Source organism: Triturus cristatus, chromosome 3_2, assembly GCF_964204655.1.
Source record: "Triturus cristatus chromosome 3_2, aTriCri1.1, whole genome shotgun sequence".
Lineage (NCBI taxonomy): Eukaryota > Metazoa > Chordata > Amphibia > Caudata > Salamandridae > Triturus > Triturus cristatus.
The window spans coordinates 792970080-793225729 of NC_140584.1; the positions used below are offsets into that span (position 1 = coordinate 792970080).

The window sequence follows — 255650 nt, forward strand, 5'->3', positions numbered from 1 at the left end:
GCGGAAGAAAATATAAATATAAATATATAAAATAGCATTGGGGAAGATAAAGGCAGCACATCAGGGGAAGCCCAAAGTATTGTTAATTCAACAACTTACAGGGACTAACTGACGGATAAAAGACAAAAATTCAAAAATTCTCACCAGTGATTAGCAGTTATTCTATCAGGTTTTCATCACAAAGGTATCAAACCTCGGATATCCCTTGGAACCCCACAGTCAGAGGTCAAGGACGGAAAGGTCAATTACAGCGGTCTAGACAAATAAAAGCACAAAAAATAACTTTGTATCAAAACCCCGGACATGGATAGATGGATGCTTTTCAAAAAAGTCAAGACAATGAGAGGCAAAGATGTATATAATTTTTGCTCACCCTTATTGGTGATATACAGTGGTCCTATTGAGATCAAACGGTGAGAGTATATTAACCGGATCACAAATGGAGACCCCCTCAATCCTAAATCAATCCTAAATCAGATGCGTGTGTAGCAGTCACACCAGTCTATAAATAAATAAAAACACCAAAAGGTCACTCTGAATAATAGACTTATCTGAGAGTGTGACAGAAGTTGAGAACCTCCCAACCAAGAAGTCGGATATTCTCACCTATAATAGCATTATTTAATAGTCTCAATCCAGTATGTATTGCTGTAAGTTCAGTCCGAGGCGTTCCCATCTGAGAGCCCCATGGTCAGAGTTCAGTGGAATAGTTTTAGCCCAAACGGTCTGAAAATAAGGATTGTACCGGTTATAAGCCTTGTTCACCAAGGTAATGTTACTCCAACAAAATACAGTCAAGACAAGATAAACCCCCAATCATCCTTGTGGGGAAAGTTTGCAAAACGTGACGCATGCGGTAACTGTCACACAACCTCAGATTGAGTGCCATAACGAGCGTTACATAAATGCGTCCCAGTCATCTGGACCATCACATGCCCGAGTACAGAATCTGGCTTATATGTGCATTAAAAAAGAGGGTGGTGCGCGTGCGGGAGAGGATGAGGGGACCGGCACGTGTATGCAGTAATCCAATAGAAAAGCGAAATAGTATTTCAAAGATATTCGCTTCTATGTGGAACATGGGGAAATACACACTATACAGATAGGAGACAGCGTGCAATGCTGTACTGCATGCCTCCAGTGCTCACTCGAGTTCTGTTATTAATAATATTCCTTTTGGTTGAGCGCACACGCATTAGAAGGAATTGCAGTGAAGAAGTGACTTTCCTATCCAACATTAGCGATAAAAGGCAGAGATTCCAAAAAAGAGGTTTCAACAACAAGGTTCTGGAGAGAGCAGAAACCAGGATACTTTTTACTGATAGGGAACTCACTCAACAGGATAAGGTAAAACCCCGGGGGTATCTAAGAACAGAGATAAGGCAAGGTTTTTCACACAGTATACCACACAGAGTGATAAGATCTTTAAGGCCTTTTTAAAGAACTGGCATCTTCTTACTGATATCCCAGGCTTGAAGGATTGTATTGACATTACCACATTGTATACTAGCATTAGGCATGAAGATGGACTGCTAAAATTGTGGTCACACACACAGATGCTGATAGCAATGATCTCCATATGCCTTAAGAACAACTATTTTCTTTTCAATGGTGAGTTATTCCACCAAACTTGCGATACAGCTATGGTCACCTGCTTCGCCCCCAGCTATGCTAATTTGCATATGGGCTGGTGGGAGGAGCAGGTGGTCCGGACGCTGTATCATAAAGAATGACAGCACAACATAATGTACTGGAGTCGTTTCATCAACGATTTATTTGTCGTATGGAAAGGCTCAGATAAATCTGTGAAAGAATTCATTAAAAAACTACAGGTCAACAACTTGAATTTAAAATTCACGAGTATTGTCAGTGCAACTTCTGTGAATTTCCTTGATTTAACTATTTATGTTAAAAATACTGAATTACACACAATGCTGTACCGTAAACCTACAGCGGGAAACACGCTGCTTCATGCAATAAGTTTCCATCCAAGGAATCTGCTCAGGAGCATTCCCTATGGGGAGTGTCTGCACGCAATTCAAAATTGTAGTGAGCAAGAGGTTATGGATAAAGAACTAGGCTGTTTGAAGGTTTGTTTCAAGACAAGACGCTACACAGAGAACTGTGTGCTGTCAGGTATATTCAAAGCAAAGAAAAAATCAAGGGAGGAAATTCTTTTCAATAAGAGTAAAACAAAAGAAAAGTTAGATAGTGCTAGTAATAATCAATGTGGAATGATTACTACATATAATAAACAACACAATAAAGTTCGTACCATTCTGTCTAAACACTTGCACGTGATTCGTAACGACCCTGTGCTATGGAAATTAGTACAGAGGAGACCGTTAATAACTTTTAGACGTACAAAATCCCTGAAACAGATGCTAGTCAGCAACATGGTTTCTCAGTCTCAATCGGAAGTTAAAGCCCCTACTTGGTTACGAAAAAAGGATGGGTTCATTAAATGTACAAAATGCAAAGCCTGTACACATGGGAAAAACACCACAGCTTACAGGTCAAGCCTTTCAAAAAGAGAAAAGAAAATTAAAGGGCAATTCACATGCAAGACAGAATTTGTAGTCTACGTGCCTCAGTGCCCATGTGGCCTGAGGTATGTGGGTAGCAAAATTCTTCCTGTACATAAGAGTGCTGCAACACCTTAGAGCCACACAAAATGGAGATAAATCTTATCCAGTGGCACGACCTTTTGAGAAACATCACAGTAACAATGTGCAAGGACTAACATATTTTGTAATTGATGCTGTCCCATTAAATGTAAGGGGCGGCAACCGGGAGAAAAAATTGAGAAGGCTAGAATCGTGCTATATAATAGAGGTTGACACGAGAACTCCGGAAGGTTTAAATATGGAAGAAGAATTGTACACACTTTTATGAGGTTGTCACAATTTTGTAATGAGTCCTCCAGAATCTCTGTTTTTAACTGTTTACAAAATTGTATTTATTTGAGGGTTTATTTTTATTTTTTGCACATAGCACTTTAGAAGACTATATTGCTCAAGTGGAATAACATACTGCCAATAACCACAGCCCACTAGGGTAGGTTTATTATTATTAATGTGTGTTGATAACTTTGTTATTTAAGGTAATGCAAGCTTGAAAATGGCCATTAGGACTATATTTATATATATATATATAAGGTTGTAATTTCGATCATAATAATCAAAGCAGTGTCCTTCTTGGTCAGGATAATTGTCACTGAATCTTTTGGTATGGGCTCAGTCCGTACTTAGGGAAGTAGAACTTTGAGTTTAAAGTGGCTGAGAAGGATACAACAATGATATTGCAGAGAAACGCATTACGAAATTATATTGATTGAGTATTCAGTATTTATAATTCATAAAGTTGGTTTGAGCATGATGTTATTTAATTTTGTGACCAATGTGTTTCAGATTTCTAACATTGTATAAAAACTACAAGTCTGCCTTCTAATACACCCATTGAGTAATTTTTCATGCGATATGTCACAAGGTGTATTTAAAATGGTTGAAACTTTATTGATATTTGTTGGTGAGCAAGCCTGCTAGGCAGGCGAAACGCGTCCGACAGCTGGCAAATAAATCCTTTATTTGTTCAAAACAAGGCGTTGTCATTTTTGGTGTTCGAGGTATTGGGAATTTAGACCGGACCTTGCTTGGTTGGTCCATTATCGACAACGCGCCCTCTGTTCTGGAGCAGCAAAGGGGTAAAAAACAAGCAACGAGTGTGGAATATACATATATATAATTAATTAATTTGCCATTAGTTAGAGCCATGGGTGGTATTTTATTTAATTCCTCTATGGTTTCTATGCTAGTGTGTTTCAGAGTTTTAGAGAGGAGAAGGCAGCAGAGGACTCCGCTTGTAGGTTTGTGAATAGCATTTTCTGGTATGGCAGTAGTCTTACTGTAGTACTACTTAACATAGTACAAAGTAGAGTTGATGAATAGACCCCTAAATTAGCTGTTTAGTCCCAAGTTCATCCAGGATGTCAACAAGCTCATACTCCATTCAGAGAAAAGAAATGAAAAACAAATCTCTTACCACAGGGGGAGCTGACAGGCATCCACTGAAAGTTACAGTACTGAAGACTCTGTATCTTCTTCCACACCCAGAAATAACCCACGGACCTACATGCCTCTTGCCTGGCCCCCAGTGAGTGCCGAAAGTGACAACAAATCAACCCTCTCTTCCATCAAGTCACATCCAGTGCACCACATCTCTCCCCTCTATCTAGCAACCGTGCTGGAACGATATTCAGGATGGGGATGCTGTCATCAATATTAAATCACTGAAGTCATAGACACTGTGAAAATTCCAAGCATGGTACAGGTGTGTTATGTAGTCAATGGTGAATTTGGAGTACACTGTCGCAAATAGATTGCTTGAGCATGGTGTGGTAGCACAGTCTCATTTACAGTTAGCACACATATTCCATTGAAATTGACACAAAATTCGCACTGACATGCAGTTTTACTGATAAAACTATATAGTGCTCTAACGATAATATGTGGGAAGTGGGTTTCAAGCAAATATTCACCCATCACCATGTACAGTGTCTTGATTTGTTTTGATCCTTTTTTAAATCTTTGTTTCCATCCCACTTCAGAATAAAAAAAAAGATTTACTCTCTTAACTGCTGATATATTTTGAATCATTTGTATAGTCCATTTACAGGTGTTTAATTTTTTGGGTGTTAGAAAAAACTGACAGCCTTTCCTTTCACACTTCCAGTACCCCAGCAAGCAGCAGCGGCCCGTCCATACTGGCTGAAGTGCCACATCCCACCAGTGTGTCTGTCAGGCTGAACAAAGTTCAGCTTGACAGACACTCTTCTGGCTCAGGTCAGGCAGCCAGGAGGTAGACATGCACTAAATGTGCAGGCTCCAGCCTGCCTGAGCTGAACTGTGCCAGGCTGAGGATTTCACAGCCCTGTGGGCGTGACTTCCTAAGCCTAACAAAAGTGTCTCGAAGTCCTCCCCTCGTGACAAGGGGGAGTGGCACCTATTGCCTTGGACCTGGACACTTCAGTTGTAAGCCCTGAAGTGCTTGCTATATTTCATATAGGTACCCCAATATCGGCTCAGGTACTACATGCACCTTTAACTTATATTGCCCTCATATTGCACTACATAATGGTTCTTAGGACTGACCTTTTACCTAGTTGAGGTAATGACTAGAGGACCTAGGGATTTATCCGAAAGGCCTAAGCCTCATTCATTATGCATGAGGATTCTTGGAATCACAGCTGGACAGCAGGCTGAACATCTCCTGCATAAAAACTATGTACAAGGGTCATTCCTTCCGTCATCCTAGTTCGACATGACACAGTGAGGTGTATCCCCAGGGGGTATCACTTTGGATATATAAACACCATCTCTTGCTAAGGTAAAGAGCGAAGAAAAGGACTTCCATGCCGACACACTGACATGAGAAGCTGAGGCTTCTGCACGCAGACACTGCAGCTCGCAGTGGTCTGACATCCCTTGCGGGGTGTCCACCTCGAGAACAGAACAGGGTCCCACAGTCTCTCACTTCAGGTTATGGGGTTGACTTTATCCTAGAGGGATTCTTCGCTACACCCACATCCATGCTAGGTACATTCAGGTACATCTAGTTAGGGAAGTATCGTAGAAGTAAGCTTTTATTACTGTCATGTATTTTATATACTTGCATGTATTCATTGTTTTAGCACAATGGTAGAAATCTACCACCCTTTTACTCTGTTAGTGCTTATCATCATTTATATCTGTCTAATGTTTGTTTCAGCACATCTATTTTACACTAGAATGACGCTGGTTCAATAAATGTTTATTGAGAAACGTCCCCACCATTTATTCTGTGTATCTCTCGCCAAGACAAAGTGAGCACGAGTGACTGAGTGACTAGTAGCACTGTGCTAGGTAGGGCTGGCTTTTAAAATGACAGCAGGAACCACAGTAGCACACACTTAAGTGCATTAAGTCCACTGGGCCTCTAAACCTACATGCCCTACCATATAGTAGGGGCTTAGAGGTAGGTTGTCAGTACCAATTGCATTTATACCTAATTACCATGTACTTTTAATTAGAGCACAGGCCCTGGGTCTGGTTAGCAGAACCCAGGGCACAGATTCAGAAAACCAGCATCTAGTATTCACAATTGAGGCAACACGTGGGGGGACGCTGCAAACAGGCACTGGTTTCTCACAACTGAGAACTTAGCCTTCCTGGGAATAAGCAAATTAATCCAAAGACAGTTCAGAAGGTTGAAAAAAAATGCCTTTAGTTTAGGGGCAGTCACAATGGGGGTAGGTGACCAGCAATGATTAAATATGGTCATGGACCTCTCTGCAGCTAGATTGTTCCAAGAAGATGGATGATCCAGTTTGGGATGTGGGTGTAGGTGGAGGGATTTTAATCATCCACTGGTTAAACATTGAACGTGCTAAAAATATGATACTGTAATTCTGATAAAAGTCATGAGGTGCTCTTGGAAGACCTCCTTGAACAGGCTTTAACAGACTCTGTGCCGATACAACTATACCATCTGTGATAACACACATCGTGAGACTCTCTGGAGATGGCAATTCAATCCTTTTGAAGTTTGTGTGCAACTTGAATATTACTGGTTTGATATCACAGTGGATCAGACTCAACCTTTACTCTATCTGTGGTCGTGGAACAAACCTCCACAGAGTGATGTATAGTAACACCTAGAATTAGTGTGTTGAAAGTCAGACGCCAGTTTTTGCCATGTAGCAATGCAGATTACGGTAACAGTTTATAGCACAAAAATGCCTTAAATGCCGTGAAATCAGGGTAGCGTATTACGATATCTGCACCCTGGTCTGCTGCGTAGGAGTACTCTGTGTTAGTGCTCTTCTGTGCAGCATTGCTCCTGCCCTTCGTCACAGAAATAGAAATCTCAACTGCCTCACTCTGAGCGATGCTGAGGAGTTCCCTGAAAGTTGAGGACCACTGAGGGTTCAAGAATGTGATTATATAGACTATAGATACAGCCTGTGGCTAACCGAATAGAGGGCTCCAAAAGTGTTGTGGGTGATGGTTCCATGAAGGCCCCCACCTGGCTTTTTGAGTAGACTAGATCTTCCCCCCTCTACTGGCCCCAAGAACTTTCAGTCCTTGACTGTATGCCCCCATGGTGGAGTCCCAATAGAATCTGTGAGACTATACTTTGCCTATTTAAACAGTCTCACAACTCCTGGGCATTTTTAAATCTGCACCCCCTGGTGCTTCTTTCCAGTGGCACACAACTCTTAATAGAAAAATATTTTGTGGCAAAGGGGAAAAACAGATTTGCATGGGGAATGCCCACATGCTAAAGATAGACTACCCAACAGAGAATGTCGGGTCTCTTTAAAAGTGGCTGTCAATTGAGTATTTTAGAAGGCCGCTACTGCTTTAAAAGAAAAGAAGAACTGTCTCTGTTATCTAGTGTCGACGTCGGTACTAATTGCAAAAAAGGTCTCAAAATAAACAAAACAACTAATTTACATTTTTTAATATTTTTAAAATATAGAACATATGGTAGTATTTCATGTAGAAAATGTTTTCGTAGAGAGAGCCTCATACTTACAGTACTACACTGTTTTCATCCATAAACTAATCTCTGGCACCAATTATGTAGAACAGAAAGGGAAAGACAGACACATAGTAATAGAAATCAATCAGATAGGAGTCAAAAAGAAAAGTAGCTTTTCTCTTTAACTGGAGTTCAATGAACCTATGCCAAATTTGTCATTTTTTGTCTATCTTGCCTTCCATTATGAACTGCAGGTCCTAACCAAATTTACAAGATTATCCAGGTCTCCATTAAATGATTTGTAAAAGATTCACAGTTCTGTAAATGTTTTCGGTTTTGCAGATATTACTTACTTCAGTATCTATGCTGTATATAAGTCAGTTGGCTGAGGTTGTAACTAGAAACATTTATAGTAAGCTTGCTATAAAATTGTGCTGCACCTCCCAGCAACAGATCCGGTTCCTCTGAAACTTCTGTCCAAAAATCCCAGATGCTCTGACTGTTCCACTTCATGTGTCCCTTCACCATCCTTTGACATCTCCATGTCGATCACTGTCTTATTAAATAGAGACCAACACAACCTGAAAAAAGTTTATTCTGCGGGCAGCACAGTTTTATATTATGCATACATCTGGTGGTATCTAGCTAAACAGTTTGAAATTTCTGCTCACTCAATTCAATCGACAACTCATCTGCAATTTTTCTTCCTTCTTTGCTACTCACAAGGTCCCACCTATAAATCCAATTTGCAATTTAGTTAGTGAAAATGTTATGTATGGCTCCCCTATTACTCCTCCACCCGTCTGTAGTAGTTGAAAGAAGGAGCAAATAATTTTGAGGGGCAATGCATACAAAATTAGATGGGTAAAACGAAATGATGTCAATATTTTCACCTCAATGTTCTGAGTGACATCACAGACAACTCGAGATTTGCTCTTGTTGTCCATTTAATGTCACTTAGAATATCTTGGTGAAAGACACCCCTATAATTCACAGTTATCCATTCAAAATTCTGTATATTATGGATGGCTTGCATAGGAAGCAGGTGTCATTTCCATCAGATTCTAAACCTTGTAACTTACTGCTATGACACAGAAACAGTTGATAATAAAACATGTTACCTACTATTGCTACATCATAAAGGTCTTTCAGGCCAGACTGATAGGGCTCTCAGAGAGCATGTCAGTACAGCATTGATCGTATGCTTTGAATGAAAGCAGAAAGCACAGCTGCAGGAGGTGGAAGGTAGACAGGGAAGGCGGTGGAGATAGGTTAAGAATGGCCAGTACTGTATTTTTCTACATTTCACTCAGCAAGGAGAGGCCATGTTATGTATGGCTTCCCTGTTTCTCCTCTGCTCCCTGCATAGCAGCTGAAAGCAGGAGCAGGTGATTTTGGAGGCCATACATGACCTAAAATTATAGATGGGTAAAAATGAATTACAGGGATGTTTTTCACTTCAAGATGCTGGATGACATCATAGAAACTCAGCTTTGCTCTCATTGTCTATTTGATGTCACTTGGAGCCCCTCAGTGAGTAACATCCTCTAAGCTACTGTTACAAATCTATAATTCCATATTAAAATGTTTCTGTACCCTTACCACTGTTAGAGGCAGAAGGGATACATTAACATGACACAGACATCTCGAAAGGTTATGTGTGTCAATCATAATGCTGTTAAGCTGCTTAAAGACTGGGCAGATGTTACTGACCAGAGGTATTGGAGATAATGAGCAAAAAAAGCTTAGGTCGACTGCACTTTAGAAGATAGCAACAAGAAAGATGAAGAAAGTCAGTGAGGACACTATTTTATCAGTGTTAAAGAATAGGGAAAGGAAACGACGTAAAGACTAGATATTTTAAAGCCACAAGAATGGGCCAGAGAACAGATCAAAACAAAATTACAGGGGTAATTCCACAGTGGCACCTAGATCAGATCTGCAATGTTGGCAAGCTGGGAGGAAATGAAATACATCCTTAAAGTAGCAACCCATGCATAATACAAGAGAGACATGGGCACTAAGTTAAAAGGGATATGGGTTTGAAGAATTATTGTGGAGGAAAGTACACAGTGGAGAGACAACCAAAAACACGGGATCAGAAAAGTGAGAGTGCATGGAGTAATGGATCCAAGAAAACATAGTTGACTTCCACGCACTTCTGATGAACATGTAGATGGCTTGCAGCAGTTTTTCCAGATGATTGGCTCCAAGTAGAGGGGAATATCCACTTATCTTTGTTGCAGAGGCAGGCTATCAGTGAATTGTTGCAAAAGAAGCAAAACTTGAAACAAAATCAGAAATGATGATAAAATCAAATACAGTACATAAGACCCTCTTATTTGCAAGCTGGCAGAACTGCTTGGTTGATGAGTTCTGAGAAGGTCCTGCTCACATGTTCCGCTGCACACAGCATGTCCTGCGTCATATGGGAAGGGTTACCTAGAGAGAACGAAAAGTTCATTACATCTCTGGTAGGATATCATTATATTCGTATTCTGTACAATGTTACAATTGCCTGTCCATCAAGCTAATCTCTTCAGTGCACACAAACTATGAAAGAGTCATGCATTATTGGCCATTTATTCCCAAAGTAGAAGTAGGTGGACGATTTCTTTACACTGATTAGCTGAAAGCACATTTCATAACCCAAGAAGGTGTAAAGGATCTAGTGTCAGTACTTCCTATGAGTGATGGAGGAGGTGTTGTCCAGGCTCTCGCTGTTATGGCTAACAAGTAAGAGGAACACTTATCCTGGTGCCTGGTAATCTTCGAGCCACTTTTGAAGACAAAGCAAATTCCTGAAAAGATTTTGGGAGGACTTTACAGATAATCGTGTGATATCTGGTCTTTGAATCAGGCAGCAAGCAGATTATCAACAGAATCAATAAATGACTGAACATGAAGTATTTAAACTGAGTTTGCTGAAAACATATTTAATACTGGTCAGTATTATTGTGTCCCTTTAACGCTACAATAGATAGGTGTTACAGGAAGAAGTAACATTGAATTGCTAGTTGGAAGAAGCTTTGATGGAGTGCCACTTACCTGCTTGTACTTGAACCGACAAGGCATCCTTTAGTTTCTCCACGAGCTGAGAAAGTGCTACCTCAGCTTTTTTCTCAGCCTCCTCTTCCTGGAACATTGACATGTTTGCACTTGGTCCAGAGGCTGCAGCTGAAGGTATACAGGAAAGGTTCTTCTCAGAGGTTACACTGATAAAGTTGTTCTCAAGATTCTTATCAGATGTTGCACCAGCAGGGATCTTCTCAGACGTTACACTGGCGAGGTTCCTCTCGGAAGTTACACTGGCAAGGTTTTTCTCACAAATTGTACTGGCAAGGTTCTTCTGAGAGTGCAATTTCACCAAATGGTGTTCATGTAAATGGTTTATTGACCCTGACATCTCATGCTGTGCCAATGACCGACTTTGATCCTGTGTATAGGCTGGGATTGACGTGACACTTATTGGTGCTGCATTGATTATGCCATGCCCCGTATGTGTTGTCAAGAGCTTACTGAGAGAACTGTTGATAGATGTCATACATTGGCTGTCTATTCTTCCCGCAAGTTGATTCCCTATAATTTCAGTAGATTCTCTTGCTTTACACAGATATTTTTGTGGCGTAGGGTAGTTATTTGGTTCCATAGCTTGGTGAAGTCTAGTTGAAGGATGTTGTGGTGGTTGCAGCATCAACTACAATAAAATAAATTTAGTTATTTACCATCACTGATTGATTTTTTTCATATCAACAGCTAACAGTCTTAACAACAACCATAAGGTGCATCTTTCAATAAAATTTGAAAATGTCCAATTATTTTTTTATTGAACTATGATATATGTATATCTACAGAATTATCAAAAAGTGCACATCGGATTCACATATATGTGACTACACTGGAATTCTATAGTGAAACTGCATTAAAAACAGATGGATTTAACAGTAAAATAAAATGTGCCAATCAGGTGTATACCAAGTTTTACATGTTTAAAAGGAAGAGTAAAGGCACTTTACCTTCACCTTTGGTTAGCTGGGGTAAAGTGTGCAGAGCCCTATGGCGAACAAAAATGGTTTCAATTAACTATTTCTACTAATTTCCCCTCTCTGATCGCTCACAGAGTCATCATTCACGATTTTCCACCATGACAGTTTCAGATACCATTTGTTGACCTTTGGTGCTTAAGTCTAAACTCCTATAGTTATAATAAAGAATTGCCTCTCTTTCAGTTCTATTTCCTCTCATTTTATTTTCAGTCCCTTGCCCTCTGTTCATTTCTCTCTTCCCCGCTGTTCGAAACCCTACATCCCATTCATCAGCTTGAAGCCCTTTACCATCAAGCACAAACAAATCATACAAACTGCATTAATCAAAACAGGCCTAAATATACCGCCTAAAAGCCCACCACCAATCCCGCTAAGCCATTTACCTACAGCAGAAAATCCTTCCCAGCTCTTTCAAGTCTTTCGACAGACTTGTGATATTTTTAACATACATGCTGATCTCCCTGCTCTTGTCCGGCACATACGTGCAACATTGCAAAAGGCACACTTATGGGCAACTTAAATGTGAAATTTCTAGTGAATATTGGAAAGTAATGATTATACATGTTTTGAATAAATGTGTCATTATAAGCAAATGATAAATAGCGACAATGCGTCACCAGTGGCAAAACGAATCAAATAGCAAAGTCCAAATGTCTACAGTGTATGATGAAGCAACAGAGCAGACAATTGCAACTGGTGTAATAAGGTTATAATATTAACTAAACTAGTGAGGGAGGCTGTCATATCATATTATCTTAAAGGGCCCATAAGGAATGAACCTGAGGTGGGCTTATATACTGGAAGGCCATTGTAGTAATGAATGGTTTGAACCACGAGTAAATTCAGGATGATTCCCATCAACTTACGAGGAGAGAGAGTAAGTAAGGACCAAGCGTGCAGATAAGATGGAAATGTTATGATTCATGAAGTGGAGAAAAAGCAAATCAAGAAAGCTTCCTTGCTCAGCAGAAGAGTGAAACTAGAATCACCAACATATTTATATCCACCGCTGCACCAGAGGCACATATAGGAAACCAGCAATGGGTGGGAGGGGAAGAGGGGGGAGAGGAAACCAAGCTTTGTGTATTCTAATAAGGTTTGTCATATTCTTCTATGCATGCGCCCTATGAACTCGGTGCCACAGCAGTATGTAAATAAAGGAGCCCTTTGTGATGCATTGCTGTCTAGTTAATTGAATTGCATCGTAGAGTTAGGAAAAAATACCAACCTCACCAACAACAAACTCATTATTTTATTAGGCAGGTGGTATAATAATATTGGGTGCTGTTTTCAATCCATTCTGTTCAACACCTTTTTAATAGGCCTGGGCGAAGCACTACGCTACGCTCGCGTAGTTTGCGAAGTTCGCGCTACTTCGCACTACGCGAACTGCACGTAGCACAGTGCGAACACGCGTAGCGTAGTGTTGCGTAGTGCTGAGGTCAATTTTTGCTTGCTCGCGGTCCTCAACGTTAAGTTGGCGACCGCGAGCAAGCAAAATGACATCCCGGCGAGACTTTTTCCTTGTTCGCGATCGCGAGCATGGAAAATAAACCTCCCGGCGAGATTCCCAACGCGAGGAGGTCAGGTTTCTCATTGCGAGGGGTCGCGTATGCTCGCGACCGCTCGCGATGAGAAACTACCAGTTCGCGTTGAGAAAGCTGCCGCTCGAGTAAAAATCTACTCGAGCAGCAGAAAACTACAGCTCGCACTGTGCAAGATGCCATTTTCAATGATTGCACAGTGCCGGTTGCTTGTCCGCACTGTGCAATCATTGAAAACAACATCTTGCACAGTGCGAACATGTTACTACGCAGTTCGCGAAGTGCTACGCGTAGCTCGCGTAGTGCGAACTTCACTTTACGTAGCTTCGCGAAGTGCTACTTCGCGAACTACGCCCACCCTTACTTTTTAATCTGATACTACTTTTCAGTATATCACCGAGCAAGTCAAAAAAAGAACGTGACAATCTACAAAATACATTTCCTTGAAAAGATTTTGGGACAAAAATGAATGGTTGCATTATCAAATGCAGGAATACTTATAATGCCTTTCACAACCAGACAATAGCATACAATTTAATATCTATATGTCTGATTGTATCTGTCTGTCCTATTTCTATTTAGAGTCAAGCCCAATGGCTGTATTTGTGTGTTAGCTGCTTATCATTTTTGTAGATCTGCTATCTATCCTTGCCCGTCTATATGCACAGTCATTCTTCTACCTGTCTATTTCTAGTTGTGACAGGGGACTAGTCGGGTGAGACTGGGAACAGCCTAGATAACTGGGGAATAATATAAACAAAACAATGCCGGAAGGCTAGAATGGAAGAAGGACAGAAGCTGAGGACAAAGGGAGGTTGAAACAAGCTGTGAATAGGGCACTGGAAGTTGCAGGGAAAACACAAGTGAACACAATTGGAAGGTAAAGCAGGAAGAAAAGGGACAAAGAACAATGAAGACACTTTCTTCTGTTGTACTCACTTTACCATGGGACAGCCTTCCAAACAAAGGCGGAATCACGCATGCCTTCACAGCGAAGGCTTTTACAGATATGCGTCTTCACAACGAAGCCTTTATCACGCAGGATTTTACAATGACTATGCCTTTCCCACGCATGCCTTTGCAACGAATGTCATTATAGAGGCATGAATCAGTAACGGCATATGCGTTTTTGCAGGCTCAGTTGTGCGCAGGTTTAAGGGGGGCATTTTACTATATGTGGTTAGATCTGGGACCCCCTCTCCTGCCCCCCCGACCCGTACCGTATTTCACCAAACTGGCCATGATTTCGCGTACACCACATGCAGGCTCAGGTGCATGCAAGTGAAAGGGGTCACTTTCGCTATGTGTGGTTAGATCTGTGCCCCCTCCAACCCACACAGTATTTCATTGATAATACCATGCTTACACAATACTTAATGCATTGGCTGGCATGGAGGGTCAAGGCCCCGCAGTTACCCATTTCCATAAGCATGATACCATGCCAACAATCGCCTTGGCAGTGGGGCAATACATGCACTCTAATACGACTACCAGCACATACACTGCTCGGTGTATAGGTGCAAATATTTACATTTCTCGCATTCACAGGACTTCTGCTTACATGCATACATGGTTGGCGTGCTGTAGATATATGAGTGGGTAATACCTGTGATCGGTAAGAGCATGGTTGGCAATAGTAGGTTTTTCAAGACCATTTGACCTGCTGTCAAGACTATGTGCATTTCACTGCATTTTATTTTATTGCATTTTATATCAATTTGAATGTGATGATCTGAAGTAGCTTTTAAAAGCACAAACAAATGCCAGGGTTTGCGAGGCATACAGTGCGGCGGTCTGGGCTCTGGAAGCCCTGAATACAAAAAAAATTCCTTCTCACCATTAAAAGGAAGAATTGCTCAAACTCTCCTGTATGCAAAACGTGTAGTTTATTGAATGGCTTCCCCGATGCATTTCGACCATAGCCTTGGTCACGGGTGAAACGTGAAGCAGACATCAACGTATATAAATATATGTTTACAATTAAGCTTTGACCACGCATATGTCTTCCCCAAGCATGCCTTTACAACTAACATTTCGCTGTACAGGCATGCGTGGTAAAGGCATATGCATGCTAAAAGTTTTCATTCAAAAGGCATGAGTGCTAAAGATGCATGCGTTGTAATGATGGCGTTAGCATGCATTGTTATGGCATGTGTTATTCCATCATACAACCCTTTACCATATGGCATGTGTTATTCCATCATACAACCCTTTACCATCAGGTACTTAAGAAACAAAGCCTTCCCCTACTTAAAAAGTATGCATTAGAGACCTCAGATTGTTTTTATTTTTTTGCTTGCTAAGTAATAGAACGGCGGAGCCGGCATCGGCCACGCCAAAGGTATGGCGGTCGAGCCGGCCCCTCCTCTGGAACAGGAGGCGCGCCTCTCGCGCACATTAGTGACGTGACTGCCGCGCCTCCTCCCCCCATAGGTCCTGGCCTTGAGGTGTGACCCGGAAGTGATTAGAATCACTTCTGGGTCGCGCGAAACGTCCGGCCAGTAGCCCTGGCTGGGCCATCAAGGGCTATAAAGGGCTGGGGAGCTCAGGAGTCTGCCTCTTCGCTTCTGGCTCCCCAGCTTGCCCCCAAGCGTCGCAAGGAGGCTTTATTAGGCAAAAGAAAGTACCTTTACTCTTTGTTTAATAAATACGGCCGGGGGTGTTACGACCCCGCATCCAAAAACTTCTCTCCTGTCACGGGTCTTGAGTGGGGAGGAGGGGGTGTAGGTAGTACCTGGCCATATGTATATGTTAAAGCCACAAGGAAAAATATGGCAATATAAGGGAAGCATGGAGTATCAGGGACTATGTATCAACTATGTGGACAACGTATCCAGACTATCAACTTGGACTGGTAGCTGCCTCCGATCTTCAAAGGCAAGCAATGAGTAATAAGAGAGATGTAGCTGGACCTTTTTAGGTCTCGCCTAAAACTCCCGTAAGAAGTCGAAGACCATCTTGTCTACAATAAAGTATGTAGAGTGGCTTTGGGTCCACCTCATAGTCATAAATAGATGGCTTCTTGACTACCTCAGTCCTCTGCTCCTTATTTGACAGCTTAACTCCCTATTCTATTCTATATTTGTCCCTCCTCCAGTGTATATTTTTACATCCATTCTGATTGGAAGATGTGTATCATTCCACCATGGATCAAGGGTACAACTTAATTAATTGTTTTTCAACACTCCATGAGATGCCATTGTTTTCATCTCTCTCTCTCTCTCTCTCTCTCTCTCTCTCTCTCTCTATCTCTCTCTGTCCCTCTTTTGTCTGCTCATCCATTACCGCACAGCAGCTAAGATGGAGTATGTTGTAACAAACCGGTGACTGCTTTGGTATTTTTATTCTTCTGTTCCTACATGGCTGATAGCCATTTAGAATAATAAATTAAACATGAATATGCACAGGAGCGCTACTGCAAAGCCAACAGGGCAGCACTTGCCTTTTAAAGGCACAATTTATTGGAAATGTTTCACTAGCTCCTCCCGGTATGGACATTTATTTCAGATATTTATGCACTAATATCACCAAAAGAATTTGTTTTGAATGCATAATGTCTTCATATTATCATTTTCAAATACTATCGCCACTGCAGCGCAAGCCACAGAATATTTCTGCCTAGTACCAATGGCATGATGCTCCGCGTTCTGTATCTTGCTCCTATAGTCATGTATTGGTAATACATGCGAGTTTGAGGGATTCCTTGCTGATATACGAATTCCTGTGTTTTGAGTGTAGCATCAAACTCAAATTTCACGTTACCAGAATTTTTGCTTACTGCTGATGGCAACACCAAGAACTCAGCTGGCAGTGGACTAAGCGCACTCTCACTGCTGTGGAGACGGGGTGGCCTGGAGGCCCCTGGCGGTCCGGGACCAGACGAGGAGGGCTGCGGTGTCAGGAGGGACCTCCCTTCCCCTGCAAGCTGATCAATGAGGCAGCGTACTACCAGCGCAGCGCCTAAGACACCAGGAAGTGCTCCGGTGTGAGATGACCGACCTCAGCCCTACACTCTGGAATGACTGTGGGGGGGTAGAACTAACACCCCTTGTGGTGAGCCCCCAAAAGATAGAGGCGGCGGAGGAGGTGCAGCAGCTAATGACTCAATGGCCTCGATATCGGCAGCCAGACTGGGCTGCAGAGGTGTTCCGGTAATCCTGCAACTCTGGAGCGGCAGAGCGGCTTCGGGTCAGGTCTCACCAGAGAAGTGTTGCCTGCCCTGATTGGAGATGCTTGAGGGGGTGGGCTGGCTGCCCCGTGTCCGTGGACAGCCAGAGCCCCGGCACCCATGGATGAGCAGAGCTGAGATGATTGCGACAACACCTGGTGAGCCCCCCCCCCCCCCTCTCTCTCATTGGTCTAGCAGGGGAGTCGGATGGGGCCGGTGGGACGCCGGAGCCTCCGGGGATGCTCCGAAGTGATCTAGCTGTGAAGTGGGGCTGGCGCTTCGGCCTGGGCCGTGGGCCTGCGTTGCGGAGAAGTCAGTGTGCAGGCAGGCGGGGCCCCAGGCCCAAAGCTGCATTGAATTAAGGTAGCAAGTGAGTAATCACCGTAGCATTGATCCTGCATTTTGGCAGCCGGGACGGGCTGCGGTGACGCTTTGGTCTGGCGGCCCTGATGTGGCGGTGCGGCTGCTGGGTGTGGCTAGCCAGAACTGAGGCCTGCATGGAGTGGTGGTGATCTGGGGCTATACCATGACCCGTGAGGGCTCGGGCGGAGGGCAGGGATGCTGGTTCCCCCTCTTGAGCTGAAAACAACACGATAGCAGGCCCTGCCTGTCCCCGCAGTGACGCGACTCTGTTGGGTGGCCCAGGTGAGATCTCTCGACGGCCAGGCATAAGGTGAGGAATCTGGTACTATGGGACCAGCTGAGCCAATCTTATATGACTACAAGGGGGTGCCCCAGCAGACACTGCCACATCCCTCTGAGGGGCATGGGCCGGTGGTAGATGGAATGTGACAACCGGTGGAGGGGATGAGGGGAGCCCTCCTGCGGAGGTGGCTGGACTGGGTCCCGGTGCGGCTTGCGGGTCGGAGGGCCACCTGCTTTACAAGAAGGCTCATTCTTCGTTGCCTGTCAGAGGTGTTACCAGGAGGAAACCCCCCCCCTTCACTGTCATACAATGACAAAGGAGAAAATAACCAGTGCTGGAGCCAAACAGAACACAATATACAGATATACAGCAGCAGGGGCCAAGGCAACAGTCCTTGGAGAGCAGGTGAATGGCATGACGGATAAAGCAGCAATCCAGGGACATGCATGATGCTAAAATTGGGGCAGTGGGCTCCGACATTATGTTCATTCACCAGGACCTTCGCTATGCGGTTGAAAGATTCACAGTGGCGGAAACTTGGATCTCAACAGTGGTAGACACAGTAGCATCTCTTCAAAAGAGATCTCCACCCTTGACTCTGTCACAGACGGCCTGGCAACGCAAGTGGAAGATGCGGAAGGGCAAGCTCGCAGAAATAACCTCAATTCCAGGGGGTTTCCTGAAGGCTGCGAGGGGAACAACATGGAACAATTCCTCGCTACATGGCTTACAGACTGGCTTCCCCCTAATTCCATGTTAAAATGCTTCATAATTGAACGTGCTCACCGGGCCCTGCTTCAAAAAACCCCACCTGGAGATAGACCACGGCCCACCATTGCCAGACTTCTCAATTACAATTATAGGGATATAATCCTGCAACAAGCCAGACAAAAGGACTCACTCTTCTATACCTCGCATCACATATTGATATTTCCGGAATATACAAGATTGGTCCAGCAACGCCAACAGTCCTTCACGAAGACCAAGGTCCGTCTGCGTGCCCTTAAAATCCAATATGCCCTGCTGTACCCGGCCCGTCTGAGAATATAAGTCACAATCCTTTTTCTTCGAAACCCTGGAAGAGGTGTTCGCGTGGACAGATGAGACAGTTAAGACGAAATCAGACATCCCACCAAGAATAGACTCTGATTCATCGTCTGTAGATGGGGGGTACAAATTATCCAAACTCAAAGACAAATGGAGTCATAGGTCACAGTCCAAACATAGATCCAAAACCCACAGTAAGTCCTGCGGGTTTTGGATCTGTGCGGGGTCGATGGGATCATAGCAAGAGCAGACAGCCTCATAACTGATCTCTGGGGTCACAGACGGCAACAGTTGCAGTCCTAGAAGTGGAATAGAACTCACGGGCTACTCCCTTATGGCAACAACTCTTGAGTAAAGGTACTTTCTTTTGCCTAAGGGAAGTTTACTGGGGATCTATTGGCAGGGGTTTGTGCCTGGCCTCCATTGGGGATGGGGCCACCACCTAGCTGCGACAGATACTTCAACTGTTATGAGGTATTGGGGAGGAGAAGGGGAGTTTGTTAGGCAGTTCTGTGTTGCTGTTTTTAGTGCCATGCTTCTCTACTATGTCTACATCTGCCCTGTGCCGACGTCACATATGAGTCACAACACACATGCTTGACCAATCTAGAAATATGTCTCCGGTCATGACAGACACCCAGGGCAGGGGCTCCTCATAGTCAGCTGGAATGTGCAGGGCATTCTGGACAAGATAAAATGGGGTGCCATACACTGAATGGCCAAACGATACAAAGCTGATGTCCTACTCCTGCAGGAGGCACATCTATATGGGCAATAAAACACACTGTCTCTTCCGTTTCGGCTACGTCCAGGTCTATCACTCCGGGTTCAACAGGGGCTCTCAAGGGGTGGCGATTCAAATCCATTGCAGAATTTGCTCATACCAGGTCATGGCTAGACTCCCAGGGAGGTACATAATAGTGTCAGGCACATTAAATAGAGAGCCAATCATTCTGGCTAGTGTTTAAGCTCCCCCACCCCTGGCCTGGACCTTTGTGGAACGCCGATGACAATCTGGGTTGAGATCCCATGTAGACTGACTGTGGTTGAGGGAGACTGGAATGATGTAATATGCCCAATCCAGAACATGTGACTTGGGGCTGGTAAATCAGCGACGTCGCTGGAATCACGACTGCAGTCCTTGGTAGATGGGATGGGTTGGGTAGATACAAGGAGGAGGTCCCACCCCACTGCCCAAGATTTTATATGCTACTTGAGTGTACATGACTCATTCTCCCACCTTTACTATATTATCGTGCCCTCGAGATGCCTCCATAGAATGACGACAGCGGAGATATTGCCCAGGGATCACTCCCCATTGACACTGGAGTTGCTGATGGGCCTGGGGCGCCCCTTGTTTCGATGGCAACTTTCGACATGGCACCTACATGACCACCAATTTAGATTACATGTGCACCAAGCTATTACAGAATACTTTGCATATAACACCGGGACAGTGGGCTCTCTGGAGGCACTATGGGAGGCCATGAAGCCAACCATTCAGGGAGCAGATATATCTTTATGCAAAACGCAGCGTAAAAAGCGTCAACAGAAATTGACCCAGACCGAGGCTCAGCTTATAGATCTAGAGCGGAAGGGTAGAGAAGAGGCTGGGAACATAGCACATCATCAATTGTTCCTCACGCAACAATTATATGCCATTGAGCTGCTAGACGAGGCCAAATTGGTGTGGCTGGCCACCCGTAGCAGGATATATCAATTTGGTGATAAATCGAGTGCAATACTTTATCGTCTTTGTCAGCAGGCATTACAGCCATATTCTAACTCTGGTATATATGGTCCAGATGGCGTGACACTGTCACAGTGAGCCTCGCAGAATACTTTGCAGACTTATATCTCCCTAGGGAGATCCTACCAGAAGCCACCATCCATCGCTTTTTGGATGACTTAAGCCGCTTTTCCAAGAAATCGCTTTCTGATGCGGCGAGAGATCAACTATACACCCATCTAATAATTCATGAACTCGGGACCGCACTGACCGATTTACGCTCGGGTAAAGCACCGGGGCCTAATGGTTTCCCGAGCGAGTTCTACAAAATATTCGAATCTCGAATGCTGGGATCAGTGCCGCCCTGGAGACTAGTCGTCTCCCACAGGACTGGAGACACGCTCAGGTGGTTGTCTTTCTAAAACCAGGTAGACCTCCTGAGCAAAATACGTCATACTGCCCAATTTCTCTACTGAACGTAGAAGCTAAATAATTCGCCAAAGTCCTTTCAAACCGCATTTTGCCATACATAACCAATCTAATACACCCATATCAAGCAGCCTTCATGCCCAGCCGTGCCACAAGATATAACATCCGCCGCGCCCACAACGCTATTGCCGCTTTGAACCATTTCAAGGGCCCTGCAGCCTTACTCCGCGCAGACATTGACAAAGCTTTTGACTCACTTAGCTGGCCCTACGTCTTTACGCTCCTGAGTAGGCTGAATTTCGGCCCTCGTCTCCTCGCCTATATACGACTTTTATACACAGATCTTACAGCCTCAGTTCGGGTGACGAACGCTACCTCACGGACTCCCTCTATTGGACGAGGGACCTGCCAGGGATGCCCCGTCTCCCTATGCTTGTTTGTGCTCGCAATGGAGTCGCTAGCAGCATGGGTCTGGATTGATGCCCAGGTAAGCGGTTTCAAATGGTCTAGAGGTATCTCCAACTGCATTGCGCTATATGTGGATGATGTACTTTTTCCTCACAGATCCTAACCGGACAGGGCCAAGGCTACTCCGCATGATGCAGGTCTTTGGAGAGACATCCAGCCTATTTATGAATGTCTGTAAATCGTTCTTTGGGTGGGAGTGAACTGGGTGCTTGGTATAGAGAGGTGACGTTGGTCACAGAAGGATTCAAATACTTGGGGTATTCCTGTTGTCTTCCCAGCCGTTTTGTGGGACAGAAATCTTGCCCCATTGTGGACGCAGATAAAAACACAGGTATGATCCTGAGCCAACTTACCCCTGTCCGTATTTGGCAGATCGGCAATTTTTAAGATAGTCTCTCTCTCCCGATTATTATATCAGCTGCAGAATCACCCATATCCACTACCGATCACGTGGTTCAGACAAATGAACTCGATCCTGGGTCAATTCCTTTGGGGGGTTGGGTTCTGTCTGGGTGGCCCTGAGAACCTGTTTCCATTCGACATACTGCAGGGGAATGGCCACCCCAGATATCCAGGCATACCAAGCAGGGTCCCACCTCCTTGTCCTTAACGACTGGTGGTAGGGAGATCGACGCAACCCGGCATATGCTGTGGAGCATTTGCTAATGGATGACACAACACGGGCCGGCACTTCTAGCCCTCCCGCCGGCGACAAGGGCGGTGTGTGTGATATGGAGGCAATCTCTGCTCCAGATGGGATGGTGGGACCAATTGACCAGAGAGACTCCCCTGTGGCATAATGGCCTCCTACCCCACCTTTCGACACTGACCAGATTCAGTAGTTGGGAGAACATTGGTATATCCATGTTGGGGGTGGTCCTGCAGGGTCAAACATTAATATCATTCCAGGAGCTTCAGCGAGAATTTGATATGCCCCATACACAGTTTTATATATATCTTCAGACCTCGCTTTCACTTTACCTTTCTGCTTTTTCTAGATTTCTGGAGCTGGTCTTTTGTCAAACCCTCAGCCTTATTTTTCTTTTTGAGTTATGTTTTTGAGGCATGAGTGCACAAGTTATCCCGACCTACACAGGTATATACCTAATTTTAGGTACTTTATGTTCATGATTTTGTACAAGAACAGCAGCCAAATGCTGGTGTACAGCCAACAAGCCACCTCCCACAGAAAGTTAGTGAAAACTATCAAAAAGACAGTTTCAAAGTTGCTAATCAACTACTTACCCAAATCAACCTTAAAATCAGCTCTGTGCTCAGTCTGTGTTTATTTCAAAACCTAAGATAACACCTAAGAAGGTGTGCCATGAGCAGTAGGAGATACTTGCATATATAGTTCCTCATTTCATACCTTCCTCTATGCATGGTGCCATACTAAGAAAAACACACATAGTCAATATTCTATGCTTAAGCTGGGGTGTCTTGTGAAGACAGATACTTCCAATTACTTCGTTTTGAGAATAGTCAAAAATATGATTTCATCTGACTTAATGGGTGCTTTGCCCATAACCACATATATATTCTGTAGACTAATTGTGTATATGTATGCATACGGTATTTTTATTTATTTTATTTATTTGAACAATTTTTTATAGCGCTGGCTAGACCCGAAGGTATCAGAGCGCTTTACATGAGGACATAGCATCAAAACATTTTTACATTGTTACATCAATTAGGGTTACAATTAACAATAAATGCTAGGGAAAGAAAGACGTGATCTTAACACAATAATATAAGATATTAGAGCATAACTTAACCAAGACTCACGTTATAGGAAAGGTGGAGGATAGAGGGGACAGATAGTCAGGATAGAGGCAGGTGGATAGGGCCAGGGGGATCTGAAGGGGGAAGGTACTCAGTGTGAACATAGCAGTCGAGTAGTTGAAGAGAAGAGATAGAGGAGCCATGAACAACAGTGAAAAGCAATGTCCGAAGTCCGGCTGGTTAGGTGACGGCCAAGGGAGTGAGCCAGACTCCGCTATAGCTGCATGGGACAGCTCCACCAGGCAGCGGTCAAGGGTGTTCAGTCTCCACGGTAAAAAAGACACAGTTTAAAGAAGAGAGCAGAATTACAGAAATTCGAAGCAGGGGATAAGGGAGAGACAGGGAGACGGGGAGAAACTGAGCCCAAAGTCCGGTTGGTAGGTGACGGGCAAGGGGATGAACCAAGGCCTATCTCCTCAACAGCTGAGCAGAGCAGCTCCACCGGGCGACGGACACAGACTCCGCTGTCCGGGCAATGATCAGGTGCACTCAGAGAGTGACAGATTGGCGCTGGGGGAGTGAAAAACCATGGGCCAAAGGGAATCCCGATGCCATCCTGAGGACAGGCATCGTCCCTGTTGGGCTGCGCAATGAAAAGTTCATCTTGGGGAAAGAAATCACCACTGGCAGCCATGTTAGGATCAGGCAGCCATCGGCCTCAGCCTCAAGTGAACAGGAGCCCCCTCTCCACACCAAACGTATACCAGGCACCACAGCACTTCACGGGGAAAGGATGGGCCAGTCTCCCCCTGCCACCAGAGCCCACCTGGGCGCATCACTCCTCACGGCAGGCCAGCGCGGTAGAAGCCGCCAATTTGCCTCGCGCTGGGGCGCTCACCTCTGCCCTCAGCTACTGGTGCTTTCGGGATCAAGAACAACCTGTCCAGCCCATCCGCGGCCACCCTCCACACACTGCGGTTGGGCCAAACAAGCGGATTGAGGCTGCAGATCCAGCGATTACGGGCTGCGCCCTCGGTGTAACTGATTCGCCTCAGCTGCGGGCGCCCGCCGGAGAAGTTGATAGGGTAGCCCCCGATCTCGCCGCAAACCGGTGCAGTTTTCCGGGGGCCCGCTCCTGATGTCGTGGCCCCGGCACTTCTACGTCCGAACATGGGTCCGTTTCACCTCGAGCGCCCTCTTGAGGCGCTATCGCCAGGGGAGGATTTTGCCGATAACACGGCAAAGCAGCCGCCCAGCGGCCACAGTGGCAGACGCTCCCGATCGTCCGATGTCGGGAGTTAGCCCTTTCTGATGATTTAATGGGGCTTGAAGCGCCGTGCTAGGTTGTTGAGCACGGGGCTTCCACGGAGCTTAAGCTCCGGACAGCCATGTTGGAATTGGCTCCTCCTCCTCATTCCTATGGCGCAAGCCTAACCAAAAGGTAGTTGAGCCCTGTACATGGTCAAATACAAGTATAGAGTGGACAAGTAATAGGAGAGGAAGTTGCTTTGTGGAAGGTTACAGTATCGTGATGCCATGTTCTTTAAAGAGGTGAGTTTCCAGGTTTCATTAAATTGGAGCAGTCTTAACAGATTTGGGGATGTTGTTTCAAATCCTGGGTGCGTAGAAAAAAAATGCCTGCTGTCTTGTTTTTTTTTATCATTTTACATTTCTTAGTTTTCTGTCTCATAGTGACCTAGCTGCGGATATGCAGAGAACCACCAGAAATGATGAGCTTATCCGCAAGATAAGCACGTGTGCTGACCACAATCGGTGTGTAATTGATGGAGCTGGTTTTGAAGATGGTGTGGGCTGGCAAGTGGAGTTAATCAAGTTAAATCAGGATGGGGCTAAGGTGATCATATTTCATCAGGCCCTGGATAAAAAGTACTGCAGCATGTAGGGTGACCCAGTGAGGAGTATGGTGGACCATGGAGTAAGGCATAACCATCATCTAAATGTAAGAGCGCAAAGGCTTGAACAGCAGGTCTGAAGTGCTTTCTGGAAGACAAAGTATGATTGCATTGGAGCAGTCACATATGCAGCACCAACATACCAATTGCTATCATCTGTAGCAAATATTGTCAAAGTCTTATTCACAAATTCATTCCATAAATGTCATAATTCTGTTGCATTAGGTACACACAATATCAACCAAGAACCTAGATCAACCCAAATCACCCCCTACCTCAAAGAACTCCACTGGCTCCTGACCCATGCATGCAAGGCCCTACACAACTGTGGACCTGCATTCTTGAACCACCGCCTGAACTTCCATCAGCCCACCAGACATCTCCATTCTGCGTCCCTTTCTCTAACCCTAACCCCCACAACTGACGTAGCAGTTGCAGAGGTCACTCCTTTGCCTACGGAGCAGCAAAGACTTGGAACTAGCTCCCCTTTCACCTACGGACCTTCCCATCTATCTCAGAGTTTGGAAAGTCACTGAAGACATGGCTGCTTGGCTAATCAACTGGACCCTACCAGTGCCTGGATCCTGATGTGTGACAAGAAGCTCTCTACAAATCTACTGATTGATTGATTGAAGCTCTTGGAAGACCAAATGAACCCATTCTTACAAGTTCCACTACTTGTGCTAGTTGCTGTTAAAACAATGTTTGATGTGGTTTAAACCCTATGGGAGTTTCCAATATATTATAGGGCTCACTTTCAGCAGGAACAGATATTAAAAACCTCATACTAGGATTTACAGGATCAAACTCTACAGATTAGCAAAATATTTCAAGAGGGCATAATACATGGGCTGTATCTACGAGAATGACTTCACCCCCACCTCAAATAATCCCTGTCTTGTGAGGTAGTGTATCAACAGACTCCTAAAGTGTGCCTTCATAAGTACAGGCAAAGCTGCCATTTTCACACAAATTCAGAATGATATTCTGTTAGAAATTGAGGATTCTGATTGGCAGAGTATACACCCTGTCCAAGCTGGAGCCACAATCCTAGTCAGGGTTAGTCAGATACACAACCTTAATAGACCTGTACTCACCCTCTGATAACTTGACACAGAGCACTCAGGCTTAACTTAAGAGGCAAGGTGTAAAGTATTTGTGCAACACTTAACTACAGTAACACAGTGAATACACCACAAAAAGGCTTCACACCAGTTTAGACAAATAAATAATATTTATCTGAGTAAAACAAGACCAAAACAACAAAAATAAAATAAGTAGAAGTCGAGATCTGATGTTTTTAAGAAGAAATCCAAAAATAGTTTTTAGGAGTTAATAGTGCTAAAAGGTTACTTGAGTTTGTGCTAGACAGGGGTAAATCCAAAGTTCAGGCCGACCGCAATGGAGGGCAGGCCACCTACAGAACCCATCAGGGCCCACTGAAAAAGTACCTTGTACAGAGCAGTACCTTGTACAGAGCAAGCCTCGGCACTGAGGACTTCCCTGCATTGGTTCTGAGTCACACAGTCGGGTTGATGCATCAAAGGCGAGCCTCACAGACTGTGTTGAAGGGTTGGCGCTGTGTATCGGAGTTGAGCCTCGCAGCGGCGTCTCATGATCGGCGCTGCCTTGTCAGCAAACCTTACAGCCGAGACTCACGTAGTCACTGAATTGGCACTGCTTCGGAGGGCACTGCATCAGTTACAATCGACACAAATGGGCCACAGAGTTGATTTTTACAGAACCCACTTCTGAGGCCGGGGACTGGAGGGGGCACCTCAGGCAAGGGTAGGGCTCACAGATGGCATAGTCCAGCAGCAACTGCAGAGCTGTAAGAAATATTTTGTGTCCCATAGACTTCAGAAAACAGGAGGAAAGCCGGCAAGCCCATGGATAATCTTGGGTTCAAGGATGTAGACAATAGATCAAGTCGATCTCAATCCCAAGCATGAATCAGCAGGCAATAGGCAAACACAGCAGAGCAGGTAGCAAAGTGGTGGTCCCTCCTACAGCACAGCAGCCCTTATTACAGGCAGAATGTGCTTGGTTCCAGTAGAGTTCTGGTTTGGTGGTGTCAGGTGTCCAGTACTTAAACCTAAATGTGCCTTTGAAGTGGGGGAGACATCAAAGAGGCCTTTGAAGATCACATGGTCCCTGCCTTTCCTGCCCTGGCTCCAGACACACCACTAGGAATGGTATGTAGCTCTTTGTGTGGGGACAGGCACAGCCCTATTCAGGAGCAAGTGTCAGCTCCTCTCTCACACTCTACCTCAGGAAGGCATATCAGCCTGGTGATAGGCCTTCAGGATGCACACACCTGTTTCCTTTGTGTGACTGTCTAGAGGGAATGCACAAAGCCTAGGTGTCACCAAACCCAGACGTGAATTCAGAGACAGGCAGAGGTACAGAATGGTTAAAGTAAGAAAATGCCAACTTTCTAAAAGTGGCATTTTCAAACACACAATGTAAAATCCAACTTCATCATAAGTTGTCATTTTAAATTGTTAGTCCAGAGGCACAAAACTCCCAAACTCTCTCTTTTCCCAGCTGGAAATTACACTTAAGAGATATTTTTAAGGCAATCCCAATGTTAAACTATGGGAGAGATGGATTTTGCAGATTATCACCACCAGGAGATGTAAAACTCAGGAGTACATGTCCCACCTTTTAAATGCACTGCACCCTGCTGTTAAATAGTAGCGGCAGTTTCAATCGATAACCTTTCAAGTATTTGCCCGGCGGTAATCGCCTCTCATACCACTCGATAATTTACCAATGAAAGAGGCAGGCGCCGGAGACTGGAAGGCAGGAAACAAAGTTTTATTCCGTCGGAGCAGAACACATCAGATCAGACAGCAAGGTATCGTCACGAGGTGCTCTAACTGCATCTCTGAGACCTCGTCTCTTATACACAGGTTTATTGCTTTATTACATATGGTACATTCTTGTTGAGGCTTTGATGTACGGGAAGACATTCCTTGGAACCCCCACTTCAAGCCCGTTCCCACACATATCTACAGTAGAAGTCCCCACCCCACCCACAGTAGGAGATGGCTATCACGCAGCTGGATATTCCGCCAATTCCCGGGGGTGTGTGCAACCGGCCGGGTCTCAGGGGGTAGGGGCTTTGATCCACCGTAATCCCTTTGATGTGGGGTGTTTCCCTTACAGTAGGAGCAATAAACTGCATCCGCAGGGCTAGGTGATGGCCTGGGATCGGTTCGGACAATGGGGCGCAGAGGAAGGGGGTTTATCAAAGAGGGGCATGACCATGTATGGGATGTCGGTCAGGTGTGGGATGTGGTCCCATGGCAGGGTCGTGCTGAATGAGAGGGTTTATGGCCCGTGTATGAGAGAGCGGGGGCAGCCGGGGCGCGGGGGGATGCTCGCAGCGCCAGGGGAAAGCGCCGGCGATCGAGAATGAGCGGGGAGAGAGTGGGGTGCTTAAAAATGGCGGCCGTGCATTCGCTGTGCGTGGCGCTGGGGAGAGGCAAGATGGCGCAGATAATGTTCAGTTTGCAAGCTAAATTTCCACAGTCCTCCCTTTTAATATATCTCGCCAGCTTGCCTAGTTCGGATCTATCCCCATAATACTCCGAACTTCCACCTCATACAGAGCTTTCATTCGCTCTGTTTCAAAGTCCAAAGTCTTAGGGCAGATGCAGTTCATAAAAAGCGAACATAAAGGTGGCAGACACTGAATCCCCAAGCAACATCCACATAGTATCACAATTGGTATGAGGATAAATGAAAACAGCCTCCATCCCCAACTTTTAATAGTGTCCCAAAACCAACTCCCCAGTGACCATTCTCCTTGTTCTTGATGGACCTCTGCGGACAGTCTGTGGAGGTGTTCAATTGCTTTGTAGACTGAGGGTGAGTTATCCGGTACGTAGGTACAACAGCTGGACCCAATGATGCGGCATGCTCCTCCACGATCAGCCAGAACCACATCTAGAACGAGGCGGTTCTGAAGGGCCACTAAGCGGATGGCCTGGAGCTCGGCGGTGTTGTTGGCGAGGGCGCCAGCCGTAATGTTCATCGTCGTTTCGACTGCCTGGGTTAAGTGGCGGATGGCACGGCTGTTTGCCATTGGACCCCAGAGTGGAACAAGGCCTTTCACTGCGTCCATGAACTGTGCTCCGGCGGAGTCGGCTTGCACAATGTCTTTGGCCCGCTTCTGTCGGTGATGGTTTGCTGGAGCCACATATGTCGGAGGAAGGACAAAGGCGATGTAGCAGGTGCCTCCCCAACCTTTCGGAAGCCAGGTGTAGGCCTTAGTACCACAGACGAAGTACATATTCGGGGAGGCAACAAAGGAGGGTGGGTCAACTGAGTCCAATGTTCGGGTGATGAGGCAGGAGCTGTGGCCCACCAGCTGCGCCCCCAGGCCTTCGAGGCACACAACTCCAGTGATGTTGATGACGGACAGGGCCACTGTTAGGGTGGCGGCCGTCCGTTTCCGGAGGTAAGAGAAGGTGGGTCTGGCTGGGTTGTTGAACACTTGCATTTCAACTCGTTCTTTGGCAGGGATGTCCATGTGAAAGGAAGTGTTCGATCTCAGGGGGCAGAAGAGGGCAGAAGTTCTTCCAGTTTTGTTCAGCCAGAACCCATGGTAGAAGTGTGACATGGTTCTGCCGGAAGTGGCATTGTCCTTGTAGCTTTCTTGCAGGAGGATTAGCCAGGCGAGGCAGGAACCATGGACAGAAAAAGGTGAAGGGATGAAAGGGATAGAGTGTCCAGTGGCATGTGGTAGCAATCCACAGATCCAGCAATTAGTGGCGTTGGCAGCAAGATTGTGTTGGTGGAGCAACTGCACAAAAGAGTTATTCCAGAACTCCTTACGCCTGTCTCGGAGTTGGGGTGAAAGTGAGATCAGATGGTGTTCTTTTGTGGTGGTAGGTTGAACGGTGGTCAGCAATATCTTATGAGCGGGTGTGCCCTCCTCCATGATCCAGAAGGTGACCACGAGGAGAAGGCAAAAGAGAAGGGTAATGAAAAGTGCAATAGTCTTTAAGCTGTGCATTCGGTCAGTCTTTGGGTTTTTGTAGTGGATCTTAGGACGTCCGGTTGCTTCCATCATCTTCATGTCGGGCGCTTCCATCACCTTCAAGAGACTCGGTAGCGGGCAGAACCACAGACTTCGTTTAGTTTCTCTCCTGGTGGCCTTTGAGGTGACTAGGCTACCGCTCTGAGATTTCCACTTAGCCTGTGGTCTGCTTAGCCGAAGTTCTCTCCTTTCGTCGCAAGTTATATCTTCCTTGGATGGCACGGTGGGATCAGGATATCTTACTAACTCGAGTGTCTCTGTATCTGGGCAGCGGCTCAGGGATGGTCGGTCTTTGTCCAGAAGTTCTTCTTGGGCGGCGATGTTGTCCGTGGTTGTCAGGGTCGGTGATACCTTCTTGCAGTGGTGTGCATGCAGCCAATTGCGTTTCCCCTCCACTCGAAGAGCTGTTCGGGTGGTGATCAGGACTTGCAGGGGGCCCGTCCACTGGGGCTCCAGACTCTTGGTGCGCTGGAAGTTACGCACTAAGACGAAGTCACCGGGTTGGATGTCGTGTCCGGGGCCCCTGGAAACATCGGGAATGGCGTGCAGCACCTGCTGATGGATGACAGACAACGTTTTAGTTAGATTATACAAATAGTCAGACATGAGGACGTCTGGGACGTCGTGGATGGATGTTGGCTTTGGAGCAGCCCAAAGGTTCATGGGCCGCCCGAAAACGACCTCGTAGGGGGTTAAGTGGTGTTTAGTGGGGGTGGAACGCATTGATAGCAATGCTAGCGGGAGAGCGTCTGGCCATCTCAGTCCTGTGGTGGCGACTATTTTTGCTATCTTAAGCTTCAAGGTGGCGTTGTGTCGCTCAACCAAGCCTGCAGATTGGGGATGGAAGACCGCATGGAATTTCTGTTTTACACCCAACCCCTTTAAGATGAGTTGGATAACTTCGGCTACGAAGTGAGGGCCGTTGTCGCTCCACAAAATTCGACAAAGGCCGTATCGGGGGAAGAATTCCTTCAGTAGTACTTTTGCGGTAGTCATGGCGGTGTTGTCGTGGGTTGGATAGGCTTCCACCCACTTGCTGAAGGCACACACAACGACAAGTACGTACTTCAAACCTTGGCACCTTTCTAACTGGACAAAGTCCATTTGTAGGACTTCAAAAGGGTGATTGGGGACCCCGAACCCTCCCCGGGGTACAGCAGTTCCTTTCCCAGGGTTGTGTTGGAGGCATACTAGGCATTGTTGGACCAGACGTTTGGCTGAGTCTGGGATCTTGTCGTTGTGCCAGACTTTGGAGATGAGTTCGATCATGGGGGCAGACCCTATGTGTGCGGGGGAGTGCGCCATGGTCAGCATGGGGATCAAGTATGAGTCTGGTAGCAACCATTTGTTCGAGTCTTTAGTCCGCCAGCAACCATCATCGTCCTTCAATCCCACCCGTGCCCATTCAGTTAACTCGTGTGGTGTACTGGCTAATTGGATGTCCCTAATCGTTTCCCTAGCATCCTTCCATTTCTCAGCTTGTGACCTGGTCACGTACATACGGGTCGTGGACCTATTCTCGGCTGTGGTTCGGGCAGTAATGTCAGCTAGTGCATTTCCCTGTCCTATAATGTCTGTCACCTTCTTGTGTGCTTGGCATTTGATCACAGCCAGCCGTGTGGGGAGGAGGACCGCTTCGGTCAGGGCAGAGACTAGATCTCCATGCAGGATGGGTGTGCCATGAGAAGTCAAGAATCCCCTCTCTTTCCATAAGAGCCCAAAGTGGTGAACTACCCCGAAGGCGTACTGACTGTCTGTGTAGATGTTTGCGGTTGTCCCTGCTGCCAGGATGCAGGCTCGTGTGAGAGCAATTAGTTCCGCCGCCTGTGCGGATCGCTGTGTGATGCGGGCTGTCTCAACAACTGTTCGGGCTGTGGTGACTGCATAGGCAGCTGAGGTGGTGCCATCGGGGAGCTTGATGCATGAGCCATCCACCCACAGTTCTCCGTCAGGGTCCGGGAAGGCAGTATCTCGGAGGTCGACCCTACTCTTGGTCTGTTCGTCGGTGAGGGTCACACAGTCGTGTATAGGGGACGCATTGGGATCAGTGTCAGGGAGAGGTAGTAGAGTAGCTGGATTCAGAGTGGTGCATCGTTTCAATGTGATGTGGGGTGCAAGCAGAGTCAGTTCGTAACCGGTCAGTCGTGCGCTAGTCAGGTGTTGAGTCTTGGTTTGGTTCAGGAGGGTGTCAACCGCATGGGGTACCAATACTGTGAGGGGGTTTGAGAGTACGATCCCCTCGCTTTGCCGGATAGAGATAGCCGCGGCGGCTACTGCTCGAAGGCATGCGGGCAAAGCTCTGGCTACAGGGTCAAGAGTGGCAGAGAAGTAGGCACAAGGGCGTTGTTTAGGGCCTATGGACTGGGTTAGGACAGACAACGCACATCCCTCCCTTTCGTGGGTGTAGAGGGAGAAAGGTTTAGTGTAGTCTGGGGTTCCTAGGACTGGGGCCGAACAGAGGGCGTCTCGTAATTCTTTGAAGGAGGATTGACATTCGGGTGTCCAGGGGAGGGGGAAGGGGACATCTTTAGCCAGCAGGGAAAGCAGAGGTTTTACGATAAGACTGAAGTTTGGCAACCATTGTCGACAAAAGGAGGTGAGGCCTACTAGGGACCGCACTTGCTTCTGAGTTTTGGGAACAGGGGTTTCTAGGATGGTCTGAATTCGGTCAGGGGTAAGCTTCCTCCCGTCTTTGGATAGTAGGTGGCCTAGATACGTTACTTGGGGCTGGCAGAATTGCAATTTCTTTCTGGAGACCTTGTGACCGTTCTCCGCAAGGAAGCGGAGGAGGTGAATGGTGGCTGTGACGGCAAGTGGAGTGGTGTCGGCCGCCAAAAGAATGTCATCGACGTACTGTATCAACACCACTCCATCGGGTAGTTGGACTGCATCTAGCTGCCTCTTGAGGGCCTGGCTATAAATACTGGGACTCTCAGTGTAGCCTTGGGGTGCCCTGCAGAATCTGTACGAACGGGCTTTTAAAGTGAAGCCGAACAGGTAGCGGCTGTCTGGGTGGATGGGGATGGAAAAGAATGCGTTTTTGAGATCAATAACAGTAAAGGTGGTGGCAGTGGATGGAATCAGGGTGAGGATGGTGGTGATGTCTGAGACCACGGGGTACTGGGGTATGACTACTTTGTTAACCTCTCGCAAATCAACAATGAAACGGTAGGCTTTCTCATCTCCCTCGCCTTGCTTCTTTACAATGGGTAGGATAGGGCTGTTGCAAACATTACTGACTACTTCTTCTACCACTCCTGCCTCAACTAGGGACTCGATGATTTCCACCAATGCCTTCTCGCCTTCGGGTGATATCCGATACTGTGGAAGCTTTGGGAGCACTGCGTCCGGTCGGACGGTTATGTGTACCGGGTCGATCACCATGCGCCCTACATCTGAGTCGGTTTTAGCCCATAGATGTGAAGGTAATGTGTCGAGTAGGGACATGTCAGCATCGGTTATAGAGAGCATACGCCGCGTGTGACAGGGTCTGGACAGATCTGGGTTATCGTGTAGGATGACTCGAACTCCGTCTGGGGAGCATCTGATGGTAGCTCGAAAATGTTTTAGCAAATCAAGTCCCATAATAGCATCGGGGGTGTTGGAGGAGAGCAAAAAGGTCGTGTCAGTGGTGTTATCTTCTAAGTCAAAGGAGATTGGTGTTGATAAGGGGTTAGTGGAGGGCGTTCCATCGAAGCCTATTGAGGTTACATGTGAGCCAGACAAGGGTGCCCTAGGGATCAGTCGTTTGGATAACGCACTACGTGTCGCCCCAGTGTCTACCAGGAATGGAGATTTTGTGCCCAAGACCTTAGCAGTGACGTAAGGACCTTGCTGGTCAACACGGAGTTCGACTGGATCCCTCCCTTGCCCCTGGCGGTCCTATGCAAAGTCATGGGTGCTTTCGTAGTCGGACTGCTGACACTGGTTTTGTCGGGGGCGATCAAAGGTGTTTGGTCTGCCTGGCCTGTCGTTGATTGCGTCGTTCGTGTGCCCTCGTCCCTGTCCTCTATTTCTGGGGTCATATGCTGTGTCTCTGGGATCCCTATTTTTGTTCAGCTCCAGAAGGGCCGGGCACTGGGATTTCCAGTGTCCGAACCCTCTACAGAACGCACATTGGTTCCCATCTAAGTCTCTCCGTCCGTTGTAGGGTGCAGGTGTATGGTCTCTAGGGGGTAGCTTTCTAGGGGCGGTTGGTTGGTAATTCCCTTTCGGGGGTTCCCTTCCTATGGTCACCCCTTGCAACTGTGCTATCATTACCCTCTCCTTCAGTTCCTTTTTCTTCCTCTCTGACGCCCTATCGTTCTCGTTCTTCTGGTTTTCGTAATATTGGGCCATCTGGAGAATTGCTGCGGGTTTGGAGGCTGCCCAACTACTCTCGCTGGTCTGTAGCTTCTGGGAAACTTCTTGTGACAGACCCTTCACATAATTCTGGACAAAGAGGTGATGTCCGGTTGCAGTGGTCATGTCCTGGCCACTATAATCGGAAAACACAGTCTCGAACCGAGAGAAATATTCAGACACATCCTCCTGGGGTTTCTGGCGACAAGCCGTCACTATTGACCAATCTACCTTTCTTTCCGGGATTAGAGTCTTCAACTTAAGTACAATCTTGTCTGGGAGCTCTAATATGGCTTTCGGGGGTTTCTGTCCCGGTTCTCGCTGTTTATCTATGGTATCGAGTTGTACCCAGGTATATCCGAACGGCTCAGCGTGGTCAACTTTCCGGATTTGCTTCAACACATCAGCCGGCAGACATAGCCCAAAGAACAAGTCGATATCTGCTAAAGTCATTATCGTAGAACCTAAGGCTGTACCCAGTTCAGTGTAGAAGGCAGTCGGGTTCTTTCTCAAGTCGGGTAGAGTTTTTCTAAAGGTCAAAATATCTTGTCGGACCCAATTATATACAACCCTTCCCTTCGCATCTTGGTGGTTGATGTCGTCATGTGTTCCCTGACCTCGTGGGGGGACCCAGTAGGGGGCAGCCTCTTTGATGGGCATCATGGTATCAGCCCTTCCTTCTTGGGGCTTAGTCGCTATGGGGGTTTCTGCTTTGGTGGTCTGCCTGTGTTCTCTAAGGTGTCGATAGACCTCGAGTGTACGAGTGAAGAGGTTCGTTACATCGCCCTCTCCTTCTTCCCCAATGTCTACCTTCCTATATAGGGTCGCTAAGCCTTCGGGACCTTTATCGCGGTACCTATCCACATATGCATTTAGGGCATGATAACAAAGTCGTACGACAAAGTGTCGTCTGCGGCTGTCTGCATACGAGTTATATGCGTCTGTTATATACTCCTCACTTTCCTTACGCTCCACTAGAGTCTTTACTATTTTGTCGATTCCTGCTCGTTCATCCTTCGTTAGTCGATTCATTCTGGTGGAATCTTTCTTTCTCATCTCAGGGTCATCCAACGTTATTGCCGACGTTGTGTTCAGTACAAGAGGCTCAGCCGGCGCGGAGGCCGTGAGGACCGAGGCCCCTGTACTGCTTTCGCTCGTGTTTGGGGGTGGTGGGTGTTGCACTACTGACTGGGAGGGTGCATATGGAGGGGGCATGTAAATGATCGGGGGACCTAATAGTAATTCATCATTCGTTCGCTGTTTAGAGGATAACTCAGGGTAGAGCAAAGAAGGGGTCCTAACAGCGTACTGGCCTGATGTTTCGGGCTCCTGTCTTAGTTTAGTTTCCCTTCTCTCCTTTATTTCTTCTTCTAACTTTCTAGCGGCAAGGTGGGCTGCTTTTCCTTTTCTGCTTTTACTTCTTCCCTCTTTTTCCGTTGCGTTGCTTCTTTGCGCCACATGCCGATGCCGATGCTGTCAAGCATAGTAGGCGTCGTCTTATTGCTACGCAGAGCTATTTCTAGCACTTCTATCTTATGGTCGTCGAAGGATCCCATCAGTGGCCACTAACTCTCGGGGTCCTTCTTTGTATATTTATGCCATAGCTTGGTATAAGCTACGGCGACTAGTCCATATTTAGTGAACATGTCCTTATTAGGGGTGCCTTCCAGTGGGGCCGGATGGTCCACCTCTAATAAGCGGTCCGGGCAGAACCAACTACCAATCAGTGGGGAGAAGATAGGCATGACGGGTTTCAATGGGGACAAAAGTCAGCACTACCTATCTTTTCACTGCTTGCAAAGACTAGACAGAATATCTCTATTCCTCGTTATTTGTAAGCAGAGAATACCTCCAAAAGAACCAATATCGAACAACTAGTGTTCGGACAATCAATCAATCAATCAATGGGGAGATAAAGATAGGCACGACGGGTTACAACGGTGACAAAAGTCTGCGTTACCTACCCTTCACTATTTGCAAAGACTAGACAGAATATTTCTATTCTACGTTATTTGCAAACAGAGAATATCTCAAAGAGCACTATTCTTCAAAACAATCAATGTTCGGACAATCAATCAGTGGGGAGATAAAGATAGGCACGACGGGTTTCAACGGGGACAAAAGTCTGCGTTACCTACCCTTCACTATCTGCAAAGGGAGAGAGAGAGAGAGTATTTCTACTCCTCCCCGTTTGTAGACAGCGAATATCTCAAAGAGAACAATCAATGAGCACAATCAATGAGCAATACTAGTATTCCAAAGCTTCAAACAATCAATCAATTATTTCGCAATTTGTCGTGTATCACGACCTTACCCGGACCGCGTGGACAGTTTCTCGTCTTCCGCCTCCAGCGCCCGATCGTCCTCTACTCTCCGTATTTTCCGCGGCACTCCTGATGGTTCCCAGTCAGGACCGTAGATCACTCGAGAGAGGTCTGCTCGGAACCAGTGAAGTTCGGATGATCGGCTGCCAGACGAGGGTCTATTGGGCATTAGCTCTCCCGATCGTTGCAGTCGTTCACTCTGTCGTCGGGACCTCTCCCACTGGATCCACGTGTCGCTGATGGGCCCCACGTTTGGGACGCCAATTGTTAAATGGTAGCGGCAGTTTCAATCGATAACCTTTCAAGTATTTGCCCGGCGGTAATCGCCTCTCATACCACTCGATAATTTACCAATGAAAGAGGCAGGCGCCGGAGACTGGAAGGCAGGAAACAAAGTTTTATTCCGTCGGAGCAGAACACATCAGATCAGACAGCAAGGTATCGTCACGAGGTGCTCTAACTGCATCTCTGAGACCTCGTCTCTTATACACAGGTTTATTGCTTTATTACATATGGTACATTCTTGTTGAGGCTTTGATGTATGGGAAGACATTCCTTGGAACCCCCACTTCAAGCCCGTTCCCACACATATCTACAGTAGAAGTCCCCACCCCACCCACAGTAGGAGATGGCTATCACGCAGCTGGATATTCCGCCAATTCCCGGGGGTGTGTGCAACCGGCCGGGTCTCAGGGGGTAGGGGCTTTGATCCACCGTAATCCCTTTGATGTGGGGTGTTTCCCTTACAGTAGGAGCAATAAACTGCATCCGCAGGGCTAGGTGATGGCCTGGGATCGGTTCGGACAATGGGGCGCAGAGGAAGGGGGTTTATCAAAGAGGGGCATGACCATGTATGGGATGTCGGTCAGGTGTGGGATGTGGTCCCATGGCAGGGTCGCGCTGAATGAGAGGGTTTATGGCCCGTGAATGAGAGAGCGGGGGCGGCCGGCGCGCGGGGGGGTGCTCGCAGCGCCAGGGGAAAGCGCCGGCGATCGAGAATGAGCGGGGAGAGAGTGGGGTGCTTAAAAATGGCGGCCGTGCATTCGCTGTGCGTGGCGCTGGGGAGAGGCAAGATGGCGCAGATAATGTTCAGTTTGCAAGCTAAATTTCCACACTGCCCATAGGGCTGCCGATGGCCTGCCTTAGGGGTGACATATAAGTAATAAAAGGAAATGTTTGGGCCTGGGAAGTAGGTTAACTTGCCAGGTCGAAATGTCCAGTTTAAAACTGCACACACAGGCTCTGAGCCATGAGCCATGTTTAAGGGCTACTGAAGGGGGTGGCACAATCAGTGCTGCAGGCACAATAGTAGCATTTGATATACAGGCCCTGGGCACATATAGTGCACTTTACCAGGGACTTACATGTAAATTAATTATGTAAATTGTGGATAAGCCAAAAGTACCATGTTTTAGGGAGATAGCTCATGCACTTTAGCACTGGTTAGCAGTGGCAAAGTGCCCAGAGTCCTAAAGCCAAAAAACTAGGTCAGAAAAAAGGAAGGCGAGATGTTTGGGGGTGACTTTCCATAAAGGGCCAGGTGCAGTAAATTCTAAATGCATTCAAATGGGAAGCAAATGATTTACTAGTCAAACACCAGAAAAACCCTTCAGCATATATCAAGCTCCTGTCTGAGGGAGCCAACATTGCAACGGACGTCTTCTCATAAGTAATAATTGGTACAATTGTATGTTTCACCCAGAAGTGCTCAGAGCTCTGGCCAATGAATGGATTCCATGATGCATATTTGCACGTTTATCAGCAAATACAGCCCAGTTTTAGACACCCAAAGGTCTATGGCAAGCACACACTCAAGCAAATATACTAACTCAAGACAGGAAGTTAGAGTGCTGTAACCCAAGTATCTCCCATGTGCATCTAGTATAATGATCAGTCCTGTGAGACTATAGGATTATTTATTAGTTATTAGATATTATTAGTTATTAGTGAGTTGGAGATCCACTTATTTCATGGATCAACAAACATACAAAATCCACACTAAATTAAAAAATGGTTTATTAATGATTAATGCTCTAACCTAGAACAGATTATTATACAAAAATAAGCATAATGGCTAAAACAGAATATATTATAAAACAATATATGAAAAAAATGGCAACATATTACATGGTATGTAGATAGTGTTCATTAAATCAAAGCATTGCATGATGGAACCAGTCAATAGTAAAAACAAAAAAAGAAAAAAAAAACTCCTTTTTAACCTCTAGCTAAATCATTCTTAGCACCAAAGGTTTTCTAGATGGCCTCTAACAGACCTACTATTGGTGCATACTAAAGTTTTTTTTGGATCAGCAACTACACTTTGGGAATATCTTTGCTTGTTTCTGTTGTGGCTTTCTGAGCAGTGAAAAGCACTGATAAGGCTGGCTGCACCAGCCAGTGGCCTTCAGCTAAGACTTCTGCAAGCATGCAGGGTGTTCAAAGCTCCTAGTAAAATCTGAAGGTGTCTCTCCCTGAAAATTTATTTGTATCAGAAATAAATACCTTTTTTTTGCTGTTATGAAAGGGACAAAACCAGGTGATCAGTGAATTTAAATTAAAGAACATGCGCACAGATTTTGTAGCACAATGACTAAAATCTACCACATATTATAAATTCACACTGACACATAATGTAAGCACAATTGTCGCACTATCAACATATAATAAAGGAAACATTATAGAATAAACATATATCATTAATACTAAAAGAAACACATTTATAAATGAGTGTTGGAAATGGCCCTTTCTGCAGGGTCGCTCCTAAACCTTTTGCCTTCCTCCTCCCCTTTTTGCTGAATTCTTTTTTGTTGGCTTTCGGACAGTGCTAAACAGTGCTAAAGAGCTTGTGCTGTTGGAATTGGCTTATACCCAATTGACTTATTTATTTACTTATAAGTCCCTAGTAAAGTGCACCACATGTGTACAGAGTCTGTAAATTAAATGCTACTAGTGGGCATGCAGCACTGACTGTACCACCCAATTAAGTGGTCCTTTAAACATATCTCAGGCCTGCCATCGCAGAGCCTGTGTGTACAGTTTTACCATGCCATGGCAACCTGGGAAGTTAAAGGTCTTGCCAGGCTCAAAACCGTCTTTTTAACATATATAAGTCACCCTAGGGTAAGAACTGGACAGCCCATGGGCAGGGTGCAGTGTATTTAAAAAGTTGGACATGTACTTTTACGTTTTTCATGCCCTGGTAGGGAAAAACTCCTAAAATTGTTTTTCACTACACCAAGACCTACAGCTCTCGTAGGATAACAGTGGAGTTACCTTTTTACATTTTATAAGTGTAATTTCCATATGGGAAAATATCACTGATTCAAGTTTGGTGTCTTTGGAATACTAATTTAAAATCCTAACTCATGGTGACGTCAGATTTTAAATTACAATTCTGAAAATGCCACTTTTAGAAAGTTGTATACAAACAAGTATCTGGTTGCATTTATACACTAAGAAATCATTTAACAAAAAACTGGCCGATGTCTATAGCACACAGGCTCATGTGATTTTTGTAACTTTTCTTTATCACTTTTTAGAAAAATGTTAGATGCATTTCCATCATGTCATCGTAAAGGACAGCTCAAAATGATAACAGTTTTTTAACATTTAACACAAACTTAGAAAGTGTAGCACAAATACATTAGAAGTGTATGCATGTCTTAGCAAATACATTTAAAGACATACAAAACTAGTCCTTAACTGCAAATAACAAACACATGTGGGCGGAGAATAAACAAAGGACATAAGAACACAAATATCTTTTGTCTCCTGCCAGTGTGAGCAGCTCTGGGAATTATAATATTATTATTTAAGTGTTATAGAAAGTTGCCATTTTCTTGCCTTAGCCTTTTGGTGCCTGTACCCTGTCTCTGGTCACATGATTGGGTGCAGTTGGGCTTTGTGTATTCCTCCTACATAGCCACACATAATAGGAGCCTAGGTGTGACTTGATGGGCCATACAGGCAGGATGGGAGGGAGGAGCTAGTCCCAGCCTCACTTACACTTGAATAGGCTGTGTCCTGCCCACACACAATAGGGCTGCTTAAAGCCCCTGCATTGTCCCTCCAGCCAGCTTGAAGCCAGGGCAGGGGAGGCAGGGCATCTGTGCACTTCAAAGCATGCCTCTAGCAGCTTCTCCTCACTTCAAAGGCACAACTGTGTATAAAAGAAGGACCTCAGACACCACCACTTCAGTACACTTTTGGACCTGGCTATACACTGCCAGAAGGAACTTCTGCTGTACTGCTGAAAGGACTGTTACTCAGCTGGGTTGCTACTCTGAAGGCCTTGCTGTGCTTACTTGCTGCCTGCTTACCTCATGCCTTGGGAAAAAGAACTGAACCTGCAACTCCATCTTGACTCCAGGACACCAGAGTGACTCAAAGGGCTAGTCTGCTAGCCTCCTGATATGAGCCCCAGGGATTAACAGACTTCCCATAGCTCCTGGACCATCTTCAATGAGTTCCTAACCCCCTAAGAGGCACCTCTCAGGTCCTGGACTCTTGGTGTGGCTCTTGAGCTCTTATATTCAGGCTTTTGGGCCCTACAAATGGGTCAGTTCACACTGGAACCACGCCGCTCACACGGAAAATCAACGCAAGCCGCTTCAAGTTCGTCTCTTCACACAGCAAGCATCGTCTGCTCACATGGACCGCCACCGCAAGGCTCCAACCCACCCGTTCATGACAATTGGCCTGTTCCTCGTGCCACACTGACCACCGCCAGTGATACTCTCTTTGCTCCCGGTGAATTTCTTCTACGCTAACTGGACTAAGCACAAAACTTGAGAAGGTAAACCTTCAGCGGGACTAATCTGTGACCGTATCCAACCAGCAATCCATCGCAGTTAGCCTGAAATTATAAACTTGACATGGTCCAGCGGAACCAGATATTCCCAGTTGGAGCTTTATGCATTTAAGCAGTATATTGCAGTTTAGTCTCTAAAAGTTCATAAATCCGATTCTTCTGATTGGATTTTTTTCATTCTGCTCTGGTTTTGTTCATTAAATTAAGCAATTTTGTGTTAACTTGGTGTGGTAATCTTTTTGTTTTTAAACTGTTTTACTGACTGAAATGTTGCATAAAAACTTTACACATTGCCTTCAAGGTAAGCCTGATAGCTCTGTGCAAGATATCATAGTGTGAGCACAAGTTAATTTGAGGTTTGCTGATGCCTTACCCTGACTAGGATTGTGGTTACTCCTTAACCAGGGCTCACACCCCAGTCAATCAGAAACCCAATTTCTAACAATGAAGCATGTGCATAATGATTAAATAAATGCAATATAATGAGAGCCACATAAGCGGGAAAAAGTAAACTGTGCAACCCAGTAACCCAGTGATTCCAAACTTGTGGAAAACCCTAAGCCCTTTTCTCAGGATAGAACTAAACTGTAGGCTCTTCAGAAAACACCAAAAATCTGAACTCTTTTGCTTTCCTTTAACGGAGCCAACCACAGAGAAGGGGTTGTGACCAAAGAATGTTGGGAGAGTTCCCAATTATATATACCTGGTGGACTCCAATTACAATGCACTAGCACACAAACTAGGTAATACACTTATCAAAGCATTCCAAAATAACAAAAAAGAGACATTCATCACTCTTTAAAACTCCAAAATAAAAAGAATAAACAATTTGAGTGAATGAGAAATTATGAACCAGAGTGCTAGTGAGTTAGTGTCAATGGCAGCATGAGTGTATGCCTGTGAGTTAAGTACATTTGCATGGTGCAATTAATGACTAAATGAATCTCAGTGTGCAACTAAACTAGAAAGAGACTAAATGAATGAGTAAGAGAGAATAAAGGCACAGGGACCCTCATGAATGACTGCATACGCACTAACATCACCTCCAACCACACAGATTGAAATGTACACACATTCAATAACTAGTATGGATTGAGCCTTGTACCTGCATGCTTTGGCTCAGCCTCTGAAGCTCAGTCTGCAGCCGTTCATTGTTCTGCATAAGGACCTGCATCTTTGCCTCCAGTCTGCTGTTCCTTCCTTCTTGAGATTCATGCAGGAACTGAACTTTGTCGGTCCACCTGTTTATTTGCTTTCTTAGAACCCTGATAAAGAGACAGATCGCTGTAAATTAATATTTAAAATTGAAGTGTTACACTGGAGCATTTACAACTGTAACAATGGATGGTTGCCTTTGTCTTGAGGGGCACTCATATATAGTAGTAATGGTTGTTTCTACTGCCCTTGCATCCAGTGAAGACCGCATGATCTTTACATGGACATTATGGTTTTTGTAGACCTGCTGTCAAAATTGTGCACATATTGTAATTATTTATTTAAGACACTTTAAATCACTGCATAATGTTATATTGCAGGTATTTTATCCAGTGCACATTTGCCGCTGTGCTGGCTTCTTAGGGTTGGGGAATAGCTAGCATTTGTGTTTCCGCACAGTTGTGTTTTGCCCCAACCCGACAGTGCACCAGGAGTGCCCAGGGCTTGTAAATCCAAATGCTGCTGGTTGGCTTGCAGCACTGGTTGTGCCACCCACAGAAGCAGCCTGTAAAAGTATGTCTAAGGTCTGCCACTGCAGAGCCTGCGTGCAGTCTGGTACTGCCATGCTGACTGGGCAAGTGCACCCACTTGCCAGTCCCTAAACCTTCCCTTTTCTTCATATCAGACACCCTTATGGTAGGCCCAAGGGCAGGATGCATTGTAAGGATAAGGTAGGACATGCCCTGGTGTGTGTGGCATGTTCTAATAGTGAATTACAGTCATTTTCGTTTTTCACTGTTGCAAGGCTACCTGTTCTCCATAGGCCAGAATGGGCAGTTTGATTATTACCTTTTATAATCCTAACTGACTCAGGGAACATGGTAGAAATCCGAATTTAGTATGCCTGAACTCAGAATGATAAAATACATCTTTTAGTGAGGTTGGTTTTAACATTCTGTGTTTGAAAATACCACTTTAAGAAAGTAGGTATTTTCTTGTCTAACCATTCAAACTGGCCTCTGCTAAGCTGTGTATTCCTTGTCTGGAGTTTGAGTGACAGGGCTGGGGAATTCCAGGAGACATGGTGAGGTAGCCCAGTGGTGAATAGAGGGATCTGCATCTAGATGGGAGGGAGGAGTTGCACCTGGGACCTGAATAGGACTGTGCCTTCCCTCCACACCATGTGGTGCGTCTGATGTCACTGCCCTACACTCTGAAAGGAAAGAAGGAGTCAGGTAAAAAAAAGTGCTCCAGGACTGACCAGAACTGGTTTGAACAAGGCAAAGGCCCCTCTGCCCTCAGAGGACAAAGGATTTTGGCGTATAAGTATTGGAACCCTGGTCCCAAGAATTTAGATCACTTTGGGAAACAAGAAAAAAACTCTGCTGAGGAGAGGAACCAAGAAGAAGCTGAGGAGAAACTATCCCTGAAACTGGGGGATTGGCCTGCAGTGGTTGCCTTATTGCTAAAGTGAGGAAAAAAGGAACAGTGTGTGCACTTTTGCTCAACTTGTGAAGGATCTCCAAGGGCTTGGAAAAGAGCTTGCCTCCTGCTGAAGTCTCAGGAACAACAGACTTCCACCCCCAGCTCCCCAGAGTTCTTTGGAAGTGCCTGCTGCTGTTTGGGGCCTTCTGAGGGCGTGTCGCAAGGAGCTGGAAGCGCGACTCAAGAAGGAGAAGCGTGCCGCCGTCGGAGCTGTTATCGTCGCATCGCGTAAAGGGTGTCGCCGCTGCAGTTGTCGCATTGAGAGAAGAGTCTCGCATCGAGGAAGAAGCGTGTCGCAGCTGCTGCCGTAGCATGTGGGATGACGCCGCTGTAGCTGACGCATTGACCTGCATCAAGGAAAGCACCTCACATCCACAGAGAAGCATGCCGCCGTTGGAGCTGTTGTCGTCACATCGCGTAAAGGGTGTCGCCGCTGCAGTTGTCGCATCGAGCGGAAGCGTCTCGCAACGTCAGAGAAGAGTGTCGCTGCCAAAGCCGCTGTTGCCGCATCGCGGAAAGGGATGTCGCTGCTGCAGCTGACGCATCGAATCTAGTCTTCTCGCAACATTGGAGAAGCGTGCCGCATCTGGAAGATCTTCACGTCTTTATTTCTTTGCACCAAACTTTCATCGCATCAACATCGTTGCAACACTTTTGTTGCCCTGCGTATCACATCTACAGGTACATTGTCTTAAAGTTTCACATTTAAGAACTAAAGAGAACTAAGCTCAATTCTACCATCTTAAAGTAACAGTATTGTGGATTTTTGTTGTTTATGGTCTTGTGGTAAATCTATATAAAGGCTTATTTTTTTATATAAAGCCTGTGTGGTGTCCATCTGTAGTATTGTCACTTGATTACTGTATGTGTTCACAAATGCTTTACATCCTGCCTCTGAGATAAGCCTGTCTGTTCGTGCCAAGCTACCAAGGGGGTGAGCAGGGGTTATTTTAGGAGTGTACCCCTTTAACCTGACATGAGGCGAGGGTCCCTATTTGTCACAAATGCATACCTGTGCCAACTAGAGACCCCCAAGTCTAACAATAGTGAAGTTCAACAGCTTCATATCCCATACTCAACACTTTAACCATGTAAAGTGTTAGAAGGTCGCAGATGTTTATAATACTGAGATGGTCTTACAATGATGGTGGACAAATGAAATCCAAATAGGTTGGTTATTGAAATAATAACAATGCACGGAGCTAGGCCATCTAACAGTTGTACCTGGATTAGTAGATGCCAACAGTGCATAGAGATCCCTGTGGCAGGACAGAGGGCTCTGCCTAAAGATCTATAACTTCCTGCCATCTACATCCTATTGTTATCCAACTATGCTACCAGCCACCACTTCTCCTCTTAACAGAAGGATAATTCTCTCCATCAGGATGACTCTGAAAACCGCATTCCTCCCAAATGTTAGCTGGTACTTCCCAGCACTCCTAATTGCCACAAAACATACTACTGTAGAGCCACATACATTGTGATGGGAAGTTGGGTTTGCCGCTCTCCCGATATGTGGCCGTCTGTATCACGATCGATGGGTATTCGTACAGAATATAGATTCAAAAATATTACCTGGGCATAAAATTGCAGTAATAAATACTGTGGTCCAAACTATAAAGGTAAATATATAATTTTTAGTTAGTCACAATAATATCGAAGTATCAAATATTTACTACAACATAGTGTTTAAGAATATTTTGAATGTATTATTATATGTTTTTATTTCAGTAATTGTTTTTACATTAATTTTTATTTTAAATGGATTATTAATAAAAGTATAATAATTGATACGTTTTTGGGGGACCTTGGGCAAATTGGGTCATTGGATAGGTAATGTTACTTTTTAAAATATAAATTATAGTTAATTGATTAATATATTAATTATGTATGTCTTAATTGTTATTTTATTTTTTGTTTACATATTTAATTATTTTTACATTATTTTAGTAAAATAAATGTTTAGTTGATATATTTATAAAGGAATTGGGTAGGTAGTGTTTAAATACAAAATATGGTAATTTACATTGAATGATCATTATATCAATTATATAAATGTTTAATTGGTAAATGTAATCCATCCTCCGTTCCTTCTTTAATTTCTTCTTCTCCTTTTCCATACATCCACCCTTCCCTTGCTTCTTTCCTTCGCCTTCCATTCTTGAATGATTTTCTTCTTTCCATCATTCCTTTCTTCTTCCCCTCTGTTCCTCTCTTCCTTCTTTCTTTCATCTGCCGTACTTCTTTCTTTCTACTGTAGTTTTCATTCCTCCCTCTCTTCTCTTAACGTCTACCTTTCTCTTTCTCCTTTTCTTATTTGTACTGCTTTTTCTTGCTCTCTCTCTCCATTTGTTTATTTTGCTTCTGTTTTTCTTTGCCATTTTCATAATTGTTGGTTCTCTCTATCCTTTTCGCTACAGTGGCGTGTCTGCACCCGCTCCCTCCCAGTTCAATAGTATCCTCAAGCAATGTTATTTATTAGAATCTCTCCAAGATCCGCAAGCATGGGTCAAATTAAAGCGAGGGAGTAACACACAATGTATTCCACGAAGTGGCAATCCCTACTGAGCTGATTCTAGTGTGATGTGGTGAGGGAAAGATTACGAGACGAGTAAGGGACAGGAGATTGGGAGAAAAAGATGGCCAACAAGCAAAGAAACCCCAAAGTAAAATCAAAATATAGAACTTGTTTTCAAAAGTGGGACTCACCTCCGATCACTGTGCAGGGCTTTGATTGATTCACGTGTTTTGAGCAATTCTTCCTTAATGCTTATTAGCACCTAGGGAAATGGAGCAAGAAGATAGATGAACTCTTCAACTGCATGCTAGACTCGCATCTTCATTACCACCAGATAAGGGGCATTGTGAAACATTACAAAAAACTACAAATAATGCCATTAGCATTAAATAGAATAAGACACTAGAACACTGAAGGAAAAGGTTTGTGGAAAAAGTAGGCTTTGATTAAAGAAAATAAATACCGGCCACATAGTTATCTGGGAGCGCTGGCATTATTGAATTTCAGATCACACAGTAGCAGACCGTGGGCGGCATCATATTACCAATCCCGATGGCCACAGAATATACAGTGCACAGTAAGGTGAGTTAGTAAGGTGAGCTGGTTAAGCATGAATGTCATGCCAAGGAATGCAGACCCTTGAAACCTATTAGGGGCGCAAAGCCACCTTCGCTTCAGTGCAACTGAAAGTACTGCATTGTACACAAAAGTGTGCCCTCTTTAGATGTTAATGAAATGTATAACACCCACACTGAGGTCATAATTGTGTGTGTGTGTGTACACATACACACACATATACTCTCTCTCTCTCTCTCTCTCTCTCTCTCTTTCTCTCTCTCGCACACACACACTCTCTCTCTCTCTCTGGGTATATTTATTTGTCTTTAACTTATTTTTTGTGACCATGTTACTCTCTTGTCAGTGCCATTCAGAATAATACTCCTAACCTATTATGCACTTATGTTTACATTTCTCGAATCCAGATAATGTACATCTTAGCAAGGTAAACAACTTTGCTCTATATATGCAGGAATTCTTAAAAATGAACGCATTTTCTCACACTCTGCATCTTAACCGATCTATAAGGAAAACGTGTGGAAGAATACATTTTAGTTATGAATGTCTTTGTTTTTTTGTATTTATTTGTTTATGTATTTAGTTAGGAGTTTTGTGGAGCTTTGCTATCATCGTAGGGTAATTCAGAATGGTGAGATACTCAGGAAGAAAAAGTGATCTTCGAGAACAGTGAACAAAATAATAATAAGATGTTAGAGTCCATTTGGAACAGGTGATCTGAAATTCTTCGTGGCCATGGAGAGACTTCAGACTAATGCATTTTCAAGAGTTTGGCTTTAAGGCCATTGCGTATTTGAAGATAGTTTGGCTTAAGCTCTGAAGTGGGGATCCAGTAGGTTCCACAATTTAGAGCTCAGCAACTCCCTATAATGGCTAATGCTAGCGGAAGAGGCATTGAAAGATCAGATGCAGGGATGTAGACGGCTCCTCCTTGGGATGTAGTGGTACCTGGCACCCTTCCAAATGCTAAAGGAAGATAGATGAAGAGTGTCAGAATTTGTTTTTACTAGAGAAAAAAATCATGGGAAGGATTTTTAGCGTGAAGGCCTTTAACATTAAAAAGCCATCGAAGGAAATCCGGGCTTGCAGCCTTTCACTCTTAGAACATTACCAATCATTATGGGGCTGAAAGGATTGGAGAAGGAGGCTTCGCACTGCCCTCATATAGTAGTATCCTAAAAGATCTGTAGGTGCAAATTACCTATAATACAGGCTGAGACATCCTGGGAGTCCCGAACTTGTGTGGGCATGGCACCACAAGTAGTTACTACCTGTACAGAAAACTGATGCTTTGCCTTGGAGGGAAGTCTAAACTGATAGACAGCTAGGACAAATTTGGGGTAACTTTAAATAGAAATGTTGTACATGGCAAGTGTCAAAGTGACAAATTATCATGGCTTAATGCAAAAAAGAGGGCCTCAAAAGAGGACAGCAGCTGTAAATTTATTGTACAAAGAAGACACATTTGGCAGATCTGGCAAGCTGATGCCTGGGCAGAGTCGCATGACAAGCTATCTCCAAGCTCTCCATAAAATAAACCCCACTGCCTTCACAATTAGCTGTTTGCCAACACAGTGCTTTGCAGACACTTTAATGTCAAGCAGGCATTATTGAAGATGTTGCTACCTATTACCAGGGCCCCGGCTGCAGATCTCCAAGATTCCAAAGTAGGGTCCTACTTCGGCAGGCCACACACCAAGCAGATTGTCACATTTTGTGTTAACTGCAGCATTTACATCAAGTTGTTCAGGAGACCAGTATGAAGGCAAATGACATAATCGAGCAATGCATTGATGGCTGCTTCAACTATGATGACCTTATGGATAGGCGAGAGCGCAGGTACATTTCTTTAGGTTATGTATGGGGTTTCTTGGCTCCAGTTACAGCTAATTATAACTGATAAAACACCACCAAGAAAATGTTTGTTATTCAGTAGAAACCGGAAAACACAGAATTTCACTACACTTTTACTGTTTTAGCGTGCTCTAGTGTGAAAATGAAATAAGTGCATGCCCTACCACTGAGCTCTTTTCTGTGATCAAGTCTCTTGACCATAACCAACTTGGGCCATGGTAAGTCATTTAAAATCTGGAAGATCCTTGACTGATGTCTCACTTCTGTTTCCATTTGAGAAGCATAGCTCACTTCACAGGGGTTTGGCTCAATGACAAACTTAAGCGACAGGGTTGACAAACGTATATGGCATGGGAAGTCAAATTATGCTGCACAATGCTGTAGAATTTGTAACAGTATTATTTGTTTATTTTGTCATCTTAATAACTATTAATACAGTCTGAGAAAAAATGATCACCTTTAGAACCGGTTTAACACCTGAATACATCAATAAGCAACTGAAAGGTGATCTGTTAACCTTTGTAAAGGATCTGCCACAGTGCACAACTAGATTTGTGTGTCTTTGTTAAGTTTGATCTGCTTGAACTAAAAACAACATTATTTTTGATAAAATCTGCAAATTAAGCAGCAGATGCTGCAAATACAAATCAATGAATATGTGGAAAACTCTGCAGCAGCAGCATTAGGTGATGCCAGTGGTGCTGCCTATTACTAAGAGCAGGTAAAGAAATTCCTGCACAGGTTTCTCTCCCTTTACCAAGCAGAGCAGGAAGAGGTGATCTGACAGTAATAATACATTTATTAGCACAGTCTGTTCTTGGGGTCTCAAGACAATGAACATGGCAGTGTGACACAGGCTTAAAATGGCAGAACAACCAACACCACAAATATATATATATTATGTTCAAAGTAGGAATTCTTCATTCAGCCAACTGTTGCCATTTGTCTAATAAATACATCAGCAGGATGATGTGTTAAATGCCCTCGAATGACATTGTATCTGCTGTACTGAAACCTTAATAAGATGCAAACATTTCTCCATTCATGCACATTTTTGACATAGGTTGGGCCTGACCTGCAAATGTTTGAGCACTGCATCAGGGAGGTGAGAGAAAGAATCAATAGCAAATTCAAATAAAGAAAAGGGCTAGAAGCAGGAAAGAAGTAAAGAAGAATTGGCAATTGGGATGAACCAGGGAAGGATTAAAATAACAGCAACATTCTTTATAAGAACTGGCAGAACACCATCCCCTTGACTTTAATGAAGTAGAAAAGAATAAACACTGATAACTGCTGTTTTTTACAATCTTTAAAAACACTGGAAAACAACACAGGAATTCACAAAAAAATTAAACTAAAAAAAGGAATGCCTATTTACAAGTCTGAATAGCCTTGTCACTATCAAGAGTAAACCAATGCATGAATGAATGAATGAATGATATTGATAAAGCTCACTGTTACTCCAAGAAGGGGTGTCTTGGACCCAAACTAAGCTAGCTCATCAAGAGCTTACAATTAAACAGCCATGTTTTTAGAGACTTTCTGAAGGAAGAATAGTCAGATGCCAGCCTCAAGGAGTACCATATCTTTGTGGTGTGGTAGAAGAAAGAACAGCACTATTTGCGATGGTGACTACATGTAGGGACCTGCAAAAGCCTAACTCCTGATGAATGAACTGTACACGTAGACGTATGCAGCCAGATATTTCTGGACAGATATGTGTAGTCAGTGTCTATTATGCCTTTAAAAGTCAGCCAGAGAGCCTTGAAGGTACATCTATGCCCTATGGGTAGCCAGTGAAGCACAGGAGTAGAAGATTTGACCTGGGACATAAAAGAGGCATTGAGAATGACACATGTCGCCACATTAATTACAATATAGAGCCTATCAAGGAGGTATGCAGGCAGACCAAGGCAAAAGGCGTTGGCATAGTCCCACATGTCATACTTTCTTTAGAGTAGCTAATATTAATTCAAAGAGATTAGCTGGGTGTAGCTTAATCAGTGAGGTTCGGCGTGTGAATCTCAAATTTCTGCAAAAAATAAAAGCAGTGAGCTGCAGGGTAGAGGGGTGAGAATACCATGTTTTGGGATGGACTGTTTCCCTGAGTAAAAAGGTCAATACTAATTTGCTTTAGGTGGACCTCTAGAGAGGCACACACCCCCAGGTGATTGCCAATGATAAGACTATGTGCAAGCATTCATACCATCCCTATTTGGGTGCTGATTGCCAGTAGCATGCCTGGAAGCTTGAAACTGGTACAGCTTTCCAAGCCTACTACTGCAAATGTTTGTGAATTCCAAAACGTAGCACATTTTAACCCATCCAAGGAGTATTTCTTTGGGTGCAAATTTGCTACTTTTTGGTAAACCGGTCACTTTAAATTTATAAGATCCCATCTAAAAAATGAACAAGTTAAAACCCCTTAGTAAAATGCGAACAAAGATAAAATCTGTCAAAGACATAGTCCTGACTAGGGCCCCCAGACATAATTAACAAACCAAGAATGCAAGGGGTGCAACACCTCAAACACCCCCTCTGAAGCTACACCCCTGACTGTCCCACCTGGGACTGGTAGTTCTTCCTGGGAGCTCGTGCCTGCAATCCCATACAACACAATAGCCTGGAGTCCCAGTCCTGAGATCACTTATTTTAAATGCATTTTCACTGTGCCCACTCTTTTTCATTTCTGCTACAAGAAGCCTTGATAGTAGAGTTGTCAAATCGGTGCATTTGGGCAAGACTTTATGCTTCTTGTCCTCGTCTGTTGAAAATCATTTTATTAAGTGATTGATGGCCCTATGTACTAAGCCCGCGTCTATATTAGAGATGGACGTGCAGCATGGACTTCATTTGGGAGTAGTAAGGGGTCGCAGCTGTGACCTCTAGATTGCTTTGTGTTACTCCTGGCAATTCCTTTGTGACCCCTGGCCTCAGAGGAGGCAAACAATTTGGGACGCATTATTCAAATGTGTGGACAGCCAATCAATTTAGATCTGGTGATCCTAAAGTCAACCACATTGGAGAGATCAAACTTGGTGGTGATGCCTTTCTACTTCCGAACAAAGCAAAGCACTTAATAGTTCCACATACTTTAAACATTTATAATAAAAACAGCAAATTCACTGCATCATTATAGCAAAAGATGATTTCCAAAGTCTAAAATGGCTCACTTATATGAGTGGGATGGTTTGTGGGTATCACTGACACACACACATCGGTCAGCTCTGGTTTGGGAGGTGGGTGAAAATGGCCTTGGACTCTGGCAATTATTTGTTTACAAATAAAGCACTAATGGAAGTTCATATGGACACACAGTGGCACCATGTAAAAGAAGACAGTCCTGGCCATAGCACAGCAGCTTCTGAAAATCCATAGCCTAAATCACATTTCGGTAGCCCTGCATTTTGCTAAAAGTGCCTTAAGAATGCCCTTGCCTGCACCTAAACAACACCCTTCCCTGAATCCTTAAAATCATTCACCACCCTAAATTCGGCCGATTCTTAAACCCTAAAACTCTTTCTGCCCATAAACTCCACCCAACCCTGAGCCCTACAAGCCCTCACCAGCGCTAAACACCACCCATCCCTAAACTTAGACAGGGCATATCAGATGTTACCTTCTCCACTTGGTGGCTCTCACTGGCACTTACTGGCAGAGATAGCCATGGAAGCCCTCAGGAACATCTATGGTATTTTTCTGAAACCAAATGGACATCCCAGCCAGTACTAAGTTCTGCAACTTGACCCATCTATGCAAGTCAGAATGAATCTTTGTCAACCAGTGCTTGGATCACCAAACTTTGTAGAGTGGTCAGAGGCTAACGGGACATCTTTTCACCTGAAGGCATAAAGTTAAACTAGTACTGCCCTTTGGGTGAAGGATAGTCAACATTTCATTGGCTCCATCAGTTGGGCAGTCTGCTGGTACCCACAGGTTAGTTACAGCACAGCATGTTGGAACAGGTAAGGCCTTAACCTGCTCTAATCATATTGTGTCTTTATTTCCCTTACAATAAACAAACAAAACATCAGCTCAGAGCTGCCATTTTTCGGGACGAGCACCACTGTGCTACCTTAGGGTCAAAGGAAGAGAACTTCACAGTGGTGCTTCCAGGGATGAATAAACTATGACAAAATAGATAGTCTTCCTTGTCTGCCGGTCACTATGAAGTCTGTGTCAAGGCCTGAGCAGCCTAGAATCAAACAAAGCTGCAAGAAAATGTGATGAATATGCTGTGACCTGCATGGAAGCACAGACTAAGAAAAGGTCTATGATCTGACAGACCTCTTCGCTGCACAAACGTTATTATGATCCAATGGATCCATAGGGCTATTTTCCAAAACTTTTACAAAACGTACCTGGTTTGGGACTGTTAGCTGAACTGGTGTACTGTTCACATTGGACACAGTTTGCTGGGCTCTAGACTTCTTGATGTATACTGGGGTGTTCGGGGCTGAATTAACCATTCTGGAGGATGAAGCTGGGCCACGATGGACGAGTAGGGGAGAGCTGCTGTACTGTCTGCAGAAAGTGAATTAAATAAAACATGAAAATAGAAAAATACAATCCATATACACATACAATGGAGATAACTGCTCTCTAGGATTGCACTTTCAGTGTAACCATCACGAGCCTAGTCTAAAGAAACAAGCATATAACAAGCTAAAAGTATGGAAGTTTTGACTAGTATAAAACCATTGGCTTTCCTATATTGTGCATGAAAGTGCTAGAATGTTACTATGAATCCGTTATAAAACTTGTAACTAAATATATGAAACTAGGCTGGTAGGGATCATGCTAACTGTGGAGCATGCAAGAATCCACGAGCTGCTGTGCAAAAAAGCACACGCAATGTAAACATTTTTAGTGACAGGCTTGCGAAAAAGACCTACTTGTTAATGTGCAGCTATCTGCCAAAGAGGCTAAAGTGCCTGCTGCATCCATAAAAATAGCAGTGTGGAGAAAGCATTTACTGTGCAAATAGCAAATTGAGAATATGGTACATATCCATTTCTAACCCATACACGGCATCCAAGATACAATTTCAGCCTGTTTGTTCAAAGTTACAAAAAACTGCACCAAGCGGACGTTCAACATAAGGTCTTTGAATTTAAAGCCTCTATGCGTGCCGCTCTGCAAGTTCTAACATCCAAGGCTAAAAACACCTTCCACAGCAGTGACCTCCGGTATACTAGGGCACAAAGCACATGGATAAAAGTTTATTTTGCCTGCCGACACAAGCGGCACTGTGCATCCTTGGATTGGGCCTCCTTCTGCCACTTGGAATAAAGTCTAGGGTAGGGAGGCGCCCACAAAGCATCCTACTCAGTTCCCGCTTGGTGGTCAGTGAGGGAACTGATGAGGATGCGATTTGGGCACCTCCCTACCCTAGACCTAATTCCCAAGTGCTAAGTAGTTATGTGGCCCCCGGTGCTTGGTGTTCAGCTTCTTAGAGGGACAAGTGGGTGCAACTACATGGGATCAAGCTATCACAGGTCTGCGATGCCCTTGGATGTTCAGGTCAGAGAGCACACTACACCGAATGGATCAGAGCGTGCCAGGAAGATCCCTGCCTCTTTCTCCTGCCTCTTCTCCTTTCCTGCTCCCTGTGCACACCTATCTCCCACACCTACTCCTCCATAACACTGCGAGGTGCTGCACCCCAAAGAAAGATACTGGTTGCTCATGTATGACACTAAAATGCTTCCCACACACAGGATCACTGCAAATATAGCAGTCTGCCAACCAGGCACTACCCCACAATTTACAATTCTACACGTCTCATAAAATACTTCAGTACACACACGCGCACACACAAGAGCAAACACACACAAACACACACGTGCAGCTTACACTTCTTGAAGAGCTGCAGCATTGGCCTTATTTTCTGTGAGCGATGATTGCTTTCTCCTCTCTGCTTCCTTCCCTTCGCAGCGTCCTCTGAGGAGGTTGTTTTTCACTGTGCGGAGAAAAAGCTTTGTACGCTCCTTTGCTGACACCTGCTGGAGAGATGTGGCATAGAAAAAAAGAAGAAAAGCAAGGATGTTACTTATTTTGTTCTACAGATTTCTTAAGCATTTTTAAAATATAAAATGAAGGGCACGGACAAACAAGCAATACTGTGACATACAGTAACGAATCAAGATGTAAAAACAAACAATGACAAGGTAGTGACAGGATATCAGTAAAACATACACATTTCTAGATCTGATTAGAGTTGCGAAGTAAACGAAACTGCTCCAGTTTGTGGATGGAAGTGTTAGATCCGTGGGGAAATTAACTCATGGAATTTCCTTCGCCGTAGGGATAGTTTTAATTTAATTTAATTTAATGGATGACATTCCTACACTTGATTCTCCTCTGTATTCAGTCACATGATGATCTACAAATCTCAGGAATTTCCAGGGTCAAACCTCCAGTGACTCGCTTCCAATAAGGAAGGAAGGACGGATGCGGCAGAATGAATTGTCATTTGGTTCTCGAGGGGTTCATGAAGTAGTGACCATTTCTGGCAGGGAGACGGCGGTCGGGATGAGTCAATTTATCAGAATTATATTGTAATTTGTAGTGCTCTGGCTGATGTTGGGCATTGGCATCTTCAGTAGGAAAAGCCATAATGCCTTCACATTAAGAAGGGGGGTTAAAAGTAGTGAGTGAGAATACGCATCGTTAATATACTTTTTGTATGTTTTGTATTTTTGTTGTAAGCTCAAAGTTTCATATGTTTAGTTTTTGGCTAGAAATTCCAAGACATCTACAATACCAAACTAAATTCCAGCATCCTCAGTGAATGAGGACTGATGTTTCTTTCAGATGCATTTATAAACTTGGTTGCCACTTCTGTCAGTATGATACAGCTTTCAGCTGGCTCGGCGACAGCTCTAGATCAGGGGTGTCCAACGAAGGCCCAAGCGCGTGAAACCCAAGACAGATATGTAAATGACCGTCTTTTATATGTATTTTATGTAAATATATCTTACCTAGAATCCTGCAAATCTGCTCTCCCCCCCCCCCCCCCACCCCCCTCCCTTGAGGTTATAGCATCCAGACGTGCCCTTAAGGATCTGAGGTGGAAACCCTGTTGTGTGACACCCTCCTCCGTCTCCCGCCCCCTGGGCCTGCGGGGGTGCTACGCCTGAGATCTGAGAAATGAAGCTGTAAGGCAATGACTGTGAGCCAAAATCTAGGGGGAGGTCACATTCCCTTTCTAAAAAAACAAGATCCGCACTGAGTGCCCTAAACTCCAATTCCAATTTTTATTTTGTCCTGCTTAACATAGCTTGATTTGGAAAATGATAATAGAAGCATGCAGAGAGGAAGTAAGCACTAGTTTAAAAAAAAAATCAACATATTGCATACCTCAAAACAGAGTATGCCCAGCTCTTTTTAGGCCCGTGGGTCGACGAGGGGAAGTGAGGCCTCCCCCAGGTATTTCCGGCAGTTGGCATGCTCCACACGGCAGAAGGGTGGGGGTTGGTGCGTTTAGTTAGAGGGCGGGGTTACGCTCAGAGTTAAAGACCTGTTGGGTGTGAATAATGGCCTCTGACAGAAGTCTTTGCACACCAGGGAGGTGTGGGGAGGCTTCTGTGAGGTAGGCCTGGCTGGTTAAACTAAGGACGGTGGGCGGAAGGTGGTAGTGATAAACTGATGAGATGAAAGGTTTGTAGAAAGTAGTCGAGCTTTGAGAGTGCTCCAAGTCCTGGAGCGAAGATCTCAAATGCCTGGGGTCCTCAAGAAGACATAGGTAGGGCACACATGGCTATGGAGTAAGGCATCAGGTAGGGTGGCAGCAGTATTAGCTTGTTGTCCATGCTTTCCACCAGCTTTTAGCCGGGCTGTGCCCTTCCATGTCAATCTCTTTCTCAATATTGTGAACATGATGATTCTCACTGCTGAACTCCCTTCACACTGGCGTACTAGCTAATTACTGTAGGTTCAGAGGCCCTGTAAGGGGTAAGGAGTCTCAGCAGTGAGGTAAGCAGCCAAGAATCCACCCCAATCACCCTCCGCCTTCACCCCTCCACCAGGATTTTTGCCCCACCCTCCAACCAGCTTCCTATAGTCTCTAAGCGGTGGTCATACTTCCATTGCCAGAAACCGGTCCTAGGAAGCTTGTTTCCGGTCCAGGGAAGACATGGCTTGGCAGTTCGGGCTGGACTGTTCCCATGAGGCACAGGGTCAGACTGATTTGCATATGGCCATGTCTGAACTGGGGTGGCAGAGTGGGCTAAAGAAGGGTGATGGATTAAACCCAGATCAGTTGACTGGGGGTGAGTGCTTGCAATGTTCAACACTCCGTCCATCATTTCCTTTGGTTTTTGCTTTGTTCGCCATAAGTTGGCAGGGTATGCTCAGACGTGAGTCCCTTGCTCACTTTGCCACTGGATTCAAGCAAGCCTGGCTGAAGACGGCTGAAATGCCAGAAACCGGTCCTAGGAAGCTTGTTTCCAGTCCAGGGAAGACATGGTTTGGCAGTTTGGGCTGGACTGTTCCCATGAGGCACAGGGTCAGACTGATTTGCATATGGCCATGTCTGAACTGGGGTGGCAGAGTGGGCTAAAGAATGGTGATGGATTAAACCCAGATCAGTTGACTGGGGGTGAGTGCTTGCAATGTTCAACACTCCGTCCATCATTTCCTTTGGTTTTTGCTTTGTTCGCCATAAGTTGGCAGGGTATGCTCAGACGTGAGTCCCTTGCTCACTTTGCCACTGGATTCAAGCAAGCCTGGCTGAAGACGGCTGAAATGCCAGAAACCGGTCCTAGGAAGCTTGTTTCCGGTCCAGGGAAGACATGGCTTGGCAGTTCGGGCTGGACTGTTCCCATGAGGCACAGGGTCAGACTGATTTGCATATGGCCATGTCTGAACTGGGGTGGCAGAGTGGGCTAAAGAATGGTGATGGATTAAACCCAGATCAGTTGACTGGGGGTGAGTGCTTGCAATGTTCAACACTCCGTCCATCATTCCCTTTGGTTTTTGCTTTGTTCGCCATAAGTTGGCAGGGTATGCTCAGACGTGAGTCCCTTGCTCACTTTGCCACTGGATTCAAGCAAGCCTGGCTGAAGACGGCTGAAATGCCAGAAACCGGTCCTAGGAAGCTTGTTTCCGGTCCAGGGAAGACATGGCTTGGCAGTACGGGCTGGACTGTTCCCATGAGGCACAGGGTCAGACTGATTTGCATATGGCCATGTCTTAACTGGGGTGGCAGAGTGGGCTAAAGAACGGTGATGGATTAAACCCAGATCAGTTGACTGGGGGTGAGTGCTTGCAATGTTCAACACTCCGTCCATCATTTCCTTTGGTTTTTGCTTTGTTCGCCATAAGTTGGCAGGGTATGCTCAGACGTGAGTCCCTTGCTCACTTTGCCACTGGATTCAAGCAAGCCTGGCTGAAGACGGCTGAAATGCCAGAAACCGGTCCTAGGAAGCTTGTTTCCGGTCCAGGGAAGACATGGCTTGGCAGTTCGGGCTGGACTGTTCCCATGAGGCACAGGGTCAGACTGATTTGCATATGGCCATGTCTGAACTGGGGTGGCAGAGTGGGCTAAAGAATGGTGATGGATTAAACCCAGATCAGTTGACTGGGGGTGAGTGCTTGCAATGTTCAACACTCCGTCCATCATTTCCTTTGGTTTTTGCATACTTCCATTACACCACAGCAGCTGGTAGACACAACAGTTCTAAGGGTCATATTTTTACTACATTTTCAGCAACGCAGTAACGCAAATGATGTTGCTGCACTGCACTGCATGAAAGAGAGAGAGCAGGACAGCTCTATATATTCAAAGATGGAGCACTTCTGCTCTCTCCAGTGCTGGTGCACTTGTAGCAGCCTAGCGCCAATGCAGGCATGCTTGCTTCATGGCACAAGGATAGATGTGTTGTGGTCAAGATAGATTTTGTGCAGGAAGGCAAATCTTCCTGCACAAAAACTATCCTTTGAGGCTATTTCTTCTTTGAATGTGTGCTGCAGAATGCAGCCCCCATGCACAGTGGCATAACGAAACTTGAGGGGGCCCCCCTGCAAAGTACATGGAGGGGGCCCCCCATTCTCCTCGCCAGTCAAGAGCCCTCAGGCCAGCGACCCGCCATACTGCAGGGGCTCACCCCAGCCATAAAAAAAGGATTCTGGTTCCTCTATTGGTCACATCCGCCCTCTCATCGAGCGATTTACATACATCAGTAAATGCTGCTGCGGCCTCCAGCAAAGTTACATAACATTGCCTCCAGCCGGCCCACCAAACACATCCTCCTACTTGATGAGCCACTTTCAAGCGAAGCCCTCTCAGTTAACCACCTCCAAACTCAGATCACTTCCGTTGTGCCTGCTACTAACTCATCCATTACACTCTACCCTCACCCCTATGAAACCCGCAATTATGCTTTTCTGCCCGCCTTTAAAACCACCCCTCGGATGTCACTGCAAACCTGTGACCGCCGCCTACTGCTCCCCTGTCCATCACCCACAGAAAGACTGATGACCGGTCACCATCTAACCACTGCCTACCAGTAAAGACAGAGCCTTTCAGCTGCTGGCCTCCCCAATGCCACTATGGAAGTTTTAAAAATGTTGAACAATCTCTGCAACTGACCACCTCAAAACATTTCTTCCTGCTAGCCTATACGGCATCAAAGCCGTTCCTGCTACTTTTCATCCTCTGCATGATGCACACAATAATATCAAATGTACAAAGGGTCAGATTTTTGTTTCCTCACGCCAACATTAATTTACACTATGTACCCCACTAAACCATACCTGCTGTCAAAGGCAAACCAGATCCCATATGTAGCACCAGTCAACAAGTACCCCAAGGACAAACACCAGAGAGAATGAGCGATTCATGAATTAAACCTACAATGACAACGTAGCATTTCCCCACCAACTGTCAGCCCAGCGAAGTCTGCAACCGCACAGTAGCCATCAATACCAGCAACGTCTAAAGCGCATTTCCACTTCCTTTCTTTGGCAGCTCCTGATACATATACGTATGCCTTCTGGGCGCCATCTACCACAGACCACAGCATTCTTTGTGTCCCTAAGACTAACCGAATGCTGTCGGTGAACGCTTCTCTTCCCCCTTCCTTACTAATAACTAATGGAGGATAACGAAAAAAATATATAGTATTTTCTTATGCAAATAGCGTATCAAGCACTTGCTGCCCACAGTCCTCACCAGATACACACAAATCAATATTCTGCTATCGCACCATCCTGTCACCCCTATTATTATCTGAAGATATTTTTTTATCCCTTCCTTGAACTGGGAAAAGCAATACTTTGCACAAAAACAAGTCCCTTTAAATCCTTTGCTACTTACAGACTCGCAAAGCACTTCCTTGTTTTACTAACTGTTGTAAAGCAAACGGATAACTCATTCTAGGATTGGGATTATAGTTTAGAGGTGTGGAAGTTAATACTGAGACATAGGATGATTTTTTGCATACACTCGTTCTTCCCTGCATGCGCACACAAAGCAACATTACATTTTAGCTAAACAAATTGTTCAGAAATGTACCGGAAGGTAAAGAAACAGCCCAAATAATTTTTACAAAGAAAAATAGACAATCGTCAACTTTATACCCCATGACATAAAAGCCTTAGCATGCACAGCTTGCTCAAATCCACGCTACCTAATTCTACCAAACTCAGCACATTTGAACATCTCATAATTCCATGCCACACAATTCAACTATAAATAATTTAACCCTACATTCCATACCACATAATTACAATCCTAAAAATGAAAAAACATATATTTCTACTTCACTCCATACCACATAAGTCCACATCACATAATAACATTCCACACAACTTAATAGCACTCCAAACCACATAATTACACTCCACACAACAAAATTTAAGTATACATAATTCCACTTCAACCTATATAATTATACGTCACACAACATATTTACACTCAACTTTAAAACACAGAATTACCCTCCACAAAATACAACTCTGCAACATGCTACACAATTCCACTCCGCACAATTATACACCACACCATGCCACATAATTCCACACGTCTCACAATTCCACAATTCATCCCCACACAATTCATCACACATAATTACTCCACATAATACCACTCAGCACCACATAATTAACCTCCACATAATTATGCTCTCATCCATATTGCAGAAATACACTCCACATAAATATAGTCTATGCCACGTAGCAACATTCCACATACACTCGTTCTTTCCTGCATACGCACAAAAAGAAACATCACAATTTAGCTTAACAAATTGTTCAGAAATGTACTGGAAGGTAAAGAAACAGCCCAAATTATTTTTACAAAGAAAAATAGACAATCGTCAACTTTATACCCCATGACATAAAAGCCTTAGCGTGCACAGCTTGCTCAAATCCACGCTACCTAATTCTACCAAACTCAGCACATTTGAACCTCTCATAATTCCATGCCACACTATTCAACTATAAATAATTTAACCCTACATTCCATACCACATAATTACAATCCTAAATATGAAAAAACATATATTTCTACTTCACTCCATACCTCATAATTCCACATCACATAATAACATTCCACACAACTTAATAGCACTCCAAACCACATAATTACACTCCACACTACACAATTCAAGTACACATAATTCCACTTCAACCTATATAATTATACGTCACACAACATATTTACACGCAACTCCAAAACACAGAATTACCCTCCACAAAATACAACTCTGCAAAATGCTACATAATTCCACTCCGCACAATTATACACCACACCATGCCACATAATTCCACACGTCACAATTCCACAATTCATCCCCACACAATTCATCACACATAATTACTCCACATAATACCACTCAGCACCACATAATTAACCTCCACATAATTATGCTCTCATCCGTATTGCATAAATACACTCCACATAAATCCAGTCTGTCACGTAGCAACATTCCACATAACTACACTTCACACCATGCCTCATAATACCACTCAACATAATTTTCACCCAGCAGCGAACACTTCCACGTCACACATTTCAACTCTACACATTTCCATTCCACACCACATAATTCAACAACAAACTACATAATTCAAACCAACAACAGAATTACATAACACACCACATACATCCAATCTACACCACAAAATTCCACATCATGCTATAATATTTAACAGCACACCACATAAGTAAACTCCACTACATACTACTCCACAACGCAAAATACCATTCCAGATAATCTCATTCCAAGACACACAATCCCACTCCATGACACACAATCCCACTCCACATAATTCCAGTACACTCAATACCACACAATTACTATCCACATAATTACATTATTTCGCTACACAGATCCAATCCACACAATACAATTCCACAACTAACAATTCCAATCCAAACCACATATGTCCACTTGACACCACACACATTCACTCCACTCCAAGCAGAAAACACATAGGTAAAATACACTGTCCTTTACAATGTCAATAGCTTTAACTCTCACAAATGCGAGACCAATTGCATTGCAAATGCTTGTTTACCTTCCAATGCGACCGAGCAGATCCTGTTCATTTTTTTTATTTTTATTTATTTTATGGAGTTTTATATAGCTCGAACTTGACCCGTATCAGGTATCATAGCGCTTTACATGAGCACCAGTTGCGTTACATGAGGACACATTCATATTTGTTAGGCACAGGTAGATTAAGTGATTTGCCCAGAATCACAGGATGTTCAGCGTCATTGTTGAAACTCGAACCCAGTTCCCCAGATTCGAGGTCGACCGCCCTAGCCGTTAGGCCAACTCCTCTCCCAAGTATGAGTAAGAATAGGCATAAGAAGGGCTAAGCAGAAGAGCTGAAGTATTTAGATGTAAAAGTAGTGGAAGATAGGTTCAAGTAGGAGTATGCAGGAGTAAGAGTGCAAGTAGGAGTAGGTAGGACTAAGTTAATGGTAATAAGGGCATTGGTAAATACGGTAGCAAAAGTAAGAATAGCAGTTAGAAGACGTAATAGGAGTAAGAGGAGAAATGAGTTAGAGCAGGCGGAAATAGGCGTAATAAATTGTAAGTGGAAACAAGAGTATGTTGGAATAATAAAACGTAAGAGTGGGAACAAATATGAGGTGTAAGAGAAAGGTAAAATTAAGAGGTTACGTAGCACAGTAAGAGGAAGTATACAACATAGGAGTAGAAACAAAAATCAGCAGTAGGCATAAGTAGGAAAAGTTAGTAAATTAAGTGCAAGATTAATGAAAGTAAGATTGAAAGAGACCAAGATGAGAAAAGAAAGACGAAGACAGCAAATCCTTCCATATTCTTCAAGGACTCCAGTGCTAACAAAGCATGACATGCTTTTCATTTTATGCACACATCAGATGAAGAGCAAGGACCTTCCATTAAGCGCTATTGTAACACGCATCAGTTGGTAACTTGCGTGCAGCTGAAATAGGTACAATTTGTGTGTTTTATAGCGCTCACAAACAGCATAAGCGTGTTTCTTGGCACTATTTCAACAAAAGTTAACACTATGCCACTGGCAGAGGTGCAATTTGTTTTATTAATGGGTTGCACACAGACCGGTCTCTGTGACGTGCTGTTCGACGAAAAAGTGCAAGAAAAGACTTCTTAATACCACGTGAGCAGCACTTCAGAACTGTTTGGATAAAGCTTAGCCGATGCCCGGGAGCCGAATAGTGATTTTTGTGTGTCTCTGGCGCCCAGTAGCAGTGCGTTTACCCCGAGGGCCACATTTGGCATGTTCTGATTTGAACTCACCATTATAGAGAGAATGTAATACTAGGTCATTTATTGTCACATGCAACAAGGGTTGTCAATCCCGGCCCCCTTTCTCTGTAGTCCCCGGCACCTGTTTAGAGGTGGACAGGAAGGAGCCCTCTCTCCTTCCAGCACAGCAAGCAATACCACAGAACAGCGCCAAGACCAACACAAACGGCTCCCGGTAGCTCAGCTCATGTGCCCCGGTAGATGTGAGGCTGTGAGCTGATGAGTAAGAGGTTTAGGAGCAGGGTGAGGAGTTGGCAGCCTACACCAGGGTGGAGCAACAGCACCGAGGCGTCTACAGCAACAGGGGATGGGTCTCCTCAGCTCCGAAGTGTGAGGCCAGCACGTGGTAGCCATGCAGCGGCAGCCAATGCTTGTGAAGCAAGTAATCAAGCATTGGCAAAGGTAAAATAAAACCAAGCTAGTGCCAACTAACACGAAGGGTGGGACGGGGAATGGTAAAATTGGGGGCATGAGGCAGGCCCGACTCCAGGAATTTTTATTTGGGTGGGCCAAGGGTACATTCGGGTGGGCCACTGCTGGCCCAATTTATCGCTTATATATCTAGCCAGGCCTGCTTCTGGGCCCTCCTTTATCTCTCCTTACTCTTACAAGGCACAGAAAAACGCAGTCTTTTCAAAGTCTCTTTCTAAATGTTATCACTCTCAAAAAGTGCTTTTCTTCCATGCAATGTCCCTTTGATGGGAAGAGGAAGTTTCTAAGGTGGGAGTATCAAGCAAGTGACACTACCCGGGCTTCCTCTGTGCGAGCCTTCAGGGAGAAACCCTCTTCATTACTACCTCCACCTGACCTCTGACTCTGCAGCGCACTCTCTTACAGGCTTGATTATCCACTTTTCTACCACCCTTCTCCATCACACCTTATCTCACACCTGACCTTGGGCCCCAGCCCCATATCAGCCAATATTCAGTTCCACTTTCACTATTCCCAATAAAAAACAATAGTAAAATCACCTTCAAACTTGAAACATTGAATATAGCAGTAAAAATAATTAGCATGCATGATAAAGTATGCTCCACAGTTGTCCTAATCACCTGACTGTTAATTAAATAAATGAAAACAGAAAGGCCATGACAGGGCCGGCTTTATTGCTGGTGCAAACGTCTTTTTGACCTCTTTTTTGACCTCTTTCTCTGTAGATAGCTTAACTACCACCCTCCAACAGTACCCTTCATCTCGCCATAGCCACTCCCCCTCATGGCCTCCTCCTCAGACTCCCTAACTACCACCCTCCACCAGTGTCCCCCATCTTTCTGTAGCTCCCCCACACCCCATGACCTCCTCCTCAGATTCCCTCACTGCCACCCTCCACCAGCGCCCCTCATAGCTTCGTGTTTCCCCCCACTCCATGACCTCCTCCTCGGATTCCCTGCCACCCTCCACCAGTGCCCCTCATCTCTCTGTAGTTCCCCCCCATGACCCCCTCATCAGATTCCTTCACTGCCACCCTCCACTAGTGCCCCTCATCTCTCTATAGTTCCCCCACCCCATGACCTCCTCCTTGGCTTCCCTCACTGCCATCCTTCACTAGTGCCCCTCAGCTCTCTGTAGTTCCCCCACCTCATGACCTCCTCCTCCGCTTCCCTCACTGCCAACCTCCACTAGTGCCCCTCATTTCTACATAGCCCCCCCACCCCATGACCTCCTCCTCAGATTCCCTCACTGCTCCCTCCACCAGCGCCCCTCATCTCTCTGTAGTTCCCCCCCACCCCATGACCTCCTCCTCAGATTTCTTCACTGCCGCCCTCCACCAGTACCCCTCATCTCTCTGTAGTTCCCCTCCACCCTGTGACCTCCTCCTCGGATTCCCTCACTGCCACCCTCCACTAGTGCCCCTCATCTCTCTGCTGTTCCTCCCACCCCGTGACCACCTCCTCTGACTCCCTCACTGCCACCCTCCACCAGTGCTCCTCATCTCACTGTAGCTCCCCACCCCATTACCTCTTCCTCGTTTTCCCTCAATGCCACCCTCCACTAGTGCCCCTCATCTTTCCGCAGCTCCACCCCCACTCCAGGACCTCCTCCTGGCTTCCCTCACTGCCACTCTCCACTAGTGCCCCTCATCTCTCTGTAGTTCCACCCACCCCGTTGACCTCCTCCTCTGACTCCCTCACTGCCACCCTCCACCAGCGCCCCTCATCTCTCCGTAAGCTCCCCACCCTATGACGTGTTCCTCGGATTCCCTCACTGCCACCCTCCACTTGTGCCCCTCATCTCTCCATTGCCCCTCTCTCATATCCATTCCATTTGTTATACAGCGCTACTCATATGAGTGTAGGGTGTCACAGTACTTTACATAACAGCACGCATTATACAGAGACAATAAATCAGTCAATGTGGAATGTCACCTAAGCCAATGAGGATTACAAGGTGTAGAAATCACGTCATCCATACTGGTGGGCAATATATTTTACGGGGGTTTGGACTGGAGAAGCACAAACTCAGGCTTTAAAGAGTACTCCAGTGGTTGGGGGTCAGCTTTACTGATTAAAATGTATAACTGCCCAAGCAAACTCTTTTTGGCAACATTAGAATAATGAAGGAATGGAGAAGTTCTAACTATATCACAATACAAAAAAGCGAAGTTTGTATGCAGCTCTTTAAAGACAGTTCATAGGTCACTGTCCTATGTTAGGATAGTAACTTCTGAACTGCAAGTAACACAAGGATATCTGTGACAGAGGTAGTAACCCACTGAGCTATTCCCATAAAATTCAGTTTATCAGCACTTAAAAACTACCAACAGACAAATGATTACTCTGCAGCAGGATCGTAAATCACCAGTTATCTGCACAGTTTTTATTGTAGTTGTACATCGGTGGCAGATTCACTGGGAGGGCCATGGCTCATGTTTGGGTGGGCCAGGCTCATGTTTGGGTGGGCCTGGCCCACCCGGCCCACCCCACCCTCTAGAACCGGGCCTGGCAGGAGGTAACATATCCTGCACTTGTTAGTGGTGTGAGACAAAGAAAAGGGTCAGCGACAGGAGGATATTTACAGCTGGGACTAATTAAAGTCCCAGATAACCTATCTGTAGAAATGTAAATGCTGCATTTTAAAACATATCAGGCATTTGTTATCAACCCACAACATAGCATGTTTTTTGAAGGAGCTCACAATGAAAACTCACAATTAAAACTGCTAGACTTACCGACAACGCTGCAGAATGTTATCTGTCCTGCTCTTTACAATAACCTCTCTCCCTGAAAGCCCCAGTGTTTCTGAAGAGTGCAGGGCCCCATCCTTTTTCCAGCCCGGCTCTGACTGAAGAGAAACAATGTAACTTGTTACTTTGTTTCTCTTCAGTCCTGCCCTGGGTCAGTGCGAGGAGCTCTGAGCCGGCTGCAGACTGCACCTGCTTTTTACAGCAAGCATTTCTCTCCCAGCTCTTTACCGAAGAGCTGAGGGGGCCCCCTTCACCTAACCAAAGACTGCCCGCTTCACACTGCTGCCATGGTATCCCCGGCGACCATACTCCACGCCGACACCGGTGCCCCTGCTTGCCCCGTGGTTTGAGGGCCCCACTCGTAAGTTACATGACGCACCACCCCATCCCACACCACGGCCTTGGCCTACTGAGACCGGCGCCATTGACTCCGGTTCGTCAGCCGATGACAGTGCTTCAGCAATGATGACGCCACTGCTTGCACAGCGACCTGCTAGCACCGCAATGAGCACTGCCCCACTTTGCACCACAGCCCTGGTCTCACCGAAGCCACTGGACGCCGTCACCAATCTGCTGCCTGCATTGTTACCTGAGGGTACCGCACGCTGCACCGCTGCACTTCACACCGCAGCTCCGACCAACCACACAGAGTTTGATCTGCAACACGTGTGACTTCAAGGGCCCGACGACTCCTGCACCGACCTCCGTAACAGACACCTTTCAACACCGGCTTCTCGAGGTCATCATAATGCCACCGACTCCCTGCATTTCTAAAGGTACCATTTGTGGGTCTTCCTGACACAGTAGCTGGCCCGCAAAGCCCCGGTCAGCCATAACTATTTGGATTTGTTGTTCACAACACTGTGATAGTCCCAGACGGAGCTATCGTCTTCAAGGAACTGTAATCTTAAGTCTATTTTTGCTTAGTGGTATTTCTAAGAACTGTATGGTGGATTTTTATCGTTTTGTTCTTGTTATGCACAGATAAAATATTGGATATATTTCTAAAACTGGTGTTGTGTCTTTTTATAGTGTTTTCACTGTATTACTGCTGGTTATGTGCAAATGCTTTACACACTGCTTCTGAGATAAGCCTGACTGCTCATGCCAAGCTACCAAAGGATGAGCAAGGGTTATATTAGGAGTGTATACCCCTTACCCTGACTGTGAAGAAGGATTACTACTTGGACAGGGTAACAAACTGCCAACTAGAGACCACCATTTCTAACAAACACTCAATGTGTTGCCTCATTTTCAACAGTATTATAGCATTTTGAATATACTGCAATTTTGCATCCTTCTCTCCTAAACTCATAGGAAAACGCCCACTAGTATTTCACATGTAGCTGTTAGAGGTGGATGAGGTGCACTATTATGTGGCATCCAACCGGCATTGTTGTACAAAAGAAGTAAAGCAGCAAGAGGAGAGTGGATGAGAAGGTCCAGTCTGTTTCTTCTTTACCTGCAGGCAGTGCTCTACAACTGGATGTGTCCTCTTGTGCTGCTTACCACCACGGCCAGTAAGAAAGCAGACCTGGCAAAGGTCAAAGTTCAAACATTTTAAACAGCGATACCTGTCACATAGAACAAAAAAGATTAAATTAACTCTCAGGCTTGAAAACATCACAAAATGTCATGTATATATTAATTAGTGCAGGATTTTCACACTCCAATATACCACCAAAGTCTCATAGCGCTGTCAATTTGTAGTTGAGAGTGGCGGCCTGAAGTGAAGGGGGGGCGGTGGAGGAATAACGGTGGCACATATGATAAATTTAAAACACTCTTCTTGGTTAGAGAATGAGCTTTTGAGAAGTCACATATTTATGATTTGTTGGAATTGGCAGTGCTGGAACACATGCATTTAGTGTTCAGGTAGGACATTCGATCGAGTGGTATTTCTTTGGCTGATTGTATTAATTTAGCTAAGGGTTTTTAAATCTATTTTGTGAGTGTGTGCGTTGACTTAGAAACTGGAGGGAGAGGGATGTTAGTTTCATAGGATGGTGTAGTATCCTGTGTGCCCTGTGCCCGGCTGAGTGTTGTGGTGGATGGAATGTTGTCTGTTTGTGGATCTGCCCTTTCCCTGATTCTAGCAGGGCCAGGCTGACCACATGGCGCTCCAGTGGGCTAGCAAGTTGAGGGCCGGCTTCACTGACAGGGAGGGAGCAGGGGATGTTGCTGGAAACCTACTGTTCATGTTCCTACTCACAGCGCCTCTATATAAACACAGCAAAGAAATATGGGGGCATATTTATTAGAAACTGGCGGAGCGCGGTGTTACGCCACAATTGGTAACGCCCCACTCAGTCAGTTTCAAGACGCAAAGATGCGCAGCATTTACAAGAATGCGGTGCATGCCTGCATTCCCCCCCTTAATGCTGACGCTAAAGAAGCTGCCTCACCCCAAGGCAGGCACCCGTGTGCCATGTTGCAAGGGTGCCTGTGCTGCAGGGGTGGTTATTTATGTGCAGGAAGGGACACCTTACTGCACCTTCCTGCCCATAAACAAACTTTACAGGTGATTTGCTGTTTCTATGTTTGCAGCGCACATGGAAAGAGCAAAATAAGAGGAGAAATGAAAAATGTCTCCTCGTATTGCCTGCTTAAGCCCAGGTATTCCCTGGCAATATTTTGGACGCTGCCCCATACTTTGTAAATATGAGGCAGCATCAAAAAGCTATGGGTGTTGTGGCGTAACGCCCAATGAAACCCCTATTGCATGCCCCTTTCACACTAAGTGGCAGATCTACAAGGAAGTGCTGCAGCGCGGCAATGCAAGCCCTTTGGCTATGCCACGCTGCGGCACTTCCAAAGCACAGGAATGCAACATATTTACAATATGTTGCATTCCTGGGCTTCCCCCTGCGCTGATGCACAAACTGCAGACATGCGCTGGTGCAGGCATCCTTGTGGGTTGATTGTTTTTGTGCAGGAAGGGCATTTTCCTCTTTCAATGCGTGCTGTAGAATGCAGCTCGCTTTGAACGAGGAGAAATTAAAACATTTTTCCTCGTTTCACCTCGCTACGCCTCCTAGCGTTGACACACATTTCCAGATTTACGATTCCTCGTTAATCTGGAAACGTGTCTCGTTCCATGGGTGTTGCATGAAAACACCCACAGCAACACCCTGGAACGTCCCTTCCACACAAAGTGCTGCATGTGAAGGGTCCATATTTACAAGGAGAGTAAAAGTCACATAGGGTGGCTTTTTCTCTCCTTTAAATATGAAGAAGTGAAATGCACCTCCAGTACGTCACAAAAAGTGACGTACTGGTGGCGCAGGGGCCTTTTAAATCTTCCCCTAAGTGCTGTGTGAATAGGAGCATTATTTACAAGGTGGCGTAAAACCACGTTAAGTGGCTTAACGCCTCCTTGTAAATAAGGCGAAGGACTTAACGCCACCAGAATCTTAGAAAAAGTGACGTTCTGGTGGGGTTAACTCCCTGTAAATAAGCCCCATGGTTTTAAAGTGTACTTGAAGCATATTTTAAAAACATTTGTTTGTGCATTGTTTACTTGGAAGCGTTGCAAGTAGGAACATAGCCAGCAGGTCTCCAGGAGCAAAGCTGGCCCCACGGTCAGTGAAATTGGCACCCACCCTGTCGGCCCACCGGTTTTTGAAGTCAAGCATAGAATATCTGAATATTCTTCCAATAAATATATTTCATGTTTCTTGTCAGAAGAGATTAAACCTTTCACTCGTCATTCCCCTCGCAACTAACTATTGTTAATACAGTTTATTGCGCTACCAGTACTGAAGATTATTTTTTGCATTCAAATACTTGCTCAGTCATACTGCAAATCTCCTTAGACGTGTGTTTCATGGTTTTGCCATTCATCAGAGGAGAATACTGGTTCCATGAAGGGAGGGTACATGTAGAAGATATTCAACTGCAGTGAAATACCAAACCAAACTTGGTTTATCCCAGCAGCTCAAATATCTAATATTAGCCTTTCTTTGTGCTCTGCAGGGGCCATTTGAGGAACCTCAGAGAGTAATTGTAAATTGATACTTGTATAGCGCACTACTCACCCGCAAGGGTCTCAAGGCGCTTGTACGAATACCGCTGTGGAACCCATCCTGGCTTTCCCTGTGAGGTGTCCACTCCTGGGCACCCCCAAGGTGGAGGCCAGGCATCCTTAGCGTTGTGGGGGCCGTTGTGGAGATCAAGCAAGCTATTGCCCAGAGTTGCAGAGTGGGACTCCATGATTGGAATAGGCACCGAGGCGAGAATTATCAGGTCAGTGGAATTTTGAGCCCAAGACCCGCCGAGAGTGTGGTACACATTGGCACATGTTGTGCTAGGACTACTGCAATGCATGACGGTAAATGACATTCAGTTAAAGAATCCCTCTGCCGCCATTGCAGCATGGGTAAAAAGAACTTACAGTAGAGCCATGCATTCATTGAAGTCCACCTCTGAGCAGGAGGAGCACACACCAGATTCCCAAAAAATGTCCCCTGGTGCCACCTTCAACTCACCAGGCCCCCAGAGAGCACCGACTGGCATGCACCAACCCACCTGCATCTGCACTCAGTCCTGGCTGCTTTCTGCTGAAATGGCATTCCCGCCATGGTGATCTCCCTGAGGTGAAAGCACCTAGCAAGCATGTCCCCTCTGGACTTATGTCTGTGTAGTAGTGAAAATGTTTATTTGGGGATGGGGGAAGAAGATTCTCATAAGGTCTGGGACCTTTCATAATGATATTGTGAGCCACGGATGCATGTTGCTATCAGGGCAACAAAGAACAAAGTGAAGGAAAGAATGCATAAAACAATCTCAGCAATCGCTTCGGGCCACATTCCACACCATTGTTTTTCACCGACTACACTAGTCTAGAAGACACCAGGCGTATGCAAATGAATGATGGTCCTTCGGCAACTGCAACAGTCCAGCACAAACTGCCAGACCAGGTCCCCTCTAGACGGAAACACAACCACCCCAGTGGGTTTAGCCTGCTTAAACCTCGTCAGGGAGATATAACTTGAGATCTGTGGCACTCACCTCTGGGCATGCCCGCCACACTTAGGGAGTGAACAACAACAAACTACAGGCGGTGGACGGAATAGATTGTTGAATTAATCTCAGCCACTAGCGATCGCTCCAACACTTTATAGTATTGGAAAATTGCTGCTTGTTACTGGCGACGGTCACGGACACTCCTCTCCCCTTCGAGACCACCTGAGAGAAAGTCTCACAGACACAAATATTGTAGAGAACTCAAAGGATCATAATGCTCAGCGAATATCAACTTTGAAGATAATTAGGGTATTAAGCAGGAAAGAAATGAGGCAATAACATGGAACTGCACTGCATCCCATCTCCCACTGTGAATGATGCGAATTTCACGACCATTCCTCTGCTTCATAAAAGCCTTGCCCTCACCTGCATTCCACAAAGGGAGGTCATAGGACTTGGTCAAAGGAAGGAGGTCTCTGGGTTACAGGCAAGATTCACCTAACATGTCAATGGGTGTATGATCCAATATAGTGTATTTCAAGTTTCTGCTCTAGTGTACTGTCCAGGTGCGGTAGCCTCTACCTCAGGGCTGGATACCCCAGTGTGTGTTAGCATGGAGAATGTCTACAGGGCCGGCTTTAGGGCAGTGCAACCGGTGCGCTGCACTGTGCACTGACCTGTGGAGGGGGATGCTGACCTCAGAGGGTGCGCTGTGTTTAGCAATAATTTATGATTGGAAAGATAAGGGGCACTTTTGTCCAGTGATAGTGAGGGAATTCGAGGAGGAGGTTATGGGGTGGGGGTGCCAATAATGATTGTCACACCAACGACCACCAGTTCTAAAGCCGGCCTTTAATGTCTATTTTAAGAATACACCTCTTTTCCTCTTTCAACCACCCCACTGACTTTCTTTGTAATAAAAAGGAGGAAACCTCCTTGACAATCTTATCGGTTTCCTGATTTTCTGTGTTTCATTGGGGTGTTAAACCAAAATGGCAATATACAAATACTATAGCACGTGGACGAGTAGGCAGTGGGCTATAAACCCATTTTAGTCTGCATACCAAAGTCCTTAACATTCTGTGATAGGGAAAATCCACCATGTAGCACTGCTAGTGGGACACACCTTAAGCCAGTAATGGGGAAATTCTTGCATACGCCGCATCTGATGTTGTGAGTAATAGTTTCTGTTATCGACAGTCTGTGGCAGGTGGAAAGCCAGAGGAGAATGTAGGGTTCAGAACGAAGCCAGAGCAAGAATTTATCTTCACTTATTCCTGGCTCCAGCACCTGAAATATATAAAACAGTATTAGATTAGACGCTATATAAAAAAAAAGGTAAGTCCCAAGACGGTGTTTAGAATATTGGAACCAAAAATATAGTGGGACTAAATATTGTGTCAAGAATATTGAGGCAAAAATTATTGTGAATTTCTATTGGTGAGAAAAGTTTTACTATGTATATATATATATATTTATAAATAAATCCACATATATGTACATTGATGATATATATCTTCAAAGTTCGCAGATCTGGAGTTAAGAATAGTAAATCTGTACTTACCTATTTGCACTGACCTTCTCAATATTTTGGTCCTCAAAATTTTGGACACGATATTCTGTCCACACAATATTTTTGGTTCCGATATTCTGTCAGTGTACCTCATGACTTGAATGTCTTTGGCTCTATTCACAGTTTAATTTGCTCAAAGTAGATTAATATTTCCTCTAATCTGACAAGATAATAGAACATACATTAAGAGACCTCCATAATTGACAATTCTCTTGTCCCACCATACTACTGGTTCTCCCACTGTGTTCAGTGTTGGGGAAATGCTAGGACTCCATTGGTGGAGCCAACCTTAGCTGTGTTATTAAAAACCTTTGAACAGACAGTCACTTTACCAGAGGGCTGTCAGGTAATACGGATAATCATTCCAGATTAATTAGCGCAGGTTTAGGCGACCAACACTAGATTTCCCTACCTGCGAGGCATGGAGTTTGCAAATGACCCACAAGTAGAGGGAGAAAATGCCCTACATGTCGACGTCATGTTTTTTTTCTTCTTCTAAATAAAACTACTGTGTTCGGAGTTTCTTTGTGAAAAACAAAAGAGCTTGGCAAAGCAAGTGCATCGAATATGTCCACTCAGTAAATCTTTACTGCCTTCAATAGAGCAGCTACAGTGGCCGCTCCACTGAAGGCAGTGATCCCACCTTGCTGGCGGGGATTTTCAAGTATGGCGGGTGGAATTCTGCCAGGAGGGAGGGAGGCGATGTCCTCTGCTGAACCCGTGGTCCTTCCTGAAGATTTGCTTTATTCGGCTCAGGCAGTTTATTCTTTCCAAGCAAGTAGTAGAAGAAACATTTCTTTATCTGCTCCCAAACTGAAGTTCAACGAAATAGGGTAGTGAAGGCAAACAAAATGAGGGAATCCCATGCCAAAGATGGTCAGGTCTAACGCGCTAAATAAAATACAAAGGGGCATATTAACAACGGCAAGCGATAATTATCGCTGGCGGTGCTTAGCGATAATTATATTATCGCAGGCTATCTCTGGTATTTATCGCCCTGGTAGCGCGTTATTAACAACACGTTACTCCAGGGCGATAAAAATTCCAGAGATAGCGAGGTTATCGCCCTTTTGCAGGGAACATCGCTGGTTTTCCAGCGATGTTCCCTGCAAAAGGACGATAACCTTGCTGATACGACCAACAGGGTCGTATCAGCATAATCCACCCCCAATGTTAGGGATGGCTAAGTCAGGATTTTAGCAGACGTTAGGTTTTGGCGAAAACAGTCATTTTCCCCAAAATCTAATGTGTGCTAAAATCATGTGGGCTGCCTTGTAAATATCGCGATGTAAACATCAGCGAAATTTGCAAGGTAGTCCATTCGGGGTACGCCCAGTAACGCCCACTTTGCATCTCATTGGAGATGCAAAGTGAGGCGTTGGGAAAAAGGGTGCTAACATGAGATTATGCATGTTAGCACCCTCTTGTAAATAGGGCGCTGGTTTTATGATGAAGCCCTTGTAAATATGCCCCAAAGAAATCATACACCAGTGTATGCCTACTATGGTACACGCCCACAGGCACCCTGCAGATTCACTAAGTATATCTAGCTTTAGACACACCGAAGAACTCACTCAGGAAGCCTAGATGTGTAAGCCGAGAACTTTGAAACTTGCGGATATATTTGCCGCTGCTATTTTCAATCTCCCGAAACCTTGGGTTTTCAATACATGTACAGTGGTTGTCTTGTTCCTACATTTAACGAGATGTGCGATCAGGGGCATGTGATTTTTGTGAAATAATACAACAGCATGTGTTCTGTGTTGTGAGTTTAATACACCTGTAAATAAATATACTCTTAACTCTGTTTAGAATGTGATGCTCCTGTGCCAAGAAATAAAACCACAATATCCAGAACCTACCCCATTGAAACAACTGCGGACAGCAGTTTCTATACAGTGCTGAGCATAGCATTCCCCCACTGCCGCTGGAATCTGAAACACAAACAGAAAGCATCTGTACCATCATGTTAAGCAAAAAAGAGGGTACTGAGAAACACATTGAACCGGTTCCCAGTGTTGTGCATGAATGGACTATTAAGGGATTCATGTATGGTGCTGGTTCGCAAATCTTGCAAACATTTCCCGAACACTTGGTCACGAAACTAGATTTGTTTAAACAATACCAAAGGGCTGCTCACTTACTGCTTAGGTCCTTGGGTGTTCATAATGCCTCTAGCTTTTCCAAAGGACTAGGAGCCAATCAAGCAAACGTAGGAGCCACCCTCACAGGAGGGCCTTCTTAACCCTATGGCATGACATTGTGGTTGGGCAGCAAAATCTTCTGTGGTGAGCTCCCCACGCTCATTTAATACTTAAGGGTCTGGTTGAGGAAGCAAGGAGGAAAACAATACGAGATGAACCCTCACATCCTTTTGAAGACTTCTGGGTTCCCCAGTGTCTCTGGACACACATCCCTACCCCGCCACCTAACAATAGATTTATTGCTAATCGACTATTTAGTGAGCCACCATGCATTGCAAGTAGCTACCAAAAAAGCTTCTACAGACTGGAATGACACCATCCAACCCCTATCAAATTACAAGGGTATCTGTTCATGTAATTGTCCTCTTCCAATAAGCAGAGGCATATCTAGAGTTTTTGCTGCCCGGGGCAGTCCCTGACAGCCGCGGCCTGTGCAAGTAAGGGTGGTGGGGCTGGGTAGGGGGTGGTTTCGACGGATAATGACGAGGGAAAATTAATTATTTATTTAATTTTCTCTCGTAATCGTCTGGCCCCACCACTCTTACCTGCATGGGTCGCGGCTGGTCAGTGAGCTTGCCGCCCAGTGACGGTCGGTACAGATTGGGGGGAGGGGGGTAGTGTCAGACGGCGACAAGAGAAAATAATTTTTTTTAAAAAGAAGAGCATTTACCTTGCACTTGCCGAAATTGCTCACCTCATGTGAAGTGCCACCGCCCCCAAAAGAGTGCAGTCCGGGACGGACTGCCTCCCCTAAGCTATGCCACTGCCAATTCAATTATGAGCATCCCAATAATACAGGGATTCAGGATCTATAGCTTGTCTGCTTTCCCTCCTTCAACAGCACAGTGATACAGGAGTTGCAGGAAGCAGGTTGTTTCTAACGCACAAGTTACCTTCGGTAACAATATATCCGTAAGAAACATTAGTAGTGATAGAGTCCTTACCTTAGAATTACCCCCAGGCATCAGACTGGATCCAGAAAGTTTTCATCAGCAGTACCCTTGCGCGTCGGTAGGCGTCGTCGTGCGGCTCCGCGTGCGTTGTTTGCGTCGTTGGCGCCGGGATGACGTCTCTGGAGCTACTAAGACGCACTCAGGCGCGCTGACATCAGTTCTGTACACGACTTTCCGCGCCAGGAACGCAGAGCCATGCAAGAAGCTGACCATTGGTGCCGTGAAACTAGAGCCCTGAAAGGGATGACCTTAACCCTAGAAATCAGTTCGCAGAACGGGGAGGATGGGTGGGGCGGTAAGGAATCTATCACTACTAATGTTTCTTACAGATATATCGTTACCAAAGGTAAGTAACTTGTGCATCTGAAAGACACATGTAGTGATAGATTCCTTACCTTAGAATAGATACCCCAGCAATACCAACCCCGGTGGTGGGTCTGCAAACCAAGATCACACCAGAAAGTACTGGAGAACAGAACGGCCAAAGAAGCCATCTCACCGGACTTGGCTGTCCAGGCAGTAGTGCTTGGTAAATGTGTGCAGCGAAGCCCAAGTAGCTGCCTGACAGATGTCATGCAAGGGAACTCCCCATCCCAAAGCAGTAGTAGCTGCCATCGCCCTGGTAGAATGGGCGTGCAGCCCCACCAGAGGCTCTTTTTTAGACCAAAAATAACAAGCCTTTATGCACAGAACGACCCACCGAGAGATGGTCCGCTTGTGCACGGCCTGACCTTTCTTGGCGCCCACGTAGCCAACAAAGAGCTGGTCATCCACCCGGAACTGTTGTGTGTGGGTTAGGTAGCATGAGAGCGCATGTTTTGGGTCCAGACGGTGGAGCCTCTCTTCCTCCTCTCTTCCTCTTTCGAGGGATGCAGAGGTGGAAAGAAGGTAGGCAAAGTGATAGTCTGCCCGATGTGAAAGGCAGTGACAACGTTTGGCAGAAAAGATGGACGAGTCCTTAGAACCACTTTGTCCGGATGGACAGAGAGAAAAGGAGGTTTAGAAGAAAGAGCCTGGAGCTCACTCACTCTTCTGGCAGAGGTGATGGCCACCAGGAAAGCTGTCTTTAAAGTGAGAAGATGAAGAGGACAGGTGTAAAGTGGCTCAAAGAGAGCACACATCAGATATGTCAGAACCAGGTTCAAGTCCCACTGAGGCATTATGAAAGGAACAGGAGGGAAAAGAGGAGTAATGCCTTTTAAGAATCTATTTACAACAGGGGACTTGAAAAGGGACGGCTGATCTGGAAGCCGTAAAAAGGCTGAAATGGCAGAGAGATAGCCCTTGATAGTGCCCAGAGCAGAGCCCTGCTGGGCCAAAGAAAGAAGGAATAGAACAGGGGTACTCACAAACTTTCTCTCGGGGGCCAAATTTACAGTGTGGTTTCTGGCTGAGGGCCGCACCGGTGGGGGCGGGGCCAGTGGGGGAGGGAGCGGGGCTAGACCAAAAAAAAAACCTATGACCATGAGGTTGAACACAGGCCCCTGCAGCGGACGCCTTCGTCCACTGAGCCACCAGACCAGGCATTCACACATATCTATCTATCTATCTATCTATCTATCTATCTATCTATCTATCTATCTATCTATCTATCTATCTATCTATCTATCTATCTATCTATCTATCTATCTATCTATCTATCTATCTATCTATCTATCTATCTATCTATCTATCGCTCTGTCTCCCTCCCTCTCTCTGTCTCCCTCCCTCCCTCTGGCTCCCTCCCTCCCTCTGTCTCCCTCCCTCTCTCTCTCTCCTTCTCTCTCTCGCTCTCCTTCTCTCTATCACTCTCCCTCTCTCTCTCTCCGTCTCCCTCCCTCTCTCTATCTCTCTCTCTCCCTCTGTCTACATCACTCTGTTTGTCTCCCTTTCTCTCTGTCTCCCTCCCTGTCTCACTCACTGTCTCACTCACTCTGTGTCTCCCTCTCTCTGTCTCCCTCCCTCCTCCTCTGTTCTCCCTCTGTCTCCCTCCCTCCCTCTCACTCAGTCTCCCTCCCTCTCCCTCCCTATCTCTCTGTCTCTCCCTCTCTCTGTCTCCCTCTGTCTGTCTTCCCCCTCTGCTTTTTTAGTGATTCACTACCTCGATTCAGCCCTAAAAGGCGTCCTTGCGATATTCCCTTACATCTGCCTCTCTACAAACAATTTCTCTCCTGAACTGCACATGATGAGAGGGGAGGCGGGGCGGGGCACAGAGTGGACAGAGCGCACACAGCCGTACTTCACGGGTCTTTTAAAGACCATTCACTTGGTAATGAGGCAATTTATGTACATTTCTAGCTTTTCATCTAACGAGGGAGTGGCACGTTTTGCCTTTCAAACTGGAAACCTAAACATTCCTGGCGTGACCTTTACGTTCGCAAGCAACAGTGAAAATATTAATTGGCGACATGTTTATAATTTCTAAAGGTCCATATGCTTCCAAACAATCTTCTTCTTCTACCGAAGCATTCAGTGAGGATTTTCAATAATATATAAACCCTCGAAATGTGAAAAATATGAATCCTATTTAAACCAAAAGGGCAAATGGAACTTGCGGACATTTCTGAGAGCAAATTATCATATTTGTCAACATAAAGTACAGTTTATATGCATGACTTGTCTTTTGACTTGCTATTCTCTCCACTTTTTGCAGGGCATTTTCGGTTATTTCGTGTACGTGCTGAAATCAATTTGGCAAATATGTTGCATTTTAATACCAAAGGAGCCGGATCTGAAACCTCACTTTCCATAAGAATGTGCTTGCTAATTTGAACTAATACAATGCAATAAATCTTGGACTTTGTTCGCATTTCAGTCTTAATGTGGAGCAGACGTGAGGAGAGGAAAACTGTTGCCGTCTGTTCTTTCATGATGGCGCACGTAGCAGCAGTGTCTGTTGTTCTTTGATCGCAGTGTCGGGGCACTGCCTTTAACACTGATGTTAATGAGGCTTAGTTGTATTTCATCTCCTCTTAGCGCCCCTGCATCTCCACTCATTCAGAGGGGAGATGCAGGGGCGCTAAAAAGAGGTGAAATACAACAATGCCTCATTTACAAGTGACTTGGCATTTAAAAGAATCGCCCGGCCCCCATCGGCGGTGCTTGCACAGGTACGATGTCTGGAAGGTCCGCGGACCGCCAGGGAAGGCTTGCCGGGCCGCTGGCAGCCCGCGGGCCGTACTATGAGGACCCCTGGAATAGAAGGACCTCTGAAAGAGGGGCAGAAAGGGGATCCACAGCCTTTGCTGTGCACCATGCCACAAACTTATTCCACCTACAGGCGTATACCATCTTAGTGGAGGGACGCCTGGCTGCCAAGATTACATCACAAACTTCGGGAGGCAGGTCAAAAGACGTCAACTGCCGCCGCTCAATCTCCACGCAAGGAGGTGGAGGCTGGACAGGTTTGGGTGGAAGACCGTTCCCTGTTGCCGCGACAGAAGATCCTCCTGAAGAGGCAGTCGGATAGAGTGATTGATAGCCATTCTGAGTAGCTCGGGATACCATACACTTCAAGACCAGTCTGGAGCCCAAAGAAGGACTTGGGCCAGGTCGCGCTTGATCTTCTTCAGCACTCTGGGTAGAAGTGGTATAGGCGGAAAGGCGTATAGTAGACCGCAACTCCACTTGCAACGAAAAGCGTCGCCTAGCGAGTGCCGCCTTGGAAATTCCAAAGCGCAGAACTGATGACATTGCGCATTCTCTTCGGTGGTGAATAGATCTAACCAAAGCTCTCCCCACTGCTGAAAGAGACCTTGCGCCACATCCGAGTGCAGACACCATTCGTTACCCATCATGCACCGTTGGCTGAGTTTGTTCGCCCTGGCTTTGAGAGAACCTGCCAGGTGTTGAACCACCAGGAAAATGCCCAGATGTTCCAGCCATGCCCAGAGACGCAGAGCCTTCTGACAGAGGGTTCACGACCCCACCCCGCCCTGTTTGTTGCAGTACCACATGGCAGTGGTGTTGTTCGTGAACACCTGCACTACTCTCCCCTTGAAAGAAGGAAGGAATGCTTTCAGTGCAAGTCGGATCGCCCAAAGCTCCAGAAGGTTGATATGGAGCCGGGACTCCGCCGGAGACCAGAGTCCTCTGATCTCTGCCTCTCCCATGTGGCCGCCCCATCCCAGAAGGGACTCGTACATCACCACTGTGTGTTCCGGTTGGGGAAGGGAGAGGGATCTGCCATTGACCCAATCGCGATTCGTGAGCCACCACTGCAATTGTTGTGCAGTGCCCACCGAGATCTGGACATGATCAGACAGGTTGCCCTGATGTTGTGCCCACTGGAACTTCAGGTCCCACTGCAGAGCCCGCATATGCTACCTGGCATGATTCACCAACAGGATGCAGGAGGCCATCTGGCCCACTAGCCGGAGGGTCAGCCTGACCGAAACCTGGGATAAAGGCTGAAAGATCGGAATCATACCCTGAATATCCCGGACGCGCTGCTCAGGTGGATAAACCCGAAACTGCGCCAAATCCAGAACCGCCCAGAAGAAGAGGAGCTTCTAAGAGGGAATCAGGTGCGACTTCAGCACGTTGATGTAGAACCCCAGCAAATGCAGGAGGTCGGCCGTAGTCTGGAGGTGAGAGACGACTGCCTAGGACGAGCCCGCCTTCAACAACCAGTGGTCGAGATAGGGGAAGACTGGGACCCCTGATCTGCGCAGATGAGCTGCGACCACCGCCATCATATTCGTGAATACCCGAGGGGCGCTGGTAAGCCCAAAAGGTAGCACGGTGAACTGAAAATGCTCGTGGCCTACCGTGAACCGCAGGTAACGTCGGTGGGCTGGCTTGAGGGGAATATAAAAGTAAGCGTCCTGCAAGTCCAACGTTACCATCCAATTTTGCGGGTTTAGGGCAGACAAGACCTGAGCAAGTGTTCGCATCTTGAAGTTCCCCTTCTGGAGGAAGCGATTGACGTTCCGAAGGTCTAAGATAGGACGCAGACCCATGTCCTTCATGGGGACCATAAAGTAGTGGGAATAACAACCACGACCTACTTCTGTTCTAGGAACGCGCTCAATGCCCCCCTTGGCCAAGAGGGCCGTGACTTCCTGCTGAAGAAGCGCAAGATGGTCCACCGACATGTGGTGGTATTGAGGTGGCACGGCTGGAGGGGAAGTCTCGAAGGGGAGGGAGTAGCACCTTTGGACAATTTGCAGCACCCACTTGTCTGAAGTGATGTCGCGCCAGTGGGGGAGATAATGGCGAATTCTGCCACCCACTGGCGTTTGATGTGCCTGAAAGGTTGGACTAGGAAGGCTTTGCAGTGGATGCTGCGGGGGTAGAGGTGGACTGACCCACCCGCTGGCCCCCTGAACCGCCTCGACGGTTCCCACATCCGTGGCCGCGCTGTTGTTGTTGCTGCGCCAGCTTGCGGCCCTGCGAATATAGTAGGACACCCCTTCAGTGGCCACGAAAGGAGTGAAAAGCAGAAGGTGGAGGAGGCCGAGTGGCAGACAGGTCCAAGGACTTGGCCATAGCCCATGAGTCCTTAAAGCGCTCCAAAAAGGCGAATACCATCAAAGGGCATGTCCATCAGAGTGTTCTGTACATCCCCCGAGAAGCCAGTTGTTCTCAGCCTGGCGTGGCGCCTAAGCGCCACCGTTGTGGAAATCGCCCTGCCCAGCAAGTCGGCGGTGTCACGCCCACAACGGATGGTGAACTTAGCTGCGTCTCTCCCAGCAGCAATAGCTTGGGCGAGTACTGTCTGGGCCTCCTCTGGACAGCTAGGCAGCACCTGCGCAACCGAGTGAGAATAGCAGCCCAAGAGGCATGCGGTGTTCACCGACCGCAGCCGTAAGCTAGCAGATGAAAACAGCTTCTTGCCCAGCTGCTCCAGCTTCTTGGATTCCCTATACGGAGGTGTGGAAGGGAACGCGCTCTGGGAAGCAGAGGCTTGCACAACCAAGCTCTCAGGAGTGGGGTGTGGGAGAGAAAGAGAGGGTCGCCCGGAGCCGGGCGATGGCGTCGGGCAACGGTCCTGTCCACAGGTGCCCCTGTGTTGGGCCTGGACCAGGTGCCCAAAAGAACGTCAGACAGTGCTTCATTAACGCATGCGATGTAATGGCATTGGAGCGCAGACAGCAACGCAGGAACGGGATCGGACGTTGGGAACGGGACCGGAACACAGGAAACCGGAGCAGAGACGACCACGAGGAAGGAGAGAAGTAAGGGGGATTAGGGTTTAGGGTAGTTTCAGGTGGTAGTAGTGTAGGCTTTAGGGCTTAGGGTAGTCAAAAGGGGGTTGTAGTGTATGCTAGTGTTTTAGGATTTAGGGCTTAGGGTAGTGTAAGGGGATTGTAGTGTATGCTAGTGTTTTATGATTTAGGGCTTAGGGTAGTCTCAGGGGGTTGTAGTGTAATGTAGTGTATTAGGCTTTAGGGCTTAGGGTAGTGTCAGGGGGTTGTAGTGTAATGTAGTGTATTAGGCTTTAGGGCTTAGGATAGTGTCAGGGGGTTGTAGTGTATGCAAGTATTTTAGGATTTAGGGCTTAGGGTAGTGTAAGGGGGTTGTAGTGTATGCTAGTGTTTTTTACTTTAGGGCTTAGGGTAGTGTCAGGGTGTTGTAGTGTATGCTAGAGTTTTAGGATTTAGGACTTAGGGTAGTCTCAGGGGGTTGTAGTGTATGCAAGCATTTTAGGATTTAGGGCTTAGGGTAGTGTAAGGGGGTTGTATTGTATGCTAGTGTTTTTGACGTTAGGGCTTAGGGTAGTGTCAGGGGGTTGTAGTGTATGGTATTGGTTTAGGGTTGTGTAAGCAGGTCCGGTATGGTAGTGTTATATCTTTATTTTAGTGTTAATATTTTGCGATTTAAATGCATGCGGGAATCTTGGATGCGTTGTAAAGGCATATAGTATGCATTTCAAAGGAAATGCGAACTAATGCCACCCGTAGAAAAAATATGCGTTGTGATGGTACATGCAAACTAAAAACCGCGTTGTAAAAGCACGCGTTGTTTTAGTTTGCGATGTATCGTCATACAACCACATGGATAGGAAACAAGCAGCGACCTCGGAGGAGTGGTGGGGGCAGTCATGCACTGTTGTGGGAGGGGTGGGGTTGTGTGGGGAAAGGCACGGGGAGATTAAGAGAATAAGTAATGGGCCAAGCTGAAAGATTAAGCTGCCACGAAAGTTTCGTGGTAGGAAGTAAATAAAACAAAACACTTCACGTGAGCAGAGACAGGCCAACCCAAAATGAGTGCTCTTGAAGTTTTGGAAATAACATGAAGCGTAAAAGCACTTGTAACAGGGGCATTCCTCATGGGAGGATACAAAAGTTCAAAAGGACAGACTACTAAGCCTATTCACCAATCACAAGCCCGCATGTATAAACGACAGTAAGAGGAGCCAATTGAAAAGATGGGCTGTGCTTGAAGCTCATATTCTAGGAACAGCATAAGCATTGCATCCCGTTGCTGATCAGTAACAGAACTATGCTTGGGATCGTAGAACATCAATATGTAGGGACTAGGTCTCCATACCCCCTCAGTAGTTATGAGCCTGAGTCCAACTAGCTATAGTGCCTCACTTGCCCTCCTAACCTAACAGGACAAACCCTTTCGCTCTATCGCTCGTACTTGTCCATATTTCTTTAAACTATCATGCTCTAAGATGCTGTATTTGCACCACAATTAGAAAACAAATGCATATCAAAAAAATAATTAGCAAGGTTAACAAGCCATAAACCATAAAAAGCCCTGTCATATTATAAGAAGGTTACCATACACCCCCCCCCCCCTCTTTAGGTCTCGCCTACGCAGTGCGCATGTACTGCATATGAGACCTTCAGCCGTCGTGCAGCTCTTTTTCCAAGCACATATTCGTGCTTGTGGCGGCATACACCTTGCGGGAGCGCGCAGGGGCACGCCACAAGCATGAGTGTGTGCTTCGAAAAAGAGCAGACTGCCTCGCTCCGCCTCTCCGTCTTGCTCGCGCTTCTTGTTTGTATCTGCTTTTGCATGAAATCTGATGAACATCGTTTTAATCCAATGTTGGTTTAGGTTTAGCCAGTAGAGGGCAGTGTTGCTTCATTTACAAGCATGTATTTTTCCTCATTAAATTATACCTGGAATGTCAGAATTATAGGAGTATAATGTCTCGGCATCTTGTTAGCAATTAGTATTATTTTACTGCACTTGCCACATATTCTGCTATCTGCTCCAGAATCTACAGATTTCAACAAAACGGTTTCTTCTCCAAACGTCGCTAAACGAAGCATGGCCGCCAGGTTATAAGAGTTAACTAGTCGCCTTTCAGTTGCTGATTGCTATATTCAGATTTTAAACTGCTTGCTACTAAAAACTTTTACATTGTTGTCCAGACAGTATTAATGCCACTGGGTCAATGACAAGGGATTGGATTTAATATGCATCACAAAACAAAACTTTCATATTTAAATGCAATTCAAAAGGATGGAGAAGGCGAACCCTACTTTATCATGAACATATTAGTTTCATTATTTGTGCTAATTTGTGTTACACCAGAGGCACACCTCCAATGCCAGCAAGTGCATCAAAAGAGTATTCGAAGTAAAGAAACTTCTAAACATTTTTTTATAAAGTCTGATGTCTTGATTATTTGATTGCTCCTAGCAAGACAATTACACATATTGTACACATGTAAAATACAACATTGTTGTGTGGGGCCATTCCTTAATGAAAACAAATGATTTGAAAAGGCTTAATTGTGGGCACAGAGTAAACACAAAACTAAACAGGCAGAATAAGAGACACATCTTTTACTAAAAGACACATGCAGAGTGCGGAAACGTTTCTTCTCTGAACAGGAATGGAAGAATAGGAAAGGTCCTGGCGAGCGTTTTAATAAACAAAAAAGTATTGAACAGTAACCAATTTTGCTTTTATTGTACATACAGCTACAAAAGAATGTTAAAATATTAACCAGCTCAGTACATATAAAATATCACATTCTTGAACATTATAAAGTATTTCTAAAACAACAGAAATCAGGAGACATTCGAAACAGTGCTCTGTGGTGGTGTTTGCACAGAAGACAGAATTCAGATACATGATATTTAAGGAGAATTAAAAGCCTGGAAAAAACCCATTAACATGGGCCTGGTTTAAACCCTAACGTTTGAAATCTTTCCTGGTCATTTTAAGAGCATTCATGTTTCAATCCAATGTAAAGTATGCCACGTCATCATCAGGATGGAAGTAGTTGAGACCATAAACTCAAAAGGATCTGTGCACTAAAAGAATCACCTACTGTGACATATGAACTGAATGTGAGAACTAACATTAGAATAAGTGTTGTGATTCAGACCTCACGGCAAAGAATCTTAATACATCTGAAGCATAAAAGGGGGGAGTCTTGCTGAATGGAGACATTTGTAAAGGCTTATAAATGAAACACTGTGAATGTTTTCATAAAGGCGGTATATGCTGCAAACTGCACAGAGCTAAAAAAAAAAAAGCGTTGGCATAGCCAATAGGTCTCGCCGTTGGGACCTTATAAGTGTTTAGTTACACAGCACAAAATCCTTGGTGCAACAACATCAAGTGTTGCATGGCTAAACACTTATAAAGTCCCAAAGGTGAGACCTATTGGCTATGCCAATGCTTTTTACTAAAGGTAAATAATTTGATATCATAGATATCTGGGTTTAGTAGCGGTCCCTATACCTTAGCATACATAGGAGGATGTTCTACATCTCAGCTGATGCGGCACTCTTAGTGTCTGTTGTTTCAGAACCCCTGTCCTCTGTTATATGACAAGATGTGTGTGTTCACAAGCAGCAACAGCACCTTCTTGTTATATCTAAGTGCTAGTGTCTGACCAGAGAGAATAACAAAGGGCATTGTTGTCTAGTGTGTTCATACTACATCCCAGGAAAATAAAATACGAAAACGTGCAGATTCTGTGTGAAAATACAATGTAGCACACAAATAACTGTGTTATGTAGTAACGTGTGCAAAATGATAGTGGCCTACAATGTGCACAGTTATGCTAACAGAGGGAAAACTACTATGGGCCATGCAGTTAATCCCAGCTTGTGGATGGAGACTTGAAAACGTTCCATCAATACGTTTTTGGTTTCAGATGTACCATGGCTTTGCTACATTTTTGTTGCAGTTGTTATCAGTGGTTGTTTTCTACTAATGTTATTTGTGGGGAAAAACCAAACCAGAAGAAATATAAAAAACAAAACAGAGAAAAGGTTCTTGCCAGAGCTGTCTGGTTTGGTTAAAAAATAGAACAATGTCTTTCTTGTATAGCTTTCTGTGAATGTGCTTGCATCAATTCTACAAGAACCTATTACTTGCACATTAAATAACCTACAATTAAAATGAAAACATTTAATTAAAATAAAACAGAGGTGTGGGTGATGACTGTATGGTAAATCCAGAGAGGGGCTGAGCACAGGGCCTGCCCTTCACAAGGCCAGTGCCTTTGCTCACTGAGCTAGCTATGTTCCAAGGAGAGTGGGCCCAGGCGTAGTCAATACCCCACAACTAACCTCCAATCTACGGCAGCAGCATGCTAATGGTGGTTATTTGCTTTTTCAAGGGGCAATGAATATCATTACAAAGCTCCAAATGTATACATAACAAGGTTTATTAAAGGAAAGCTATGGTTAAATAAGTAGATGAGAAAAGAGCAATTTGTAAAAAAAACTAAACAATCCCTGTAAAAATGCCGATTGAAGAGACATTATTTTTACGGTTTCCACCTAAAACTGTTTACATTTGCCAGCCGTGGTTAGCAACGCAACCACAGATTGCCTCAATACACTGATCAGGTCCTCAAAGTTGACGCTCCGGATTACTTAATAAATCACCTAATTTGTGTTATCGGTGTATGTATTAATGTCCATTGTTGTCAGTGTAATAAATTGGGTTACTAGTTGAGGAGGGTGAAACCAATCTCAAGCAGCAATCACAATTTCATTTCAAGACGGGTGGCTAACATTATGCAGTAACCTTTCAATGCTGCCCCACCATGCAGCCCTTTAAAGAACAATAATACATCATAAAGCATTAGAATGTCCAGACAATATATATGAATGAATTGGAACATTCGAACATGCTACTTGATATGATCACCATGTGCCTGTATAATAATATATTTCTATTTAACAAAAAAATCTACGCCCAATGCTGCGGTACCGCAATGGGAGTTTCCTTCTCTCCAAGCTATGCGAATCTCATGATGGGTTGGTGGGAGAAGAACATAGCTTGGAGAGAGGAAAACGACCATCACATGTCAAATGTAGCCTTATGGCTACGCTTCATAGACGACCTCTTTTTACTCTGGAAGGGAACAGAAAAACAATTTCAGGATTTCTTTGCGGAGCTCAACGCAAATGATGTTGGCCTTAAGTTTACATATAACTCAAGCCCCAAAGAGATCGAATTCCTTGACACCAAGGTATACGTCAAAGATAACCAACTACACACAACAGTATACCGTACAAAAACAGCAACAAACAGCATCCTCCACGGTCTAAGCTTTCATCCCCAGGCACTGAATAAAAGCATACCGTATGGTGAACTACTGCGGATGAAGAGGAACTGCTCAGATGAGCAAGAAATGGAAAAGAAGTTTGAAGAAACAACAGCCCGCTTCAAACAACGTGGGTACAGACATGCAGATATAAAAAGAGGTGAAATGAAAGCAAGACAAAAAACTAGAGCGGAAATACTAATGACCAGAGAAGAAAAAGAAAAAAACAGCAACCAAGAGAGCAATATAGACACAGATCTAGAGAAAACAAAGGGAGTCAGTAAATCTAATGACAATCAACCACGCTTGATTTTGACTTACACCAAAGAAAGTTAGGAAATTCACAAAAGAGTGACGAAATACTGGAACATATTGAAAAAGGATCCGGACATTGGAAACTCAATCGGAGATCGGCCCTTAATTTCATTTAGAAGGGCACCGAACCTAACAGACCATCTGGTAAGGAGTCACTTTGTAAACAAAAAACCAGAAACTTGGCTACAGATGAGATCAAAGGGCTTCACAAAATGTACATCATGTAAAGCCTGCAAAATTGGAAAAAACCTGAAAAATCTGACAGATCCCACAGGCAGAATCTTCGAAATAAAGGAAACCATTACATGTGAATCTACACATGTAGTATACATCCTCCAATGTTGTTGTGGGAAACAATACATAGGGAGCACAATCTGTCCCCTAAAGAAACGTATATTAGAACACATACGGGCCATACAACACATGGACAATACATATGCAATCACCAAACATATGTCTACACACAAAGATAAAACATGGTTAAACATCAAGTACTCAGGACTTATAACAATCCCAGCAAACGAACGTGGAGGAAATCGAATACAAAAATTACGTAGACTAGAATCCCGAATGATCATAAGATTCAAAACAAAACACCCATTGGGATTAAATGCAGATGAAGAGATGTATGTCCATCTTTAAATAACTTGTGATTGGAACAAAGTGGAGGAACATAAAAGAAGAAATGCCGAAAGGAAATGCAACAGGACAATCCACATCAATGGACCCGTATGATCATACGAGAATTCGACTTACGAACTCTTGAAATATGAGGACAGTAATACATTGTGCATATGAATACTAATATGCTAAATAATAGCAAGAGACTTGTTTTGTAAACATCCCAAGTATGAACAACATTCATAAATGCTAAATGCTATGTGCACACTCTTGGTTCTGATGACAAGGAGAGCAATCCAGAAATAGAGATAATTGGCACTCAGCCCGTTACACATCAGTATATTGGCTAATTACCAAAAAATGGGCCCCCACCAGGACTTACATGGGTGGATTAAATTATTCACAAATAAGGATTATGACCAAATATATGAGTTTCACTCTAACACTCTCAAAATCGCCATCATTACCAATAAGTGTGCACTTCAAAGTTTAGATAAAGTTTTGTGTATTCACATCAAAAAACTACTAAACCCATAATGCACCAATAAAGATCAAAATGTATATAATGAGAAATTGAGAAAGGACCAAGCAATACACTACCGTGATCAGGAACTACGGTTCGAAACGCGTAGGGAAGCTTGTCACGAACTGAATAAACAACTTTAAATCATCAAGAGGTGTGCCGCGCTCCTTTCTCTTTGAGTAACATTTCGCAAGACCCTGTCCTGGTCTTGACGCGGGCACCAGCTGTGAGAAGTGCTCCCACTGTCACTTGGACAATTTTTGCTACAGGATATATATATATATATATATATATATATATATATATATATATATATATATATATATATATATATATATATATTACCTACTGGCGGTCGCCAGTAGGTAGTTATAGTTAGGACCACGTTTCCATAGGAAATCCGCAACATTCTATTTTGAATAACTTTGGCGCCGGTCGACGAATCCTCGCGAATTTTTCAAAATAGGTGGGGCGCTACGCTCCGCTCCTACCCTGAAAGTCTCGGGGGGATTCGTCAAGCGGGGGCTGAGATAAAAGGGGGGTCCCAAAACGCGTTTTTCCCATGCATTTTTCCATAGGACCTTTAGACAGGGCTACAGCCCGAACGGCTGAACAGAATTACTTGAAATTTGGCAGAGAGGTAGTCCTCAGGTCAAGGAAGTGCCTTTTGTAGGTTTGGTGTAAATCTGTTCAGTAGATTCTGAGAAAATAGCCTTTAAATCAATATATATATCTGAGCCAGCTTACGGTGCGCTTACGGTACGCTTACCGTACGCGTACGGTGGCGTGCGCGAGCGCGATTCTGATTGGCTCTTAGATCTTAGTAAACATTCGAATCGGCCGAAACCAGGAAGCGGCGGCCGCCATTTTCTCTCTCGCACTGAGAGTGATGATGAAAATACAAAGCACAAAAACATGTAAAGGGGCTGTTTAGACAGCTACCACACACGCTCTGGGGCACCATTTGTGCATGGCTTATAAAAAATTTTCGAAAAATTAAAATATTACCTTTCAAAACGAAGTGCATCATATGTCCTCCATGTGCGCACGGTGCGCGAAGCGCATCGTGCGTACATGGCCCATCTAGCGTAACGTGGGCACGCGGTGCGCTACGCGCACCGCGTGCCCACCGTGCGTGCACGGCACTAACTGCGTAAAGTGGGCGCGCGGTGCGCGAAGCGCACCGCGTGCTTACTGTGTGCGCACGGTGCGCGAAGCGCACCGTGCGCGCACGGAACGAACTGCGTTAAGTGGGCGCGCACGCCACGAATGGCGTAAAGTAACTTAGCATTTAAAAAACCGTACAAATTCACTGAAAAAACCATAGGTTTCACACACGTTATAGTTAGGAATTAGCATTTAAAAAACCTTGCAAATTCACTGAAAAAACCATAGGTTTCACACATGTTATAGTTAGCGGAAATTTTACTGATAAAAAACCAATGAAATTCCCCCGTTATAGTTAGTGCAGGCAACTATAACTCACGCGACCGCAATCTTCTGCTGATGACATATGTGTCTTTATGAAAAAAAAATATTTGTAATATATGTATAGCTAAAAATGTATGGAAGAAGACATGGGCAAATAAGTGTGTAAATACAGTATTAGCATCAGCAGAGGATTGCGGTCGCGTGAGTTATAGTTGCCTGCACTAACTATAACGGGGGAATTTCATTGGTTTTTTATCAGTAAAATTTCCGCTAACTATAACATGTGTGAAACCTATGGTTTTTTCAGTGAATATATATATATATATATATATATATATATATTATCTACTGGTTTGAATAACTTTGGCGCCGGTTGACGAATCCTCGCAAAATTTTCGAAACTAATGGGGCGCTCCGCTCCGCTCCTACCCTGAAAGTCTCGGGGTGATTCGTCAAGCGGGGGCCGAGAAAAAGGGGGGGTCCCAAAACACGTTTTCCCCATGCATTTTTCCATAGGACCTTTAGTCGCAGCTACAGCCCGAACGGCTGAACAGAATTACGTGAAATTTGGCAGAGAGGTAGCCATAAGGTCAGGGAAGTGCCTTTTGCAGGTCTGGTGTCAATCTGTTCAGTAGTTCCTGAGAAAATCAAAAGTAAAATCATATATATATGTAGGCGGAGCCTAACCACACATCTCATCCTGAGATCTGATTGGCTGTCAGCACTTCATCCAAGAAGTGTTGGCAGCCATCTTGGGACCAATATACATGATAGCACCTCATTAAAAAGCATTGCAGTTAATAGAAGGTTTTAAGACTTTAGTTACATTATAAATCATTTGTTGATGGAACCATACTCATTTTAGGAATTGTGGTATGTTCTAAGGTGATTTCACCATGTGAAAAAGCCTTCTGCTGGGATATCATGATTGAGAGAAAAATATTTTCTCATACTTTTCCCACAGAGGTTTGGAAGGTGATCTATAAGCTAAACTGAGAGCTTATTTTCTGTAAATTCACATTATCTTTCTCAGTCATGTGAGAATGAAGTCTGACATTCTCAGTAAAACATGTACATCCAACAAGGGCAGAGACTGTCAGTTGATTCCTTTGTGTTCTACTGCAGCTTCCCAGAGTGTTCCAAAGAACAACTAGAGCGCTAACAGTCCTACTTATGATAAACGTATGGCACACCTGAAGCCATCTTGCTTGGATTAAAGTGGTAACTCTTAAAACATTTATTTAAAAAGGAACAAAATGAGGGGGTTCATTTTTCCATAAAAAGTATGATTAGTGCTGCAGAAAGAAACATTAGGGCACATTTTGAGTGACTTCTCAAATCCTCTTCTATTTCATTAAAAAATTCTGACATGCAGACTGAAACATGCACTTTCAATACCAGCAGCAGTTTTCCCTGGTGAGCAGTAGCTTTACTACAGTGATCTAATGAGCAAAAAGAGTGCCAACATTCTGAATTTATGGCAAATGTGTGACACATCTGAGTGCCTTCTTGATGGAATCAAAGTAAAAAACTGAAAGTATTTCCTACCGAGGAGACTGCAGTAAATGAGGAAATTAGGAAACTTCATAACAAATAAGTCTTCCAAGATGGCCACCAGAGACAAAAAAGCCCAAATGTAGCCCAAAATCACCCAGATGTAGCCCAAATATAGCCCAATGACAGATGTGTGCAAAACACTTATTATTTTGTGTTTTTGCAGTGTTATATTGTGCAGACTTGTCAGGTATTGGAGTGCTTTACATGAGCATTGGTTACATCACACAAGAATAAATTCATTTTGGTTGTAGACATGGGGAGACTAAGTGATTTGACCAGAATCACAGAATGTCGAGCTGAAGCAGAAACTCCAACATGGTTCCCCAGTTGCAAAGTCTGCAGTTCTGGAAGTAACACCACATCCTCTCCCCTAAGTGCAACATTTAATCAAGTGGTCAACTGGATAAAAAAACATAAAGATAACAAATAATTTAAAAGTGCTTTGTCGCTATTTGAAAACTCAGAAAATATGTCCTTATTTTAGTCTTTTAGAGCACTAACCATAATTTTGATGCCAATAAGACCCTCTCATATATGTAATTTCCAAAGGAAATGCTCTACGTATTAAAGTTTTGATCACATCAAGATGACGTCAGGCGTTCCACACGTTTCTAATAAATATAGAATGTTAGCAATCTAGTTGTTCATTAGGATACTGTTGAGAGGCAGAGGCCAGGGGCACGGACTCTGAAAATTGAAGGCAGGTAGGAGGGTGCAAAGGCAACAATTTAACCACACTGAGCAGGCAGGAAGGGCCGTGGCAGCACAACAGACTATGGAGGGCAGTGGAAAGGGGGGCAGGGGCAACAAACCAACAATACAGGACTTGCAAGAGAGGCTGTGGCAATGTAATAGACCATTGTGGGCAGAAGGAAGAGGCAATGGTAGTACAACCATACATGCCAACAGACCCGATTCAGCCAGGAAACGTCCAATGTTATTAAGCTCAAATGGGCTTTATTTGATCTGTCTCCTGTCTACAATCTCCTCTTTTTCAATGTAACTCAAAGGGGAAAATCAATACCCCAATTTTTTTTCAAAATCTCCCTCTTACCAAGTTCAAAATGTTCGCAAGTATGGTACATTGGATCATGGAAGGAAATAGGGTAGGGACATAGACTTGGAGAGGTGCACCAAACTGACCCTGCAGGGCAGGCATCAGGGTCTTCAGCAGCACAATACACCACACAGGGCATGCGGGACGGGAGTGCAGCACAACAATCCATAGAAAGCAAGAGGGAGGGGACAGGACCATGCACATGGACAACAGAGAACAGAGGGGCAAGAGGCAATGGTAGCTAGCTGACCATAATGGACAGACAGGAGAGAAAGCTGCAGCATAACAGACCATAAAGGGCAGGAGGGACGGATCAGGGGCATTACAATGGAACAGACAAGCCAGGAGGGAGGGAGTAGGGGTCTGCACATGTAAACAGAGGGCTGGGGGCAAGGGGGCAGGGCAGGAGCAGCAAGATAGCCATGGAGGTCAGGCAGGATGGGCACTAGAAGCAAGACACACCATGAAGAGCAACAGTGAGACTGTGATGGCATACAGACAGACCATGGAGGGAAAGTGGGAGGGGGTCAGGGGCAGCTAACTGACCACACAGGGAAGGTGGAAGGGGCCATGGCAGCACAGAAGACCATGCATGGCAAGTGGGAGGGTTAGTGGCAGCACGATGGCTATGATGGGCAAGAAGGAGGGTGCAGGGGCATGCACAAAGGACGATGGAGGATAGAAGGGAGGCTCAGGACCTGTGCACAGACAAGAAAGTTCAGGGGAAGGGGCCTCACAACAGACCGCACAGGGCAGGCAGGAGGAGCAGTTGCAGCACAACAGACCAGGGAGGGCAGAAGGGTGTGGCAGTACAATGGACCATGTAGGACAGGAGGAAGAGGATAGGGGCATGGCATGTGGACAGGCAGGGTAGAGGTGGCAGGGACAGGTTATAGTCATCTGACAATGCTAGGCAGGTGAGAGGGGAGTGGCAGCTCAACAGAACACTCAGAGTAGATGGGAGTGGCAGGTCCATGGAACATGGTGGGCAAAAAGGATGGAGCAGGGGCATGCACAAAGACATTGGAGGGCAGGGGGAAGGAGAATAGGGGCAGCAAGCTAAGCACAGAGTTTAAGCAGGAGGTCAATGATGGGGCATAGAATTTGGCAATGGAGGGCAGGAGGAGTGGACTGGTACATCATACTAAATTGAGGGCAGTGGCAGCACATCAGACCATGCATGGCAGGAGGGAGGAGGCTAGTCCATGGATTCACACAACAGAGCAAAGGGAGGAGGGGGATGGGGCAGCAAGCTAACTGTTCAGAGAAGGCGGGTATTAGGAACTTTATTGTTTTTAAAACGTGTGTCTGTGCGAACTACTTAAAATATGAACAAGTATGCAGCATAATCTCACTTTTATTCAGGAAGAAGAGGACGTTTGTGACTGTGACTCCGGGCTCACTTGGCAGAAACACCCCCTGACCCTCCACCCCCTATCGCAAAATGTAATGCCCGTGAAAAGGGTAGGTGAACACAGTGTTATATAGAACATAGTCCTGAGAGCACGATTGAAAATGAAAACTAGATATAGTGTATGGTATAAACTATGCACCAAAAAGTGTGATATAAAATGAACCGGGCGTGAAATATAATATGCAATACATTGTGCGCAATGACAGATTCATTGGAGAGCGCGAGATAGCACAGGCACTAGCGCGTGCTATGCGATATGCGCCTTGGAGTGTAATGTGCACAAGGCAGTGTTGTGTAACCTAACTAGTCTCTAAAGTTGTAATATAAAATATGTGCTGGGGAGTGTAATGTTGCATATGCACTGTGACAAAGATATGGATCCCAGATTGTAATATGTATGGCATAGCACTGTGCGTTATAACATAGGCATCGAGGAAGGCACGTTAGATGGGGTAATATATATATATTATCTACTGGCGGTCGCCAGTAGATAGTTATAGTTAGGATCGTGTTTCCATAGGAAATCCGCAACATTCTATTTGGAATAACTTTGGCGCCGGTTGACGAATCCTCGCGAAATTTTCAAAATAGGTAGGGCGCTCCGCTCCGCTCCTACCCTGAAAGTCTCGGGGGGATTCGTCAAGCGGGGGCTGAGAAAAAAGGGGGGTCCCAAAACCCATTTTCCCCATGCAATTTTCCATAGGGACCTTTAGTCCAAGGTACAGCCCGAACGGCTGAACAGAATTACTTGAAATTTGGCAGAGAGGTAGTCCTCAGCTCAGGGATGTGCCTTTTGCTTATATGGAGTCAATCTGTTCAGTAGTTCCTGAGAAAATTGCAGTTAAAAGCACATACATATCTATAGCCGCGCACCGTGCGCGCACCGTGCGAGCACCCTAACATGCGCGAGCGTAATTCTGATTGGTGGTTACATGTTAGTCAACATTCGAATCGGTCGAAATCAGGAAGTGTCGGCCACCATTTTGTTTGTTTTCAGTGCGAGAGTGAAAAAGGAAGGTGGCGAATGTGAAAAGGGGGCAGGGTAGAGAGTTCCTGACCCACTAGCCTTTGTCAGGGGGTCCCTAAAGGACCCCGAAGGCAGAAAAAAACATTTTAATTTTTTTTTTTTAAATCGCGGGGGTTCGGTGAAAAACCAAAAAAAAAAACATTTAAAAATGTTTTTTTTAATACGTAGTTTATTGTAAAATAAATATATAAAAAAAATAATAATACATACATAACTTAGCATTTAAAAAACTTTTGAAATTCACTGAAAAAACCATAGGTTTCACACACGTTATAGTTAGGAATTAGCATATAAAAAACCTTGCAAATTCACTTAAAAAACCATAGGTTTCACACATGTTATAGTTAGGTGGATATTTCACTCGTAAAAAACCAATGAAATTCCCCCGTTATAGTTAGTTCAGATAACTATAACTCGCGCGGCCGCCACTCTATCACAAGGATGATGTCATCAGTGATGTCATGAGTGATGCCACTGACCATGTCATGAGTGATGTAATATGTGACGTCATCAGCAGTGGATTGCGGTCGCGCGAGTTATAGTTATCTGAACTAACTATAACGGGGGAATTTCATTGATTTTTTACGAGTGAAATATCCACCTAACTATAACATGTGTGAAACCTATGGTTTTTTAAGTGAATATATATATATATATATATATATATATCCAAACCAGTTCTCTGTCTTGCGAAGCGCACTCACTCGTAAGTAGAAGTTGTGGCAGTTTTATTGTTGAAATCTCATCATGCCCAACGCATTTCGCCTTGTTCACAGGATGTTAACACAAAAGAAAAAGGGGGCATCTTTTATTTCAATTTGCACACAGTTACTTCCTGTTTTTGTTGCAAGTGTTGGGCAACCTTGGAGCATTAATTTACACGCGGCCGTCCCGCCGCGGGGGTAGCACCACTGCTTGTAATGTAAGCGGGCCGCAGAGTTGGGAATCTGCCCGGCTTATGCGGGGAGACTGGCACCGATAAATCAGGACTTTTCAGTACACGGGGCTCATTGAGGGAAATGCATCAGCGATCCTCTGCTGTTCCGTACCTATCCAAGGTTTAAGAGCGCAACACGGACACTACAATGACCATAATGCTATGGAAGACTCTATGACCTATCAGCAGGCAGCAGCAGTGATTTAAAGTGTTTGCGCATGACGGAGGACAACGGAGGTGACCGGCCTTTGAAAAAGCTATCAGCGAAACGCGTCAGGCCGCTCCACGTGAACTGATGAGACCAAGAGGTATTGCCGATCTCGGAGTGCTCCCCACACTGTTGGGCAACCTTGGAGCATTAATTTACACGCGGCCGTCCCGCCGCGGGGGTAGCACCACTGCTTGTAATGTAAGCGGGCCGCAGAGTTGGGAATCTGCCCGGCTTATGCGGGGAGACTGGCACCGATAAATCAGGACTTTTCAGTACACGGGGCTCATTGAGGGAAATGCATCAGCGATCCTCTGCTGTTCCGTACCTATCCAAGGTTTAAGAGCGCAACACGGACACTACAATGACCATAATGCTATGGAAGACTCTATGACCTATCAGCAGGCAGCAGCAGTGATTTAAAGTGTTTGCGCATGACGGAGGACAACGGAGGTGACCGGCCTTTGAAAAAGCTATCAGCGAAACGCGTCAGGCCGCTCCACGTGAACTGATGAGACCAAGAGGTATTGCCGATCTCGGAGTGCTCCCCACACTGTTGGGCAACCTTGGAGCATTAATTTACACGCGGCCGTCCCGCCGCGGGGGTAGCACCACTGCTTGTAATGTAAGCGGGCCGCAGAGTTGGGAATCTGCCCGGCTTATGCGGGGAGACTGGCACCGATAAATCAGGACTTTTCAGTACACGGGGCTCATTGAGGGAAATGCATCAGCGATCCTCTGCTGTTCCGTACCTATCCAAGGTTTAAGAGCGCAACACGGACACTACAATGACCATAATGCTATGGAAGACTCTATGACCTATCAGCAGGCAGCAGCAGTGATTTAAAGTGTTTGCGCATGACGGAGGACAACGGAGGTGACCGGCCTTTGAAAAAGCTATCAGCGAAACGCGTCAGGCCGCTCCACGTGAACTGATGAGACCAAGAGGTATTGCCGATCTCGGAGTGCTCCCCACACTGTTGGGCAACCTTGGAGCATTAATTTACACGCGGCCGTCCCGCCGCGGGGGTAGCACCACTGCTTGTAATGTAAGCGGGCCGCAGAGTTGGGAATCTGCCCGGCTTATGCGGGGAGACTGGCACCGATAAATCAGGACTTTTCAGTACACGGGGCTCATTGAGGGAAATGCATCAGCGATCCTCTGCTGTTCCGTACCTATCCAAGGTTTAAGAGCGCAACACGGACACTACAATGACCATAATGCTATGGAAGACTCTATGACCTATCAGCAGGCAGCAGCAGTGATTTAAAGTGTTTGCGCATGACGGAGGACAACGGAGGTGACCGGCCTTTGAAAAAGCTATCAGCGAAACGCGTCAGGCCGCTCCACGTGAACTGATGAGACCAAGAGGTATTGCCGATCTCGGAGTGCTCCCCACACTGTTGGGCAACCTTGGAGCATTAATTTACACGCGGCCGTCCCGCCGCGGGGGTAGCACCACTGCTTGTAATGTAAGCGGGCCGCAGAGTTGGGAATCTGCCCGGCTTATGCGGGGAGACTGGCACCGATAAATCAGGACTTTTCAGTACACGGGGCTCATTGAGGGAAATGCATCAGCGATCCTCTGCTGTTCCGTACCTATCCAAGGTTTAAGAGCGCAACACGGACACTACAATGACCATAATGCTATGGAAGACTCTATGACCTATCAGCAGGCAGCAGCAGTGATTTAAAGTGTTTGCGCATGACGGAGGACAACGGAGGTGACCGGCCTTTGAAAAAGCTATCAGCGAAACGCGTCAGGCCGCTCCACGTGAACTGATGAGACCAAGAGGTATTGCCGATCTCGGAGTGCTCCCCACACTGTTGGGCAACCTTGGAGCATTAATTTACACGCGGCCGTCCCGCCGCGGGGGTAGCACCACTGCTTGTAATGTAAGCGGGCCGCAGAGTTGGGAATCTGCCCGGCTTATGCGGGGAGACTGGCACCGATAAATCAGGACTTTTCAGTACACGGGGCTCATTGAGGGAAATGCATCAGCGATCCTCTGCTGTTCCGTACCTATCCAAGGTTTAAGAGCGCAACACGGACACTACAATGACCATAATGCTATGGAAGACTCTATGACCTATCAGCAGGCAGCAGCAGTGATTTAAAGTGTTTGCGCATGACGGAGGACAACGGAGGTGACCGGCCTTTGAAAAAGCTATCAGCGAAACGCGTCAGGCCGCTCCACGTGAACTGATGAGACCAAGAGGTATTGCCGATCTCGGAGTGCTCCCCACACTGTTGGGCAACCTTGGAGCATTAATTTACACGCGGCCGTCCCGCCGCGGGGGTAGCACCACTGCTTGTAATGTAAGCGGCCGCAGAGTTGGGAATCTGCCCGGCTTATGCGGGGAGACTGGCACCGATAAATCAGGACTTTTCAGTACACGGGGCTCATTGAGGGAAATGCATCAGCGATCCTCTGCTGTTCCGTACCTATCCAAGGTTTAAGAGCGCAACACGGACACTACAATGACCATAATGCTATGGAAGACTCTATGACCTATCAGCAGGCAGCAGCAGTGATTTAAAGTGTTTGCGCATGACGGAGGACAACGGAGGTGACCGGCCTTTGAAAAAGCTATCAGCGAAACGCGTCAGGCCGCTCCACGTGAACTGATGAGACCAAGAGGTATTGCCGATCTCGGAGTGCTCCCCACACTGTTGGGCAACCTTGGAGCATTAATTTACACGCGGCCGTCCCGCCGCGGGGGTAGCACCACTGCTTGTAATGTAAGCGGGCCGCAGAGTTGGGAATCTGCCCGGCTTATGCGGGGAGACTGGCACCGATAAATCAGGACTTTTCAGTACACGGGGCTCATTGAGGGAAATGCATCAGCGATCCTCTGCTGTTCCGTACCTATCCAAGGTTTAAGAGCGCAACACGGACACTACAATGACCATAATGCTATGGAAGACTCTATGACCTATCAGCAGGCAGCAGCAGTGATTTAAAGTGTTTGCGCATGACGGAGGACAACGGAGGTGACCGGCCTTTGAAAAAGCTATCAGCGAAACGCGTCAGGCCGCTCCACGTGAACTGATGAGACCAAGAGGTATTGCCGATCTCGGAGTGCTCCCCACACTGTTGGGCAACCTTGGAGCATTAATTTACACGCGGCCGTCCCGCCGCGGGGGTAGCACCACTGCTTGTAATGTAAGCGGGCCGCAGAGTTGGGAATCTGCCCGGCTTATGCGGGGAGACTGGCACCGATAAATCAGGACTTTTCAGTACACGGGGCTCATTGAGGGAAATGCATCAGCGATCCTCTGCTGTTCCGTACCTATCCAAGGTTTAAGAGCGCAACACGGACACTACAATGACCATAATGCTATGGAAGACTCTATGACCTATCAGCAGGCAGCAGCAGTGATTTAAAGTGTTTGCGCATGACGGAGGACAACGGAGGTGACCGGCCTTTGAAAAAGCTATCAGCGAAACGCGTCAGGCCGCTCCACGTGAACTGATGAGACCAAGAGGTATTGCCGATCTCGGAGTGCTCCCCACACTGTTGGGCAACCTTGGAGCATTAATTTACACGCGGCCGTCCCGCCGCGGGGGTAGCACCACTGCTTGTAATGTAAGCGGGCCGCAGAGTTGGGAATCTGCCCGGCTTATGCGGGGAGACTGGCACCGATAAATCAGGACTTTTCAGTACACGGGGCTCATTGAGGGAAATGCATCAGCGATCCTCTGCTGTTCCGTACCTATCCAAGGTTTAAGAGCGCAACACGGACACTACAATGACCATAATGCTATGGAAGACTCTATGACCTATCAGCAGGCAGCAGCAGTGATTTAAAGTGTTTGCGCATGACGGAGGACAACGGAGGTGACCGGCCTTTGAAAAAGCTATCAGCGAAACGCGTCAGGCCGCTCCACGTGAACTGATGAGACCAAGAGGTATTGCCGATCTCGGAGTGCTCCCCACACTGTTGGGCAACCTTGGAGCATTAATATATATATATATATCCAAACCAGTTCTCTGTCTTGCGAAGCGCACTCACTCGTAAGTAGAAGTTGTGGCAGTTTTATTGTTGAAATCTCATCATGCCCAACGCATTTCGCCTTGTTCACAGGATGTTAACACAAAAGAAAAAGGGGGCATCTTTTATTTCAATGCGCACACAGTTACTTCCTGTTTTTGTTGCAGTGCATTGTGGTTAGTGTAGTTCACTATTTAACAAAGTCTAAATTAACTTAGTGAAAAAGTGTGATTTTTTATTTTTGTGTGGTGTAAAAACATATTACATTTTAACTTATTTAGTGGCATGGTATGCTGAATGTCCTGTTGTTATTCAATCAGTTCTTTTACTCTCTGGTGAGTATTGATAATATTCTTCAATATTTTTAATGTCATACTCATTGATGGATCTGTTGCGCTGTTTTCATCATTAATCTCCAAATGTTTATTCAAAAGAATCTTTTTGCCTCTCTGGTGAGTATTTAATAAGGAGATAATTGATATTTCTGACCCTGTATGTTGTTTTAAAGATGTACATAAAGTTCCTTATTTTGATTGAGACCCCTCGGATCTAAGGTTCTAAAGGAGAGTATGTGTTTTGATTCTCTTTGTCTCAGAATTCTCTTACGATCTCCACCTCTTTCCATTAATGGGATTTGTTCTAAGGCCCAGTATTTTAAGGAATCCCATTTGCCATCATGATGTTCTTCCATCTGCTTTGCTATGGCAATTCTGCGGTCCTTATGATTCGTGGCTCTGATATGCTCATGGATTCTTTTCTTTACCTCGATGATCGTGCTTCCTATGTATCGCAATTTACATGGGCATTCTACCATGTACACCACAAAGTTGCTTTTGCATGTGAGATGTTGTCTTATTTTCCATTTTATGCCATCTCGCATCTTAATCTCTTGCTTGTGTTTTGCGATTTTGCACACTTTGCAATGTTTGCAAGGCCAGAAGCCTTCTCTTTGTAGCCACGTAATTACTGGTGCTTGTTGGAAGTGACTGTGGACAATTTTATCTCCTATAGATTTTGCTCGGCGATATGTTATATTTGGATGGTTGCCGATTATTGATGTTAAGGTTGTGTCCAATTTTAGAATACCCCAATGTTTTTTTATTAGTTTTGTTAAACTCTTGTTTTCTGCACTGTATGTGGTGATTAATCTGATTGGTGTAGAGTTGTTTGATTCCTTTAATTTTGGTTCATTTTTAAGTAATGCCCCTCTTTGTTGATTTGAGGCTCTTTGTAAACTTTTTTCTAATACTTTTTTGGGGTATTTTCGTTTTTGAAACCTACTGCTTGTCTCTCTGCTATGGTTGGTGAATTCGGTTTCAGTTGAACAGTTCCTCCTTAATCTTAAGAATTCCCCATATGGGATGCTCCATTTTAATGATTGATTGTGGAAGCTATCTCCATGTAATATCGCGTTTGTAGATGTTTTTTTGCGATGTAATGTAGTTTGTAGGGTGTTGTTTTCCACATAGATGTTGGTGTCCAGGAATGTTACTTTTGTTTTGCTGATTTCATACATGAATTTGAGTTTTGACTCATTGTTGTTTAATTTGTCAAAATAATTTTCAAATTCTTGTTCCGTGCCATCACAGATAATTAAAAGGTCATCTATGAAACGCAACCATAAAACTACCTTTTCTAGGAACTCATCATTTTCTGATGCCCACGCCAGTTTTTGTTCGAACCATCCCATGGTTAGATTTGCATAATTGGGGGAGAATGAAAAACCCATGGCACATCCTTTTATTTGTTTATATAGTTGTTTGTTGAATAAAAAGATGTTGTTGTTGAGGCATAAAGATATCATTTCATTTAGCATGATATTGTGTTGATGGTATTTGCTGTTTCTTTTTCCCAAGAAGTATTTACATGCCTCTGTTCCGATGGAGTGTTCAATGTTCGTATATAATGAAATTTCATCCATTGTGATAAGTTTGAATGTCGGTTGCCATGTGATCCCTTCTAGTTTTAGTAAGAGGTCTGTAGTGTCTCTGAGATAAGAGCTAAGATCTTTAACAAGTGGTGCGAGGAAATGATCAATATAATTGGAGATGGGTTCCCATAGAGAGTTGTTAGCAGATACTATTGGTCTTCCAGGAGGATGTTCTCTATTTTTGTGGATTTTAGGTAAGCAATAGAATGTTGCTAGAGTGGGATGACTACGACTTAGATATTTGTGTTCCTCATTGTCTATCAGTCCCATATCAAACCAGTTTTGTAATTTGAGGGTTAGGTCTGCTTGTGTTTCTTTTGTAGGGTCCATTTGTAGTTCTTCATAACATTCCAGATCTGGTAGTTGTCTTCTTGCTTCAGAAACATAGTCTCTTTTGTCCATGATAATGATGTTTCCACCCTTATCTGCGGGTTTGATTTCTATTGATTTATCTTGTTGTAAGTTGTTAAGAGCTTCTCTTTGCTGTTTCGATAAGTTATCTCTTGGATTAGTGTTTCTGATTTTATACAGTTCTTCTGTTATGGCTTCATGGAATAGATCTACCTTGTTGCCTGGTGATAGAATTGGATTGTACTTAGACTTTGGTTTCAATCCACTCTCTCCTGCACCTCTTGATAGAAGTACCTCCTTTAGTTCTGTTATTGCTGTTATTTCTTGTGATGGTGTTACCGTCCCCATTGTTACAAGGGTTTCTAGACCTTGTACATCTTCTGCCAGAAGGGTACTAGTTGGTAGTGCTGTTCTGGTTGGTTGTTTTGAGGAAGTTTTTTCTGCATATATTTTTGCTAATTTGGCTACATTGTTGCAATATATATATATATATATATATATATATCCACAAGAAAAGGTTACCTCATGTGAGGAGGTCACCACAGAGGATGATCTTCTTCCAACGAGGGCTCCACTGGATGCACCCTGTCACCATCCATCAAGATACGCGGCTCAACGTGTTTCGGGTTTCCCCTTGCTCACGAGCCTCACAGCATAGAAACACAGCTACCTTTGATTGGAAACACCTGTTTTATTAAATAGTTACCACCCTGATGGGCGTGTCTTAATGCTACACTCGGCATATGCATGTTGATACAGTATGATATTGGCAGTCCAATCAATCAGTTTTGCCTCAGTGGGTGGTGTCAATGTTCCATTATGCGCAATTTAAAATCCCCAGTGGGTTGATGTAAGGTTAAAGCCGCTTCCGTGGAAATCAGTAACCCCTCCGTTTTGAAGACCTCTGCTCCACTCTGGCGCTCGGTAGTCCGGTGCCTGGATCCGCAGACATGCGTCAGACCCTCCTCGCGACCGGAAAGGCCGCTATTGATCCACAAGACAAGGTTACCCCATGTGAGAAGGTCACCACAGAGGATAATCTTCTTCCAACGAGGGCTCCACTGGATGCACCCTGTCACCATCCATCAAGATACGCGGCTCAATGCGTTTCGGGTTTCCCCTTGCTCACAAGACTCACAGCATAGAAACACAGATACCTTTGATTGGAAACACCTGCTTTATTAAATAGTTACTGCCTTGATGGGCGTGTCTTAACGCTACACTCGGCGTATGCATGTTGATGCATTATGGTATTGGCAGTCCAATCAATCAGTTTTGCCTCAGTGGGTGTTGTCAATGTTCCATTATGCGCAATTTAAAATCCACAGTGGGTTGATGTAAGATTAAAGCCGCTTCCGTGGAAAACAGTAACCCCTCAGTTTAGAAGACCTCTGCTCCACTCTAATCATTGGGTCGCGTGAATTGCCCACCAGAGGTTAACAGATCTTAAGCCACGACTGCATGGTGTAATTGACTTGTGGTTTCTTCCCTCGAAGGTGTGTGGAAAAGCGACGGACTGTTCACAGACATCATTGCCAGCCCACTGGGGCTTTAATTTGCATTTAATCATTGGGTCAACTCTGATGCCCACTGGGGTTGTTGTTTTTAGTACTACTGCATGTACCAGCATGCCCGGAGGCCAGTCGGCAGGGCTAAGATTTGAATTAAGGCGTGACTACAAATTAATCAGAGTTGCCTCATGCTGCCAGTGAACAAGGGCGTCCCAACCGGAAACGCGTATGGCAAAATGAATTTTATGGACTCTGCCGAGCTGTGTTGCCTGCTTGCTGGCCTTGGAGGGAGAGGTGGTCCACGAGTGAGGCTCTTCCCACAGGAGCGATTCTGATGAATGGATATATATATATATATATATATATATATATATATATATATATATATATATATATATATATATATTATCTACTGGCGATCGCCAGTAGATAGTTATAGTTAGGACCGAGTTTCCATAGGAAATCTCAAAATTCTATTTTGAATAACTTTGGCGCCGATTGGCGAATCCTCGCGAAAACTAATGGGGCGCTCCGCTCAGCTCCTACCCTGAAGGTTTCGGGGTGATTTGTCAAGCAGGGGCCGAGAAAAAGGGGGGGTCCCAAAACACGTTTTCCCCATGGATTTTTCCATAGGGACTTTAGTCGCAGCTACAGCCTGAACGGATTAACAGAATTATGTGAAATTTGGCAGAGAGGTAGCTAAAAGGTCCATGAAGTGCCTTTTGCAGGTTTGGTGTAAATCTGTTCAGTATTTCCACAGAAAAAAGCATTTAAATCAATATATATATCTGTAAGCGCGCAGCGTACGCGCTGGGTGCGCGCACTCGGCAGTGCGCGAGCGCACTTCTGATTGGTTGTTAGAAGTAAGTAAACATTCGAATCAGTGGAAATCAGGAAGCGGCGGCCGCCATTTTGTCTCTCGCATTTAGAGGGGGTGAGAAACAAAGGGGGAGAACGTGTAAAGGGGGCAGAGTGGGGAGATATTGACCCACTAGGCATTGTAAGGGGGTCACAGTAGGACCTTGTAGGGCAAAAAAAAAGATTTATATTGTTAAAAAAAATATCGCCGAGTGCGCGCACCCAGCGCGCAGCCGAAAAAAAACTTTAAAAATAAAAGAATAAAAAATCGCATTTAAGTGTTTAGATATAAGGTGGCTCTAGAAAGAGCCCTTGTGTTCATTGTGTGTTTTTTGGTACCTACAAGTAAGTACCGATGCAGAGTCTTAAGTTCAAGAGGAAGACTCTGTTGCCTTCATCAGTGAAGTGAACACCATCTCCTCTATAAATGTCTTGCATGTTGTAACGCAAGTTGTTGTGGTATATAGAACCCATACCATAGTCTCTGAGGAAAGCAGAAATAGATTTGTTGACGTGCTTCCTTGCTTTGTCAATCTGCGGACAATATTGGTTGGACCAGTTCCACTTTTGCCTTTGGCATATATTAGAATATACAAAGGCAGTTTGTGGAAAAAGAGACATCAATTGCACAAAGGTGTCCTTAATAAGCATTTCCAGACCTACCCCAGTTAGAGTGCCTAGGTCATTACCACCACAGTGCACAATAATAAGGTTAGGCTGTGGGAGATGTAGAAAGGTTTTCACCAAAGGCGTTAATTGGTGCCACTTTAACCCTCTCTGACCAATCCATTTAATGTCTACATTTGGCAAAGCAAGGTCTCTCACCATACCTCTTTTTTCTGCAAACTTTTCACTCCAGAAGACATAGCTGTGACCTACAATCCACACTGTGAACATCTTCCAAGGAGATCTGGATGCACTCAGGAGGTGTCTGTCAGTAGAAAGGCAATATGAAATGAAAGACAGTTGTAAAATGGAGGCATACATATTTATTTAACATAAAAAGAACACATTGGCTGATTCAAATCTTTTAACAGTAAAAAGTAGGCTGTATGTGTATATTTTTAGAAGCATGTTTTGTATTGGTGCAGAAAATTGTGTTCCCACAGAAGATTAGATTGGATTTGCTGTTAGGTTGGACAGGTGAACCACTCTTGCTCTTTGGATTTGAAACATTGTGTGCTGAACTTCTGACCTCTGTCCTCACAGCAGTGTTCCATGAGCTGTTGCTATGGTAGCAGGCAGAAGTCAAGTTGGGGGAAGGGTACATTTGGGAAGGGGTTGAAGTTTTCAACCAATAGAAATGTGTGATTTCATTTGAAAAAAAGTGGGAAGCACTGAGATTTGAAATTAACATGTATATGTGTGAAAAAAGAGAGGGAAACATTGCCATTTACTGGTTCTGGAGAGAGGAGAGAGGTGTAGAGCTCTAATATTCTGACTCTGATAGTCTGCTGTTTGAGTGGCACATTTATTTCACAACTAACTAATTTTAAAGGTGAGTTATGAGTTTGAGAGGGGTAGTATGTGGTGATTTTTTATATAAATATTAGAATTGTGAATCTTCTTCAAAAGTTATGTTTTACATTTTGAGGTTTGGGAGATATTTAACTGTCTTTAACTAGTTAAATATTATGGAGTATGTTTTCACCATAAGTTAATGTGTACTGGTAACAATGAGGAATACTGTTTTGTGCCTACCATCAAACCATGAGTCTGTGTGCAGAGAAGAATTGTTGACAGAGATTTAATTTGTGTTGCTGTTGAAAAGTAAGACTTGCAGTTGAAAGAAAAGGACAGCTTCTTTTTAATTGTGATGGTTAGGATTTAGCAGAAATCACTTTGAAAGAAATGAGAGAAAAATGGCAACACATTTGAAATTAGCATTAGTTCTGTAAGAATTGCAGTCCCAGGAAAGGGGCAGCCTGTGTTTTGTGCCTACAAACACAGCATGAGTCTGTGTGCATATAGGAATTGTTGTCTGAGATTTAATTTGTGAAGTTGTTGTTCTGTAAGAATTGCAGACCCAGGAAAGGGGCAGTCTGTTTTCAAAACACAAATTAACCCTTACTACACATGGCTGTTAGGACATGTGCTCTTTTCTGCCTCTGTAATCTACAAGGAAAATGTGTCAGGCTGTAACAGTAATTATCACTTGCTCTACCACAGTAGTAAATGTGCTTTGAAATTGCCAATCAAATTCTGTTTTCTGCTTAGAATCACACCATTAGGCTGTGTGCGCACAGAAAATTGTGGCCAGAGATGTAATTTGTGTTGCAGTTGTAATGTAAAACATGCACTTGCAGGAAAGGGACAGCTTGTTTTCTTCAAATGTGGTGGTTAGCACTCAGCAGAAATCACTAAATCGCAAATGAGAGGCAAAAGCTAAAACATTTGAAACCAACAGGGTAGATTTTCCTTTCAAAATAGCAAAGGCACAGGTAGTTGCCATATGTTCAAAACTGAAAATAACCCTTAGCACACATGCACTGTTACATACATCCCTGCAGTCTTCATGCAGTTTAGGAAGTCTCTTTGCTCATCTGTCTTGCACCAGACAATACACAGTCTCCAGAAACACACTCTTGGCACACACGCAGCAGCTTCTCCAACACTCCTATGCGTAGTACTCAGCTCTGTGTGCTGTTTCAGATAGCACTGCGTAACGCAAAGACATTCAACGTCATCAAGGCTCATTTCCTTTGCTCTAGTGTAGTCACTCACCTAGGCTGCACATGCTCATGGTATGAAGTAGCTGTTAGGACATGTGCTCTTTTCTGCCTCTCTAAACTGTAAGGAAAATGTGTCAGGCTGTAATAGTAATTATCACTTGCTCTACCACAGTAGTAAGTGTGCTTTGAAATTGCCAATCAAATTCTGTTTTCTGCTTAGAATCACACCATGAGGCTGTGTGCGCACAGGAATTGTGGCCAAAGATGTAATTTGTGTTGCAGTTGTTCTGTAAAACATGCACTTGCAGGAAAGGGACAGCTTGTTTTCTTCAAATGTGGTGGTTAGCACTCAGCAGAAATCACTAAATCACAAATGAGAGGCAAATGCTAAAACATTTTAAATTATTGAAAAGCTAAAAAAAAATTTAAATAAATTATAATTACAAAAAGGTATTTTTTTTACAGTTTCTTGCAGGTATTGCTGAGCAACAGTGAAAAAATAAAAAAATGCCTTTAAGGACAAGAAAGAGGAAAGAAAAGCAACAACAACTATATCTTGACAAAACTGGAAAAAAAAAATAGGAGGAAAAGCTTGTGATGGAAAAAAGAAAAAGTCTACTGGTAAGCAAAGTAGAGATTTCTTAAAAAAGATCTTCAAAAAACAAAAAAATGGAAAAAATAAATGTAAAACAAACAGTGTTTTAGGTACAAAGCAACAACAGAGTCAACAGCAAAAAACAAAAGCTAATGTACAATCAGAAGTAAGTAAAAGTGATTTAACACAAAAATTAGATTTTAAAAACATTCGTCGAAAAATGTTTCAGAGAAGAGTGATGTTAAATTTGCTAAAGGATGTGAAAAAATATAAGAAAAAAACAAAATTTATTAAGAAATTTTTTTTTATAGAAAATATTGTAAGTAAGGCTTTGGAAATAAAAAGAAAACTTTTTATTTTAATTTTGAATAGGATGCGTAGATTAGACAAATTAGTCAATGCAATGAAGTCACAAAGCAAAAGGAAAAGAGAAGTGAAAAAAAGTAACTTTTGTAAAGTGTTCTTGGGAGAATGGAAGCACAGTTCAAGTACTGAACCATTTTTAATGAAGAGAGTTATCTTCAAAGTAATAGTTTGTTGCATGCAGTTGACACCAATGGTAGAGCATATGAAGTTAGAGATGGTTGTGTGATGGAAAAAGAGAAAATGGTTCCAAGAAATGAGGAAGAAGTGATGGCTGCTGAGGCTATGGGGAGACGTCCAAAAGCCCCAGTGTACACTTGGAAATGTAGTAGTATTTGTACTGTGCATCAGGAATCTATTGATAAATTACGTGACTTTCTAAGAGAATATAGTAAAAAGAGTGTAAAACAGAAGATTAAGGTGCTTCAAAGACTAGATCCATGCAGAGTGAGAGAGAATACTGGTTTGCAAGGACATTCTCTGGCTTGTCTATCTAGGAAAGTGTGTCAAAGTGTTTTTCACCATTTTAGGATGCTGGCTGTTCATCATACTGAAATGAGAAAGTTTGTGAGAACATTGTATTTTGCTAAAAGTCCAGCAGTAAAGTTAAATGAGTTGAATAATGCTCTGTTCCGTGGATCTGTATCAGATGTAGTGAAGGTTACCGATGAGATTCAGTTTTGTTACTTTGGTCCAGAACAAGAAAGTGCAGAAAAGGACACAGTTAATGAGGAAAATGAGGAACAGAATGTAGAACTCATTATTACTAAAAATTTTGAGGATGAAATTACAAAATTTACTATCATCTCTAATGAAAGACCAAGTATTACTTGTATTTGTTGCCGCAGAAGCCATTATAAAATTCAAACAAGGAATGTTGATCTGTATAAAAAAAGTGAAAATGAAGATAATTATAAGTGGAAGGATTTTGCAACATATATATTTCTGGAAAATTGTTTTGAATTGGGTGAAAATCAGCGTATTTGTAAATACTGTTATAACAAGTTAGAAGAAAATAGAATGCCGACCAGAGCTGTACATAATAATTTAGAATTGGATGCTATTCCTGCTGAACTTTCTGATTTAAATACATATGAGTCTATACTCATTCAATGTGTTCATCCGTTCCAGACCATAGTACGTATGGAGCCCAAAACTGGTAAATTACCTCCTTCAGATTTACTGAGAGGTTTAAAAGGAAGAGTGGTGTATTTGCCATTGGATTTGAAGAAAAATATGGAAACTATTGATGCAGATACTTTGGAAACTGAACCATTAGTTATTCTGGTTAATGGTGTACCTACAAAGAATAAGAAGATTTGGCAGGAGCTGGTAGATGTACGGAAAGTACAAAGAGCAAATTTATATTTGAAAAGGAATAATAAATGGTATGAATCAATTTATATAGATGAAGATGAAGAAGATTTACAAGAAGACACAGAAACACCAACTGGGCAAATTGAAAAAGTGGACAAGTCAAAAGAAGAAGAAATTTATGAACATTTTAGCATACATCCTCTTCATTCAAAAGAAGTTATGGGAGACACTATTGATCTGTTTCAGATGAAGAAAGCAAAAGGAACTCCCGTGAGTGTATGGGAGAAGAGCTTGGAAGCTCGATGTTTTCCCCAGCTGTTTCCTACAGGAAAAGGTGGACGATACGATGAACGCCCAGAACAGATTCCAGCTTCTGAGTATCGGACTACAAGATTATATGCAGAAGATCCAAGATTTCGTCAAAGTATTCCTTATTTGTTTAATCTTTTATTTGAAAGCGACTTGTCTGCACTATCTTATGCAGTAAATCACATTTTAAAAAGTGGAGTACATCTACATAATGTGTCTGCTAAGGATTTTATGGACAAAGTGCAGCACCGAGATGATCATTTGGAAACACAATTGATCAATCTGATGGCTTGTCAGCGTGGGACAAATGAATATTGGTACCGACGCCATGGAGAATTAAAATGCATGTTACGAAATTTAGGAACACCAACATGGTTCCTTACCCTAAGCTGTGCCGAGTATGCTTGGGATGATTTACTGGATTTTCTTCGAGAGGCAAATTCTAACATTAAAAACATCGAATACAAGACAGCAGGAGAACTGTGCTCATTGGATCCGGTTAATGTTTGCAGATATTTTAATCATAGATTTGAGGCTATGATGTCCTTCATCTGCAATAAAAAAAATCCACCTCTTGGAGAAGTTGTGGATTTTTTTTGGAGAAAAGAGTACCAAGAAAGAGGTGCTCCTCATATTCAAATGCTGTTGTGGATCAAGGATGCCCCAAAATTTGGAACAGATGCAGATGAAGTAGTTTTAAGTTTCATTGAAGAATATGCAACATGTGCTATACCTAAAAGCACACAAGAGAAAAAGTTAAAAGAGCAAGTTCTACGTTTTCAAAATCATCGGTGTGGAAAATACTGTCGGCGAAAGTACAAGAGCAAAGATAAATTCTACACAAAATGTCGATTTGGATTTCCACGACCTGTTCTTTCAAAAGGAAGAGTAAACAGTTTTATGTCAGCTGTGCGACATACTATTACAAGAAAATAACCTAAGAATACCTACAACCTACGAAGAAAAGAAGAGTCAAAATACATAAATGACTACAACCCAGTCATTTTATCCATGTGGAATGCTAACATGGATATTCAGTATGTGGCAGACAATTCTATTGCTGTTGCTCGGTATGTCACATCATACATCACTAAATCTGAGAAAACAGAATTGAAGGAAATGTGGGAAGAGATTTCTCATGAGAAGACTGTCAGTAAGAAGCTATACAGTTTCAGTTTAAAGATGTTATCGCATCGAGAAATTGGATCCTACGAATGCTCAGATAGGTTATCATCTGCAAGTCTTTACTCGAAATCCAGAAGAATAATTTGGGTAAGTTTAGGCCTTGCAGGAATGAGAAATCGGGTACTGAAATCTGTTGCAGAAATTGAATATTTGGCCGAGTATAACCCGGAAAGTACAGATATTTTGAAATCAAACATGTTGGACACGTATTACCCAAAAAGAAGTCGTCATCTTGAGAACATGTGTCTCTATGAAGTGCTGCAGAACTAAATTTTTTCACGGAAAGCCACAGAAGACATCAATAATGGAAGATATAAAGTCATTGGTGAAGAAGGATGTTTGGTGAAGCAAACAAAAGGAAGTTTGATTAATCACAGGAAGCTCAGTTGTGATACAACTGAGAAAAAGGAATTTTACTACTTGGCACTTTTACAGCTGTTTAAACCATGGCGTTCAGAGGACGAACTACTGGGAGAATTTCACAGCTATGAAGATTCATTTAATGCGTATAAAGTAACAATTCAATGCAGTACTTTCACGAATTACGTGCAAATGTTAAATGAAGAAATAGAACAGGAAAGTACAATTGCAGCTGAAGTAGCTAGAGACAGTTCTCAAGACAGCCAAAGTTCTGGAACACTCAGTCAAGATCCCCTAGGACAACCTATTGTTGAAAATGAAGCTGCAATAGCCATGACTGAAGTAGAAACGGCTATGAATCAAGCACAGGAAGATTCAATAGACTTACTAAATCTGGAACAACAACTGAATGAAGAACAAAAACACATCTATGAAGAAGTCACCAAAAAAATTGATCATGATTACTACATGAAAATAAAGAGTGCTCATGAACATCATTTGAACCAATCAGGATGTATGTGAGTGGACAAGCAGGAACTGGAAAAAGTTTCTTAATAAAAGTCATCAGAAGCTACCTACAGCAAAAAACAGCTTCCACTTTGTCTTGTGTTGTAACTGCTCCAACTGGGTTAGCAGCCTATAACATAAAAGGAATTACCTTACATCGCTTGCTAATGTTACCAGTGGAGCATGAGAACCAAATACAATATCACAAGCTAACAGGAGAAGCATGCTTTGAAGTTTCAAGAGTGTTGAAGAAGATGCAAGTTCTCATTATTGATGAGGTGAGCATGGTATCAAACTTAATGCTTGCCTTTGTGCATTTAAGAATGCAGCAAATTCTAAAAAGAGACTATGACGTGCTATTTGGTGGAAAACATGTTATAGTTTTTGGGGATCTACTGCAGCTCACTCAAGTTAAAGGACAACCAGTGTTTAATACTGTGACACATGAGGACACGAAGAAGTCATTAGGAAGCATTGGTAATGCGAATATTTGGTCATTCTTTGAGTACAAAGAACTCACTACCAATATGAGACAAGCAAACGATGAAGATTATGCAAGTATTCTGAAAGATATCAGAATTGAACTACTCACAGAAGATGGCAAAAAAGCATTACAGAGTCGGATGCTACATAATTTATTTCCAAAAGAAGCAATAGTTGCAGAGAAAATATTCAAGAACATTGCTGAAAAAAATACTGTAATCTGCTTAATGCCAACACTACGCGAATGCTCAATATTCAATGAGGAACTTTTGAAATTGGAAAAAGAAGAGAATAAGAAAATGGAAGCAGTGGACAAAATTCAACATGAAGGAATTACTATTACATTAACAGGCAAACTGAAAAATAAATTGGATTCACTAGAGAAGAACATTTCAAAAACAGCTGGATTAGAAAAAAATCTATATGTTTGCATGAATTGTCGAGTGATTTTAAGGAGAAATTTGGATGTAGAAAAAGGTTTAGTAAATAGAGCTATGGGTAAAGTTGTGGGTTATGAGAAGTACCAGAAAAAAGATGGAATTGAATTTTTAAAAATAAAATTTGACCAGATTGAAGAGGTTAAAACATTAGTCGTTGTTCAGTTCGTTTTTTGCTAGTGAAAGACTTGTATGTACGTAGGAAGCAGTTTCCATTTTCTCTAGCATATGCTGTAACTATTCACAAGTCTCAAGGATTAACTGTAGATAGTGCTTTTGTAAACATTCGTTCTACTGTATTCAAAGAAGGTATGGCATATGTTGCTTTGTCACGAGTGAAAACATTATCTGGTTTATTTATGATAGACTTTGATGACTCAAAAGTTAGTGCTGATGCAAACTGTGTAAAGGAGTATAATAGATTAAGAAGAACCTATGCTCCTCATTTAGGTCAGTATCCTGTGATTGAAAAACATGTTGTTTCTCAGAAAAGGAGAATTGAGAATATCTGTAATGAGGATGGACAGAAGAGAAAACAAAAGGAGAGTGAAGTGATTGTAAGCAAAAAGAAAAAGGACAGTGTTCATGAGGTTGTTGGTTTTCATTTTGAAAATAGCTCTGGTGTCAACTGCTACGCAAATGTAGTGCTGAATGTTGTATTTTATCTTGAAAATTTGCAAGAGCAGATAAAAGTAAATCATGGAAAACGTTTCTGTTCTCTGCTGATTTTCTTTTCTAAGAAGCTCAGTTATGATAAAACAATAAATAAAAAGTGCTTCTGATGTTAGAAATCTTTTAGATGTATGTTCAGGATCTACGCAGTTTAAAGAAAATGTTCAGCAAGATGCACAGGAATTCTTAATTTATATGCTGACGGTACTTGAAGATGAAGGAGTACAAGTAGAAAACGTATTTGGTGTTTCTTATAAATGGGAGCATTGCTGTGAAAACTGTATGAACACATGCAGTAGTAATGTTGATTCTGAAAGGTTCATATATTTACCATTACCACAAAGTAAATCAGTGACTTTTAGTAAATTAGTTAAAGATGCCAATCACAACATGGAATGTTCTGAATGCAAATCTGACATGTTTTCCACGTTATTTTTACAGAAATACGGTCAGTATGTAATTTTAATGATGCAACGTTGTAGAGCTGATGGTTCAAAATTGGATACTTTAATAAAGAAGTTTATAGGACAACAATTATCAATTTCTGGAAAAACTTTTGTTACAGTTGCAATAATTTTTCATGAAGGACCTACTGTAACTTCTGGACATTACACAGTTTATCTTAAATGTGAAAAAGGCTGGACACTGTGTAATGATTCCCAATTGATTTTCAAGCAACGTTTGCCTTATGATTTACCCAATTCTTACTTAATTTTTCTGAAACCTAAATTTTAAAAACTAAAAACTGCATCTGAAGAAAGCATTTTTGAAATTTTAAAGGATTATAATTGAAGATTTCACTTAAAAAGGATTTTGAAATTACTATTTGGCCTAAAGGAAAAGTAATAAAAACAAATGTGGACTTCTTTGACAGATATTATTTTGGCATATGTGCTTTTGCAACAATGTTTAAAGATGGAATATCTACGAAATTTGTATTCATCTAGAAAGGTATTTGTAATATATATGTAATATTTCTATCAAAGTATATTTTAGTGTGGATAGTTTTGGGGCTTTTTTAAACAATCTTTCAGATTGTTTTTTATTTTGCCCGCTGTTAAATGATGAATACAATTGTTTTCACTATTTTAAGTGAAAATTAAAAAATTCTGAAAACAGCAAAAAAAGGGCAAAAAATTGCTTTGTAAAATATGTAAAAACATGTACTGCTTTATAAAATGTATGATTGAATATTAATACTTTTTTTTCTTTTTTTTCAGAACTTGAAAGAAAAATAAAAAAATGAAATTGTGTTTCCTTGCAAATTAGTAAAAATGTTTTTTATCAAAATATGTTATTTTAAAAAAAAGATAAGTTAAAAATATTTGAATTGCTTAATCCTTCCTTTTCATGATTCCTTTTCTTCACCTCTCTTTGTTCATTAAAATTAAAAAAAAAAAAAAAAAAAAAATTAAAAACCTCCTCGGGTGCGCGCAGCGTGTGCGCACCCCAAAAAACAAAACAAAAAAAAATCCCCAAAAAATATTTTTGGATTTAGTTTTTAGGTGGCTCTGAAAAGAGCCCTTGAGTTAATGTAGGGAAACAGGAAGAGAAAAACGAAAAAAAGAAAAAACATCTATGGCCTAGAGCAATGATGCGCATCAAATTTTCGTTGACGGAGATCAAGACTGGTCTCCCCCACAGAAAAAAGACTACCGCAATCAGTGCACCGTGTAGACAACCTCGCCAAACAAGGTGGTCCAACAAGAGGTGTAGAAAAAGGTGAAGGCACCATCGCAGTAGAAGTGCTAGCCGGAGCTGCCGAAGATGTGCTCGGCTGAGCTGCTGCAGATGTCGTCGGCTGAGCAGGTGGAGGGTTTTCTCCAGAAGCTCGACGAAAAGTCACTGGATGCATTGCCTCAACATGCCTCATCATTGTGTGTATGCTAAAAGAATACTTCTTGTTAGCATTCCCACGTGATAAGACTTTTTGACACAATACACAAGTAACTTTCGGTGCATTCACTTTTTTTTGTCCCTCAGGGAAAGTAAAAAACTGCCATATAAAGCTGTCTTTCTGCTTCCCGTTCCTCTGTCTCTCAAGAGTGTCCTGTTCACTCTCTGAAGATGGTTGCTGCTCAGCCATTGTCTCTCAAAAACAGATTAGCTCCTTCTCCAAGGGAATCAGAACTAATAATGAAGAAAGTGGGAGTGGTGTTGGAAGAATCTGGAACTGCAAGTACTTCAAACCAATCAAAAGTGATTATTGTTGATCACATGACTTGCAATGAGGGGATTGGGTGTGGTGTTGAAACAATCAGAAACTGAAAGTAATGAAAACCAATTAGAAGTGTTGTTTTATTTAGAACATAACCCGAGGTGCGCGCACGGAGCAAGCTCGGAGCGCGCACCGGGCAATTACGCATGCGCGAACGCGTACGAGCGCATGCGCATACGTGGTATGCGCGTACGTAACGCGCATACGTAGCACACGCGTATACGCAAAAGACAGCGCGCGTACTCTTCGCGTATACGGAAGTGTACCGCGTGGAGCACGTACGACGCACGCACGCATGCGTACGTACGCATGCGTACTGGGTGCGCGCTCCGAGCGCGAAAAAATACGTATGTATACGTACGTAAATAACGTAAAACGGAATTCATAAAAACTTACGCAAACGTACTAGGTGCGCGCTCTGAGCGCGCACCCTAAGAATTAATATAAAAAAAAAAAAAGAACATAACTTAATAGAAAATATTAACTATGCTGTTCAACTTTATCGTAATTGAAAATTTATTAAAAAAAAATGAGCCCAAAAAAATTAAAGGATAAAGATAATATATAAATGAATACATAGGAAATTTTTGTAAAAAAAAATATTTAAAAAATAAAAATAAAAAATACATAACTTAGCATTTAAAAAACCTTGCAAATTCACTGAAAAAACCATAGGTTTCACACACGTTATAGTTAGGAATTAGCATTTAAAAAACCTTGCAAATTCACTGAAAAAACCAAAGGTTTCACACATGTTATAGTTAGCTGGACATTTCACTCGTACAAAACCAATGAAATTCCCCCGTTATAGTTAGTTCAGCTAACTATAACTCGCGCGCCCGCAATCCACTGCTGATGACGTCACATATTACATCACTCATGACATGGTCAGTGACATCACTCATGACATCACTGATGACATCTCAAATGACATCACTGATGACATCACTGATGACATCATCCTTGTGATAGAGTGGCAGACCTCCTCTCACCCTAATATAACCTTTGATACACACATTCAAAAATAGAGACTAAAATTTTCAAAACAATGGACATATCAATACCGGTTACAACAACCTCTTCAGTAATTCTAAGATCCACATACACATCCACTCATTCACCAACAGTCCTATACAGTCACTCATACATGTACTCACTCATATGTACTCATACACCTATACATAGAGTTACTCACACACATAGTCATTCATGCTAATAAAGAATCAAACATACATTTACTTGCATATACATTTATACACACACCACCACACTTACTTCTACGGAAACTTACACATACTTAGTCTTTTAAACAATCACTTATAGAAACACATACTTATTCATACAGGAACTCTTTCAATCTCTCACTCTCACATATACTCACTTATATACACCAATAGTCACATATACTAGTTTAAAAAAAATGTAGTTACTCATAAAGACACTATTGAGACAGTCATTCACTCACTAACACACCCATACACACACTCATCCACCCATACAGTCCTGCACACATGCTGTCTTCAACACATACAAAGAGTGAGTCACTCATTCATGCACCTATGCACTACGTAATACCACCCACCGAACCATGCAGACACTCAGACTGATACTCAAAAAACCAACTAATAACCTATATAGACACCCATGTAGCTACTCACCAACCCATGCAGCCACTTATACACAAAGTGAGAGACTGATACAGATATTTACATATTTAAACATTACTCACTAAGCCATGTATTCACTATGATACACTTAATCAGTCAGTTACACAATCAATTTTTCAAAAACAAATCATCCATTTAGACACTTATATACCCATTTATTCTTCCATCGACCTTGAGATATACATATATAAAACATATTTAATTTTCAGAAAAACAGACATTCACTGGATGATGTCATCAGTGATGTCATTTGAGATGTCATCAGTGATGTCATGAGTGATGTCACTGACCATGTCATGAGTGATGTAATATGTGACGTTATCAGCAGTGGATTGCGGGCGCGCGAGTTATAGTTAGCTGAACTAACTATAACGGGGGAATTTCATTGGTTTTGTACGAGTGAAATGTCCAGCTAACTATAACATGTGTGAAACCTATGGTTTTTCAGTGAATTTGCAAGGTTTTTTTTTTTTTTTTTTTTTTTTGAAACCGTTTATTGAAATCTCAAGAATATACAAGTATGGGCCTACAACCTTCCGGCCAGCCGCTAGAATGACAGGAGCATATGACATACGTACAAAAACACTTGGCGTTGCAGAGAAGCAAAATCAGGAGGTATCAGCGTCGTGGGCCACATCACTCTGACCCCACAATACGGTTTCATTTTATACAAACAACACAAAAACCACACCCGCAAGGCAACCCGCAATCGAAAGTAACAGCACGTGCTCCCCGAATGGGGGACCCCAGCCATCCACAGGAGTCTAAAGAGGGGAAGGGGAACAGATCGAGGACTGGGGGAACTCCGTGCTCGGGGCTAGGGAAAGGAGTCAACTAAGGGGACGGGGCTGGTGAGGCCGCAGGCAGCAGTGGTGGCGCGCAGATACCCCCGCGGTAGGCGTTCCAGGGGCCCCATACTTTCACCCATGCCCCAGGCTTACCCCTCACCACATACACCACCTTTTCTCGGAACATACACCAATCCATGTGTTCTTTCCAGGCCGACACCGCCGGGGGCCTCTGGGATCCCCACAGTTGAGCAATGTCACGCTTAGCTATCATATATCCCAGAGTCACCCATCGCGTCTGTGGAACCGAGTAGTCAGTTGGTTCCCACACATTCAGCAGGCATCTCCTCGCTTCAGGCAGCAGCGCGACATGCGTAACCACTCGCAGGACCTCATGCACACCACGCCAGAATCGCTCCACCTTCGGGCATTCCCACAAAATATGCAAAAAAGTCGCCAAAGCACCACACCCACGCTTACACAATCCATCCTCAGCATAGCCCATACGCAGAAGCCTTGGCCCCGTCATGTAAACCCGGTGGAGTATCTTAAGCTGGACGAAGCGAAGGCGAGCCGGTATGGCCACCTCCTTCGGAGAGGCCACCGCGGAAATCCAGTCTTCGTCGTCCAACTCCAGCCCGTCGGCAACCCAAGCCTCGCGGAGGCCAGTCAGCAAGCCCGAGCGGTCATTAATCAATTTTTTGTAAATAAGGGAGATCGTGCTGTCCGGAACGTGGCCATCCAGCACTCTATCCTCCAGGGGGGAAGACTCCGGGATGGAGGCGATGTCTGGGAAGACTGAGCCCAGCGCGTGACGGACCTGCAAGTACCGAAAGTATTCACTGCCCTGCAGCTGAAACTCCGTCTGCAGCGTCTCGAATGTTTTAAATCCCCCCCTCATCCAGAGGTCCCCCACTTTACTGATGCCGATCGTGTCCCACTTCTCGAAGCCCTTCGAGGTCCACAGGGAGCCCAATCTCTCAGACGCGTACAACGGTGATGCCCGGGTCAAACGGTCCTTCCACCCCATAGCTGCGTTAGCCGCGTGCCATACTCGTACCATGACACGCGTAGGTCCCGTCAGGCGGGGGCCGGGCGCGCCAGAGTAGAGCGCTCGATTATAGTCGCCACCAGGCAGGAGCATCTTGTCCATTTCAAATGCCGGGTTTAAGGCGGGCCCGTAAAGGCCATGATTAATTGCAGCTAGCTGGGAGGCCCAGTAATACCGTCTAATATCCGGGAGGGCAATCCCCCCGTCGTACCATGGGAGCGTCAACTTCGCCAGGGCAATACGCGGCCTCCCGTCCCAGAACAGGCGGCGCTGTAGACTCTCCACCTCACGGAAGTAGCGCGCCGGGACTAAATCCATAGTATTCTGGAGAGCGTACAGGAAGCGTGGCAACGACATCATCTTAAACAATGCCGCCCGGCCGAGCGGCGAAAGCGGCAGGCGCCACCAGCGCGCGACGTCCTCCTTCAAGCGCTGGAGGGGGGGAAGCAAATTCCGCTCGTAGCGGGCCTCCGGGTCCAGAGTAATGTAAACCCCCAGGTACCGAAACCCCTGTGAGGCAATCTGGATCGGACAGCCCCGCGGGAGGACGGGAGCCTTCCCGGAAAGCACATACACACATGATTTAGCCCAGTTGATGACAAGGCCTGAGTTGCGGCCAAATGAGCGCAAAACATCAACCAGGACAATCAGTGATTTACGCGGGGAGGCTAGGTACAAAAGGATATCGTCAGCGTATAGGGACACGCGGTCCTCATACTCGGGGGTCCAACGGAGACCACGGATGGAAGGGTGCCACCGCAGCCACTCCGCCAGGGGTTCCAAGGCCAGCGCGAACAGGAGCGGCGACAAGGGACAGCCCTGTCGCGTGCCCCGTCCCAGCTCGAATGGGACCGATACTCTTCCATTCACCACCACCTGCGCCAATGGGCCCGAATACAACAATTTGACCCAGCTGATGAACCCCGGGCCAAATCCGAACTTCGCCAGCATAGCCCAGATGTATGGCCACTCGAGCGTGTCAAACGCCATGGTGGCGTCTAAGGACGCCAATATGGCCGGCTCCCGCACAAACGGGACACGCGCGAGCACCCCGTGCAAGCGCCGCAGATTAAGGGCCGTGTTGCGATGGGGAATAAAGCCGGACTGGTCTTGGTGGACCAGATCGCCCACCACGCCGACCAGCCGGTTGGCTAGCACCTTGGCGAGGATTTTGGGTTTCGCATTCAAGAGCGAGATAGGCCGGTAGGATGTAACCCGGTCTCGAGGTCTCCCTTCCTTGTGGATCACCACGATTGTAGCCAGACGTTGGTCCGGCGGGAGGGAGCCCAGCGAGTGGGCCGCCAGGAACATCGCACGGAGGTGGGGTGCCAGTACATCCGGTCGCAGCTTATACAACTCGATAGGGATGCCGTTCGGGCCCATGGCCTTGCCGGATGTGACCGAGCGTATGGCGAGGGCAATTTCGTCGGAGGTAGGAGCGGCATCTAACGACACCCTGTCCTCCACCGAAAGGGAAGGCAGCGCGATATCCCTAAGCAGGGCATGGGAATCCTCCTCCGAGCAGGGAGAAACCGGGGAATACACCTCGCGGAAATAATCCGCGAAACAAGAGACAATGTCTTCTGGCTTGGTGACACGCACACCATCCATCCTCTCAATCAGCGGGACCACACGACTCGCTCTCTCCTTTTTATCCAACCATGCAAGCAGTTTACCAGCCTTATCACCCACATCATACAGTCGCCCCTGTTGCTCTCTATAGAGGCCCCTGGCCGCCTCCGTGACGAGCGCCCTGTAGGCCGCCTGCTTAAGTTGTAGGACATGTAGTGCAGCATCCGTCACCCCACCCTCTAGATCACCCTCCAATTCAGCGATTTCGGCCTCCACCCGGGTCACCTCCTCCTGCTCGCGCCTCCGGGCATGGGAAATAAAGGAGAGGGCCTCCCCTCTAAGAACTGTTTTGAAGGCTTCCCACAGGGAGATAGCCGAAGGGACGGTCCCCACATTCTCATCGAAATACCGCTGCAAGGATTTAATCAAATCAGCGCGAATGGTGGGGTCGCGCAGGTACCAGGCATTGATTGGAGCTACCCTGGCCTCCCCCCTCGGGAAGACATCAACGTGCAACAGGAGCGGGGAGTGATCTGAAATACCCCGCGCCAAATGGCGCACCTCTCCTACCCTCCCAACATAGGCCGCAGGGACAAGGACATAATCAAGCCGTGAGAGGCTACCATGGGCACCCGAGTGGAAAGTGTACTGCAGCTGCGTGGGATGTTTTAAGCGCCAGCAGTCCACCAATCCCAGTGTATCTAAGAAGCCGGACAGCCACGCCTGCGCCCGGGGGAGGTCCCTAGGGGGGTGACGATCCACGGTCCCAGAAACCACCGCATTGAAGTCCCCCCCAACCACCAGAAGCCCCCCCGGAAGGTCAAGGAGGAGGCGCCCTAGGTCTGCAAAAGTCGTAGACTGTAACCCCGGTGGGACGTACACTGATACAAAGACAACTACTTTACCCTCCATTCTCCCCACTAAGACAGTGTAGCGTCCCCTCTCATCATGGCGCACCTCGTCTATTTCCAACGGGAGCGAGTTCTTCACCATGATGCCCACCCCCCGCGAGCCCGACGTGAAGCCCGAGTGGGCCACCAAGCGATAGCCACGCCGATTCATGGCACAAAAGGAATTACCAATAAGGTGTGTCTCCTGCAGAAAGACCACATCTGGCGAAAGTCGTTTCAAATACTGCAGGACCACACCTCGCTTAATCCTATCCCCCAGTCCGTTAACGTTCCAGGACAATAAAGTCAGGTCCCTACCCCCCATCACATACAGAAGCCATCATTCGTCCCCCCGAGAGCACCGTAAAAACACCAATACAATAAAGGGTTTGCCTTGCGGTAAAAACGAACAACACCCCACCCCAACCCACCCATCCCAACAGAACTCCCCCCTCCCTGCACCCCTGCATGAGCCCAAACAGCCCCCCCAAAGTGCAGTGTGCCTGTCGCCCCATGAATGATTAAAACTAACTAGTCCCCCAGAGGAGGAGGGAGAGCCCCCAAGAGACCCCGTACCACCTCCACAGGAGGGAGACTTAACGAACAGTCAAAAATGACGACAATGTTGTCCAGAGCAAGGCCTACTATTAGTCCCTCAGTCCTGATCCGGCGAGCCCTCCCCTCCAACCGTGCCCCCCCCACCCCCCCGGCCCCGATCCCCGGGCAAGGAGTCCAACCAGTCCCCGGCCGCCTCGGGACGATCAAAAAAGTGCGTGCGGCCATCCACCTCCACCCGCAACTTAGCTGGAAAAAGCATCGCATACTTGAGGTTCAGGTCCCGTAGACGACGTTTGACTCCGAGAAAGCTCAGTCTCTGCTTCTGGACCGCTGGGGTGAAATCAGGATAGAAGTTTACGTCCATATTGTCAAGTCTGACCGGTCCTTGTTGCCTAGAAGTCTGAAGGATAGCGTCTCTGTCCCGAAAGTTGAAAATCCGGGCAATGAGAGGCCTCGGAGGGGCTCCGGCCTTAGGTCTTCCTCCGGGAACCCTGTGGGCACGTTCCACCGCAAAGAATTTACTCAGCCCCCGGGGCTGGAGATGGGTGAGAATCAGGTCCTCCACAAACAGGTCCGCCGCCGCCTCCTCACGTCCCTCCGGCACCCCGACAATGCGGACATTGTTCCTCCGGGCTCGACCCTCGGAATCCTCCAGTCGACGATCCATCAGGGCGCTCGCCTGGCCAAGCCGGCGCACCTCCTTTTGGAGGGCCGCCACGTCCGCTGTAAGGCCCGAGGTGGTGTGGGCCAAAGAATCGACCCGGTCATTGGTCTTGGATAAATCAGCCCTCACCAGGCCAACATCCACGTGGACCGAGTCAATCTTTTGCGCCAGTGTGTCAAAGCGCTGGTCCACCGAGGCCTTCATCTCGGCGATAGCGCCCATGACATCTCGCAGGGTCAGATCCGCGGGCGGCGCAGGAGCATCAGTCGGGCCCTCAGGGGACCTACGCGGCACCTCGGGAGATCCCTTCTGGAGGGTGTAGCGGTCCATGCTGTTGGACTGATGGGCTGCGCCACGGCGGGTCGATTTCACCTTTGCCCGGTCGCCATCTTGCTTTGTGGACATGGTTTCAGTCCCCAAATCGTGCCAATCACCTCGGAAAAGGCCGACAAACCAGTTCACGGGCTCCGGGGGGGGGCAACCACAGGTCCGCAGGACGGATCACAGCCGGCGGGCCAGCAGGGCACCCCAACGAGGCCACACCACCGCACACCGCCCCGCAACCCAACCTCGCCTACGCAGCAAGGAGGGTGCAAAAGCGAAAGTGAAAGTGCGGGGTACGCGAGTCGCCCAGCCCTGCCCGCCACTGTTGATCACTTTGTCTCCGGATCGCCCCGCAACTCCAATCCGGGGGGCCGGCGTGGAGAAGGCCGCAAACCTCAATCGGTGCTCCCGCCGGTGTCCGAGGTCCAATTTGGAAGCGGAAAACGGGTGACACCTCAGCTCGGGCTCACCAACACAGTCCCCTCATCTAGGACAGGATATTTTCAGGATTTATGTAGGAGGTCACGGAGGTCCTCGGGAGCCTCGCACCTACGCGGCCATCTTGGTTGCGCGCTAGGCTCCTCCCCTGCAAGGTTTTTTAAATGCTAATTCCTAACTATAACGTGTGTGAAACCTATGGTTTTTTCAGTGAATATATATATATATATATATATATATATATATATTTACATATATATATAGCCTTTCTACCTCCTTGAGTTGAGCGGGGACACTTACGCGGTGTGCATGTCCGGATCCGAGGTAACCCTGTATTCAATTTAAATCGCCGCACAAAACCGCATGTGTGCACTCCTTCGGTAACAGATGCAGGACTCCAAATCACTTGGGAAAAGTTTTTATTACTCGGTACCAAGCCGGAACAAACCTAACGCGTTTCAGCGTCAAGCGCCTTGATCACAGGTAAATTCATTGTTATTTCGTTTCATACATGTATATACCATTTCAATTACGTTCAACGTGCTAAACGAGACAACAACATAAAAAGTGGACAAAAGGTGAAAGTTACATTTTACATGTTGTAAAGTGTCGGCCATTTTGAAACGGGAATACGAGCAAGTTTCACCAACTCATTATATTCAATCCCGAAATTAAGTTTTTGGAGTCCTGCATCTGTTACCGAAGTTGTGCATGAGTGCAGTTTTGTGCGGCGATAAATATATATCTCCAGGGCACGCAGTTATCATCCTTTTTATTAGCTGCTCCCTTACAGATAAGTACTTCTGCTAGTTCTCTTGTCTGTTGATAATAAGTTATTGTTTGGCGTTTTACCTGGTTTATTGGGTGTGGGATTGCCCTTCCAATTTATGGTTCGGCCCGGTAAGTATTTAGGGCTAGGTGTAAACTGCTGTCAACTTTAATTGCTTTTTTTTACTATGGTTTAATACCTGGCATTATAGACGACCGCTAGTCGTCTTGAAAATTGTTGTTTTTTTCACTAGTACACGGGCCCAGCCTGCCATCGGCTTCATTAACCCCTTATCTGCTTCTTTGGCGGCCCATCGGCGATTCTGGGAGCAGGGTCGTTTTTTTCCGCTGCTTTAGGGAGAAGCACGCGATTGCAGAAGCATCGGCTCAGCGATCGCGCAACTAGTGGTAGAAGAAAGAGGACTGGGTGTCCTCCACTGTGATTTTGGGAAGGTTGCCTAGCAGCAAGCGTGAGAAGGAGTGCGTTGCCAGGCAACCATACTGATGCTCGATTGGGACTACACATCCTCCATTGTTTTGGTACAAAGGCTACTTGGCAGCACGCGCAAGCAGGTGTGTGTTGCCAGGCAACCAGCCGGTGTTTGATTAAATACATTGTAACGATCCCTTTGAGGTGATGAGCAGTGACTGGCAGCATTTTGGACTTCCCTCTCCGGCCTAATTATACTAACTAGGAGATTTTAAGAGAGCTCATATCGAAATGGAGTCTACTGCAGTGCCTGAGCTCCCCCTGCTGGCCTGGTTAAGGTGCTCTTTCAGCTGAGTCTGAATGAACTATGATTTGGCTTAACTGTATATGTTTCAAACTCTGACCCTATTTAAAACTTACAACTTGTTATATATTATTATATATAATTTCATATCTACCTCTATCTTTCACTTTGGTTTTATATCAAGTGATCATAACGGAGATGTCAAATTCCCAGTTTCACCCTGCGGTTGAACAAGCGGAGGACTTTATCAAGAAATGTCTGGAGGAAGAACTAAGATACCCTGATAGAGAGGCGGTGGACACACAACTTGCAAAGAGGGAGAGGGACACCCCATTTGTAGGAAAATTAATTTTCCGTGTCTGAGGGGTACTCCCCTTCCACCTCTAATACTCATAAGAGAGTTAAAGCTTTCCAGAAGAGGAAGCACCTTGAGAAGGCAGAAACCAATGCTTATGGTAGTGGTAGCCTGAGCACTACAATAGATGATGGTGCTCGCAGCAGCACAATAAGAAAAGGCCACCTTGCTGGGGCACTGGGAAAGTTTGTCCATAGCAACAGGATAAGAAAGAGTGACTTTAATGGTACAAAGAGTTGTGGGATGGACAGAGTTCCTCGCTAGAGGCAGAAACTATTAAGTCTGATGACTTAGATTCAAACGAACATGTTGATGACCTTCAGAAAAGCTCAGAGCTCTTTCAGAGACTGGATGATGATTTTGACCAGGAATCTGCATTGGCCGAGGTAAAGGACCCCTTTGGGAGGTTATGTTTAATCCTAATATGATAAAACATCCACAGAGTGTGGTGTAGTGACCAATGGACCATGTAACAACATTTCTGAAACTATGGGTCAGGAAATCTTTGGATAAAAATACCTGGAGTTTGTTGAAGGCTAAGTACCCCAGGCCATCCACTGGTGATAATACCTGTAGTACACCCAATTTAAGTCCTGAACTTATATCCTTCCTGTTCAGATTTGAAAAGGACCCCAGGAAGGGGACCGAGAAGTGCCTTAAGCAATTTTATGTAGTGTTATAAAATTTGAAGAGCGCATGGCTGAGATAGTCTCATAAAGAATAGGCTGCACAGAACGACCACACAAAAGTGCCTGTAAGGCGCACTTAAGATGAAAACATCCAGGTCTTCAGAAGTTTCCTAAAGGACCAGTGGTTAGGAATACTCCTAAAGAAAGGGAGTGCATTCCAAAGGACAGGAGAGAGTGACCTCCTGCTCTTACTCTCTTAACATGAGCAACAGAAGCCAAGTTTAGATCAGCAGAGCGCTGTGGCTGAGAAGTAAGATACAGAAATAGCAGATTGGACAAAATGGGGGCCTACTGGGAGAAGATGATCTTATGAGCTGGGCACAAGGTCTTAAAGTGAACACGTTTATCTACAGGGAGCTAATGCAATCTGCGAATAAGGCTAGAGACTGAGCAATGCTTCAGGAGAGAAAACATCAGCCTAGCCACAGAATTCTGGGCCAGCTGGTGTCTTCTAATCACAGCCTTGTTAGTACCCAGGTATAAGAAGTTACACTAGTCCAACCTGGAAGATTTGCTGCCTGAATGATGACTTGTCGAATATGGGGGTCAAAAATGCCCAGAATGGGTTTGAGTCCACGTAAAAGCCTGAAACAAATGACTACCACAGATTTTGCCTGTGCTTCAAAAGTTAATGCTCCGTACACCCAGACACCTAGGTTTTTAAACACTGACTTTGGACAAGGAGGGAGCCCAAGGGAAGGAGGCCACCAGTGGTTGCCCCACAAGTGGGTATCTTTGCCTAGAAAAATAATTTCTGTTTTGCTTTGTCAGGACAAAGTCCTTGATATGTTGGGTCCTTTGACTCATATACTTGATATGACTGAGCAGGCCAGATGCAGGAATACCAGGGTCAACTTTGACCTTTTGAGGGGCTGGGCACAGCGTGCCATTTGCATGCTACGGAATGTAAATGCAGGACTGATTACTGAGAAAAGGAAAGTAGTCCTAATGAGGATGAACCCCAAATTAGCCGATTTGTCCACCAAAGAGAAATGAGGGGCCAAAAGGGCTTCTCTTTGGGGAGAGTTATGTCAAATATTTGGAGAAGTATGTCTCAACCTTTATAGTTTTTAGCAAGGCTCAGACCAATATGAGATGCATATTCAGCTCAAGGGCTGTTTTTGGAAAGGCTGACAGGAGGGAATTGGCTGTCAGCCATGGACTTAAGTCCCATTATTACTCCCATGATCCCATGAGGCAGAAATTGAAGGTCACTTGGTGGAAGATCAAGAACTCAAGTTGCAGGATTCCATGTAGGCTCAATTTCCACAGTTGTTTCTTTCCATGTAAAAGTTGGGGGGAATATTGAGATTCTTCTCCCGCAATTGGGAGAAAAAGCAGGAGATGGTTGGGCATTAGAGACCGTTTTAAGATAGAGTTCTGGGGAACAACTGTACAACACAAACAGCCAACTGAGTTCGCCCTAGATGCAGAAAAAATGGAACTGATAGACGCAGATGTGGCCAGATTTGAGAGAATGGGGCTTTGTTTCAAGTTGTAGAGTCAGGAGAGATGGAATTTTTTCTGAGTGCATTTTTTCTTGTGAAAAAGGGCAAGGGTTGGTGTACTGTAATAAATGTAAGGGGGTTAAAAAGTTCCTGGTTTACAGACATGTCAAGATGGGAGGAATTAATCTGTTGAGAGGCATCTTGCAGGCAAAAGATTAGTATTTGAAATTGGACTTAAAGGACTCATTCCTCATGATACCTATGGCGAAGGACAGTCAGAGATGTTTATGATTCAGATGGAGAGGTTCCCTAAAACAGTTCCTCTGTCTAACCTTCGGGCTGTCCTCGGCTCTGTGGTGTTTCACCAAGGTGATGCACCAAGTTGTAGCCTTCCGAAGAGAAACTGGACAACATTTTGCTAATGTCTTAGGACAGGTTAGAACTAAAGAAACATTTGGCGTGGGCAAGCGACCTCTAGAGAGTTTGGGATTTATAATAAATATAAAAAAGTCTGTTATTGTCCCCACACATAACATAGAATTTCTGGGGTTTAAGGTGGATAATCTCTTATCCCAATTGATTCTTCCACAGAAGAAGGTAACAAAGATAAGGAAAGAGATAAGGGTGGTTTTGCTAAGGGATCAAGGGATGAGATCACCTTGAGGGACCTGGCAAGAGTTTTGGGACTACTGTCGTCTTCCATTCAGGCCAGCTCCCCAGGCCCTTACATTACAGGAGTCTTCAGAGGCTGACGGCTTTGGGTCTGAGGATAGGTTAATGGTATGGGGACTCACTTTCCCTGTCAGTGGATGCCTGAGGGGATCTGGACTGGTGGTTGAAAATCTAGAGGCCTGGAATGGCAAGGCTATCTTTGGGAATGTTCCCGAATCGATTTTAGAATTGGATGCCAGCAATGTAAGCTGGGGAGCAGTTTAGGGATAGGAGGAAGATGGTCCAGGCAGGAACAATCATTTCACATAAATTGTTCAGAGATGTTGGCAGGCCTGAAGGCTTTGATGAGCTTCAAGGACCTTTTGGTGAACACAGTGGCACTGATTTGTTTAGACTATTTTACAGATCTTTCCTATATAAACTGCTTGGGCCTATTGAGCTCAAATGTTTTGGCAGATGTGGCAAAACAGATTTGGTATTTCTGTTGGAATCACAAGATACTTTTGAGAGCAGAATACACCCCTGGTCAGCAGAATATAAGGGCAGATTGAAACTCCTGGTAATTCAGGGGCTTCAGCGGCTGGAAGTTGAATCCAGAGGTTTTCAGTCTGATTCAGAGACTATGGGGTCCAATTCAGGTGGATCTGTTTGCAAGGAGGTGAAAATATCAGGTACCCAAGTACTTCATTTGGAGACCAGACCCTGGTGCAATGGCGGTAGACACCTTTCTCTAATATTGAGGAAGAGAGGGAAGCTATGCCTTACACCCTTCTTGATGATCGTTAAAGTGTTGATGAAGGTCAGATTGGATGGATGCGCCATTCATTCTAGTGAAACCCTTTTGGAAGTCCCAAGTTTGGTTCCCAGTGCTGATAGAACTCGCGGTAGCAATATTCCGTCTGGTTCCGGTTTCTTTAGGACTTTTGGTGGATTAAGAAGGAGAGGAGCACCACTTGGTTTTAGAAGGAAAAATGAACCTTCTTGTCCAGAAGATTTCAGGAGTACCAATAGATTTTCAAGACTTTCAGGAAAGGCGAAATATCTATTGGGTGAATCATGGGCCCCAGGCACTAGAAAGAGATACAAGGGGGTATGGAAGAAGTGGTGTAGGTAGTGCGAAGTAATGGTGTAGTTAATTTTGCAACAGGGAATGACCCTTTGATCAGGAGAGTTATTAAGGGTGTAAGATTAAGGAGACCTCCTAAGGCTCGTTACGAATCATTATGGGACGTTAGTCTATCTTTCTCTTAGACAGATCTCTTTGAAGTTAGCAACTTTACATTGCCTAATTTCCTTTAGAAGGGTTTCTGATATTAAAGAATTGGAAATATTGAATAGATTGTAATCTCCTGAAGGTGTACATTTTGACATTTGGAAAATGACTGATACTATGTCTGAGACAGATGAGTGTGAGAAGCTATGCATGGTGAATTATATAAGGTCATATGAGAGCAAGCTGCTGGAGCTTAGGGCAGATGGTGAGCAACAGTTGTTACTGTCTTATGTCACACCTTATAAAGCAGTCTCGACAGCTACTTTAGCTAAATAGGTGAGAGCAGTAATGAGTGAAGAAGGAATATATCTTTCCATTCTTGCAGTGGCTAGTAAGGTTTTCTCGGCAGGCGGTTCGCTAACAGAAATATAAAAAGCAGCAGATTGGTCTAATGCAAATACTTTTGCAAAATTGTATTAAAGACCCGTGGAGCATGTGAGTTGTGTGACTCTAGATGACTTGAACATGCATAATGGGAGCCTTCGGTCTTGAAATGAAATGGTGATTCTCCAATTAACATGCAAAGAGAATCTTGATTTAATTAAAAACAATGGAGGCTAACATTGTCCCATGCTTCTCACTCTATGAGGAGAGAAGAAGAAGAAAAAAAACATAATGGTAATATCATCAAGTGCTTGTGGATTAATTTTGAATTTTTATTTGCAGACAACTTATTATAAAGTTTGGCAGAAGATTCATATTTTATCCTGCTTCATCACAGCTTAAAGAGGCTGATGACTATGTTCCCTCGATATATTGTCCTGACATTCTAATGCTTTGTGATGTATTATTGTTCTTTAAAGGCTGCATGTTGGGGCAGCAATAAAAGGTTATTACATAATGTTAGCTTCAGTTGTCTTTAATGAAATCAAGATTCTCTTTGCATTAATTGGAGAATCCCCATTTTTCTCAGGGTGAAGTCACAAGCAAACCCAAAATTAACGTGTGCTCAACCGTCGGGTAGCTTGGCACAGAGCAGTCAGGCATAAATCAGAGGCAATGTGCAAAGTATTTGTGCAACACACCACAAAAGGATCCTACAACATGTTTAGAAAAATAGAGTAATTTTTAATAAATAAAACAAGACCAAAACAACACAAATTCAATCAGTATAGCCAGAGTTATGCAGGTTATAAAATGTCTGTAAAAATAGTGCCAAATAGCACAAAGCACCAACTGTTGATGTTTGGGTGTGACCGACAGGGACAAAGTCACAAGTTCAGGCCACCAAAAATGGAGTGTGAGTTGGCTACAGGGGCCCAGGTAGGCCTTAAGTCATGAGTGCAGAGTGCTGCGAGGTTCCATGCCAAGGATGCATAGTGCAGCAGAGGCGTTGAGGCGGACCCGATGTGCTACAGAGCTGCAATGCCAGGTTCTTCATCGTCACCAAGGATCCCATTGAGGAGGGCTTGCAATGCAAAGTTCGAAATTGAAGGGTGAATCGCGCATTCAAGGGTATGCCTTAGTTCCGAGGAGCAGTGAGGCTGCGATGCGAGTACCTGCGTTGTCGTCGAGGCTGCTGTTGACAAGAGATGCTGGAACCTGCGTTGCAAAAGCTTCGCACAGGCAGAAGTTCTGATGTGGCTGCGGAGTCATTTGTGATGGAAGAACAATCTCAGCAGAGGCTCTGCTCGAGGTTGTACCATGGAGCAGAGGGGATATGTCCATTCTGCCGGATCCACAGATGCGCTGGCAGAGCACCTTTGACACGACTTCCAAGGGTCCAGGACTTGGTGGCACCACTTGACAGTGGAGGACTCACAGATGGCCTTGAGGAGCAGCACCTGCAACACTAATGGATAGCGACACCCAAGGACAGTGGCTTCTTTGTTTAGTTAAAAAAGAAATGTGTTGCAGCTTAGGATTCTACACCGGTCATATATGACAGGGATTACCTTGGCCAAACTAGGCGCAAGACCGGATGACCTCTGTCTGAGGGGCTGCCAACCACCAGCCACCTTCTATCACACTATCTGGGTTTGCCCTGCTATGCATCATATATGGGAAGAAGCCACAATTCACTTACAGCCCGCACTGGGAAAAGAGGTAGCACTCACACCACAGCTGGGACTGTTAAATGTCTGGGCAGCAACTGACCTTACTGAAATCGAACAACAACTGGTGATGTTAGGTTACACACTGGTTAAGCGGGAACTGGTTGATTTGATTTGATTTATAAGCTTGTAAAGCGTGCGATGCCCGAAGGCGTCTTGGCGCTACTGTTAGATGCACTTCAGGTTACTGCAGGGATGCTATACTAGCTTAACAGGGGTACAACCATGTTTTGACTACCTTTCTGAAGGCCAGAAGCGACGGGCTACTTTTTATATTGATAGGTAGAAGGTTCCATAGCTTGGTTGTCCTCAGCAGGAAGCTTCTTCCTCCCCACCTAGCCTGTTTGAACTTGGGTACTTGGACGAGTTTTGGGTTAGTGGATCTCGGACTTCTAGCTGGGACATACCATTTGAAGTGAGTTCTCAGGAATTGTGGTCCTGAGCCATGGAGTGCCTTATATGCCAGACACAGGGACTTAAATGTTATCATTTTGTCCACTGGCAGCCAGTGCAGGTCCTTCAGTCTATGGGAGACTGATTCAGATCTAGGAATGTTTAGCACTAGTCTTGCTGCTGCGTTCTGTAGACGTTGCAGTTTGGTTAAATATTGGATTTGAATCCCTGTATATATAGACAGGGCGAGCGCCGTGACCACTGTTTTCCGTGAATCAAGGGGGATAAACGGGCATATTCTTCTGATCATTTTTAATATATACCAGATGGAAATGGACAGATTATTGGTCTGGGCGTTAAATGTCAGTTTGTCATTGAATTTAAATCCGAGATTTTTTACTTTACCTACTGGAACTGGGCAATCGCCCAGACTGTCAGGCCACCATTTGGGGGACCAGAAATCTGCATTAGTGCCCAGAAGCATGACCTCTGTTTTATCGCCGTTCAGCTTTAAACAGCATCCATTGATTTACTTGCATCATGCAGTCCCTGAAGCGGTCTGCCGTTTCATCTATGTTGCCAGATACTGACACCACTATTTGGGTGTCGTCAGCATACGAGACCGGTAAGAACCCACACTTTCTGATGATCGAGGCCAGGGGAGCAACATAAACGTTGAAAAGAGTGGGGCTCAAGGCCGAGCCCTGAGGCACGCCACATGGTGCCCTAAAAGGATTAGAAGCAAATTCTCCCAGAAGAACTGAAAAGGTTCTATCCCTTAAAAAGGAAGACATCAGCGTACGAACAGAGTCTTGGACCCCCAATTCATCCAGACGAGCCAGGGGCATCTCATCGTTCACAGTGTCGAAAGCCGCCGATAGATCTAATAGGATCAGGGCGGCCTTCCCTCCTGCGTCCAGAATGCCCCTAAGACCCTCAGCTTCCATGACCAAAGCTGTCTCAGTTCTGTGCTGCTCCCTAAACCCGTATTGTGATTGATCCAGGTGATTTCTAGATGCTATTAAATCCTTCAGTTGTTTGTTGATCAACTTCTCCAGCACTTTAGCTGGGAAGGGGATTCTGGAAATTGGTCGGTAGCTGCTGGGTTCCTTGGGGTCCAGATTCGATTTTTTTTAAAGTGGGATGACTGATGCAATTTTCCAGGCATCTGGGAAGATCCCTGACTGGATTTTCTCAGAGAACCGGCCATATAGCTGTTCGCTAAGTATCTCTGGGAACAGGTGCATTATTTTAGGCGGGTATGGGTCAATTGGATTTCCGGATCTGATGGTTTTCCCTACCTGACAAATCTGTTCTACTGAAGGAACCGTGAAAACGAAACCCGTTTTAGGGTTTGGTGTACCTAGATCCGGATTAGGATGTGTTGGAAACGCCCACTCCCACTCCGCAGGGTGGTGATGGACTCCCCGAACACACTGTGGTAGCTTGGCTCGAGTGGTCAGGAAACAGGCGCAGTGCTAAGCATACAATATACCCATACAAGAACCATGCGTGCATCCGTTCCAAAAACGACTCTACACCGTAAAAATTATGAAAATATTCTTCTTTATCTTTTTCTCTTAGTTGCTGATTGGAAAAATAAATAGGTCAATCACAGTATATACATTTTAAATAGTGCAGGTCAAATAAATATTGGCTGTTTGCTGAAATAAATAGGGGTGATCATAAATAACAGGGCATAAATACAAGTGCAATATATACAGACAATTAAATACTTTGAGGCAATAAATACTGTACCAATAAATATTGTACACCAACAAGTCCTGTGGACCTATAAATATAGTGCAGCAATAAATAGATAAAAATTCAATAAATACAGTATCCCCAATAAATAATTACAAGTATACAGCACCCCTCATATAATCAGATGACACTTCTTAAGGGCTGATTTGGCCCAGGCACAGCTTGTAGGGTTGTGGAAGGCTTGAGGGGGGAGGCTACTCCCTGGCTGGGACAAGGCTGAGGCCTAAACTGAGGTAGATCAAAGGGGGGGGAATACCAATGCCCTGGCTTTCCTTCTCCACACAACCTCTCTAGGTTAGTCCCAGTTCACCCCAGGCACAGTCAGGTGGGTTTCAGCACCTCCCTAGCCCCTTAGATCAGTCTCTCAGGTCTCCACAGGGCCTTAGGCGCCCTCTACTCCACTTACTGCCCTTTTTCTGATGTTCCGACGCCGCTGGAGTCGGGTCGACGCCGTGAGGCGGTTCCGGTTCGGTCTCGGCGGCCTCGGCACAATGTCAGTTCTTTGACGACGCCGGTAGGCGGCTCCGGTCCGATGTCGGTGGCCTCGGTTCGATCTCGACCTCCGATTCGACGGCGTCGGGCAGTCTCTTCACGATGTCGACTTCGGGCGGCTCCGGTCCGATGGCGCTCTCGGCTCCGATGACGTCGGCCGGCCTGGCCTCGATGTCGACTTCCGGCGACTCCGGGGTGCGATCCTCACCCCCGACCTCCGGTGCTCCTCCTCACAGGCTCCGGGCGACTCCGGAGTGCGATCCTCACTCCCGACCTCCGGTGCTCCTCTACCTCGGTCTCCGACGACTCCGGAGGGCGGACTTCACTCCTCCGATGACGCCGCTCGCTCGACCTCGGTTCACTTCCTCCTCGACCTCTGGTATTCCTCTCGACCCCCGTCGGCGCCCTCTCACGACCTCAGGCGGCTCCGGGTACGACGTCTGCTACTTCAGTCAGCGCCGCTTCTCCACCTCGGGCTCCCGGTCTTAGGCTACTCGACGCCGGACTCCAGGGAAACCAGTTCTCAGGTCAGGATCTTGCTGTTTTCTTGGTTCTAAGGCCTGTTCCTGCTGTCCAGGTCCTTAGGATAAGTTTCTTCTGTCTTCTTCCCACACAGGGCTATAGGCTGGGATCCATCAGTAGGGACAAGTATCAAGGGTGGGTTTATGGACCCCACTCCAGGCACAAGTTTCCACCCCTGCTGCTTCACTCCTTCCTCCTTCACTGTTGTGCTCCTCTCTCTTCACCAGTCAGGTGCCAACTGCCAGCTCCAACTGCCAACTGCCTCTCTTATCCTCCCAACATTCTAAACGGTCTCCAACTGTCACAGGGTTCTGGAAGCTCCTGGAATGTTCTGGAAGGTGCTGGTAGGTTCCAGTGGATGCTGGTGATGTCACAGGTGGCCACCATTTTGTGCTTCAGGCCCTCAGACAGAAGTTTCAGGGGTAGCTAAAATGGCTCCCTGAATCTGTAGCAACACGAAAAAGTCTGGTGGTTCCCAAAAAGGAAAAATTCAAACAGGGTTTGAGGCAAAAGTGGGACAAAATAAATAATGATGAGGAGGGACCACCCAAAGGGCTGACAGGTCTAACACGCGTCCCCCCCAGCTGAAAGTGGGGAGAGCTACCCAACCCCTTGGGAGTTCTCATCACTAAGGCGGAAATACCTTGAGAGACCGTCTGTATTGGCGTGGTCCACTCCAGGCCGATGTTCCACCTGAAAGTCCATCCCCTGTAGGGAAATAGACCACCTCAACAACTTGGGATTCTCCCCCTTCATTTGCATCAGCCAACGAAGGGGTCGGTGGTCGGTCTGAACTAGGAAGTGCGAGCCAAACAGGTATGGCCGCAACTTCTTCAGAGCCCATACCACTGCAAAGGCTTCACGCTCTATTGCACTCCACTTCTGTTCCCTGGGAAGTAGTCTCCTGGATAGGAAGACCACGGGTTGATCCAGACCCTCTTCGTTGAGTTGCGATAACACTGCCCCAATGCCATGTTCTGATGCATCTGTCTGGACAATGAACTTCTTGGAAAAGTCTGGGGCCCTTAAGACCGGGGCCTCGCACATGGCTTTCTTCAATCTCTCAAAGGCTTGCTGACAAGCCTCCGTCCAGACTACCCGTCGAGGTTGTTTCTTGGACGTGAGCTCCGTGAGGGGGGCTACGATGATACCGTACCCCTTCACGAAGCGGCGATAGTATCCCGTGAGGCCCAAAAATGCTCGGACCTCAGTCTGTGTCTTGGGGGGTTCCCAGGCCATGATGGCCTCGATCTTCGCCTGGAGGGGTTGCACCGTTCCCCTACCCACCAAGTGTCCAAGGTACACTACCGACCCCTGCCCGATCTGGCACTTGCTGGCCTTGATCGTCAATCCAGCTTGTCTCAGGGCCTGGAGAACAGCTTGCAGGTGACGCAAGTGATCCTCCCAGCTGTTACTGAAGACGGCTATGTCATCCAGATAAGCAGCAGCGAAACTCTCCATTCCGGTGAGGATCTGGTTTACCAGGCGCTGAAACGTGGCAGGTGCGTTCTTGAGCCCAAAGGGCATCACACAGAACTGGTAGTGGCCATTGGGCGTGGAGAAGGCTGACCTTTCCCTTGCTCCATCAGTCAAAGAGATCTGCCAGTACCCTGAAGTAAGGTCAAAGGTACTTAGATATTGGGCAGCTCCCAGCCGGTCAATTAATTCATCCGCCCTAGGGATCGGATGTGCATCAGTCTTTGTCACTGAATTCAGTCCCCGGTAGTCCACACAGAACCTCAGTTCTGGTTGGGCACCCGGTGGTGCAGCTTTTGGTACTAACACCACCGGACTGGACCAGGGGCTGCTAGAAGGTTCGATCACTCCTAGCTCCAGCATCTTAGTGACTTCACTATGAATGCTGGCCTTCACCTTGTCTGACATCCGGTAGATCTTGGACTTCACAGGTGGGCTGTCTCCTGTGTCCACGTCATGGACGCACAGGTGAGTCCTACCCGGAACAAGGGAGAACAACGAAGAGTACTGCCCCAGGACCTGGCGACAGTCCTCCTGCTGTTCAGGAGTTAGAGATGGGGAGAGAATCACTCCCTCCACCGACCCATCCTTTTCTTGAGACGCAAACAGATCAGGGAGAGGCTCGCTTTCCACGTCCTCTCCTCCGTCAGTCACCATCATCAAGATGACTTCGGGCCTCTCGTGGTGGGGTTTGAGGCGGTTGGCATGATCCACCAGAACCAGGATAAACCTGTGACCAGCTGTAGTCGGTGGATCTAATGGACCCACAATGTCGATGCCCACCCTTTCAAAGGGGGTGCTAACGACAGGAAGTGGTTCCAGGGGAGCTTTCAGCTTCACCCCTGTTTTCCCACTGGCTTGGCAAGACACACATGTCCGGCAGTAGGTATCGGACGACACTTTCATCTGAGGCCAATAAAAGTGTGGGACAAGACGGGCGAAGGTCTTGTCTTGCCCCAGGTGTCCTGCCAATGGAATCTCGTGAGCCAACTCTAAAAGGAAGGCTCGATAACGTTGAGGAACTACCAAGGCTCGTGACGATCCATGTAGGGGTGCCTTGGGTTCACTGTAGAGGAGGCCATCCTCCCAGTAAACACTGTAGTTCCCTTCAACGTTCCCTGCTGCCTGGGCTTCGGCCTGTCGCCTCAGCCCCTCAAGGGTAGGGCACTCCCTCTGGCCCTGGCAGAATTCCTCCCTGGACGGGCCTCCCTCCACGTGCCACTCGGCCAGGATGGGTAAGTCCTCCAGGTTGGTAGCATCCCCCTCCGCAGACTCCTGGCCCACCACCTCCGGTGGCCTATCCGTCCTACGGGGTGGAGACGCCGAGGCAGGCTCCTCCTGTCCTCGGTTCTTCCCTTGACTGGCAGCTGGCTGGGCCTTTGTTCCAGGCTCCAGCCGGAATGAACTCCCTCTTCGGGTAGTCTCGGACCTTGTGCTAACACAGGCCCAGTCAGGTGTACCCAGCATCTCGGTGTGAGTCCGGTATTCCACCTCCTTCCAAGCGTTGTGCTCCATGTCATTGCCCAGCAGACAATCGACTGGCACGGCAGGGCTTACGGCAACTCGAAGTGAACCTGCAACCCCCCCCCCATTCAAAGGGAACCTCGGCCACGGGATAGTGACCTGTTCTGCCGTCAGCCATCGCGGCTGGGTGGAGTACATCGGGAATTACCTGCTCTGGAGACACCAGCTGGCTACGCACCATAGTCATACTGGCTCCTGTGTCTCTCAGAGCCTCCCCTCTTTGGCCGTTGATGGTGATCCACTGCCCATACTTTGCGGTATTTGCGGGCACCTGGATCTTAGGAACCATCTCCCGTTCTCCCAGGGACACTAAAGTGACACCCGCCCACTCCCTTCCCTTAGTTAAGGGCATCTCCTCCCCGAGCACTACACTAGCTACTCCGGGGGGCTTTCCTCCAGTGGGAGGGGGTGATCGTTTCTGACACTTCGGATCTCCTTTATAGTGTCCAACGCCACCGCACTCATAGCAATGGACAACCCTTGGCTGCTGACTCTGGCCAGGATTAGGGTTTCTGGGTGGGTTAGCCTTAGAGGTGAATCCTGTTCCCTTCCCTTGGAAGTTATTTTGGGGGCCTTTGGAGAACTCCTTTTTCTTTTCCCCTCCTTCTTTCTTCTGGGGGGCGCCCTGTCCGGCCTTTTGAGTATCCCCTCCAGTCCCCCTTGTGGACACCCGGGTACTAGCCCAAATGTCCGCCTCCTCAGCAAGCTTCCGGGGGCTGGTCAGCTTGCTATCCACCAGGTGTTGCCGCAGTTCAGGGAAACATTTCTCGAGCAGGTGTTCCTTCAGTACTAGGTCGAACAGCTCCTCGTAGCTCCTTACTTCACTGCCCTGAATCCAACCTTCCATTGCCTTCTTCGCATAGTCCAGGAAGTCCACCCAGTTCTGTGTGCCCAGTTTGTGACTACCCCTGAACTTCTGTCTGTACTTTTCAGGTGTTAGTCCAAACTTTCTGATGAGCGCCAGCTTCATGGTGGGGTAGTGGGTTTGATCATCCTCTTCGAGGGCCAATAAAGCATCCCTACCAGCTGGAGGCATGTACTTATACAATCCCCCTCCCCAGTACTTCTCCGGAACCCCATGGGCCCTCAGTGAGACCTCATAGGCCGCTAGCCACTTGGCGATATCGTCGCCCACTCCATAGCTAGCCACTATGTCCTTTGGCAGGTATGGTTTAGATTCCCTGGTGATCTCTTGGGTTTGGCTGCCACCATTAGGAACAGGTTGTGCCCCGATTCTCAAGATCTGAAGATCTATTTCTTTCAGTCGCAATTCATGGGCCATCCTCTGCTCCTCCTTCTCCTTTTCCAGCCTTGCTAAGTCCCATGTGAGCTGTCTTTTCTCCCTCCGGTCCGTTAGCTCCACTTCAGACAAGCCACCGCTAGAGGCACGGCTGCCCCCCCTAGAAATGGTTCTGGGCCCTGCTGACAGGTTCCCCACCTCAGGTTGGTACATCTCAGCCCCCTCGGGGTCAGGCTCTCCATCCCTGTCTTCCTCCTCAGCCTTGCTTTCCCTGCGTGCCTCCCCCCAAGCCCTTAAGCTGGTTTGGAGTGCACCCTTCTTTGCTCCTGGGGGACAGTACACCCCCTCCCGCTGGCAAAACTCCCTGAGTTGGGCCACAGTGTACGTTTCTAGATTTTCTAGTACAAACTCCATCTTGCCCACTCAGGTTAGAGGACAGGTTTTGTGCAGTAACAATGCAGGGGGGTACCTTTAATAATACCTCCTCCCACCACCAGAATAAATTTGGAAAAAACAAAAACCCACAATTAGGAAGGCCGCTTTGAGAAAACTCCCGGTGTAGGCCTATGGACTACCCACAGTTATTGTTGAGTATACGTAGGCACAGCTCTATCCCACCACTGAACACCAATTTATGTTGGAAACGCCCACTCCCACTCCGCAGGGTGGTGATGGACTCCCCGAACACACTGTGGTAGCTTGGCTCGAGTGGTCAGGAAACAGGCGCAGTGCTAAGCATACAATATACCCATACAAGAACCATGCGTGCATCCGTTCCAAAAACGACTCTACACCGTAAAAATTATGAAAATATTCTTCTTTATCTTTTTCTCTTAGTTGCTGATTGGAAAAATAAATAGGTCAATCACAGTATATACATTTTAAATAGTGCAGGTCAAATAAATATTGGCTGTTTGCTGAAATAAATAGGGGTGATCATAAATAACAGGGCATAAATACAAGTGCAATATATACAGACAATTAAATACTTTGAGGCAATAAATACTGTACCAATAAATATTGTACACCAACAAGTCCTGTGGACCTATAAATATAGTGCAGCAATAAATAGATAAAAATTCAATAAATACAGTATCCCCAATAAATAATTACAAGTATACAGCACCCCTCATATAATCAGATGACACTTCCCTTCTTAAGGGCTGATTTGGCCCAGGCACAGCTTGTAGGGTTTGTGGAAGGCTTGAGGGGGGAGGCTACTCCCTGGCTGGGACAAGGCTGAGGCCTAAACTGAGGTAGATCAAAGGGGGGGGAATACCAATGCCCTGGCTTTCCTTCTCCACACAACCTCTCTAGGTTAGTCCCAGTTCACCCCAGGCACAGTCAGGTGGGTTTCAGCACCTCCCTAGCCCCTTAGATCAGTCTCTCAGGTCTCCACAGGGCCTTAGGCGCCCTCTACTCCACTTACTGCCCTTTTTCTGATGTTCCGACGCCGCTGGAGTCGGGTCGACGCCGTGAGGCGGTTCCGGTTCGGTCTCGGCGGCCTCGGCACAATGTCAGTTCTTTGACGACGCCGGTAGGCGGCTCCGGTCCGATGTCGGTGGCCTCGGTTCGATCTCGACCTCCGATTCGACGGCGTCGGGCAGTCTCTTCACGATGTCGACTTCGGGCGGCTCCGGTCCGATGGCGCTCTCGGCTCCGATGACGTCGGCCGGCCTGGCCTCGATGTCGACTTCCGGCGACTCCGGGGTGCGATCCTCACCCCCGACCTCCGGTGCTCCTCCTCACAGGCTCCGGGCGACTCCGGAGTGCGATCCTCACTCCCGACCTCCGGTGCTCCTCTACCTCGGTCTCCGACGACTCCGGAGGGCGGACTTCACTCCTCCGATGACGCCGCTCGCTCGACCTCGGTTCACTTCCTCCTCGACCTCTGGTATTCCTCTCGACCCCCGTCGGCGCCCTCTCACGACCTCAGGCGGCTCCGGGTACGACGTCTGCTACTTCAGTCAGCGCCGCTTCTCCACCTCGGGCTCCCGGTCTTAGGCTACTCGACGCCGGACTCCAGGGAAACCAGTTCTCAGGTCAGGATCTTGCTGTTTTCTTGGTTCTAAGGCCTGTTCCTGCTGTCCAGGTCCTTAGGATAAGTTTCTTCTGTCTTCTTCCCACACAGGGCTATAGGCTGGGATCAATCAGTAGGGACAAGTATCAAGGGTGGGTTTATGGACCCCGCTCCAGGCACAAGTTTCCACCCCTGCTGCTTCACTCCTTCCTCCTTCACTGTTGTGCTCCTCTCTCTTCACCAGTCAGGTGCCAACTGCCAGCTCCAACTGCCAACTGCCTCTCTTATCCTCCCAACATTCTAAACGGTCTCCAACTGTCACAGGGTTCTGGAAGCTCCTGGAATGTTCTGGAAGGTGCTGGTAGGTTCCAGTGGATGCTGGTGATGTCACAGGTGGCCACCATTTTGTGCTTCAGGCCCTCAGACAGAAGTTTCAGGGGTAGCTAAAATGGCTCCCTGAATCTGTAGCAACACGAAAAAGTCTGGTGGTTCCCAAAAAGGAAAAATTCAAACAGGGTTTGAGGCAAAAGTGGGACAAAATAAATAATGATGAGGAGGGACCACCCAAAGGGCTGACAGGTCTAACACGATGATTAAATGAAGTCTTGGTGTTATGGTTAATCTTAAATAGTTCATACACCTTAGAGACTTTGTCCACAAAAAACTGTCCTAAGTTGTTACATAGTTCAATGCTACTGTCCAGCTGATTCCTGACAGTGAGCTCTGCTAGTTTTTTAACTGTCATGAAGAGCTCCTTACAAGAGTTCTTAGCCTCTTTGATTTTTCTAGTAAAGTAGTTGCTCTTTTCCCCTATAACCAATTTTTTATAATCTGATAAAGTTCAGGCATAATCACTTTTTAAGTTTTGGTCGTAATTGGATCTCCATTTTCTCTCAGCCCTTCTGCATACTTGTTTTTGTGCCCTGAGTTTTTCTGTAAACCAAGGTTCTGATGGCTTTTTTCATTTTGGAACAAAACATTTAGTAGATACAACCATATTTACCGCTGTCTTTATCCAGGAAGATATCCTCTCAACAGCTTGATTACTGTCTGATGAAGGTTCAGGTTTAGTCCTAAGAAGTATTTCCTGTAACATCGGGGCATTAATTTTAGACCAGTCTTGGTAGATGACTGGCTTCTGACTCTTAAAAATACCTGGCTGCTCTTGACTCACATTAATCGAAAATAAGATGGCTTTCTGGTCTGACCATGGAACAGGCACAATCTTTATGATTTTGAGGTTAAGGTTCGAGGAGAAAATCCCATCTAGCGTGTGCCCAGCCTCATGGGTACCCTGTTTAACAATCTGGTCCAGGGAAAACCCAGTCATAGCGTCGATCAGTGCGGCGGTGTTATTGTCTGTTGATTTCTCTAGATGATAGTTAAAATCCCCTAAAATCGTAAAGTCTGATCCCAGCGAACTTGATTCTAAGATAGGGCTTAGGATTGGTAGCAGAGGGGTTCTTGCCCTAGGGGGCCTGTACAGCAGAAGACCTCTTAGTGTATAATTCTTTGTGAGTGCAATCTGAAATCGTAACAATTCGCAGCCATAGGAACTACCCACAACCGAGCTGCAGACTTGAAACTCTTCTCTACATAAAAACTGGTGAGAGGGTGGGGGGGCAACTCCGCCGTCCACTTCTACATGGGCGAAGGAATTAGACAAGTGCATGATAGCAGAGAAGGAAGTATTTATAAACCGGGGGTCCCCCAAAAAATGGGACAGGAAATGGTCCAAATGGAATGTCTATCGTGGAGACATATGTATATCCCCAATGGTGGAGTTAGAAATTGCGCAGAACTGCAGACAGAGAGGTGATTAATGAATATGCTTGGCTGACCCCTGTATATTGTACAAATGTATAAGTAATAATACTATCTGCTAATCTGTACTGTATGTATGATGGTTATCATATTCAATAAAAATAATATTAAAAACAAAAAAAAGAAATGTGTCTTAACCTGACTTGCATCGAGATGAATAAGAATAAGCCAATCCACCATCCCAAAAATTCATGAATGCCTCTCAGCCAAAGCCAATAAAGGTCAATTGTCGGTTGGAATCCCCTGTTTGTCTGCTAGCTGTGGCAGTATGAACTAGCCAACTGGGAGACATTCTTCTACCTATCAGAATACACCTATGGCATAAGGGGACAAAGTGGACTATTTCACTGTAAATTTTGGCCTCCTCCATGTAGACCTGTGGAAGGTTTCAGAAAGGGAGAATGACACTGTGTTATCTATTGCAGAAATGCAAACTGCAATTGAGACTCAAACACCAGATAGGGAAGTAGCAGGACCACACCAAGTACTTAGATTTTCAGGTTGAAGAAGCGGGAAACCAATTCAAGTACAATAACCTAAGGGTAGTGGGTCTGCCTGAATTGGTGGAAGGTCCTGACACTGGTTTCTTCCTCTCAAGTTGGATTTCCAAGAAGGTGGAAAATAAGGGCTTTCTTAGGGTTTCTGTGTAAATTAAGCCCACAGGGACCCTGTATTCCCACTGATTCCCGTGGCTCCTTTTCAACTCATAATTGCACAGCTGCTGAATTATGGAGGCTGGGATCTTGCACTGCAATGCCACAGACTGGTCTGAGGGGTTTTGATTGCAATAAATTGACAATTTTCCCAGACTCTATACTGGCAATGCACCAGAGGATGTCGCTCATAGAAGTCAAGACAAAATGAAGTGGTCTGCCACTAACATGCATGCTTCTGTTTTCAGCAAGTTCAAAGTGACAGTAAATGGATAATCATTTTTAGGTCTCGCCTGAGACAGCGCTTTAGCGCTGCTCTTGCGAGACTTATAGTAAGCACTTTTGGAAGTGCAAACGAGTGCTTTCAGGCCGCCAACTACTGTGCATGTGTGCCGGGCGCGCGCACCATTTGGCAGCCTGAAAGCACTCGTAGTCTTTCACTTTCGCGGCCGCTCGGCCGCTTTGATGTTTTATCGCGATTGCGATCACTTTCAGTTTCGCGCCGCTTGTTCTTGTTCTGACTTTGTCTATCTCTTCCTGTATTTTTCCTTCTCTTGCTGTCTATCTCACTCGCTGTCTCTCACCATCGCTCCATGTCCCTCTTTGACTTTGTGTTTTCCTATATTTTTCCTTCTCTTGCTGTCTCTCACACGTTTTAATTTTGGTTCACACTTGGAATTCACAGCACCATATCGCCACAAAGTGGTTGGATGTGAAGCTAAACAAAAACCCTTTATAATTTGATTTAATAATGTTTGAAGTACAAAACGAACACACAACTATGGACTCCTAAATATATTACACACTCTGAGAACACATTATACTGTATTTGTTTTTTATTTTTATATTAAGTCTTTAATTCATGCATTAACGTAGTGCATTGTCAAATTGCACTGCTTGATTTATTATTTGTGGTTTATATAAAATGACAATCTCATGTCCTTTGGCATTTTAGCGTATTCAGTAGTGCGGGAACATCTTTCCAAATAGTACAGAGGTTTCCAACAGAACGGACACTGATTTAATGACTAGAGACTGCTGCTCCCTTGTGGAAAATGTTAATACTTGTTTTCTGATAGATAACCTCTATGTAGGATCTAGGTTGTCACTAATAAGGAAGAGTCCGTTAATTGTAAACATTCAAACGTTTATTTCCAGCGTGACGTGTTGACAGCGGTAAGTCCAAGACAGTAATAACAACAGCTGTCATTACCACCATATATATATATCTTACCCCCCAATACAAATGAAGCTCCACGTGCCCCACCGTTAACACCAACCTCCAATGCATTATGTGGCGGATGACGACATTCTATGAAAATGGACACGAGCCTGAAGCAAGGTTTACGCTCAAGACTACATCAAACACGAGCACGACAACAGCATGCCGTGCTTGTGTGTACAACAATCTATATCCCACCGGGCAAAATGTATGATTATCTAGTAAGCTCAATCTTCATGTTTATCCGTGACATTAGTAATTCGGAGGATTCCCCTAAGGTAATAATTGTAGGTGACCTAAATGCAAAAATGTCCAACTCTGCATGTTCGTCGTTTGTAACTTTGGAAAAGGAAAATGCCTGTGCGATCCCTGAGGTAGTGTTTCCCAGAGGCGCCTGCTTCACGAGGGCGTAAGGGGGCGTTGATAGGGAAGGAGAAGAAGGAAATTCCAGCAGCTTAGCAAACAAGCCTTTGCAATGCAATAGGTGTTGCATTTATGCAAGTTTAAGCTATTGGCATCGGAAATGGCAATGCCTTTTATTTATGTTTTAAAAAGCAAATCATAAAAAAAGGCATTGTCATTTACAGTGCCAATAGCTCAAACTTACGTAAATGCGAGACCTATTGCATTGCAAATGCTTGTTCTTTTTTGGTCTCTGGTGCAAAATTGTCCAGCACCATGTGGTTTAAACTATTTAAAATACATTACCTTCATTGAGCCTATATGATCGCTGGTTGGAACCACAAACTGTATGGGCTATACTCAGGAGCATGCCACATGTGTAACCTAGAGGGTGGCATAGATCTACTCTGCCGGAAGTGTGCATACACTCGGATGCCATTCCCTCTATGTCATTAATGTACTTAGTTAACAGACTTGAATCATACTCGCTGCTCCATTGACTAACAGAGGCAACAAGTTTCTACAAGCTCAGGGATGTGAGACCTGGTTGCTGATATACAAGATGTGGCAGTTGTGTGGATTTTCATCCCACTTTGATATTAGTTTAATTTCCCAGTAGCATGATGATTATTGGTAAACGCAGGGATGCAGGAATAAATGGATTGTATGCAATTTTGGCTGCAAATTGATTGTGTGTGTAACTAATATTATGTCTTGTTTATATGTTTCCAGATGTTTTAATGACATATAATTGTTGTTTTATTGTGTTAACAAAAAAACACTGAAATTGTTTTTAAAAGTTTTAGTTTATGGGAGGAATATCTACAACGCAAGCCCCAAATGTGAGGAAATTCAACAGTTAAGGTAGTAAGTTAATGTTAACTGCAACCTGCACCATTGTATGAAAATGTTAATCATATGCTAATACAATAGACCCTCTGTGTGCCCCTTGTTTTGCCCTTCCTGCAGCCTCTATGTGTGTCACCACACTACCCTGCATCCCTTCTTTGTGCCCCCACCGCCTCAAGTCCCTCTGTGGGCCCCTGTCTTCCCTGTAGGCCTTATGCGTTGCCGTGCCTTGTTGGTACGTTTGTGTTCTTTAACTACATGTAACCTCTCTATGTGTCCCCCTGACAGTCCTGAAGCACCAACCCCCTACAAGCTCCTTTGTGTGACATTGTGCCTCTACCCCACACCCTCTCTTTGTGGTCCTGCCCCTTACAGCCCCTCCGTTAGCCTCCACCACCCTTCTATGTGCCCTCAGCCCCATATAAATATGCAGTGTGCTCAACTCGACTGCAGCCCCTATGTAACACTGTGTACTTCTCTTGCTGTCCCTCTGTGAGCCCTTCCACCCTGTGCCATTCTTTTGTGTGTTATCAACCTCCCCTGCATCCACTCATTATTCCATTCTTTCTCTGTATCCTTTAGGTGTGCCCCGGTCCCCAGTGTGTATCAGCCAGCCATGCCTCATCTGGCTCTCTCTTACCCCTCTAACTGCCTGCGTGCCTGTCCTGCCTCACCCTTCAGCCGCTTTATGTGTTACCCATGTCCCGCAGTAACCGCTGGGTGTACCCAGGCCTCCCCTTGATACACTATAGCCTCTGTACACCCTTAACTGCCCTGCAGCCACTGTATGATGCCCTATCCCACCCTTGCTGCACTTTGGCGCACCCCCACACAATCACCTACCTACAGTCCATGTGCACCATCCTGTCCACTGTGTGACCTGGTCCCAAATGCAGCCCAAGTGTACCTCTCAGCCCTGCCCCTACTGGCACTCTTATGCCCCTCCGCGAGCCCTCTGTGTTCCCACCCTGCCTCACCTCTGCAGCCACTCTCTGTGATTCCCTGCTCCCCATTGTAGCCACTCTGTGCCAAGGCTACCTCTCTCCGTGTCCCCGATATCTGCAGACCCTGGGCAGGCCCTTGTCCATCATGAAGTGAGTGTATGACACCTTGTTCTGCCCATGCTGCCCCTACACATGCTCTCACCCCATAAATACCTGCAGCCCGCGTGTGCCATCCTTCCTTTCCCATGTTTCCCCTGTGTGCACCAGTCCCCCTTCAGACTCTGTGTTCTACCCAGCCCTGCCGGCCCTCGTGTGTCCCCGTCGCAGTCCTATTTGTGACCCCCCGCCTTGTGCATGCAGCCCCATATGTGAGCACCTACTCCACTGTAGGCACTCTATGTTACAGGCCTTCGCTCTATGCGTCCTGATCCCCTGTCGACTCTTTGAGTGCCCTCCCCCGCCCTGCAGCCACCTCAGCTGGCCGCCTCATGCAGCTCCTGTGAGCCAGCCTGTCCAGGGCCTTGTAGCCCCTCTGTGTGCCTCTCCCAGGCTGAAACATGACTTGCAACTTAAAATGCAAACCGGATCTATTGAGGGTTCTTTTATACGCCTCGCTTACCTATAGCTAAAGTGATGGGGTGGCAGCACAGACTAAGCTAGTTGAAGCTATTGCTATGCTGGTGCAATATTAAATTACCCCCTACACTTTGGAAGGGGCATGGGCCCCATGCATCCTTGCTGTAGCTGAAGGCAAGGCCAGAGAAGGAAATAATTGACTCCCCCCCCCCCTCCCCCCCTTGAGCGAGACAGGAGAATAATTTGTATAGCTTCATAGTTCTGGCAAGACCAGGAACGTTGGTCGGGGGTTGAGGGTCCCTTTTGCTTTCATTTTCTTACTAGCTTGGCAAACCGGTCTGGAGAGATATCCATAAGTGGAGGGGCTTACTCACCCCCTTATAGATTAGGCTGCATATCTCTTCCCCAATCCTTTTCATTGATTCTTATTTTGTTCCTTTTTTGGGGTTTTCCGTGGATTTTTCTGTTTGTGAACACTGGGAGTAAAACACTTCTCATAGTTGTGCTTGCTTACTGTGGTGATATTGTCCATGCAAGTCCAGTCGGGTATTTGTCAACTTTTTATGAAATAGGCATACTTTGACAGACACAGATTGGCACTCACATTTTGACCTATGTCTCATAAAAGTTTCTTCTTGTGTTTTTTTTTTCTGAACGAAAGAAAAGTTAGCAAATGAACGAAAGGCTGCAATGCGATAAAAGATTTATGACCCTTGGATCAGTAGTTTCACAATTATGAAAGCACAAACGTTTTCTATGGGAATTATCATTACATTAGTTACTGAAAAACAGTTGTATGTCAAAATATTGAATAAAACACTGTTTACGTAAATAGTGTGCCCTAAATATTGTTAAAACATATTGTCCCATTCGGTACAGATTTTCTAATATTAACTCCCATGGAACACAATTTTTATAGATGACATTTATAAAATAATATTTGGTTCAGACAATATTCTGCCAGTGGTATTCTAGTGCCTCATCCTGAAAAACAAATTTAGGAACCCCCAGCAACTATTGGACACCTTGGCACAAAATCTAGCAGCTTAGACATGCCTGTATGCATTTTTTTCCACAAGGTTGGTGCGGATGGGTCAGGGAAAATAAAAGTTATTATGGATGCAAACTTTGGATTTCCAAGAAGCTATGTGTCAATCTCAACTAAAGAGGCACGGCTGCAACTCTGTAAATATACGTATGCACTAGTGGTGGTGGAGGAAGTACTGGTGGTGCTGCTGTCTTTACCTGTTGAAGGTCAGTTAGCAAATTCCGAAGTGCACTTTGAGTGAGCTGTGCTGGGCTGGAACCTCCTGCACCACTGCTAGTGCAAAGTTGATAGAAGGCTAAAACCAGCAGAAAAGTCGGTTAGCAATATTCATAAACATAAAACGGTCACATCCTTGTAAAAGAAAACAATTCACACTGAATCCAATCACATTCCGGACTAATACTAAGTTGGGTTTAGATAAAAAGTGAGAACATATTTTGCAAGTACATTTGTGCTGGACAAGGCATGGTGGAGGACGATGCTTCCCTGTTTAGGCTTTGGTCTTTTTACATATGTCTCGGTTCTTTAACACCATTGACTAACCAACTCTCCACCAGCACCAGGCTACTTTCGTGATTCCCATGCTAGTGTTTGCGTGGATTCTAACTTCCCTTTCCCGGGGCTCATAATACATGGCTTTGACACCTTTCCAGCCTTCCGCACAATGTATTCTTAAGAGCACACACTCTACTCTTTTTAGGTCTCAGCTAGGCAGCGCGCATGCGCTGTCTCTCCGAGACATCAAGCAATCTCTAACTGGGGTGAAACTCCACCTTTTGCCATGGAATTTCTCCTGCAGCTTGCCATTTATAAACACTGGCATTGCTTTTGTTACAGGGATTATTATTGGCTGTAGAAGCGATGCGTCACTTCTGTTTAATCCGGAAGCAGCACCGCCTAACTACAGTTTCCGTCCACTTTCGTGGCCAGTTTCGTTTCTGCAGGGCCGTATCTGTTCATTTATGGACTACTTCATTGGTCAACGCGGCACGACCGTAATGGCGCCTGCGGGTGAACTTAACAGTTAATGAGTATATGGAGACGGCCCGTACAAAATGTAGGCATTAACTAGGGGTAGCATTTACGGGACCGCAGTACACCACGTGCTACTTTAGACTGTTAGTAGAGAGTAATATTCACTGCAGAGACTAGTTTTATCCACTAAAAAAACTGCTTTCAGCATTTAAATGAACTCCACTTTCTAATCCTATCTCTAAAATGCTATTATGTAATGATAAAATTAGTTCATAAACCGTGTGTTGTTGTCTGATTGCTTGCTTCGTAACTACGCACGTGCACTCTGGTAACACAGATATGACATGACAGTGCAGCCAAGCTTGCGTTTTTGTAATGAACAGCTCTGTCTGGCGTCGCATGCGACAAATCAGAGGACCGAGGAGAGGAGCCAAGACAGTCACGGGTGTCGCTATTGAGTGACTAAAACCAGAATGCCTGCTTCATTAGTACGTTTAACACTGAATCCTGCCTTTGTGTATAAATCACTAAGTGCAAGCCTGCATTAGTACATGTCTGAAAAGTAATCACTCTGTGATACCGCAGCGGTGAAATAGAAGACGGGGAACAATGCAAGGGAGACATGGCCTCTGATAAAGGTCGAGGGTCCTGCTTCTCGTGTGTCCATTATTGGAAGCCCACCAGCGATGCTTGGCATGGGTATCTGCGAAGAGGAGCTGCTTCTGAAGCATTCCCAGCAAGTTCAAAAGGTCAGATTCTATTAGCACCAGTCCCTGAACTCGCCTGCACTTGAAGAACGGTGTCCGAAACGAGTCACCTCCGGGGTTGTAGCAGATCTTCATGTAGGATGAGTAATAACTCAAAGCTGTAGATTTCGCCAAACTCTGTAGCAGACTTGTACCACAAATGAGGAGCACAGATTTCCACAGACCTGCCCCCATCTCCCACTTACATCCCTGATTTACTGAAAGAGTGTGTGCAGGAGGGGGACACTTCTGTGCAGAGTATGTGTGGAAAGAGCCAGTTCCACCCATGACGTAACAGAAAACGTTTCTGACTGCTGAGTATTCATTAGACAGCCTGCTGTGGAACTGGCATGAGCCTGCTTGGGCAGCAGCCCTTGGTTCCTTCGTTTGTATGCCCATAATTAAAACAAGCATTTGCAATGCAATCGGTCTAGCATTCCCGAGAGTTTAAGCTATTGGCATTGTAAATGACAATGCCTTTTATTTATCTGTTTTGATAATTTACACATATATAAAAGACATTGTCATTTACAGTGCCAATAGCTCAAACTCTTGTAAATGCGAGACATATTTCATTTCAATGAAGCGGCCACCATTGTCCCGGGCTTCTAGGAAAGTGAAAGCGCGCATGGCGCGCCGAATGTTGCGGGAAAGCATGTCATGCCTGCAGTAGTAGAAACTATTTAAAGAAAATAGTGCTTACAGACTAAATAACACGTACCGTGTAACAACCAAAGTAAAAGGGCCAATCTACATGGGAGGTTACAAATGAAGACAAGGCAGTACTAAGGGGTGACTAACAAGCCTATTCACGAATCAGAAGTCAGCATTTATGAAGGACAATGACACAAGTCAATGACAAATATGGGTGCAGTGGGCGGGCTTCTATTCCATACTTCAAAACAGCATGCTTCATGCTGCCGCGGCCCGACCTAATGAGCCTAATAAATAACGTTTTTTTTCTTCTCTAGGAGTAGCTAAGTCCTTACTTACCAGCCTCATTACAAATTATAAGGTTTGCAGCAAATCACAAAGGCCCGTTTTTGTGGCTCCCTACTTTGTTTGTGGTTACTGTTTCAGTTTGGGGACAGTTGGTGGACCGGTGCTTCCGCTGACTCTCTTCTTTTTGTGGTTAACACTGTGAGATCAGCTCCAGGATTGGTTAAGAGAGTTAGTTGGGGCCCTGGAGTTATGAGGGAAAAAGACCGGAGTGGATATGACACAGCAGCAACCACAGTAAGTACATTTTTATATTATTTACTTTATTGTTTTGATTTTATAAAACCACCCACTCACCACCCATATACCCGCCACTCCACTTGCCGAAGTTGGTAGCCGCCACTGCATGGCAGCAAAGTCTAACATCAAATCTATATTTAATTTCCTCCTAATTAATACTGACAAGTGCTTACCTATGAACCACGCTGTAATCTGTTTGATCTCTGAGAGGTTTGTTACCTACATAAAGTGATCCTACTGGTAGAGAGCATTTTGGGCAGTTTGGCCATTACTAAGATTTGTTTGGGGCTGTGGGCCGAGGTGAGTCTTGTGGCAATTAGGGGTGTTGCCAGCACTTTCTTTTTCCTGGACTGAACTTGACACAGACAGGTAAAAATCAAAGCTTCCAAACAACCCGGTGGAGGCTTTTCGGACATCAGAGAGTTGTTTGGTGGTTAAAAAGATGACACTGTTTCAGCTGCAGTCATTAGTAGGACAGTTAAACTATGTGGCAAGAGTTATTCTGCTCTCGAGCCGTTCACTTGGAGCCTGGCAGACCACCACTGGCTTAAAGCATTAGTCACATTTCGCAAGACTGTGGACATTTTTATAGAAAGTCTTGAACATGGGGGATGAGATTCTTTTGTCGTTCAATTGTATCTCCTTGGAGAAGTGTGGAATTCTGTATGTCCCCTTACTTTTTTGTGGGGGGAGTTTTATACAGCGCAAACTTGACCCAAAGAAATTGGGTATAAATGCGCTTTACATTGCACCAGTTGTGTTACATGAAGACACACTCATTTTTGTTAGGCGCGGGGAGATTAAGTAATTTTTCCCAGAATCGCAGGATGTTAAGCGTCGCTGCAGAGACTTGAACCTAGTTTCCCAGTTTCGAGGTCGACCGCCCTCACTGTTAGGCCAACTCCTCTCCCCAGTTAGTTGAGTGTTCTGGGGCACGGAAAATTGCCTATGTGCAGAATCTTCCCGTTTCTTGATTCTGGTACTGGGTCGGGTCCTGCTGTTGCTGAGCACCAGCAGTTTCTAAAAGGGGCCATTGAAACGGGTCTCTTTCAGGCTCGGTTTTTATGCCCATGCACAGTCGGTCCGAGCTTTTTAGGTCTCGGCTACGAAGGCTGCGCTTGCGCAGTCTAGCTCCGAGATTTAATGACTTGGAGAAGAGGGGCTTGAACCCGCCCCTCTTCTCCCCTGTTCTCCATTGGCTGGCCTCTTGAATGCTGGCCAGCCATTGGAGAAGAGGTCAGTCATTCAGATTAGGCCCCGTCCTTTTCGGATCGGGGCGTGTTTTTTGCAAGAAGTCTCAAGGAGGAGATAACAGCAAAACACGCCCCCGAATCCGAAAAGGACGCTGCGTTTCTCCGAGGCATTTCTGCTCTGCCTCGGAGAAAGGCGGTGCTGTGTAGAGCTTAGCAGTGTTTCAAAGGTGGGTAATACCCATTATTTAACTATGTTCATTGCTTGGTTTTACTCGCTCCGAAGTATCACTCACGGTGTCACACATTTCGCAGCAGGATGCCCCCTTACTCGCACAGAAATCACTGAAACTGCCCACATAAACAGTCTGTAAACATAGCCGCCGGCTCTCTTGCAAAAGCGCTTTGCATTGTGGAACCTGAAGTTCATATGTATTCACTATTCAAAGCATGGTTAAAAACGCCAGCATGCTATAAAGCCAAGACTAGTTAAAAGTGACACAAATTGCACCACTTGGCAACAATAGATAAGGCAGAAGATGCGTGCATAGTAAATTACAACTTCTTTGATAACAATGGACGCATAAAGATGTCTGGTTTAAAATGAAGCAGAAACAGGTCGTGGCTAAGATGTCCTCACTCACCATGCTGCTGCTGGGGGAGGGAAAGAGCAATCTGAAGAAACGGAAAGCAATGACTGCCGAGCACGAGAAACAGACAAACTAAGTGAGAAGCAGCCAGAGTGAATCATAAACAAGGGCGGCCGGAAGAGCTGGTTCAGTCTGCTGCACACGGAGACAGTGGACCCGGAATAAAGACGAGTGGAGAGGTATTCAAGGCGAGGATCACACACTCCCCTTAGCATGGTTCGTTCCTATTACTCCATCTTAGCATGGTTCCTGTCCCCCTCTTTCTTGAAGCTGCTTTAAAGAATTGGATACGTTTATCTATTTATATCTGTTGAATACCTGGAAAATATGTGAGTACAAGGAAGCAAACCTTAGACGACGTAGAACCGAAGATGCTATTTTAAATGTTCCTTTTTGTGCTGTTGTTTTTCTTCTGACCTCAAACGTAGCGACCTGTGTTTTACGTGTGGCATCTTTGCGAGATGTCTTACACTTGGCTCGCTGTTGGTGTGCTGGGAGATGCACCAGGAACGGCTTGGATGTCCACTGCCAGGGACCGGGCTGTGCTATGACACCTCGAGTGGTTCCGGAGCGCAAGTAACATGAGCAATGCCGATAGCTCTAACTTTAGCAATGCCGAGACCATTGCATTGTAAATGCTTGTTGCAGACTGGAGTGGGATGCACATCGATGTGCGCATGCTCATTTTTCACTCTCTTCTCACTAGTGGAGAAGTTACGGCATGCGAGGCAGTGAGGCTCACACACGCACACAAACTGGTTAATGTGCCCACCTCCAGGACAATAGGAGATAGTGTGCCGGAATAACCCCTGGGGAGGCAGGCTTTAGGGATTGGGAGGGGGAGGGAGGGGGGGTCAGAGGACAGAGCCCAGGGCCGGGCCACCTTCAGCTCACAACAACTGCCACTGGAATTGAGAAATGCGGAAACAAGCGGGTGAATTGAATTCCCACTGTTATGCTTGGAAAGAAAAGGGAAGGAAGGAAAGGGAAGGGAAGGAAATTGCATAAAGGCTTGTCCTACTAGTGGCAGGACATGGGTGCAACTCAGCACCCCGCTGGCACTGGGCAACCTGCCATGACTCACCTTATCTGTCACCCCTGTAGCAGATATCTGTAACAACATCATTTGAATAACACCTTTCACAGATATGGCCAGGGTTGTCCGGCCGACTAGAGAGAGAAACTCAGCCCAAACGCACCTCACCACTCCAGGACTGAGTATTTTTTCACCCACGCATTTTAGAGAACATTTCACTTAAAGTGCACACTTAAGTCGTCATTCCGTGAAAGCGTCTGGCGGGTTAGCGGAGAGGACTTCCCGGGTCAGATTTAAGCATCAGGTCTTCTTGTTTTTGAACTTTAAGCAGGTTTCGTGTCTCTTTCCTTTACTGCTTCAGACTGGTGAGGTGAATAATTGAAGCTTCTGTGATTAATGAAACTCGCCGGGCCCGGATTCCTGTGTGTGCGAGGGATGCGCAGCATCCCTGCCCACTGTGGCTTAATGCCTGGACTGGCAACGAAGCCTGATTGAGAACTTATTCTGAGATTTACCCGGCATACATTGACGAATTTTATATAGCGCTGTATATAAGCGCTGTAGTTTCCAAGCGCTGTAAATAACAACGCCCCCCGCTGTTCAGAATGGCTGCTGCTTAAAACTGGCTTTGCCTGGTGCAAGGGCGAGGCACGTTCCGTGTGCAGGCATAGCACCTAGGCCCTATAGCTCCTTCCACTCCAGGGGGGATGCTCGCAGTCCACGGGAGAGATGTCTGCGCCTCGGCCGCAGTTAATGCTGTTTGCAAACTCCTCCCGCTTGCAGTTGCTGCCCCGGGTGCACCAATATATGCCATACTCATGTCACCGTGCCGATAAAGATAAGAGGGAGTAAAGGTTGAAATGTGGGGTTCGCATTTAGCTATTTTTCTTGCAGTGAAGAGAGTAGAACAGTTTTTATCAAGTTGAGAAAATATATCTGTTCGACTTCAAAGAGAAACAGTCACTGAAGAGTAGTTGCCATGCTGACTTGGTCGACGGCACTGCCGTGTCCACCTAAAGGAACACTACGGGGCAGAGTTAGGGTGTGAGTCCCTTGTTAGGTCTTATTGTGGGGCAGACATCGCCGATCTCTCGGTCACAGAACCGGAAGCGCCTCGTTTTCGCACCCAGCCTCCCCAGACCGTGGCCCGCGTGCGCCTGTGGCCCCCACGCCCCTCCTTCCGCACCCCGCATACAAAGGCCGCCTCACAGACCCAGTGTGCGCTGCTCGGGGCTCAGCGCGTAACAGATGGTGCATTTGTGAAGCCCCATCCCGGGAACCTCTGGGAAGCACTGTTTAAAATGCTTTTTTCGTTCTCACTCTTTTATCAAACTATTTTCTAGAAAAGACAACTTTTTCTCTTCGTGTATCTAAAAATCATGCTTGATGTGAATTTATACTAATACAGTAGCAAGAGTTCCGAACCGGTGGACAATTTTGCTTTGCATTGTAAATCTTATTTGCATGCATTCAATTTGCTAATATTATGAGAATATACATTTTATTTTACAATTTAATTTAGAACCGCGGTGAAACTATAGAATTGTTGCAAAATGTTTAAGATGCGATTGTCAGATATTCCATTTTATGACGGGCACATGCTGATGAGCTTTGCGGGGGTCAACAGGGGGTAAAATACATTGTCATTTACAACGCCATTACTTGATTAATGCTTCACAAAGGGGAAAAAAATAAAAAATAAATGTTCAATGCCAATAGCTCAAAACAATGTCGTTGAGAGACCTATTGCATTGTAAATGCTTGTTTAAATGTGTCTTCAATCTCTTGCCACACTAATTCACGGTTTTAGCATTTCTTTCTTCGTGTTCAGCTAACATCAAACCCTTTCAATATTTAGTACAGCATCTGGTAACCACTGCTTCTATAATTAATAATTGATCTATTTTGCTCCACTGTCACATATAAGCAAATATTCTTAAAATTATGTCTACGGTGCGTCTTTTTTTGACCATTTTAATGACTACTTACCCACGACCATGAATATTCATGGAATCTTAGGAATCACATTCCTCCTGTCTTTCATTTGATTCTGTGATGAGACCTGATGATGCAGGAAACATCTGAATGGAGTCTCCAGGGTTTACCTCCCACACAACAGACCATACCATACAAAAAGCAAAAGAGTGCTTGCAACTAGCCTCATAGCTGGCATTTCTTGCAAATAAAACATTCACACCTGATACCTTTGACACAGAGTTGGATTTCCAAATATTAAATGTTCCATATTGAGTCCACCCACTGTTGACTTTAGTTATTTATGTATTTAAATTTAGAAAGGACGGCGATAGTCAAGTCTTCTTTCCTGTTGAATTCCCTTTGATATTGGATTAGGATGAGAAAGCTTGAACAAGAGTCACATCGAACCCCAGTTGGTCTGAGGAGTAATTCTCCTCTTCACCAGGATGGGATGAGACTCTATGAAAGAGCGCGCCTCAGGAAGGGCAGAGAAAAAAATGTCCTCTGCTCTCAACTGAGACCCTGAGATTACCTGGTAACAGTATGCCATACTTGAAATTGTGCTTCCTCAGGTCCACCATTACATAATGCAAAGTGTGGTACTCCTCTTTGTACGGATTGGCTGAAATCTGAGATGAATGAGAATCTAGAGGAATTGCGGAAGACATCTTTTGAACTATTGCAGCCATGAGCATATTCTTCTTATAGTAGTAGACAGTGAAGTGATGCATAATCACATGCGGTGAAGCATCAGGTTTGGGATTTGATATATGAACAAATGAATCCAATTAATGACATTGAGGAATAAAGTATTTGGCCCATTAAAAGTTCTTGTGGTAGATGGCTCCTAAAGTTTGTCCTATTATCAAACTAAGGGCCTGATTTAGATATCGGCAGACGGGTTACTGCGTCACAACAGGAACGAATATCCTTTCTGCAGAAATCTAAATTCCATAATATCCTATGAGATATAGATTTTGGCGGATGGGATATCCGTCACCATTGTGACGGAGTAACCTGTCTGCCAATATCTAAATCAGGCCCTAAGTCTTTTCAGGAAGGTCTGTGAGGTGGACCTTATGATGACTCAGACGATTTTTAGATCATTCTTTTGAAATTCACAGGTTCTGGACAAGTCTTAAAATGACCGGGAATGTATGTGAAATTGGCTTCTGGTTGACTATCCATTTCTCAGTTTCATTGACCCTACTGACAACCCTTTCCATTTTGCTGCAGATGCTGATGATCTGCACATCCATCTTGTCTGGAAGATTTTGGTCCTGCGATGTAGCTCATGACATCCTTTAGGCTGTACTTTAGGAGTTGGATTATTTCCTATGACTGCTGGGGGCAGAGTCAGTCCACCAATCATAGAGCCAATATGCAACTACCTTGTCTCTGTGCACACATTCTTTCAGGCCAGAGGCTGACCCTTCTTCTTGGAACTGCTCAAGGTGTAGCAGAGGCAAGCATATAAACAGTAGAAAATTCTACTGGTGTGAGCTACAACTACTGTCAGACGTACAGCAGCAAATACTTCCACAAGAATATACTGTAGTAAAGGTGGTCCCAGAAAATCAACGCACTAAGCAGCGATCACAAACATACAGTACTTCTGGTTCCTCTAAAGCAGTGGTCTTCAAACTTTTTTATGCCACGCCCCCCCCCAGTGAAAAAATTAAATTAATCGGTCCCCCTTCACAATTATTCTAATAATATGGCAATGTTTAGATATGTCTTGACTTAGTTAAACACAAAACATATTTAAATATTGCAGGTAAATTCTGTTACCGTTTTAAAAATGAAACCAAATACATGATTGCTTAAAAATAAAGCATTACTTTCAGCTTAATGTTTCTTTAGGTCAGAGCCTGGCGCCCTCCCCTAGGATCACGTGAGGCCCCCCCTAAGGGGGGCCCGCCCCCCAGTTTGAAGACATCTGCTCTAAAGAAAGGGGCATACATTGATGGGCAGATGGTGCTGACTACTGGTGTTAGTAGTTTCACATTCAGCTATAGAAGTATAGGTGCCAGTGGCAAAGGCAGCTCAGGAGACAAAGGGTAAGAATCTTGCCTTCAGGCTTCAGGATATCATAGAGATGAAAATGGTCCCCAGTGCAAAGCAGCAACCCCATGTTGCATGGATACCAGATCATTGTGAGGTTGAGCTCATGTAGCATTGTCTCACTTACCGTTGTGGATTGTTGTGGGGCAGTATTACACAAGATGAGCACTTCTAGCCGAGACCTATTTATTGGATCTGAGGGGCCCCGTCCCACAGACCTCCAGCAGGTAATCCAGCAGCAGGTAAGCTTTTCATTGCAAGGCCTTTGCCAGGTAAATCATAAGTCACCAAGTGTGCAACGACCTCATCACAAAAGGATACAAATACCCCACAGTTCAACCACATATGTCAATAATAACTTACAAATAAGCCCGATCCATTTTGCACTTTAGGCAGGTTGGTTGTAACCAGGATTCATTTTAAGTATTGTATTGAGTGTAAAATATAATCTCATTAGACACTTGTAGAGTACGAGTTAAAATCTATCATTTCAGAATGCCATTTTGGTGTGGTTATTAACTCTTCTATTTTGTGTCTGTAGCTTACTTTGAATAGATTAGGCTTCAAGCCTTGTCTTGTGAAAAACCATGGATAAACACGCCACCGAAATCTGGGACCTTCTCGACAGCACCACCCCGGACGTCGCATTCTTTACCGAAACCTGGACCAACACCTCCTCGGGACCGGACATTGCCATTCCCCAAGATACAAGATCTCCAGGAAGGACCACCCCACCCGCCCGGGAGGAGGAATCGACATCATCCACAAATCCACCCTCCGCCTGAGCACACTCCCCGACGAGCCCACAGACCTGATGGAACACCTTCACTTCAAGATACTGGCCAGCCCTCCGAGGAACCCTAATCTACTGACCCCCCTGGACCCCACGGACCATTTGCCAACTCCATCACAGACATCATCTCCCCGCATGCCATCGCATCCACCAACTACACCCTGCTGGGAGACCTCAACTTCCACCTCGACAACCAACTGGACCCCAACACCACATCCCTCCTGGTCAACCTCCACAGCATTGAACTCCGCCAGATCATGACCGAACCCACGCAATCAGCAGGACACACCCTCGACCCCCTCTTCACAACAGAAACTCCATCACCATCAGCTACACCACCGAACTCCCATGGACTGACCATCGATGCATCCCTTCACCTTCAGAACACCCACCATCCACAGACACCAGCACCTGCTCCCATGAAGAAACTGAACCAGAATCACCGATGACCAGCTCACCTCCTCACTCAGCAACTCCACCCCAACCATCATGGAAAACGACGACCCCAACACCGCAGCCCGAACCCTGCACAGATGGATCTCTGAAAGCGCCAACACCATAGCTCCCTCAAGAACACCCATGCCAAGAAAGCCAGATGGTTTACCACCAAATTTCGAGAGTCCAGATGCACTTGCCACCACCTCAAAAATACCTGGAGGAACACCAAATCCATAGAAGCCCACAACAACTTCAGAGCCGCCACCAACGCCCACCACCAACTCATCAGAAAAGTGAGGAAAAAAGCGATTGAAGACAGAATCTCCACACACGCGCACAACAGCAAAGAACTCTTCAACATCATCAAGGAGTTCACCCAACCCACCAGCGAGTCTACTGACATCCCGCCCTCACAAGACCTCTGCGACAAACTCTGCACCTTTTTCCACCATAAAATCAAGAGCATCTACGACAACTTCGACGAAGACAACCAACACACTGAACCCTCACCAATCACCCCTGTCACCCTGAAGCCAGCGATTGACAACTGCACAGCCCTCACCACCGAAGACACACTGAAGACAATGAAGTCAATCCACTCCGGGGCCCCCACGGACCCCTGCCCCAAACCCCGACGCCTCGAACGACACCTGGTGGCCACCCGCCCTCGGAAGCCCGCCCACTCCCACCGACCATGCACGCAACCTGGGAATCATCCTGGACTCCGAGCTCAAAATGGACCGCCAGATCAACTCCCTCTCATCCTCCTGCTTCCACACCCTCCGCCTCCTACGAAAGACTTTCAAATGGATCCCCCTCAAACACAGAAAGAACGTCACTCACGCCCTCGTCACCAGCACACTCGACTATGGCAACGCGCTCTATGCTGGAATAAACAAAAACCTTACCCGCAAGCTACAGAACATCCAGAACGCTGCCGCAAGACTGGTCCTCAACCTGCCAAGACACTGCCACATCTCCCAGCACCTGTGCACACTCCACTGACTCCCCACCTTCAAGATGCTCACCCACTCACACAAGGCCCTCCACGACACCGGTCCAGCATCCCTGAACAGCCGACTCAAATTCCACGCATCCCAAAGGACCCTACGATCAGCCCAGCTCTCCTATGTGGTGGTCCCCCGCACCAGAAAGACCAGATCGGAAGGCAGCTCCTTCTCCTTCCTTGCGGACAGAGCCTGGAACACCCTTCCGTTCCAACTCAGACAGACAATATCGCTCCCCATCTTCGCAAGAAACCTCAAAACCTGGCTCTTCGACAGACCCCCTCCTTGATGGACTGGAACCTGCAACCCACCCCAGCGCCTTGAGACCCTTACGGGTGAGTAGTCGTCCTTAACAAACGCCTGATTGATTGACTGATTGATTGATTGATTGATAAATGCGCATCCCAAAACCTGTATGCCCTCATTCACCCCTTCTGTCTATGGAGTAAGCCACATGTTTTATTGGCACCTGGTCAAACCCAAACCCACACCCGCATGCACCAAACGGCGTTTTCTCTAAAAGATCTCCGCTAAAGTGACCCTTCGGGGGACCCGTAGGGCATTGCAGCGCCGGCCCGACGAGGAGCAAACGCCCAATGATGAAGCATGACATCCTTCGGGGTGTGTGAGGGCAACAAGAGAAACTAAGGTATGCCCCCCCCCCCCCACACACATAATCCTAAAGTAGTTGGGTCTTATATTAAGCCTAGGCCTCTCGTTTCATTTTTATCTCTCTCTTTCTTTTGCCCTCTCTCTCTCCAGGAACAGTGTCTCCATTTAAAGACTACCTGGTCAAACCCAACAACCTATCCGGAAGGGCTAATCATATTATTAAATCCTTCAAAAGTTACAACTCTATCTGCTTTTTACAGTATCCCCACTAGTTGTATCGGATTGTAGTTGCATATTTCTGTATAGCTGAATCTGCTTGATACACGCCTGTCATCTTCAACTGGTCCATTCCCTAGATGGCAGCTTTCTCCAAGCAAAACTATAATGTGTTAATTTGTTGTTTACATTTCTAGCCCCGGTAGAGCAAGGAGGAGGAATACAAATGGTGATGTAGCGGATTCTACAAATACAGGGACGTCATTTAGGCATTGCCAGGGGTCGCCTGAGTATCCCCCTTGCCAATCCTGCCCTGCCCTTCCCACCCCTGGACAACAATGGCAGTGCCAAGAATAGAAGCAAAATAGGGCTTTGATGAGCCCTGTTTACTTTCTGTTGCTACACTCTAACCGGGAAATATACATTTTTTAGAAAGTGCATCGCACTTTTGAAAGTTTTTGTTTCCCATAGTAAGTACATTCTGAATTGTGTGATGCACACACTGGTGAATTTAAATGTTATCCTGCAGGGGACATAATAAACACCCTCGTTTTGGGGCTCTGCCTGCTTTAAGTGCAGTGCTAGACCGCTCTCTTTCTTGATGACAGGAGTAGGAAAGCAAATCCAGTGAGACATCTCTGAGTGTGCGGCTTCCCTGTGAAATTGGGTGTGGCCGGCATGGAGAGAGGATGATAATAGGCCCTGCTGTTTGTTGTCAAAGGTTTGCAATGCAGTGAGCACTTCTGACTCGCCGCCAAGACATGGAACACCATCCCACTGAACCTACGACAGACCCAAGACCTGCTGACCTTCAGGAGGATGCTCAAGACCTAGCTGTTCGATCAGTAGCGCACCCCCCCCCCCAGCGCCTTGAGACCCTTGTGGGTATGTAGTGCGCTTTCCAAATGATTGATTGATTGATTGGCTGATTTCTTTCACCAGAACCAAAGTGCCTTCTGATGAATATATGTATTTCATTTCCTGTACTGAAATAACCCTAGCAGGGCAGGAAGAACATTCCTTGTTTGGAGCCCTGGGTCTTATTGATATAATCTGCAACAAGCAGTGGCAAAACTAATATGTTCATGTGTTTATAATGCAAGTGTTGCGCTGTTGGCTTTGCCAATTATTGTATAGCAAGTATTTTTTTAAAAACAGAGGAAAAACAAACATTTCCTATGGTGTCACAAATCTAAACATTTAATTCAATGATTCCATCTTGATAAATGGCATAGTACATTTTTCAATTACTATTCAGTGAAGAAATTCTTAACAGAATTTAAAAAGAATAAGGAAAATGTAAAGGGAATAACTTTTGCAGGCCTATTTTAGTTCCCAGAGAATTCAGCAATTTTGTTCTCTGCAGTAGTCAAGGGAGCAGCAGTAGGAGCCTTTAGGAGACGTTTCATGCGAAGTACACCTTCTGCTTTAGATGCCCGAAGGGTGTGTGCAGCAGATTGCCCTTCCTCCAGCACCATCAAAGCCTTTGTGCGCCAAACGTGTGCTTTCAAGCAATATGTGAAATGCAGGAGATTAAACAACAACAACCCTTCAGTCTACTCTTCAGCCCGACCCCAGAAAAAATACCCCTGTTTTTGTGCTAGTTACAGACTAACTGGCAAGGGCGGGGAGCTACATAGCACAGATTGGGTCGGTATATGAGGGGAAAAGTAGCACATGAGGGAGACAGCTAGGAAACACATGCATTATCATTGAGTGCTGAATGAAAAAGAAAAAAAGTAGTTCCCTACAAATGAACGGGGAAGAATATAAATGGTCCAATCAAAAGGGTTGCAAAGAGGCCATGCTCCACGGGAGGGACAAACACAAGAAAAGGAAAGTAAGCCATTGAATGATAAGTAAGCAAATGAGAGTGACATAAGGTCAACTAATGATAAGCATCGGGCGACTGGAAGACCACTATAAGTTCACAATTTGTCATGCGCCACCAGACACCTTGCACTGTCATGTTGGCGAGACCCAAAAATCAACTAGCATTGGTAAAGCCAATAGGTCTGGATTTGGCTGCTGCCCTTTTTTGGTTTGCTGCTGCTTGTTTTCTTTAGAAATGATTTTTGTAAAGTCTTATTACAAAAAACATTCACAAATTTCTGCTTGTGCATGCACACACTTGTGCACAGAAAGACAGCCATTTTCAAATGTTTTTACAAAACCCATTGAAGCTGACTACCTGTCCCTGCACATGTGCCCACCTACAGGCGGCCATATTAAAAAAAATTGTGATAGTATTTTACAAAAATAATTTCTTAAGAGAGCAAATGAAAAAACGACATTTAGTACAAAACACTGTGGTCTAGGGAATAGATCCGTTGAGGCCCTCACTGGTTTACAGATCATGACAACATGCATTAGGACCTCGGATCAACATGTCTCCATGCCAGCCCTACCATGTGTCGTGGTATAATATCGGGGACCTATGATGTCACATCCTGTGATTTAATTCTAGTCGGCTACCCTTGGTATTTTGATTAATAGATGTCCATGATGGATCTGAGGATTCGGATATGTGAACAAGGAGCAACAAGGAGCAACAATTAGCGATGGTTGGGGAGAGTGTGCAAGTCATGAACTGAGATGGGAGAATGATGCAAAGCATGAGGGGCTCATGGAGTCTCCCTCCCAAAAAAGAAATGAGAGTTAAAGTTCCAAAGGAATAGGAAGAAAAGGAGAAGCAGGAGGTGGAGACGTAAGTGGAGAATTAAAAGCACAAAAAAGGAGGTCCCAGGTAGAAGGGTGTTAAAAACACAAAGGGTATGAATTAGAGTAGAGCTATAATAAATTTGCCTCTCACCTCAATGCACTTCATCAGAAACATTCTTTGTCATAAATAATTTGACAAAATCGAGAGGCAGTGTAAAATGAAGATTTCTAGGTCTGTTTCATCAACGTTGATTTGTCAGACAGTCAGTTGCTCTGGAAAGTCTTGTTCAAGATTACGCAGAACCAGTAGCTGGTAGGACATCAAGCTACTGGGTCCAATAGAATCTGCATGGAACAGCCAACAAAGCAGAAGCAGCAAATGGGAAAAGATTTGCAAACAAAAAACAGCTGCAGGGACAGCCTGAGATGAGCTGAAGTTTTTAGTTCGTACCAGAGCTGATAAATATGGGAAGCACCATTCTGGAGACTGTCTGTTGGATAGTATCTCCCACATATTCCGTGCCTCTTGTGTTCCAATATTGAGTTGAACAGCTCTATTCTCAGGAACGTAGCCTTATTATCTAAAACTCCAGAGGAGATGGTACACTTGCTATCCTTGTTTGATAACTACAGTACAATAATTCCACCTCAACTGTCAAAAAATATCATTGGATGCTAGTGAACAGTCTATCTTGAGGCCAGTCTCTTTGCTACTGTTGGAAAATGACCCCCTCTGAAGGGTCACTCAAACATTGTGCCTTCCTCCACCTATTTTGCTGAATTCTTTTTGTTGGCCTTAGGACTCTGAGCACTTTACCACTGCAGACCTGTGCTAAAGTGCACGTGCTTCTCCCCTGAACATGTTAACATTGGTGTATACACAACTGGCATATTTAATGTACTTGTAAGTCCCTTGTAAGCGGTATAAGATATTCCCAGGGCCTGTAAATTACATGCTACAAGAGGACCGGCATCACTGATTGTGCCACCACACAAGTAGACTTTCAATCTTGTCTCAGGCCTGCCACTGCAGTGCCTGTGTATGCAGGTCACTACCACTTTGACTTGGCATGTTTTACCTCTCCTTTTATTACACATACGTCACCTCTAAGGTAGGCCCTGGGTAGCCAAAAGGGCAGGGTGCTGTGTAAGCAAAAGGTAGGACATGTACTTTTGAGAATTGCATGTCCTGGTAGTGACACCACCCAAATTCGTTTTTCACTACTGTGAGGCCTACTCTTCTCATAGGTTAATATTGGAAATAACTTAATACACTTTTAATTGCTGATTTGAAAAGAGTACCTTTGTCATGTTTCATATCATTGGAATGGTAACGATAAATCCTCTTTACTAGTAAATTTGGATTTAGCATTACTATTTTAGAAATGCCACTTTTAGAAAGTGGACATTTCTCTGCTCTTATAGCCCTGTGTGCCTGCAGCCTGTCTCCAATACACTGGGGTGGGTGACTACTACACTTTGTGCATTCCCTCTAGAAAACCACAAATACAGGAAGGTTGGGTGTGTCTGAGTACTCATCTGCATTCTGATGTCTCTTCCTGGGGAGGAAGGGAAGGAGGGGGTGACACTTACACCAGAATTGGCAGTGCCCTGTCCTCACACAAAGGGCTGATTACTCCCTACTGATAGTCTGGAGCCAAGACTGGAAAGAAAGGGCTTCTGTGCACTTCAAAGACCCTTCTTTGAAGTCACCCCCACTTCAAAGGCACCACTCAGTATTAGTGCTGGGGCCCTGAGTGCACAAAATCAGACACTTCTGGACCTACAACTGAACTCTGTCAGACGAATTGCTGTGCTGCATCAACGACTGACACTCTGCTGGACTGCTGACCCAGAAGGACTCCCTCTCTCTTGTGCTGCCCTGCTGCTCTCTGACCATGCTGAAGAGAGCTGAACTCTGCCTTGCACCAAAGTGATCTCCAGGGGCTTGTTGGCTTGCCTCCTGTTGCTTGAGACTCAGCGATATCAAAGTCTCTACCTCTGCTCCTGTGCCTGGTTCACTGGAAGTAGACCCAGATACTTGTACCAGAGAAATCATTGCATTTCCAGTCTGTGTGTAGCAGAACCAAAGCATCGACCCAGTTGTGTTAGTAAAATCTGTGCACAGTACTCGGAAACCTCCACATCCCATCCGGAACGGCCACTTCAGAATCAACGCATCGCCGCCACTGCTTGGAGAAGATCACACCATCACCCCTCCAGCATGGATTAAACCAGCGCATCACCTTCAGAACCACTCGGAACCGGCGCTTTGCTCATCGGACCTGACGCATCACCACCATAGCATGAAGAAAATGAACGTATCACCTGGACTGCGGGCTCGACACGGCACATCGCTTGTCTGCACCCCGCATCTCGCTGTTGCGACCAGGATCAAAGTACTCTGTTCACAGGGCTTGCTTAGCTACTGTCCCCGGTCTGTGCTCCATTGCGTTTAGTTTGAACTGTTGATCTTGCCCCGGTCCATCGCCACCGGGTAACCCCCATAGGTGCTTATTGGTTTTAAGCGCTAGAACTATTTTTATTCTTTAAAAATTAATAACTCAACTTCTACGCATTGGATTTTAGTTTTTTTGGTCTTCATTTACTCATAGAATTGTCTATTTTGTTAACCCTGTGTGGAATCTTTCTATGGGGTAATTTATTGTGCTACTATGTGTTTGCGTGTGTTGCAAATATACTTTACACATTGCCTCTTTAGATAAGGCTGACTGCTCTATGCCAAGGTACCAGAGGGTGAGCACAGGTTATCTCTCAGTGGGTATCTAGCATACCCTGACTAGAGTGGTGGTCCCTACTTGGACAGGGTGATACCTCTGCCAGCTAGAGACTCCATTCCGAACAGCTACCGTAGGCCCCTAAACTTAGAGCGAAAGCAGTATTTGGTCACCCTCTAAGCTACATTGAAATGGCAGAATACCTAGATGAATTCCAGAGGATTTTGGTGGTATTGGTACTTTCATTTAAGCAACTACTAATCTGACAGCTCAGCGAGTTTTCAATGAAAGGCACTTCAGGACTCAAAGTGATGTGCTGAGGAGTCGTGCAGATTCTGATGGAGTCCCATTTACATTTTAACTTCTATTTACATAAAAGGTGCTTCTGGAGTTTGGACTTATATTTTATATAAATGCTAAATACAGCCACATGGTGTTCAATTTACAGGGAGAAAAATCTGAGGTGTCGTAACACATCCCTTATGTAAGAGGCAATTCAGGAGTGTAAACTTCTACGGCTAAATTGGAACAAAATATTACAAAAAACAGCCTAACCTCTGGTTCACTTGTAGCCTTCAAGTCTTGGAATTCGCACACAGCAGGTTCCAGTAATTTGGGAAAAATTTGTGTTAACATCTACAAGTTCTAGGAATTGTTCCATTTTGGCCTTTCCTCAGAGGCTCATAGCTGTGAATGCCTTTAAACTAGCTTAGTCAATTCAGTATATTTGGGTCTTCATATGAAATGTGATTGTGTGTCAGGTGCTTTGCACCAAGTGCATTGGCTTCCAGTAAAAAAGTAGCTAATTCCCAAGTCGTGATGGTCTACTCTGTAGGACAGAACTCAATGGAAATCAACCAGATTCAACAGAAGAGGTACTAGAAACTAAAGTGGGTTCTGCGAAGATCTATCAGCCCTTTTCCACTTGCATAATGGCGAATCAGATTATTTAAAAGAATTATGTGAATAAAATATATATTATTGGTACTCAACATACTACCCATCTTGTAGTGGGTATCCCTATAATGGAAAGTAAATATGTTTTACTCTGTTTCACACTGCACCATTTCATGTGGGTCCAGATATGCCATTCAGCATTTTTGGTGGGGATACACCAAATATAATATTCTGCATAATATCACAGCCGAATCCTGCACCCTGAATACAGAAAGAATTGAGGCAGCTGACCTGCTTGAGACACACAGAAAACTGGACAGCTGAAAACAAGGCTACCTGTAGATACCTAACTCAGCTTTACCCCAGGCTACTTGCAGTTGCGATATTCCAAATTCAAATAGGAAAGCAACTGTTACAATGTGTCTTCGTACCTATTCTGCCAATACTGCTTCAGACACTTTAGTGTAATTAGGTACATTTGCGCGAGTGCATAAAAATACTAAAAGAGTAGTTATTTCCTGTGGTCCACTAAACAGCCTACCCCAGTATCAAGGAACCCTTGGAGTTAGAATACTGTAGGAAAATTGGTTACTGGTTGGGGAGGGGTGAAACCCTACTCAAGCAGCAACCCCAATTCTTGTAAGGGTGAAACACACGCAACCCCCAAATTAACCTGCTCTCAACCCTGTTGTAGCTTGGCACAAAGCCGTCAGGCTTAACTTAAAGGCAATGTGTAAAATAGTTATGCAACACGTCAAATAGTAATAAAGTTAAAACAAAACATAAGAAAAATAAAGTAAAATGTAACAACTTATTTGAAACCAAAATGACAAAAATGCAATTAGTAGAACCAGAAATATGCAATTTTAAGGATTTAAAGAAAAATAGTGCTTAAAAGCACAAAGTGACAACTATGGTTATCTGGTAGCGCCGGACCAGTACATAGTCACAAGTTATGGGCGACTGCAATGGAGCACTGGCTGGATACAGGTACCAAGTTAGGCCTGTTGACCAAAGTACCTTGAATCCTGGTTACAGAGCGTTTCAAGATCTTGTGTTGAGAATGCATCGTGCAGCAGTAGTTCCGAGGAGCTGCAGGACTGAGATGCGAAGTCTTGCATGCAGGATGCATCATGTACAGTGCTTCCGAAGAGCTGTGGGCTACAATGATAAGTCCTGCATTGAGAATGCGTCGCGAAGCAGTGATTACAAGTCACGCAGTAGTGGTTCCGGGGAGGTGTGGGACCCTTTGGCAGGGATGTGTTGCGCGCCAGTGGTTCCGATGCGAAGCTGCAAGGAGGTGCATCATACTGTGTTGGTTCTTCCCAAGATCACAGCTGGGCTGACACCTTCAGGCCAAACTTCAAAGGGTCCAGGAGTGGAGTGGCACCACTTGGGGTGGCAGAACTCATAGCAGACAGAGTCCAGGTGCAAGGTTCAATTTGGTTGGAGCCTTTTCTGTCCCCGTGGCTCTGATCAGGTGACCAGTCAACCTGCCCTTGGAGTCTGTTTGGTAGTCCTAGGTTCAACATTCAGATCCAGTGCTTCTCACTCAGGCAGCAGAGTTAGCAGGGCAGCAGAGCAGCAGTCCTTCTTGCAGCAGAGCAGCACAGCAGTCCTTCTGCATCTTCCACAGGCCCAGAGATGTACTTAAGAGTTGGGTCTGAAGGTCCAATATTTATACCTGGTACCCACTTTGAAGTAGGAGATGCTTCTAGAGCCCTTCCCCACAGAGGTGTCTGGAATTTCCAGACCTCTCTGCCCTTGCCCAGTTTGTCTGGTGGCAAACATGACTACTGTGGAACGCTTTGTGAGTGTGCTGGGGCAAATTGTGGTAGGTGACAGCCCTTCCGCTCATCAAGTCAAAGATGGCCCATCCTGCCAACACCTATTCCCCCTTCATCTAACTGTCTAGAAGTAAAGCATAAGGACCAACTGCCAGCTACACCTAGTCATGTGACCCAGTGACCCAGGATACAGGTTGTAGACACCATATATCCTATGAGAGAGGAAGGCCTTGCAGTAGTGAAATATTAATTTAACAGTTTTTCACTACCAGGACATGTAAAAGTTAAATGTACACATTCAACTTTTTAAATACACTACACCCTGCCCTCTGGGCTGTTTAGGGCCTTCCCTAGGGACTACTTATATGTACTAATAAAAAGGAAGGTTTAAGCCTGGCAACAGGTTTATAATGGCAGTTTAAAACTGCTCAGGCAGGCTACAATGATAGGTCTGAGGTAGGTTTAAAGGGCTACTTAAGTGGGAGGCACAATGTGTGGGGCAGGCCCACTAATAGCATTTAATTTACAGGCACTGGGTACTTGTAGTACCACTTTATTAGGGACTTGTAAGTAAATAAAATGTGCCAATTGGGTGTAAGCCAATTTCACCTTGCTTAAAGGAAAGAGCACAAGCACTTTACCACTGGTTAGCAGTGGTAAAGTGTCCATAGTCCTAAAGCCAACAAAAACAAATTCAGCAAAAACTGGGGGAGTAAGGCAAAAGGTTTGGAGGTAGAGCACCCTAAGGCTGACAGGTCTAACAAAAAGTAAATACCAATTACAATTATTGGCAGGTCTTCATATATAATGACAGATGGTGGGGTGATGAAGTAGAGAGAGACAGACAGACAGACACAGAGAGAGACAAAGAGAACGTGAGTGTCTGTGTGCATGAGTGTCTGCATATGTTAATGTATAAGTGACATAAGACTCCTAAACCTCAACTCTGTTGTTGGTACAATAAACAACATTTTCAGGGAAAGTCAGACTCTTGTGCAGACGTATGAATAGAAATGTAAGGACGTTTGTATACAAATTTCACTGACTTGCCTTTGTATTTGGTTGTGAGGCTGTCTCCTGCAAGTGCTATCAGAGCAGCTCCAACAGATTTCAGCATCAGTCGTCCTGTCCCCTCCCTGAAACAGGAGAGTACATCAAAATATAAATGAACAGAGTGAATGATTCTGAGCCAAAATGCAGGGTCAAAACCCCAAGGCACACATTCTAAAGGAATTATCACATCTACTCATATTTACGGTATTTCTCACACTCCAATGCAGTAAAGACATGCTTTTTAAATCAAGAAGCATTTTTACACTGGTACTAGGTCTAAAACACACATACAAAGTTGTAAGAATGACAGTCTCCTACGACCAATGAAGTGGTGCAATCCCTGACGTTGTTCCCCTGTCTGTTTAGATTTAACTAGCTCATACTCCGAAGTGAGGGAGTAAGAAGTATTCAAGGGAGTTCACTCATCTCCACGTTTAGAAAAAAAATCAATAGGAGAAAACTCCTTAGTGCTCATTCCTCTTCTCTCTATGCCCGCCCAATAAAAAGATGCTTGGGTTTTATAAGGACTCTCACCCAATAGGATTACTTGTTGCATGCTTCATCATATAATCCTCGTCCATATACCTACTTTTTCTGGATGGGCTCAACCTTAAGAATCAAGAGAGATGTTTGGTAGTTATGGGAGTACCCTAAAATTGAAATTGTCTAAGATGTACAGACGTTTGTTTTATTTCAAGGACACCATGGCAATGTTAAAAACAAGTGGGTCACTTAGAGAGAGCATTAGAATCTCTAGTGTCCTAGGGTCATCAATGTTGCAGCCAACACACCACCATCTCAAAGTGTTATTTGTCTTTCGTCTGGGCATATCAAGGACCCCATCCAATGGGAGTGACCTTGTCAAAGGGTGACCACATCAATATGGAAGGCAAGCCAATTAGCTTTATCAATGGGTCACCAGATCATTATATGACCGGAAGCCAGTTGGCTTTGTCAAATGGTGACCACTTCAATGTACAAGGCAAGCCTGTGAGCTTTGCCGAGGGGTCACCATGTCATTGCAAGAAAACAAGCATATTGACTTTGTCAAGAGGTAACCACATTTATATACATGACAAGTCTATTCGCTTTTTCCAAGGGTTTACCATACCAATATGTGAAGACAATCCTATTAGCTTTGTCAACAACAGTAAATACTGTCAGAGTCTTTTATTTACACACCTGAAGCCACATAACAGTAATAAAATCAACCACGGGGAATTCTTGCAACCCTTAGCTGAAAATCGAAATCTCCGGCTCTAGAAATGCTTAAAGCAATCATAATCTTTTCTGGGGGTTACATTGTATATGCTCCAGGAAACATAGGGTTACTTTTAATAAAACATTTCTGGGGGGCAGTTGCACTCCCTGCATCTCCCACTACACTTTTGCAGCATGTTGGTGGTGCCCATGCCCAGATTGGAACACCACACAAAGCATGCAAAAAAGAAAAGTTGCCCCTGAAGGACATTATGGGGCGCTCCTAACTAGGAGCAGTGAATAATAATTGAGTGGCTCTAGCCCTACAGTCCATAAATTGTTAAATTATTAACATTAATTTCTAAACAAAACACTGAATGGATTTACACCAAATCACAAAAAGCACGCTTTTAGGGTTTTAATTTTACTCTTACACTTTGGAGAAAGTAACATTATTACTTTAGGCTGTTCTCCATTTATGGTTCAGTGTATTATTTTAGATATCACAGCTCAGAAACAAAAAGAGGCAAATGGTGCTCACGGTTTTCAAGCTCTACTGACTGAAAATCAAGCCTAACTATGAGAAATGAATTCTCTTTGCACACTGCAGGCACATAAAACAGGAGCTCAGCTCTATATTGAGCCAGCTCAGCCCATCATGATAGGCCACAATAATCCCCTGCACACGCTAATACTGTAAAGTCAAGTGACAGAAAGATAAAACAACAGTCGTCTTCTCGATCCTTTGTTTTTAATATTTGCTTTTTTCGTATATGAGGTTCCTTTACAATCCAGTGGAACTTTAACAACCTTAACCGACATGTGTTTTGTCATGTTATCAGGAAGTTATACAGCGACTTCTTCATGGCTAAAACACTATTTTTGGTTCAGTGTATTATTTTAGATATCACAGCTCAGAAACAAAAAGAGGCAAACGGTGCTCACGCTTTTCAAGCTATACTGACTGAAAATCAAGCCTAACTATGAGAAATGAATTTTCTTTGCACACTGCAGGCACATAAAACAGGAGCTCAGCTCTATATTGAGCTAGCTCAGTCCATCATGATAGGCCACAATAATCCCCTGCACACACTAATAGTGTAAAGTCAAGTGACAGAAAGATAAAATAACATCCTTTGTTTTTAATATTTGCTTTTTTCATATATGAGGTTCCTTTACAATTCAGTGGAACTTTAACAATCTTAACCAACACGTGTTTCGTCGCGTTATCAGGAAGTTATACAGCAACTTCTTCAGGGCTAAAACACTATTTCTGAAGGTTCTCTAATTCGGATGTACTTCCGACCAGAAACTCATCTGTTCAGTCATGAAGTGCTCCCACATACAGCTTACATGCTGAATGTGGTAGCACTTCATGACTGAACAGATGCCAGATCAGGCACAGTGAAGAAACCCACTGCATACTGTGCACAACGAGAAGTTAAGAATAGCAATAGCATTAACAACTCTTGGATGTAAGGAGCAATCTAAATTGACTTTCGGGTTGGAAGTATAACCAAAAAAGAGGAATTCACAAATGAATTAATATTAACTTCTGGGAGGCAAAAACAGAGATGAGGATATTATCATAACATTTACTCCTGGACACGAGGATACATTTTGGATGACTTTCGGGTCAGAAGTAAAACCAAATCAGAGAATCTTCAGAACTAGTGTTTTAGCCCTGAAGAAAATGTGGTATAACTTCCTGATAACGCGACGTAACACGTGTCGGCTAAGGTTGTTAAAGTTCCATTGGATTGTAAAGGAACGAAAAAAGAAAATCTTAAAAACAAAGTATCGAGAAGACGACTGTTGTTTTATCCATCTGTCACTTGACTTTACACTATTAACGTGTGCAGGGTATTATTGTAGACTTTGGATGCGGTCTCAGACCTCTAATTAGGGGAAAGGGTGGTTTCCCTACCTCTTTGCACAGCACACATATCACATTGCACTGAATACTTATGTAAACTGCCTGAGAGCGCCACTGACCTATAACATACCACCCTAACTAGGATAGAAGCATCATGATAGGCCCTCTGGCTTGAAAACCAAGCCCCAGTGAAACAATTCCCATGATATGCCTTGAGCCCGCAGCCTCACCACATCACCTAAGTGTGATAAGGTATATTTGCTCAAGCACTAATCACTTTTCGTTTCTCAGAACCGTTCCCTGTGTCATACTTGGCACAGTAATAAAGCTGATAATGAAAGCACTGGCCACGCTCGCATGAATAAAAAACCTGATCGAGCCCACCATGGTAGCTGGTAGCTAGGTTTAGGCCAGGACTATTCTGATCACATGCCAAGTTTGGCCATTATTGGTTGGGAGCAGGAAATGAGCTGCTTTAAACAGTAGGTGATAGAATAAAAGCTCAATGGGTTCCTCTTGCTGATAGTCCATTTTCTTTTTCTCATCCCTGGCTTGAGACTTTCCCATTACACCTTGTCTCAGCACAAAGGAGTACAGCTCTCTCATCTGATACCATTGGCTGTTAGGATGTATCTTTCGGTCTCTGCTGCCGTGCTTGCATTGAAGAGAGACTACTTCATTTCTGTAGCCCTCCCTCTCCACTCCTGCTGGCTCCATATTGTGTCTGTTGTTCTTTCTGCTACTCTAACACCAACTGCCAGCCACCCCCTCGCCTGTCTCCCTCCTGGCCCTGTCTCTCATCCCAGTGTGCTCCTCGTTCCTGCTTCCTGCCGCCCTGTACTACTTCCTCCCCCGCATCTCCCTTCTTCCTGTGTTGAAACCTTGTTCCCCCTTCCAGACACATTTTTTAAAAATCTTTCTTCCTCCCCTCCCACCCATGTGTATTTCTTGTCCCCAATGCCCGCCACCCTCTTTGGTTGCCACCACTCTCCGTTCCATCTTGGCAGCTTCTCTTCAGTGTTTCTCTAATTCGTGTAAAAGAAAAGCAGGCTGTACTGAAGGCTTCCATAGCTTAAATAGGGTTTTCTTGTTGTTCTATATGATAAGAAGATCTAATGGCATTGGAGCCTTTATTATAAGCTGTCCTTTCTTTCTATGTCGTTGAAACTAAAGAAGGACTATAACAAATGTTCCCTTTCCCTCCGAGCAATTTTTGACATATAAACAAAACCAGCACTGTATTGAGTCAAGGGAGCCATCAACACAGTACATCTTGCATTTCTTTGTCTGGCTTTGATAATCCGCTTACATTGCACTTTTGTAGATTAAACAGAGACCTGTTGGCTTTGCCACTTCTTGTTTTTTGAGCATCCTGTTTCCCTCACAACATTAGGAACTGTGTACGGCAAAGGCAACACGAGCCTCGCCTTTATTTGTTTTTGGTGGCACACAGACAGATCTTCAAATGTGTAACATCAAACAGAGGAAGGCCACAACAGGCAAATATTCATTCACAAGGTGGCCTTTGTGTCTGCTGATGCCATGTGAGACTAAAATGCCAGGGTTGCATAACTGTTGAGTTCATTTTGTAAAGAGAAAATGTAAGAAAATAAAACTTTTCTATTATGAAATTGTATCCTCCTGGCTATAGAAATGTCTTTCCATACAATGTCTGTAGCTAACAATGGTATATTTCAAACACAGCAACAATACATAAAGTCTCAAAGCCAAGGTAGTCTTCAATCTTACTTGTCATACATGGCCGACAGGAGGCTCAGTGTGAGCTCTGGTGCTCTGGCATCCAGCTGTCCGGGCTTCTCCCACCTCGCACAGTGGAACAGCTCCATCAACAGCTCTGTGAGCTGTGGGATGTCTAGGGAGTCTTGCCTCTCCATATGGGATCTGTGGCTCTGCAGGACAAGTTGGATGAGTGGGACCCCAACCAAGTGCACTGCGGAATAAAGAAAGCATCCTCTAGTTAGGAACCTCCCTCATCGCCTGCCTAAACCCTAACAACATGAGACCTCTTTCACACTAACCTTTGTATGTAATAGTGAAACACTGCTTACTTCCAGTAATTTAAACTGTGCTCTGGTGCTCCCTCGCTAGGTTCACGTTACATACATGCCATACCATAGCAGATCATTGCCTGATCTTCTGCTGACTTTTTTAAAACTCACAATAGGATCTATTAGTAGGAACAAACTGATGATGTTTGTTAACCAGGTGTAAGCGATGTGTACTAAATACATGAATTAATAAATGGATATGTAATGCTGTACTTCATGTCTGAACTTTTGTAAAGTAGAATTGGTGTCCAAATGTATTGCCTTGCCCACTTGCGTAATCTAAACTTACGCACACCACTTACTTACACAGAAACTCCAACACTCCTCTGGAGGTAAAATGAGCTCTATTAGTATCGTAGACAAGGGCAATAAGTCACTGAAGCTAGTAAGTTCTTAGGCACCAAGTGAAACAATGAATACACCACACTATATATATACAAATATGAGATCTTGAATATAGATATATAAACAGTTAATGTACAAAGCACCTCACCAGATGCGTCTGCACCGGAGTCATCAACATCCCTGGCCAAGCACCGAAAACACCAAGTCGGGAACACTGTAGAGACTGGGGCACAGGAAGAAATCTCTCCGGGCACCAAAGTTGTACCGCGAGTGCGTCCACTCCAAGACTGAGTTCCTGAGCTCAACCCCACAGACACTGCTTTTTATAGTTAAATCAACACGTTCGAGAACCCTTTAGCAGGCGTTCTCGCCCATCTATCCATCATAGGTGCTGGCCGCATCTCTGCGTCAGATCCACCCATACAGACCTGGCCAGATTCTGCTTGGGTGCACCGAGGCAAATTCCTTTCCCTGTCTCCTGCCTTGGAGAGCCTTGCACAGCGCATCCTCCCTCTGTCCTAGAGATAAGCATAGAATGCACAAAAACAAGGTTAAGGTACAAAATAACCTCACGAGGTATGTCTTGCACCAGCTCGTACTGGTTTACGTGAAAAACATGTTTATATTACTGGTGAAGTGTAACTACAAGTCAAAGCAGCACAAAATGGAAATGCAGTGCAACAAAATGGAGGATCAGAGCATCACATGGAATCGAGGTCAACATGCAGTTTAGCACGTGAAAATTGCAAATGCAGTACACCGAAGTAAACTGTCTTCAGAATTGTTTCTCTGAACAAGGATCTGGTCAATTTCCCGAGGGGCATGGATCTATAAAATCAAGTGATTTCTGAATACAAAAGCTGAGTCTCACAAGGCGGCTCCTGCATGCTGACCCTATGAAGACTGACTGCAAGGGGGATCTAAGAGTGATGAATGACCTGTGTCATGTCTTGGTGAAGTCATGTAACCTGGCTGGAGCTGTACATGGCCCACTTTGACCTCTGAATGTCTTGTGTTTCTCAGAGTGCCTGAGGAAACACCATATGTGGTTGGCCAGAGTGACGGTCAGTTCGGCAACACAGCCCATTGCGTGAAACAGAGAAAGCAATACAAAGCCATATTTGCTAAGATATGGTGCTGCTGCTCTCTTCCCTAGAACTGGTGCACTTTCTAGTTGCCTAGTGCCACGCACAAAACACCTTTGTACTATACGGTAAGGGTCTGTCCATGATTCTTGCATAGGTTTTGGACTGAAAGAGTTCCACTGCAGTAATAAACAAAATGCTTAACAATGTTTTACCACATTGTATATGTACTGTAGAGTGCAGCACACATGAAAAGTTGGCAAAGTTTGGACAAAAAAAACTTTCCTTCTACATTGCACCTGCCACATGAAGGCATAATTGGTGCAAGGCCTTACCTTCAAATGCTAGAAGGGGCTTTGCATCAAAAACCATGATTAGTTGCATGGGAACACCTATGTACCACCATGGGACTCCAAATGAATACAAAGCAATGCAGATTGCTACTTTGTGTTACTTTAGGGCTGCTTTCCAGCAAACATGTTTTGCACTGGAAAGTAAATCCCAAATCAACAGTATACGCCACTTTGTATCACTGGTAACTTTGCACAGGTGCAAAACGTGGATAAATTTGACTGTTGGTGGTTTAAATATATAGCTCAGGAGATCCATCTGTGTTGTGGTACACATTTCTAGAAGGTGTCAAGAGTCCCATTTCAGCAAGCCCGAGGGTCTGCCGCAGTCCTTTTAATTCTCTTAACGCTTATGCACGCATGACCCACGTATTGGGGAGGACCTTAGATTTTTTTGTGCCCTCCCCCCCATCCAGAATCATGGTACAGACTCCCCTGTCTAGCTTCCTTTACTAATCATTTAAAGACATTACTACATATTAAATGTGGCAACAACATACCTTTCAAAACCTACACCAGGCACCGAACTGAGCAAGGCACAAAAACAGAATGCCCTTGTCGGTTCCAAGTTTGTACTCTGAGGCGTGATATGAAATGTGTAGGATCACTGCCCTGGGTCAGAGCACACTGACAAATACCGTATTTGTATGTGTGTTGTTCTGTTACTAAAAGACACTTTGACCCGGCCCTAGGAACAGGTGCCCTTACAAGCCCAGCATGGAGGTCCAGAGATACCCGCTCCCTGACAAAGCACCGGTGCCTCTTCTGCATTAGGAAACAAAACGGCGCAGAGGGAGAGAAGCCTCATTCCGTGAAAATGCACTCCGCTTGTTCAGCGTGCCATGAACGAATGAAAACAATACAAATATAAATATATAATTGTTTTTAATAGAAAATGTACTCCGCTCGTGGCCGCTGATTCACCAGCACCGATTCGGTGAATGTGCATCTCCCATTCGAGGAGATTCTTGCCCTCTTGTAAGCCAAACACAGAGTCAGGCCCACAAAACCATTGCCAACAGTGTCCTTCCTTCGGATTTTGCACATTCGGAGGGAGCAATGTAAAATTCAGTGGCGGCTCCCCCATTGGGGCGTGGGGGCGTCGCCCCACTGCTTTCTCGCGGTGCAAGAAGGCAGAAACATAAACGGTAAAAACTACCATTTATGTTTCTGCCTTCTCGCATTGCGAGAAAGCAGAAGTGCCTCTGTGCTTGGTTGGGGGTGGGAGGGTGGGCGGTCCTGCTCGAGGGCAGGGGGGAGTGGCTTACCCACTGTTGTGGGTACTGACTGTTTGGCCGTCGGCCCTGAGCGGACCAAACAGTCAATACCCACAATAGTGGGTAAGCCACTCCCCCGTGCCCTCAAGCAGGACCGCCCACTCTCCGTGTTTCTCTATGTCGGGAAAATGTCCCGGCCGGGGCGCTCGCCTGCTGCGCCTACCAGCGCTTAGATTGGTGGGCGTAGTGCGTCGTTGCGTAGGGGAGGGAAGTGAGGGAAGCTGCAGCAGGAACATGAGGACTCACCAGTGACCGACGGCCTGGAGCGGAGGCGGTGCGGTACCCCGGCACTCACTCAGGTAGGTTTAATCATTAATGTTTGATTTCAATTGTTAGTTTCGCCCCCCGCGACCCCCCACCCCCTCCCTCGAGCATGCCGGCCGCCGCTGTCCCTGGCACAGTTTTGCTATATTCGAATTAGCCGCCATTCTTCACTTCAATAATGATTACGACAAGCACATCACTTATACTCGTTAATCGAACTTTTCAATTTCTTTGTTTTTTCATGAAATAATTTGAAAACTGAAAGATTGTCAGGGGTATTTAACAATACGTTCCGCTTTTTTAGATCGTTATCATTTTTGTGGACAAATAAAAAGAATGCCTCAGATTCCACGGATTTTACCTAATCAAGTATGAATCGGCCCTTCTCACAGTTTAAGCAGGCCTCAGACAGCAGAGCTATCGCTCCACTCTCACCTACACTATTCCAGTCATAAGGGGCCGCGCATATTATATTCAATGCGGCTCCGGCGGCATCTGCTATTTGTGGGACTAGGAGCCGGCACCCCGTTGGCCTGTAACATCCCCCGGAGCCGGTCTCTGCAATCTCCGCACAGGGTTCTCAGCACTTCCATCCATCATCCATCGTTATTCTGGTGTCCGAGCTCTTTGTCATCAACAGAGCTCCTCGTGACAGCGTCCTGTTCTGTGGCTGCCCCATCCATTACGTCCCCTTCACAGACCTGACTGGCACCATCGTTTTCCTTTAAGTGCTTTATTTACCTAGATTCTTTTAATCCACGTATCCCTATCGCTAACAGTCTTGTTTTCCTTTTTTCACTACCAATGCTATTCACCCCATTCCCCCTAACACCTTTTGCATTAATTCAGCATGAAACAAGCACATTTGTGTTTTGCTCGGGGATTCTTCATAGTACTTTTCGCCCAAAATGTCACATCACATTTATTTTTTATTAACGTAGTTTTCTGTTTTATTGCATTCGATATTTCTTTCAGCATGCTGATTTGGAACCGTAGGAACGGGTTTAAATAACTTCTGTACGTTTTTTGTTTAGAGCTCTGTGACTTTGCAGCTACTGCAGAGCACTTACGGCGGGGGAGGGGGGCTCGGCGGACTGTAGGTGATAACTTGTTGAGTACAGGCATTTCTTTTAATCTCACACGGATACCTTTAGTCATTCCGAGGCTTTATAAACAGGCATCACTTCAGACCCGGAGTAACACTTCTGAAAACGTAGCATGCATGCTTGTTTCAAGAGAATACATAGCAAGCAGTAATGCTCTTATGTGGCACTTTAGAGATGAGGGGTTGAAACTGGAAAATGCATGAACTCGGCGGAGCAGGAAGGGTAGATTTTTCTTTAACGTGCCTTAGATCCATCCACTCGGAAATAAATAAAGTTATTTGTTTTATTGTTGGTGGACCGTAGCTGCTTATACGTTCTTTGTAATAGTTACCTTACAGCTTTCCCTCCTATGTGTTATGTTTCCTGGCAGTACTGACACACACTGTATGAAATTATAAACATTGTATGGGCAGACTAGAAGTATTTATGCCAATCCACTTCCAAAGTTCTAGATTTAAGTCAATCTAGTTGGTGTATTTGCAATCATTGTGATTTTACATTGCAAAGGCCTCTTCATGCATTATGTTCCATTTCTGTGATCGCTCGCACCAGTGAAATGAGATTCCATAGGAGAACACACTGTCTTGTTGCAATTAGAGACATGTTTGTAAACCATCCTTTTTTCAGTACTAGAGCAGCAGCTCCATTGTGTGAAAACAGAAAATTAATTTAAGGAAATAGTGTCATCATATTGATGTACAGCACTACACAGTCAATGGATGTATTTATTGTATGGCTAAAACCATTGCAAGTGTATCAGTGTGTTCAAAAGTTAATATGGGCAAATGATAACATCAGCATGCGCAAAGATTGTCCTCTAAAGCGCATACAAATTGGCAATTTCTTAAATGATAAATAATTCAATCGTATTGCTCTATTAACCTTCCTGCTTCCTCAAATTTGCTTGAAAATGCACCAGTTGTCCACTCTTTTTTTTACATTTTCTCGGGGAGACCCCCCCCCCCCCGCCCCCATCGCTACGCTCGCTTGCCGGAGTGCAGTACGACTATAATTTTACGCCTCACCACTTTCAAATGCCACCAGCCATCACTGCAATGTATGAACTTGCGCCCCATTATTGACAATATATCCTCACTACTCGGGTTTAAAAAAACATTAACTCTTACAAAAGGAAAAACCTGTACTTGAAGCTTCCCCGTCGTTGCGCAGTACTCAAATTTCAAAACACTATTAATTATACCGAATAACAATGTAATTGTAGCAAGGATAGTTACGTATTATTTAATCCTACAACACCGATATCCTCACTAACTCGGCCCCTGGGAATAGTGCACAACATGTGACACAACGCACGCACTGTACAGTGGAATAAATATGTACACAGTACAGAGAGAGCTTTAAAGAGATGTCCATACTGTAAAGAGTGCAGACAGTCAGACATTTCACTGAAGACTTCTCATTCGGATCACTAAAATTCCAGAGATTTGGCGCTTTCTGGAAAACATCTAAGCAGAAAGACATTTCAATCATCTCACACGGCACGTGACCAATGATGCGAGTTACTATTCCGAACAATAACAAGAAATAGCCCTAAATTCCGCCAAACGAGGCTGTTTTCGTCTTGTAACTAATATAGCGCTTGCAGTACTCACGCTGGCAGACCGCCTGAGTTGCGCGCAGCTTCATAGCAGTTCTGTACACAGAATTCTCAATTTCACTGAGAGGCCCTGTAGAGAAGAAAGAACATAAGTACTCATCAGGTAAGTTGAACAACCTCTTAGACGCGCCTTGCGTTGATTTAAGGGCCGGTCTGTTCTTTAGGGCTTCGGATCAGTGGTCGCAGTTCCAGAAAGGTTTGATTTTGCTTTGCTTTATTCTAGGCCTCGATTACAAGTACCCACTTAATGCCAGTCCATTGTAACACCACGGACCCAGAGTATTTCACCCATACACTCCACCTCCTGGCAGCAGCTGAAGTCTCGAGGAGGCATTACTGCTAGTAATTGCACATTTCTTAGTTGACCCTCAGAGACCAACATGTGACACGTGACAGCGTCCCCACCCTTCCATTTTCTGATTTCCCTTGAATTAGTAACTCGGAGATGGGGGAAGAATTACTGCTACTGCTCTGGGGCAGTTGTAATGAGGCCCTTTGTCAAACTCAAATTCGGAATTGTTTTACCCAGACAAGTTTTCTGCGCAAACAGCTCTAATGGGCTCTTGTGTTGCACTTCTACCAGTGTAAACGTGTCCTTAGGTGCCCCAACTAGTGCCAGTGACGTAACCTGTTACTCTCTGTGTGCAGCAGAGGTCCCATAGCTCTAAATGCAGCCTGAGGGCATACAAACTGTGGGATAAGGAGTCAACTCTCTAAAACCTACACAGACAAGCATTGGCAAAGCCAACGGGTCTGTGCATTGTGATTTCGGCACAAACCATTTAAAAAAGCCTGCCACAGTAAAACAAAAAAGCAGTGTTTTCTATGTACAATGCATCTATTAGAGAAGGATTTTAATATGTGATAACTACTTTTGAAATGCAATGCAATCACTCAATACAAACACATTTCAGGAGTGGCCTGTGCAGGTAGGAGCGGTCGGGGTGGGAGGGGGATTCAACAGACAAGGGAAAATTAATTATTTATTTAATTTTCCCTCATTGTCGTCTGTCGAATCCCCCCGGCCCCCCAACCTGCCCCACCGCACTTACCGGCACGGGCCGCTCCTGGTACATCCACAGTGTTCCAGTCAATTGAATTAGGTGAGAGAATAATGCCCTCTTTGGGTGAAGCCAAATTCCACTCTATACATATTCTAAAGAACTGGTAATAGCAGGTATACTTTAGTTGTGCTATCAAGCCAGACTTAAAAAGGATGTGTGCCAACTGGGTCTTACCAAATATAACACAACAAATGCAGAAAGACAGTTCATGATATACATACAGATTTGTTAGGTAGAAAACTTTTTTAAAATCCATATAAAAATATATTGCTTTCGACTTGTATCAGTCTTATTCAATTTATCGAACCCTTCAGCAATAAGTTAATACACAGTTAGAAACCTAGCTAAATATATATATATTGTAGTGGAAATATATTTTTGTTCTTTGGTGAATCTATCTGTTTGAGTCACTTCTTTCTTGGATATTTTATTTCTTTGTGACTCATTGTATCCTTTGGGATCCAGATTTTTGCCCTGGCTGGCTGTTGTTTTCTTGTGATCCTTCATCTTCAAGTATACTGTTTTTGGGATTACAAACCCGTATCCTCCCTGGATCCGATACTCAAGCCAGAAGCAACCACCATGTCAAGAACAAATCTATATCCTAGATATGCGCTGTTCATCCAGGAGAAAATCAGTAAGTGCCAATTTACAATAGCACATTTACAAATCTATAAAAAACTTAACACCTTTTAAACTAACTAGTTGTGAATGGTCCGCTACATGGAATATTTTACTGCATAACTCATCAATGGGCCTACTATTGGTATCTATTAAAGTAAACATTCAAAAAATGCAGATGCTTAAAGCCAAGCTACAAAAAGAACTGGAGCTTTTAAAGAACACAAAAAGTGACTCTGAAGTGGCACACATACTACAGAGGATTGCAGTAGTAAAAAAGATGACTGCCAGGAAAGCTATTGAAATTAAATCTGCAAAACTAAAAAGAGATATGTTAAGATTTCATATACCTCCTCTTCCAACTCAACACTTCATAAATCATTCTGTTTTTGGAGATTTTCTTGTCAGTGAAAGCCCTGTGAGTAAACAGCATAAAATGAATAGAAGATTTATAAGACAAAAAAGGCTGCATAGCATCAGTCAGCTACAACCCTTGCAGACATCCGACCCAGTTATTGACTTGACTGGAGGGCTCCTATCACCAGGCGAATTGAACCTCTTGAGCAAAGGCCTCTATTTCTGTCCTGTACCGAAGGACCATAATACTGCCAACATGATGAAAGACCTAAAAACCTTCGAGAGAAGATGCAGACTTGCAGAATACTTTTACAATAATTCTAATGTTGATCTGCCAAGCTACCTTCCAGATCCATTTAAGAAGTTCCGCCATCCCAAATCATGGACTCCACAATGTGGTAGAAATCCTGTCCTTGATACATACATTTTATCCATCAAGAAACTCATCAAGGAATCAACACCTAAAAGGATTTTTGATAACATCACCCGAGAAGAAAGAAAAGCTCTCCACCTCCTTCAACAGAGAATGGATGTCGTTATAAAACCGGCAGACAAAGGTGGTGCAGTGGTTGCCATGAAAGTAAGTGATTATATTGAGGAAGGAATGAGACAACTAATGGATATCAACACTTACAAACCTTTAGAAACTGATCCCACAGAAGACTTGAACAAAGAAATTAAGAACATGGTTGTAAGATACAGGAGCTTAAACCTTATTGAGGAAACAACAGCAGATATACTTGTTCATCCCAAACCAAGACCTGGGAGATTTTATATGCTTCCCAAAATTCACAAAATGAACAACCCTGGCCGTCCCATCATCTCTGGCAATGACACAGCCACTGAGAGACTACCTTTATTTGTCGACCTGCACCTCCAGCCCATTGTACAGGAACTTCCATCATTTGTTAAAGATACCAGTCACTTCCTTCAGATTATTGAAAAATTAAACCAAACCTACACATTTGATGATGATACTCTTCTGGCTACATTTGATGTTACATCATTATACACCAATATACCACATGAGAATGGGCTTATGGCATTATCTGAAGCTCTTGATAAAAGAACTGTGAAAAAGCCATCAACAAATGTGCTTACCAACTTTGCAAGAGTTATCCTTAAATCCAACAATTTTACATTCAATGGTAAACACTATCTGCAGATACAAGGGACTTCCATGGGCACTCGGATGGCTCCATCCTATGCAAATATCTTCATGGGCAAACTAGAGAACTGTATACTTGCTACTTCTAGCATCAAACCACTGGTATGGCTACAATACATTGATGACATATTTATAATATGGAATGCAGGAAGTAGAACATTAGAACAATTTACAGCTTATATCAACAATATCCATCCTACCATCAAATTTACCAGCAGCAATACTAAACAGAAGCCTCATCTCCCTTTTCTGGATGTGCTACTCACCATTCATGAACACAAAATTACAACTGATCTGTACCACAAGCCTACAGATGCTCATTTGTATCTAAACTGGACTTCATGTCACCCACACCGCACTAAACTGAGCATCATCTACAGCCAAGCACTCAGAATAAGACGCATCTGCAGCAATGAGGAAACCTGTAAAGACCATCTACAGGAGCTTGCTACATTATTTAAAAGGCGAGGCTATCCTCTGCATGTCATACAGCAACAAATTGACAAGTCTTTGCAGTTACCCAGAGAAGCACTTATTTGGAATACCAACGGCAGAAACAAAAGTGACAGAACTCCATTTGTAGTTGACTATCATCCATCAGCTCCTAACTACAGAAATATAATGCAAAAAACATTTCCCTTACTGTCCACTTGTGAAAAATTGCAAAAGGTTTTTCCAAAACCACCAGTCATTGCTTACCGCAGAGCTCCAAATTTACGATCTCTTATTGTGAGAGCTGAACTCAAGCAAGCTGTAACAAATGCAGGGGTTTATTGCTGTGACTCTAAAAGGAGCATCACGTGTGAATATCTTTTACAAACATCATCTGTAACTAGTTCTGTTACGAGAAGGACCTATGCAATAAGGCAGCATCTTACATGTCGCTCAACATGCATTATTTATGTGATTCAGTGCCAACGGCAAAGCTGTAAAAAACAATATGTAGGCCAAACAGTGAATGACCTCCGTACACGATTCAGGAAACACAAATCTGCAATAATTAATAAGAAAATTGACCAGCCTGTAGCCAATCATTTCAACCTTGTGGATCATTCACTATCAGATTTGAAGATTTTCCCTGTGGAACATGTTTCAAAGGAAGAACTACTGGACTCCAGGGAAAACTTCTGGATGTACCGTTTAAAATTACTGCATCCAGATGGACTGAACATTACTGACAACACAACCTGATTACTGCATATCTCAAGACCTCTCAGGACTGCATTGATTCCACATTCCAAATGGAATCTTCACTCATGATGCTTTTTGAAAATTCAGCTGTGTCATCTGTGCAGCCACAGAGCAAACCATCTTGTACTACCTGAGGAAGGCGGAAGCTGAAACGTTGTAGTGGAAATATATTTTTGTTCTTTGGTGAATCTATCTGTTTGAGTCACTTCTTTCTTGGATATTTTATTTCTTTGTGACTCATTGTATCCTTTGGGATCAAGATTTTTCCCTGGCTGGCTGTTGTTTTCTTGTGATCCTTCATCTTCAAGTATATATATATACATATATATATTCACTGAAAAAACCATAGGTTTCACACATGTTATAGTTAGCTGTACATTTCACTCGTAAAAAACCAATGAAATTCCCCCGTTATAGTTAGTGCAGGCAACTATAACTCACGCGACCGCAATCCTCTGCTGATGCTAATGCTGTATTTAGACACTTATTTGCCCATGTCTTCTTCCATTAAATTTTAGCTATACATATATTACAAATATTTTTTTTTCATAAAGACACATATGTCATCAGCAGAAGATTGCGGTCGCGTGAGTTATAGTTGCCTGCACTAACTATAACGGGGGAATTTCATTGGTTTTTTACGAGTGAAATGTACAGCTAACTATAACATGTGTGAAACCTATGGTTTTTTCAGTGAATTTGCAAGGTTTTTTAAATGCTAATTCCTAACTATAACGTGTGTGAAACCTATGGTTTTTTCAGTGAATTTGTACGTTTTTTTAAATGCTAAGTTACTTTACGCCATTCGTGGCGTGCGCGCCCAGTTAACGCAGTTCGTTCCGTGCGCGCACGGTGCGCTTCGCGCACCGTGCGCGCACAGTGAGCACGCCGTGCGTTTCGCGCACCGCGCGCCCACTTTACGCAGTTAGTGCCGTGCACGCACGGTGGTCACGCGGTGCATTGCGCGCACCGCGTACCCACGTTATGCGGGATGGGCCATGTACGCACGATGCGCTTCGCGCACCGTGCGCACATGGGGGACATATTATGCGCATCTTTGTGAAATGTATTCTCTGTTTATTTCTTATCTGTAATAAGCCATGCACAAATGGTGCCCTTCAGGCACCATTTGCACACGGGGTGGGGAGGGTGTGGATAAATTTTTTTTTATTTTAAATGTTACCGTACGCGTACGGTAAGCGTAATCGGCGATTTTCCGAAAAAAAAAAAAAAAATTATTTGGGCTTGGGGGTTGTTTGGGGACCCCTATATCAATGCTGGGTGGTTAGGATCTCAAGAAACTGCCTCTTTAGACATTTTTTGGCATCGTTTTTGCTGCCGAACTCAGAGAGCGAGAGAGAAAATGGCGGCCGCCGCTTCCTGGTTTCGACCGATTCGAATGTTTACTAAGATCTAACAGCCAATCAAAATCGCGCTCGCGCACGCCACCGTACGCGTACGGTAAGCGCACCGTAAGCGCACCGTACGCTGGCTCAGATATATATATTGATTTAAAGGCTATTTTCTCTGAATCTACTGAACAGATTTACACCAAACCTACAAAAGGCACTTCCTTGACCTGAGGACTACCTCTCTGCCAAATTTCAAGTAATTCTGTTCAGCCGTTCGGGCTGTAGCTGTGTCTAAAGGTCCTATGGAAAAATGCATGGGAAAAACGCGTTTTGGGACCCCCCTTTTATCTCAGCCCCCACTTGACGAATCCCCCCGAGACTTTCAGGGTAGGAGCGGAGCGTAGCGGAGCGGAGCGCCCCACCTATTTTGAAAAATTCGTGAGGATTCGTCAACCGGCGCCAAAGTTATTCAAAATAGAATGTTGCGGATTTCCTATGGAAACGTGGTCCTAACTATAACTACCTACTGGCGACCGCCAGTAGGTAATATATACATATATATATATATATATATATGTATATATATATATATATATAAACTCCAGCCCTCGTCCTCGGTATTGTGGTCCCTACCAAGAATAACCGAGCCCAGATCCGTCAGCGTGATTAGATAGTTTTTTTTTGTTAAATGGCAAAATCGCCCGACGCGTTCCGGAGCAGCCGCTCCTTTCTCATATATATATATATATATATATATATATATATATATATATATATATATATATATATTGACTTAAAAAAACCATAGGTTTCACACATGTTATAGTTAGCTGGACATTTCACTCGTGAAAAACCATTGAAATTCCCCCGTTATAGTTAGTGCAGGCAACTATAACTCACGCGACTGCAATCCTCTGCTGATGACGTCAGATATTACATCACTGTATTTAGACACTTATTTACCCATGTCTTCTTCCATTAATTTTTAGCTATACATATATTACAAATATTTTTTTTTCAGAAAGACACATATGTCATCAGTGATGTAATATCTGACGTCATCAGCAGAGGATTGCGGTTGCATGAGTTATAGTTGCCTGCACTAACTATAACGGGGGAATTTCAATGGTTTTTCACGAGTGAAATGTCCAGCTAACTATAAAATGTGTGAAACCTATGGTTTTTTAAGTGAATTTGCAAGGTTTTTTAAATGCTAATTCCTAACTATAACGTGTGTGAAACCTATGGTTTTTTCAGTGAATTTGTACGGTTTTTGAAATGCTAAGTTATGTTTTTTTTTAAAGTTTTTTCACCGTGCGCTCACCAAGCGCCCACGATGCGTTGTTCGTGCCGTACGCGTACGGTGCGCGCACCCCGCGATTTTTCACAAAAAAAAATATTTATTTTTTTTACCCTTGGGGGTCCTTCAGTGACCCCCTGACAAAGGCTAGGGGGTCAGGACCTGTCCATCCTGCCCCCTTCTCACGTTTTCCCCCTTTGTTTTTCATTGCCTCAGACTGCGAGAGACAAAATGGCGGCTGACACTTCCTGATTTCGACCGATTCGAATGTTTACTGACATCTAACAACCAATCAGAATTGCGCTCGCGCACGTCACCGTGCGCGTACGGTATGCTTACCGTACGCGCACGGTGCGCGCCTATAGATATATATATGCTTTTAACTGCAATTTTCTCAGGAACTAATGAACAGAATTACACCAGACCTGCAAAAGGCACATCCCTGAACTGAGGACTACCTCTCTGCCAAATTTCAAGTAATTCTGTTCAGCCGTTCGGGCTGTAGCTTGGACTAAAGGTCCTATGGAAAAATGCATGGGGAAAACGTGTTTTGGGACCCCCCCTTTTTCTCAGCCCCTGCTTTACGAATCCCCCCGAGACTTTCAGGGAAGGAGCAGAGCGGAGCGCCCCACCTATTTTGAAAATTTTGCGAGGATTCGTCAATCGGCGCCAAAGTTATTCCAAATAGAATGTTGCGGATTTCCTATGGAAACACGGTCCTAACTATAACTATCTACTGGCGACCGCCAGTAGATAATATATGTATATATATATTTTATACATGACTAAAAAAAATGCATTATACATGACAAATATCTCTCATTTTAAAACAGGCAAAGGGATAATACGGAGTAATTCATAATGATTTTTCGAAAATGATCAGTAAACAAAGTGCTCGCGTGCCAAGATTCATACAATTTGATTTAGTGGATGTTTATTACAGTCCTTAGGAGACTGGTCAATTCAGGCACCTGTTACTTTAGTCATTGTAATGGGCACACGATCATATCTCGGAGGATGAACTTAACGTCCGTAGTCCTTCTTGTTTGAACGACTTTCAAGAACAGCGCTCAAGCATATAGTCATTTGGTGAAAACAAGCAAGAAAGTCACCAAGCCAACTTTGGTGGAACTAGGTTTGGAATTAAAGGAGATAATGGAATTTATAAACACAATTTGTACTTACAAAAATTGACACATACACAGTGGTGGCAACCCCAAGAAAAGTTTCAAGATAATTGTAAATTCACACTTATTCATCTGTGCATGCTGTGAGTGAAATCTCTACTCTTGAAAAAGCTGCTGACAAACACAATCAGCCTTGCTAGGAACAATAACTACCCAAAAAACGTTAGCCTACAATTCACTCATATCACAGTCTTCTTTCTTCACCTCCTACAAATATTTTTGATGCTTGACCCCTTTTTTTTAATCCGGGTATAAATGATCAAGTTTTTTCTTCGGAATTATATCTCTAATAGTGATTGTTATTGGTGCTATCTGATTAGGTGTTTGAGTTCTTTATTGCTGATGTCTTATTGCAGTACTCAGGGAGTGGCAGAGGATGTTGGGGCAACGTTCTTTGAAACTATTCTGTGGGTGGGCACACTATAGCTCTTTTGGTAGGCTCTGACGTTTTGTTGGTCAAAGAAATTACTTGGTGGGCGTCAGAGATTATGACAATCGCCTTAGGCAATGTGAGGAAGAGGATTACATACACATATCGTTTATTGCTCATCAATGGCCACAAACCTGGGACTTTGAAATGGAAACCATTTAGGAAATTGGCCGTACCAGGTCAGCTGATGTGCTATTGAAAGGAATGTTCGACAAAAGGGAATTTCTAAATGGTCAAGGATTGTTTGACCATGAATGTTCAAATGGTTCTTTGTGAACCAGATGGACAGTAAGTATAATAAGCATTGACCTTCGCAAAAAGAAAGAACACTCCAAATGACAATTGGTACATCACGATACATGTGCATCCATGGGCAGCAATCTGAAAAAACTAATTCTTCATGATAGAAGAAATGTTGACTAAAGTTGCAGGCAAGTTAAAACTAGAAAACAACTGCTTCACATTTAGGTAGGCCATAAAGATGATTCTGTTTCAAGTGGCTTTTTGTATCTAAATGATGGGACATAGGAATTTGCACCACACACATGCTTCAGGTGACGAGGAGACCACCAAGCTTTGGAAGCAGAAGGTGCTCTCAGGGGACTTAATGTACCCGTTTTTCTGCCTTTTCCAACATGGCTTAACTTTTTCTTTTCCCTATCCCCTATACCGCACTACTCCCAAATCAAGTGATCCTTGTCCTGATGATGACTTGAATTTGAAGAGGTCGAAACGTCGTCGACAACTCAGCTCAGAACATTGGCGCCTATTGTGGTCAAATTAATTTACACAGTTGACCTAGATTAACCCTGTATAATTTTTGTATTTGAGCACATTTTTGTTTATTTCATTTTTCTGTTGCGCCGTTCACGCTGTTTTTTCACCTTTGTGTCACTGCGCCGCCCACTGTCACTTGCATGTTCAGTGCACACTTGTATGGTATGGTCACTGTTTTATTTAATTATACTGTAGTGCTGATATAACTACTTATATAATATATGTAAAATATTCCTGTTCCTTGCACCCTTCCTGCTGTGGTCTACCTTTGTTCTTTCCCTTCCCTTGTGACTTCTGCTACCTTTTTTTAAAAATAAAATTGCCTTCTCTAAATGTATTCCAGTTGAGACATTGTGTTTTGATATAAACTGTACCCAGTCTCTCTTGGGTTAACGGGTTTACTCCTGTATTCTTTGCCTCGCTCTCAGGAGACAGGCACACTTCACAAATCAGCTTAAAAACAAACAAATGTAAACAGGGCCATATTTCTTTCCTTGGCACGTTTTCCAGCAGAAAAAGTGCATAGATTTTTGAGGTTTTGAAAGCCTGGCCGTTAACATACGGTAGAGGTATGTTGTCCTCCCTGAGGAAGCAACGGGGTAATCTAGCAGCTCCTCGTGTAAAAACTTTGAAAAAACTGTACCCTGGCTGAAAGATTTTGACTAGATGAACGAGCAACTTTCTGGCTACTTGAATGAGGGTTTATGGCCGACTGTTCCCACTGAGGTCACTCCGGAAATATCCACAACATAACTGACATGGGGTAGAGAAGAAAAAGTGTTGGCCCTGATCACACTGGAAGTAGCGTGACTTGCAAGAGTACCCCACAAGGGTATGCACCTGACATGGATGGCACTCTGCTAATGAAACTCAATCAGAAATCTTGGAGTCGAGTTTGACATGGAACTAACTTTCACCACCAAAAACAGTCTGTAAGTAAATAATTTATTGTTTTTGATTAATTAAAACCATTACAAAATGCACATTGGTAAAGTCATATATTTTAAAACAGGTAGAAATAAGTTTCTAAAAAAGCCCTTATTCGCGTTGTATTGGAGACAGTCCAATATCTGTACTCACAGGTTGCAGTTATGAAGGCTAAAGCCCTGTATAGTTTTTGCAATTGCTCAGGATGCCGCTGATCCATGCTTAGATGCTGCTAGTAACAGGAACTTTACTAACTTCCCATTTAGCTGTGGGTCCTTGGGTTCGAAGCAAGAGCGATCAAAGGAACCATAACTGATTTAATGAGCCATTCGCAGTTTCACTGTACTGGCCATGTGAACTTACACGTGCATGGCTTAACCTTTGAGACAAGCATATGCTACTGGCAGGATCAACCAGGTACAGTCTGTCACTCCTTCAAACTCTCGACTGAATCACACTCATCTTAACTGGGGCCCTGTCATGCATTATCTACTACAATGAGGCATGTATAGGCCTCAACGGAGAAGCAGAACTAAATTGCATAGACTAGCTCTCAAACCTTGCCTTCTGGCTCAAACTCAGCTTGGAAGGTCGCATCCCCCAGTATTAAAATGACTTCAGTAGCTGCGGGACAAACAATGGACTGGATTTACAACCATTGCCTAGTCAGCGAGGGTATGAATGGCAGCCGCTCTATTATCCTACTAAACACAGTATGCTCGAGGACCTGACCTGGTGCCTGAAGTCGGACTCCCAACACTGTTTCACAACTTCACCACTGAGCTGCAAATGGTATATCTTAATTGTGTGGTGGCACACAGTAAACATGGTGGAAAATAGATACAGATTAGTCATTACAACGAACTAAATGTGAATGGTGTTCATAGAAGGTTCTCACAGACATCATAGAAGGATGCCACATGCTTCCTGACATATGTGCCACTTACCTTCTTTTCCTGGATCCATTTCATGTAACGCTATCACTTGCAGTCACTGAAACAAAACAGACATGTTATAGTTTACAGCCTAGGTTAGAATACGTGCCTGTATCATACAGAGCATCTTCTTGGGAAGAGGATAAACCTAGAACAGAGCACCTCCAGCTTAAATCCAGTTCTGTACAGATGCTGATCATCTTAATTATTGTGTGGATTACAGGCCTAATCCCCGAAAACACAGCATATCTTTACAATACGGAGATATGCAACACTTTGTGGACATAACCTTGATGTTCACCATCATCACAAGGCATCCCCTTCCTTAATAATGCATTTATAGCCCATGTGAGCAGACTTACTCGGACATAGCATTACACCAGACTGGTGTAATATTAAATGTAAGGAAATTGTGCTGTTGATGCAAATTTACGTTTTGGAAAAATAAAACTTGAATTTCCATTAGTACCACAAGCCATTTGCACACCTAAGTTCAACTCACATACTTGGTTGCTTGTTGAATTGTGTCTATATTGCCCGAGAGTACGAGAGCTGTCAGAAACTTATTCAAAAAGCCACAAGACTGCATCATTGTCATGTACAAAGGAGACACCAAGGATCGACCATAGAGGACTGTAGGAAACTCGTTAGCCTAGCTATTGGGGAGTCGTAGTCTTTTTGTAAGCTGTGACTGTTCTTTTGCAAAGGCCAAACAAACTGGCACCTATTAGGTAAACTGGTTCATGTGTGTGATACCTGACTCACGCTTGTGAGACTGATCAAGCAGTAATGCTTTTCATACAAAAGTATATTTTATACATGTGTGACAATTGACTTTAAAGTAATGCACTTTAGGTGGAAAAAATTAAAAAGGCAAAAATATGGTTGGTTAGGTAGATAAGAATTACATTTTAAAAGTCGCTAATATCGGAAGAATCTCCTGTGGGTATCCAAAATTATAGAAATACCAAATTGGAATACTGATTGGAAAAAGTCAGATTTAGAAAAGCAAAAATAAACAAAGAAAAGTGCTAAATGTGGTTCTCGTACTGGCTCCTAGAGGACAACGGTGCATCTATATTTGACGGTGAAAGAAAGAAATACCTTCAAGAAATGTTTATGCCCATTTAAAAACAGGTGTGGTATGACCATTTTAGAAACCGGTGTGGTCACTTGCACAAGCACATGTTCTTGATAGCAAGTACCTTTTGCAACAAGCATTGGTAAATGTATTAGGTTTCGTCTATGTGATTAATACACATTTCTGTTGTAAGATTTAGCTTGGTGAGCAGTTGTGCAATATAAGTTACTGAAACTCCATAAAAGTGTAATGACTTGTTTATCAGGAATGCCAATATATTGTGCAGTAACTGGTGTCAATATAATGTGGGGAGATTAGGTAAACGCCTGAGGAGAAAGGAAATAAAACATGTAGTGGTCAAGCATGTTTGATATGCATGCCATGTTCGAGCAAGCTCACGAACTAAACTTCGAAAGAATTTTGAAATGCTCTCACCCCGCACTAAGAAGAGAACTGAAAAAGAGTCAAGAATAGAAAACATACAATATTTTATACAATGAAGTGGGTCACCTGTAAGTGTCTCTGCGTGTCTCTGTTGTGGGTGGCAGTTTGTAACGCAGCAGGTTTGATAGCTCTGGAGCAGGGAATAAAAGGCAGTCTGAATATCTCACAGTGCCTGTCATTGGGGTAGGGCACAAAGGTGTTCAGAGACTTATTGTGGCCTGGAAAGCATTAAGATTCATTTCCGGCACCCCTGAATGACCAGCCTTTTTTCTAGGCTCTCTGTCAAGTTGCCTGACACACAGATGTTGGAAACGCTGGCCACTCGTAGACGTTGGCTCTAATTTTGTAACACAAAACATTTACCACCACAGAACCACATCACCATCAAAGAATCACATGATTTTGAGACAGGTTCATAAGTATAAATAAGTTACTGTTAATGTTTTTATCATTTACTACATGGCTGTATCCTCGGTCCATTTCGCAGGTGTATAAAGTCAAAGAATGTTTCCTCTCGTTCGTCCCTGTTAAACGTAAGAAAGACTGCATCTGAGTGCACCGCTCGCACGTTGAAACCATGATGAACCAGTGGAGAGAGGCTTTTCTTCTGTTTGCTGTTTTATACAGTGCAAAGTCGACCCAAAATCGTCCGAAAGGCTCCTCTAATGACGCCCCCTAAAGGCAAAGTGCTCCAATACATTTGGGCCAAGTTTATGCTATAAAAAACAGCAAATGAAACAGGCACAGGGGCCGATTCACAGAACTAACCTAAGACAAAATCCTAAACTTACTACTTTTGGTATTCACAGAAGTAAGGATTTTGTCTTAAGTTTGTCTGAAGACAAACTTAAGACAGACTTAAGACAAACTTAAGATAGACTTAAGACAGACTTAAGACAGACTTAAGACAAACTTAAGACAGACTTAAGTCTGTAGTAAGTTTAGGATTTTGTCTTAAGTTAGTTCTGTGAATCGGGCCCAAAGATCGTTAAGGAATGGAAGGTGTTAATCACCAACATGAAACTGACTGGTGAGAGAAACTTAGACAGACACAATGCGTGGGGAAAGAGCCAGGCAGCCCATGAAACCTCCACAAACCCGTTTCTCTTCGGAGAGTAGGTTGAGTAACTCACTGGAATGGAACTTTGCATTCATGAAAGAAGGAAGGTATACGGTGAAGAAGCGGCTTTGTTGGATGCGATGGGGTTGATGAGAATGATGTTGTTAGTGTTGAAACCTGAAGTAAGTAGATAATGCAGTGATCCGAAAGAGTGGATGGAGGGACTGTAGCTGAGCAGAGACTGTAAGCACACGTTGGCTTTAGTAGAGTGTTCAGTGATGAAAGAAAATAAATTAACAGAAAGACTGCCGAAATCTATGGCCAAAAGACTCATGCATCGGTATAGTTTTAAAGACTGATGTAGAGGTATGGATAACTGGACATAATGCTACCCAAGCTATCGCTAGCAATTGATCAGCAGGTGGCACTGCAGGGCCATGTGAGAGAAAAATGGTACATACTTATTTTTAACTCGAAAATCAGAAAGTAAGACAGGAAGTATGCTTTAATTGTAATATAATTGTATTTATATAGCGCTTACTACCCATGGCGAGGCATCAAAGCGCTTTTCAGCAAGTAGCACGCTACTCCAGAGCCTAAAGAGGATTAGTGGTGAACTAGTATAGGGAGATATGAAATTAATTTGAGCGCTGTACATGTGAGTTTGTTATTTGGATTGAAAACAGATGGTGGAAGGACACAAGAGGGAAGGGTTTGCATTCAGTCCAAAACACATGACAGCAACTGGATCCAGTAAGCTTCTTTGCGCTGGTTAAATGGATTTTCTGACAGTGCTCTTTGCAAGCCTGCGTGTTACCAGGTATGCAAGTCTGGTCGTTGGGATGATACATAATAAACAGGATATGGGGGAGCTCAACAAATCTACGCGGGACAGATACAGGAGGAGCAAACGGTGCATGCAGCAATGAGCTCACAGGGAAGGGTGGGGAGACATAGTTTTCCATGCAGCTCTAAGAAGTACAGACAAGTGACAATAGAGACAGATTACAGAGGGACACGACATGTTTACTAAATGCTAAGACAAATGGTGTGGAAATAGTCAGGGTGCACTTGCTGAGCGAGAGGCAGCTGAAAGCATTGATAAAGTTTGGATGCTGAATGAAACAACATTTTCTGAGAGGCAACGCCTGGCTCTTACGCAGCAGTCTTGGCCAGCGTGTTCGAAGGGTTTAAAACTATATATATAATAATAATAATAAAGAACATGTCTGTTTTCAGTCTGTAATCCACCCCCATCCCCTTCAAAATCCTCTATAGGCGTCCAACACTATAGGCACCTGTCACTCTCCAGCAAGGGAATACAAATATACAAATGAACCGCCCACATCTTGAAGTCAAAACAAGCCCCCTCGCCAAGTACCCCTCCTGTTCCTGGGGTCAGGCTCCCGCAGGCTGCCCCGTTAACAAGGATAATGTGACAAGGATGGTCCGAGCAGCATAAGCGAACTGAGGCTAATGCCCAATGCGAAATCCACTCCACTGAGAGCCAACTGTGCGCCCGGGGTATGCGCAGAGGGACGGGCACACCACGCCTATGCGAGCTCCTGGCTCGGATGGGGCACCAGGCTCTTAACTCTCAACTGCCCCCCAATGGGCAGAGGGTCCGAGCAATAGGGAAGGGTTACCTGTGTCAAAGAGAGACTGGCAGGTTGTTGTTTCGCGTCCCATGAAGCCTATCCTGCACTGTAAAGGAGGAGGGAGGGCCGCGAAGTAACAAAAGTTCAACCACTTCTGCACCCCGAGGAGACGATGATAAAACTGTGCGATGCTTCATTCACAAACCACAGAGGCGTGGAGCGCAAGTGTGTTCCAAAACAAGAGAAAGAGAAGACGCACTAACCACCTCTGAAGCGTCAGTCATTACCCCGTAAATGAGTGGAGCGAAAAGAATCTAAATCTCCATGGGGCAGATTTACAAGCCCCTTGCACCTCTTTGCGCCGCTATTGCGACACTTTTTTTGACTCAACGGCAGCGCAAACAATGCGCCCTATTTACAACATGACGCATCTAGGGAGATGCGTCACGTTGTAAAGCCCTGCGTCACATTATACCTGCGTCAGGTATAATGTATGCAGGGGGGCATTCCTACGCAGGAAAGCCTCGTAAAAGTGACGCAGTGAAATCTACAAGATATGACTGCGTTACTTTTAGGATGCCACTGCGTCTAAAACCTTACGCCTGCTTGAAGCAGGCATAAGGAGTGACGCAGTAAAGTAAGTGTAGGCCTCAAAATACATTGCTGGAGTTGCGTCGTGCTTGCGACACAACTCCAGCAATTCGTGGCTTTTGGGTCAACAGATGCGTCAGAAGTTCCGACGCATCTGTTAATCCTTGCGTCATGGAGCACTGTATCGTAAATACAACGCATCTATGGGGGCGCAAGGACATTTGATTGTGGCGCAAGGAAACTGACACATCTATGCAGATGCGTCAGTTCCTTGTAAATCTGCCCCCAAGTTTTCACTGTGCAACTAATTGGCATGGAGACGTACCTTTCAAGTGGAATCTCAAGGCTACGTCAGTTATTTTAACATGCGGCTTATTTGTGTGTAATGCTGGATTGCTTTGTTCTCCGGTCACTGCTGGTTGATGTCCACAGCGCAGCATAAATTGCTAACAGTTAAGTTAAAATACCCAGTGGCTAACTTCCTTATGTCCCGGTGTGCAGAGAGCGCTCCAGGACAGTAGCCACTCCGAAGCTAGGAGGGAGGTTCCACTTCCATATTCCAAAACCAATGAAAGAGGGGCATCAGTTTTTATAACAGGGATTTACAAGGCTGTACACGGTATCCAAGGTGTAGGTCAAATGGGGTAGTGTGAGTTTACTAGCAGGAACAGTCCTATTGTCACGCTTGCAGGTCATTTGGGCTGCTGATTATTGTGGTTCCTGTGCAGGTTGTGTCCTCGAGTTTGCCATGGGCATTGGTTGCAGGTAACTGGGTCTTTGGCTCTATCGCCTCTCAGTTAGGGCGCATGCACTTGACTCCAGGCAGTCCTGGTCATTTTTTAAGCAAGTGTTAGAGTGAAAAAGTGTTACAGCAAACAAATGATGGACGGAATGCTGACAATGCAAACATTCTCCCCCAGTCAAAAGATCTGGGTTAAATCCATTGTTCTTTTGCCCACTACGCCACCCCAGTTTGGACCCAGCCATATGCAAATCATTCTTGACCCTGTGCCACATGGGAACAGTCCAGACCGAACTGCCAGGCCAGGTCCTCCCTGGACCACAAACAAGCCTCCTGGGACCGGTTTCAGGGTATGTCACCCTTCTTCAACCAGGCTGGCTTGAATCCAGTGGTACAGGGTGCAAGGGACCCACATCTGGGCATTCCCATCCCACTTAGGGCAATCAGTGGTACGGCAAACAAATGATGGACGGAATTCTGACAATGCAAACATTCTCCCCCAGTCAAAAGATCTGGGTTAAATCCATCGTTCTTTTGCCCACTACGCCACCCCAGTTTGGACCCAGCCACATGCAAATCAGTCTTGACCCTGTGCCACATGGGAACAGTCCAGATCGAACTGCCAGGCCAGGTCCTCCCTGGACCAGAAACAAGCATCCTGGGACCGGTTTCAGGGTATGTCACCCTTCTTCAGCCAGGCTAGCTTGAATCCAGTGGCACCGTGAGCAAGGGACCCATGTCTGGGCATACCCATCCGACTTAGGGCGAAAAGTGTTACAGCAAACAAATGATGGACGGAATGCTGACAATGCAAACACTCTCCCCCAGTCAATAGATCTGGGTTAAATCCATCCTTCTTTTGCCCACTACACCACCCCAGTTTGGACTCAGCTATATGCAAATCAGTCTTGACCCTGTGCCACATGGGAACAGTCCAGACCGAACTGCCAGGTTTCAGGGTATGTCACCTTTCTTCAGCCGGGCTAGCTTGAATCCAGTGGTACACTGAGCAAGGGATCCACGTCTGGGCATACCCATCCCACTTCTAAGCAAGGGCAGTCACATCATTCTTATTTTCCAGTGCTAGGCATTGTCAGACTTGGCCCTTTTTGGCTAAAGTTCCCTAAACTTTTTGCTTTCCCCCTAGACATTTTTTCTGACATAGTATTGCCAACTTAGATGCTTTGGACACTTTGCCATTGCTAAACAGTGTCAAAGTGTAAGTGCTCCCTGTTTAAAGTGTAATGGTAATTGGTTGTCCATGATTGGTATGTTTGCCTTACTAGTAAAGTCCCTAGTAAAGTGCACTATATGTGCCAGGGCTGGTAATGCAAATGCTTCTAGTGGGCCTGCAGCACTATTTGTGCCACCCACACAAGTAGCCTTAAAAAGGGAACTCAGGCCTGCCATTGCAGTACCTGTGCGCAGTTTGTTAAACTGCCATGTTGTTCTGACAAGTGCACCCACTTGCCAGACCTTACCCTTCCCTTTCTATGCACATCAGATACCCCTATGGTAGGTCCAAGGTACCCCCTGGGCAGGGTGCAGTGCATGTGAAAGGTAGGACATGTATTAAGGTGTGAAATAATCTCCATTTCGTTTTTCACCGTTGAGAGGCCATCTTACCCATAGGATAGAATGGGAAGGCTGAGCAATATGTTTTCCAGCCTATCTTCCCAAAGGCTTAATATGGAAAGGTGAAGTTTAGTATGCCTGAACTCACAATGTAATAACACATCTTTTTATAAAGGTGGTTTTTGCATAGTGTGTTTAGAAGCCACTCTTTTAGAAGTGGCTGGGTTTTTGTGCTCTAACATTTCTGTGTGTCTCTGCCTGGTTGTGGATTGACTGTCTGGATTTGAAAGCGATAGGATCAGGGGAATGTCTTGACCCACGGGAGGAGGTGAGACAGCAACAGGCTGACCTGCATCTAGAGTGTAGGGGGAGGAGTAGTCCCTAGAGGTGGAGAGGCCTGGGTTGCTGCTATAAAACAATTGCCCCATCTCCTGCTGAGTGATTGAGAATCCAGACCCCCACTAGTCAAAGGAGGAAGGTGTCACTGGCAGGGAGGCACCCGGAACTGGGTTGAACAGGGGTCAGTGCCCCCTGAACACTAATACTTCAAAGCCATTGAGGGGTATAACTATGAGAGCTGAAGCCTCTGAACTATTGAGAATGGCTTGATCAAGATTGAACATGACTGGAGCTACTTCGTGGTCAAGAGGAACCTTTGCCAAGGAAAACAAGCATTTGCAATGCAATAGGTCTCGTAATTGCGAGATTTTGAGCTACTGGCATTATAAATGACAATGCCTTTTATTTATGTGTTTAAGAAAACCTGCAATAATAAAAGGCATTATCACTTACAATACCAATAGGTTAAAGTTTCTAAAATGCGAGACCTATTGAATTGCAAATGCTTGTTTTAATGTTTTATTGCTGTCCAGTCATTCGGTTATCCCATTTGTCTACACTGCGCAGTGCCACGAAGACAGCGAGGGTCGGGCGAGGAACCCTTCCCGTGCGCGGCGCACGGATTTGTTGGAGAGCAGGGCTTATCCATTGGACAGTACCCTCTCTGTGAGGCAGCCTCGGAGCCCGGGAGGGCGTCCTGCAACCACCACGGTGAGTCTATGATGGTGATAGAAGAGGGGGCAGTGACGCCCCCACCCTGCCCTAGAGCAAAGGATGCGTGCCCCCACCTGCCCGTGAGGGTAGAAGAGCTCTCCCGCTACGTAACAGCTGATCTGCTGATGACTGCTAATGCGGCGGCGTAAACATCGTGCCGAGATTACACCCCCTCCCCACCCTCATGGAAGTGAATAGTCAGTACCCCCACCCTACAGTAAGAGCAGAGGGTCTGTTACAGCCACGCCGTGTACATGAAGGCAGCAAATATTCTGCGCTGTATCCCCAGGGGGTGTGTCTGTGTGTGGGGTGGATGGGGCTGTGATGCTACAGCGTGAGCATAATCAGTTTTAAGCACTGCATGTATTATCGAGCATAAGAGCGCTGAAATTCACCCGACCCCTTCCCAGTGTCGAGCTCCCCCCGCAGAGAGAGAGAGAGTGTGTGTGTGGAGTGATCCTTAGCGCCGCAAATTGTGCCTTTATCTGTATAGGTTGCAATGCGGCACCGGTGCATCGAGAGGGGAGGCCCCTGGTCACCAAAAAACGACGGAAGTAGAAATTGCGTAGACTGCAACCCACGACATTCACCACCTACAGGCCGAGGCCGGCGATCATCCCTCTAGCGGCGCTTGCTGTGCCTTCCACCTTACAGGCAGGTGGCACAGTGCTCGGGCACAGGTACTGGGTACAGTGTGAATGCTAGGTACAAAGTACTGTCGGATATGAATCCTAGACCGTTGTACTACCCATCGCTGAGTAGTGTGGTGTCCGCTCTGATAGAGAGTACAATGCAGGCCCTTCGACTGGTAAACAGTGGTCTGCACATGTGCATTCATTGGACGCAGGGCACGAGAGCAGGTAGCCGCGAGCGCAGTGCTGGCAAACAACTGTGGTGCACACAAAATGTCCTGGGTGCAGTGCGCACCGTCCCAGCAGGAGCTGTAGTGCACAGTTCCCGCAGGCAGCGACGGTGCAGAGGAGCCCCAGGTACAGTGGAGAGGAGAACCAGCAGACGGCTGCAGTGCACAGAAGCAGCCAAGGGACCGTGCCTAGTACCAGGAGCCTACCACAGTGCACACTAACGGCCCCAGTGCACACAGTACCAGCAGGAAGCGTGATGCACATTAGCAGCCCCTGAGACAGTACACACAGCCAGCAGTCAGTGGCACAGAACATTGGTTTCGGTACAGTGCCCGGCGCCAGCAGTTAGCTGCAGTGCGAAGAAGCGACTCAGATCCGGGTACAGTGCCATCTACCAGCAACAAATCTAATCCTTTCTGCTACATCCTGTGTACAGTGCCAGCCTTGAATTTCAGTAGGCAGTGCCAGCCAGTGGTCACATTGTGCCCTACCACCTTCACATTCACAAAGCGGTGCCAGCCACGTGTTCACTGCGCACTGTCAGGCACAGGGCATAACCATACCCGCTGCTCTGTGAAGTGTACGGTACCAGCCGCCCAGCACTGTACCTTGTAGCGGATACCTGGCATGAGACCTGGAGCTAGGCGCACTCTTTACGGCTGAATGAAGTGAGCGGTACCTGCTCCAAGGTACAAAGGTCAGAGGCAGATGCTTGCGTTGTCTGTCGGCCTGTGCCTGCTCATGCAGTCACGTTACCATCTCACAAGCGCAGCGCACGGTGCCAGGTACCATAGTACTAATTACCAGATACAGTATATTGATTTCTCTCTGGCTCCATTGCACAGTGCTAGCCACCGGGTTAAGTCTGCCTTCCACCAGGGGCTCTTTTCGCTGAAGTGTGTGGCACCTGACACCAAATAACAGAGCACATGTCAGTCTACCAAAAACAAGCATTGACAAAGTCAATAATCTTGCTTCCATCATGAGTCCTGACGAAGATTGTCAAAGAACCTGCGGCAGTAAAAAACAAAGCAACAAGCCCGAGAGAGGTGTGCGCGCGCGCAACACTGAGACATCTGTTTCCAAATATCGCGCACGCCTCTGTGCACGATAATTGCAAACAGATGTCGGGCCTGCGGGTAACCGACACCAATAGGCCATGGGCAGAGCAATGCGCCCGCCTTTGGCCAATTGCTTGCTGTCTTTGTTAAAAAGACGCACGCAAAGGCCAATAGCGTGGCCCAAAGGGAAAAGCACACGCACGAGTGTGTGCGATTCCTAGGTTCGTTTTCAAACCCCCTACAAGAGGTCTCTCGCTGCGCGAGCAGTTCTGCGCACTGCAACGCTAGGCGTGAGACCTGAAAACAACTGAAGAGACTGAAGGAAAGGACTGAACCTTGCTGTGTGTTCTGGGGCTGGCCTGCAGTTTGCTGTTTTAACCAAGGAAAGGCTAAAGGGACTTTGCTGTGTGCTGTGTCCCCCTGCTTGAAAGCACATTGCTGTGCTTTGTCCTGAAGTAACTTATCCCCAAAGGCCCGAGGTGAGCTGGCTCCCTGTTGCAGAAACCCAGGAACACAAAATGTTTCCAGGAGAGTCTCAGCGACACACTGTGCATGTGCTTTTTGCAGCCTGGACCCTTTGTGAGAATTGTCCAGTCATCGTGTGCATCGGAATCCAAGTGAGTCTCATCGACGCTGTGGGCGTGTTCTTTGTGCAGTGTGAGACCTTCCAGATGATTGCCTTGTTATCGTGCACACCTGGAATCCAAGTGAGTCTCAGCGACGCTGTGTGCGTGTGCAGCATGCAGCGTGAGACCTTCGTGAGGATTGCCTTGTTATCGTGCACCCGGAGTCTAAGTGAGTCTCATCGACGTTGTGTGCGTGTGCTTTGTGCAGCGTGAGACCTTCGTGAGGATTGCCTTGTTATCGTGCACCTGGAGTCCAAGTGAGTCTCATCGATGCTTGTGCGTGTGCTTTGTGCAGCGTGAGACCTTCGTGAGGATTGCCTTGTTATCGTTCACACCTGGAATCCAAGTGAGTCTCCGCGGCGCTGTGTGCGTGTGCAGCGTGCTGCGTGAGACCTTCGTGAGGATTGCCTTGTTATCGTGCACCCGGAGTCTAAGTGAGTCTCATCGACACTGTGTGCGTGTGCTTTGTGCAGCGCGAGACCTCCGTTAGGATTGCCTTGTTATCGTACACCCGGAGTCCAAGTGAGTCTCATCGAAGCTGTGTGCATGTGCTTTGTGCAGCGTGAGACCTTCGTGAAGATTCCCTTGTTAACGTGCACCCGGAGTTAGAGTGAGTCTCAGCAATGCTGTGCTCGTGTTCTTCGTGCAGCCTGAGACCTTTGTGTGGAGTGCCCAGTGATCGTGCACCTGAAGCTCAAGGGAGCCTCAGCGACGCTGTGTGCGTGTGCCCTGTCGCACCCTGAGATCTTCGTAGCAGTAGCGGCCCGGACCGGCAGCCTCGGAGGAGCTGAGCCGCCGGCCCGAGCCAGCCGTTGCCAATTCACAAAGATTGCATCAGAGGCCCAAGTTGTTGGACCAGGAAAGGAGAGTGCGTTTGTACCCCCCAGGTAACGTGTGTCGACTGCTGGGGCGGGGTGCGGGCTCGGAGGGAGACGCTCTCGGCCTCTCTCTCATTCCAGCAGTGCGAGCCTCTGCTTCGGCTCGTATCGCGGCCCGTATTGCCAAAGGAGTGGCAGTACCGGGGCCGGAGTGCGGAGCTGCACTTTTTGTTACACCATACCCGTGTTGGGTGGCAACTATTGACAGAGGCTGACTGCGAGTCAGAAGGAGTGGCGGAGAGACCTCCTAAGGCACCGTGATCAGTGCCGGAGTGTATTACATATTATCTTATTTCTGCATAACGAACTACCTGATTGTCGTATTACACATTGCATCATTTCTGCATAATGAACTACCTGATTGTCGTATGACGCATTGAATTGTTTCTGCATAACAAACTACCTGATTAGTGTATTACGCATTGCCTTATTTCTGCATAAGGACGTACCTGGTGGTTGTATTACGCATTGCATTATTTTTACATTGCAAAGTGCCTGATTGTTGCGTTATGCATTGCATTATTGTTACATTGCACAAGTGCCTTCTTCTAGCATTAAGAACTGCATAACATGGTATTAGGATTACAGTGGAATGTTTAGAAGTGCTCATCAATATTGTCAGAACTTACAAGGGCTGGCTGGCCTAACAACTAGCCAGGAGAAATAGTACACATTCTCATATGCTGGATTTATATCATGTGGTCTTATCGTATATCTTGTTATATAAAATTTATACTCGTTTTTATAAAACTCGTGTGGAGTCTATTTGTGGTGTCATCATTGGGTTGCTGTGAGCGTGGTTGCAAAATGCTGTACACATTTGCCTTGAAGATAAGCTTGGCTGGTCGTACCAAGCTACCAAGGGGGCAAGCGGGGGCTATCTCAGAAGGTGACCTTCCTTTCCCTGACGTGGAAACGCAGGTGCCTATTTGGCCTAAGGTACCTAACCTCAGTCAACCAGGGATCCCGGGTCTAACAGGTGTAGTCCCAATTTGAGAACAGCAACAGAAAGCCCAGGTTCTGTCATGACATTCTTTGAGTGGATGCTGCAGAGTTCTTCCAGAGCCAAACCAGTATGAAGCACTCACTCCAGAGGTTAGAACAGATATCACGATGGAAGTTGAGGTAGGAATCCAGAGTCTTTAGGATGGTGAGCCACCATTAAGGTTAGCTCCCGCAGCCAACCAGAAAAGGCAGCATCTTCACTGGCATTTTCTCATGCTTCATTCCCAGGAGGGAGTGCAGAGTAGCAAACTGTAACTGCAAGGTGAACTGACGTTTAACAGACCGTACATCACAAGCCAGGATGTTGCTGGGCAGCGAAGGGCTTGCGCTACAGCAAGAAACCAAACCAATTCAGGTGAGGTGGTGCTTCTGAACACCTCACTGAGTTGAATGTATTATTCAGGCACCAATCCAAACATGGATGAAACCATTGTGATGTCTCAGTACCTGAGCATCAGGAGTTGTTTTGAGGACAGGCCAGCCAGAATGACTCTTCCTTAAAGTAGGCAACCTCCGTCTAGTGATACTGTTGCAGCCATATTAGTAAGGCACAGGTCTCCGTTTGCCCTTATGCTCTCATTGTGGATTTTTGATTTATCCAAACCTCTCAATTAAAATGGCTTTTAGTATAACAATCTGTCCACTAACAGTCATTTATTCATTTTATTTATTTAGGGGTATTTGTAAAGCGCATTACTCGTCTCCTAGGGGACATCACAGCGCTGTAACACCCCCACTCATTTTAGCTAGGAGAAAAACTCCACAAGCCCCCATCTTGTGCTACAGAGGGACATTATCCCAAAATAGCCAGGTATCCAATTTCTTCCTGAATCGTAGATGGGTATCAGTAAGGCGGCGGTCAAGAGGTAGAGAATTCCACCGAGCTGCTGCCAAGTGCGGAAATGAACGTCTGCCATATCTGGCTTTTTAGGTCTCGCATAGGCAGCGCATGCGCTGCCTCTCCGAGGCATTAAGTAATAAGTATGGTGGGTGAAAGTCCGCCTATTGCCCGGTTCTTTCTCCTGCAGCTTGCGATTTGTTGAATGCTAGCACAGCTCCTGTTAGCTGGCTTTTTACTGGCTCTCGATCTGTAACTGACTTCCGTGTAGTCCGGAAGCAGCGGCGCCTAACTACTGTTTTTGTTCGCCAGATCGGACTCTTTTTTTGTCTCGGCATTCTTGCCTGATGTAAACATGGCAGCGCCTCAAGGCGCATGCGCAAGGCTGCAGCAGGAGCCGATGTGCGCGAGGGGCAAAGTTTCTACCTTTTGCAACATGGCTGCTTCATCGTCGTTTTAAGACTTGTGCCCTGCCTAAAAGTAACTAAACGAAAACCGTTTCAATACGGCAGCGAGGTGGGTTTCATTACACATGGTTAAATAAACCACTAATTTATAACAATATTGCCGCATTCATTCCCGACGCCGATCAGATTTAGTACGTGACCTCTCTGAATAACATGACCGCAAAGAAGGACGTGACGTTGAGAAGAACACACTTCCTGTTAGTCGAAACCCGGAAGCAGTTGCCTGATGCTAGCAGTGGCACAGTCGTAGAGTAAGACAAATCCGCTATGGAGCCCCGAGCGCTGCTGATACAGGAAGCACCAGGTCACCATTGCATCCGCAGCTCTGACTCGCCCCTGCGGCATGAGGTCCCGGATCCCTTCCCAGGGAGCGAAGAGGGCAAGATGAACATAATTACCCCTGGAACAAATTGCCTGCCAACATCAAACAGGTAGCCGCTATGCATAACCTCCTCCTGTTAGATAATAAGAAATCTTTTCTGCCTTTCATACTAGATGCACTCACATCATTGGAGCCATGAAGGTTGTGTTTTTTAAGGGGCTCTGTTGATCCTAAACAAGGGGCGGAGGGGGGAGTTGAGGGAATTTACCCAGTCCCAATAAAATATGCGGACTTTGTTGTGGTGCCAAAACGAGCGCATGTTCATCAGTGCGGCAGTCCTTGTGCTTTGCTCTCTGCGCATCAACATGCTGGTAGGTGATGATCACGACTGCTTAATTTTAGTTCCAGCTGGGCCCATACATATATGCCTTAATTAAGCGTCATCAGTACTCCTTTTGTTCGAGTCTGTCCAGCCGGGCTGTTAGATGGAGATATAACACCTTAATTCCAGGAAACAAAGTCAACCAGCTTGTCATTTCACAGGTACGCAAGAGATAAACTATTATTTAGGGAGAGTTGTCTTGAGTTGTCTAAACTTTGTATGAAAGAGATATGTATGCACTGTAAGAACGTCAGAAAACCACATATATAGAACGCACTGATATGCCTTTATAACTGCCCAAATGAAGTTTTTTTTAGGAACTTTTGAATAAGAAAACATTGAGGAATAACAGTAAGGGTCTAAACTCTTGCCTTGGTGTTTGCATGTAGCTCCTTGAAACCAGTTAATAACTCAGTAAAGTATGTTAAAGGGATTATAACATTTGCATAATTCCAGGATGACTAGACTGCATGCAAATCTCTCCACAATTACATTGGACTTCTAAATTATTTTACCACTCTTCTGCTGCTTAACTTCCTGGGTATACAAATAGCTCTCCTGCAGATGCTTTAACCCTGTATGCTATTTTAAAATCCACCGTGTTTGCAATAATTAAGTAAGCGTAAGCTGATTTACTATCTCATTTGCCCTTGTTACTAATTTATTTGCGGCAGTGTTATGAAAAAAATAATGTATACGTTAAAAGTCTGATTCCAACGCTCGTGACTCCACGCACTCTATATTGCCAGCCCTTAGGCTCCATTTGTTCGTTCCTGCAGTAGATTTTTACCAGTTGCAACCCTGAGGCATGTGGGCCGGTGCATATGGATGGCATCTTCAAGGGGTGGTAATTATCAACACTTAGTAGCCATATTGGATTGGTTACTTCATCTGTCATTGTTCTTATATTGGTGCACCTTACCATAATAATGTATTGCCTTCATTTGAAAAGGAAGCGAGGCAACAGCGCAGTGGTGCTGAAACAATTTTCCTACTGCGGTTGCTGCCATCAACGTCACCTCAATAGAGATATGTTGTCTGCAAAATATGACAATTACCTAAAGAGTGAGTGTACAAAACGGGACAAATAAATTCTATGGAAGTGTGGTTTGGTGGTGTAGGATCCAGTGGTGTACTTTGGATGGCATTTTCAGAAAAGTACATTGTAAGTCCTCTAGAGAGTGCTGCAGCTGCTTCTGTGGTCCCAGTAGTAATTCCTCATTCTAAGTTCTTTAGACAGCGCTGCAGGTGCTTTTCTGGTCAAAGTGGTAATTCCTCATTCTAAGTCATCTAGGCAGTGCTGCAGCTGTTTCTCTGTTCATACATCCACTACTCCCCAAACCAAAACACATGGGTAAAAGACATTGCCATTTACAGCGCCAATAGCTTTAACTCTAACAAGTATTTGCAATGCAATAGGTCTCGCATTTGCGAGAGTTTGAGCTATTGGCATTGAAAATGACAATGCTTTTTATTTATGTGCTTCTCATAAGCAGAGACTCTACGTACAAAGTGTGTATTTACGCACCGCTTGCAGGTTTTCAAAAGACATAAATAAAAAGCATTGTCATTTACAATGCCAATAGCTCAAACTCTTGCAAATGCGAGACCTATTGCATTGTAAATGCTTGTTTTACTCATAGGACCTTAGCTCAGGCCAAATTGCAGGACCTGAAGCTCGGGCAGCCCTAAAAAATTCAACTCTGGCTCGGAAAATCTCGGGCCATGTGTTGTGGAAAGCCTTTTTGGCATGGTATAAAAGTTTAAAATCGCTGCTTTCCGCGCTGGAAGCCAGTGTAAAGAAGTTAAGCAGACTGATGCCGAGCCAAGTCTGTCTCTATTACAAATTAGCTTGGGGCAGCATTTTAGATTACCTATAATTTAGTTAAAAAAGGTAATCCACCCTGTTCACAAAGAGGGCATTACCATAGTCCAATGGACTAGCAATCAAAGCTTGGACTGCGGTTTTACACCAGGCAATAGGTATCCACTTGAACAACCTTCTCAACAACCCAGAATGACGAAGCCTTTAACACACGTGGTCTGGGCATCTTCTTTCTAAGAAAGAGAGTCATCCACAATCATCCCGACATTTTTGGCCCATCTCTTAGGGGTGGGGATATCCCCCAATGAATCTGGCCACCAAGAGGCATCCCATATTAGATGGGCTCCACCGAACAGAAGGACATCGGTTTTATTTGCGTTTAACTTCAGTAGTCATGCCATTTTAGGAAACCCTTTGAAAAACACACCCTTTATGATCCCTTCTGAGCAGAGCTTCGATTCCAGCACTTAAAGAGTGTGGCACAACTACCAATAATGAAGCAGGTGAAGTGGCCACTGGGCCCAGGGCTGTGCGGGGCCACCGAACACCAATTATGGCAGTATTTTACTAACAAACTACGGCTAAGGGGGGCATTTCCCTTGCTTGAGCGGTGCGGATGGCAGCCTTGGCGCACCACTGGCTAACCGACACTAGACTTCTAACGAGCCCTGTGCACACCGTATACACACACTTTGTTATCGCACCTAGAACTGGGCCTGATCATTTGAAACTCTGCCTTTCGCACTAATATTTCCCATGAACTTCTGAAGGTAATTACCTAGCTATATGCAAAAAGTGGCAATAAAAGCAAAATATACCACTTCGATTTTTAACAACGGATAAATAAAATGTTGTACAATGAGTGCTACAACCACAAACATTTCTCTGTCGATAACTACTGTCTTCATTTATATTCTTAACTCTATTACGTCCCACGAATTCAATTGAAATGACGCACTTCAGAAGAGCTGAAGAATACCACATACCCCTCATCCATTCGAATTCACACTGCAGCCCCACGCCGGGCACAGCGCCACTCGAGTTTAGAATGTTCCCCTGTTTGTAGCTCATCAAATAAAAGATCTCGTTTAAGTCAGAGGAAAGTACCTTACCTTTCAGTGACGCACTTTCAATGAGGGTCGCTCCAAGTATAAAAGGCTTTGGCTTGCAGTTAAAAAAAGGTGCCTAAAATTAGCCCTATCTTGCTCCAGAGGAGGGCAGCTCTGGATGTGATGCTTTGGAACTAAACATTGTGGTCCATGTGCAATCCATCATCTCTAAAACAGCCCAATCAGAAGACTGGCTGCGCAAATGAATAATGAATAGATTCAATTATTCAGTAGAGGCAGCGTCCTCCATCTCAGTTTCAAAGATCCCTTTTATGTTCATTACAGACAGGCGGTATAAAGAAGTCGTCCAGAGGAGGAGACACAGAGGCAAAGTCTGGTTACTATGGGAACCACAAGTAGCTATTGTGCAGAGCAAGGAAGGTCGAGCGGATTTCTTCCAATGGGTAAACTCTATGGAGAGTCGTTGCCTGAGTGAAGGCCCTGTGTGTGGGGAGCACAGCTCATGCTGGCAAATAAAGCATCAATGATGTAGGAAACGGAGTCGAAGTAAACATCAACTGCAAATAACAAGCAAATACTGCAAGTTGCGTCCACCAGTATCTGACTTTCAATAATACCAAAATACAAACAGTGACGTCAGTTCACCAAACTGCTAGTGGTAGCAGAAGTGACATCACAAATGCCGATGACTTCGTTGAACCTTTTTCACGGCCTTTAGCCCCACTCCCGCACCCCCAGCCGGTGCTTTTTAGCTGAGCACGGGTCCCTTGCAGGCTATTACTGCTCTCACCCTCCGAATAAATATTTTATTTATCCTGCCAGCAGTACTGCCTTTGGTTTATCTTTAAATGGATTCGGTGAAGTTTTTTCACGTTCTCATAATTTCAGAACTGAATCATTGTAACTATTTTATACAAGGATGCCATTGTTGTTGATTATTTATCTTATGCAACTAACAACCATTGACAAAGTCAATAGTCCTGACTGGCTGTACGTGTAGTGTTACTTGTTATATATATTTGGGTGCAAAAACAGAAAGAATCAGTAAAACACCAGTCGAGCAGCACATAATACTAAGCAAAGATATTTAACTCGAATGTTTTAAGACACACCCTAATTATATCGACCACACCCCTTTGAGAGACCGCCCCCCAGTTTTTTCATCCCACTTAAAGCCCTGCTTACATGATCCCCTGTGAAAGAAAGAGCACCTTTGAAAAGTACCTGCATCACCCACAAAGCCATTCACTACTCCTCGGCCACTGTCTAGCAGGGAAACTGAAGATCTCTGGTGTTCAACCAGGGTCGAGAAATGCAGAGCCCCTTCTCCTCACGCCTCCAAATTCAGGAAAGCGTGATGCATGAAGCCGTTCTGTTCAGGCGGTGCTACAAGGATGCGGACTCCTATTTCAAAGGTGTTTTGGCTGAAGAAGAGAACCCTGCATTTCATTCCTTGCCCTAAACCTCACGATGTGACGTATGTTTCTGATTTGGTGCGTAACTGTATGTTTAGTTGTTTTGTTACTTGTATTTCAATTTCTGTTCCCTTGGAATGTGCTCTATCCCCCAGGGCCACATTTGCGCTATAGAAATCCATAAATAAACACATAAGTAATATTCTGCTTATATCACTGTATTCATGACCCCTGAGACAAAGGGTAGCAAAGGTAGTGTACAGGGCAATGGGGTAGCAGCACCAACTTCAGGCAACTCCCACTTGATATCCATGGACCCAAACCTGCAACTTGAAATTAGGAGTATTCATGTGGTAGTTCCGCGTTGCAGCACACTATGGAGCAGTGGTCTTCAAACCTCTGAAATCCGACCCCTGGGTTAAACATAAAATCACAGGGCCCGACACATTTTTCACACTTACTCTAATAAATTGGCAATGTTTAACTATGTTGAAACATAGTTAAACATTGCAGTGAAGTTATGTTACCCCTTTTAAAAATGTAATCAAAAACATAATCTTCTGGTCAGCCAGGCCTTACTAAAGTGTAAAAGTACCCATAGTGCGATTATGACTAATGGTGGTGGGAGAGGTTTGGAGAATATTTGTAGTCCCTTCCCCTTTGAAACGGACCTCCAGCCAGTTTATAAAGGACAACGGTGTTAGTGATGACCCACTACACAGTGGCTTACTGACTGTTATATTTTTTTCCACTTAGAACAAAACACTTTTATCAGCCATAATGCTTCTCTTGGTCAGAGCCTGCCCCCCTCTCCCCCTGAGATCAATATAAGCCCCCAGGTGGGCCGCCCCCAGATTGAAGATCTCTGCTATAGAGGCTTGTGGTAGATCTGTTACACACAAATACAAACAGTGCATGGAGATTTACAGTGTTGTATCATTTTCAGGGTTGGTCACACTAAGGAACTATGTTCAGTCTGATATACTCATCAGAGACAAAGGACAATAGGGCACGCAATTCACCATTTTGTGACCTACCGAACATTACAGAATCAGAACAATGAACCTGCCCAGTGCATTCATAGTACATTCTATAAAGCAGTGGCTTACACACAAAACTAGACCACACCAGTCTGCACCAGCTGAGAAGCATCAGGTTTATATCTGCCAGGAAGCACTAGGCTGCACCAACTGGGCAGCACCAAGCTGCACCTGTCATACAGCACCAAGATGTAGGTAGGTAGGCTGCCACTGGCTACAACAACCATAAACCCTAATTATCTTTAAGACGACACCAGACACTGAAGATGTACATTTTCATGAAAGCAGTGATAAAGAGATGGTCACCAGAAAGAACATTTTTGCATCAGTGTCAAGATATGTTCCCGGTCAACGGATAAGTACCAGAGTAATTGAAACAAGCTCACCATCCTTCAAAAGGCAACCATAACTATAACTATAACCTCCTCCCCACCAATTCAGGTGAATTATTAGGGAGAGAGAGAGAAATACGAAAGTTATAAATAGTTCAGTCAGGAAATTGGATGAGGAGACCATCCATTACACACAAACACATAAAAACAGAAGCCAGTAGTAAAATATTGGATGCAGGGCAATCTTCAGAGATGAAAAGTGACCCAAGATCAGAGGACCGATGGTCTGGTTCAGGTAAGGTTCCTGATAGATTCTTGAAAAAATGCCAAACGTGTGCTGTGGGGAAATTCTGCTATAGTCTGCTACCACATTGTCCATTGCTCTGATGTGACCCACAAGCAGGAAAATAAGATGTTTTTCTGATCTGAACCTGTCCAGCAAGTCACGTTTGCTAATGCCCTGAAGCGCACTCCACCAAGTTGGCTATTAGGATTGTGTTGTCCGCATATCACCACCCTGTTTTCAACAGCAGCCCGAGATGTCCACTGCAAAGTAGATAATGTCGTCCAATTAAATGAGTTAATGCATTCCACATTCAGACTTCCACTTTGAGCTGATAGGTCATCCAAAGTTACTCCCACCCAGAGTCAGAAGGACGCCTTGTCAGGATCACCAGAACTGAGGGAAATAGGGGAACCGCTTGAGCAAGTTCTCTGGAGATAGCAATGACTGTCTATTCTTTAATCTCTTCAGCTACTCGAATCTGCTGGTTTACTAAGTGAGACTCCAGACTACAACAGCAAAACATTTGTACTGCCAGATGCCACAGATTTTCTTTTGCTCATTGAGCAATAATTATCATTGCGGTCTGTAGGTGGAAGGAAAAAGAACAAATTCCATTATGACCGAAGGATGCTACTCTGAGTCCGCACATCCCAGCAGTACCATGTTTGCCTGGAACCATCCTCAAACTCTGCCACAGTTCAACTGCAGCAACAGGAATCTTCTGACATGACCACAATGGTTGGCTGATCGTCCGTCTTGTGGTAAATTTAAATTACCTAGACTTAATTTATGCGGTAAAATTCAATAAGAATAACTCAGTAAAAATAAGAGGCAGAATCCGTGGTATTTGAGGTTATAAAAGGGAATTTATTCCTTACAAAGGAATTATGGTTCGAACCAGGCAATCGAGTTCCGTCACCACGAAGGTTCAGGAAGGGATCAGCAATACATTATTGACAGGTTATCATATTTATAGAAAAATGCATTACAGTAAAGACATATGCAGAAGGCGTTACAGTTGAGAAGAGAGATAAGAATACACATACGTAATGAAAAAGGCGTTACAATAGGCGTGCATAAAGGCGTATACTAGAAACGTCATTATGATGATGACACAAGTGGGTGGATCCATAAGAGAATCCTGCAAAGTCAGCAAAAATACATGGCAGAGATGCGCGCGCAGCCGCATGACGTGTGATTGACGTGTAACTAGAGGGTGAAGGGAACTTGACATTTAGCCCTACATGAGGAGACAGAAGTCTGGGATGTCAGGACAACCTAATCCCAAATCATATCTAATATCTTGTGTTTAAGGAACTATATTATCTGGAAGGAAAGGTCTTTCGGACAGAGCCTATTCTATACTGACTGCTAGTGCGTGTACAAGCGTCTAAGTGTCTACATGAGATGCGAGGGGGCATGGGCCTACCATGGTAACGAAAGTCATGAATTACTTGCACGGAGACAGTAAGGCCGGGCCCTTTGCTTTGCAGCTGGTGGGATGTTTACCTAAGCTACTAGACAGGAATGCATTTCTCGAGGAGCGGAGCAGATAACTTGAAGGCTGAATACAGTTTTGGCAGGCAACAGGCCGGGCTAGGCACCGTTAGACGCGCAGGAAGTAAGACAAAGTTCATGGATACAGATACAGGTCCAGGCTGGAGCATTCAGAGGCAGAAGCAGGAAAAGCTCGATGGCAGAATTCAGGGCCTACCTTGCCAGAGCTGGAAAACGTGAAAAGTATACCATATAAAGACGGTGGCAAGGCATACTTAGGAACGGAATATCTGACCCATTCATGGCAGATCTGAAAGAGGACATATTAACGTTGGACACAATTGTATTTGCGTCTTCATAGCTTGAAGTGGAGGGAACATACATGTACTTGTAGCATGTACATGGAGCCGTTGGGGTCTAGATAGGGGACACAATTGATCATAAAAATTCATATTTCCTCATTCCCTCCTTGTCCCCTACGGACCCTTCATGAAATATCGATCTTCAGGAATCCATCAATCTGTTCATGTAACATCATTTGCTCTTCTTTCTTCTTCCGGGATTTTGAATGAAAACTTGAACGTGGAATACACGATGTGGCACACAGGCCGCAAATCGCTGGTCCACATTGTAGACACAGGCAACAACTGAATACTATGAGAAGGCCAATACCTAGGAAGGATAGGACTTTCCATCCCCAGGCTGACAACACGCTCCAGAACCAACCGGACCATGTCCAGGTGCCTGGATTCTGATGTATCTGGTTTGCAATCTTGTGAAGACGAGTTATGGCCTTATATACGGATGGCGCGTTTTCTGGAATGAAAACACAGCAACTTGATCCGATGACCCTACAGGCTCCGCCCCTATCGGCTAGGATGACGTCAAGGACAAGACGATTTTGGAGGACAACAATCCGCATCGCAGACTGCTCCTCTGTTAAGTTGCCTAGGGCGGAAGTAGTTTCATTCACTACTGCTTCAAGGGTTCTGGTTAATCTACGTATCAGTTTACTATTTGAGACCACACCTATGTAAGGAAAGAAACCTTTATTGAAGTCTGTATATTGTTCCCATGCTGTTTCAGTGTAGTCAACAATCGGGATATCTCTCTGGGGTCTATGTTGTACTAGATTGGTATTTCTATGATAATCAGGAGGGGCTAGGAAAACAGGTGGCATAAGGAATGCAATGTAACAGGTACCATCCCAATCTAGAGGTAGGCGTATATATGCGGTATGACCACATATGAAGTAGGAATGGCGGGAAGCTCTAAATGTAGACTTGCCTTTATCACTGAATTCGATCACAGTAGTACATTTACTATGACCCAGGTGTACTGAACCATTCTTTCTTACACAGAATTCACCTTTGACTGGTAATACTGACATAGCAGGCAAGACTAGTGCAGCTTCAGATTCAACATTCAGAATCATGAGGTTAAGTGTAAAATTACCTAATCCATATACTTCATTTTCTAGATCAGTTCCTGTTCTTTTGGGAAGTCCCTCCTTGTTAGGGTAACAGGCTTTAAGCAAAACTAAGTTCAGGTTTCCCCATACCCAGTTGCTCTGGTAAACTACAGTGTTTGAATCTAAAGAGTTAATCAAACTAAACCATGCTCCACAGGAACCATTGTGTGTAAACGGGTACGGAAAGAGAGGCAGAACTCCTTTGTATTTCTGATAGGGAGTAAGTCGGCCACATATCCAACAATTTGTAGCATTGCTGGTCTGATGGGAATGATGTAACATACTAATGAATGTGTTGTTGCGCAGCGCAAATCTATAGGACAACTCATGTGGAGGTAGTTCACTAAAAGAATGTTCGGCAGTAACATTGTAAGCAGAATGAGCACGCCTGAAAATAGGATAGTACGTGTGCAACAGTATACTTGCAGCAATAATAAAAAGACTTAGAAAAAACATAATCAACAATGTCACTATACAGTGACTATGAAGTGATTTACAGTATGCATGTTTCTTGAGCTGTTTCTGTCTATTTCTCTCTCTAATTCGGTCTAGAGGATACATGTCAGAGACTTATTCAACCGATTCACCTTGAAGAGGACTTAAACAATCGAATTGTCTGACTTGCTAGACCTTAGTTTCAGTTTATAGTTTTGAGATTCGGTCTTTTCAACCAGGGGGAGTTTTGAATCAGTCTCTGGAAGGGGGCAGGGCTGAGAGTTCAAATCAGATGGTAGTCCATGATATTTCTTGATATGGCTCGAGTGTAACCAACCCTTGCGACCCTCGACCTTCACTGCTATCCTCGTCGTTAGAAGTACCAGTTTTGGCGTTTGCCAGCGAGGCTCCAACGGGCTCCTCCTGTCGAAGTTTCTTATGAAGACCAAGTCTCCAGGAACCCCTTCATGGGGCTTCACCTCGGTGTTGTCGGGAAAGGCTGCAGCTACCTGTGAACGGCAAGATTGTAGTGCAGACATCAAGGAAGCAAGGTAATCTGTCAGCATATTACAATCAACATCAGTGATTTTACGAGGTATAGGCGTCCCCCACATATTTGGTGGCCTACCGAAGACCACCTCGTACGGGGATAGCCCTGTGCGAGAATGTGCTACCATTCTCATGTAAAAGAGTGCAACTGGTAAAGCTACTATCCAGTCGACGCCTTTCTCTCTACAGATTTTAGAAAGTCGTATTTTCAGGGTCTGATTATGACGTTCCACGAGACCTGCTGCCTCGGGATGTCGGACACAGTGGAATTTCCATTGATAGCCTAACAAGAGTGAAATGTGTTTCATTAGCTCGGATGAGAACGGCTGGCCATTATCTGAGTACACGATACGAGGCAAACCATACCGTGGGAAGAATTCACGAACTAATTGTTTGGCAGTAGTCGGGGCAGTGTAATCTGAGACGGGATATGCTTTTGTCCAACAGGAAAGAGCGCATACAACTACGTGGACATATTTGAATCCTCGACATCGTTCCATCTGGATATAATCCATCTGGAGGACTTCAAAAGGATGATCGGGAGGTTGAAATCCACCCTGCTCTACAGGTACGCCTTTACCTGGATTGAACTGACAACAAATCATACAAGTTCGGACTTTCTGTTTGGCTGCAGCTCGTAAGTGTTTGTTGAACCAAATGTGTTGAATACTGTCTAACATAGCTTTTTCTCCTAGATGTGCTGGACTATGTATAGTGTTAATGATAACTTGGACCATTGAGTCGGGGAGAAACCATATAGATTTTCCCTTCGTCATCCATCCCTGATCTGTTTGGATCCCTCCTAATTCAGTCCATTTCTTTATTTCCTCTGGTGTAGCATGTGTCTGTATGTCAATTACATCAAGGGCGGGATCCCTAACTGTCATGCAGTGTATCGGCGTCGGAACTATTGTCTTTGTCAAGTCAATTGCATGAGTCCTATTCTGTGCTGTTTGTTTAGCTGTTCGGTCTGCTAGGTCGTTACCCTGGGAAATGATATCGGTGACTTTTGTATGGGCCTTACACTTCATGATAGATATTGAAGTAGGTAGATGTATTGCATCTAACAGAGCTTTAATGAGGGGACCGTGTTGAATGTTGGCACCGTGAGAAGTCAAATAACCCCTCTCTCGCCAAAGGACTCCGAAGTCGTGTACGACTCCGAATGCATAACGTGAATCTGTGTATATGTTAACTTTTCTATTTTTGGCTTGAATACAGGCTTGTGTCAGAGCAATGAGCTCTGCTGCTTGAGCTGAAAATGTGTCAATACAATTTGTTTCAATGACTTCGGTGTCTGTCGTGACTGCGTAAGCGGCCACTAACTCTCCTGTACTTGTTCTCATACATGAACCGTCTACATAAAATGTCAAGTCTGGGTCTGGTAATGGGACATCTGACAAGTCTTGTCTGGGTTTCGTCGTAATAGTAATGACTTCGATGCAATCATGTGCCAGTGGGTCTGTTCCACTTAATGGCAAAAGTGTGGCAGGATTTAATGTACTACAACGTCTGATTTCTATGTGTGGCTGAAACAATGTTAGTTCGTAACCTGTCAGTCGTGCTATAGTCAAGTGTTGTGTTTGTGTCCGGTTCAAGAGAACCTCTACTGCATGTGGTACTTGTACTGTCAATTGATGTCCTAATACTATGGAATCGCTTTGTCTGATCGCTAGGGCTGTTGCTGCAACTGATTTCAGGCACGCAGGAAGAGCCTGAGCTACGGGATCTAATGTGCTAGAAAAGTAAGCACATGGCTTGTGTGATCCTGCTTGTTCCTGAGTGAGTACTGACAAAGCAGAACCTTCACGTTCTGTAACAAAGAGTGTAAAAGGCTTACTGTAACATGGTGTCGCTAAAACAGGTGCTTGGCATAAAGCTTTCTTTAAGTCTTCAAAAACTTGTGTATGTTCTGGAGTCCAAGGGAGGACAGTCGATGTTGCTGCCTCCTGGGTTGTCAACTGAATGAGTGGTTTTGCTAGAAATGCATATTGGGGAATCCACTGCCTACAGTACGAAGTGAGGCCTATGAAGGCCCGTACCTCCTTTTGTGTCTTGGGTGGTGGCATGTTTACAATTAACTGGATGCGGTCAGGTGTGAGCTGTCTCCCCCCCTTGGACAGCAAGTGCCCTAGGTACACAACTTGCTGGGCATAGAATTGCAGCTTCGAAGGGGACACCTTGTGCCCCTTGTCGGCCAGAAAATGTAAAACCGTCAGTGATGCTTTTTCACATTCGGGTTCGCTTCGGGCGGTGATCAGCAGATCATCGACATACTGAAGCAGTGCAGTGTTAACTGGCATGTGGATACTGTCAAGTTGTCTTTTCAGTGCTTGGCTGTAGATGCTAGGACTTTCTGTAAATCCTTGAGGCGCGCGTGCAAATTTAAAGCTTCGTCCATTTAAACTAAATACGAACAAATATTGGCTCTCCGGATCGATTGGGACGCTAAAGAAGGCGTTCTTGAGGTCAATTACAGTAAAGAACGTTGCTTCTGAATCAATAGCTGTCAGTAATGAAGAGATATCTGGGACCACGGGATATTGTGGTACAATGCATTTATTCAATTCGCGCAGATCAATAACTAATCGATATACTGGGGGTGCTTTTGGATCAGTTCGTTTAAGAATCGGAATGATCGGAGAATTACATACATTGGAGTCGGTTTCTACTACCACTCCTTGTGCAATGAGCTCGTCAATGATTTGCAGTAAAGCCACTACAGCATCTGGAGGTAACTTGTATTGTCGCATTCGTGGTAATACCACTCCTGTTTTGAGTGTGACTCGATATGGTGTAATGTGCATACAACCTACATCAGTGGGGCCTTTTGCCCATAAATGTGCAGGTAGATTCTGTAACCGGTGATCCATGTCTCTTGACATGTAGTGACCTTTAAAGTCACGCAAAAATAGTCGTACTCCGTCCGGAGAACAACATATTATAGCTCCTAGAGCTTTCAATGTTTTTATACCTAACAAGTTTTCTGGGCATGATTTTGTAAGCAATAGATCTGTAGTCCGTGTCAATGGACCAACTGTAAATGCAAGCGGTTGCGATACTTCGTTAATAGTAGGCTTTCCTGAGAAACCAAGGGAAATATTTTGTGAGCCTGAGAGGGGTGCCCCTGGGACTTTGTCGTGACTTATAGTTGTTCTGCTTGCCCCTGTATCAAGTAGAAACTTTCTGTCTTTCCCTAATACTTGACTCTGTACATAAGGACCCTCTTGATCTACAGGAACCTCAATAAGGGGTAAGCCAACTTCCCTCTCTAGGCTATTTCATGTATAGCGCTGATAATCTGGATAGTCATTTTGTGCATACTGGTACATCTGTTGCGTCGTGTTTTGTGTTGCGGCAATAGGCTGTGGCTGTGGTACCACTACGGTCTGTTGTGGAACTGGCATAGGCTGTACATGTTGAGGTGCTTGTTGTTGGATCTGATCCTGTCTAGGCGGACGTGGTCTCTCCTTGGTTTTACCCGTAGAGATATTATGTTTCAGAACTGCACAGTCGTTTATATAATGACCTGGCTGTTTACAATAGTTGCATGTCCCTTTAACGGGAACCGCTGAATTACTGGACTGTGTCGCACCCTTTTTATGACCGTCAGCTGGAACTGACTGAGCGACGAGCATTTTCATTTTCGTGTCTTTCATACGTCTTTGTTCGTGTTCTTGTTCTTCTCTAATTCTATTCTGGTGATACTGTAACATTTGTAACATCTGTGAAGGAGTGTTAGCTTGCCAAGTGCTCTCAACTTTCAATACTCTGTTTTTAACCTGTGACAGGGAATTCTCGACTAGTTTTGTTACAAAAAGATGTGGATATGACTCGCTACTCGCTTTCAGGCCGCTATTAATACCAAAACATTTTTCAAATCGGGAATAAAAATCACTAGTGTCTTCATCGGGTTTCTGTTTACAAGCTGAGATTGCTCCCCAGTCTTCCTTTTTCGTAGTTAATAAACGTGGCAATACTTGTACTAATAATCCTGGCAATGCTTTTGTTTTGTCCCCAAGCCCTACGCCTGCAGTTCGGGCATTTTCTTCGTTTTCTAATACTGTCCAATCAATCTTTTGGTCTCCCACTTCCCACTCTTTTTCTTTGAGTTTCTCATAAATACCGGCAGGCAATAACACTTTCAATATTTTCATAATGTCAGGATAGGTATAATCACCCATGAGTAACATGTCCTTTAGTTCACGGTGAAAACCTGCTGGATCTTTGTCATGGCTGGGCACTAATTTTTTCATTTCCAATAGTTCTATTTTAGTTATGGGCGTGTACACAAACACGCGTCTAAACGTATTGTCATCATTTCTAACTGGGTGTACTTCGCGTAAGGGATTCTGTCTGTCTATGTAATACGTTTTTCTCTCCATGGAAGGAGCTGGATCATGTTCTGGACACAAAAAGGCACTATATCTATGTCGGTATTCTAGAATTACTTTAATTAGATCGGTACCTAGACCTCTCCATTTATTCAGTAGTAGTTCTATCAGTATATCAGGTAGGGAACCAAAATCGGAGTGTTGGCCTTTATATAATATAAGGAGATGTTGTATCATGTATATACTAGCTAAACGCTGCTCATCTGGGGTGAGATTCAGAAACGTGTGTGCTAGCGCATCATCACTGTATTTTTCAGAGCTGTCAGCCCATTGTACTGCTGACCTGGCTAATTCTTGTTCATCCATAGAATCGAGCACATGGTACCCCCTTCGTTCTCGAAGTAATTTATCAGTAGCCTGGAATAAGTGTTCAGGGGTCCTTGGATTTGAGATAGCTGTTTGAAAAATTCTGTTACATTCTGGACGTATCGGACGCATTGGATTATTGAAAGATCTTCCTTTTCCTACATAAGCTATCGTTTGTCTAGCTGGTAATTCTAATTGTCCTGTGTTCATTTCTGACTGTTCCTCCTCCTCTTCCTCTGATTCAGTTTTATCTGCTTCTAATCTTCTTTCATGTATTCGTTCTACTTCTTTTCTGATCTTTCGGCACATGACTTCTATATACTTCTGTTTATCATGTTTTCCGTCTGCTATATTCTGACCCCATCTGGTAAGTACTTGCATTTCCTCCGGATCTACCTCAGGCCTATATCTGTTTCTGATCAAGCAGTTTATGAAAAAGCGTAACAATAATTTCTGCATATCTACTTTCTGGTATTCCATGGCCTCGCCAATACTTTCAGGACCTTGCCCTGTTTGGACAAAGCGATATATTTTGTCTAGATGTTCAACCATTCCTGGTAATGTCATTAAATAGTTTGCAACTCGTCGTAAACGTACTGAAGATAGCAACATCCTGTCGTGTTTACCTGGCACTGGATCATATCTACAATCTGTAAGAGGCTCATTTAATATATTGTCATTAGCTCTTTGGGGTGTACGTTGGTGTGCTAAATCCCTATAAGTCAATCTAGTTGCTGGCGGTGGCGTGGAAAAACCTCCTGTTGCACCTCCTGAGGTGCCAAGTCCAAAAGGATTTGTTGGGTGTAGGGTAGAGAGTGTGGGTGCAGGAAGGACTGTAGAAACAGATGGAATGTTTAGAACGTGAGGAGGAGTTTGTTGCTGCGGAGGTGGGGGCGGCTGATCTTGGGGTTGAGCGTCGTTAACAGGTGGTGTGCGTTGCTGCGCACCATCAGCATATTCGGGGGCTGCATCATCTAAATAGGAAGAAAGGAAAATGTCCTTTGCGGTCTTGGGATGTACTTTAATCGGGAGTAATGGAGGTGGCAGGTCTTTTGGTACCTCCAGGGTGGCCTTAGGCAAACCCTCGGCCAGAAGAGGATACATACCATTCATAAGAGTGTTTCGTTGTCTGTCTACTTGCTCTGTTTTTACTCGGATACCTTCGTCAATTAATATGTTTTCTCGGGCTCTTTCTGAATCTTCCCTACTTTTCTCTTCTTTTCTGAGCGCTTTCTCTGTGCGTCTATGCGATTCTTTACGCCATAGTTCAATGGCATCTTTCTGTGACTATCTGGCTTTCTTTTTCCATAATACTTCTTCTATTCTCATGATGCAATCTGCATCCCATGTTCCAGCAGCGGGCCATCTCTGACTCTCTGCTAAATCCTTGGTGTAGTCCACCCATAGATCAAGATATAATACGGCATCTAGGCCATGTTTATGGTACATAAAGTACCCTGGAGTGTCCCTAGGTGGAATGGGAACAGCTTCCTCGAGTATCCCTTTTCTAGTTTTTATCTGTCTTAATTTTGAAAATAACGGCATCTTGAACCTTGCTACTTAATTCTTACTTGGTTTTGAACACAATAATTACAATAAACACAATAATGAAGATCGAACAATCACTCATACCACGACATTTAAAACATATCACAAACTTTTTAGAAACGAACAATAATAATTAGAATAAAACTAGTTAACTGCATAATACTAAATATACTGTATGTACTGCTAAACAGTACAGATACACTGCTAAAACAGTGCAGACCAGGTCTGTGTACCCAAACCCGTCTTGACTGGCACAAACTAATGTGCACGTCTAGATGCGTCCCCAGCAACGGTACTCACCGGGAAGCACGGAACGGAAGGCCTCGGAAGTCTGGACTGGACTAGACCAAACTGGACTGGACTCGTGACTTAGATACTTCGGAACTTCGGAATCTGGTGGGCCTCTGTATACCTCGGATCTTGCTCTCTCAGCTAGGCTCTGGTCGGGATTCTCCGCACTCCTCACCGCCTCGTCTGGGTGTCGATCGCAGCCTCAGTCGCCCCCGTTGGCCTGAGGGAGATACAGGAAATCCTGCGGGTACGCGTAATTGTCCGTCCGGCTGTGGCAGGAGACCGGGTCTGCAACGCACCTCCGGCGCGTGGGGTGTGAGAGGTGTCCCTATTCGGGCGCCAATTATGTGGTAAATTTAAATTACCTAGACTTAATTTATGCGGTAAAATTCAATAAGAATAACTCAGTAAAAATAAGAGGCAGAATCCGTGGTATTTGAGGTTATAAAAGGGAATTTATTCCTTACAAAGGAATTATGGTTCGAACCAGGCAATCGAGTTCCGTCACCACGAAGGTTCAGGAAGGGATCAGCAATACATTATTGACAGGTTATCATATTTATAGAAAAATGCATTACAGTAAAGACATATGCAGAAGGCGTTACAGTTGAGAAGAGAGATAAGAATACACATACGTAATGAAAAAGGCGTTACAATAGGCGTGCATAAAGGCGTATACTAGAAACGTCATTATGATGATGACACAAGTGGGTGGATCCATAAGAGAATTCTGCAAAGTCAGCAAAAATACATGGCAGAGATGCGCGCGCAGCCGCATGACGTGTGATTGACGTGTAACTAGAGGGTGAAGGGAACTTGACATTTAGCCCTACATGAGGAGACAGAAGTCTGGGATGTCAGGACAACCTAATCCCAAATCATATCTAATATCTTGTGTTTAAGGAACTATATAATCTGGAAGGAAAGGTCTTTCGGACAGAGCCTATTCTATACTGACTGCTAGTGCGTGTACAAGCGTCTAAGTGTCTACATGAGATGCGAGGGGGCATGGGCCTACCATGGTAACGAAAGTCATGAATTACTTGCACGGAGACAGTAAGGCCTGGCCCTTTGCTTTGCAGCTGGAGGGATGTTTACCTAAGCTACTAGACAGGAATGCATTTCTCGAGGAGCGGAGCAGATAACTTGAAGGCTGAATACAGTTTTGGCAGGCAACAGGCCGGGCTAGGCACCGTTAGCCGCGCAGGAAGTAAGACAAAGTTCATGGATACAGATACAGGTCCAGGCTGGAGCATTCAGAGGCAGAAGCAGGAAAAGCTCGATGGCAGAATTCAGGGCCTACCTTGCCAGAGCTGGAAAACGTGAAAAGTATACCATATAAAGACGGTGGCAAGGCATACTTAGGAACGGAATATCTGACCCATTCATGGCAGATCTGAAAGAGGACATATTAACGTTGGACACAATTGTATTTGCGTCTTCATAGCTTGAAGTGGAGGGAACATACATGTACTTGTAGCATGTACATGGAGCCGTTGGGGTCTAGATAGGGGACACAATTGATCATAAAAATTCATATTTCCTCAGTCTAACAAGAACACAGTATCTCAGTCATTCCTGAATCAGGCATCCATGAACTGTGATCCTGACATGCTATCAGCTTTGATAAATTTGTACCAGTAACTAACATACAACCTCCATGTCAGGAGTTTGTATGAACCAACCATTTGATTAGATAGGGTGGGCTGCAATTCCATGACTAGGCATGCGACACTCAGTGTGGGTGAATATCTGTTTAAATGCCCCCGGGTCACACTTCAGGTCAAACTGGAGAACCTCAAATTGGATATGTAAGTGCAGTAACCTGTGTGTTCAATACACAGAACAAAATGAAGTTGGGAATCCTTCAAATCCAGGAACATCAAGCATTACCCCAGAAAATAAAGATCATTTTCTGTAGAGTTTCCATCTGGAAAACGATGGTCTTTATAAATCGATTCACCTCTTTTAAACTGATGAGTTCGTACATTCCCATAGCCTTCTCTACTAGAAAGACTGTGGAGTGCGCATCCTGCCCCTGCTGTTCCTTTGGTTCTTGGGAACTGGCTTTCTTGAATAGAATCTCCTGAATCCATTCCAATACTGCATGCACCTTCCCCACAGATCTGTCAGTGACCCGGTAGAAAGGATATCGGAAACAGAAGGGAGCGATGAAACTCCCCCACTGTAGGCTCTCCTCACAATGCCCACGACTTATTAGCCCAAAACTGTGTGTCTCCGGGGCTCCAGGTACAACTGCAGCCTTCCTCTGACTGAAAGAGTCGCATGAACCATCGCACAGTCGGGGATGCTGTTGAGATACTGATTGGGAAGGACCAGCCCCCGAATTGGGTGCGCCTTTGCCCAACAACCTGCCTTGAATCTTCTCTGCACTGTGCTTAAATGGGATTAAGATTCCACCTGATAGCGGCTCTGAGATGTTTTCTATACTTAGATGTTTTAGTCGAAAAAGACAAAGAAATCTTGGAGTTATCTCTAAAAGAAAGGCATGGCTAATTTCACCAAAAGTCGTTTCAGCTCTCAGCTGTGACTCAAGCTGCTTTTGTTCATGGGAGGGAAGCCTTAGCCCACCATGCCTCTGGTCCAGTCCTCTCCCCGGTCCTGTCTCCACATGTGACTCTTCCCTGCTACCATGGTCCCAGCTTCGATGGCTGAAGTACACATCGGTGGCTTTAACAATGCTGAGCAGCTCTTTTATTGTTGTTCCCTCATCTGAAGTTGGTAATAAAGGCAAAGTACTTATTTCATTCACCAAAACTATCAGCTAGAAGGAAGATATTCAAGAAAAAAACCGTAAACAGTTTTGATTGTACTAATCTTTTTGCTTACAGAAGTGAGCAGCGAAAATCCTTTGAGTGTACACCATCTACTTGCCCTAACCCACAAAGATATTTATAGCTGATAAATTTAAGCAAGAAAAATGAAGCAAAAGGTTTATTTAGCCAGGTCAAATTGGCAGTTTATAACTGCACACGCAGGCTCTGCAAAGGCAGACCCGCAATCTTCAAAGGGCTACTTAAGTGGGTGGCCCGACCAGTGCTGCAGACCCACTAGCGGCATTTAATGTACAGGGCCCAGGCACGGGTAATGCTACCTTACTGAGGACTTCCAAGTAAATTAAATATGCCAATTGGGGAAAGGCCAATATTACCATGTTTAGAGGAGAGAGTACAAACAGTTCAGCACTGGTTAGCAGTGGTAAAGTGCGCTGAGTCCTAATACCAGAAACAACGAGGTCAGAAAAAGAGAAGGAAGGCAAAAAGTTGGGGAGGAAGATGACCCTATGGCTGACAGGTCTAGCATCGAGGTAAATTGGGAGTGCAGAGCATGCTATTGCAATGTTATTTTGTTATTTGCTATGCATTGTATAATTGTAGGCAAAAGGCTAAGAACGTGCTCTAAATGTCACATCCATCATCCACATTTCACAGCTTTGTAGAATGTGTAGATTTTGGGCACTGGAAAACATTAGGAAAACACTCATTGTAGATAACTACCACACAGCAACCAACGGCAACACGAAAACTAACTTCATTTTCTACACAAATCGCCCGGCTAAATGGAAAACCACCTTCTCGCTTCACCTTCAAGTCGCCAAGTCAGTAATCATTCCCTATGGTGAAAAAATCTCCACTACCATCTCCCCGACCTTCAAAGGGGAACTCACCATCTCCATCTACAGAACCGGAACCATTCTCATACAGGCCACCGACCCGCACCTCACCACTTTTGACTGCCACTTCCCCACACTTCTTTCCTCGTTAGCTTAACTGAGCCGTCAAACCATATCTCCCCAACCCACCATCACCCTTACTAATAACGTGGAACTGATCCAATCTCCCTGCCCTGAAGAACCTCTCTTCAATTCATGGACATCCACCATCACTCACTATAATCACACCACCCCTATCATTACTCTCCGCCTCCAAACACCAACAACTATTACATCTACTGAGCACACCAGGAACAACAAACTCACAATTAACAAACACCACAAGACCGATCTACATCTTGACAGCTCGGACTCTAACCTCTGCCCTGCCATGACCGAAATCCCCACAGGCACTCTCCGCTCGACCCCTGATAATCTGAACCCTCCCTCACAAACTGCCTCTTCCTCCAACACAGACCCTTTTCCCCCGACCCTTACTTCCCCCATGTCCAACGTCATCTCCAATCCAGTGGTCACTCTCCCCCTACTACCACTGCACACACCCCCTCCGATGCCCCACATCCACAGACACAACCAGTCTCCACCGATTACCTCACTGACCACCCCTGTGTCATCCCCATGGCCAATATCGTCACCAATCCTATAAACATGTTCCCCCCTATTATCACTACACGCTCCCCCTCCGCACACCCACATACACAACCTGCCTCCACCGCTAATCTCATTGACATTCCCCGTAACTCTGACTTCTTACCTAGAATTTCTCTCCCCCCTCACTTGGACAGTAGACCCTCTACTCCTCCTTTGAACTCCCTGAATGGGAGAATTACTAATCTGGCTCCCCGCGTCCAACCTCTCCTCTCTCCTAATCCCACTGATTCCGTCCAATCCTCGACCCCAGTTCACTCTCCCTCCAAAGATCCAAGTCATTCTGGGCCCCTGCCTAAAACCTTAAACTTTTTCAGCTCAATAGCACAGCAACTGAACAGAATGGAGCAGAAAATTAACTCCCTTGCTGCTGATTTCCTACACTTACAACAAGATCTTCTCAACAGGACCAAGCCGCTGTGCTCCCTCTCTCAGGGTAGATTTCCTCCCACCCCACTCAATACCGCTCCCTTGGCCCCACAGTGCACCCCTCATCCCTCCAGTCCGTCAGTGAGTCAGGCACTTCGACCCAACAAGGATCGCCAACCCTTTTCGATACCGAAACCTGAAGAGATCAACGACTCTTACCTCGCTTTGAGCCAGAAGTCAGCCCCTTTCCCCATCCCTGTTATTATCGGCACTAACAGAATCCCTAAAAATGTCCACTCGCCTTGACCTCCTGCTCAATACTCCTCTATCCACCTTACTCCCCCCATCATCGAGGCTGCCCGTCCTCTCTCTTGCATGTTCCTCAACTGCAGATCAGCAGTACAATACGCCACAGACATTGCTGAAACTCTACTCGCCGAAGAAATTGACATCACTTTCCTCACTGAATCCTGGCTCAATGTCCACTCCACCCCCATTCTTGACATTCTCACCCCTCCAGGGTACACCATTGTTGGAAATCACTCCACTCCCACACCGGTAAGGGTTGGTGGTAACGGAGTATTTCCGGGGACACATACAGTGGTAGCTTGGCTCGAGTGGTCAGGAATCAGGCTCCGTGCTAAGCATACGACATACCCATACAATAACCATGCGTGCATCCGTTCCAAAAACGACTCTACACCGTAAAAATTATGAAAATATCTTTCTTTATCTTCTTTTTCTCTTAGTTGCTGATTAGATAAATAATAACACAATCACAATATACAAGCTTTTTAAATAGTGCAGGTCAAATAAATACTGGCTTAATGATTCAATAAATAGGGGTGATCATAAATAATGAAGGCATAAATATAAGTGCAATACATACAGGCAATTAAATATTCTGAGGCAATAAATACTGTAAACCAATAAATATTGTGCATCAATAAATACTGTGGACCAATAAATACAGTGAAGCAATAAATAGGTTAAATACAATAAATACAGTGCCCTCAATAAATAATTAAAAGCTGACAGTGACACTCATATAATCAGATCACATTTGAGATTACTATGGGCTAATTTGGCCCAGGCACAGCTTGTGGGGATGTGGAAGGCTTGAGGGTGTCTACTCCCTGGCTTGGACAAGGCTGAGGCCTAAACTGAGGTAGATCAAGGGGGGAATACCAGAGACCTGGCTCTCTCACTCTACACAACCCCTCTAAATTAGTCTCAGCTCACCCCTGGCACAGTCCAGCTGGTTCCAGCACCTCTCTAACCCCTAGAGTAGTCTCTTAGGATTCCACAGGGCCTTTGGCGCCCTCTATTCCATTTACTGCCCTTTTTCTGAAGTTCCGACGCCGCTGGAGTCGTGTCGACGCCGTGAGGCGGATCCGGTTCGATGTCGGCGGCCTCGGCACAATGTCAGTTCCTGACGACGCCGGTAGGCGGCTCCGGTTCGATGTCGGCGGCCTCGGCTCGATCTCGACCTCCGATTCGATGGCGTCGGGCAGTCTTGACTCGATGTCGACTTCGGGCGGCTCCGGTCCGATGGCGACCTCAGCTTCGATGACGTCGGCCGGCCTTGGTTCGATGTCGACTTCCGGCGGCTCCGGAGTGCGATCCTCACTCCCGACCTCCGGTGCTCCTCTCCTCAGGTTTCCGGCGACTCCGGAGTGCGACCTCCACTCCCGACCTCCGGCACGATTCTCTCAGGTTCCGGCGCCTCCGGAGTGCGATCTCCACTCCCGACCTCCGGTACACTTCACCTCGGTCTCCGGCGACTCCGGAGGGCGGACTTCACTCCCCCGTCGACACCGCTCACTCGACCTTGGGTGACTTCCTCCTCGACCTCTGGTACTCCTCACGTCCTCCGTCGGCGCCCTCTCACGATCTCTGGCAGCTCTGGGTACGACGTCTGCTTTTCCAGTCAGCGCCGCTTCTCCACCTCAGGCTCCAGGTCTCCAGGCTACTCGACGTCCGGCTCCAGGGAAACCAATAAACAGGTCAGGTACTTGCTTCCTTGACGTCTAAGGCCTGTTCCTGCTGTCCAGGTCCTTAAGATGGTTTTTCTTGCTTCTTCCCACACAGGGCTCCAGGCTGGGCTCAGTCAGTAGGGACTAGTATCACGGGTGGGTTTATGGACCCCACTCCAGGCACAAGTTTCCACCCCTGCTGCCTCACTCCTTCCTCCTTCAGGTTTCTGCTGCTCTCTCTTCACCAGTCAGGTGCCAACTGCCAGCTCCAACTGCCAACTCTCTGTCTTAGCTTCCCAACATTCTAAACCGCCTCCAACTGTCACAGGGTTCTGGAATGTTCTGGAAGGTGCTAGTAGGTTCCAGTGGATGCTGGTGATGTCACAGGTGGCCACCATTTTGTGCTCCAGGCCCTCAGACAAAAGTTTCAGGGGTAGCTAAAATGGCTCCCTGAATCTGCAGCAACACGAAAAAGTCTGGTGGTTCCCAAAAAGGAAAAATTCAAACAGGGTTTGAGGCAAAAGTGGGACAAAATAAATAATGATGAGGAGGGACCACCCAAAGGGCTGACAGGTCTAACACGCGTCCCCCCCAGCTGAAAGTGGGGAGAGCTACCCAACCCCTTGGGAGTTCTCATCACTAAGGCGGAAATACCTTGAGAGACCGTCTGCTTTGGCGTGGTCCACTCCAGGCCGATGTACCACCTGAAAGTCCATTCCCTGTAGGGAAATAGACCACCTCAACAACTTGGGATTCTCCCCCTTCATTTGCATCAGCCAACGAAGGGGTCTGTGGTCGGTCTGAACTAGGAAGTGCGAGCCAAACAGATATGGCCGCAACTTCTTCAGAGCCCATACCACTGCAAAGGCTTCACGCTCTATTGCACTCCACTTCTGTTCCCTGGGAAGTAGTCTCCGGGATAGGAAGACCACGGGTTGATCCAGACCCTCTTCATTGAGTTGCGATAACACTGCCCCAATGCCATGTTCTGATGCATCTGTCTGGACAATGAACTCCTTGGAAAAGTCTGGGGCCCTTAAGACCGGGGCCTCGCACATGGCTTTCTTCAATCTCACAAAGGCCTGCTGACAAGCCTCCGTCCAGACTACCCGTCGAGGTTGTTTCTTGGACGTGAGCTCCGTGAGGGGGGCTACGATGGTACCGTACCCCTTCACGAAGCGGCGGTAGTATCCCGTGAGGCCCAAAAATGCTCGGACCTCAGTCTGAGTCTTGGGGGGTTCCCAGGCCATGATGGCCTCGATCTTCGCCTGGAGGGGTTGCACCGCTCCCCTACCCACCAAGTGTCCAAGGTACACTACCGACCCCTGCCCGATCTGGCACTTGCTGGCCTTGATCGTCAATCCAGCTTGTCTCAGGGCCTGGAGAACAGCTTGCAGGTGACGCAAGTGATCCTCCCAGCTGTTACTGAAGACGGATATGTCATCCAGATAAGCAGCAGAGAAACTCTCCATTCCGGTGAGGATCTGGTTTACCAGGCGCTGAAACGTGGCAGGTGCGTTCTTGAGCCCAAAGGGCATCACACAGAACTGGTAGTGGCCATTGGGCGTGGAGAAGGCTGACCTTTCCCTTGCTCCATCAGTCAAAGAGATCTGCCAGTACCCAGAAGTAAGGTCAAAGGTACTTAGATATTGGGCAGCTCCCAGCCGGTCAATCAACTCATCCGCCCTAGGGATCGGATGAGCATCAGTTTTGGTCACTGAATTCAGTCCCCGGTAGTCCACACAGAACCTCAGTTCCGGTTGGGCACCCGGTGGTGCAGCTTTTGGTACTAGTACCACCGGACTGGACCAGGGGCTGCTAGAAGGTTCGATCACTCCTAGCTCCAGCATCTTAGTGACTTCACTATGAATGCTGGCCTTCACCTTGTCTGACATCCGGTAGATCTTGGACTTCACAGGTGGGCTGTCTCCTGTGTCCACGTCATGGACGCACAGGTGAGTCCTACCCGGGACAAGGGAGAACAACGAAGAGTACTGCCCCAGGACCTGGCGACAGTCCTCCTGCTGTTCAGGAGTTAGAGATGGGGAGAGAATCACTCCCTCCACCGACCCATCCTTCTCTTGAGACGCAAACAAATCGGGGAGAGGCTCGCTTTCCACGTCCTCTCCTCCGTCAGTCACCATCATCAAGATGACTTCGGGCCTCTCGTGGTGGGGTTTGAGGCGGTTGGCATGCAGCACCCGCAGGGGCTGACGAGGGGTCTTCAGGTCCACCAAGTAGGTAGCCTTACCCTTCTTCTCCAACACCTCAAAGGGTCCTGACCAGCGATCCTGGAGGGCACTAAGCTCTCCTGGTTCGATCACCCACACCTTCTGGCCAGGCTCCAACTCCACCGGGTGAGCATTGTGGTCATACCACGCCTTCATCACTGCTTGGCTGGCTTCCAAGTTGTCAGAAGCTTGCTTCCACAACTTAGCCATTTGGCTCCGGAAGGCCAGCATGTAGCTCACCACATCCTGGGGAAGCTTTCTGGGAGTTCTTTCCCATCCGTCTCTCACCAGGTTGAGAGGTTCACGTACAGGGTGCCCATACAGAAGCTCGAAGGGGCTGAAGCCCACTCCCTTCTGTGGCACTTCCCTGTAAGAAAAGAGTAAACAGGGCAGGAGGACGTCCCATTTCCTCCGCAGGCTTTCAGGCAGACTTCTGATCATGCCCTTCAAGGTTTTGTTAAACCTCTCCACCAGACCATTGGTCTGGGGGTGGTAAGGAGTGGTGAACCGGTATGTCACTCCACACTCCTTCCACATGGCCCGCATGTACGCTGACATGAAGTTGGTCCCCCTGTCGGACACAACTTCCTTGGGAAAACCCACTCGGGTAAAGATTCCCATCAGGGCCCTAGCCACAACAGGTGCTGTTATGGTCCTCAGAGGTATTGCCTCTGGGTACCGTGTGGCATGATCCACCAGAACCAGGATAAACCTGTGACCAGCTGATGTTGGCGGATCTAACGGACCCACAATGTCGATGCCCACCCTTTCAAAGGGGGTGCTAACGACAGGAAGTGGTTCCAGGGGAGCTTTCAGCTTCACCCCTGTTTTCCCACTGGCTTGGCAAGACACACATGTCCGGCAGTAGGTATCGGACGACACTTTCATCTGAGGCCAATAAAAGTGTGGGACAAGACGGGCGAAGGTCTTGTCTTGCCCCAGGTGTCCTGCCAATGGTATCTCGTGAGCCAACTCCAGAAGGAAGGCTCGATAACGTTGAGGGACTACCAAGGCTCGTGACGATCCGTGTAGTGGTGCCTTGGGTTCACTGTAGAGGAGGCCATCCTCCCAGTAAACACTGTAGTTCCCTTCAACGTTCCCTGCTGCCTGGGCTTCGGCCTGTCGCCTCAGCCCCTCAAGGGTAGGGCACTCCCTCTGGCCCTGGCAGAATTCCTCCCTGGACGGGCCTCCCTCCACGTGCCACTCGGCCGGGATGGGTAGGTCCTCCAGTTTGGTAACGTCCCCCACCGCAGACTCCTGGTCCACCACCTCCGGTGGCCTATCCGTCCTACGGGGTGTGGACGCCGGGGCAGGCTTCTCCTGTCCTCGGTTCCTCCCTTGACTGGCAGCTGGCTGGGCCTTTGTTCCAGGCTCCAGCCGAAACGAACTCCCTCTTCGGGTAGTCGCGGACCTTGTGCTAACACAGGCCCAGTCAGGTGTACCCAGCATCTCAGTGTGAGTCCGGTATTCCACCTCCTTCCATGCGTTGTGCTCCATGTCATTCCCCAGCAGACAATCGACTGGCACGGCAGGGCTTACGGCAACTCGAAGTGAACCTGCAACCCCCCCCCCATTCAAAGGGAACCTCGGCCACGGGATAGTGGCCTGTTCTGCCGTCAGCCATCGCGGCTGGGTGGAGTACATCGGGAATTACCTGCTCTGGAGACACCAGTTGGCTACGCACCATAGTCATACTGGCTCCTGTGTCTCTCAGAGCCTCCCCTCTTTGGCCGTTGATGGTGACCCACTGCCCATACTTTGCGGTATTTGCGGGCACCTGGATCTTGGGAACCATCTCCCGTTCTCCCAGGGACACTAAAGTGACACCCGCCCACTCCCTCCCCTTAGTTAAGGGCATCTCCTCCCCGAGCACTACACTAGCTACTCCGGGGGTCTTTCCTCCAATGGGAGGGGGTGGTCGTTTCAGGCACTTCGGATCTCCTTTATAGTGTCCAACGCCACCGCACTCGTAGCAATGGACAACCCTTGGCTGCTGACTCTGGCCAGGATTAGGGTTTCTGGGTGGGTTAGCCCTAGGGGTGAATCCTGTTCCCTTCCCTTGGAAGTTATTTTGGGGGCCTTTGGAGAACTCCTTTTTCTTTTCCCCTCCCTCTTTCTTCTGGGGGGCGCCCTGTCCGGCCTTTTGAGTATCCCCTCCAGTCCCCCTTGTGGACACCCGGGTACTAGCCCAAATGTCCGCCTCCTCAGCAAGCTTCCGGGGACTGGTCAGCTTGCTATCCACCAGATGTTGACGCAGTTCAGGGAAACATTTCTCGAGCAGGTGTTCCTTCAGTACTAGGTCAAACAACCCCTCGTAGTTCCTCACTTCACTGCCCTGAATCCACCCCTCCAGTGCCTTCTTTGCATAGTCCAGGAAGTCCACCCAATTCTGTGTGCCCAGTTTGTGACTACCCCTGAACTTCTGTCTGTACTTTTCGGGTGTTAGTCCAAACTTTCTTATGAGCGCCAGCTTCATGGTGGGGTAATAGGTCTGCTCATCCTCTTCGAGGGCCAATAAAGCATCCCTACCAGCTGGAGGCATGTATTTGTACAATCCCCCTCCCCAGTACTTCTCTGGAACCCCATGGGCCCTTAACGAGACCTCATAGGCTGCTAGCCACTTGGCGATATCATCACCCACCCCATAGCTAGCTACTATGTCCTTTGGCAGGTAGGGTTTGGGTTCCCTGGTGTACTCTCGTTCTTCGCTGCCACCGTTAGGTACAGGGTGTGCCCCGATTCTCAGGATCTGAAGATCTATTTCTTTCAGCCTTATCTCATGAGCCATCCTCTGTTCCTCCTTCTCTTTTTCCAGCCTTGCTAAGTCCCATGTGAGCTGTCTTTTCTCCCTCCGGTCTGTTAATTCCACTTCAGACAAGCCACCGCTAGAGGCACTGCTGCCCTTCCTGGAAAGTGTCCTGGGCCCCGCTGACAGGTTCCCCACCTCCGGTTGGTACAAACCAGCTCCCTCACTGTCGGGCTCTCTATCCCTGTCCTCCTCCTCAGCCTTGCTTTCACGGCGTGCCTCCCCCCAAGCCCTTAAGCTGATTTGGAGTGCACCCTTCTTTGCTCCTGGGGGACAATACACCCCCTCCCGCTGGCAAAACTCCCTGAGTTGGGCCACAGTGTACGTTTCTAAATTCTCCAGTACAAACTCCATCTTGCCCACTCAGGTCAGAGGACAGTTATTTGCAGTAACAATGCAGGGGGGTACCTTTAATAATACCTCCTCCCACCACCAGAGTAAATTTGGAAAAAACAAAAACCCACAATTAGGAAGGCCGCTTTGAGAAAACTCCCGGTGTAGGCCTATGGACTACCCACAGTTATTGTTGAGTATACGTAGGCACAGCTCTATCCCACCACTGAACACCAATTAATGTTGGAAATCACTCCACTCCCACACCGGTAAGGGTTGGTGTTAACGGAGTATTTCCGGGGACACATACAGTGGTAACTTGGCTCGAGTGGTCAGGAATCAGGCTCCGTGCTAAGCATAAGACATACCCATACAATAACCATGCGTGCATCCGTTCCAAAAACGACTCTACACCGTAAAAATTATGAAAATATCTTTCTTTATCTTCTTTTTCTCTTAGTTGCTGATTAGATAAATAATAACACAATCACAATATACAAGCTTTTTAAATAGTGCAGGTCAAATAAATACTGGCTTAATGATTCAATAAATAGGGGTGATCATAAATAATGAAGGCATAAATATAAGTGCAATACATACAGGCAATTAAATATTCTGAGGCAATAAATACTGTAAACCAATAAATATTGTGCATCAATAAATACTGTGGACCAATAAATACAGTGAAGCAATAAATAGGTTAAATACAATAAATACAGTGCCCTCAATAAATAATTAAAAGCTGACAGTGACACTCATATAATCAGATCACATTTGAGATTACTATGGGCTAATTTGGCCCAGGCACAGCTTGTGGGGATGTGGAAGGCTTGAGGGTGTCTACTCCCTGGCTTGGACAAGGCTGAGGCCTAAACTGAGGTAGATCAAGGGGGGAATACCAGAGACCTGGCTCTCTCACTCTACACAACCCCTCTAAATTAGTCTCAGCTCACCCCTGGCACAGTCCAGCTGGTTCCAGCACCTCTCTAACCCCTAGAGTAGTCTCTTAGGATTCCACAGGGCCTTTGGCGCCCTCTATTCCACTTACTGCCCTTTTTCTGAAGTTCCGACGCCGCTGGAGTCGTGTCGACGCCGTGAGGCGGATCCGGTTCGATGTCGGCGGCCTCGGCACAATGTCAGTTCCTGACGACGCCGGTAGGCGGCTCCGGTTCGATGTCGGCGGCCTCGGCTCGATCTCGACCTCCGATTCGATGGCGTCGGGCAGTCTTGACTCGATGTCGACTTCGGGCGGCTCCGGTCCGATGGCGACCTCAGCTTCGATGACGTCGGCCGGCCTTGGTTCGATGTCGACTTCCGGCGGCTCCGGAGTGCGATCCTCACTCCCGACCTCCGGTGCTCCTCTCCTCAGGTTTCCGGCGACTCCGGAGTGCGACCTCCACTCCCGACCTCCGGCACGATTCTCTCAGGTTCCGGCGCCTCCGGAGTGCGATCTCCACTCCCGACCTCCGGTACACTTCACCTCGGTCTCCGGCGACTCCGGAGGGCGGACTTCACTCCCCCGTCGACACCGCTCACTCGACCTTGGGTGACTTCCTCCTCGACCTCTGGTACTCCTCACGTCCTCCGTCGGCGCCCTCTCACGATCTCTGGCAGCTCTGGGTACGACGTCTGCTTTTCCAGTCAGCGCCGCTTCTCCAACTCAGGCTCCAGGTCTCCAGGCTACTCGACGTCCGGCTCCAGGGAAACCAATAAACAGGTCAGGTACTTGCTTCCTTGACGTCTAAGGCCTGTTCCTGCTGTCCAGGTCCTTAAGATGGTTTTTCTTGCTTCTTCCCACACAGGGCTCCAGGCTGGGCTCAGTCAGTAGGGACTAGTATCACGGGTGGGTTTATGGACCCCACTCCAGGCACAAGTTTCCACCCCTGCTGCCTCACTCCTTCCTCCTTCAGGTTTCTGCTGCTCTCTCTTCACCAGTCAGGTGCCAACTGCCAGCTCCAACTGCCAACTCTCTGTCTTAGCTTCCCAACATTCTAAACCGCCTCCAACTGTCACAGGGTTCTGGAATGTTCTGGAAGGTGCTAGTAGGTTCCAGTGGATGCTGGTGATGTCACAGGTGGCCACCATTTTGTGCTCCAGGCCCTCAGACAGAAGTTTCAGGGGTAGCTAAAATGGCTCCCTGAATCTGCAGCAACACGAAAAAGTCTGGTGGTTCCCAAAAAGGAAAAATTCAAACAGGGTTTGAGGCAAAAGTGGGACAAAATAAATAATGATGAGGAGGGACCACCCAAAGGGCTGACAGGTCTAACAACCATTATGAGACAAGACAGACCGATCAAAACGGGGGGAGGACTAGCCATCATCCACAAGGCAGAAATACAGATTACCAAACTTAAACCAGCAGAATACCTATCGTTTGAATACATAGGAGTCGAACTCACTGCCAAGGGCACCTCACCTATCAAATTCCACACCATCTACCATCCTCCTGGAGAACATACCCTTTTCCCCGAAGGACTAACAGACCTAATATCACGGTTCTCCATGACAGACACTAAAGACGTGTTCCTGGGTGACCTCAATATCCACTGGAACGACCCAGAAGACTCCACTGCCCAGAACCTATCCAACCTACTTGAAATATATAACCTCAAACAACTCTGCAATAAACCAACTCACATCAAAGGTGCAACACTGGATGCGATCATTACCAACAATGATCTGATCTCTCTGAGAGCGATTTCTCCCATTGACTAGTCCGACCACCACCTCATTCTGTTCAAGATTGATGCACTTGTCTTCCACCAACCTATTTGTGATGACAAACCTAAACACTGGACCAGAAATATCAAAGCAATCCCTTTATCCCAACTTGAATCCAGGATTCATGCCCATCTTCAACTCCAACCCTCATCATCGACGGCCGATGACCTCACTACACACTTTAACTAAAAAATGACAGAGGTTCTAGACCAAGTAGCTCCTCTCAAACTCAAACAATTGAGGCGAACCAAATCTAAACCCTGGTTTAACGTGGATCTGAATGAGGAAAGGCATCAACTCAGACAAACAGAAAGGTCTTGGAGACTAAACCCCTCGACCTTACACCTAGCGCAACTTCGATCTGCTCGGCAAGCATACAAAAATCACATTTTCAGTGATAAGGCATCTTTCTTCCGCAGCCAACTAGATCTGGCAAAAAACAGACCGAGAGAACTCTTCAACATTGTCAAAAATCAAACTAACTGCACTCCCTCTCAAGAAATCAAAGCCAACAATGAGCGTTGTGAAGAAATTGCCACCTTCTTCACTAATAAAGTCTCGAAAATTGATCAATCCTTCATCCAATCCTCAAACCCTCCTTCCCTCTTAACCTGCCCCACTCTAACCACCCCTGATCATTCAGAAAGAGTTCTTATCAAGGACAATCAGGTCTGCCTCCAACTAAAAAACAATGCGCATTGGTCCGACTTTGAGCTAATGTCGGAAAATGAGATTTTCAGTATAATTATTAACCTAAAACCTTCCTCCCACACGATGGACCCCATCCCATCCACAATCATAAAAGAACTTAACCACACCATTTCTCCTTTCTGGACAAAAATCATCAACGCCTCTCTCACCTCAGGCTGTGTCCCAGGTTCCCTTCAACTTGAACAAATCACACCCATTCTCAAAAAACCAGGGGCCGACCCGAATGATCTCAATAACCTCAGACCTATCTCCAACCTCCCATTCCTTGCAAAAACATTGGAGAAATGCGTTCTCCACCAACTCAACAAACACATTGATGAGTTCAACCTCCTCGACACCTTTCAATCAGGATTCAGGAAAGGCTGTAGCACGGAAACAGCTATGCTCAATGTCTCTAACGATATTCACAAGGCTTTAGATGAAGTTGATGCCTGTCTACTCATCCTTATTGACCTATCTGCGGCATTCGACACAGTAAATAATCCAGCGCTTCTGGTGACCTTGTTGAAGCGCTCCGACATCAATGGCACAGTACTAAAATGGTTCACCTCCTTCCTTCAACACCGCTCGCAACAAATTAAAATCAACTCCTGTCTCTCGAAGCCAACAAAAGTCACACTTGGGGTCCCGCAAGGCTCAATCCTCTCCCCGGCCCTCTTCAATCTTTTCATGGAGCCCCTCACAATCATCTTGAAAAAAGCTGGAGTGAATTACCACCTTTACGCTGATGACACCCAAATCTATTTCAAAATCAAGTCTCCCAGCGACATCCAACACCTCAATGCCACTCTAACCGAGATCCAAACTTGGTTCAACGCAAACCACTTAAAGCTCAACCCAGATAAAACAGAACTAATCCTTTTCTCTCCAAAAAGCAACCATCGTCCAATCCAAGAGTGGCTCAAGAATCTGGTCGCCCTAAACTGCCCCATCGTCCTATCAGACTCAGTTAAGTCTCTAGGCATCACCCTTGACAAGAACTTATCTATGGAGGCCCACATCAAAAACTCTGCAAAAAGTGCTCTTTTCTCTCTAAAACACCTCAAGAAATTGAAACCTTTTCTTTCCCATGACGACCTCAAGACAGTAGTCCAATCCCTAGTTCTCTCTAAAATCGACTACGGGAACACCATCCTAACAGGGACTCCAAAAGCTCACCTAGCCCCTCTAAGGGTAGTGTTGAACATAGCCGCTCGACTCGTATCTGGAGTAAAAAGATTTGAACACATCACTCCAGCTCTCAACTCCCTCAACTGGCTTCCCATGGAAGGGAGGTGTATTTACAAACTGGCCTGCATCACACACAAAACCCTTCACTCTCCGACCCCTAACTACCTGAACAACAAACTGGTAAGAGCAGGTCATTCCAGAACGCTGAGAAGCTCCAACTCACTCCTTCTTATTCCTCCGAAACTGAAAAAGAAAACCACACAATACCGATCGTTATCTGGCAACGTTCCCAGCATGTGGAACGCTCTCCCTAGAGTCCTCAGATGCAACCCCTCCTTCTCCTGTTTCAAAAGGGACCTGAAAATCCATCTCCTTAACAAATACATTCCTGACCAACGTCAACTAACCTAGACTTCAATATCTGAGTTTACTCCTCTCTCTTGACATTCAAGGATAGTTGGTGACCGGACTGTGTTAACCACCTTATCTTCCATGCTGTATTGTTTTTATCCCTGGTTCTGCTTCCTTACTGCCTGCCTACTATCTAATGCAATTTCCGTCTGTTTTTCTTTACAATATGTATGTAAAGCACTCTGATACCTACAGGTCAAGCTAGCACTATATAAAACTTTTAAAATGAATAAATTAGAAATCTGCTCTCTTTTGTTCCATTGTCATACAGTAAAAAAAACTTTTGAATGAGTCAATTTTAGCCTCTCTGGAGTAATTATTTTTTGCTGTATGCAGTATTATTCATCACGTATGCCGTACAATGCCATAGATACAAGCTCATGCAGACTGAAGTCAGGTCATTGCACCCTAGAGTACAAGGATATCTCAACCTAGTAGGACACATCGGGGAACGACATTACGTATATTGTAAACGGGCTCCAAATGTTCTTCGGCCCGAGGGCCATGGTAATTCTTCTGCAACCAGTTCCAGCTTGTCTCTCCAGTATGCCATGTCATTGAGCCACTGAATGGTTTTTGGTACAGATTTTTCCCCCCCAGTGTATGGCCACCCTCCTCTTCGCTAAGAGCAGGGCCACTGCCACCAGTTTATGATTGGCAGGTTGTAGAGGCTTAAATAGGCCAAGCAAGAACATCTGAGGGTGCACTCCACCGGCTCCATCACCATATCCATGAGAGCTTTCCCAACCTGTTCCTAGAATTAAAGGATAAGAGAGCACAGCCAAGTCACATGCATGAAGTCACCTCCAATGCCCCATGCCGCACACAGTTCACATCTATGCTGAGCCCATATTTAAACAACTTGACATGAGTATAATATATTTCCTGCAAATATTTGAAATGTATAATGCACAGGTTACAGTTGGATGTGAGCATACCTGCTAGTCCACAACAAAAACCCAAGCCTGCCGGGCTCATCGGTGTATCGAGGATGGTGTTTCACTTGTCTAAGGTCATATTCAGGGCTGCCGGCCTGTCTCTCTGTGATGCGTTGTACAACTTAGAAATAAGGCTTCTACATGTAGTGCTAGTGAGCAAAGTTTGGAGCGCCCCAAGAGCAGGAGGTTCAGCAGGGAATTGGGGATTCAACACCCTCATGGAAGCCTGAAGGCAATATTTTGTGAAGGTCAGGTGTGGGGTCCTGCCCTGCATCTGCAATACATCAGCCAGGGCAACCAAGTTTCCCCCGGGATAAGCATCTCCCATTGTCTTCAACCCTGCCCCTGTTTTCCCGAGCATGGCGATCGCGCCGGTCTCATGTGGGACCAAAATGGCTGGGTGATACTACCCTCGTAGTGCAATTGATGGTGTTTATCTCCTCAGGTGCCACGTCCATTCGATTGTGTGGTAAAATAGCTTTGAGGAGAATGGGATATGCGTCATTGCTTTCGATTGCTAAAAGTTGTATTTAAGTTTCGCGATAATACCAGTAGTGGGCGAACTGCACCTGTGCACGCAGATAATACAGGTGTAAGTCCGGAGCACCAAATCCCCCCCGATCGTATGGGAGTGTGAATGTATACCAGCTGATTCTAGGCTGGTGTCCTGCACAAGCCAAAGTTCTCATGTGGAATCTGAATGTTTTGAAAAAGTTCCATGTCAGACTAATTGGTATGTTAATAAAGAGGTAGAGAAATTTGGGCAGTACTATCATTTTTATGACCATCACCCTGTCTGCCAGCGACAAGGGTAGCCGAGATTACCGAGCCACCTGGTCCTCGAGTTTCAAAGTGACCCTACCATATTTACATCAAATAATCATCTTCAGGTCTCTATGTACCCAAATCTCTAAGGGCCTCATGTAGGTAGCCAAATACCGGTCGGTAACGGCCGATTTTCGGTAAATATGCCGTTACCGACCGGTATTCAGACAAGTGAGATGTAGGAGTCCAAAAACGACTTTTCGGTAAATATGAGGCGGTAAATACCGAATCATATTTACCGAATCCTAAAATACCGAATCAGCGTTACCGAATACATACTTAACGAATCGGTAAATATGAAGTGGTAAATATGAAGTGGTAAAAATTAAAATGACATGTAGGAGCACTCGGTAATTAAGAAATCCAAGAAAATCGGTAAATAAGAGTCGGTAATTAACACGGATTGAAAGCAGGTGGTAACCATCAACAGTGCACATAAGCAATCCCAAAATGCAACAGCGTGGACAACATGGCCGCTATGTATGTCATAGCAAGGCGCCTACGTCTACAGGCAGCAGGACTGAGGGTTTGGCGACGGGAGGAACGCATCTACAGACAGCGCATCACACTATTCCACCTGACTGATGCAGAGATACATGAGAGGTACAGGCTACACCCCGAAACCATCATGGACTTAATCAGGGACCTTCACCCACTCCTGGACCAGCCAATAAGAAGGGCGCACGCCATACCCCCACATGTGCAGGTGCTCTGCAGCCTACATCTGCTGGCATCCGGCAGTTATCAGGTGGTGATAGCTGCGGTGGGTGGTGTATCCCAGAGTTGCCTGTCACGTTTCTTCAGGAAGTTCCTGGATGCCATGATGCAGAGAATGCACCACTACATCAGCTTCCCCAACACACAGGCTGCACTGCAGAAAACAAAAACAGACTTTTATCACATGGCACAGTTCCCCCATGTCATCGGCTGTATTGATGGTACACACATCCCAATATGTCCACCAGCTGACACAGAGCACATCTACAGGAACAGGAAGTCCACCCACTCCATCAACGTGCAGGTGATCTGTGATGCAGGGAACATCATCACAGATATTGTTGCAAAGTTTCCAGGGAGCACCCACGACTCGTACATCTTCCAGAATAGTGGGATCTACACACGACTGAGTGCCGGAGAATTTGGAGAGGGATACCTGCTAGGTGAGTAACAGTGACGCCCCTTGCAACCTGCAAATCATAGTGTAAAGAGGCATGTGACTGATGTTTCCCTTTTACTCATCTAGGCGACAGTGCATATGCATGCCGGTCATTCATCCTCACTCCCTACCTACACCCAGCAACCCAGAGTGAGAGACGATACAACGTGGCACACAAAACAACACGCAATGTGGTGGAGCGCACGTTTGGACTACTGAAGAGCAGGTTCCGCTGCCTCCACAAGAGCGGAGGCGCACGCCAGTACACACCCATCACCTGCTGCAAGATTATTGCCACTTGTGCAATGCTGCACAACCTTGCCACGAAAAAAGGTACAGATGTGGAACTAACATATTTTGAGGACAACGAGGATGAGTCAGGCCAGCCACAGGGCAACGCAGCTAGAGTGCCAACTGCAATCGATGGGAGAGAGAGACGGTCAGAGATCACATGCAACTATTTCTGAGTAAGTAAGGGGACACAGCCAGTTGTGATGAGTCATGACGTAGTTTTAATGTGGCACCACGCCATGAACACATGAACAAGTCAATCTGGCAATATACCATCTATACAAGGAGTATGTCCAGGGTTACGTCACCCATTGGGAAGTGGCTAAGCAGGGCCACATCAATGTTTGCGCATACGCGCTGCAGTGGTGGATGGCACGGCCTGTGCATCCTCACTAGAGCCAACCCCAAGCCGCCTGCTGCACCTGCGTGCTTCTGGGACGGGGGGTGTGCTGCTGCTCCTGCTGCTGGTGTCGATGCTCTCCGCAGCATCCCCTGCAGCAGTTGTCGACGCCTGACTGGTTAATAGCACCCCTAGTGCACTTGTCACCTGCACCATCCCCCGAGACAGGTCGCTGCAGCAGTGTGTTAGTCCCTCCTGCATCGTCACAGAGCGCCGGCACAGTAGAGAAGTCGCAGTTGCCAGACGGTTGAGTGCCCTGTTGGTAGTGTCCCTTCTCTGCCGTTCCCTGCGCCGTGCGTCGAGGTCAGCATCTAATTTGCTGCACAACTGCAGAATTGACTGGGACATGTCCCGAATGCCCGCAGCCATGCCGCTGATGTTCTTGTCCATGTTGACTAATGTGGTTTTCGTCACCCGCATGTGCCTCTGGACTGACATGACTGCCTTTGTTTGCAGGCGCTGTTGTTTCAACATTTGGCCCTCGAGACCCAAGAAGACACCATGGCCGTCAATGGTTGCTGGTGGACTCTGGACACGCGACCTGCGGCGCCCTCTTGCTCCTGTCTGTGCTGCCTGTGAGGTGTGGGGCGCAGTGGCATGGCTCCCTTCCTGGGGCCTGGTGAGTTCTTCAGGGCCCATGCTGTCGTCTGACGAGGTGTCTAAGGCTCGTAGCCTGGCTGCTGGACGCCTCCTCATTCCCACACCTGCAAGCGGAGATGTGGCCGGTGATTCGAACATGAGTGGCGATGCTGGCTCTGGGTGAGGTGATGCTGGCTCTGGGTGAGGTGATGCTGGCTCTGGGTGAGGTGATGCTGGCTCTGGCTGCGGCGAGGCTGCCTGTGTTGGTGGTGCGGCTGCCAGTGGGCCTGCTCCCTGGTCTGTACTTGTGCTGGCTAGAGGTGATATTTGTGGCCGGTGTGCCGTCTCTCCTGCAGCATGCCCTGTCCTGCATGATGTCACATCTGTGGACAGAAATACAACATTGGCTCAGTGTCCCCGAAGGGCTGCATTGAAAGCGTCACAATAAATCATTTTACATTCCAAAATGTCCTCTGTCTCCTTGTGCCTCGAGTGCGTGACATGCCTTGTTGCCCTGTAACATTTACGTCATGGTTGGTGTTTCCCTGACTACATCTCCCGGAATGCATTGCCTGTCTGCACTGACACGTGTGGACTGCAGTGTGATTCTCGTTTCACAATGGGGGATGTGGGATAGGGGTAGGGGGGGCTACATTGCTGTGCTTTCGTCTTACCTTGGTGTGTGGCGGCTCTGGCAGAGCTGTCGGCGTCCCCAAGACCCACGACGCTCTCTTGCTCGATTGTGGCCGCCACCAGCTCCTCCAGTTCGGTGAGGGCAGGTGCCCTGTTGGTTCCACCTCCAGTCTGGCTGGCCTCCTTCTGGATGTCGCCCATCTTCCTCTTGGTTACAATCCTCAGGTCATACCAGCGCTTTTTGAGGACCTCTATGTCCCTGTGGGTCACTCCCACAGCATTGACCTGCGCCTGGATGGCCAGCCATATGTTGCGCTTTTCAGCCTCAGGCACTTGCAGGGATTGCCTTCCAAACAGCTTCTGGTGCTGCTTCACCACCTCCTCCACCAGCACCTGGAGTTCCTTGGGGCTAAATTTCAGCTTCCTCCTCCTTTCCCCTCCGTCTCTCTGTGTTCTCTGGCTGGACATGATGTTCGTTTTCCCGCTCGCACAGGCACCGGCTCCCTGCCTCTCCTCTGCACTCCAAGCCTCTCCAGGGTCGGCTAATTATGTACAGCTGCCTGGGTGTGGCCACTTCCTGGTTGGGTGGGCTGTCGTTGCACAGGATTAGCTGTTTCGTCAAGTCATGTGATTTTATTTACCGAATCCGTACATACCGATTCGGTATTTTCCGATTCGGTAAATACCACCTCGTTATTTTCCGATTCGGTAAATACCACCTCGGTATTTACCGATTCGGTGAATTCCGATTCGTGATTACCGAATGTTACCGAATCGGTAACTGTTACCGAATTTTTACCTACATATAACTTACCGATTCTAATTTACCGATTCGGTACGGCTCGGTATTTAAGAAACGGTAAAATTTATTTACCTACATGAGGCCCTTAATATTTGACAGAGTCTGTCCTCCACTCCAGAGGAAAGTCCAGTGAATGCAGCACAGTATTTGGAGTCAAAGGAAAAACAGTCTTTTTTGACCAGTTAATGCTTAAACTTGAATAATGTTCATAGCAAATGTACTCCCAAATGACCGGCACCAAGTGTTTGGCCAGGTCGCAGACATATAACAGCATGTTGTCAATGTATAAAGAAATGGTTAGCGGTCGCAGGCGGAATCATAGTTTAGAGGTGGCATGTCACTGACCAATTACACACGCCTGAGGTTCCAGTGACAAAGGGCATCCCTGCTGTGGGCCCCTGTATATGTGTATTGCCTCTGATGTATTACCATTTATCCACACCCATGCCAATTGACTAGTGTTCAATAGGCGTATCCTCCGCAGAAAGGTCTGCAGGGTCCCCATACGATGCAGGACCCTGCACATGGAAGTCCACTCAATTGAGTTAAATGGTTTGGTGACATCCAGAAGGGTCGCAGCCGCCTGCATGGAGGGATCTAATTAGTGTAGCAGTGCAAAGAGAGTGCACAAATTATGCGCTGCCAAACAAGTAGGTATAAAGCCGGACTGGTCCTGAAGGACCAGATTATTGAAAAGTGGTTGGAGCCTGGTGGCTTCTTAGCCAGGATTTTTGCATCTGTATTGATCAACGATAATGGTCTATAAGACTCACAGCAATCAGGCTGCTTGTCAGGCTTTATTAATGCGATAATGAGGGCCTCTGGGGGATCGGGGCAATGCCTGCTTAGCATATGCCTCCTCATACTCTGCATGAAGGTGCAGAGCCACTATCTCAACAAATTCATTATAAAATGTGCCCGTTAGGCTATCCTTGCCTGGGGCTTTTCCATTATTGAGCCAGCGTATGGTTTCCTTGATCTCAACCACCATGATAGGCTGCACTAAGTATTCCTGTTGACCCAGGGAGAGCCACGCCAAGGACACATCGTCCAAACAGTCCGCTATCTCTGCCTCCGGAGCTAAGTCTCGGGCTTCGTACAGATGGGTATAAAAGTCTGTAAATGTGGACAGTATGGGAGGTGTGTCATAACAGGTCCCATCCTATGGGGTGGTTATGTTTACAATAGGTGTGTATGCCCAGGGCGCCTTTAACTTGGTAGCTCTACAGTGACCCGGGGGGCCTCCCTCTCCATATGTCCTTGCAACGTATCAGTGGGAAAGGTGGCACATTTCCTGTGCCAAGAAAGATTATCCTTTAGTTCCTAATCTTCTTACAATGCCAATACTCATTCATACCACTCGTCTAACTTTCACTCGAGCACATACATGCGACTGTAAGTAAGGCCCAAACAGTAAATTCACAATACGTGAACAGTAGAAATTAGTACAAAATGTATTCAAAACTGTTTTTTACACTTCATATATTTCTTCTTTAGTTTAAAATCAAGGCAAGAAGCTGTAAACCAATACTACTATATCGCTGGGATAATACATACATTTAGATGCATTACGAAGTTCCAAGCACCTTTATATTTTTTATATTAAAAACATTAAAACCGTATACATGACACTAATATCACAACTAAAGAAAAAAGAGATAAGAAAAAAGACAGTACACTTTGTCATTCAAATTAGCACATGCGTAAAGGAAGCCAACTGGAAGCCAGTACATCAACTCCCGTTAAGTATCAGTTCATCCAGTCAGCAAAACGTATTGTGCAGAAAAGTGTACTGTCTTTTTTCTTATCTCTCTTTTCTTTGTCATGTATACGGAGTGCACATTTTTCCCAAAATATTTAAGTATTGCCGTGTGTAATCCTACCCGCAACACTGGGTCTGGTAGTGCTGTGGTAAGAAATTTCCATGCAAATTGTGTGGGGGTAAGGGTAGAGATTGAAACCAAAAGACACACTGGTGCATGATCAGACAGCGTTCTGAGCATATGTCCACATCCACCGCACAAGCGCTCACCTCCCAGGTCATGAGCCAATAGTGCAATTGAGACCATGAGCCTTGCATCGAAGAAGTTTAAGTGCACTCCAGGCCCACTGGCTTCCGCAGTCTTCACAAGTCAACACGCCTTCCATTCCCTCGCGGAAAACCTGGGTGCAGTGTTTGCCTTGCCAGTCTGCTGAGCCACACCGGTTGAACATGTGTTGAGTTCCCTACACCATGTGATCGCAGAAGGCTGTTGCGTGTGTAGGCGGTGCCAGAGCTGTATGTGGAATCCAGGATCATCTGTAGTAGGCAGGTAGGAGTTCACTAGGGTCACCAAGGTACCACAAATGCTCCCCTGTACATAGTGGCCCCGGTCATCTGTCTCTAAAAGGGTGATAGTGAAAGGCACATCCTTTTGACCAATAGTAGTGCCCCCCCAGAGTATGAGGAGTAGAATTAGGCCACTCGGAAACCCATCCAATGAGCACCAATGACTCTTTCTGTGTGCTGTGTGAGGTGCGTCTCTTGTAAGAGAGCAATTTGAACATGATGCCTGTCTAAGTAGGGGAATATTTCTGGTGTGTTTCCCTGTGGTTGTTACGCTGACTTTCCATGTTAGGAAAGAAATATGACCTACAGTCGGAATCATGGAAACATCTCATAGTCATTTACTGAGCCAAACATCTTCAGAGGCAATACACAGCATTTTCAATCGGAACAGCAAATAGTAGCACATTGGCGGCAATGAAAATAGTTAACAATGATTCCCCTCAACCCCCTTAGCATCCGAGCCATGCCAAAGACGTCCCGACTACCTAAAAGAGAAAAAGACAGATGTACTAAAAAAACATCACAGCGCACAATAGCAAGTGCTGCATCACAGTATAAAGGCATGTGGGGTGAACCCTCGTAGGGGAAGGAAGAGACCCAGAACCCCTTCAGGTGGTCAGAGGTAGCCAGGAGTAACATCAGTATGTCGGCTAGGTAGTGGCACATTGTATGAAGGGTGAAAGGCGCCAAGAGGAGCTGCAAACATCCATGCAGGCCACTCAGGCGGTGTATATTCCCCGGTACAGCGGGTCAAGTAATCTACAGGTCACAAATAAGGCAATGTTAATTATGGCTTACTGGTACAAGGTGATCCCCTGGCATCAAGGAGAGGTGCCCCTTCATGTAACGTACACTCCCACAGCGTACCAACAACCACTGAGGCAAATCTGACCACTAGCAAGTCATTCCTGATGTCTTTAGAAGTATGGTGACTTAGTTACCATTATCATCCAACTCTGATTTAGAGTGCTCACAGTGTTTTGGGACAAATTTCTTAGCAAAGTCTAATGCTGGTTTAGATGTTGCAAATGCTTTCTGCACCCTTCGGTGGTTTATGCATATGGTATTTCCGCCTTCTGTAATCTCTTTTTCATGGGGAGAAATTCTTTACAGGCAGCCTGCACTGCCGCCATGAAATCGGGGAAGAATGCATTGTTGTTGCCATGATATTGTATGGTCTTCAATCACTGTGTCTGCAATTAAGTAGTTTGGCTATGATTGGACATGTAGGTGCCCCCCGAAGTTGGCCAAGCCATAACAGACCTATGTGCCCTCTCCACTACCAGCATGTTTGACAGGTTCTTAGAGACAAATATGTCACTCAGCATGGTTTCTACAAAGTGTTTCATCTTGCCGATGTTGGTTGACTCTGGGATACCAATAATGCACGAGTTATTACAGCAGGAGCCTGCCTCCAGGTCCTTATTTTTAGCCTGTATAACAGCATACACCTTCATCATGCTCAAACATTCCATGGTCACAGACTGCAGGTGGTCTTCAGCTATCGATATGAGCTTCTCTGCCACTGTGATACATGCCATCTGTTTGTCGAGTTTAGCCAACATATAGTCAATGCACAAATTCAGTAATTGATCTTGCCATCTATAGGCTGGAGACTCTGCTGCATGGCTATAAGCGTGATCTCTAGTAGTGCAGATGCGCCCTAGGGCTCAGAGCCCTGCTCATGGTCTGAGAGGGCATCTTACTGGGATTTAGTAGCATACTTAGATTCCAACGTGAGGCGGGTTTGCTTCTGTCAGTTTTCCCCATCTTTCTGCAGGCTATGTAATATAGCAGAGTAGAGTGCAAGGGGCCATGCCGTGCCCTGTGCCTGCCCAGGAAAGGAATCTCTTAGTATCCGCAGACAAACAAGAAACTCTGCAGCTCAGTGTGGGTGGGGGAGTCACTTTGAGTATTGGCAGTCGCACTCCTCAGTAACAAGCACTGAGACCCCCTAGAGCGATAAGTAACCTCAGACACAAGAACAGTAGTGAGCTGCAAAGCGCAGGTTGGTGCCAGGACTCAAAGCACAGAACCCCCAGCTGGATGCTCTCCTTGCTCTCATCTGGTAGGAAGTATGAAATACTGCACTAATTGCAATACTCCGCATGCCTTGGTGGTATTGGCCAAGCGGTGCCCTTGCTGCCGCTGACTCAGTGAAGCGCGGCACAGCTCGCAATGTCAATAGGCTTTCAGGACTTTGGGACTTCTTAACTGCTAGGCCCCAGGGCTCCTCACTGCCTCCCAGCCGGTCATGGTGTTCAGCCCGTGCCATCCAGCAGCCACAGCCAGTCAACAAGGGCGTAGTCGCTACAGCCATTTACCGCCTTGGCACCCCTCTGGCAACGAGCAACACTGCCACTGTGCCCTAACACCGCAGGCCGCCCAGGTTTCACCAATGTTTTGCCTGGCCCACACCAGCAACCCAGGCTGCAGCGGTGACTCCCAGCCGCAGGTCTGTCACAGGAGTGATAGGGTGCCTCAGCCCAGCAGTCATAGCTGGAATGGCCGTAGCGGGCACCAGGTGTTTCCTCAATAGGCTGCCAGGGTGGGGGCTGGTTTTGGGCCCGGGGGAGGGGCGTTTTTGTTACCCCTGTAACAAAATCAGCCGAAACCGGCCCTCAGGGTGACGGCCGAGCAGTTTGTCAAGGCCGGTTTTGGTTCCCAGTCTGGCCCTGCCATCAGTCTAATACCTCGGCAGATCACACGGCTGCCATCTTTGTTGCAACAGCCCTCTTACACAGCGCAGTCTTGCGGTCCAAATTGTATTCACTACACAGCGCCATTCTCTGCTTTCAGGGTACACAGACCCTCAGCACCCTCCTTCACACCAGGCCCCTCAATGTCAGTGTAGATGTGAGCCGTAATGCAGGATAATTGACGAATCTGGCTCCCGAACGGCAGAGCTGCACTAGGGTGCTGCCATCTTGCCGTGGGCTCTCAAGTGCCCCTAATTAAATCAAATATGTGGTAGGAGGGGTTGTCACTCGAAATGTGCTGTTTTAATTTCAGCATTCTTTTTAAGTTTTGCACTGGTGCTATCTGTGTTGTTAAATGTCAAGTTACATTAATACTAAACTTTTATAATTTCATTTGAGGATTGTCTTGAGGATGGCTGTTACTGAAGGTAAGTAACTTGTTCTTTTGATAGATACTTCTAACTGTAGATTCCTCTACTTTTGAATATATACCAAAACAGTACCTGTGAAGTGTCTCAAACCAAAAACTCCTGCATGGCCAAACGGGCATTGTGCCCCTCTCGTCGGACCTGACTGTCCAGACAGTAGTGTTTCTTGAATGTGTGGAGTGATGCTCACATAACAATTTGGCAGTTGTCCAAAACAGGCACTCTGCGTGCCAATCCAGTGGTAGCTGCTTTAATTCTAATAGAATAAGCAGGCATGCTTTCTGGGGGTTGTTTATTAGCCACTGCTTAGCAGATTTTGATGCCAAGAACGATCCAGTGAGAAATGGTCCTTTTCTGCTCTGCCCTTCTTCACTCCAGCTAATGCTACAACCAGAAGCTCATGCACACAATGCTCCCTGGTACAATAAATTCAGAAGCTGAGAGCTCTTTTGCGTTCCAGACGATAAAGTCTTTCCTTCTCCTTAGAGTGGTGAGGTGGCAGGAAGAATGCTGGGAGGGTGATATTTTGCCTAGTATAAAAAGGAGTCGCCACTTTCAGGAGAAAAGAAAGATTGAGTTCTCAACACCACCTTGTAGCCAAATGAGCAGACAAATAACCTTTAACTGTGACCAGAGCAGGGCATTTCTAGGCACAAAAAACACTTCAGATAGTTTGGCATGAAGTAGGTAGATCTCCCAATACTGCACCAAACCTCACACTTGTCCCAACAGTAACCACACTGATTTTGCGAAGGGGTACCTGGCTGCTAGAATGAAATCAAACACTTTGGGAGGAATGTTGACTAAGATCACCTGCTTCCACTCAATCTCCAGCCATTGAGATGAAGATTATGCATGCCCAGGTGCAGAACTCTGCCCTTCTGCTGTGACAAAAGATCATCCTGAAGCGGCAGACTGACCTATAGACAGATGCTCAAGCCCAGGAGTTTCAGGTACCATAATCTCCTTGCCCAATCTTGTGCCACTAGGATGACTTGAGCCTGGTTGCTCTTGATCTTATTCAGAACATGGGGCAGGAAAGGTAGCTGTGGAATGGAGTACAGGAGCCCGGAGTTCTCTAGGACGAATGTGTCTCCAAGAAAGAGCTGTCTTGGGAACTCCAATGCAGAAAAATGCTCACATAACGCTTTCTCGATGGAGGTGGAGAGATCATGGAAGGGGCATTGCACCACCTCTGAGTGTAGCTGGCATTTGTGGCTGAGTTCATCTGCCCTTGTGTTTAAAGATCCATCCATGTGCTGTGCCACTCGGAAAATCCACTGGTGTCCCATTTACTTCAAGCGGCATAGCAACTCATGACAAAGACTCCAGGACACCACCATGCACTGCTTTTTGCAATACCACATGGCAGTGGTGTTGACCATTAGCCTACATTTGACGGATGGCAGGAAGGCTTTCAACGTCAAGAAAATAACCTGCTACTCCAGAAGACTGATGTGGAGCCGGGCCTCCAATAGGGACTATAGGCTGCTGATCTCCACCTGTCTCAAATGGCCAGTCCAACCCAAAAGCAATGCACCACTGATAGCTTAGGAGGTGGTAGGGATAGGGGTGTGCCGCTGACCCAATCACGGTCCATCAGATACCACTGCAGATCTTTTGCAGTCTCCTCTGAAATCTGGACATAGTCGGACAGATCTCCCTGATGCTGT

At 45.5% G+C, this 255650-nt stretch overlaps 2 protein-coding genes and 1 long non-coding RNA gene across 3 annotated transcripts; all 3 read right to left on the reverse strand.

The window, feature by feature from the left end:
- Nucleotides 1-8163: 8163 nt before the first annotated feature.
- LOC146858151 (uncharacterized) lies at nt 8164-55319 on the reverse strand. Its single transcript, XM_085646898.1, has 6 exons — nt 55206-55319; nt 53711-53873; nt 47111-47181; nt 42867-43026; nt 10570-11218; nt 8164-9963 (listed from the first exon to the last, which is right to left on the reverse strand). Exons 2-6 carry the CDS (start codon nt 53816-53818, stop codon nt 9860-9862), a joined length of 1092 nt encoding a protein of 363 aa, XP_085503024.1. The 5' UTR covers nt 53819-53873; nt 55206-55319; the 3' UTR covers nt 8164-9859.
- Nucleotides 55320-68763: 13444 nt separating this feature from the next.
- LOC146858152 (uncharacterized) lies at nt 68764-75766 on the reverse strand. Its single transcript, XR_014979658.1, has 3 exons — nt 75702-75766; nt 73393-73556; nt 68764-68875 (listed from the first exon to the last, which is right to left on the reverse strand). It is a non-coding gene; the product is annotated as an uncharacterized LOC146858152 (long non-coding RNA).
- A 13155-nt stretch (nt 75767-88921) lies between these two features.
- On the reverse strand, nt 88922-212441 carry LOC146858153 (dystrotelin-like). Its single transcript, XM_085647102.1, has 7 exons — nt 212306-212441; nt 194795-194840; nt 183469-183543; nt 177109-177310; nt 172281-172366; nt 150402-150499; nt 88922-88999 (listed from the first exon to the last, which is right to left on the reverse strand). The coding sequence occupies exons 2-7, from the start codon at nt 194811-194813 to the stop codon at nt 88922-88924; spliced, it is 558 nt and encodes a 185-aa protein (XP_085503228.1). The 5' UTR covers nt 194814-194840; nt 212306-212441.
- Nucleotides 212442-255650: the final 43209 nt, after the last annotated feature.

What these genes read in the sequence shown, in the direction of transcription:
- LOC146858151 (XM_085646898.1), bottom strand. Translation starts at nt 53,818, where the DNA reads ATGGTTAATTCAGCCCCGAACACCCCAGTATACATCAAGAAGTCTAGA. An exon ending in AGCTAACAGTCCCAAACCAG is followed by an intron (nt 47,182 to 53,710) that starts GTACGTTTTGTA and finishes CCATTTCCCTAG; the next exon opens with GTGCTAATAAGCATTAAGGA. An exon ending in GTCGGTTCAAGTACAAGCAG is followed by an intron (nt 9,964 to 10,569) that starts GTAAGTGGCACT and finishes CGTTCTCTCTAG; the next exon opens with GTAACCCTTCCCATATGACG.
- LOC146858153 (XM_085647102.1), bottom strand. An exon ending in AACTCAGGCGGTCTGCCAGC is followed by an intron (nt 177,311 to 183,468) that starts GTGAGTACTGCA and finishes TTTATTCCGCAG; the next exon opens with TGCACTTGGTTGGGGTCCCA. An exon ending in CCTCACAACCAAATACAAAG is followed by an intron (nt 150,500 to 172,280) that starts GCAAGTCAGTGA and finishes TGCTGGTTTTAG; the next exon opens with CCTTCTATCAACTTTGCACT.